The sequence below is a fragment of the Parasteatoda tepidariorum genome, chromosome 10 (assembly GCF_982258835.1).
Source record: "Parasteatoda tepidariorum strain Cologne lab strain chromosome 10, Ptep-v5.0, whole genome shotgun sequence".
In the NCBI taxonomy this organism is placed as follows: Eukaryota; Metazoa; Arthropoda; class Arachnida; order Araneae; family Theridiidae; genus Parasteatoda; species Parasteatoda tepidariorum.
This window is the reverse complement of record NC_141764.1, coordinates 1518530-1806887: the sequence shown is the minus strand read 5'-3', so window position 1 is coordinate 1806887 and position 288358 is coordinate 1518530. Positions and strand designations below refer to the sequence as shown.

Here is a 288358-nt window from a genome sequence, read left to right as displayed (position 1 = left end):
AATGAGCTTTTAAATCGGTACGAAAATCGATGATTGATATTAAAATCGATGAAATATGAATAGCGATATTAGCCGATTCCGGAGTAGTTTCAAATATTGAGAACGATGACAATCCGACAAACCGAAAAAAAAAGTTGAAATTGCGGTCCATATTGTATTATGACATAACAATCGAAAAAAAGTAATTTTTAAAGAATACAATAGTACAAAAACAATATCATTCTCTTTAATATCGTATAAAATCAATATTGTGTCAATATCTCATACGCATTTATATAACCCTCATATGACAAACAATATTACTTACTAAAAAAGCATTACAATATGATATTCATTTGCATATCATTTTAATCAACTTTACCTCTTAACCGAATAAACTTTGGTTTAGAATAAACAAATTAAAATATAGTTTATTAATAATTCCCCTACTAATTTCGAAATTTTTTTATTTTAATAATTTCAATAATTTTTTGTGTTCTTATTGCATTTAGATGCAACTAATTAAATTTGTGATAAGTTAATATTTATATAATTGTCATTTAATTTTTTATAATATAATTTTTGTTTGAATAATAATAAATAGTTGTCTAAATAATGCTCATAAAATCAAAATCTTTTTTTTTCTCTTTATAAACTGATATACTATTTGAAAAAAAGTATTTAAATAAGTTTAGCAAATCAGTTTTTAACTTTTTAACGTCAAATTGTAATTAAAGAGCCGCGATGGCAAAGGGGAGAGAGCATTCGCCTTCCAATGAGGTGAACCGGGTTCCAATCCCAGTTGATACGAATTTCGCATCTGGCTTGCACCAACCACAGTACTGACGTGAAATATCTTCAGTGGTAGACGGATCATTGGGTTAGAGTCCCCATGCCGTCAAGCTAACCGTGGGAGGCTCTCGTGGTCTTCCTCTCCATGTAGAGCAAATGCTGATAAGTTTCATCAAAAAGTCCTCCACGAAGGAAATTTTCCCAATACTTAATCCTGGAGTTCCCTTGTCTTCTGGATTGTGTTCAAAATGACAAGACTGCGGAGTTGAACATTAATAGTCCTAAACCCAAAATTTGGGTCGACTGTTCAATAACGGTTATAAAAAATAAAATAAATTGTAATTAAGAAAAAAATTTAAAAAATTTATTCTTATAATAAAACAAGAAAAAATTTTTAAAAAATATTATATTACTGAAATAAATATTTTTAAGATTAAAAGGCTAGGTTAATGGGGTTGTTTGGGGAAATAAAACTCGATGTAAGAAAGAAAAAAATTGAGAAACAATTATATAAAAATTTTGTAAAGAAAAATTACCCCCCGAAAACACAAGGACAATTTAAATAACTGTAATTGTTATTCAGGTTTTGAAATAAAGACATCTTTCTTATTAAAATCAAGGACACACAAAATCATTATTTCAGCACGAATTTTCACCTAAGTATATCCAAGAAATGAAGGAGAGGTCAGAGTTTAACAGCGAATCAGTCACTTGTGTTTGCAGTGATATTCAAAGAATAGGTTCATTAAATTTTGACAGCATATCTGAATATTTTAATGGAGATACGCTCTGTGATATGAAATGACGGAAGACTCACCTAATGTAACCTACATTGCCTTAAAAAATTTTAATATTTTTAGCGAAAGACTGCGATTTACGAGGTTTAATATTCACACTACTCTAACTTCAGGGAAAGCTTTTGAAAAGTAATTCAATATTTTTTCTTGAAACAGCAACGATTTCAAATAAACATCGCATATAATATCTTTTACTCAAAAACAAAAATAAATTTATAAAATAAACAGAATGAATTAAAAATAATTAAAAGCAGTTACAATGAAGAAAAGCTTTCAATATTTATAACAGAACAAGACAACGATTTGCTCGGTTTGATGTTCACGCTACTTTTGCTTCAGAAACAATTTCAGATAAATATCGTATATAAATTCTTTTACTCAAAAGCAAAAATTAATTTATAAAATAAATAAAATGAAGTAGAATAATAAAAAAATAATGATATTGAAAAAAAGCTTTTAATTTTTAAAAAAAAGTGCGGCTTGCACCGTTTAGTTCACATTATTGTTTCAGAAACAGCTATAAAAAGCTTGGTTTCTTAAAAGTGACGTCATTATCATTTGTTGATTAAGAAGCCAATCAGATTCAACGCATACGTGTGACATCGCTTACAGGTATCCAATTAAATCTGATTTAAATCACATGGTTAGGCGCAATCACTTTATTTCTTCTCGAGTTTAAGTACTCAATTCCCATCTTTTTCTGAAAAAAGCAAACAGGTTTCTGTAAAACATCATTTAAAAATTCGTTCGCTGATACAAAAATAAATAAATAAAGCAAAAATAAATCAAAATAAATTCATAGAAATGAAGCTTTTAAATTTCAAGGAGAGAAAACTGCGTTTTACGCGATTAAATATTCAAGTTTCTGCAGCTACAGAAACAGCTTCAAAAAATTAATTCCAATATTTTTTCTTAAAACGACAAACATTTTTGAAAAATCGTCTGTTCAAAAAGAAGATGAATTAATAAAATAAATTAAGTAAAATAAGAATTAAGTGAAAAAAATAAGAGTCACTTTTCTAATAAAAAAAAATTATTTCTGTGCAAAATAGCATGGTAAGATCCAACTTTTAAAAAAATACAATATTGGTTAATTGGATTTGGAAAATTATAGAAACTGATAAAATATTGCTTACCAGTAAAATATTTCTTTATTCCTAATTTAAAAGCCTTTACCTACAATACCTATTTATCTTTCTCGGTTATTGTTGCTTTTTTTATTTTGATTATTATTCCTAATTAAGAGTCAAATTTAGCTAAAAGAAGTGTTTCTTCTATGGTAAAGAAATCCTATAATAATTCCTTTTTACGTAGCCTTTTATGACAAACGTTTTTAAGTCACTGCCGAAACTTGGTCACCATTTTTCAATTATAAAAACAGTAAATGAGTCATAGTTACTTTTATCAAAGAAACTTTGAGTAAAACCCTGTCGAGTCAATGTATGCAATTGAATGAATAAAAGCAAAATTATGAATCATTATTAGGAAATAGTTATCCGCACTTTTCCTCATATGATTAACTATTACTAAATTTCTTGGACGAAAATTTTTTTTTTACAGCAACTAATTTTTAAATTGGAATGAAAAGAAAAATGAGATGATTCTAATAATAATCGAGAAAAATGATTAGATTTTAATTTTATTCCGTTAGAATCGTAAACTATATTCGTGAAGGTACATTATTGTTTATTCGTTAAATCATTTCAGAATCTCTCAGTTAAATCCATCAAGAAACCAAAAATTACTGTAACAATTGTGAGGTTGATCAGGGGAGCGAGTAGGAGGCAAAACCCAATAAAAAAAAATTTTTCAGTTCATTAGAATCATTAATTTATCAAATTGACTTCAAAAAATTTGTAGTGAATCGTAATTCTTTTATTAGAATTCTGCGTGCTAATTTAATTGCTTATGAAGATTGAAGGCAAACTTTTAAAGACCTATTGAATTTGATTTAAAAAAGAACAATGCAATTCTTAATAATTAGGAATTATACAATCCTTTAGAAGTTGGAATTAGGCAACCACAGAAAAGCTAAAAGATAACGTTTTTCTTCTTAACAACCCAAAACATACAAGAGTTCCTGTTAGTTGTGAATAATTACCTGTTTCTGTGTTAAAACAAATTATCAGTGTATGATAATTATGCGTTAACACCTGCTGATCATTGTTTTTAAACATGAGAGAAAAGAAAGTTGTAATTTTAGTTACAAGCTATGTAAGGACGAATGGGCGTTGAATTTTGCAACGCCCTCATTTTCGTGCATGAAAAACCATCATCAAATGATTTTTATTTTCCTCCTAGTATAACGAAATATAGCACTAATTCCAACACATTAAGAACTAAAGTAAATATACCGCCCTAGCATTTATTTTAGAAAACTTTGGCGAAAAATTATAACATCATAAAACATGAAATATTTACATCGAAGTTTTTTTTAGGCCTAACCCAATAATTTTCTGATACAATCGTGCTGTTCTTTATTCTTATGTCTTCATCAAGCGATAGTGTGCTTTGCCTCTAATGATACTAGACCTGCTTATTAAATGACGAATAAACGTCTTTTTAAAGGTGTTTTCCTGACGGTTTCGGAAATTAATCTCCATTTACGTTGCGTTGAAATTTAGATTCTTGTTTGGAAACAAAAGAGTGTCTTTTGAAATGCGTTGATTGTATCTAACATTCTCGCATCTTTTGTTTTGTTTGTTTACATGTTTCGCAATTTCGTAGCTCTCCCTATAAAAGAAACGCATAGGCGTTTGATAATATTTTCGAAAACTGATATTATAGCTAAATCCTTGGCATAGAGTTTAGAGAGTAAAGAACTTTCGGTTGTCGTTTATGAGAATGAGAATAGAACATCAATAAATATAATTCCTTCATTAAGTATCACCAAATACAATTTTCTCCAATATATGTCTGTAAAGCACGCTCTAGAATTAAAAAAACTGCCTGTTAATTTTGAGTATGTTAAATTTACATCAAACGTTTAAAACACAGTGCTAGTACATATGCAATAAATAACTAATTAATTGAATTTAAAAATAAATTATTTAAAATAAATAAATAGAAATAAATAAGTATAATTTATTTAATTAATTATCACATAAAGATTAAAAGTTGTTTTTGTCATGTTCAATAAAAAATTCTTGAATTAATTTTTATTAAATTAAATTAATTGAACTACATTAATTAAAATCTTATTGAGATTCCAATGTAATTCAATTTTAGATTAAATTTTTTATCAATCATTGACAGGTATGTAAAAGAAATTTGCAAATAAATAAAAATTTAGATGTAATTAATTTTTAATAAAAGTAATTACATATATAAAAATAAATAGGTATATATAAATTAAATAAATAGGTACAGGTATAAGATATAGATATATATAAAAATAAATAGATATTAAAGAAATATCAAGTAAAAAATAAACAAATAAAAAATAAACTAAAAATAAAAAAAATGTAATTTCTAGATTACATTTAAATTTCCATAACCCATTTCTTTATATCATGAGGTTTTTGCTCCTTTATGTCTATAATTCATTCTGATAATTTCTATAAAAAATTTTAAAATAACTTTTAGAACTTAACAACTGCTGTAGAAAATTGCTGTAGAACATATTTCTGATTTGTTTTAAAATTTGTTAGAAAATAAATCTTAAAAGTGTGAAAGCACAAGTTTTTGAGTGCATAACGATTTTATACGAACAAGTTTGTATTTTCTTAAGATAAAATAATATTTATCATTGTGACAAATTATTTAACGGTGCAGTTGAAAAATTAATGAAGGAGAAATAAAATAGATATTTATTTGTTATTTTTTAATTTTATAGTTAAAAACAAAAGAGAATATACGTTATGAAAAATAGAAAACTATCAATATAAAAGCTGCAATTGCCATGTGAGAAAATAATCCACGCTGAATATCAACAGACATAAGGAAGTTGAAGAAAATATAGTGAGCGAAAATTTTTTAATGGAAATTAAAAATGACATGTTTCTAAGAGTATTTCCTGAACTATTAAAATGCTCTATGCGAAACAATATTAAATAACAATACTTCGAATCATTAAAATATAGTTTGTTAGAGAAATTAAAATAACAATATTTTATCACATTAAAATATCGATTGAAAAGGAATATTCAAATGACGATATTTTTACTCATTAAAATATCGTTGTAATATCTTTTGTATTATTTAAAATATCTTTATGTATTCAAATAGCGATATTTTAACTCATTAAATAATCTTTTGTAAGAGAATTCGCGATCGCAACGAACTATAGGGGGCGTTGTTGTATGAGACGCTTACCTGCGATTTCTATATGAACCGTCATTCAGTTACTCTGGAGACGTCGTTAATGTAGCGTGTAGCATTGCAACGTTCCTTCTTTAATGTGGCTTATTAAATTTAAAAAAGAAAAATGCTTGATCTTCTTTCTTGTACAACCGAAAACAAAATGGTATCTCTTTTTATTAGAGAAGGAACATCCAAAACACATCGGAAAAATATTTGTACATTAACAGAAAAAAATATGTATATTCTTATAAGAGTTAAAACCTAATGCCCGAGAAATAGTATTACTAAATTTAATGATATAACATGAAAGGCCCATTTAAACTTTACATTCTATAGTTTTAAGAATCATATTAGTTCAAAAATTAAAATGAACAAAAAGTATACATAAGCCTCATAATTTTATGAAATTTAATTTTGTAAACAACGTTTTTTGACAACAATTTTTATCAAAAAATTTCAAGTTTCAATAAAAATCATTATTTAGAAACTAAGAAACGTAAAATGAAGAATGCTGACGAAACAAAAACAAAAAAAAAAAAACAATTCTTTTTTGTCGCCATTTTTAGTGCTACGAATATTCGTCTTTGGGATTTGCCAAAAACAAAACAAGATGCAATTTTATTTTTTCAGGAGGGAAATATTTTACCGAAAAAACGAAAATGTACCAATTCCCACAACATAAAACTTTATCTTGGTAAACGTACGTTTTGGAAATGTTATTTCATTTGGAATCTTATTCATCAGAGTTCATATGGCGATATGATTGTTTTGAATCTATGCTAAACTCTATATCGGCTCAATTTCCACCGAAATCCGATTAACTATTTTGATTTTAAATAAAGTGTTTTATTTTATGAATTGTCGCAAAAATTTTAAGTGTAGATTGTCGGCACTTAAAAACCGCCAAATCTGTAGCGGCGGTGGCGTTAATACGTAAGTACCAAATTTTTATTCCATACTTTTCTGAATTGATGAATTTTTATTCAATGTTATTTCAAACATTGGAATATACAAGAAGTATACATAAACACATAATGTTATACCATTTAATTTTTCAAAAAAAGTATTTTGAGAACAATTTTTATCAAAAAATTATAAACTAAAAAACGGAAAATAAAGAATTCTTAGTATAAAAAAACGATTTTAGGAATTCTTTACATTGAAATAAAAACTTTCATATTGTTTCTTTTTTTATTATTCTTATAGTTCTTAATCAGACGTAAAAAACCATTCTGTAGAGAACCATCATCAAATGAAAAAAAAAATTATTTACAAGCAAATTTTTTATTCTAAAAATCATTGCACTTACCTGATTTATGATTCCCGGAGAATTCCAAAATGATAAGTTCCTTGTTTGAAAACTTTATTCTCAAATAATAGATACATAGTTTATCCCTTCATTACTTTTAGATAACATACTACACAGCAAAATTTTATAATTGATATGAATTTGAATATGTAGCTAAAAACAGAATAGCTGAATTCTAGTTGAACTTATTCTTTCAAAATTAAAAAAAACTTACCAAGAAAACGATTTAAATTAATTAAGAATCAGCACAAATGGCACTATTTCAAGTAACTTGGATAATTTTTTATTGTTGTTTTCCGAATTATATGGATACAGAAATATATACTATTCTACAACGAAGAAGAATATGCTATAACTATTACAATTCTGTATGTTCTGAATTCATATTTATTCACTGGAATGACGAAAGCAATGTTGACTTCACTTTAATTCGTAATGAATTGAAGACAGAAGAAATGCATTTTACCTTAATACAAACATCTGTAACAGTATCCGAAATCGGAAGTCATCAGTTGCAAGTTTGTTGATAATAGAAATTAAAAATTATTGAGGAATTTTTCTTCAAATGTTTGGCGTGTTCTGTTCCTGAAAGATTTACTAATATTCTGGAGATTTTTTTCAAGTTCTTCGGCCTTTTCCTTAGGGAAATTTTGTTTCTTATTTGCTGCTAAAAAAAGGCGTCTGATTCAGTCAATGACTTTGATGGAACTAAATGAAAACGTGATAAATTAATGTCTGATATTTACAGGCTCCCGCTAGACGGCGTACTCGAGCGTTGCGATCGCGAATATTTAAACAACTATCTTTTAAAACATTGAAATATCGTTTGAAAAAAAATATTTTACCAACGATATTGTAACTTATTAAAAATCTCTTGTAAAAGAATATTCAAATAACAATATTTCGACTCGTTTAAATATCGTTTGTTAGAGAATATTTGAATAACGATATTTTAACATTTTAATAACGAAAATATTTGAATAACGATATTATAATGATATAAATAAACGATATTAGAATTATCATTTGTAAAGAACTCTGGATTTTATATTTTTATTAAAAGCCTCTTATTTTATGAATCATACTAACAATTTTGAGTTTTTTTTCATCCCCCTTTTTTAAAACTCTTCGCCTCTTATTTCTGCATCATGTCATTCCTTTTTATGGGGGTTAAGAAAGAATAACTTGGAAGTAGTTCGATTTTTATGATAGCTTTGAGGAGAGGGGAGAAAGAGCAGTATTACTATTTTGGTACACAAATGCTTCGCATAATCTTGATACAGGAAAGTTTACGATTTTTCAGAAATCTCTTGTGCATTGAGAGGGGGGGGGGAGGGGGATTTCTGAAAGAGATGATGTGTAACCGTCTATTGTAAGTCCAGTTCTGACTTTATTATACACAGCTTAAGTTTAATCTTTATAAGCTTATTCGTACCAATAGCGTCTTTCTCTAAATTCTGTTAAAGTGCAAAGCAAATTTAACTGTGACACTTTAGAGGTGAAGTACTACCTAAAAATTAGCTTTCAAAACATGCGGCTACTATCTGTCTTCAAAGATTGCTTTCTTGTTTTATTTAATTTATTGGAACTTGCATATTGCTGGAAAATGTATTGCATATTGCTGCATTTATTAATGCTAGAAAAATAATTCCTTCATGCCAGTTAACAATACACTATTTGCATTACAAGTCTCTAGAGAAATTGAATATTAATAAAGTTATTTATTAAAATGCTTTTAATAAACTTTTTATAAGAATTATTTTTAACTTCCGTAGAAAAAGAAAAAAGAAAAGAAAAACATGTACCTTCCGCAAAATAAAAAACGGACCATCCTTAATAACTTTTGTTCTAATGGGCCGATCTTCACGTTCTCGATCTCAATCTTAATGATTCGGGGGGAGGGTGACTTCAAATATTTTAATTAATTAATGCAGACACTATTTTAAGTTACGAAATCAGACAAAAAAACGTATTTTCACTGAATAAACGTGCCTTTTTTCGATGGATACGGATTTCTGACACCCAAAATATAGGGGGTAACCGCAATCTGGAAAATAGGGTCCATATAGTTTGATCAGGAGAGCTGACTTTACTTTACTTTTTGCGTATTTTGTTAAATCTCGAGAAATTTTCAAGTGATTTAATATTTTTTGTATGTTTAGTCACAGATAATTCCACGCAAAAAAGAAATTTTAGAGTGCATTTATTTTTTATTTTATTTTATACAAGTCGTAAAAATTTTGATTTGCAAGATATTAAATTTTTACATTTCAATATACAAAATGTGACCAAAATTGAGAATTCGTGCAAAATATGATTTCGCAGAAACAATTCAATCTATTTCACTCAAATTTTGTATTTTGACATGTAAAATTATGTTTGTCAAAATGATGCAAAAAATTGCTTCCAAATCCGAAATTTTTCAACCATTCTTAATTACAATGAGGAAAATTAATAAATATATACGAAAGTTTATTTTTTGCATGGAAATTATCTTTGGCTAAGCAAATTTTATAATTGAATGCAAAAATTTTTCAATTTGCTTATAAATTTTCGAGATATTGCGAAATACGAAAAAAGTACAATTAAAATTTAAGTGTCCAAGCTTTGGACCGTCCTCCTGACCAAACTATTATGACCCTATTTCCCGGATTGCAGCTGCCTCATATATTTGGAGGGTCAGAAAGCCGAATCCTTAAAAAAAAAAAAAAAAAAAAAGTTTTTTCGGAGAAAGTACGGTTTTGTGTCAGATTTCGTAACTTAAAATATCGTCTCCACTAATTAATTAGCATATTCGAGGTCACCCTCTGTAATCTTTAAGATTGAATCCTAGAACGTGAAGATAAGATCATTAGATTAAAAGTCATTCAGGGTGGTACGATATATATGTGTTACAGTGAGCAACATCTTTAATATTGTTTGATCTAGTGCTAGGGTTTTCATGCAGAATTTTAAGAGTAAATTAGCAGAGCTCATTTGATCAGACAATATTTTAAATTACAAATTAAGACTCAAAAACGTACTCTTAAATAATTCTTTACTGATAAATAATTTTATATGTAAATTTTCTTTATTCATCTTGTGAGTTACCACAATTAATGACATTAATGTAGAATAAAAATAAATGGGTCCTTGTAATTATGTCTATTCTGTACATCGATAGTGTTTGTTTTTAATTTTTAATAAAAATATTGGAGCAAAATTCAAACAATTCGATTTAGTCTTGACTATTTAAAAAAATTGCAATAATTGATTATTAAAAAAATGTCAAAGGGTGTATTGAATCCAATGGTAATTAAATAAGCATCTTGAATTCCATGTAACTTACCGTATATAGTGTCATAAAACTCATATTAAAATATACATGCTTTCTAAGTGTTTTTTAAAAAAGAACTTTTATGTTTATGTGAAAATCGGTAAAGAACATTTTGTGTAATGCTTGCACTTAGGGAAAATAATCTCTTTTAATATAAGGCGTTTAAATTTGAATCTGGTTAAGATTTTGCGATTTGCTTATTTTTGATAGAGCTTTGAACAGAGCTTACTTAAGGCACCAAAACCTTCTTTTTTTAATGCGAAATAAATGTTTAAAAAAATCTTTTGGAAAAAAATTAACGCTCGGAAAACTTTCAAATTCGGAATGAGAATTGATATTTCGCATCAATATTAATGTATAAATAATTTAATACTAATGTATAAAAAAATTTGTCTCAAGAGACTAAAAAATCTTACAAAATAAGATATTTAACGAGAATTTTATTTTATGCGGAATAGCATCTTTAATCTGAATGTGATCCTTAATTTCATAAAATTAGAATGACAGTCAAAGTTAGAGCGAAATAGGGGGGGGGGAGTGTAGATACTTGATTATATAAGTATGGGAGAGGGCTGTTAATTTGCTTCTTTTCTTCTTTTTTTTGCTGACAAGGTGGCGTCCAAAATTATCAAAAAATGCTTACATAATAGTTAAATACTATATAAATATATAATAGTTACTTACATAATAGTACCCCATACTCTAAACCATAAAAGAAAAAAAGAAAAAAGAACTTTTTGCAGATTTGTAATTTGTTATAAAAATATAATTTCCTCATTTCTCATACATAATTTAAATTATATATTCATAGTATATATATAAATATATATGCTATTCTTGTATAAAATCTTTGTTATGCCTTATAAATATAAGGTCAATGCTGTGATAGATAAATTAACTGCAGTTTAGTAAATCACTAATAAATCGAGATAATACTACAGTAATTATTTATTTATTATAATATTCATTTGTGAAATGAATATGAATTGAATGAATCGTTGAATTGAATGAATTGTGTAATGATTATGGACATTCATTTATGCTATGAATATGAATTGTGTCTGAACAGTTTCATTGTCTCCTTAAGACACGATTCGCTAGAGAAAAGAAGAAAAAAATGCAACTACATAATATAGCTGGGATTAAGAAAAGACATGGCCAAAACCTCAAGTATTTTGAATAACAAACTAATTTAACAATGTGTTGGAAGTCTTTAAGGAAATATGCTTTTCACCACTGTTCCGCTATTGATAAATACTTTTCAACTAATAGTGTTTCTCTGAAATGCAAATGAGCATGCTTGATAACTCACTTTAAAGGAAATGCAAACACTTTTTTGTCAATTTTCAAGGTCCCAGTAATATTAAAACTCGACCTATTTTTATTCATCTCTCGGTCTCTTTGTCTGTCTCCTCTCTTTTTTATTTATTTATTTATTTATTTATTTAGGATTCTGATGACGTCACCACCAACGCTGTTTCTGGAACTGATCACCGCGCGGAGCTTCTCTTTCTCACAGCTTAAAAATTAATAGATAAAAAAAATATGAAATTTAGCAAATTTTAGAGAAAAGATGATAGGATGCAGTAATTAGTTTTTGAAGAATTATGTGTCAAAGTTAAAACATTTTATTATTTATTTATTTGCATATTTTTGTTCTTCGTAATTTAAATGCATCAAAAGCTATTCGCTATAAAATTATGTCTTACGCAACCACGTATTCTTAAGTCTGTAGCTGAACAATTCGTCGTTAAATTTCTATTAATTTAGGTCTTTAAATGAGTATGAATGTGTATTCCTACACATAAAGTAGAGTCTTATACTGAAGAATATTAATCAAGTCAAACATCTTCGTTTTTGTCCTTTAATCCGAAATAAATAAGACCCACTGTCGGCTGGTAGGTGAAATGAGCGAACGAAAATTTCTGAAGGAAACTGCACAAGCCGTTCCGGGGATTGAGTCTTATATGGTTTGCTTCGCTCGCTACTAACTTAGGTACATTGCAAATGCACAAAATTCTAAGAATTCAAAACAATCATTCAAATCCATATAACAACTTTTTTTTAAAAAAAAAAAATGGTATTATAGGAAAACGTTTCTCTATATAACATAAAATCATAATGGTCTGGCACCGGTTTCCATTGTTGTCGGCGCATTTTTATTGGCCGGAAAATCACGTGGTAGGATCCAGTTTCCCCCCATTCATTTCCATATTGTTTAGGTTGTCATCAGCAGATCACACTTGGTGAGAATGCTCCCTCTGGTTATTTCAGTTTCCGCTTTTAAAAGCGATATATGTTGAGCCACCTCAGCTAGATTTGGCATGTGACGTTTTTAGCGGCAATCATTGGTCGATTTTGTAGCATTGCCATTCGGGGAGTTGTAATGAAGCTTTTTTTTTGTCACCGCGTAAAATAAATATATATATATATAGATAAGCCGAGATTTATACAAGACAAAGGCGGAAAGAGTGAGTAAGAGAATCTGAAATGAATTATTTAAACAAATCTAGGGCCAGCAAGCAAGGAACCTTTTAGTTTAATTATGTAGTGAAACTGTAGCTAAGGGAATAGAGCGTTCACCTTCCAATAAGATAACCAGGGTTCGAATCCCAGCGATAGCTGGTCGATACGAATTCCTCACTCTGTTCGTACCGACCGCACTGCTCACAGTTGTATTCTCAGTGGTAGACGAATCATAGGTTAGAGTCCCCTTGCCGTCAGGCTAACCGTGGGAGGTTTTCGGGGTTTTTTTCTCTCCATGTAACGCAATTGCGGGTTTGTTCCATCAAAAAAGTTCCTCCATGAAGGCAAAATTTCGTTCAATTCTTGATCCCGTAGTTTCCTTGTCTTCTGGATTTGATTCAAAATGACATGGCTATGGAGTTGAGCATTAGTAGTCGTGAACCCAAAATTGGGTCAGCTGTTCAACGACAGTTGTGAAATGAAATATGGTGTGAAACTAAATAGTTTTAGAAAATTTATATTAACCCAAGATGCAAAACCAGAGTCATTTTGTTCAGACGTTTATTTTTCGTTTAAATCTTGTTGTTTTACTAATTTAACAATTAACCCCATAAATGTTTAATATTTCATGCCATTAAATTATACTGAAAATTATCTCCAATGGCTATTCATTCACTCAAAAGAAGATTTAATTTATCCTGGCGTTTCATTTTATGTTGTTAAATATGAAACCAAGTATTGAAAATATAGCGTGATACCGTTTATTCAATACAACTTTCAATAGAAGGCTCGAGAGAGAACCCGACGAATTGGAGAATTTCCATACTGTATTGTAAGTTAATATAATATTTATTACCAAATAAAAAAATGGTATAAAGATATATCAGCTGTCAATGGGTACATAAATTCTCACATTTCTTGTGAATTAATTCTGTTTTCATTTTATTTTAGAAACTTCCCTCCCATACCAAAAATAACTACTCCATTACAAGTGATTTTGCTCTCGACAGCTAACGTAAAATAGTTCCTCCCTTAGAACTTTGCTGTCCGCGCATGTGTGGAGGAATTTTGCCGTTCGCAAGTACAAGAAGAACATACCGTGTATGTGACAGGGTTCCCACGGTCGGGAGAATTTTTTAAAGTGGTAGCAACAAATTCCGCACTCAACTCTAGGGCACTGTTTTTCAACAAAAAAAAACTGATATACTATTTGAAAAGAGTATTTAAATAAGTTTATCAAATCAGTTTTTAGCTTTATAACGTCAAATTGTAAAGCCACGATGGCTCAGGGGATAGAGCGCTCGCCTTCAAATTAGGTGAACCGGGTTCCAATCCCAGTTGATACGAATCCCGCATCCGGCTTGCACCGACCACAGTACTGACGTGAAATATCCTCAGTGGTGGACGGATCATGGGTTAGAGTCCCCTTGCCGTCAGGCTAACCGTGGGAGGTTCTCGTTGTTTTCTTCTCCATGTAACGCAAATGCTGATAAGTTCCATCAAAAAGTCTTCCACGAAGGAAATTTTCCCAATACTTGATCCAGGAGTTCCCTTGTCTTCTGGATTGTGTTCAAAATGACAAGACTACGGAGTTGAACATTGGTAGTCGTTAACTGAAATATTGGGTCGACGGTGTTCAAACGACGGTGATAAAAAGTGGTAGCAAAAGAGAGATAAATCTAAATGCTGACAATAGATTTTTTTTAAGGGAAATATATATAGGTGCAAAAAATATCAGGGGAAACATTTCTTAATTCTCAAATGAAAGGCAAATTTTAAATTATTTTTCTGCAGTTTGGAAAAGTTTTAGCTACCACTTTTTTAATTTTTTCATGTCGTAGGAACCCTAATGGGTACATAGGGTTAACGTTCAGTGGGGTTTCTACCTTCCTACATCCTAAACAACACGAGCAAGGGCCCTCGTGGTTGAAGGAGATTGTTCGAGAGAGATGTGGATTGACAAATTCGTGTTCACTTAAAAGGCACGTTATCTTTCAATTTATTTTACTGATTTTTTCAATATAATATAAATTACTGTGCACGTTCCATTAAGTGGAGATGGTAAATTACACGCGAAGTTAAATTCACTCAACTGTAGAATAGAAAAATACTTGCTTCGTAATCGGTACATTTTACATATTATTTAGTTAACCTGCGCATTACTTCACGAACTACTATATACCGTCATTGGATACATGAGTATTTGTACGCATGTATAGACAGTCCATATTATTAGATTCTACGTAAAGTATTAATTATCAGCTGATACTATACAGGTTTATTGTTTTTGCGCGGCTGAAATCTATTTGCACTTGTTTACGTTCGCCTATCAATGGGTTAAAATTGTAATGAAATACGTAAAAAATAAATACAAATGGGAAGTATATGAACAATCTCCTTCATAAAAACCCAGTACATGTATGTTCAAACATAAAAGTATTGCAAGTAAACTCGTACAAAACATGTCATTATAAAAACATTACAGTGCGCCTAATAATTGGGTCTAATTATTATAATAGACCAATATAATGCTTGATATAAAAAATGTTCTATATTTATATAATATATCGTCCAATTTATCCAATGGTCGAATTTATATAACATATCGTCTCATTTAACCCATTGATACACGAACGTAAACAAGTGCAAACAGTCACATAAAAGCAACAAAGCTGTATAGAGTATCACCTGATAATTATGATTTTACCTAGAATTTAGTAGTGCGTCTAGTAATTTGGCCAGAGACTGTATGCATCTAATGACTCAATCTAATTATTATAGGAAAGAGTAAAATGCATCATTCCCAGGAATTCGATACGCAGCTTTCGCACTTAACAGCGTCAAAAAATCACTTAACACATATCTTATCTTAAGAGATATCTGTCCAAGATTATAAAGCAATCCCACAATGCAATTTACGACGATGAGTAATTTTGAGCCACCCTACGTGATATTTCTATGGGAGAAGGTGCTAACATCGACATAAAACATATCCATGTTCGTCCCTAGGGGTGTATTCCCATAAGAATTGTGTAAAAAGAACTTGAGTCACTGGGGTTAAGTTCTCCCGTTTAAATTCTTGACATTAATCCGACAGCTGTTCTAGAACTAGAAAAAGAAGAAAAAAAGTGTTTGAAAATCCCTTAAATATCAACCCCTGCGCAACACCTTCGAGTGTTGCTGGTGCAGGAAAAAAAAATCGGTGGTGTCTTCTCTATGGTGACCTCGTGACCTCCATCTGACTAGATGAAGAAGATAGAGTGAGTGAAATTTTCTTTCAACTGCTTCTATGTCCTGTATAATGGAATGTTTTCCCAAATTATATCGTTTGGGATGCGGGAGGTGTCACTCAAAGTTGTCAGGAGGGCTTGTCTAGCAGTTCGTCAAGTTTATTGCAGAATAAAGGTGAGAATATTTAAAGAATGGATAGTAAAATAGAATTAGGAAAGCAACGAACCTCAAACGATGTTAAATCTATTCTAATGCAGCACAATAAATTATATACATTGAATTAGTTAGATTTTTAAAGGGATTTGACTTTTAATTATTAAGCTAAAATAATATCAAAACTGAAAAATAATTTCAATTTCTTATTTGTTATCCTAAGCGGTGGCTCTACGATATTAGATTAAGCAAACGAAACAGGTTTATAGTGGTTCATCTCATCAAAGTAGAGATTGAGTGTAATCAATATCATTTCGTATGATCCTGTTCGAAGGCAACTCATGGTAGTCAAAATTTACTACGATCAAACCATTTCTGATTTGAAGGATCTGTTAAAAAAATTACAATATTTATATTAAAACTGCACAATACTCTTGTAGTTTTAATTAACACCCGACATATAAATGTAATACTTTATAGCTATATTAGTATATTTAGTACCTACTAAAACTGCACTGATTTCTAAAATAGCAGTAGTGATTATTACCAAAATTAATTTAGCATCATTGGTGTCAATAATAGTAAGATAATTTTTTATGTTTCTTCTGAATGAATTAGTGCCATTTCAACATTAATTGCTATTAATCAACAATTGAAGAACATGCAATAAACTCTTTTCTTTATGAATGAGAGCTATAAGCTAGCAAACTCGCTGATGTCATCTATTATATATATTTGATATAACGAAATTGTCTGCAGTTCAATTTTTAGCAATGCCTAGCTCTGAACCGACGTGAAAATTCCATTGAAATTTTTGAACGATTTTTATAAAGGGAAAATGAAATTGCTTTTTTCACTCAAATTATAAATCAGAGCCTGTGGAGTTTACATTTAGAATGTTCGACTCTGGACTTATTTGAGATTCCATTTCCAAACTCCGGCTCGTACTCCATTAAAATTTTCACTGAATATTTAGAAAATATCGATATTCTTACTAGGTATAATTAATTTCAATTTGTGTATGTACAGTTAAAGTTATTTTATTTAAAATTGCGTTATAAAATAACAGTTGAAGAAATAAAATTTACGGAACATGCTTGTACAAAATATTGAAATTGTACAAAATCATTATGAAAGAGCTAGATTTGATTTCACGCGTATATTGGCAAATTATTATATTACAAAAAGTTCTCTCAGAGAATATTCTATAACTAGAAAGTATTGTAAATTATTATTGTGACATTAGGTCACAGCCTAATTTATAAATTTCCTTTTTTTTAATCAATAATACTAATTCTTTTAATTTTGTAATACACGTTTTATTTCATCATCTTTCTTTAGCCCCTTAAGCGGTAGCGCAATTTGGACATTCTCCCCCTAAAATTCCTTACCAGCTCCTTAAAAGAGCCCCTTTATTTCGAGAAGTTTCCACCCTTTTTTTCTGAGAATTCCAGTGGTCGTCGGCATCTTTCATCTCCGCGTGTTTGTTGTGTTTCTCAACCGTAACTTTTAACGCATAATCAATTTTTCGTCTCAACTCGTGATTTTTAGATAATTTAACTTTAACTTGCACAACATGCACTACAACTTCAACTTTAAGTTTTTGTATCTTATAAAAGGAGCGCGCGGAAAGATGACGATGGCATTCGAAATTCGAGAGTATCATACTCCACGTCGCGCTGTTGCGTGATTTTACTTTTTATCCTGTCCTCGTTAGGAGGTGAGGATGGCGTCTCCTTCGCCATTTTTCTTGTGTAGTTTCTTTTTATGAGATGAACATTTTCTTAGCCATTGAAAAATTCCACTGACTGCCTGTTTTTGCTAATATATTGGCCTCAATATGCCTTCAAATCAAAATTTCCGAGTTTTATTGCTGCTAACACCTTGGCTACCGATCATCACTAATTGATTAATGGATAAAATTGATCTCTAAGATGGAGGAGAGTGATCGTCAACATGCAATTCCGATTTGATCTCGTCTAAGCCAGTTATTCATCAAAAAGTCCCATGTTCCCGAATTTGATCTAGTCTAAGCCATTTTCATTCCAAATTCCCATGTTCCTGAAGTTGATCTCGTCTAAGCCAGTTTTCATCCAAAGTTCCGTGTTCCTGAATTTACTACTCTTCACCCACTACTCCACCATTGGACACTATTTTCCTGTCTCTCAACATGGATTCACCTAAATAAAAGAACTATTGGTTTTTTTACAAGTGACTATTTTTTGAGTGATTTTATTCCTATAGATTTTCTGGAAGATAACGCCAGGTAAATACTTTGTTTTTTTTCCTGTTTTTCCCTTTTTGGGTTATTCGGACACTATGCGTAATTGTATTAATTGTCTTTTTATGAATCGGCCATATTTCTTCTAAATTTAGTTGTTTTTTTATATGCTATTTTTTTTCATTTTTATTCTATACCCAACCGTAACAGGGCATCTGGTGCCGTTCCGCTTTTCGGTTGGTGTATATAGTTTTTCAAATAAATTTATTTTGACCAGTGATTTCAAATTAATTTTTTTACTATGAGTAAAGTAAGATATTATTATTCAATGTTTAATACAATTAATTTCAATAAATTTCTTTAAGTTTGGAGTAGGAAATGAACTGTTTATTTCAATAGTTTTTGATATTAGCCAAATAAACAATAATAAATTATGCAATGTAATCAAATTTTTTTAATAGACTTTATGTTTTGATTAGTTAATTAATATCTTGTTGTGGTTATTTACTAATTTGTTTCATACAATAACCAAATAGATAATTTTTTTAAGTTGAGTTGATAATAATTATTTGTCATAATTTCTGTAATTGAATATTACAATTGTTTTATAATAGTGATTAAAAATAATGATTTTGATTAGGATGATTAATATAAATATTTTTGATTAAATAATAAGTAGTAATTGGATAAGATTTGGTAAATAATTTTTCATATAACAATTTAAAAATAAGAATCCTTTTAATTTATAAAATTGATGTTTACATAAATTATTGAAAATTTTTTTCACAGCAATTGGTTAATATAATAATTATTATTTAATATTTGGTAAATTTTCTGTGAACTAAATATTTTGCTTATTATGCTTTTGAAATAGGTCATGTTTAATAATTTAATTGATTATTTTGTTGAAAGGTTATTGAATTGATTTTTAATAGGTATTGCCAATGTCTTACTCTCCTATATTGCTAAATTATTAGTGTTCTAATATATTATACTACAATTGATTGGTTTTTGAAAATGTTTGGGTATTTATTTGCACTTTGAAATAATTAATGACAATATTTTTTTCTAATGGTTGATATTTCTTGTTTATGCAAGTATATCGTTATATGATTAATTTGAAGGGTTACATAATTTTTTAATTGTGTTTTTCTTGGTACTAAAATTTATTATATTTCAATGTTTATATTATTTTCATGAGGTTACCAAATGGTTACAATTAGTAATAATACTTGTTTAATTGATACTATCATTTACTTAATATTTTTCATTAGATGACCCCAATTCAAACCCGTAATAGAACTTATTCTAATCCAATAATTATGCCTGACAACGTAAATAACATAGAGGCCAATAGGCAAACCCCTAAATTCAATTTCAATAGTCCAGAATTTTCTGGAAACTCTCAGAATGTAGAGTGGTTCCTGAACCAAATTAAAGATCTAGTAAAATTAAATCAATTTGATAATTCGGCTGCTTTATACTTATTAAAATCAAAATTGTCTGGGGCTGCTCTCACTTTTTTTCAGAATTCACCTGAATGTAGGGTGGTCACAAAGTTCGAGGATGCATGTCAGCTGCTTCAAAATTTTTTCAAACAAGAAGATTCTTCCTCGGCTGACTTGGCAAAATTTCAGGCAATCAGCCTTTTGCCCTCTGAAACTATCAAAAATTTAGAATATAGGATAGATTCTCTTGCCCATAAGGCATATAACTTTATAAATGACCAAAATGCTTTATCTCGAATAAAAGCCATGCAGTTCTTATCTGCAATCCCTTTGCACCTTAAGGAGACTATTCTCATTGAGGGAATACAAGATTACCGCGAGATGGTCAGAAGGGCCAATCATATTGTGACAATTCAACAATCCTTAGCTGGATCGGCTACTCCTTTAGTCGCAGCTCATGCGGTGACTCAGTGTGCCTCTGCTGCACCTGATCAGCTCACCTTAATTTCTAAACAACTCGAAATGTTGACAACAAAAATTGAGACTATGCAGTCTAATTGTAATATATGTTCGAAACCCCACAGCACTAAATTATGTCCCCTTTTACTTCACCCTGTACAGAACCAGGATCGGGTTGGACATGAACAACCTCGCCCAACTCCAAACCTTCACTGTGTTTTCTGTAATAGGTCTGGGCATATCATGAGTGTGTGTCGAACGTATCTCAGACATTTAAGACAAAATTCATTCGGGCCATTGGCGATGCATTCTTTTCCGCCACAGTTCCCCATGGTTTCTCCCAGGTTCACTGCACCGCAGTATCCACCACCACCGATTCCTAGTCAAAATGAACAATTTAGACCGAGGGTTAATAATACTAATCATAGAGGTAACAATCCTTTAAACTCTCGCAGGAGGCAGTAGGGGATGGCCCTGTCTTCTCATCCACCAAACCATCCAAAATCTTTGATATAAATGAGTTTATGTCAGAATCTATGTATAATTCAAATGTTACTATTAGGGAGTTTTTGACTAACTGTAAATATAAAGAAAACATTGAACACATAAATATTGTTTCACATGAAATTAATCTTCCTACAATTGCTTCTAGCTTTAAAAATGTTAATGTAAATTTTCTACTGGATAGTGGGTCGTCAGTCTCATTATTGACATTAGATACTTTCAATGCAATAAGGGCTCATAATAAAGTAAAATTCTTATCAAGAAAAGTCCAAATAAGAACAGTTAATTCTCATCTAGAGTTCTCGGCTTGTGCGGAAATTTCCTTTAAAATCCATAATAATTTTTTTCGACATCAATTTTTTATTGCAGATATTAAGAGTGATACTTTTCAGGGAATTCTAGGTTTTGATTTTCTAAGAACACATAATGTTCTTATTAAATTCCAAGACGAGTTGGTGCAATTTAGTAATTTTTGTATTCCTTTAAATAATTTTGATAAGTTAGCTTCTAATCATACCAATAATGAACAGATTGATGTAGTTTTAAAAAATAAACTCACAATTGAGCCAGGCGAGACTGCCATTGCCCATTTAAGAATTAATTCTTTTGCTAATCAAACAAATAAAGAAGTGTATTTCACACCTACTTATAATTCAAAAATTAATATTCATCCTTCTATTAATGTTGTTGACAATAATATGTTTAATACAATAATCCAAAATAATTCTGATAACACTGTTCATTTAAATAAAGGCTTGAATATAGGTTATATTATTTGTAATTTTGTTGTCCAAAATAGTAATGATGGTAATAATGTAGATTTAAATGATTGTACTAATCTAGAACAGTGTAATTTAATTACTGCTTCTCAGGATATTTTAAATTTAAGAAAAGATGAACTAAAATCTACTGATTTTGATTTAGCACATTTAGACACTGATCAAAAATTAATTCTTCAAAACATTTTATTGGAAAATTTTGCTGCATTTTCTAAAACCATAAAAACTTTAGGATGTACTGATCGTGTAGTTCCCTCTTTAACATTGAAAAATGACAATGCAATAAAAACCTTACCATTTGAAATTCCATATGCTTTAAGGGATGACATTAAACAAGAATTAGATGAATTAGTGGAAGCCGGGATTATTCATAGGCATGTTAGCCATTGGGCTGCTCCACTAGTCTTAGTCAAAAAGAAAAACTCAGAGAATAGTCAAGGAAAACCTAAGTATCGGTTAGCTTTGGACTTAAGATTACTTAATGCAGTGGTAGAAAGCTCCACTTACCCTTTGCCTAAAATAAGCACTATAATTAATGAAATTTCTTCATATAAATTTTTCACAAAGTGTGATATTCGAGAAGCCTATAGGCAGGTTATGCTTCCTGAACACCTACAGGACATACTAACTTTCACTACTCCTTTTGGATCCTTCGCTAATAGACGACTCGTTTTTGGCCTCAAAACGGCAGCGAGTACTTTCCAGGCTTTAGTAGACCTAATTATTGAGGAATTAAATACTGAGGGTATTAAAGGTATCCATGCTTATCAAGACGATTTCTTAATCGGAGCAAATTCCTTTGAGGAAATGACTAATAGAATATCAGCGTTACTTAAAATTCTAACTAAATATAATTTAACTTTAGCTCCTAATAAATGTTCTTTCTTTAAAGATTCTGTTGAATATCTCGGTTTTGTAATTTCCCATAAGTGTATAACCCCTACTTCATCCAATATAGCCAAAATTACTTCATTTGCTACCCCTCGTAATGCCAAACAGGTTAAGAAGTTTATAGGTGTGTGTGGCTTTTATCGCCATTTAATTCCAAATTTCGCCCAATTAATTGCTGTGTTGACTAAAGTTGCTACAAAGCAATCTAAATTTAAATGGAACGACGAACAACAGCGGGCATTTGATGCATTACAGAATGCATTTTTTTCGAAACCTTTTGTTCAGTTACCCGATTTCAGTAAACCGTTTTTCCTAAATACTGATGCGAGCAAATTAGGCATTTCAGCAGTTTTGATGCAGGAGCATGAAGGATCTCTTCGCCCTGTCTCTTTTTTTAGTAAGGCTTTGTCCAAGTCTGAGAAAAACTATCCCGCCATCAAATTGGAGCTTTATGCAATTTTTAAGGGTGTTACAGCATTTAAATCTTACCTCTATAATAGGAATTTTACAATTCTGAGTGATAGTAAACCCCTAAAACATTATCGCAAGGTTACATCACCTGCTGATATTATCACACGTTGGTTGCTTGCTTTGAGTGAATATACCTTTGAGTTTATACATATACCTGGTCATGAGAATGTGTTAGCCGACTGGTTTAGTCGTTCTCCTGATCCAAATTTTTGTCAACCTGCTTTAAATAGTAATGATTCTGAACTAATTTTACCTTTCACTGATATAAATGAAGACCATGTAATTAATGCTTTAACTAATACTGACTCCCCTCTTGAAATTTCTTTAGACACATTTAAATCTGAACAATATAAAGATCAAAATATTCAGGAAATTATTTCTCTTTTAAACAATCCCACGTTAATTAATCAATCTAAGACTGAACATTTCTTTTTAAATGATGGTATATTAATGTATGCCACTGAGGTTTTTCCTCATAAACACAGAATTGTAGTTCCAAATTCATTAAAATCTAAAGTGTTAAATATTTGTCATGTTTCCCATTCTGGTATTCAAAAGACGTATGAGCTTGTGTCTAAAAGATATTTTTGGAAAAATTGTTACAGTGATACCTGTAATTATGTTAAGTCTTGTGAATTATGTATTAAACATAAACAGTCTGCGAGCAAGCCTGCTCCTTTAAAATCAATGTGGCTACCTCAGAGGCCTGGACAATTTGTCTCAATGGACATTGTAGGACCCATTAAAAATTGTGGATATATTTTAACTTTCATAGATCATTTCTCTAGACATTTAATTTTAAACCAACTAGTCAATTTAACCACTGAGACTGTTTCTAAACATTTAATGAATTATATTACTCATTATGGTAGAATGTTATACCTATTAACAGATCTAGGCACTCAGTTTAAAGCTGAAGTTTTTGAGTTAATCAATAAAAAGTTAGGCATAAAATTAGCCCATAGCAGTGCTGCTCATCCTCAAAGTAATGGAATGAGTGAACGCATTAATCAAGCTATTAAGTCTTCTGTTTTAACTTTACATGAGAAAGGTGTGTCATTTGCAACCAGCTTATTAATTCACCAAAATATATACAATGGTTCAATTCACTCTTCAACCAAATTCACCCCTAACTTACTTCATTTTGGTCGTAATTTGGCCTTAATTTTTGATTGTTTTGAAACTAGTGTTGAACCAATACATTTGGATAAATCTCACTATTTATTGGAGACCTTAAATGAGCTCAATATTGCATATGAAAATGCTTACCATAATTCTGAACGAGCTCAAGTCAAACAAAATTCGAGACAAGGTGCGAAAGCAAAATTGAGATCACTAAATATTGGTGATATTGTCTATTTAAAACATACTAATGTGTTTAAACCTAAATTTGATGGTCCGTTTACTATTTTGTCAAAATTTAATGATGTGGATTATGTAATCCAACTGTTGGACAATACAAAGGCACCTAAACTAACTGTTCATATAGACCGCTTACGTCTATGTCCTCATAGGAGGCAAAATTTGCTTTTTCATCCCTCTTTGGATACCTCCCCTAGTGTAATTGATAAGGATATCACTCTCCCTAAGGCTTGTCCTTACAATTTAAGAAGTAAATAATTTTTTCTAAATAAATTTGTTTGAATGTAACATTGTTATGTGTGATGGGTGTTATTTGGGTATCGGTGTATATGATGCTGGCCGTCATATCCGCGGAACATCGGGATCCTGTAGTACTTGTCAGGCAATACCAGTGATTTTTTTTGGTTAATTTTTTTGATATACAGTTCTTGTAACTAATTTTCTCAATAATTCTAACATTTTTTTAATTGAGTGAGGTATTCAAATTGTGATATGGTTTGTATGGTGGATGATGAGCAGTGCCCTCCTTTATGCGACTCTACAAACTTTTAAGTATGGGTTCGTGTTTGTGGTTGTTCATGTCTAACTGATTGCAATTTTTTTTAACAAATATTTCATGGTAATATTTGTATTTTTTTTAAATTACTTAAACACATAATTGTAATTAATTAATGACGTCTGATTTTCGAATGCCAATTTTTTTTGTTTTTCGACCCTGTAGTTCTGTACAGTATTTTTTTTCCTTTTCTAGTATGTCATAAGTCACTATTATTACATACAAAATTTTTTGGATTTTTTTGCAGAGTGTGAATTCTCTTTGCATAATGTATACAAGTACACCTCATTGTACATCTCAAGGTGTCACAACGGTTGTTATGATTTTTTATTGTTTTGTGTTATGTTGTTTTATACAAAATTGTTGATGCTGAGTTTGTTAATTGTATATTGTTCAGCAATTTTTTAGGGAATGCTTTTTGTAAGCAATGTGTCAAGGCCTTGTTTTTTTTTGTTTTGTTTTAGCAGTTTTTTTGGTCAAAGTTCTGTGAGTCAATTTGTTGTTTTAAGTGTTAAAATTCCTTGCAGTTTTTGTTAAGTTTAATGTTTTGCCTAGGCTTTTCCTGTTACAGCTAGTAAATTTAATTGCAATTTTTTTAAACTTTTTTTCAAGTCTAAAATTAATAATGTTAATGCACTTATTGCTCTCACTAATGACTTTGATTTGTTTCAGGTATACATTTTGATGTGTACTAATTTTTTTGTCGTTTTAACTCGGATTACTACTTATCAATCTTGTTTGATTGGTTTCAATTTGTTTTCTCAAAGTTCACTTAATGGATTGATGTACAAAATGTTGTACAAAGTTTTTTTCGTTTAAGCTCGGAGTATTGTCAGTCTACAATAGTAGCCTGATTTTTTTCGTTTGTTTGCAATTTTTCAGTTTTTTTTTCATAATAATTTCCAGCAAACGAATCAATTTTTTTTCAATTCCTTCTTACAAGGAATAATTTGAGTTAATGTCCGTTATCTCAACAATTGCTTTTCCACTATTACTAAGTGAGATTTTTTTGAATAATCAATTATCCATTTTACCTCCTTAATGTTATTTTCTTTGGAGAAGATTTTCTCAGTCTACTTCATGTAGCCTGAATTTTTTTTATACGGGTGTTATTGCACTTATAGGCATTCACATGCATCAAGTCATATGTTGTTTAAGTTTAATTTATAGTACATGTGTTGACGATACTGTGTCAAAATGTTTGTTTTCATTTAGCAAACAATTAAGATTGTTTTGTGTTTTTTTTTCGTCCATTTATCAAACAATTAACATTGTTTGCCTTTTCACTAATCAAGATGCAGCCATGTAAAGCTGCTTATATGTATGTGTTATTATGTGTTACTAGTTCTTTGTATGTCTTATGTTTGAGGCACAGCTTTTCTCATTTCAGACTCTTACTATCAAAAGTTTTGATATAGATTGTTATGTAAACATCTGACTATTTGTAAGTGGAGTAGTGGTGAACTGGAGTTGCAGGCTGTTAGAACTTAATTTCATTTATAAATTTTTTTGGATTAATATTTTTTTTGGCAAAAAAAAAAAAAAAAAAAAAAAAAAAAAATTTTTCTTCAAAATTTTTTTCTGCAGTGGGGGGTATAATGTGACATTAGGTCACAGCCTAATTTATAAATTTCCTTTTTTTTAATCAATAATACTAATTCTTTTAATTTTGTAATACACGTTTTATTTCATCATCTTTCTTTAGCCCCTTAAGCGGTAGCGCAATTTGGACATTCTCCCCCTAAAATTCCTTACCAGCTCCTTAAAAGAGCCCCTTTATTTCGAGAAGTTTCCACCCTTTTTTTCTGAGAATTCCAGTGGTCGTCGGCATCTTTCATCTCCGCGTGTTTGTTGTGTTTCTCAACCGTAACTTTTAACGCATAATCAATTTTTCGTCTCAACTCGTGATTTTTAGATAATTTAACTTTAACTTGCACAACATGCACTACAACTTCAACTTTAAGTTTTTGTATCTTATAAAAGGAGCGCGCGGAAAGATGACGATGGCATTCGAAATTCGAGAGTATCATACTCCACGTCGCGCTGTTGCGTGATTTTACTTTTTATCCTGTCCTCGTTAGGAGGTGAGGATGGCGTCTCCTTCGCCATTTTTCTTGTGTAGTTTCTTTTTATGAGATGAACATTTTCTTAGCCATTGAAAAATTCCACTGACTGCCTGTTTTTGCTAATATATTGGCCTCAATATGCCTTCAAATCAAAATTTCCGAGTTTTATTGCTGCTAACACCTTGGCTACCGATCATCACTAATTGATTAATGGATAAAATTGATCTCTAAGATGGAGGAGAGTGATCGTCAACATGCAATTCCGATTTGATCTCGTCTAAGCCAGTTATTCATCAAAAAGTCCCATGTTCCCGAATTTGATCTAGTCTAAGCCATTTTCATTCCAAATTCCCATGTTCCTGAAGTTGATCTCGTCTAAGCCAGTTTTCATCCAAAGTTCCGTGTTCCTGAATTTACTACTCTTCACCCACTACTCCACCATTGGACACTATTTTCCTGTCTCTCAACATGGATTCACCTAAATAAAAGAACTATTGGTTTTTTTACAAGTGACTATTTTTTGAGTGATTTTATTCCTATAGATTTTCTGGAAGATAACGCCAGGTAAATACTTTGTTTTTTTTCCTGTTTTTCCCTTTTTGGGTTATTCGGACACTATGCGTAATTGTATTAATTGTCTTTTTATGAATCGGCCATATTTCTTCTAAATTTAGTTGTTTTTTTATATGCTATTTTTTTTCATTTTTATTCTATACCCAACCGTAACAGGGCAATTATATTACTATTACAAAGATATTCGTCTATCTTTTTTATAAACTTCTTATATGAATTAAAAATAAAATAGTTTTGGAAGTTATGTATTATTTCAATAGTTCATACAAACATAGACTAAAAAACGTTCAAAAGTCATGATAAGTTATAATTTAAATAATTGTGTAAATATTATTTTTGTTCAAATAGTAATTATAAAGAATTTTCATGAGCTGAAAAACATATCTTCTTTTAACCTTTCGGAAGGAACTTTTAACTATACGTTGATGGAATCCAGCTAATTTTTCCAACTCTATATTTCTTATATATTTCTCAAATATTTCGTTTATTCCATATTATTTTTATAAATCCAAACTTTATAATAATGACATAATTAATTTCGAACTAAAACCAAGTTGTAGAGTTGTCATTTTGCACATAAAATCACGGCTTTTTCTCCCCCCCCCCAAACCCGCGATAACCCCCCAAGATATGATTTGGTTATAAATTGCAAATACATCGTAGATACATAACAAAAAAGAGAAGTTGAGATATTAAATTTCAAGCTATAAATTTTCTAAAATGGCAGAAGCAGCTACCATTCAATAGAATGGAAAGCATAATGAAACAGGATCGTTAAAACTTTTCACCCAGTACAACAGAAAGGCATGATTTACTGTCCAAAGAGTGAAAGCTGATCTCAGGAATCTACATTATCATTCGAAGCTGCAGTGATTTCGCATTATTTTATTCCATGAATAAAAGATTAACCACTAAATGGGTTAAAGAAATGGGTTGCGAGGAATACCAATGAATGTTTTGCACTTAACCCTCTATGTTCCGACAACTTATTCCTGATTCTTTTGGAGAAATTTATATGCACTGATTCTACTGATTAGGATTAAGTGGTGTTTTCTCATTGTTCGACTGTGTTCGCGAATTGGCGATGCATATTAAAATAATGAATGATCTTTTTCAATTACCATTCATGTTGGTCATAAGTGGAAATTAAATAAAAATAGCTGGTAGCTGATAATTATGTCTGTCATGAAGTTTTCTGTCATTAATTACTTTTTTGTCATTCATTATTTGTCTATTCTGGTTTACAACGTGATTACTTTCAATGAAGACTTGTTTTTAGTTTTTTGTTTAAAGATTTATTAATATCCAAACATTTTTAAGGCTTATATTTATTATATTTTTTGTTAAACAATGTTGGGTCATCAGTATTCATCACTTTCCTAGGTTCTTAGGCAAGAAAAAATAAATACAGTCTAACCCCGCTATTGTGAACCCTCAAGGGACCGAAATTTCGGTTCACTATATCCGTTACTGCAAACAACTTTAACTCATTTTTCCGAACTGTTCCCCTCTTATGAAACGTTTTGTAAATAAATGAACAATAAAAAAGAAATGCAAAATTGATTGAAAAACAATATGTAGTCACAAAAAAATGTGTTAACTTTTATTTTTTAGTAGGGGAGAGTGGGGTCAATTGTAACATTTTTTACTTAACTATTTTTAACAAACAAAAAATCCAATATATTATTAGTATTTATTGACAGACGTGTAAAGTAGACTATCCTCTACTAGAAGAAAAATAAATACCTGATTTTAAATATTATTATATTAGTTATCAACAATTTTTGACAGTCGTGCACTTGTTGCAATTGTCCCCACTTACGGGGTCAATTGTAACAGTTCATAAATTCAACTAAAACATAGTTAATTATATATATTATCATAGTTGTGATATATTTTTTTTATTGATCAAAATAGTAGTGATATTTTAGGAGTAAAAATAATAATGAGCAGAGACCTAAAGGGTTAAACTTTTAACTTTAAGGGGTTAAAAATTTTAATTTATGCTGTGAAAGGTGACAAATAAAATAATGCAGATGCAGCATAATATAAATGCTATTGGTGGTTCTTAAAGAGTTAAGTAATGGTTTGTAAACATAAGATTATTTATTTTCAACTGTTACAATCGTCCCTTTACTTATTGTTACAATTGACCCAAGACGCAATTTCAGCTTCATTTGTTAAAAACAATGCTAATTAATTAGCAAAACTAATCTTTTTTTTATTGAAATGTTAATTAAGGTGTCCACTTACATATTCGGTTACTAATTTTTATTTGTTTAAACAAAATTACTTTGTTACAATATAGTATTCTAATACCAAAAAAAGTACTTGCGTGGCGTGAAAATATCTTTTGCGATGTAACTCTTTCAAAAGTACATAAAAATGGTTGCCATCAGGGGTGTACATGTAGATTTGTTAAATGCACCTTGTGCGCCACCTAGGAATCAAATCTAGAACCCGACACTCGAAATTTTTGCTCTGTTACAATCGTACCCTGTTACAATTGACCCCACTCTCCCCTACTCTTCGTCTTGCGTGCAAATACTTTAGGGATGGGAAACAGGGGATAGAAGAAGCAAAAAAAAAAAAATAAAAAAAAGGCTACATTCCAATCAATAGATGGTTTTAGAAATCGGTATGTGCATTTTATGTAGAGATTTCAAAATTAACCGAAAAAAATCTGTCTAAGACAGGAAAAAGTTCATAATATCCAACTTCCTCTCTTTTTCACTCTATCCACAAAAAGTAATATTACGTCACAAGAGCAATATTTGTGTATAGCAAGGCACGGGAGCAAACATTTCGTTCACTATATCCGGGAGTACTTTATAGCGGGGTTTGACAGTAAATAACATTCTAGCGTATTAGAAAAATATTCGTTGGAACTGTAAAATCTTGTACGCGTTCTAATTCTGATTCATCTGTGCCCATCTTTACTCTTGTACACATATTTATCTCCTGCCTCTAAAATGTGAAGCATTGGTGCGAGTTGAAACCTATTTCATTAAGAAAAACAGCGTAAAAATATGTATTTATAAAAACGTAAATCCATACATTAATTTCATTTTATGTAAATTTTAAAAGTAATTATTCAAAGAAAAAAAAATTTCAGAAAATATTCCCGATTTTTTTTTAAGGTGTAAAAAAACAAAACAAAAAATATTTACATTTTATAGAAAATCTTTCTCTTTTTTTATTGTAACACCCTAAAACTTCGTTATTAAATTTATTATTTACTCCGGTAGATATTAGGCAAATATTATTTACCTCTTAAAATAATTTTAATTTCATGATAAACGCATTAATAAATGTAAAGCTCCAGTTTCTGCGGGCATTCATTGGATTCCACCTGATTACTGAATAATTGGGGAAAAAATGTCTCAAATTCCAAACTTTTATGTCAAAATGCTGATCGAATTTTAAGGATTCCTGTGCAGCAATTTTTGAATGAAATAAAATGATGAGTTTATCTGTCTACGTGTGTGTGTGTCCCTCTTAAAATTTCAGATCCGTCTGAGTTAGCGTCCTAAAATTTGGACAGTTTGTAAAAAGAGTCATTTTAGCCCCCAACAATAAAAATCGTTCAACAATTTCATTATGATTGCTTGAGAGAGACTTATAAAAAATGAAACTTTTCCATTGCTTAGAAATCACCATTGATAAAAATAAAACTGCATGCGATTCTGTTTTATTAAGATAAAATCAGTGATAGCATGTATTTATAAGGAGTTCAGTGCACTTTCTTTAACGTTTAATTATTTTTTTATTCGTTATGCTTAGGTAAACTCAATTATCAACATGAACGTGGTAGCTTAGGTGGACTACGTTACCAAATTAGTATTACTAAAGTATTCCTTAGTTAATTTTATTTATAATTTTCTTTTTAAAACGTGATTCTATAAAACTTAATCATTAAAAATCAATGGTTATTTAAATAAAAAAGTACTGAAAGGCGAGATTAATTGAGAAATAGTACCCTCTGCCTTACGAGAGAGAGCCTGATTAATTTTTCTGATAGAAAATGCTTGAAATAAAAAAAATAAGCTTTGTACAAAAGGAGAAAATTGATGGAGAAATGGTACTAAATCGTTTAGGAGATAAGATCACTATACCATTTTCGTTGCCAACGATGTTTCATTAATTTTGGTAATATGTACTAATTTAATTAAAGCAGCAAGCAACGTATAAAATTGCTTAATTGATTTAATTTGTTTGGAAGGAAACGTAAAAAACTGTCATACTATTATTGGTGCTTAATTAATTTTTAGTAATATGCACTGCTGTTATTATGGAAATGGGTGCAGCTTTAATAGGTATCAAATATGCTAATATAGGTACAAAACATTTTATGGTATCAAAACTGTACCAATACCAACTTTGCCAATGTATTATAGATACTGTGGAAATAGACATTAGGGCCCCTACAAGATGTAAGTATTGGAGAAAATTGCTTGATTTGGGTAAATTTGAAACAGCATGCGTTAACCTCGAGTATGAGGTGATACTATAAACTGTTAATTTTTGTTTTGACAGGATTAGGTACTAAAAACTTGTCTCGCTAAATCGAAGGACGTATAGTCACCGGGAATGGCAAGGAATAATAATAATAATAATAATAAATGAAGCCATTAGAATTATTTTAGATTTATTAATTGGGTACATGCAACCAGAAAAGAAGTTAAGTGATTTTGCTAGCTATTTTTATTAAATCAAACCTGATTAGCTTTTGAATCAACAAATGATTTGACGCAGCGCCCCAGAATTAGAGTATAGGAGGATAAGCAAGTATAGGAGCCTTAATTTGACGAATGCCTATGATGACGTCACTTGCAAATCCAATTGTGTTGGTATTTGTCTTAAGTATCATTTCGTAGTACTGATTTTGATTTAAAATAAACTCAGTGGAGCGACAGCCCATAGAGGGCCAAGGCCTACTGTGCCAATCTCAGGTTTCTTGACCATAGAGCAATAGCAGATGTTCCGGTTAGGTGGTCAGCCGAACGCGAAACCCCCAATGTTTAGTTCCCTAGCATGCTTGGTACTCATTTATCGACCCACTGAAGGGATGAAAGGTTGAGTCAATTTTGCCCAGCCCGAGGATCGAACCTAGGACCTGTGGCACGGGAGCGCAAAGTGCTACCACTCAGCCACCGGGCGTCGATTTTGATTTATTGATTCTTTTTTTTTACCCCGACTGATGGATGAGTATTGTAGAAAATTTATGTTTTGAATTAATAGATGGCGTTGCCTACTCTTTTGTTTTGACTATTGTAATGTTTACTTTTTGTTTTGTTGTTATTAAAGAATATGAATCCTTACCTCTCTGACGCTTTTTTTACAAGTCTGGTAGGATAAAAACAAACGAAAAGAATTCTTTTAAAAATCGAAAAATAGATCTCCGAAAACACATTAAAATAATTTTGTTATCCGACAACGCAATTAATACTATTTGATTACAAAATTAAATCACGTACAATCTGTATTAAAATTTTAATATTATTGACACCCCAAATAATATATTTTTTTAAAAAAGTTTTCCCGATTATTAATTTTCAACGAACACCATCTGCATCAAAATAAAATCACTTTTCAATTTCAATTTAATTTCGGGAGCAAATTTCACTCAAAAAGTAATTTAAATCTTTATAACCAGGCGCCATTTACAATTATAAGTTAAAAATAAACATTAAATCATTAGAATTGTAATTAGCTCCCTCGTGAAAGTAATTGGCAAAGAAGATGCACCTTTCACGCTATTTTTAAATAAGCCGTAACTAATATTAACTTTTATTACATTGATTCTTTTCTATTTCAAATTAATTGAAGGTTAATCGCTGTCTTTTCAGATGTCGGCCTGCTCCTTTGATGTTATTCCAACAGCATTTTTATTTCTTCGAATTTGACTAACAGATGAGCTTTAAGGCTACACCTTGTTTATAGTACCTTCTTCTCAATGATTAAGATGATATCTCTCCGAGGCAAAGTGCGGAGCCTTGTGTTGGTGCAAATTGGGGTACGAATCGTTTATCAATATTCCCAACCTTCTGGATTTTCTTTTTAAAAGCTGGTGACATACAGTACGGGTAATTTTAAAAGAAAAAATATTCTAAAATTTTACTGTCAAACAAACTATTGTTTAGTCCTCAAAAAAGTTCGAAAACAATAATGAAGTTTTGGAGAATACAAAGGTCGTACACTTTTCACATTCTTTCTCATTTTATAAATAAATATCTAGAATTGGAGGGGTTTCCTGACCACGTGGTCTCACCGATAGCCAAGGATTCTGCAGAGCACTGCAGTGGACTGTTCGTAGAAACACGGTTCCCTGTAGAACATCGAAGTCGAGCATCATTGGCAGCGGTCAGTAAGCGGGTGGGTGACCACTTTGTTCAGCCTGCGTAGGAAGCGAGGGTGCGCGGTATCGGTCCTCGCTGAAAATGCTCTACAGTAAAGTGCTCGATTTCGCGCTCGGGTCGTCGGGCTACCAAAACAGAGGAGCCATCCCCTCTGCAGAGGATCAAAATTGCGACATCCTTAAGGATGTTTTCCAGACCGTTGTCAATATCCCATTGTGCAGCTCTAGTGCTACGTAAATACCTATCTGTAAAGGAGAGGAAGCGGGCTCAAATCCCGATTGAACCCTACCCGTGGCTATCTTTGTGATGTTCCTTCTCTTTTATATTTGTGACAGAATTTTACAATGCTTTGCGAGAGAAAAAAAATTCTAAAATTAAAGCTAAAAATGTTTGTTAGACAGAAGCATGTAGATAGAAAAACCTACAAAAAAGTCATTAAAAACAATGAAACATGTTTCCGGAAGTAAGCCTTCCTAATGAAAAGACCTTGCAATTAAGAGACTGTTTGTTTAGCTGTACCCGCAACATTTGCAGCTGAAAAATTATAGTTTTAACAATAATTGAACAGCAAATGATCAATTTGTATTGTTTTGCACAGGTTGTTTTGGGATTCATTCATTAGATTGGACATGAATGGAATTAATTTTCTAATATACAGGTTAGCTAGAAATAACTTACAATATGTTTATGGCTGTAACTGTCAAGATCTATTTCCCTTTTATAAATATTTAAACATATTAATAAAATTAATTTAAACATTAACCATTAATGAGGATAGACAATTTAGATAACAAGATAGAACAAATATTATTCTAAAATAAATTCTGTTTTAAAAAGAATAAATCAGAGGTAATTAAGGTGGAAACTTTTGGAAAAGAAAACAGGGTGGTAGTCATTTTTACACTTTATTTTCGGAGCTATTACTACCTCCATTTCTTAACAGTTTTTCGTTGTATATGTTAAATCGTATATGTTAGTTCGTTGTTCGTATATGTTAGATAGAATGATCGAAAAGGGTGATTGTTGAATTCCATCAGTTAATGTTGACAATCACGTAGTCGCTTTGGCTCATGTCCGAATTATATACTATGTCTAGTTAAGTGCCACTGCTACCCTACATCAATTTTAAGGTTCAGTGCCCGGAATACATTTGCCCGGTATGCCCTACATCAATGTTTTTTAAGGTCAAGTGTCAATCAATCTAAAATACCAAATAAATATAATAGTATCAACGAATAAATTAATATCAAATTGCATATAACAAATATTTCGGACATTCACCAAAACGACCATATGATTGTTGATCGACATTCACCAAAGCGACTATATGATTGTTGACATTCACCGGTGAAAGTCGACATTCTCTATAGATTTCGGTCATTATCGATCATATATATGCGCCGTTTTCTTTTTGCTTGTTGCTCGTTAACACTAACCTTCATGAATCTAACCTCAATGTATCCTAATTTTTAATGGCGGACAAAAATTCTTTGATTCAGGAGGTTTTGGCCTCAATCCCGGATTTCTATGAGTCATTCTTCGCATTCGCAGTTCCACAAATGAATGGAATATGCTTTCTGAAAACTATGAACTGGAAATATGTTTCATATCTAGCTCATCTGTTAATGTGTTGCGGTAGTCACGAATAGTTTTGCTTCAATTGAATTTTTTTTTTTATAGAAATGTGAAGCTTTTATTAGCAGCAATTTATATATTTCACGGATTTGGTGGGAACTTAATTTTGTTCTATATGAAATACCAGAATCTATAACCGACAGTTAAATATTTTGAAAACTCCTTCTGCGTATTATATGAATATTTCGAGCTTGTCGAGAATCGAGCTTGTTTCACTTCTTGGATAATTTTTTTTTTAAATTTCCAAAAATAGCATAAACTGACGAAAGATTTAAATAATGTGTTTTTTTAAATAAACTTATGAAAATAAGGAGAAAATTAACAATGCAGAAAAATGGCCCAGCAAATACACTAGAACAGAGAAGATCTAATTTCCCAAAGTCTCCTGGAACATAAATGGAAATCGGTTGAATAGTTTCTGAATTCTTGATTGTATATAATCGAAAAATAAAGTTTCGGGAAAAGCTAGGCATAAATTTCTAAAAGTGACAAAATCGAAAAAATTGAGTTTTTCGGGGAAAGAGCTTATTAATTTACACTGCTGGAGAAATTAATTTACACATTATGTTCAAAGTGGTTTTGAATAAAGAAAATTGGCTATGAAGAATTATTTAGAAATATTTATTCATCTTTACATAAGCCTGTTTGTTTTTCTAAAACATTTTTTTTCCGAATTTGTTCCTTTAGTCTTTCAACTTCCCTTCTTGACAGCGAATATATAATTTAAGAGATGCTAGAAAATGATTGCAATTTCGTTAATTGTCTAATGCTCTATTATTTGCTCTAAGGAATGAAGTACTACATAGAAAATATGATTCCTTCCTTTGAAATAACATTAGGAGTGCGCATTTCGCGTGTGAAAATGTGAGCAAAGCGATCTATTATTCATAATGGCTAGCTTAAGTATTAGTTACGTAAGCAATTCTTGATAACTGACAGGGGCATTGTTTGTCAGAACAGCGAAGATTTGCCCCCATCAAATTCAAAAAATGAGTTTTGTTAGAACCCTGTTCATATACTAAACTGTCGTAAAAAGTAGTTTGCCAGGAATAGCTACAAACTACTATTTTTCTTTTGTATCCCACTACTCACTGCATTACTTTTTTTTAAAAAAGTTTTTTTTTTAAAATGGCGGGCACTTGGAGTTTGTCCCATTGGCCACAGAAATGCCAGAACTGCTACTCTCTCCTCGTTACACAGTGGGCACCTGCGGCGAAGCCACGGCGGTGGAGCAGCGTCGCCCACGTCACGCAACCACAAACCCGTTCATAGGGCGGGTCACATTCACACAAAGAGGAAAGGACATAGAACACAAAGAGAGAAAGAAGCATCCATGCTCTGAGCAGGATTCGAACCCGCGGCCAATAGCTCCGCAGTCAGACACGCTAACCACTCGGCCACCTGGGCGGCTTTTTAAAAACGTAGCCCGCTACACTACAGACTACGGAAAAAAGACGCAGAGACTGCAGTAGTTTCACTACTTGTACTTCCGACCACTGATTGGGTTAAATATACGAAACAGAGCCGCGATGACTTAGGGGATAGAGCGTTCGCCTTCCAATGAGGCGAACAGGGTTCGAATCCCAGTCGATACGAATTACGGCTTGCACCGACCACGGTGCTGACGTGAAATATACTCAGTGGTAAACGGATCATGGATTAGAGTTCCCTTGCCGTCAGGCTAACCATGGGAGGTTCTCGTGGTCTTCCTCTCCATGTAACGCAAATGTGGGTTAGCTCCACGAAGGCAAATTTCTCCCAATACTCGATCCAGGAGTTCCCTTGTCTTCAGGATTGGGTTAAAAATGACAAGGCTACTCGTAAAAGATAAATTTATTTTTCGTATTATTCTATTTATTTTACTTCCTTCTTTTCTTCAGTTTGTAAAGAATCCCGCACGAATCTTATGGGAATTAATTCTTTGTCAAATCGGCTGAAAACTTAATATGTTCAAAACATTCTGAGCGAGCAAAAGTTTTTATTGGGCAAGTGTTTCCGAGATACGGAGCCTCAAGCATAGTGATCCAGACAACGATCATTTTGGTGAAAGGGGCTTGAAGCCTGCTTGCGCACACTCATTGCGAGTGTGCTTTTTAGGGGAGATGACATCAACAACTACTGCGAAGTTCATAGAATGTGTCCATGCAGCGATCCCAACAAAATGTAAGCAATATTCAAATAATTGATAGATGGTTATGTTTATGCGTAACTACACATACATTGAAGTATCTTTTTGTTCGAACAATCAGCCCCTTTTAAAGGGCTATAACATGTGAAAAATCTGATTCCAGTACCTCTACGTGGTACACATGTTAATGATAATGTCGTGAAGGTATTAGAGAATTTGGAATTACTTTTTATGTATCTCGGAATTTTTGAACTTCTTGTTCATGAGAACTTTTGATCAGAATGTTTAAAACTACAAATTAAATTTTTAGCTAATTTTCTATAAGATGAGTGCTTTGTATGAACACTTACAGAGCATAAATGCAGCTGCTCTTTTTGAAATAATGAAGTTTATGTGAGAGGTTCGTAAAACGAGACTTTTTAGCTGAATTCTTGATAACTGATAAGACAGTTTTAGAAATATTCAGTACAATATTTGCTTTATGCTTGAAATAGATATGCAATTTTTAGAGCAAGTTAACAAGTTAAACGTACGAAATTCGAATCAGAGCTGAGCAATCCAAGCTTCAAATGATGAGGGGAACTCTCACGAGAAAGAACATTTCATTCATAATCTTGATTGCAGTTGCTTTACATCTCAACCCTGATTCATCGTGACAGAAATAAAAAAAGAAATCGTCATTTTTTTCCCTTCTATTTAAACATCAACTGAAGTGACAAGTGCAGCCGCAATATTGGTCGCGGCGTTTTTAAACTTTGAAATGGGAACAGAATTTCACGTTGGCTTTTCTCCAGATAGAAAACATCAATACATTATTAGAGGCAGAAATGCATTTAAGAAGGGATCCTATGCAACTAGCTTCGTTCTTAGCAGCCATTAATACCGTTATTCGAAGCTGCTTAAGAAAGTTTTTAATTTAAGACTTCTGGCTTTTGTTTGACCTCAAATATGGGGGTAACTATTAAGCCACAAATGGTTAATTAACTAATATCTGACCGCTTCAGTTTCTTAGGGTTATTTATTTAATATTAAGTTACAAGTAAGAAATTCAATATTTGACTTACAGTCCCTGGCCAAATTATGAGACGCACTATAAAATTCTATGTGAAATCTTAATTATCAGGTGATACTCTATACAGCTGTATATTGTCTTTACGTGACTGTTTGCACTTGTTTACGTTAGTTTATCAATGGGTTAAATGAGACGATGTATAATATAAATTCTACTATTGGATAAATTAGACGATATATTATATAAATATAGAATATTTATTATATCAGGTATTAATATTAGTATATTATAATAATTGAACCAAATTATTAAATGCACTGTAGTGTTTTAAGAATCACATGTTTTGCACAAGTTTATAGGCAATACTTTTATATTTAATCATACATGTAATGGGTTTTAATTCAAGAGATTGTTCATATACTTCCTATTTGTATTCATTTTTAACGTATTGCATTACAATGTTAACCCATTGATACACTGACGTAAACAAGTACAAACCGGTTTCAGTCACGTAAGAACAATAAAGCTGTATAGTATCACCTGATAATTTAGATTTTACATGAAATCTTAAAGTGCGTCTAATAATTTGGTCAGGAATTGTATAATAAGTTGGTGATGGGGTTACTTTAAGCTAAATTGAATGTACATATACTGCTCAGAATTAAACTTAAAAACAGAGTTTCATTTTTTCTTTCCAGGAAAACATCAATATATTATCAGAGGCAGAAATCCATTTATAAACTGAAAGAAGGGATTTCCGCAAAGAATTAGAACAGTCATTCAGGGAAGCCACTTTTCAATTTAAAACATCCGTCAACTCAAAGAGTATTTACTCTAAGTAAGTGAATATTTAATGAAGAGGGATGTAAATATTTAAGCTTTTTTTAAATGTGGATATACAATTACATTCTATATTTTCGTGCATGAAAGTATTCCAAAACGTGTAATTTAAAGAGAAAGAAAACATGTTAGCTTGTGTTACCATTCAATACGGGGTAACTTTTAAATCAGTAGTAAGAAATCAAGATTTATTTAAATAATTGGTGATGTGGTAACTAAAGCTGCTCCAAGTATTTATCGGTAAAAATGAAACTGTAAAAAGTTTTTTTTCTACATATTTTTAGTATTTTATATTTCAAGTATTTTATATTTTTAGCATTAATTCACATAAAAAAATTTCTAAGATTTCTTTTGTTTGCTGATTGAAGTTCGGTTAGAAAGTAACAAGTTCAAACAATAAAATAAATTATCTATTTTTAATTAGTTAGGTCTGTATGTCAACCCTGAAATATTCATTGGGAAATGTTAGATATTTTTTTACTCAGCATTGAAAAATCAATTCAAATTTAAATCTTCATGCTTTAAATGTTGTAAGCAATTTTTAATATGGAAATTTAATGAAAAGAGGATTACTAACCAATTATAGTGAAGATAATATTTTGCTTGCTGTTCTACACAGACAATTTTAACGCTGAAGAATGTTAAAGTTACACTCCTCAGTGTTAAAATTAAGTGTAATAATTTTAACCCTAAAGTTTATTTATTTATTTATTTATTTTACGTTACAAAATCGAAATTTAAAATTTCTTTTTTTGAACTTTTAACAAACTATTTTGTTACTTTTTTCATTCACAATGAGCATAATGTTACAATAGTTTTGGACTTTTAAAATAACTTGCCCAAAAGTTATTGTCCACTGCTATTAAATATTCGCAGCAAATAATTACATGCCTTTGTTAAAGTAGTATATAATGTAATGTAATAATATCGTTATCTAATTGTAATGGAATGTAATAGTTTCCTTTTCTAATTATAATATAACAATGAGTATTGTTTACCCGTAAATCTGTAAGAATCTGTTCGTAGGATTATCATTAGGTAGAGACCGTTATCATTTAGATAGAAAAAGCTTTTGAGAGAATGATTCAATTAAAAGACTTATTTTGATATGTCTTTTAAAGAAATTATCTCTGATTAAAAGTTTTAATGGCCAAAATCCACTGCCTCTATATTTTACGGGCAGATCATATTTTCGTGTATTTCTCTGAAAAAGACGTTTGTAGATATGACATCGTGATAAAATGCATTCAATTTTCAAAACTGAATAATATTTTACGTAGTTTCAATCAATAGATGTTTCATAGAAATTAGACAGTAACAACTCAATCTAAAAATTTCTTTCTTTTTCCATACAACTCATTCCACTCATTCAAATAGCACTAAATTTTACCGTCTTGCAAGGAAGACCGATTTCATCTGTAAAATATTGCAGAAGCAATTAGATTTCGAATTCTGTTATTCTTAACTTAATATTTTGCAGTTATCTACTTACGATTCCCGTAGTATTCACTTTAATGATGAAGGATCTTGTAATATTCTTAACGAATTCATAGTCATCTCTATTTGATTTTCATGTAAACATTGGATGCGTAAACAGCTGTTACACACTCTTTCATTTAACTAAGCACATTTTTTAAAAAATAAATATTTTTGTTAAAAAGTTTCGAGGTATTAAAACTTCTTTCGTGCTCTTTTTTGCCTCCATAAACTTACAATTAACTATTAGTTTATAAATTAATAGTGTTTGAATCGTTGGTTAAAATGTTTGACGTAATACCATTTGTAATGTTTACCTAGAACTATATTTACCAAAATATTAAAAGATCATAATTTTTCGCAATTATAATTATTTTTCCGAGACCTACAATGAAACACATAGCTTATTTAAATTGATTGATAATTATTAGTTGATTGTTTTATTTGAATGGGTACGTAATACATCGAATTCATTTGCATGCAAAAGCTTAAAAATTTTACATCAGAGCTACTATTGACGAAATTAAAGTTAAAATATAAATACATTGATCAGTAAGAATTTTATATGACATAATTATATGGTAGTGAAATATAACAAAAGTAATTATTATTTTTTTTGATAAATATTTTTAAAAAAATTTTTTCGTCCTTGGGACTGTATAATATTTTTTATGCGTCTAAAGAAACTCGTCATAATTCTTTTGTTATAACTTTAAGAAAACATTCCATAAAATTAAATTAAATTTTTGGAGAAATTTTTAATTCATTATAAAATTCTTAATTACGAAAATTCGGTATAATTTAGTTTATTCAATTCGACTTATGCATACGTCAAAAACTACTAGACAAAGAGGAGCCACTATGAATTCAACTGTCTGATAAAAAAACCTAATTTTACGACTGTTAATTCGAGAAACAAATAATAAATTTCATTCCGCATAAATTAATGTTTACAATTATTTTTTTTTTCAAGCTTATTCACAGTTGTTAGTAAACAAGGCAGGGTTCCGCAAGTCTGGGATTTAAAATTGGGGTTCCGCCAAAAAACAAAAAACAAAAAAAAAAAAAAAAGCTAGTCCTTTTAGGGTTCCGCGACGGGAGAAAAAAATTTGCGAACCGCTGTTCTGGGTTCTTTTGGTTGTCCACAACTCATGTCGTAACGTTCGACAAGACTTACACATTCATTCCACAAGGTCAGGGACTTCATGACGTCAAAAGGTCAATGAAGGATGGAGAAATAATGTGATACTTTCAAATGAAATAATAAAAAAAAAGGTTTTTTAATTATTCAAGAGTTAATTCACTTGCGGCGAAACACGTGTTCTTATGTTGATGAAAAGTTTGTTGTGCTGAATGACGATATTCCAACTTTCTTTTATTTCGGTTATGGTAATAAATTGCGTACTAAAACTTTATCTTTTAAAATTTATTCAGCATATTTCTAACCTAAAGTGTTACAGAGTGTTGTTCGATTTAAAGTTATCTTTTGGGTCAAAATGTGCAATTTTCACTTGTTTTCATGCTGCATAATTTACAATCAACTTAACTGATTTAATTCATTCTGAAAGGTGACCTAGTCAATCGAGGAAATATTTTCTTTTCTTTTCAAGATTTACTATAAATCTTTAAAAGGTTTCTGTTATACCCCCCCCCCTCTTTTGTTATAGCTGTTTTTACTTCTTCCGACGTATTTTTTATTTTTATTTTTTTTTTCTTTCCTTTTTGAAATTTTTTTTCGCTTGACTTTATTTTTAATGTACTAAATATTAATATTGAAATTAGAACTCTGAGCAGGAAATATTGAATTATTTTATTTTAACAAAACCTTGTATTACTACTAGTTTATTTTTACTTATATTCTGTCAAAAAATTTTAAATGTTATTTTTACTATTGTAATAATTAATTTTCCATTCACCCCCCCCCCCCCGAAAAGAAATTTCCCCTCTAAAATTTTTTTACAATTTACAAAGAAAATTTTGCGAAATAGGTTCACTAGATTCTTAGAATACTCAAAGTTAACTAATGGGCAAATTTAACCATCAGCCGCCCATTTAAATGAAAAATAACCAATCGATCGTGTTTTGAAAACTATTACCTGTTTTTTATACCAAAACTAAAACTGAAAATCGTGTGTTAAAAATGCTAAATATTAAGAAAGTATAGGATATCATTGCTTATTATTCACGAAATGTATTTTTTTCTTCTTCAATATCAATTGAAGAAAATATTATAGTGTGAAATTATAGTTCGGTGTAGTTTTTTTTGCAGTGATCCATTTGAGTTATACTTATAAAACACTATATCATTTATTAATAATAGCAGGCTTCATTTAGAGCTAGGCAATAAAAAGACGCGATACTTTCTCTTCATCCAAAAATATCTCGAAATTTCCCTTAGTATAGTAATACTAATAACAGTATTACATTAATGGATTAATAAATAAACCGATATCTCTTCTTTACAATTAATTTTTGCATGGTGTCGGTGATTATTAAATTTGAACACAGATGGAAATGCGTGTTTACGAAAATGGACATAACATTCTATTCCAACTTCTTTTTATTTTTTTATTTAAAAAAAAAAAGAAAGAAACTAATGAACCTTAATAGTTTTTGTTATGTGATATCGTCCATTCGCATCTATTGTATTTTATAAAATTTGTCTGTTTGAAAAGACTTTAGAAGTCAACAGTTGTTTTTACATGATTGCCACAGGTGCTATAAATTTATTTATAATAATGGTAGAAAATTTAGGTTGTAGTAATTAAGAGTTTTAAAATTCACTTTAGCGTTCTGAAGAGTTCTAAAGAAAAAGAAAATTGCCTAGAAGAGTTTTTTTTTTTTATATATATATAACCGTGGTTGAACATCTGACCCAATTTTATGGGTTTACGATTACTAATGTTCAACTCCGTAGCCTTGTCATTTTGAACCCAATCCAGAAGACACGAGAACCCCTGGATCGAGTAGTGGGGGAAATTAGCTTTCGTGGAGGGCTTTTTGATGAAGCTAACCCGCATTTACGTTACATGGAAAGGAAGACTACGAGAACCTCCGACGATTAGCCTGACGGCAAGAGGACTCTAACCCATAACCCGTTTACCACTACGGATATTTCCCGTCAGTACTGTGGTCGGTGCAAGCCGGATACGGAATTCGTATCGACTGGGATTTGAACCCGGTTAGCCGCATTGGAAGGCGAACGCTCTATCCCCTGAGCCATCACGACTTGCCTAAAAGAGTTCAGAATTTAAAGTTGTTGGAATTTTAGAGTTTCAAAATTTTATTGGAATAGTTGCTATTCCATTTTTTGTTGATATGATACATGTTATGATAAAATGTAAATTTGTCTTAATAACTGACCTATCGTAGGATGCAGTTCTCATTACATCGAACTTTTACTATATTTGAATTAATCATTTTTCTAATTTAAATTTATATATTCTACTTTTTCTGATGTTTAAGAAATCACATTGATTTAAATTTTTTTAAATTGTTATATTTTAGGGAGAAAAAATTCTATTTATTTTAAAAATAAATGAAATAGTTAAAAAAAATTAATTTAATTTAGAAAAAAAAATTACGTTGAGCAAAAGCAATCGGAAGACAATTGAAATCCGAGAGAGATTCTTTTTAACTCCAGAAAGAAATTTATTAAGACTTCTTAGAACTTCACCAACCGGAAATCGGGGGAAATAACCTTTACAAGAAAGAGAAATTTTAATGAAAATTAAAAGAAATAATCCCTTTACAAAAGACACTGAGATAAATGTTTCTGGGAAAATTACGAAGATGGAAAAGCATAGAAGAATATTTGTTCAAAAATACAATAAAGTTAGTTAACTTTGTATGCCACTTCAGTAAAAATAAATATCTATTTTTAGTGTTGTTTTATTTAAAACATTTAGTTTAACCGTTTAAGAAACGAATACAAGTTTTGAGTAAATAAATTGATAACTTTAGAATAACAAAAATATATATATATATATATATATATACATTACACGTTTGTTCATTTGATTATTTCTCAAATTTATTTGTAGCTACAAGCTTAAAATTACAATAGGGATCGAAGATAGGGTTCATTAATAGCTGTAAGAATTTGATTTCTCAGCAACTATTCAACCGATTTCGCTCAAATTTTGTATTTTGCGATGAAATATTACATTCCTTAAAAATGATGTAAAAAATTTATGTACCTTACAATTTAATCATTTTTCAAATAGATTTAAATGAAATAACAAAAAATTTATTTATTAAAAGTTATTTTTCGCTTTGAAAGATCTTTGGATAAACAAATTTTATAACTGGGAGCAAAAAACTTTTCAATTCACTTAAAATCTTCTCAAGATGTGACAAAATACGCATAAATTAAAATGAAATTTTTTCTTTCCCAGATGGCCATATGAGCCCTTTCCCTTATAGCAGCCCAGTATAAAACAGCCTTTGAAAGATAGTTATATATAGGTAAAATTAGAGTGCCTGTATTGAAAAGAGTGATGACAAAACCCAAGAGCGCATGCGCTGCCGTCATATTTTAGTCCAAGGGGGTTGCCAGATGATACACCGAAATTGGCGCCACTCGCTCATTTGGTGTTATTCTGAAGGTTCTGTTATTCTAAGAGTATATACTAAAGTATCAATAATATAAACTTTAAGATTGGAAAGCACATGATATTACAGATTTTTTTAAGAAACATTGTCTAGCATCTGAAATTGTTAAAAAATTAGCGTCAATGAAAAAAAAAAGACTTATGAAAAGACTTCAGCTTTTAATATGCCTTAAATAAAATATGAAAATTAATAATGATTATGCCATTTATTTCAGAAATAATAATTAATTAAACAAATTATATAATTTTTTATTATTTATTACTTTTTCAGGAAAAAATTATCGCATATTCACCTGAAAAGGTATTGTTTATTTCAACAAATTGTAAACAAAAATTTCCATAATTAGTTAAAATTTAAAACGAACTAGCATTTTATACAGTTGGTAACGAAAAGTAAACAAATGCTACTTTATAACGCGCATAGCATCAAAGTAATATTGCCAAACTCTGCACTTTTGAAGTTTTGATAAAAAGATGCTCAAATCTTAAAATTTATAAGTAATTTAGATAGAAATTATGTGTATTAAAAGTAAATACATTTATTCTTATCTAACCATTAGTTATTTCATCACCTTGTTCTCTTTACAATGAGATAAACATAATTTTATATGCACACAAGTAAGTGATAATAAGGATAAATTCGAATAACTAACAACTATCCAAATTTTCAGCCATAATTTTAACATTTACTGTAACTGAGAAGTTTCTTATTGAAAAAAAGTAAGTAATGAACTTATTACATGCATTTATTAATACAGAACATAAATTTTTTGAGTCAGATAATTTTCACTCCGTGTAATTCCAATGGCGAATTTTCCACTCTCAACTCCGGCGGTAAAGTTTTTCTTTCCACCAATCAGGAATCGTTTCTCCCTTGTCCACACTCTTTTACTCTAGGCACTCTAGGTAAAATAGTATGGGTCATAGAGGCACAATAGTAAAACTAACCTGAAGGGGTGTCCGAACTTTGGACCCTTCCCCATATATTTTCTCAGAAGGTAATGGCGAAAATGGGTATGTTTATTATGAGGAAGTACGTTGTGTCTGATTTCGTAACTTAAATTATTGTCTGCTTTAACTAATTAGCATATTTAAGGTCACCCCCCTTAAACCATTAAGATTGAGTCTTAGAGCTTGAAGATAGGTCATTAGATAAAAAGGTATTCAGAATGGGCCGTTTTTTATTTTGGGCATCGTACATGCAGTTTGAATGAATAGTTTATACTTTTCTGTTTCATGATAAAAAAAATAGAAAGAAAAAAACAAAAAAAAACAATGCAATTTATGATGGGGGGGGGGGCGAAAAAGGGGCTCTGCTCCCTTGGGATAAGTAGGCATCATAATTTTTATAATAACCTACTACAATAAATGTTTTTAAAAACCAATAAGCATCCTTCAATATTTTGGTTGAAGTTATTCAGATACTTTTTGCTTTATTACTGAAAAAATAAAAAGATGGAAGTAAATGAAAAAGTAAAAGAATATTTTTTTCTACCTCCAAATTATTTACAATTGCTGTTTTCTTTAAAGTGTGACGCATAAATTAGGGTGCGTAATTCTATATAACGACATCTCTATATATATATTATTCCATAAAATAAGCTTTTATTTCTGCACATACCATAGGAATGCTAGTGAAATAAATGAAAGTTTTCATAAGTAGACACATCACATAATTTAGAATTTTATGACCTACAATCTTTGACAGAATATTCATCTAATCCATCACCAAACAAAGAATGCGATGAAACAGTCTTTCTAACAAAAATTAGATTAAGAAGGTGGTGGATGGAGGAACGAAAGAAAAAAAATCACAACAAGATGAAACACCCCTTCAAATAGGGGGGATTGTGATATACAAAAATGACAGTTCCATTTTTGTTCGGGGAAGGGGGCGTCGAACACAGTAAGGAACTGTGTTAAATTAATTGCTCCGAAAGCCCTGATTTCAGCGGGATTCATCGTTTTGAGTGGATGTTGAGTTAATTGCTTATAAAGAAGTAATAAATTATGAGGAATGGCAGCAAAGATTTGTCGGTATTATTCACTGTGAAGTAGTTTTCTTTTTTATTACAGAATAATTGAACAAGATTATTTCTTAAAGAAGAACATCTTTTACGTATTTTTGTATTATAAAATTAGTTAGAGCCGCTGTCGTATTTTTCGGATGCTCAGTTTTACGTTACATTTTATTTTGCTGCGCAAAATAAAGTGTAACGTAAGTAAACGTTATGTCAAAATTTGAACAAATTCCTGAACGAATTTTTCAGAAAAATCGGGTAAAATCGGGATGTTTAAAAATCGATTTCTCTCGAACTATTTGACTGATTTAATTCAAATGTCATATTTTGTCTCATAAAATGATGTAAAAATGTGTATGCCTTACAGCTCAAAACTACTATTAACCGTTATAATTAACTATCATATTTAAAGTCACCCCCCTTAAACCACTGAGATGAGTCTTAGTACATGAAAATTCACTGTAATATGTGCAATTTCTTTTCTTTGCGCACTGTATTACATATTCGTATTGAAGAATTTGTGTAACACAGAACTCGCATACTTCAAATTCCATATTTAGTCAGAATTTGTTTGTGTTGTCATTCCCAGGGAGGGATTACTGCGAAGTCTTTTTCTTTTTAATACCGCCAGATGGCGTTCTTTTTCAATTTGCATGCATTTGTCTGCTTTTTGTTAATAAACCTTTACTATCCGTCTGAATCTCGATCTCTACGGACTAAAGTTTGAATTCTAAATATTTTATAATGAAGACAATCAGCTAAAGAAAAGAAGAAAAAACTTTGGAAATATTTTATTTTAATGCGATTTTGAAATACATCATGACACAAAATACTTCTTGTGTTTTATATTTATTGGTTAGCAATATGACACATACAAAAAGTAATCCTGAGAGATGGCAGTGAGACTTATTTTGGCATTTTTGCATCCACGGAATTTAAAAATGACATAAAAATATACTAAAAAAGGTTAAGAGATTCTCTATCGTCTACAGTTGACATAAAACAGAAAAAATGTATTTTATGGATAAAAGCACATATTATAATAAAAATTTTTTTTTTTGTTAAACCTTTTACGTATTTGTTTCAGATTTAAATATTGAATTCAAATGTTAGATACTCACTGCTCTTCGTAAATAGGAGATACGTCGGAGGGTTACGCAATTTCCCCTCATGTCCACACTTTTACCCTCGTCGTTACCATGGTTACGACAACTATCGCTTTTCGCAATCACCATGATATTCCAACTTCTTAACCCTTAGATTGCCCGAGGAAGTCATTTTGACAGACTTTTTAATTTCAGTTAGAAAGACAATAATGTATATAATGACACCATTTCTTAGAAATTCGTGACTTTCACATATAATTTTTTTTTACAATATTTACTAATAACTTGTTACACAATTGTAAATAATATAAAATATATTAAAAATTAATTGTAAACAAATTTCTTCACACATTATTTATTCCTATTCACAATCCAGTCATTTTGACTGCTTTTGGGCAAATATAGGTATTATATACTAAGTTTTAGTCTTTCGTGAAACATATTGCTGGGGGGGGAAGAAATGAATGAAATATGAAAACATGGTGACGGCGAGGGGAAAAGTGTAGAGAATATTAAACTCGTGTAGCCTTTAAAAGTAATGAATTGTATGTAATAGAAAAATATTCAAAATTGGAATGAATTTTTTTGAAATGAATAATTAAAATGAAAAGGTTGTTCTACAGTGAATACATTTTACGTAATTTTAGAATCTTTGTCAAATATAAACTTATACCATAAAAGAATCCCCTCTCTGCCTACCCTAGCGTAACTCATTTTATGCGTCTTAAACATATTAACGACGAGCCGCATGTATTCATTAATAAATTATTATATTATACGATGTTGAAATTCAAATATACCTAACATTTCAATCTGGTTTGTTGCGAGAAATTTACCGGAAAAAAATATCTTTATAGAGCCCTAAAATGACCGACAAGATATTCAGATTGTATGTATTTTTCAGAAAGAAATACAAACTAAAACTATTTCATCTGTCATACAAATTAAACCAGATGCACAGTGTCAGTGTGCACAAGTAAAAAAAGAGAAACAATTTTGATTTCAGATTTTAACTTACAAGTACGAAATCTTAAATATTCCAAGAAATATGATTATTTATTAGTGCAAACACAGACAATATTTCATAATATGAATTTTCATTGAATAAATATTATTTTTCCGATGTATTTGGAATCTTGCCTCTCAAAATATCTAATCCAATAGTTGCAATCTGGTAGGTACTTTATTTATGCCGCACTAGAGCTGCACAATGGGCTATGGGTGACAGTCTGGGAAACGTCCCCGAGGATGCTCCGAAGACACGCCATTTTGATCCTCTGCAGAGGGGGATGGCTCCCCTGCTTTGGTAGCCCGACGACCTACGCGCACTTTACGGTACAGTTTAACGAGGATCGATACCGCGCAGTCACGGTCCCTACGCAGGCTGATCAAAGTGGTCACCCACCCGCTTACTGCCAGCAACCAATGATGCTGGGACTTTGTTGTTCTACTGGAAATCGTGTCTACGATCAGCCCACTGCGGGAAAACTAAATTTTTTTTTTTTTTATATATATTTCCAATGAGCTGCACAATCGGTCTTGCCGATGAGCAGACCTAGTGCGTTCTCCAGAGGTGGTATCCACTCTTTCAGGACCACCACAATGGGTGAGATAACGTTGGTCATGTTAATTTAGACGTCTAGTTTCTGCCACACTAGATGGCAGCACCGAGACTATTTGGATGCTAAATTGCACTAGGAATTTAATTTTGCCGGGAATGCCAAGAGCCAATAAGGCACTCCAGGGATCTTTTACATGCCGCATAATCATACGACATGGCCGCAGAGGATTTTCTGCATCCCGAAAATCCAGTGTCTGGGCCGGGGATCGAACCCGCAGACTTGGGCTCAGAAGGCCACCCAGCCACAGGAAAACTAAAAGTAAGGTCAGGATAGTAGTTTGAATTCCTTTATGTATACTTTTTTGCGTTTTTAGCATATTTTCAAATTTTAATGACTTAAGATCAATTTGACCCAAATTTAGGATTATTCAAATTTAGGATTCGTCACTTAAAATTACTTTGATTTATAATGGTGTAATTTTTTTATACCTCATAATACAAAGTTTTTTCGACTGTTAGTATAATAAAAATAATAAACAATTCTTTAGATAGAATTATAAATATGGTTAAAGAAATGATTTTCTTTGGATAAGTTTTATTATCCTGTGCAACAAGTTTCTGATCAAGGCTTTCACGAGGTTCATGATACACAAAGAGTAAAATGAAGGGGCTTAAACTTCTTGACCAATGTCCTCCCTACACTATTGAGAACCTTTTCTTCAAATTGGGGTTACTCTCCCTATTTTCTAGGGTCAAAAAGCCGTCAGAAAAAAAAAGGTAAGTTTATTCTGAGAAAGTACTTTTTTATATCTGATTTGTTCTAATTAATTGGCTTATTGAAAGTTGAAGCATTAAAGTTGTAAGCTAAGATCTGACCATTAGATCAAAAATTATTATGACGTTCGTTTTCTTTGCGCGCAGTAATCCTTATAAACTCCGTTGATTATTTTTAACAACTTTTGTTGATTAAGCCGGCGTTGCGATACTTGAAATTCGATTTTCCTTCCTTATAATAGCATAAACATTTTAAGCGCGCTTAAAATAATTGCACCAGAACATTCAAATTAAGATAAATTTTTACTACACAATTTTATCCCTAAAAAGGGAGGAGATGATTTAATAACAATACATAACTTTATTTAAATATCATTTTAAATAAAATTTTAAAAAAGTTATTTATGTCTAAATTGACATTATTTTATTAAATCAAAACAAATTGTCCTACCAAATAGATTTTTGAAGGAAGGATTGTAACAGATATTGATATTTACAATTTCGAATGTACAGTTTAGTGCAGGAAATTACTTATGTCCCAATCTAACAATATGTAGCCGTAAATACAGTATCTAGCCATTTGGCACAAAATATATTTAAATAAAAATCTATTACATCTGAACTAAATATTCTGAAACTAAAACAAATACGTTAAGAAAAAACTTTGATACTTTATGGTCATAATAATAATGAAAATTAGTAATAACAAGTCATTAGAATTAAAGATACTTTGGCATGAAAATGAAGCTTTTTCTTAGAAGAAAAAAAATGGACACTTAAGTTTAAATTAATCCTCTATGAGGCAATATTATAAATCTTTTTTTTTTAACAAAATATATAGATAAAGAAACATTTGTAGCTATTTTACAGATTAAAATAAATCAAAAAGCAATTAATTATATGAAATTTTAGTGCTATCACTTATAACTACGAGTAACATAAAAAATATTTTTTATTGCATTTGCAAGTATATGGAATTTTTTTAATAAACTCTAACTGTTTCATTAGATTTTAAATACTTTTAACTAACTCATTGAAATAATTAATGGGATAATATAAATTACCTTCTTATATTTTATTTGAAATTAAATAATTGATAAAAAAAATTCTTTAAATACTTTTTTGATTATTATGTTTTTATTTTTAGCTGTATTATTTTTTATTATTGGTACTAAAATAGCAATTATAGTTTTAAATGAAAACAATTAGAGCATTTATAAAACACTAATAAATTTTTAAATAAATGTCATATTTAAGAAATTTAAGATTTTATTTTAAAAAAACTATAATTATAGAACAAATTGTGGTGTTATTTAAGAAATTTCATTTAGTAAAATATAAAATGGTTTTTAAAATTATAATATCACACTATTTATTTCTATTGAAATGCGTTCAACTTATATACTATGAAATTTATTTTCCCTTTTTTTTAAAAAAATTATTTTTAGTTACAAACTACAAAAAAAATTTTAAATTCGTAAAAGAAAGAAGTATTTGATGACTGATTTCAATTTAATGCTGATTTATAATATAACGTTAATTTTAAATCTAAACTGAAAGTTATAACACTTGATTCTAACAAGGAAAAAATAACAATTTTAAGACTCATTTTAATTTAAAACTGAAAGTTTCAACTCTGATTTTAATAAAAAAAGAAGAAGAAATCAAACTTAATTTTAACGAAAAAAACGAGAAACTGAAAAAATCATCCCTGATTCGAATTAGAAATTGAAAATTTCAACTCTGATTTCATTCTAAACTGAAAATTTAAAAACTGACTTCAATGCAAAAAAAAAACTAAATAAACAAACTCAATAACAGGAAGTATAAACTTACATATCTTTCAAAGGCGTCTAAATTTTCACATCATAACACTTATTAACAACTATGAAGAAAAAAAAAAATAAATACAAAACATTTCATAAATTCTACAGTGAATGAACTCTTAGCAAAACACAAAATATTCACAGTGAACACAAACTATAGATGTTGCATCATCGCTACATAGTGATGTCCATACTTTAATTTATGAATAAAGCTCAAAATGGATGGCAACAGGAACTAAACACTTATTGTACATTTCCTTATAAGGAAGCCACTGTAAATTAAAACTCAAGCTCAATTACTTTCGCTGAAGTATTCGAATGGAACAAAAAAAAAAATTCGCAATGAGAGTTAGGTTGTCCTCCTGGATTGTTTTTTCAAGTAAGAAATGTAAACACAAGGCAACGAGTTCGATCCTCGAAACAAGTGGTTTCGTAAATACAGAAGTTGATGATCAATCTCTCTCAAAATAAGTCCACCTGTGGTTAGGATTCTTGTGGTTTGGAGTGGGCCTTTTGCCGTCATTTCCTTTAAAACCGTCGTAATCGGGCCTTTTGGGACAACGGCCTCTGTCCGGGTCGTAGCTTCCGTAATCGCATTCGGGAATATGACAGTGACCAGCTAATACGCACCTGAAAAATAATGTATTTTAAAGAACATGTGAAACAAAATGTGAGAAAAGAAACTTTGGAATGTATAGAAAAAATAGAAAAACGTTTGTGAGTATTGAAAATTACATAATTTAGAAAGACTTAGTTAATGTATGGGCAATACTAAATAAGAATTAAAACTTATTTTATAAGTCCAATTTTAAGGTATTTAAAAAAATCGTATTTTATTCAATATAGAAATTGCAATTGTAAGCATTTGCACACCTTACAATCTAAAAAATATATATTTTATTTCATAAAAAAAAAAAAAAGATTCTATAAATGGATAAAAATTGTTACCTAGACAATTGATTCTAAATATGACCTAAAAGGAAAAAAAAGAAATTTTGGGAAATTACAATTTTGACCGAACCCATTCAAACTTATTACGAATTTGTGGTTATGTTATTGTGATAGATCAAAATTTGTGGTTTACTTCCAGCAGAATGTATCACATAATAGTCGCTTTGGTAAATGTCCGAAAAAGATACTAGGTTTAGTTAAGTGCTACAGCCCGGCATACATTTGCCCGGTATGTCCTACATCAATGTTTTCTTTAAGATCTAGTGCCACTGCCCAGTATGCTAAACTGGTACTTCGAACAGTGATGTTTCTCCCAATCTATCCTCAGCAGATAGTAAAATAACGAATAAATATAATAATATCAGCGAATAAATTAATATAAAATCGGATATAACAAATATTTCGGACATTCACCAAAGGGACTATGTGATTGTTGACATTCATCGATGAATGTGGACATTCTCTTGATTTTGGTAACGATTCACGGTAACAATTATATTTCACATTTTTAAAACACAAACAATAAAAAAAAACTCCAAAATAAATAAATGGAAGCAAAGCACGTTTTTGAGTCTGCTTTTTTATATCCTAATTAATAAGTCTCTCAAACCATGTGCAATAGTTCTATCAAAGTTAAATCAAAGTTTTTTCTCTCCTCTTTTAACAGACTTCTATAGTTCACGATTTTATGGGTATTCTAACAATTAATAGGGGCTAATCGTAATGACTTCATACTATAAAACACAAAACAGTTATTTTTTGAAACACAATAAACTTGATACACTAAAAAAAGTGGTCTGTAGTTGTAAATCAGAAAAATTTGATCCTTATTAAAGTTCTTTTTTTTATTTTTTAGTTAACTAGGCTTCTTAAATAAAATAAAAATATTTCGCATACGATTATAAATTTTGTTTATTTAAAGATATCTGAATAAAAAGATTAAGGTTTTTTATATACGTTACCATGAATGATCGAAATCAAGAGCTAGTCGACTTTCGTCGATGAATGTCAACAATCATATGGTCGTTTTGGTGAATTACCGAAATATTTGTCATATCCGATTTAGTATTAATGTATTCGTTGATATTACAATATTTATTCGATATTTTAATGTCTGCTGAGGATAGATTAGGAGAAACATCAGTGTTCGAAGTACCAGTTTAATGCATACTGGGCAGTGGTACGTGACCCTAAAAAGCACTGCTGTAGGGCATACTGGGCAGTGGCACTTGACCTTTAAAAAAAACATTGATGTAGGATATATCGGGCAAATGTATACCGGGGCAGTGGCACTTAACTGGATCTAGTATACATTTCGGACATTTACCAAAGCGACTACGTGATTGTCAACATTCACCGGTGGAAGTCAACAACCACTTATTTCTGTCATTTACAGTACATTATTAAGCATCAATAATCAAAAAAAAATCTGAGGTATGAAATAGATAAATATCACAAATAATATAATTTTTATATTGAAATATATATATTATGTTAAACAAAAGTTATGCTAAATCTGGAGAGAAATTGGGCAGGGACCACCTGCTTCTATGTGGGGCCCTTCATGGACACACTGAGTCCTCAAGATATTGGGAAGCAAGAGAACTTTTAAGGTAATGACTTCGGTCTTATTTCTTTGTTATCCCACGTACATTTGTATTCGTTATTTATTTCATCTTTCTATTTGTACCATTTACCTTGCCATTAGAAATAAAAAAAAAAATTTAAACAAAAGTTAACATGTATAAATTTAAAGCTTAAAAACAAATTATTGGAATTTTTTGCACGAATTCTACAATAAATCAAAACGAGGAACATAATTGTTTTTTTTAAAATAAATAATGAATACATACTGTAATATAATCTATTCTGATTATATTGAAGTTTCATTTTGTAATTTATAAAAATCCTATTGAACTGGAAACAAAACACAAATGTAGTGATACACGTCGCAATGCGTTTCTAATTATTGATCAAATGATTGAAAGTATCTTATTAAAATACTGTAGTTCAAATTGCGCACAATAAACCAGAGGGCGTTAAACTTTTTTCAGACTGTTGTTTTCCTGAAAACAAAACTATATATAAAAAAAAAATCAAGCTTTCATTATGCAGCAGAGAAAAATTTCTAAAGGATTAATAAATCAAGATCACATCTCTTAAAGGCCATTAAAAAGATTTTAACGATAATCTGTTAAACAAACATTCAACAGTCAGAAAATAAAAGCTGTTTTAACTTTACTTGAGAGGGAAAGAAAAAAAAAAACTTTTTCTTATAAAAAGCCGCTCTACTTCAATCAAGATAAAATAAACACGTTTAAGCAGCGCATTAAATTCTTTGAAAGGCAGGTGAAGCGAGTCAAAGTTATCTTAATTAATTACAATGTATCAATCTGATAAGCAGGAGTCATACCACTCACCTCCGCTCGCCATCCGAAAGAGCTTCTCTTCCTCTCTTGATTCGGATGCAAGGTTTATGGCGATCAAAACAATCGCAACTGCAAATCCCATCTTCCAATTCACGTGAATGGAAGGGCGATGGACAGGAACGACACCTATTTAAAGATAAATAAAAACAACTATTTTTTAATATCAAATTAGAATCATCGAATACTATTTATATTTAAAACAAGCAGTTTTTTTTTATGAACAAAAGGGTAAACTATAAGTATATTTGTTTTCTCTCGATATAAATAAATTTATTTTTAAAAAAAATCATCTCATCAAATTAGCAAACTTGATATTTACAAAAGAATGAGTATTTAATTACTTTTACGAATGAATATTTACCGGGTGGTCACAACGAGGTAAAATTTATAGAGTGGTTAAGACATCTATCTTACCTATTTACATTTCACTGAAATATAGTTGCATAGTGTATTAAATATTTTACACACAGGGAATTTTAGGGATTTTTGGGGGACATTAAAATCGAAAAACTGCAATATTTTCTAGTTATGATTGGCATTAAACATACTTGAAATGTTATGTATTATGTACACACATAATTTCAAATATTAATAAGCATTCAATTCATCAAAAATAGCTAACAGATTTCTTTTATTTATTTAAAAAGAGAGTTCCAAATAAAAATGAACTGAACATTTTATAACAAAAAAAAGTTTTGAACTGATTTCTGTAAATAAGTTTCGCGTCATTATGCATTAGTAATACTTATTTAAATATTCGAGCAATAATCTGTACAAAAATTCTGTTTCAATAGGGATTTTTTTAGGCAACTGACTCGACTTTACGGAATTTTATAAAATATACAGAAACCAGGAGAAATTGAATTCATCATTTGGATTACAATAATTTCAGATCTAATTTGTAGCGAATTAACTTTATGTTTGTTAATAAACATAATATGTTGCAAGATTTGTTTAAATATTCAAACCCTAAATTTTATGAAATAAAAATGCTACATATACTTATATTTCGCATAAACTTACTTGGCCAGGAGAATTTTTCTTACCCTGTAATGTTTGCCATATTTAGAGAAAGGCTTCAAAAAGTGCTTTAATAATACACTAGTTTTTTTTTTAAGTTATGAATTTCAAATTTTATAGAGTTTCGTGATTTTTATAGTAACCACTATTATAAATGCTTTAAACTAAATTTGCTATCAAATGCTAGAGCAAAATTGGGAAATTAGGTTATTGACCACTGGACGGTAACGTAATTTCTTAATTTTAACCTACATCTATTCACCAAAATATATTTGCAAATAAAAAGTAATCTAGTTAGCCAACTTAATTAAAAGAAGTTTGTTAATCGCTCTGTTAATTGAGCACGTAAAAATAGACAACCTAATTCCAAAAATTAAATTAAATCTTTTAAAATTTTCAACAACTTCATAAAACATTTGTCACCATTTATTTTTTTAAAAAAAATTCTGGTTATGGCTACATTAGTTTAGAAAATTTAGGTTCAAAAGAATAAGTATAAGATTTATTATTTGAGTTTAAAAGAATAAGCATTTAAGAACTTTAAGTTCATAAGTATGTAATATTTATGAATTTTGGGTGCATTTTTAAGAACATTTGAAGAAGGTATAAAGAAAATGATCATAAATACTTGTTATATTTTTGGTCTCCTAAGGGAAATTGTTCTTCGGTTGTTTTTGACGTCGATGTTGTCGTCGTTGGTAGTGTTGTAGTGGTAGTTGTTGGAAGAGGTGTTGTTGGAGCAACAGTAGTTGTAATGTTCGGTTTTGTTTGGCATTCACATTCTGTATGATTAACAAATAACAGTTTCTCAACATTGGTTGAACGATGATCTCCACCAAGAACCTAAAAATAAAATAGAGTTGACAGGTTTTGCCCATAGCAAAATTTAAAACAAAACACCACACTGTAAAAAAAAAAAAAAAAAAAAAAAAAAAAAAACACTGTAAAAAAAAAAAAAAAAAAAAAAAAAAAAAAAAAAAAAAAAAAAACACTGTAAAAAAAAAAAAAAAAAAAAAAAAAACACCACACTGAAAAAAAAAAAAAAAAAAACACCACACTGTAATAAAAAAAAAAAAAAAAAAAAAAAAAAAAAAAAAAAAAAAAAACTCTGTATCTTTGACACTAAACATACCAACCTTAATATATACCTATTTCTACCATACATCAAATGACCGAACTTAGTTTCTTGATTGAATCTATGAAATATGGTTGTTAGGAAGGAAATAAACTAAAAAAAAATCTTTATTATAATTAAACAAAATTGTATAGTGCCAATATTTATGTATTACAAATTCAAATTGCAAATACGGGGTATTTCCATTGTACATTTTCAGCAAACTTATTTCTTCTAATTATTATTATTTCTATAATTCTTATAATTATAAGAGTATATAAGAATTACAATTCTTATAATTATTCTTATAATTAATATTATTTCTTCTGAAAACTTGAGCTGTCTTGATTGTTTCTTCATTTTTCTGGGTAAAAACTAACAGTTAGTTAGAAATGAATTAAAGCTATTCAAATAAAATATAAGCTTGTTACCAAAACATTTATTTTTTGTCGCCTTTTCTGACACAAAAATACCAAGCTGAAAATTTTAGATCCTTTCTTGAAATTTGAATTCGCAGTTATTTTGATGGAATTAACTACTCAACAGTCTTTACAGAAATGCGCAACTCATCGAATGCAATACGTTGAACACGCATGACATCATCATTTCTGATCCGATAACCTTATAAAGCAATAAAGTGTTCTCCCAGTAAAATGACCGGTGGTGGTAGAAATATGTATACGACAAGTACTATTTGAAACAAACAAAATTTATATAAAAAATAAAAGAACTGTATATAATTGTTACAAAGAGTCATGAAGTCAAATGTGCAAAAAAGATAAGATGATAAGCTCATTTTCGATGCAAAAGTTCTTAAACGGTCATTTAACTCGTTATGGTATGTTTAGTGTTCACCTACATTTAGTGCAAAATTTCTCGTTATCCCAAAGTTTGGTTAAATCAAAGGTCATTTTATTTTAGTGACACCATAAATTGTGAAGTATGGTCGGGAAATACTTCCATGGTACAACTGACTGCACCAAAATTTGGTGAAAAGACACTAAACTTTGACGGTGACTGTAAACTAAACGATATTTGTTTTCGAAGTTATATTTGTTTTCCTTTACAATTCGGCCTTGGTGTTATCGGGACAACTAGTGCAAGTTGTTTCAAGTATCAATTTATTTGGGTGAATAATGTTTTATTTTCAATAAAGTTCATTTCTTACATGTTGCCTTTTTAAATTTGGTTGGCGGTATAAAATTGTTACAAATATATTTTTTATTTCACAAAATAACCTACTTACTGTAAATAGTTTTTTTTTTTTTTACCGTAAATGACTTTAGCATGCATTTGGGATCCTTAAAATTGTAGAAATTATTGAGTTATGCAAGTATTAACTGAATCTAACATCTTAAAATTAAACTAACTGTTTATTTCAGTATACTATAAAAAGAAAACAAAATAGAACGATGATCGTATATATAAGAAATAATAAAGAGAACGGGCTTCTTAGGTGAAAGTTAAAGTAGTAGTGCTGATCTGTTTGCCAGATTTCCTAAATATGTAAATACCAATCTTTTTTCTTTTAACGCATACATCAATAAAAATTTCCCAATAATTGTGAATTTTCTAATGCTTTCATAAAACCAAAAAAGGAAAACTGAATTTTTTTTTAAAATACCTACTTTTGGTACAATCTCCTACTGATATTTGGAGCTAGTGAATAAACCACAATATGGCAAAATCGAGCACCTTTTTATGCAGCTAGTAAATGAATATCAATTTTTTGTGTAACGTGACTCGGAATTCTTAACTTTTTTGTCGTATAACGGATTTTCACGTACAAACGAGCAATCTTAGGGCTTCAAAAGGCAGGCCTTAAATATACAAATCAATTTGAACAGGCGATGTTTTAAATCACGAATTCTGACATTAAAATGCAAACTCCATACACCTCGAAATTTACATTATTTCAATTTTTCTCATAGAAGTAGCAAATGCAATGTATCACTATTTCAGTTAGTTGGAATGAGAGGAATACCAGTACGCATAAATAACTTTAAAAGATCTATAGAAGGTTATCTTCAGATAAACGAGTTTAACAGTTACGATAACAGTTTTATAACAATTCTTTTTTTTTCTTCAAAAATTCTGCTTTAGTTAACTACTACAGACAACAATTATTAGCACAACCCTCAATGTTGGAGACGTTATAATGTACTGTTTTTGAATAAGCATCCCTTTTTCGACTGTTGTAGATTTTTAATCGTAAAGTTGGAGAGATGGTGTAAGGTAATTTGAAATTCATAATCACATTAGTTTTGATAGGTTAAGTTTAAAATTCGAGTCTTTTATTTGAACTTTTGCATATCTTCCTATAACTCTAGAGCTGACTTACTTAGCACAAAATTATAATTCACTGCAAAAAATAGGTTTCTATGATTATTTTTTATTTATTTCAATATTGATTTTAAAATTTGTAGAGCCTATATTTGTTTACATCTTTTAGGACTTAACTTTCAGTGGCGAATTCAAAAAATTTGAAGTGAATCATTTTAATAGTTTCGAAGCGATAAGTCATCAAAAAAGTCATATTGCTGGAATTCAATATTTCAACAACTATTCAACCGATTCTATTAAGTATTTGGATGCTGTAATTTAAAATGTGCAATTTTGTAGATCTCGCATACCAAAAATTATCATTATTTAATTAAATAATAATAATAAATTGTTATAAAAATATTTCTACGTGGAAAATAATATTTTAATTTATATAAAGACGCATTTACAAAGGGAGCAATAATTAAAATTAATACAATGCAAAATTTAAATGAAATTTAAAAGTGAGAATAAAAAGAACATGAAACCATAACAGGATTACATCAGGGTACACAATGCGTGCATTTATGCTGAGGCTTTCGTATTTTCAACAATTGAATGAGAATTTTTTTTTTTTTTTAAGCAATGAATGTGAATTTTCATTGATTTTCAAGTATTAAATGTGATCTTTTTATTCATTTTTATTATGCATTTTCAATTTAATAATTCCAGGAAAGAATTATAAATTTATTTTGTTAAACAATAATTCATCGAAAAATAAGAGATCGAAACAGAAGATAATAGAAATGTAGCCAAAGCAAAAATTAAAGAAGAGTGAATTAAAAGGAACTGAAAACTAAATGAACTGTAAACTATATGTACTTAAAACAAAACGAACTTAAAACAAAACGAACTTAAAACAAAATGAATTTAAAACTAAATGAACTAAAACTAAATGAACTGAAACTAAAGAAACTAAAACTAAAGAAACTAAAACTAAAGAAACTAAAAACTACATGAACTTGATGTTTCGCTAAGATTCTTTTAGCAGACAGTTTTTTACTTTCATATTTTTGCACTAAGTTTTACACGATTATAAAACCTACCTAATAAAGCTTTTAAAGAAATATATTTTTTTATAGAGGAATTATATTTTTTATTAATATTTCGTAACACTCCTTAGAAAGTAACAGGCTACATTTAAAACAATAACGGTTGTTGAAGATGCAAAATATCGACCTTATAATATAATAAAAATATAATTTTAATACACGAGGAAAACACTTTAATAGAGCGTCAAGATAGAAAGCACAAAATTTTAATCTGCAGAAATATTTGCCTATGTGCCAGTATAACTGTTACAGAAAATATTAGGACAATATGAAAAATTAATAAATCGAAAATATTTGTACAAATGCATTATATCTAGTACACAAAATAGCTGAACAAATTCTAAATATCTTTTAAAGCATTGTTTCCCAAAGTGTGGTACGCGTACCCCCAGAGGAACGGAAACAGTTTAGGGGGGTACGAGTTCTTATGCGAAATATCTTGCAACAAACGAAAATTTCAAATAAGTTTATTTAAAAACAAAGCTAGCCATGAAAATGTACGATTACTATTTTGATCTGATATTGATTTACAATATTGGCTATTTTTTTTTCAGAGTTAGCATTCAATAATGAGTGGTGTCAACAGCCAGTTGTGATTTTTAACTTTTGTGCAATCTTTATAGTAAAAAATACATTCATTTTTTTATGGGTGGTACACTGCGTTACCGGAAATTTAGATAGGGTACACAAAAGTCATAAGTTTGGGAAACACAAAGGATGTATTAGATGTTCAATTGAAAAATTTACATTTAGCTCCAAATCGTTTTCGTTTCTTTTGTTCGTTTAAAAAAAAAAAAATTCTTATATCTAAAAATCAAGGTATTTTCCTCTAAGAATAACCGACATAAACGATCGCCAACAGTTAAATCGATGTCGCCAATATTTTTCCCGTATAATCTTTCTTCCGAAATCTCAAATTACGACCAAAATCTGCTGTTTGTAAAAAAAAAGAGAAAGGATATGGTTTCTTAATCCGATTAGCTGGTAATGGGCATTAAAAGGTTTTGAGTCAGTTGGGGGGAAAACCCAGAAATGAGATTGATTCATTCTATTTTTCTCTGAATTGAGGATGGACTAAGATTGATACAAATGATTCTTCAATTCTTGAGTGTTTGCATCATTCATCAAGAGACAAAAAGGAAATCACATATTCAACTGGTATTTTAATATAAATCGTTAGAATAAACAAGGAAGAAAGCAATATTATATAATGGAGGGCCTTATTTGTTTTTGAATAGAGTAGTCAGGAAATAAAAAAGAGGAAATTCAAGAATGAATAATATCAAATATCGTATTCGATCACGTAAATAGGAATCACGATGCATAATTTTTAAATCGTGTGAATACGAATCGCTTATAGGGTTTTAAAAACGGGTAAATACAAATCGCGGTATTAGATTTTTAAATCATGAAAATAAGAATCGCAATGTAAGATATTTAAATAGCGTGAATAAGAATCGCAATGCGCAACTTTTAAATCGGGTTAATACGAAAATCGATGTTTGATTTCAAAATCGCGTGAATAAGAATCGAGATATTAGCTGATTCTGGACTTGGAATTTACAAATTCCTGTTTGTATTGTTTTTGTTTAGTCATAATAAATAAAAGTTGCAGCGACGTCAGAATTACGAAAATACGAGCTAGTTGGGCGGGCAAAAATTCGGAAAATCTTATTTTCTGCTCGTAAAAGCGGGGAATATACATAGCTAAAATAAGTAAAAAATACGGAAAATAAGTAAAAATACAGCTACAACGTAGTTTGAAAATCGGAGATGAGTTCGAAAATCTTTGAAAATCGGAACTAAATATAATTATTTTATTTCAACGACTGGATTTTCAGAAAATGCGGAATATTTATTAAAAAGAGGGATAGAGAATCGACGTTTTTGATCAAAATTCTGAAATTCGAGATGCGTAAAAATCTCATCCGTGGATAGACTGCTTCCTAAGTATTTTCTTGCAGCATTATTTGGGTACACAGTTGTAATGGATTCTGTCTTTTCTAAGCAAACCATAATAAAATATAACATAAATTGTCCCATTGTTCTAGCTAGATGTTCTGAGTCTCTCAGTTATAATTACGTTATTAGTTTTTGACACTCTGATTTATATTTAAAACGGTTTCATTATTCTAGATTTTCTCGGCTATATTTGAAACAATTATTCTAGATGATTTGTATTTTAAACTGTTACCCAATACATAGATTGGGTGACAGTTATATTTTACTTTGTTCAAATATTGTCAAAACAAGAACGCGGCATAAGAAATCACTTTATTTCTGTTTTCGTATTTTGTAATCTGGCTACCTTATTAACGAAAATATTTTAAATCATTCTTCAAAGATTCGCGTAATTTCATTTGAATTCGCTTTATAGATTTCTTTTCGTGTTTTTGAAGTTATACTTCTAATGCGACTTCCAACAAGGTTGCGTTAAACGTTTCACGCTACATTTTTATTGGCCGGGAAATCACGTGGTAGGATCCAGTTTTTCCCTCATTCATTTCCATATTGTTTTGGTTCTCACTAGCATAAAAATAATAAAAGTATTGTTTTTCTATAAATATGTTTTTAGTTTGTTTTGATACAGGTATAATTTAATAGGGTAGTATTTATTTATTTTCAAACTTAGTGGATAACAATTGTAAAAAATGAGTGAAAACAATCCCACGGACAATGCGACGGATTTAAGGTTATGTCAAGGTACGTCTCTTGTGAATATCAATTGATTGTTAGGTTTTCTCTTCTGAAATGACATTATGACGCATTCACATACGTTATTAATACAAATACATTTTCCATGGCGAGACGATGGGGCAACCACAAACACTTCCACTGGTTCAAGAGGTCCACGAGGGAAAAATGCACACTATTACCGTGATTACAGAGCACGGAAGCGAGCGGAGCAGGAAAAAGAGTCGTTGAATAGAACTAGTGATCCTTCTACGACTGCTGATTCTTCTACAATTAACGTCGCAAGTTACGAAGTTTAACTTCTTCCACGCGGAGGGACTCCACGCACTATTTTTTGTTTTCTGTATTTTTTTACATTTTTTGTTTCTTTCTTGGTATGTTTCATTTCGTAAGTATTTTTTACTTAATGTGTTCTTTTTCGTTTCAATTTTTACTATATATTTTTTTTTATACTTTTCAATTTTTCTTAATTTTATTGAATTTTTGCTTCTCACTCTATTGCATTGATAAATTTTGCTTTGGCTTTATTGATACAATATTAGAAAGTACTCCTTTTTGCGGATATAATCGTGTGAGCTGATGAAGAGATTATATATTTTCTTTGTTTTGTTTTCTGGATTTTTTATAAGTTTTTTAATTTTTTTTTTTAAATAATTTTATTCCAATTTTTCTTCTTTTCTTTTCATTAATATTCATTTTTATCATGTTTTCTTAATATATATATATATATATATATATATATATATATATATGCAAATACTACAAAATGCAAATGCAACAATGCAAATACTACAAAAAAATTTAGAAATTTAGGTTTCGAATTTTTTGATAAACCTAACTAAAAATAAAATGCTCAGTTTTATTTTGGATGGAAATATTCATACTTTGCCTTCAGGATTTTTGCTGTTAAAAAAAAATATTAAGTTAATTTTAATTGAATTTCTTCGAAATGAGTTAAGTTTAGTTTTTGTTTTGTCGAATTAGAAAAATAAAGAAGTCAATGTCCGCGCCCTCATTGGCGAGATTGTAATGCGCCAAGCGTAGCTTTCTAACATTCTTTTCTCATTCAATAAAAAATTACCAAACGTTACAGTCCACTAGACTCTATTAGCTCCGACATCTTTGGTCCTAGCGACCTGGAGCAGAACTAGCCTCAATATGAGCACAATTAACTCAATAACAAATCTTAATCGCCAACGTGGGGCAATTAAAACAAAAATAAACAAAATCCAAAAATTTTTGGAAGAACATTCAACGCAGCAAGATGCAAGCGCCGCTGCCATCATTCTCAAAAAGAAACTGAAAGTAGCAATGGAACAACAAGCATCGATATCAGAACTGATAAAAGGATATACGCTACTTCCGGAAGAAATTGATCTGAAAGATAATCTAGATGTTGCTCAAGATATAGAAGATGAAATCGAAGAAATAGAGGTAAAGATTAATATTTTACTCTCTAAAATTGATAATAATAAACCCAATGAAACGGAATCAAATGCTTCATGTACCAACATATATAAAATTCCGGATTTACCCCTACCTTTCTTTTCCGGAAAATATGAAGAATTTCAAAATTTTAAAATTCAATTTAATTCTATTATTGGAAATAATAAAGAGTTGAGCGACACACAACGACTGTGCTATCTTAAAAGTTGCCTCAAAGGTGAAGCAAAACGCCTTGAGTCAGCCCAAGATACATTTGAATCTTTATGGTCTTCCCTTGAAGATAGATACGAGAACAAACGAGCAGTTATCGATTGCCATGTTAATAAATTATTAAATTTTTCAAGAGTCCCTGACGCTCCTAATCAGCTCATGCAATTAATCGATAACACTAAATGTAATTTACGAGCATTAAACTTGCTTGAATTTAAATCAAATGAGCTATCAGATACATTGATAATGCACATTTTATTCCAAAAACTCGATCCAGAAGTTAGAAAAAGTTTTGAAATGAAATTGTCGAAAAACGAAATACCCAAACTAGACAATTTTCTAAGTTTTTTGGAAGAACGTTCTAGAATTATGCAAGGTCTTAATATTAAAGAGGAAAGAAAGAAGCCCCATTTTAGTTCAAGGCCAAATACAGAGAAAATGTATTTAATTAAATCGAAAGTGAATAACCCATGCTTATTAGGTTGTAGGGAAAGCCATAAACTTTATAAATGCGATAAATTCAAACGAATGAGTGTAAATCAGCGAATAGAAATAGTAAAAACTCATAATTTGTGTTTTTCATGCTTAAATAAGCACTTTCCTAATCCTTGCATGTCTAAATACACTTGCTTTTGTAAAAGCAAAGATCATCATTCTTTACTTCATGAAAATATGAGAAATGAGTCATTCACATTTGATACAGCAGTAGAAGAGAAAAGGGAGACAGACATCTTGTCACCCCTCTCCCCTCCTTTCATTCCTTCGAACACTTTGTTTACGAATAAAAACGAAAATGCTAATTGCGTGATTTTAAATACGGCGGTTGTTTATATTAAAGATGGGCAGGGCATATTTAGACCATTAATAGCCACTTTAGATAGCTGTTCAAGTTCGAATTTAATAAGCAGTAGAGCTGCTAATTTATTGGGTTTAAAGAAACAAAAAACAAATGTTCCGATTTCTGGTGTTAATGACTCGTGCATTACAGCTAAATCATTTGTTCGTACCGAGTTAACAAATGAAGAAAATAATAAATCTTATTATTTAGACTTGTTAATAGTTCCAAAAATTGCGGTTCTTCCACCCACATTTGTAAACATATCGAATTTAAGTTTATCTGAAAGAATAAAACTTGCCGATAATAATTGGAATAAACCAAAACGAATTGATGCTCTTTTAGGAGCAGAATTATTCTTCGAACTATTGGGTACGAATAAAATTAAAATTAAAGATTCCCAATTAATATTAATTGAAACGTTTTTTGGTCATGTTGTATCGGGAGTTGCGAACAACTTTAATTCTAATTTAGAGAAAATTAACGATTCGTGTTTTTTACTTGCTGAAACCGAAAATCTTGATAAGGCGTTAAATTCCTTTTGGGAAATAGAACACGTAAACGAAAATAAACCAATAGTTGATGACGAATTAAACTATTGTAATGAGCATTTTTTAAATACTCACTACCGAAAAACAGATGGTAGATACGTGGTTGAATTGCCGATTAAACAACAATATTCAGCTAATATTTCATTAGGTGATTCGAAACAAATTGCGTCTAAGAGATTAAAACAATTATGGAATCGCTTAGATCGTGATCCTAAATTAAAAGAATTGTACATTAGTTTTATTCGCGAGTACGAATCTTTAGGTCACATGGAAGAAATTTGCGATGATTCAATTCCGGATGAAGGATATTTTTTACCCCATCATGGTGTATTGCGACCGTCCAGCACTTCAACTAAATTAAGGGTTGTTTTTGATGGGAGTTGTAAAACTACGAATGGAATGTCCTTAAATGATTTTTTATGTAAAGGCGGAATCCTACAGGACGATCTTTTTACAATTATGGTTCGTTTTCGAAAGCATATTTTCGCATTTACGGCCGATATAAATAAAATGTTTCGGCAAATCGAAATAAATCCGTTGCAAACTAAATATCAAAAAATTTTGTGGAAAGAGGGGAGGGAGGAACCTCTCAAGGTGTACAATTTGAAAACCGTTACCTATGGTTGTACATCCAGTCCCTATCTTGCTACAAGAGTTCTACATCAAATTGCAACCGATGAAGAAAAGGATTTTCCTATTGCCTCTAAGGTTCTAATGGAGGATTTCTATATGGATGACTGCCTTTCGGGGTCAAGCAGTATTGAGGAATTTAATGAACTAAGACAACAACTAACTAAGCTCCTTCAAAAGGGTCAAATGAAATTACATAAATGGCGTTGTAATGCCATTGATACTTCAACGGAATCATCTCAATCGTTTCCCTTCAAACAAGATTGTGCAGATACTACCATAAAAACTCTGGGAATACTGTGGAATAGTAGAAAGGATACTTTTCACTTCAATGTCACAACGGCTTTAAGCTCGAATTACACTAAGCGTGAAGTGCTAAGCCAAATTGCTAAAATCTTCGACCCATTGGGCCTACTTGGTCCTGTTATCTGCAGTGCTAAAATATTCATGCAGCAATTGTGGCTTTTAAAATGTGAATGGAACGAAATGATTCCACCTCACGTCTACCAAAAATGGGACAAATTTTTACGATCTCTTTCTTACATAGAAACTTTGCATATCCCAAGATGCATTATGATCCTGGAACTAACGATTATTCGACTTCATGGCTTTGCAGACGCCAGTGAAAAGGCTTACGGTGCCTGCATCTACATACAAACTGTTTCCTATTCCAATGTGCCTTCCAGTCAGCTAATTTGCAGCAAAAGCAGAGTGGCTCCTATTAAGACCATAAGTATCCCCAGACTTGAACTTTCAGCTTGCTTACTATTGTGTCAACTCGTGCATCGAGTTATTTCATCTCTAAAATTTAAATTCGATCAAGTCATCTTGTACTCCGATTCCACGATCGCATTAGCTTGGATCAAGACCTCACCCCATCTTCTTAAGACTTTCGTCAGCAATCGAGTGGTACAGATACAAGAACTGTCCAAGGACTTTCTATGGAAACACATTGCATCAGAATTTAACCCGGCAGATGCCTTGTCCAGAGGTCAAGATGCCTTTGTTTTTTCTACCAATAAACTTTGGTGGAAAGGCCCTGTGTTCCTGAGTGAGAACATAATTGAAAACAATGAACCTGAACTAGATTTAATTCCTGATTGTGAACCTTTTCAGAAAGAACTGAAACCAGTTCTGCTACTGACTTCAATCACCAACAATGACTTTATTGATGACTTTTTAAATCTTTCAAATAATTATATGAAACTAATAAGAATTTTAGCTTTTATTTTTAGGTTTCTTTCAAATTGTAGAAATGTGAATAAATTTAGGGGTCCTCTCAATGTAAAAGAATTAGATAAAGCCAGAAATGTTATTATAAAACAGGTGCAAGGTGAGTACTTTGTTGCAGATATCTCAGCCTTAAAAAAAGGTAAGCCTGTTCCTGTAAATAGTAAATTGAAATTTTTGAATCCCTTTTTAGATCAGGATGGTTTGCTTAGAGTTGGTGGTCGGTTGACCAATTCTAATTTGAATTATAATTCTGTTCATCAAATAATATTACCTCCTGGTCATAAACTTTCTAAGATTATTTTTTCTTATTTTCATTTTAGAGATTTGCATGTTGGTCCTCAAGGACTATTAAATACAGTACGACAAATTTTTTGGCCAATCAGTGGCAGAAAATTAGCTCGTCAAGTTGTGCACGATTGTGTGCAGTGTTTTAAAATAAGGCCAACAGTCTCTTCTCAAATAATGGGTGATCTCCCTCCTGAGAGGGTGATTCCTAGCCCACCCTTCTCGAACGCAGGACTTGACCTGTGTGGTCCATTTTGGATTAAATATCGTAACCAGAGAAAGGGGTTATATAACAAAGTATATGTAGCTATTTTCATATGCATGGTCACTAAAGCTGTACATTTTGAATTATTGTCTGACTTAACAGCTAGTGCTTTGATAGCTACACTTAAACGGTTTTTTGCCCGCAGAGGTAAAAGTTGTACTATATCTTGTGACAATGCGTCCAATTTTGTTGGCGCTTCGGCGGAGATAAGCAAATTCTTAAAGTCTTTAAATGCTAAAAAAGATAATTTATCTGGTTTCCTTTCATCGGAGCAAGTACTGTGGAAATTTCTACCCCCTCGTTCACCAAATTTTGGCGGATTATGGGAGAGAGGAGTCGGACAATTCAAATATCACCTTATAAGAACCATTGGTTCTACGAAATTAACAATTGAAAAATTTTTAACTATAACTATTCAAATAGAAGGTATTCTTAATTCCCGTCCTCTTTCTCCTATGTCATCTGATCCAGAAAATTATGAAATTTTAACTCCTGGACATTTTTTAATTGGAAGAGCAATTAATGCACTTCCTGAGCAAAATTTGATTGATTTTAAAGAAAATTTGCTTAACCGATGTCAGAAAACTCAAAAAATTGTTCAAACAATTTGGAAAAATTGGTGTAACTCTTATCTCAGTCATTTACAACAAAGATCAAAATGGTTGTTTCAAAAACAAAATGTAAAACCAGGTATGATGGTTCTGGTAAAAGAAAGCAATTTACCTATATGTAAATGGGTTATAGGACGAATTTCTGAAATTATCACCGGTAAGAATGATAATGTCCGTGTGGTTTTCGTACGCACACCTCATGGAATTTTCAAAAGAAGCATTTCAAATATTGCTGTATTACCAATTGTTAACAATACTTAAATTTATATGTGGAATTCAAAATGTGAAAAAATAATTGTATTAATATTGCTTAAATTTGTATTTTTATTATTATTTCTATTATTATTGTTATTTTTATGATTATTGAAACATTCAAATGTCAGAATATTTCAATGGGGGCCGGGATGTCCGCGCCCTCATTGGCGAGATTGTAATGCGCCAAGCGTAGCTTTCTAACATTCTTTTCTCATTCAATAAAAAATTGTCCGCGCCCTCATTGGCGAGATTGTAATGCGCCAAGCGTAGCTTTCTAACATTCTTTTCTCATTCAATAAAAAATTACCAAACGTTACAGTCCACTAGACTCTATTAGCTCCGACAGTCAATTTGATTTTTCTTTTATGAAGCTTGGCTGCCAACAGGGTTGTCAGTCGGAGACAAAGAAAAATTTTGTAAGATTTAAAGTCGAAATTGCGACTGAAAAAGTTTTGCACGACTTCGATTGGTTAAAAACTAGTTCTTACAGGTAAAAAAAAAGTTTTTAATCGTAAAAAAATTATTTGGATAATTGTTTTTTTCTTAAGACAAGAACAAAAATATTGCAGAAATAATGATTGTACAATATTTAAAGTTATAACTCATTACAAATTAAATTTATCATACTTGGAGATTTTTTGAGGCTATTTGAATGAATTATTTTTTAAAAAAATTAATTCGCAACTAAATTTATTTTGATTTTTTTAAAAGTTAATTAAAATGGAATGCTATGCATCATTTATAAAAGTATGACAATCGATATATAGTTTTTCCTATAATGGTAATTATTCTTGTAGTTTACAACAACTACTTTTTTACAAATGTAGTGACTACAAACTACTTACGAAATGTAGTCACGACTACTTCAACTTTAAGGAACCAATCGAGACATTCATTTACACCTATTTTCAAAATAGTTTTTAATAAAAAAAATGACTTAGAATAAACAAGAAGAATTATTTAGAATTATTAAATCATGTTTACATGAACCAGTTTGTTATTCTAAATTAATTTTTTCGAATTTGTTCATTTAATTCATCTTTTTATGCCCTTCTCGATAGCGAATATTTGATTAGAGCATTCGTCCCAAAGTGTGGTACGCGTACCCCCAGGGGTACGGGAACAGTTTAGCGGGGGTACTCGTTCTTATACAAAATATCTTGCAACAAACGAAAATTTAAAAAAAAAAAAATTTTAAATAAAGCTAGCCATGAAAATATACGATTACGTATTTTTCTACTGGCTATTTTCTGCAGAGTTAGCATTTAATAATGAGTGGTGTCAGCCATAGAGTTGAAATAGTAGTATTCAGTAGTATACCCAGTATTTCAACTCTATGGCGTCAACAGCCAGTCTTGATTTTTAACTTTTGTGAAATTTTTTTACAGTAAAAATAAACATATTTTTCGAAAAATTCATTCGTTTTTTTATTAGCGTTACGAAAAATTCAGATAGGGTACACAAAAGTCGTAAGTTTGGGAAACACTGGATTAGAGAAATGCTAACAAAATTATCAAATACTTGCAATTTCGTTAAGTGATTAATGATCTTTTATTTTTTCTAAGAAATTAAGTACCTCGAAAATATCCTTTGAAATGACATCAATATTTTATGAGAGTACATTTGCTTGTGAAAGTGGAACCAAAATGATAAATTATTCATAATGTTAAATATTAGTAATACGTGATTCCAAATACGCAATTCTTATAGTGTCACTGGAGCGTCCTTTGACAGACCCGCGAAGAACTGTTCCCATCAAATTCGAAAAATTTGTTGTGTTATAACTAGAGCCCGGAAGTTCAGGCAAAATGCCATAAATGCCCTTTTCTGCCTTTTTTAAACGTTTTCTTCTGAAAATGCCTTTTTCTTTCCTTTTGTTAATAAATGCCTATTTCTGTCTAATTGAAATTTTTTCTGCAAAGCTTTTTGTACTTTTGACCGAGCATAAACGCAAAATGAAGAAATTTTGAAGTACAGAAATGGTTGACTGTCATCCGACGTATTGTAATGCATTTATAGAGAATAGGACTTTATTCCTTTTGTCTTATTAATATTTTCTCTCCGTCTCTTCGCGGCGTCACCTTCGCCCGATGCGCTTTGCAAGGAGAGAGAGAAAGGGAGTGAAAAGATAGGAGTTATTTTTACTTACAGTCAATAGAATTTATTCTTACTTACGGCCCATATAGCATACACCATCGAATAACTCGTATGCTCTCTCTCTTATCTACAAAACGAATTCACCAAGCTGGTTGAGCACATTGTAGCAGGAGCACGAAAAAGTTTTCTAGTACTAGTTATTTCAAAAATGCCTAAAGTAAAAGCCTGTACAAGCAAAAAACTGGACAGTTTTGTGAAAGAGTTTGGGTCAGATGTGTTTTCTACTGATGGGAGCATTCTGTTTTGTAAGGCATGCGAGAAGACAGTAAATTTTGAGAAGAAGTATTTTATATCTCAGCACTTGGAGACATCTAAGCATAAAACAGCAAAAGATAAAAAAGATGGGAAAACACCGACTCTGATTCCCACCTGTTTTCAATTATCTTCTCGCAAATCAGAATTTGCAATGGATTTATGCAGATCATTTGTAGATGCCGGCATTCCGCTGTGGAAACTTGAAAATAAAAGCATACGAGCTTTTTTGCAAAAATATACGAATCAAAGTGTGCCCTGTGAATCAACTTTAAGGAAAACTTATTTAGATGACTGTTACACCGAAGTTCTTAAAACTATTCAAAATGAAATCGGAACGAAAAACATATGGCTATCTATAGATGAAACGACAGATGTAACTGAACGATATGTTGCGAATGTTATTATTGGTGTTATGGGCCCATTTGAAAAACATAAAATCTTTTTGTTGACATCTGAACAGTCGCAAAAGACTAACAGTACTACAATTGCACAGTTGTTCACTAATGCACTGGCTTTACTTTGGCCAAATGGTACTGAGCATGAAAGAGTGCTATTATTTCTTACAGATGCAGCCTCCTACATGAAAGAAGCTGGAAATGCCTTAAAAGTTTTATTTCCTAATATGATACATCTAACGTGCCTTGCTCATGCATTGCACAGGATAGCAGAGGAAGTAAGAGGTCTCTATCCTGAAGTAGACTCGCTTGTTTCTAGTGTGAAAAAGTATTTGTGAAAGCCCCTTCAAGAGTTCAAGTGTTCAAAGAAATTGCACCAGACATTCAATTACCTCCTAAACCGATCCTTACGAGTTGGGGAACATGGATTTCAGCAGTCTCATACTACTGCACAAATTTTGAGGAAGTCACTCGAGTCCTTACCAGCTTTTCGGATGAAGAGGCAATATCCATAAGAAAAAGTAAAAATCTGCTTTGCAGTTCTAAAATAAAAAATGAACTGACTTTTATTTCAACTTATTTTGGGAAGCTCCCTAGAGCTATTGAACACATGGAAAAAAGAAATATGTCTTTGTCCGAGTCACTAAAGATTTTCTACAATACTATTGAAGAACTAATGTCTGCCAGCTGGTGACAGAATAAGGAAGAAATGTGAAAACGTCATCTCTGCAAATACAGACTTTGAATGCATCAAGGACATTGCAAAAGTAATTTCTGGTAATACTACAGTTGAACTTACCATATCTCCTACCATGGCAAGTTGTTTTAGGTACGCGCCCATAACCTCTGTCGAAGTAGAAAGATCCTTCTCTTTGTTTAAAACTATATTGACTGACAGGAGACAAAATTTCTCTTTCGAAAATTTGAAAAAGCATCTAGTTGTGATGTGCAACAACAACCAATCATCAGAATAAATCTGCATACAATATTATTGTAAGTACGAGTTTTCAATTTTTATTTCGCACCTACGCAGTTGAGGTTTTTTTTGTGTACAATTATGTCCACTTCTTTTGTACTATTGCTACGACAGTCGAGTGAAATTAGTAGGCATACCGGATACTTCTAGCAACTCTTTTTATACCTTGGATACCTATATGGGCTTTTAGGCATTACCAACTACCATTTTGCTCCAATTTTATGTGCCTTTTTCAAGTGCCTATTTCAAGCTTTTTAAATGCCTTTTTGCTTGCCTATTTTTGCATTTTTTATTGCCTGAAATTCCGGGCTTTAGTTATAACCCTGTTTCTTTACTATGCTAATATAAGTAGTAGTTGCCAGAAATAGCTACAAATTACGGCTTTTTTGTATCGCATTTCTCTCTGCACTAATTTTTAAGAAAAAAAAATATAAGAAAGCAAATTTATGATTTAACAATAAAAGCAAAAAGTTAAAGGGTTAAAAAAAAATTCAGAAACTTTCCATTGTATGCGAAGGACGAAGAATTTCACTTCATAAATGATTTATTGACAAGGAAATGATGTCATCCATAATTTTTTTTATTTTATTACGAACTCAAATCCCGAAAAACTAACATTCACCGTAATTAAAACAGCACATAAAATAAAATAATCAGTTTCGCATCGTGCTTTTAGTGGGCGTTTAATACCACTCAAAACTTATTTACGACTTATAATTCCAATTTTTATTCTGAGCATACAACCCATTCTTTACGATCAAAACGTTCTAAACGGTCGTGTTCCCGTTGAGATTCGACAATAAGTCTTCCAAAAAGGGAGATCTTTAAAATTACCACCATTTCAATGTCGTATTTGACGCTGAAGGTGGTCTACCAAATTATATCCTTTAATCCCGAACTTTTTTTCTTTCTTTTATTCTTTTTTTTCCTTCCTCTTATTTCAGTGTCTTCTGCTTGTCGAAGAAGAAAAACAACTGGGTATATTCAGAATGTCGAATTTTTTACTTCTTATTCATATCTTTTCTAGTGAAAAGGGGAAATGCCGCAGCTGTGGAGGTCAAAGTACGTTAAAAAACAACTAAACATGTCTGCCATTTTTTTTTTTATCTCCCCTTTCTTTAAAGAGACTCTAAATGCAGATTGCTCTTCTGACTTAGTTTTTATGCTTATGTATGCCATCATTCAATTATTTGGTAGCCATTATACAGTTATACATAAGAAATCACTTTCCAACTCGTTAATGAGAACTAAGGTATCTAGAAAAATCGCTCATTAAATCAGGATGCTCGTTAAATCCGTGTGTGAAAGTGTTCTTTTTTTTTAAAAAATAATAATGGTTATTCGCTTACTTCTTGTAAAGAAATTGATAGTTTCGCAGAAAAATAACTTCCTTTAAGAATTATTTCGGAGAACACAGTTTACTGGTAATCACAAAGCTAAAATTAGAAATGAAAAAAATTAAAATAGTGAAAAAAAATCCAGTATTTTGCCCTCTTTCCTTTCCTTTAATTTTATGCACTTTGCTTTCGAATCTTACTGTTTCATCTCAATGACTAAACATTTTGTATTGAGATATGGAAATTAATGTACGCTGAGTATACGCACAACGTGTCTATATATATACAGTCAAACCCCGCTATAGTGAACATTCAAGGAACCGTAATTTCGGTTCACTATAACCGGGACTTCACTCTATCCAAACAATTTTAACTAATCGTTCCAAACTCCTCTTTTATAACACATTATTCAAATAAATGACTCATAAAATAAAATTAAAATAAATGTCTGCAAAATAATACGTAGTAACAAAAATGTGTTAACAATTATTTTTTATTACTTTTCGTCTTGCGTACAAAAAGAAATTAAAAATCTTTAGCTGATGAGCAGTTCTCAACATCAGATATGGAAACACTTCCCGATTCTCGGATAATTTTTCCCGAATTTATGTTATTCCGCTTTTTAAACACATTCCATTCGAGCCTAAAAGTAAAAAATTAATTTAAAAGCAGTCTCAACAAATCGTTTAGAAAAATCATCGGCTTTGACTTGAAGTATTTGTCCAGATACCTGAAGATGGCGGCTTCTTAGACTGCTGAACCAATTCAATAATGAAGCAAACAAGTAAAATGCAAATTGCTACATTCTGTAATAATGATGGTTGATGGTTTAAAAAATCAGTATATGTTTTTATTTTAAAGTAGAAGTTTCAAAATTATTACGAATATATATTATAAATGAAGGAAACAAATCAGTCGAAGACAGAAAAAAGTTCCAAATATCCAACTTTCTATTTTTTTTTTTTTTATTGGTTCACTATATCCACAAAAAATAACATTATACGTGGGTAGAAAGGCACGGGGGCGAACATTTCGTTCACTATATCCGGGAGGTCACTATAAAACCGTGTTCACTATAGCGGGGTTTGACTGCACATACATATATATAAGCAAAAAGAGTTTAAATCATATTCGTCACATTTAATGATCCCAAGACATTGAAGCCGGAAAGATATGGTACTTCATAATATAAATACTGGTATTCTATGCTCAATTTCTCACCTAAAACCAAGAAACTTAACATTTTTCTATATTTTTTTCTTCAAATTTTATACCATCGTGTCATTTTTATAGTTTATATATGCAACATTAGTGTTTCTTAGAGATGAGAAATTTTACGTTTAAGAGCCACGCTCAAATTATTATCTAGCGGTTTTTTTTTAAATCTCATTTTCTATTTGCAGAATTTTTATTCATAATTTGTTTTTATTTATTTATTTTTTTGCCTTCTAAAAATTTAGAGCCTGGAGCCATATTTTCTATTTTACCTATTTAAGAAATAAAATTCGTTAGTTTAATCACTTTCCCTAACTATCCCGAGTTAACTCGGGTATGTGTACATTGCAAATAATTATTATCCCGAGGTAACTCGGGTATGTGTACATTGCAAATAATTATTAACCCGAGTTAACTCGGGTATGTGTGTACATTGCAAATAATTATTATCCCGAGTTAACTCGGGTATGTGTACATTGCAAATAATTATTGCTCCGAAGAAACTCTGGTATGTGTACATTGCAAATAATTATTGCTCCGAAGAAACTCGGGCGTAGCAGAACGTGTCAGTACATTTTGTTTCATCACGTTTTTACTCGAGCGGAAGCAAAAAATAAATAAATAAAAATCTGCTGTGATTGATTGTAAGTTTACCATTGATTGTTTGGGATTTTTACTATTGGATTGTGGGACTGCACACGTGTTTTGTGAGATTGTATATACGATGGCTGCTGAATTTGCACTGAAAAAAGCGCAAAAAAAAAAGCGCATATCACTACACTGGCGTTTGGAAAGTAACACCGTGTTGTCCCTTGTTTTAAAAACTATCCTACACAGACTAATATTTAACTTTTTTCATTTGCCTCCGAGATTGTAAACTGATAGTAAATTAAATGTTTTTAACACATAAAAAAATTAAAATTTCAACTTAAAACTTACGTATTATGTTTTTAGTTCCTTGACTTAATTAATAAAATAAAAAAAATTATTTGGTTTTTTTGCCTTTCTTTCCAAACGAATTGATAAGGAGAGCGGTTAAATAATGGAAATAAAATATGATTTTAAAAATATGAAAAATTTTTAACTAATTCGAATATATTCCGCTAATGAGACACGTTCTTCTGAAGTCATGCATTATTTCCTTCAATATTGTGTTTTGATTATTTTATTTCGATGACTCAAGTACGCAGTCTGACTCCAACAACAACAAAAAAAAAAAGAGTGGTGATTTTAGGAATGGGCGTGTCTTACATAAAAAAGCATGACGACCTCCTGCATTGCTTTGGGTGAACATTGCGTAGTCTCATCTTCACAGCATCCAGTCATTTCTGTGCATCGGTGCAGTAGTGTACAGCGTGGCAGGATGTTCTTCTCTGGGTATACATCCCTCACGCAGATCACTTGTGGGCGGGGAATCCGGCATCCGGCCTCTAGCCGCATCCGGACAAAGTGTTCATTTGCTTCCCGGACATCTGACAGTTCTGAAAAGATTCCAAATGATTACATTTTCTTCACACATAAAGTTTAACACACTTCAAAGAATAGTCCTGGCCAAATTATTAAACGCACTCTAAGATTCTATGTAAAATTATTAATTACACAGGTGATACTCTATACAGCTTTATTGTTTTTTATGTGACTGTTTGCACTTGTTTACGTTCGTGTATCAATGGGTTAAATGAGACGATATATAATATAAATGAGACGATATATTATATAAATATATAATATTTATTATATCAGGTATTATATTATTATATTGTAATAATGAGACCAAATCATTAGACGCACTGTGGTGTTTTAATAATGACATGATTTGCACGAATTTATACGCAATACTTTTACATTTAAACATGCTTGTGACGGGTCTATTATAGATTTCCTATTTGTATTTATTTTTAACGTATTGCATTACACAAAGTTAACCCATTCATAAAAAAAAAGTTAGTTTTAGTTTTTTTATTTTTTATTTTTAAGGAAATCGCTGGAGAGCCGAAAAAAAAGATATCTCTCTCATTATATTTGTTCCAATGGTAAGATTTTCACAAACTAAATTTCAATGACTTAAGGCAGCGGTTCTTAACCTATAGGTCGCGACCCAAAATTGGGTCGCAAAGCATATTTCTTGGGTCGTGCTGAGTCGAACCAAAAAAGTTAGTAATACGCCGAATAATAAGTAATACCAACACCTCCTAGAAGAAGTCATTGTGGCTTACTCAGCCTAATTTTGACTTTTTTTTGGGTCGCGACATGAACATATTTCTCAAATTTGGGTCGCGGCTTAAAAAGGTTAAGAACCACTGACTTAAGGGATTGACCTTAAATATGATGTAGTTGGTGTCAAATGAAATCGAACAAAGAGAAAGGGTGCTTTCTCTTTTCGACGGGTGAATACTTTAACTACCATAAAAATTAAACAATTCGCTGTGAATCAGGGCTTTGCTTAAGGCTCCGCAATTTCGAGACCAATGGTATGATTGTGGAGTGGCATTGTGAATAGAGAGCCGTCACGCCGTCTTTACTTCCATAATAATTCTCTGATTCGATTATTCGAATCAGAGAATTGATTTGGTGATTCGAATCACCATCTTACAACTGATTCGAATCAATTGATTCAAATCAGCTGATTCAAATTTTGTGATTCTGATCAATGATTCGAATCAAGTGATTCAGATCTCATTTCAAATCTAGTCATTTGGATCACTGAATCAAATAACATGACTTAATCGCGAATCACGTGGTTCGAACCAAATGCTTCAAAGAATTTTGAAATTGCAAAAAATTCGAAAAATGTTTATTTTACATATCGCTATTTTTCTTTTAACTAATGTCGATATAAAAAAAATCATTCTTTCTCATTATTGAATTATTTTAAGTAATACTTATTATATCTTGAATATAATTATATTGTACATGTTGCTAATTGCTATAAAAATGCATAACTATAGCAAATTTTAAGAAACTACAAATATATATATATATATATATATATATATATATATATATATATATATATATATATATATTTTATATCTGAACTCACCGAATTCTTTAATTGGAAAATCTTAAATAATGAATGAGTAAGATTCTCTTCTGTTTCACACGAAATTTTTAACTGTAAACATAGCATTACTGTGAAACAAAACTAACTGAAATTTAAGAAACAACTATTTATTAGTAATTTAAATCTATTTCGATAAAAACAACTTGTTCGAATCCATTGATTCGAATCACTTAGATAATTCGTTTTGTCAAACTCTAATACTAAGTTCGAGCTCCAATCCTTTACCTTTCAGGTGAGTGCCTTTTACCACTGAATGAAAATCTATTCACTAGAAAAAAAGTTATTCAGAAGTAATACTTTATTTCTATGGCTCACTGCTCTTTTTTATTGTTATTTAATTCATTAATGATCATTTGAAATTGTAAGTCTGCAAATTTTAACATCTTTTGAAACAATATAATTTTTAATGTCGAATTCGTTAATTTGAACGGAATAAGTTCTTGAGGTATACGAAATACGTCTTTTTTTTTTTTTTTATTATTATTTTTTTTTTTAATTTTTAGCTTTTAAATGGGAAAAACAGAATTATTCATAAGACGCGGTATTTCTATCATTTAAATCACTTGTTAAACAGTTTGTTAGCAATGGCTTTTACCAAGAATTATATCTAAAATAAGATTCCTACGTTTTAATCTGCAAAAAAGCTTATATAAGTATACCAGAATGTATGATGCTCAATTAATTTTAACAAGAGGTACTATTGATATTAGGTTAATGGGTGTTTCTTAATGCGTAATATGAAGAGGGAAATCAGGTGTGGTTGGAGTAAGATGGTATATTTGACTAATTGAAGATAGTGGTAAAAAACATGATAATGAAAATGATAGTCGAAGATGAAAGCTGAATCACAATTAAAATAAAACTTTTATTTTGTAGTATTTGTAGAGCTCGAGATACAAATTATAATTTTATCTATAAGACTTTCTAAGTTAAATAAATTTCACATAATAATATTAATAAGAACAGGCCATGGAAAACAAGGCCTATTCAAAAGCCCAATTAAAAAGCAATTGAATTGCTCCCAACAGACAATTAGAAGCTAATGAAGAGTTCCGTGGTTGGTGGTGGACATAATCAATATTAGGTTTGAAAAAATACATTGGTGATTGCGAATCATCAACAAGATAGTGAGAATTAGTATAACCCTATAACTGAAACATATTTGTGATCAGAAATTAACAATAAAGAGTTATAAATAAATTTTTGTTTTCAATAAGGCGCGACAGTGGATTAATGAGTCAACATTAGTATTGAAATAAAAAATGAGCCGTTAGATCGAAAAGAAAAGAATAAAATATTTTATGTTTGTTCTTAATAAATTTTAATATAAATAAACTAATTTATTTTATTTAATTACAATTCGATTAAAAATGATTAAAAATATAAGTTTAAGAAAGTAAAGAAATTTTAAAAGCTAAGAAATATGTAATGCCTATTGTATCATCACAGGTACAAAATAAACTACTATTGGTACCAAAATACCTATTATGTCATTTTTTTACGAAGTCGTTATTTTTTAGGACCCACAGAAAGGGATAAGTTACTGTAGAAAATTGTTGATCGTGGTAGTTTTAAGACTATCAGGATTTGACCTCGACAGTAGCATTATGACAACTGATACTAAATATAACTAGTGGGCTGAGCCCCCTGCTGGCTAACGCTCGCTAACCCCCGAAAATTGCTACGCAATCTTATATGGTTTGCTTCGCAAAGCAAGCTCTCTTCGCTCGCTTAGGTTCACATGGAATTAACTTAGGTTCACTAACTTAGGTTCATTTCAAATACACAAAATTCTAAGAATTCAGAACAATTATTCAAATCCATATAACAACTTTTTTTAAAAAAAACATTACATCCTTTTAGTAAATACTAAGTCATTAAAATTAATTTGAATTCAAATAAATGACATGTAATTTGTTAAACCAATTAGAAATGTGCTATAGTATAAAATCTTAAAGCGTAACAGCATGACTGAGACTCATTTTTCATTGAATAACTAATAACAATAATGAAACAAATAAATTCGTGATATAAATCAAAAATCGTCAAATGAATTCGTAATATATAAATTCGTGAAAAAAAAGCGCTTTCGACAAAATACTAAAATAGAGATCTATCGACAAAGACTAGTCACTTCTGCCTAGCTTAAGGTTTTTTCAGCTTCCGTTTTTAAAAGTGCCATACGTTGAACCACCTCAGCTAGATTTGGCATGCGACATTTTTAGCGGCAATCATTGGTCGATTTTCTAGCGTTGCCATTCGGGAAGTTGTAATGAGGCTTTTTTTTTGTAGCCGTGTAAGAGAAATATATATATAGATTAGCCGTTATTTTGAAGAGATGAACTTCGAAAAATATGTTTTTATTAATTTAATAACGTAAATAGCCACTAGAAAAAGCAAGAAATTAAAAAAAAAAAGTAAAAAAACAAACAAACAATGGTCTAGTTTTAGCTTAATTGTATCGGTATATCTTTCAATTTGGTAATGTTGAGCAATACTAATTTATTAATTATGTAACTCCCGAAAAAATAACGGGTATTCAATAAGTAGAATAGAAGAAATAATGGCTTAAAAACCAAATCCAAATTATCCTGGTTTATGGCATTAGCTTTAACTTTTATCTACAACAAATATAGATGAGTAAAAGCAATAAACTTTGAACCAAATACATTTATAATACACGAAAGCAGTAACGTGAAAACTTATAGAATATAATTTTTGAGTGAAAAATATTACTTAATTTCCCCGAAATTGAATTTTTATTTTCGGAACATCAGAAATTATTTATTTGGCACAAAATGAAAGTTATAGAATAAGGAAGGCATAAAAAATTTAGAAGAAGCATATAGATTAACTCTTTTATGAACATAAAAATCAACGATAATGAATTGTTTCCGCTTGTCTTAGACGACAAACAAAACAAACTGAAATTATGTTCACGCCACAAGCCGCGAAAGAAAGAAAAAAAAACCCGTACCGTTCGCAATGTTTATTATATAATCCACTTAAACGCCAAAAGAAGAAGCATTATGAACAAAAGAGTCAAGTAATTTGTCGATTCTAAAAGTAAGGTCAAGAGAGTCATAGGTCAAAAATTAGGAGGCCAAGTATCTTATTCTTCATTAGAACGCTTTTCGTTTGACCCCAGTAGAACATCTTTTTAAAAAAGTAATTCTTCATGTTAACGCGAAGAAAAAAATACTTTTTTTTCTTTCCTTAATATTATGTTTCCTTACATCGTTAAAATCGTTTTATTTAACATCCTTGTCAAAAAACGGGAGTTAAAAATAGTTTCAATTTTAAAACGTTAAGTAAGGACAATACGCAAAAATAGTAGGGAGAAAATCTTTAATAACTGTTTATCTAATTATTGGATTTTCAGGTATTGAAATGCAATCTTTAAAGATTCGAAGGCTTAATCTTAAACATTTAATTAACGTTACTTATAATTATTTCAAGCAATATTTTACCTTACAAAATCAGACACAAAAACGTACTTCTTGCGAATAAACATTCCCTTTTTGAACGCATTTAAGATCTGGAAAATAGGAGTCCCAAAAATTTTTTAGAAGGAGAGTGATAAAAAATTTGTGTATTAAATTCGTTTTATGCGCATTTCTTCACATTTTTAGAACTATTTCAGATAATTAAAGAAATTTTACACACAACTATAAAATTCGTTTTTCTAAAGAAATTTCTACATAAAAAATGATTTTTATTAAATTTTTAATAGTGGTCAAAAATGTTACAACGTGTTACAAAAATGTAAGAAGGTGCACGAATTTCTTGTGAAAGGAAAATTCATAAATACGATTTTTTTTTATTACCCATTAGCAAAATGTGTCTTGGTTTTGATTTCATGGCGTCCTCACTTTTCAACTACAATAATCATGAGTAATAAGTAAACAATGCGCATGCGTTGCTATGGCGACCGCTGCTGTTTGAAAAAAATTATTATAATTCTTTTTTCCACTTTAAATTATGTTATGCATTAAGTGGGTGAGTTTATTTTCGAGATAGGGGACCACTGAGATCCCATAACTACTTATTTAATTGAAAATAAAAGAGAATTTCATCATTTGTACGAAAGTTTTGCTTTTATTGTTTTAATTAAGAATCAGAAATTCTAAATTCTAATCAGAATTTCAAACTGGATCGTTTTCAATATTGATTCAGGTGAATATCATAAATAAAGAAGGTCCAGGCTGATTGATACGGTCCTAAAGGTTAGAGTTGAAGCAAGAAAAAAACGATGCCAAATCCTAACAACTTACATCTCCATCAAACACCATTGTGCCAATCCAAAAACGTTAATATCGATTGACTGTTCAATGTCTATTCAGTTATCAAAAGAATTTACACAGAAAGTGTCTGAGCTGCATTTAAATATGTCTGCGAAAATGTGTAACGAGCAGTTCAGGATTAACGGTTAAAGATGTCCAGAATGAAAACACAATAAAGTTTCTTTTCCCAAAAAAATTAGACAACAACCATTTTGCCATTAGGTAACCTGTGATCGCCCTGCGGCCATCACATTTTTCTTCATTTTGTAGTGAATCGTATTTATATAATTTTTAAATTGAATTTATAATGTTTATTTTGAGTACTATTCTGAGTAAAAAAGCCTTAAAAGTACATAAAGAGTTGCTCTCCTGCCTAAAATAGTTGGGCTATATTTTCCAGATCGAAGCGCATGTAACAAAATTGCAATACTTTATATTATAAAACATTTGTTTTGATATAAAAATCTAAGTCAAAAGTAAGAGTCTAAGTAAGAGTAGTCAAAAATACTTTAAATATATTATTTGTAAGTTGATGCAATTTATATTTTAAAATCTCACATAATAGATTTAAACTACTTGGTTTTCATTACGAAATTCTTGTTCAGCTGGCCTCAAGTATGGTAAATTTAATTTTGAAATTCAAGAGCATGATGAGCTCCAAAAATTGATAAATCTTTGTCGTAATTTAATATTACTATTAATTAAAAAAAATTTTGCTTGATTTTTAAATCTTTATTTTGCTTGTTTCGAAATTATTATTAGCAACAACAGTTTATAACAACAGGAATCAACAACAGGAAAAATATTACAATAGATACGTAAAAGAGAATCACAATAGCCAATACATGTTTTAATGGAATTCGAAAATCTAAAGTAATTCATAGAAAAACAAAAGCTATATTACATAAATCTCTTTTAAGATCAATTTTAACATATGCTTGTGAAATCTGGACCCTATCTTGTAGGCATGATGTTATGTTGGGTACCTTTGAGAGAAGGGTTTTGAGAAGTATGTTTGGAGGAAATAAACAAAAATGGTGTCTGGCTTAGAAGAACACATTTAGTGCTTTATCTACTCATATTATTAATAAGTTCATTGACCGAACCACAAAAAAAAGTTTTTAATGCCAGATCAGGTAGCACGCGAAAAAAAGGTAGACCGAATTCGAGATGGATAGATGGCCCAGAAAAACACCTTTTAGGCTTAAAAACTAAGAACTGGAAAACGCTAGTTGAAAAAAAGTTAGCCAGAAAAAAACTTTCAAGAAGGTCAAGGCCCACCCTGGGCAGTCCTCCATTAATGATAATGACAATGATCAGACCAAAAAAACCCACCATTTTATTCAGTTTTTTTTTGGTTACGCTTCTGAAAAATATTTCGATAAAAATACTTTTAGAGGTCCGTAAAAAATCACCAAATTATTATTGACACACATGATGCTTAATTAATTTTGATCATTAATCCTTACAGATGTTGAATAAAAGGTGCTGTTTTAATAATTACTAAATACGCTGATATAGTTAGTACTTAATATAAGCACTGCGGTAGTATAGGTTTTTTATGGCCCCCGAAAGGGTTCAGTATCTTAAAATATTTAGTTGTGGTAAATTTTGACTATAATGAGTTGACAGCGAGCAATAGCGTCCTACCAAACGATACTCAATATTATAGTTTATTTTAATTTTAATGGGATGAACTTCTAAATTATAATCTAGAGCAAAAGACTTATGTCTTTTGCTCAATCTAATAACGAAAATCCCCGAAAATTGCATAAAATAATATGAATGAAATTTTTTTTAATAATTCGAAATTACAGTATACTTTCGATATTTCAAAGATGAGGGAACGCTACAAAAAAAAAAATTCCAGGTAGCGAGTTCTCGACAAGTTCAGAACTTAAATATGTTCTAAAAAGTAGAAAAAGATATCCTAAAATATTACTTTGAAAAGTAGTCATAACACGTAAGAATAACTACTATTAAATATGTATGTAATGATAATTGAAGTCAAAATACAACAATGATCATTTTTTTTTTAAAGTAAGACAACAATATTTATGCATTAAACAAAAAAAAATTAGTTTACAATGAACTTACATTGTGATTTCTTTAAAAATAATTCCTTTTCTACTTCGAAAAATATTCGACATTACAAAGTTTTGAGAGGAAACCCTTCGACACAAGAATTCAAATAACATTAGGTAGATATTTAATAGGAAATATATTTTTTTTGATATAACAAGGTTTTCGATATATCGAAGTTCGAAACATGAAGAGAATATATTTTTTCATTTGTGTCGGTCTTTTAGTTTCCTTTATGATTTCGCGGATTTGATTAATACCGATTGATTGATTATTTAGTTATTCCACATACGAATAAAGGATAATCAGCTAGTTTATAATAAAAACCATTTATCAAAAACTGAATTTTAATTTTTAGTTTCCGGTAGATCAATTTTAGTTCTTCCACTTTATAATAAGATTCAGTTTAATTTAAAACTGTCTATTTGAGTGTTTTTAGAATTCCTCAGTGAAAAAAAAAAAGTGTTTATTGTCCGATGAACAAGTGAAAGAATGATTTATTTTCAAATATGGTATTTTCCCTTTAAGATATTTGTAAAAGCAAAATGTCTAACGGAAGATAAAAAAATAAAAATGAAATGTAACAACAAAGAAGCGTCATTGTTAAAATTGAATGGAAGTTTTGACAGAATTGAACAAACATTTCACAAAAGTAGCGACTCAATAAAAGAAAGAAAAAAAATCTGTTTTTGTCTATTTTGACAATGATAGTGCCTTACAAAGAAATGAAAAATTGACTTTGACAATGCATTGAAAAACTCTTATTCTAACACTATAAACATATATTTCATCATTTCGATGGAATTTAAGATCAAATCTATATAATGTATCGATATTTCTTATAGCGCATAGCCTTATGGGCACCATTCAATTGCAATAAAATATGTACAGTTCCCGGCCATATTATGAGACGCACTCTAAGATTCTGTGTAAAATCTTAATTATCTGGTGATACTCTATACAGCTTTATTGTTTATGTGAATTTTTGCACTTGTTTACGTTAGTCTATCAATGGGTTAAATTTGACGATATATAATTTCGACGATAGAATACATTAGACGATATATTATATAAATATATAGACTATTTATTATATCAAGTATTATACTGATATATTATAATAATTAGATCAAATTATTTGACTCACTGTAGTGTTTTAATAATTGCATGTTGTGCAGGAGTTTATAGGTAATGCTTTCATATTTAAACACACATGTAATGGGTGTTTATTTGGGAATTTTTTTTATATGCTTCCAATTGAATGAATATATTATTTTTTAACGTACTGCATTGCAATGTTAACCAATTGACACACTAACATAAACAAGTACAACCCATTTTCAGCAAACAATGTATAGTATCACCTGATAATTAAAATTTTACATAGAATCTTTTAATGCTTCTAATAATATGGACAGCAACAGTAATCCTTGGTCTTCTACTAGCAAACTCATCAGCAAGTGCCCAAAGCTAAACTAAAGAATTATCAGGTCTTCAGACGAGCACAAGTTTACATTAATTTAGAACGAAAAAATAACTCACATATTTCAACTTATTTAAAAATCGCCAATTTAGCAAGACTTTGAAAGAAAATTGTCCTAATCAATGAATAATTCTTAAGTTTCATGAGTTCAGTTGATGTAACGATGGAACTACCATTTCTCTGTACATATTTAAAAATCGCGAGCGCTCTTCGTGTGCTCAATTTAAAGTTGCTATTCGTTTCGGTAGGCAAAAATTAAAAAATTTAGAAACTTGAAATTACGGAATTGTGTAGAAAAAATGTACAAGGAATGCGATGAAATAAGAAAAATTAAAAATTCGATATTTTGTTCTAAAATTATTTACTTTTAAACTTGTAGAAATTAATACCAGGCGGTATACGCTCGATAGACCGCAGGATTGCAGAGGCTTGAAATTTGATTTGCTAAAAGGGCTATTTGTTTATAAACCTACTACTTTTTTTTAATGAAAAATTCGTCTTGTTTGAAATTTCTTGCAATATTAAGTGCTTTTCTGCGAATTTTTTCTTCTTTTTTTTTGTTCCAATTTTTTTGTTTTACGTTAAATTTTGTTTTCCTGCTGAAAAACTTTTCTGCCTTTTCTTGTAGGTGTGTAGAAAAATGGTCAGGAAGTATGATTGAATTAATAAATCTACGATTCGTCGTATTTAAATTCGATAATTACATTCCGTTAAACTTGTTGGGCGACATTTCATTACATTACATACGACGCGCTTAAATGTAGCGTAGAAATTTGAAGCACTCGTCTACAACCATTCATTCAATGTTACAGCTTTTTTGATCCGCTATGCCTCAGGGGGCCTTCCAATGAAGTAAACCGGTTTCGAATCCTAGCTATAGCTGGTTGATACGAATTCTGCTTGCGCCGACCGCAATGCTGACGTAAAATATCCTCAGAGGAAGACAGATCATGAGTTGGAATCTCCTTGTCGGCAGGCTAACCGTGGGAGATTTTGGTGGTTTTTCTTCTCCATGTAACGCAAATGCGGGTTAGTTCCATGAAAAAGACTTCTACGAAGGCAATCTCCCTATGTCAGGCGTTCCCTTGTCTTCTGGATTGGGTTGAAAATGACAAGGCTACGTAATTGGACATGAATAGTCGTAAATCTAAAATTTGGGTCAGCTGTTCAACGACGGTTTTAAAATAAAATAAAAATCTTTCATAGCTATTATCAACGTTTATTTATTATTATACTTAAAAAGCGCAACAACCCGGCCAATACTCATTTTTCGAGCAGGTTCAATAAAACCATTATTGAACCTGCTTAAATTTAATTAAAACAGAATGCTTAACAATTTCTTGATATGAACTATTCACATTTATTATTTCAATTCTACTCAACTTGTAGCTCATTTTGTTTCAACTTTTTGATGTTTAACGGGAGAAAAGAATTTTCAATCAGAAATTTGCCAACTTGTACGTTTATATGCGTAAGACAGCTCACGCGCGTGACTTTTCAATTCTTTCTTGCCAACGTGGAAAAAAAAAGTCGATATTTAAGAGTAATATATAAATATATTATTGAAATTTCTTTTTTATTGATCAAGAGATTTTTTTTTTAATTTTTTTTTTTTTTTACATTTAATAACATAATCAAATAATTTTTGTTTTTCTTTCTTTGAAGAGATTCATTTTCTTGAAGTATATCTGTAATATGGAAGCCTAAAAACTAATCAGGCCGCGTCAGAACCGGGTTTAGCTTTTCTCTTATCTATTCTCATAAAAACTTTAGGCATTCACTCAGTCTTGCAGTTAGTGAAAACTATTAACTCTTTTTCTGACCTGTTTTTACCAGAATTGCTCCTACAAAGCTTTTTCCAGTTTGCTAAATTCTACACTTAACAATTTTATTTATATATATATATATATATATATATATATATATATATATATATATATATATATATATATATATATATATATATATATATATATATATATATATATATATATATATATATATATATATATATATAAGGGAAAAATCAATACACGATCAATTTTATCAATTTTTGGTACGAAAGGGGGCAATTTTTAATTCATAACCATTTTTAAAATTTTTATGACGAAAGCATTTTAATTTAGAGACGATGCTGAGCATATAATCTATTTTTAGGATTGCAATGTTAGCTCTGAAATTTCGAACACAACTTAGAAAAAAAGAAAACTCCTGTTGACCAAGCATTGAGAAAAACTAGCCTCTGTTGATAATTTTTTTTTTGGATAACCAATCGGGATATTTTACGTCAGCATGATGCTAGGCGGAAGTAGAATTCAAATCGACCAGCCATAGATGGGATTCGAACTTAAGTCACCTAACTGCAATGTGAACGTTCTATTCTTAAAAAAAAAAAAAAAATTTGAAATTAATAAAGTAGCGTTATTCTTTAGGCACTCGTTATGCTAACAGGCACTCAGGGTTTCTCGGACAGTAGATAAATTTTTTTTTGATTTACGTAACTTGTGCCAAAAATATATGCAAAAAAAAAATCTTACGAAAAAGAATATATGTAACTTCAACTTTCCTAACCAAACTATTGAGATATTATTGGGTCAGCAATTCAAACTTTTAGATAAAAATGTACAAGCTTGCAGAGCAATTAATTTTTTTTTTATCACTGCTCTTTACCTATCGAATAAACTCTAATCAGAAAGAACAAGCAAATAAATTTTCTTTGATCATTCTATTATTTGACACGATCATTTGATAAGCTATCGAACAACAGACAGAGAGTGAAGCTAAATTGCAGGAGGGCACTCCACCAAACATATTCTAATGATATTTATTCCACCCAAAAAATGTTTAGGGTTAAAATAGAAATTGAGAAAAAGTAATAGAAAAAGTTAATAACCAAAAGGGTGGATGCAAAAGTAAACCGAGTTTGTTTATTCATTTTTCAATGCTTCCAAACAAGTTATTATATCGTTTTATTCTACGAAATAACGAACGGATAGCATAAGAAAAAGAACATTTTAAGAAAATACCTGTCTTCCAGACGGAACAAAGCATAAAAATAAAAAAAAAAACGTTGAACTGCTCAATAGAACGGCGTGCACGTGCTCTTTGCAATTAATTCCATGTGTAATTACGGCAAGAATCTACACTTGAGAAAAAACCTTTTTTCAACCTGTCTTCGCCTCAGAATTCGAACATTTCCTTCCTATACCGCACCGCCGCCCCATTTTTTACCTGTGTAACTTCGTGTGGGGTTTAATGCTAGAAGCCCAAACGCCTTGGCCACTATTAAGAGCTTTAATAAAGCTTGCTTCTGCCTCGTATGATACTTGATTTCATTGCTGGAGGTCTCATATCAACAGGTGTAGTACGTGTCCTTGATTTATGAAGCTTTTTTTTGTTGTTGTGGTAATTGTGAGAAATTCTCGAGAAGTTAGCGTTTTGAAATCTCCGAATAACGTTTTTTATTGGAGGTGAGTGATGGATAAGGCGAATTGAGTAGGAAAATTTGATTATATTGAGTCGTTAAAGTGGCGCTTCCGGCGTTGAGAGCCAATTAATGTTCTAAACTGATAATTTGCGAAAAGTTATTGCAGAAATCTTTAAGTACCTAAAAACACCAACAAAAACAAATTATTCTCTTTTTTCATTTATTTGGTATATTGGAAATATTTTACTTTGTTAAAAATATTTTTACGATGTCCAGAGGTAAGAATAATCATATTTTTTAAATTGAATTACAAGTGCCAAAAAAATTCTAAAACAATTTTAACAGAAACAAAATGAGGTGTTTAAATTAATTTTTTTTAAGCTGCTTTTATAGGATTTTTCAAAGTTTTTAACTTCGAATTTTAATATCACTTTATTACACATATAATAAAGACATATATTCAATACAATTACACATATATAGCTTGCATAACTGAATATTTGTACAGCGAGTGAATAAAGACATGAACCAATGAATCCGCTAGTTCTGGTGAATCTAAGTGTGTCCATCATAATCCATGAATTAAGAAATCTGTGTATCAGTGCATTAGTGAATCCGACAAATGAAGTATTGAGAATTCAGGGTATTATTGAATCGAAGTATAAATGATTCAGTCAGTCGGCGAATTAGGAAATCAGCGTAATAGTGAATAGAAGAATTAATGAATCCATCAATCGACGAATTAGAAAATCAACTTATTACTGAATCTGTGTGAATCCACGGATCATCTAATCGACGAATTTGATATTTAAAGCGTGAATAGATAAAATGGTAATTAGGCGTATTGGTTAATCAGAGAATTATGTAATCAATAACATTCAATAAAATTTAAAAAAAGAAACTAATATTTATTTTGTCGAAGATGCTTCACTGTAGAAATTTTGGAACATGTTGAACTGTAATATCATTTTGTAATCGTAATCGCAATCATAAATGTTTTGCAAAATTAAACCAGATTAAAATACAAAGTATTTTTAAATTTGATTACTATGTAATGTAATTATAACTAAATGTTACTTTAAAACAGCGTTAAGACTGCAACATAAGTAATAATATTCAAGTTCCCGAAATCAAAGCATCAGTTCAAACACTCAAAGCTTGATTTATTTATTTAGTTACTTTTTTTTGTCAAACCTGCCATTAACAGTCGTGATGGCTCAGGGGATAGAGCCCTTCCAATGAGATGAACCGGGTTCAAATCCCAGCGAAGGATGGTCGATACGAATCCAGCTTGCATCGATCACATTGCTGACGTAAAATATCGTCAGTGTTAGATGGATCATGGGTTAGAGTCCCCTTGCCGTCGGGCAAACCGTGGGAGATTCTCGTGGTCTTCCTCTCCATGTAACGCAATTAGTTCTATAAATATTCTCTTCACGAAAACAAATTTCTCCCAAGTGCTTGATCCAGGAGTTCCCTTGTCTTCTGGATTGAGTTCAAAATGACAAGGCTAAGGAGTTGAACATTAGTAGTCGTAAATCCTAAATTGGGTCGGCTTGTCAACGATGGTTATAAAATAAAGCCTGCCATTCGATTGTTTTTTTTTTTTCAATTCAATCGCGAACTTATTTGACAAGCATCAATAAAAAAAAGTAGATTAAATAAACTATAATAAAAACTAAAGATGAATTTGTGACAGACATTAACAATAAATATCTACAAATTAATTTAATACAGTTTAACAACCGTAATAAATGTCTCGTAACGAACTGAAATCAATTTCACCTCCCATCCTGCTTCTTAATGATATCTTTAATCATTGACTTCAACGAGGAAAATAAACGTTTATAACGGCCCAGTCTAAATATATCTTTCATATCAAAAGATATTTTAACGTTGAATAATATCGTTTGTATTCTTAAATGTCGTTTGGCATCATCCATCTTAAGAATAATGTAGGAAAGGGGGCAGGATTCGGTGAAAAGCTGATAGAATTTGTAATTGATAAGGAGGGGTGTGCATGTTAAGCAAATATGTCTTTAGCTTTGGCCCCTCGAGACCCCCACCCAGAACTTCCAACGGAATCAAAAGCGAAAAATGATACAGATCTAGAGAATTTACTGGAGTTCAAAGACGTGTTCCCTCGCCTCATTAATCATTGCTTTAAAGGAGAGTGTTCTAACTTTTGTGAGGGGATACGCAATGGGGTTATTTTTACAAAAGAGATACGCAACCGTGACTCGAATAACTACAACAGATCGATAAATCAGGTAAAAATAAAAAAGTTCGAATGCTAGAACTTTAGCATAAAAAAATGATAGATTAAATTTGGAATTACGGAGCTTATTGCTGGAAATAACAATTTATCCGAAGTCATACACCCTACTCACCCCCTACCCACAAAGTGACGAAGATAAATAGAACGCGCTTCGGATAATTCCACGATGAAGATGTATATCGCAATTCAAACGATAATAATCATTGCTAATTTAAAGTCAAAATTTTAAATGTTGCACAGATGGAACATTTTATAAAATTTAGTAAATTTACATTAAAGCGTTAAATTAATTTAACGAAAGTAAACAAAAGTTACAAGCAAATGTTTTTTTTTTCTTCAGGATTTTATTCTCTCATTAATATGATACAATAAATAAATTTTGGTTCAATTCCAATGATTTAGTTTAAACAAAACTTGTACACAATGAAAATAACTAAAAAGAACTTTGAGTTAAGAGGTTTTCAATGTTTTTCTTTAGTATATTATTTTACAGCATGTTAAAAACCTAACAGTGCAAGAATCGTGTAACTGTTTTTCCCCCACTAAATTTTTCAAACATTTTTCAGGTTGTGTAAAATATAAGTTTATGATTGATTCCCATCAATCCCATAGTTTTAATCTTATTGATTTCCATAGCTTTAATAAAATTTGTACATAATTAAATAATAAAAACTAAAAATAACAAGCAAAAATAAAAACAGCAAATAAAAAATTTAATGCAAATAAATAGAAAGGACTCTCAACTTTGATTTTGTCGAGACTTTGTTTTTATATTATTTTGCAGGATGAAAAAAATATAAAATTAAAAGAATCTAATGGTCTGTTAGAAAAAAAGTTCCTAAAGCCATAACAAAAAAAATTAAGAAGTAAAAATAATAATGAAGAGTTTGTGTGTTTCTTTTATAACCCTAGAGCCGTTTATGATAGCACCCTGAAAGTTGAACATAGGATGGAAGGGAGAATTCCAGACCCTGTTATCAGAAATCAAATTTAAATTAATCCGTTCGGAGGAGACATTTGAAAGATGAATATTTTTTTTTCATGGTATGATCTTTTGCAAACAATTTTAATTTTAGTCAGTGTCATTTTCCGGGTGCGGAAATGCACCGTTCTGTTAGCGTCATGGAAACCGGATTGATGAAAAAAATTTAGCGTCCATTAAAAATGATCCCTACCGCTATAGTTATGAGTAGAGCCCGGATTTTGATGACCTAAAAAAACTCAATTAATGCTCTTAAAAAGTGCAAAAAAATGCCCTTACAAACTGCAAAAAATGCCCTTAAAAGTGCAAAAAATGCCCTTAAAATGCGAAAATTGCGCTAAAAATGCCTTATGACATGACTTAAATAGAAGTAAAAATATTGAACTAAAACAAGGTTTTACTCTTTAAAATTATTATGAGTCGTTTCAAAAAATATAAAGCAATGCAATACTTGTTCTACGTTCATTAAAGTTTGAAAAATATGTTTTATATCCTAAAATAACAACAAAAAAAGGAAAATATATTGACTCCAAAACATTTTCATTTTGTACAGAAACTTTAATGAATATAACAACTTCCATCTCATAATATTACTAAATATCAGAATTACATTGGACTATTAAATGTTTTTTGATATTTTGAAATGTAAACGAGCGTCTCTTGTCTTAAAGCAACTTTTTATTCCTGGAGAAGAAAATTTCCTAGAAAATTGTAATGCTCTAAACTATACAAAACAGAGAAAATGGGAAAGCTGTAACAAAGAATTACTTCTAAAGATTTTATATCAATCAATAACATAGTGAAAAAACATAATGGCATGCAGGTGGTATTGAGAGCTACAATATGAAATTTAAAATTATAAGACAAATATTGCATTTCATGTAATAAAAATGCCCCAATAAATAATGAAAATAGGAAAAAATTAACAAAAAGCTTAAAAAATGCTTTAAAATGCAAAATACGGTCCAAAATTTGGAAAAAATGCCCTATAAATCTTAAAAAATGCTCTAAAGGACAGAAAATGTCCAAAAATGCAAAAAAATGCAAATGTCATCAAAATCCGGGCTTTAGTTATGAGTAAAAACAAATTTATCAATTATGAATCATAGAACTATTTTCTATAAATAAACGAGCAATTATGCTTTTTGTTTAAGTTAGCATTTAATTTTATATCATAAAAGTAGTTAGCTTTAAAAAATGAGAGAAGAGATTTGTTTGTTTGAGATGCTTAATTTTTTTCTGACTTAACTTTTAACTCTGTAAAAATTGAGAAATAGTTTCATAGTGTACTCTGACTGCAACAAGAGTTCGTAAATCTGTCTCAGAGATTATCAAGAAGAGTTCTCTAAATAAGAACATCACACAAATATTTTGAATACAGTTTAATCGACTTATTTGTTTTGTTTATTTTTTGTTTTTATATTTTTTCCTGTTCCCTTGTTTGACCTTTTCCGCATTGGGTGCGAAAGTGTGCACGATCGCTGGAAGAGGTTTTAACAGTCTCTCCTAAAGGTTTTCTTCCAACACGAATGGAAAAAAATTCCGTGCCTTCCAAAAATGGTCGGAAATAGAGATTATGTAGCTACTGATTGAGAAAATTTTTTTCAAAATTAAATTTTGTTTCATCAGCTTTTAGAAATTCTATTTTAGCGTTCATTGTAATAGCAATAGATTTAAAAAAAAAAAATTTTTTTTCAAGCCACTTTCATCGGAGTTTACTATGAGGCACTTGCGTTGCTTTTTGATTTTCACAGCACTATTGTTATGATTAAATTTAAAAACACTTTTTCTTTTCAAAGAATTAAAAAATAATATTAGTGATGTTTGCAAGCTTACAGTATTATTTTTTATGGCGTAATATGCGTTTGAAATGTGAGAATGCATAACATTCATTTATTTATTCATTATTTACTTTTTTTTTACCCATACAAAGAACTAGCATTCAACTAGTACTAAAATAAAATTAGAATTCTCAAAAAAGAACCTTACGTTTTTGAAGAACACTTAAACGGAGAAAATTATTTTAATTAACTTTCAGATAAAAATTAATTTAACCCTAGACTGCTTTCAGTTGCATATTTTATTCTGATATTTTGTTTTTTAATAAATTAGACAGCCCACGTGATTCGAATGAGTGATGACAATACAATAAAAAAGATATTGTTTTTTAGATCCACGGGAACAGGAAGGCCGTGGGTAGAGATGGAGTCTGATTTTCTTACAATGAATGAAAAGAATTGGAAATCAAAAATAAATAGGAATTCGTTATGGAGAAATCTTCAGAGGAAGGAATTGGTCAGCAATGGGCTGCCTGTCTGGCCGGATGATTTTCTTTTAATTTGACATTAAAATCAATATCTTAATAGGATATCTCTTACTGTAATGTTCATTCACTATTCTTCTGTGTCTCATACATTTTAATAAAATCTAAGTTAGTTAAGTTTCTAAATAAAAATGGCTCATATCAAATTTTAACTCTGTCGTTGCATTTCTGTGCTCTGCAGAGCGGCATTTATCTACAAATTTAATTCGGTTATAATTCTCAAATTTAGTTTTTACCATTGCACTCCCTGTACATTTCTTACACCCCTTCATCATTTCCTAAGTCTTAAAGTTCTTGCGCAGCAAAACAAAATATAATGTGAAATCGAACAACCAAAACAAATATAGGGGCTTTTGATATATAGAGGTTAGGGGGCTAGGCTGACGCACATCGACCCCGATGATGGTTTCGCAATAATTGCTGTTTCTTGTCATAAAACAGTTGAAATTATTCAATTAAAAATATGTACTAAAAAGAACACTTGTGCCACTTCAAAATATTTCCCTTATTATGATACAATTAAAATCCAGAAGTGAACATAAATCATTTTTTGGAAATAACATTCAAAACTAAAAGTGCACATTGTTATAACAAATTTGTTGAGTTCGAAACTCTATTTGAATATTTTTTTTCTTACCAAACGGATGGATGCATATTCTAAACACAATTTTTGCATTCATCACATTGTGCATGAAAATGAAAGTTAAGTTCTAAATCATTTAACGAATCTCTTTAACTGCAATTCATAATGGTTGGTGTTGGTTGGTTGGTGTCGTATCCTCTATTGAATCATATTTCATGGTGTGCTTGAATAGTTTTTGTTATTTCTATGGCATTAAAAGAATACAAATCCTCTTCTGTGGGGTAGTTTAAAAAGGTGAAGGCCTGCAGCGACTGCAGGGCAGTTAAAAACATGATAGGGTGTCAGTTCCACATTAAGACAGTTGCCACAGTTTTGATATTTTCTAGTCCCATCTGCAGAAATTTTCATGTTTTTATGATGTTTTGTTCTTAGTCTGATGAGAGTAGTGGCTGTCTTCCTATCGATGTCAAGATTAGTTATTTGATCGTGGGCTTTGATTTTTAAAGGGGTGAGTAGTCTTGACTTTGCAAAAGCATTTGCATCTGCCAACGTGGTTGGGATTGAATTTTGATTTAGATCTCTGGCATTTTTAGCCAAGGAATCAGCTATTTCATTGAACTCTAGGTTCACATGGGCGGGAATCCACTGCAAGAAGCAATTTTTCCGGAGACGCTGAAGTTGTCCAAGTTGTTCTATGATATTCAGGACAAGGCTTGAGGTACCTTTGCTGAGGGCCTGTAATACAGACCTGCAGTCGCTGAAGATGGTGATACCACTAAGCTGCTCCGAAGGTTCAAGATTGATGTACGTTTCGATAGCCGTAGAAATGGCTATCAATTCTGCCATAAAATTAGATGCGATTTTTCCAGCACCTCTCGAAACGGATCATCAGGTAGGAGCAGTACCACTCCCAATTCATAATAATATATTAATATAATATTCAATTCATAATAATATATTTATATAATTAGCGCCAAAAGATAATAATTATGAAACGTTAAATAATATCAGACACCGATTTTAATAAATTTATCTTAAAATGTAACGTATAGTTACACAATTCTAACAATAATAATAATAAAAACAATCCTCCGAAACTTTTGATTTAGAAATTAATCAAAATCAAAAACGTTATAATAGCAGTACGGGTAATTTTAACTTTTAAATTAAGAAAACAAAAATATTTATAGGATAACGATAACTTTATGACTTATATCAATTTTATGCTGATGACAACCGAAACAATATGAAAATTAATGTGGGAAAACTGGATCCGACCATGTGACTTTTCAGCCAATGACAATGTATTGACAATAATGGAAAATTGAGACACTATCATTAGTAGTAAGAAATAAATTGAAATATAAATTGAACAGCACATTTAAAACCAAATTCTTTCTCAATATCCACCAATTCTGGGTCACAGGCGAATATAAAATAAAAGTATACATTAAAAGAAAGTTATTAATAACATAATTTGAAAACCAGTTTTTCAATAAGGTAAATAATTTTTAATCAAGCGTTCTCCAGTTGTGTAATAACTTTTTCACTACGTTCGAAAAAAGAACCGAAAATCTTTCTTCATACAACCCTTCATTAAACTAATTGATTCTTTACAATTCTATAGAGTTATTTGAGAGAATCGAATCATTTTGAGAGTATAATTATTTGAAAACTGGAATTAAAAGAACACCTCTGAATCATTAAAGATGTTATTTCGCACAAGTATAAGAGAATCATAGAATATTTCTGCTGTTTTAATGATAGGCTTGATTCTGCGGGGAAATTTCGAACAAATCTGAGCAATTTATTAAGAATGCGGTTAAGAGAGTATCTTATCAAAATGAAAAAATATTCAAATGAATGCTAATTATGCAATAATTAAGATTTTAATTAAAATAATTGTTGTAATTATTAGCAAAATAAGGATGACAGCTATTTTAAATTAGTATTTAATATGCACTTAGAAATAAAAAGAAAATATAGATAATTAAAAACTCAGATATACAAGAGCGAAGTTGCCAGATTACAAAGTACAACTCTGCAAGATAAACAAGAATAGAGCGTGGCTCGCTGATAGAATGCCCGATTTATAACAATAATTATGTAAAACAAGTCGGATTTCGTTTACCTTATAAATTACAGAATAATAAACTTTATTTAAAGTCAATGATTGCTATGATTTTTATATGTGGTTAACGTTTTTTATTTAACTCTGCGTCGTTTTTCTTACATTTCGTGAATAAAGATACTATTTAGTAAATATTTGTACGTATATTTTTTTATATTTAATTTAATAGAAATCGAAAATTTTTATTAATTATAAACTATGAAATTTTCTAAACAATGTTAAATTACATAATACGGCGCAAATTTAAAAAGTCAGAAATACGGAGAATATACGAAGAATATTTTAAGATATGTTTTGTTAGCAAGACAGTACTTCATTAGGAGACACACAGTCTGACAAGACACAGGAGCCTTTCTGTTATACCAAAAACTGACAGTGCAAATAAGCTAAAACAATTAGAAAAATTGAAATGTAAAAGCAACAAACACAATTTAGAAGTGCACGGTAGTAAGACTTAATAATGACTAAATGCCCATTTGTAAGAAAAATAATACAAGTCCATTTTTTTAATATTTAAAAACTTAATCCAATGCAAAACTTAATCCAAAATCTGCGAAAAATGGGAATAAAACATTGATTTGGATAATTTTCATCTAGGAAAAAAAAATTTCGATTTTTAAAAAAAACTTTAAACACTTTTAAAATATTTTAGTTATTTGTCCGTTCTAAAACTCAGATAATTCTTTCACGGTCCGATGGCATTTATAGTTTGAAATTATAGCTTTGCTTCAAGAATAAGGCACTTAAACTGTGGCTTTTTTATTTTCCTTGGCGAAAGAGCTTCCAAAAACCATGTTAAGCTATCGACCCTGTTCAACTAGTAGTCCATATTAGTAATCAAATTATCCATAAACGTTCCAGAAAAAAAATCAGACGAATGTTCGACAAACGTTCTAGAATTAAACTCTAAAACTACTTAACAAACGTGAGAGGTTGTCGAAAACAGTCAGAAAAGAAGTCATTGAGAACGATTGGCGGTATATACAAATCATTATAACCTCAGGATTGGCATTCTGAGATTTCATTGTTTTCGCCAAAAGGTGAAAGAAAAAAAAAGAACGCTGAACGAAGTATGATAATTGGGCAATAGGCAGAAAGTGGTTTTTACTCATTGGGCGTTCATCCAAATGAATAAAACATGAAATAAAAAGTTCTGAGGTAACAAGTGACAGCTGTAGCTCAGTAAAGAAACAGTCAGCAAGTAAATCTGTCAGTTTCTGTTACGATTCTGGGATTGAAAAGTGTGCAATTTAACAGTTCAAAAATAGATTTAAAAAAAAATTTATCTCAATTTTTTTTCTTCCTTCATCTGAGATACGACAGTTATTTTGTTTCTTTATGTATGTAAATAAAATAAGAAAGTGACCTTCAGAATTTTTTTATTTTATTCCAAATTAAATTATTTTGTTTTGACGCTGGTGAATAAGTGATGTGGAAGTAAATGTGAAATGCTTAATAGCAAATGACACACAGTATCTAAATTACGAATGAGCGTAATGTTTATTCAGAATACGGAACTTTCAAAGCAACAGAGTAAAAAACAAGTCTTTTTCACAAGCCTAGAGCAAGTAAACTCAACGATTACTTTTTTTATTAATTAATTTATGTACTTAATTAGTTATTTATTGGAACACAAAACAAGAGGACATTGTGAAAAAATAGTAACAAATAAATAATAGAGAATTTACTTACGGATAAGTACCAATGGAGCAGTTACTTCCTGAAAATGGAATAATTTCTTTTGGTGCTTAGAAATGATTTATTTATTTATTCTTTTTTTTACGGTTTCTATAACCATTGTTTCATATATGTTTCGTCAAATTATGGAGTTAAAAACATCACTCAAAGTGATTAACCTTTGTCAATATTTTTAAATTCATTCTAATACTATCTCTTAAAAGTCTATGCCTTCCAATTTCGATTTTATTTTATTTTATAACCGTCGCTGAACAGCGGCCCAATTTTTCGGGTTTACGACAACTAATGTTCAACTCCGTAGCCTTGTCATTTTGATTCCGATCCAGAAGACAAGGAAACTCCTGGATAAAGTATTGGAGGAAATTTGCATTCGTGGTGGACTTTTTGATGGAGCTAACCCGCATTTGCGTTGCATGGAGAAGGAAACCATGAAAATCTAACACGGTTAGCCTAACGGCAAGGGGACTCTAACCCACGATCCTTCTACCACGATATTTCACGTCAACACTGTGGTCGGTGCAAGCCGGATGAGGGACTCGTATCGACTGGGATTCGAACCCGGTTCACCTGCTTGGAAGGCGAGAGCTCTATCCCCTGAGCCATCACAGCTCTTTCCAAATTCAATTGAAACAGCATTAATTGAATAACGGCAATTGAATTGAAACAAATAATAATTGAAGCCGCGATGGCTCAGGGGATAGAGCGTTCGCCTTCCAATCAGGTGAACCGGGTTCGAATCCCAGTCGATACGAATCCCGCATCCGGCTTGCACCGACCACAGTACTGACTTGAAATATCCACAGTGGTAGACGGATCATGGGTTGTTTGAGTCCCCTCCCCTTCAGGCTAACCATGGCAGGTTTTCATGGTCTTCCTCACCATGTAACGCAAATGCGGGTTAGCTCCATCGAAAAGCCCTCCTTGAAGGCAAATTTCTCCCAATATTTGATGCAGGAGTTCCCTTGTCTTCAGGATTGGGTTCAAAATGACAAGGCTACTGAGTTGAACATTAGTAGTCGTAAACCCATAAAAATTGGGTCGGCTTTTCAACGACGGTTATAAAATAATGATTGGATAACGAAACAATTATTGTTCTGAATTTCTAACAGTTATTCGGGACAGTTATATTCAATTTTGTCTATCTTTAGTTAACAATCTCAGTGTTAACCCCTAAATCTGGCCACATAAAAAGCACTCGAAAGTCTCGTCTTTAATTATAAACCATTTCAAAACGATGAGGCTAATTCAGTACTCATTTTTTAAAAATACATTTGTCAGTTTATTCAGTATATATATATATATATATATATATATATATATATATATATATATATATATATATATATATATATATACTGAATAAACTTATATATATATTTTGAATAAATTTATTTTATTATATAAATAAAAAAAAGTGCTTAGTACCTTGTGGAATCTGAGGGTCTATGGCGACGACACTCTTAGTAGCCGATGTGCTCTTGAGTGCCATCTTGTAGTACTCCATCTTGGTGACAGGGGATGCCCTGCTCCATGCCCCCATCTCCTCCTGACTCCTCAATGATGATGATGATGAATATGGGGAAGGGTATGAAGGTCTACTTTCGTACATTTTCTTCGGTGTAAATGATGCTGAATGCTGTAAAAATTTAACACCTGTACACATCTCATAAAGTTTGAAGCGTATTATGTTGTTCATGAAAAAATAATTAAAAAATAAAAATTGTTTCTTAAAACATATTTTTTAAAAACTTGTTACTTTATATTACAAGAAAAAGTTGTTTCAATAAAATAAATATATTATTACATTGCAGTTTTGGTCGTACATTTTATTTGCTTGGAAAAAAAAAACATGTTTGCATTATTACATCTTACCCAATGAAATTTTACTTCGATCATTTTTATTAAAATAAGTAGAGATATTGTTAAAGTCTAGAAAAAATTTAAAAAAAAAGAAAGAACGATTTATTTTAATATTTACATAAAAAAAGTCTGAGCAAAACTATTATTCTACCACGTATACCACCAACTAGTGAATTATGGATCAAAAGAATCCTAATGAAATTTATTATTTCAAAATACATCTCCCACACATTTAATATTTAACTTAATATTTTGCTTCCAAAGTTATTATAAAATCAAACATAAATTTAAATAAAGATTGACCAAAAAGTTTTAAATGTATATATTAAATTAATTACAATGAAATTTACAACTATCAAAATCTAGAATCGAACACTATTGTTTCATACAAGAGTTTGCAAAAAATTATGAAATATTAAAATAAGAAGTTGTGCTGTGTTTAGGTCGTAATTATAATTTTTATGATAAAATAATTAAATAGCAAAGAAATTATTTTCGAATAGCAACTTAAATAAATAAAAATAGTGCGTGGGGTCCCTCCGCGCGGAAGAAGTGAAACTTCGTAATGTGGAAATGAAAATAGGAAGGGGTAGAAATTGATTTTTGGTGAAATCATATTGTTTCTTTAAGACAAACTTTATTAACAATACTTACAATTCACAATTGATCGCATCTTTTAATTATCATTTTCGAGTGGAGAAATATCCAAGTCTATAACATTTACAATGGGTTTATGATAACTAAAGTAACATACGAAATGTTTGAATTCTATTTTTTCAATATTTCTTGCAAAAACTGCATCAATGGTAGTTACCCCTTTGGTTGTTGGATCATTCCTACCATTTATCATTTCCAATCCAAATTTGCTTTAAAGAAGGTTAATAATGTTTCAGCTTCAGGTAACGAGATATTCACATTAAAATCTCCTGCAAGGATCACAGGCCGCTCACAATAATCAATTTCTTCACCAGCAGCGTCTGCCAGAGCTTGTGAACCTGCAGTGGATAGTGGCAATAAAGATTTTGCAATAAATAATTTAATGTCCCTCATTGCTGCATTTGGTGAAATATAAATGGCAATTAGAAAAGAGAAAGCCTAACAATCAATTGATATTCACAAGAGACGTACCTTGACATAACCTTAAATCCGTCGCATTGTCCGTGGGATTGTTTTCACTCATTTTTTACAATTGTTATCCACCAAGTTCGAAAATAAAAAATACTACCCTTTTAAATTATATGTGTATCAAATCAAACTAAAAAAATATTTATAGAAAAACAATACTTTTATGACTATTATTATTTTTATGTTAATGAGAACCAAAACAAAATGGAAATGAATGAGGGAAAACTGGATCCTACCACGTGATTTCCCGGCTAATAAAAATGTATCGTTAAACGTTTAACGCAACCTTGTTGGAAGTCACATAAAAAGTTTTACTTCAAAAAAATTTTAAAGTTTATTTTTTAAATCTGTTTCCTTTATTTTTAATTTTAATTAGCGTTTCTTAATCCGCCCTTTCGCAAAAACGCGGTTCCTTATTCTGGAGTTTCGAAAAAAAGAATGTATTTTTTTTTTTTTTTTTAAAAGAAAATTTATTTTTGCGACATTTTGTAATGAGGTGATTCACAGTTCGTAGACGAATCAAACACGAAATAAATAAATATCATGCTCGTTAGTAAAAAAAAAAAAAGATTCCATCGAATTTGTCGAACACGGAAGATTATATCCAGACTGTTGCCACCTGATGTGAGAAGAATTTTGTGCCTCGTTAAGTTACAAAATGTAAAACGATCGGCGAAAATGAGAGTTCAGTCACACATAAGCCTAAGATAGATGAAGAGTTATGTTGAAATCCTTTTTATTTCCTCTAGTCGTCATATGATGGATATCCTAGTTGGGAGAGTGAAATATGAGAACGGATAAAAAAAAAAAAAAACAGTTCTAGTAAGTCGCAGGTACAATTCCAAGGTGATATTTCATAAAGTCGTTAATTGATGAGCTACCATTTATTGAGACTAATTTTCGTCGATTTCTCATTGGAATGGTGGCAGCTTCCGTGAAAAGAATGTAAAAAATGCTTTGGAGGCCGTACTTTAATAGACGGAAGAGCTTAAAAAGTTACCGAGAAGTTTTTGATCTAATGATTGTTATATTCCTTACAATACAATTGGAATGATTTGGAGGACATATTTGAAATCGACTTATTGTAAGCAAGAACACACTATGCCCTGTAAGCAAGAACACACTATGCCCAAGCAAGAACACACTATGCCCTGAACAAGTGTACTCATTTTTTTTCAACGAACTGGATTTTTTGAGGGCAATTTAAAAAATATTATCCCAATAAGTTTTTCAATCAAGCTATCATAAGTATAACCACTTTCTTGAAATTGTAATTTTATATCTAGAATCAATAACGCACATTAAAAAAAAGGGAGGAGAAAAAACTTCAGTTTTTTAAACTCCTGAACTGTTTTCGCAATTTGAGCTCACCTCGCTTACTGATTGGGCTCTTGTGCATTTTAGTCTAGCTTTGTGGTAGTCTTTGTAAAAAGAAGTTATGGATGCAACATATGACCACATCTGTGAAACTTTTAATCTTATACAGTTAAATTTATTTAATTGTATCGAATTTCGTAGGCTTAAATTTCATTTGATTAAAAAGGTTCAACTTCATGCAATTTATACACTCTACTAACTATTTATTACACACTACTAACTATTATAACTTATAATTTATACACACTACTAACTACTAACACAATTATAAATTTCAGTGCTTAAAGTCACTCCTTAACAACACGAGTTTCTTACCGCATCTTCTTAGCTCGTGGAAATGCATTTTGCCCTAATTTGCCTTTGTCGGCCACTGCAGTTTTTCTTGTTTTACTTTTTCTCGTTTACTTATTTTTTTTTCTTTTCTGTTTCACTCTCGGCTTTTTTTCCATTTTTCGTTGGCAAACTTTACGTTTTCTGTTTCAAATCTCGTTTTTTTTTTTTTTTTTTTCATTCTCGTCTGGCGAATCTAGAGAATGAGCGCTTTTCTTTGAGCGTTCCAAACATGTAGACTTTTATTACTATCTTAATAGGTTTTTTTTGAAGCAAATAATGTTTTATATCATCAAGTTTCTATTTTTAATTGCATTGTAAAATAAATTTACTGAATTTTTTTGTGTAGTACGTCTGTTCATTGTTATAAATTTCAACGTAACTGAATACTTTCCAACAAGAATATGTAAAGGAATATTCTCGGTATTGCAGGATATATTTTTTTGTTGATGGCGGGCACTTGGGTCTATTTCCCATTGGCCTCAGAATTGCTACTCTCTTATCGTTACCCAGTGAGCACCTATGGCTAAGCCACGGCGGTGGAGTAGCGTCGCCCACGTCATACAACCACAAACCCGTTTATAGGGCGGGTTACATTCACACACAATCACACAGAAGAAAGGACATAGAGAGGACAATGAGAGAGAAAGAAACATCCATGCCCCGACCGGCATTCGAACCCGCAACCATCGGCTCCGCAGTCAGGCACGCTAACCACTCGGCCACCTGGTGGGCATAATGCAAGATATCAAAAACATTCTTTCATGTTAGATTTCACCAAGAAATATCTCTGGTGTTTCACTACACCACTTTTGGTGTTGTTTTGACTTTTTTTCTTTACAGATGGCGCCACTTGAGCTTAATAATAAAGAAAGATTTTGTTTTATTATTTTTTCTTCTTCTTCCCTTTTTCAGTTTATATTTTATTCGCTATGTTGGTAGATGAGTAATATTTTATGTTTGGCAATGTGGCCATTTAAAGGTCAATTACTCATTTATAATTCAATGAAAAAAATCGCAATGTTATGTATAAATCATGCTCTGATAATCAATTAAAGAAATAAAAGTAAATGTCCGGTAAGATTTTGAAAATTTCTTTGTTGTGCTAAGTTGTTATTGTTTCATTTTCCCACATTGTATTTAGTTTCGATAATTTTAATGATATTCTACTTAATTTTTATGATTTTTCCATTATACAAGTTTCATGATTTATTAAAGGTTCATTCCAGGTGTAATGCACCAAAGTTCGCAGCTACAAAATGTACGCATGTTTTTAGTTGTGTCATAATAAAGAGAAGTAATTACTACCCTATACACTAGACTTAAAAGTAGATACACTAGATCATGGCAAACAAGGATAGTATATTCTATAAGGACAGGTATTCTTTGGCCAAGCACTAGACTTTTTTACTATATACAACATAACTGCCTACTTTTTTATATCGGAATGCATTTCAATATTATGATAAAAGTTTTTTCTAATCCTTTTAATCTAAAATTAAAAAACAATACTTTTTCAGTTTTGCAAAAAAAATAATTGTTATTTAGTACATTATTTTCCAAACAGATTTCAAACTATGCGTCAAATATTCTATCATTGAAATGCATGTCCCATAAACTAAACATGCAAATAATCATAATTGGGTATAACATGGAAACTACTACTACTATAAGAACTATTTCCACTTCGAAAAATTTACTAGGAATAACTTTTACCTTTTAGTTTAATCAATAAACAGAGTTATCTAATTACAATAAATATTTACTATCCAGCAGAATTTGTTTTATCACATTTTTATTTGACTGGAAGCAAAAAAATGCATGATGATTTTTCATTTGCCCGTAATTTGTAAATTAAATGCTTTTTTACGCATAAAAAAACTAAAATTTCAACTTCAAACTTGTGTATTATGTTTTGTTTTAGTTCCTTGTATTTACTTATGAAATGAAAAAAATATGTTAGCTTTTTTCATTTTTTTCCCAAAAATATTAGTAAAGGAAGCGGTTAATGTTTATTTTGTTGCTAGAAGTCTGACTCGCTGAAAATGCCGTTTAATGGTTAAATTTAATGGGAATAACATGACCTATGACGTAGGCTATAGTAAACCCAATTGAATAACAATATTTCGTGATGAATTTTATTTGGCTAAACAAAGTATAAACAAAAAAAAATAATTTTTTTCCACCAACTATATGGTATTTACCATATGTCTACAATTCGAATTCATCAAACTATGGAAAGAGGCCAAAAGGGTTTGACAGCATTTAGTTTGAAGTAAATAGAACAGATTTCTCAATTTAGATGCCAAAACTTCCAGGCCAAAATCAACAACTCTTTTCAATGGAATGGACAAACGGATCATTTTCTTGAAATGGAAAGCAAACAAGATCAAAGTCATTCCACTCTTTCGACAAAATGTTTTCTTTGAGAAGACGAAACAAGACAAACAAACGCCGACGAAATTTAAAAACACGAAATAAAAACAGACAACAGGGTGAACAGGCAACGAAAAAAAAAATAATAAAATGAAAAGGAGTAGCAACCTTGAAATATAAAAAACGAAATTGCTAGGTTGGTTTATTTGCAAAATCGAAATAATCTATATAAAAAGAATTCTACGATTTACAATTATATTTTGAGAAAAGAATCATTGGAAATTTTATTTTTTCAGTCGTCAAGCATTTACGAAAGCAATTCAAATCGCTCAAATTTTACAGAAAATTTCTTTTTTGGCGTATACTCTTTAGTAATTGTTCAACTGCTTTTATAAAAAGTTTTTCTTTTGATTTTACAAGTATTTTTTAAGTATTTTTTTAATGGTTTCTCAAAGTTTTATTCCATTTTCCAATCGATATCACAGACAGATTTCAGCAATTTTAAAATTAAATTTTCAATAAAGTTTGAAGTAATTTTTCAGATTGATTTCACCCAGAGGCTTTAGTAAGAGATTTTTAACTTTCCGATTAGTTATGCACAATTTTTACAATCGTTCATTTTCCAAGTATATAAAATCGGTATTCAAAAAAATTATTAAAAATTTCAATTTTAGAATTACCAAGTAAAAGCAGAAATGATAAACTTATATACTACGAAAAAAGGATTGATCTCGATTATTCACATTTATCACATAAATACCTTAAAAATAACTTTCTTTTTTTTTTTGTAATTTGAAGTTGAAATTGTTCCAAAACTTAAAACAATCTTAATTATTTATTTCCACGAAAACAACTTAAAAGTAAAAATTAATATTTTAAAAAAATTGTTTTTGAAACGGATTTTTGAAATATCGTCTTGTGAAATATGATCAAATCATGAGTATTTTGAGTTCTAACTTTTTACTTAAAGCCTTTTTTTTTAAAATTAATTTTAAAGTTGCCTTTCTATTTAACAGTATAAACACATTTAAGAAACAAATGTTAAGAAATTCGAAAAGGAACATTAGGATTACTGGAATTATAGCCTAAAGACAATTCTTCAGACTTACTTTTTATAAATTCTCATCAGTGTTATCATTTCGAACAGTATATCATCACGTATAATTTAATATTGCAGTCAAGGAAAATGACAAAAAATGTTCCCTCTAGAGTCAAAAACTAAACAACCCTGAAAACCTTTTTTGTTTGGAGCGAAGACGAAAGTACTACTTTATCAGTTCGAAAAAAAATACACCTTAACCAAATACTATTACTCCCCCTTCCAAAACTTAGAGTTTTTATATTTTATTTTAAATAGTTTTATTCCGGTGTCGGCACTATTACTGTTGTCTTTTAATTAGAGAACTATCGCGATTGTTGTCATTTTAAAGAAACTGTTTTCCTCAAAAAACCGTTATCTTTTTTTCTTCTTTTTAAAACATTGTCTTGGTAAGCCTGCTTGGTAGGGCACTGGGTCCATGTCCAAGAGGGCGTGGGTTCGATCCCCGTCGGTCGAAGACTCCCGTATAGAAAAGGGTGACTGATGCACGTTAAATCTGTCGAGTCATAAAGTCCTCCATGTTCCCATAACAAATCATACCTCTGAGGGTACTGATCCAGGAGTTTCCTTGTCTTCTGGATTGGTTCAAAATTAAAAGGCTACTGAGTTGAACATTAGTAGTCGTAAACCCATAAAAATGGGTTTACGACTGTTTAACTACGGTTATAAAATAAATACTAATAAATGATTCAACAAATTTCATTATTGTAGAAAATTTGTACGCTAATATTGGACAAAACTAAGTAGCATACAGTATCACGAACTAGTTTTTCCCCTTTTCTTATCCACTCTATTGTTTCGGTCCCCCAATACAAAAGATCATTAAATTCTCAACTGAATTAAATATAGAAAAGTGCCTTATTTTGTCAAGCTAAAAATTAGGAAGCGATTGTGGATTGTCAACATTTTATAGAATTGTTTTTCTAACAAAATTTCTGTCCCCTTTGTCTCGTTAAAATATAACTTGTTTGTGCTATGCATATCAGGGCACTTTTTCAACCATTCTGCAATAATAAGTTTAAAGTATATAATAAGTATAAGTATACAATAAATTTAAAGGCAAATAATCCGATGGAAAATCTGAGTATAGACTAATATTTTTTACCTCTTTTTTTATCTATCAATATTTTTTTTTATCGATTTTTGATCTATAGATTAATATTCTTTCTCTGAGATCGCTCATCCAAAATTCAAGCCATTTTCAATACCCCTATTGGCTATCAATTTTTTTTACTTTCTTCATATCACACTATTACAGGGCATCAAAATTCCAGCCTAATTTAATGTACATACATTAATAATATGCTTTTATATTGCCAAATTGAAAAATAGAAAACGGTGAAAAAAATTTTTTATTGACTTGGTAACTTTTGTAAACTATATTTTTCCATACCCTTATTTCTTATCAATTCCTTTGGCTTTCAATGCTTATCAAAAGGACATCAGAATTCCAATCTAATCAAATATAATTTTAAAGCTAAAAATGGGAATTCCATCAATATCGTAACAAAAAAAAATTCTTTTACAACAAAGCGCACCCATTAGGTCGAGTCGCAGATGGAAAAAAGAGGCCCCAATAAGCTGGTCTACTTAGTAGCAAGGCCTAGGCCAGATTCGATGTTATCCAGCCTAATCTAACTACTGGGGAAGAAAGTAGATGGCAAGATTATGAAGTCTGTCTCCCAGTCTGGGGTTTTGATAAACGCGAGGGAGACGCCTTGGCTTTATGCCACGCGTGTTGTCGCTCCGTCTATCTACACAGGTGCTATATACTCAACACAAAGAAGGTACAAACTGATTTTTTTTTTTTTTTAAAAAAGGTTGTTTTGTTCCTTTAATGTTGTGACGAGATTGAGGTTGCGGAATCTAAAATTAGACGTTCGATGAAGAAAAGAAAAAAAATGTAGCAAAAATGTGAGTTAGATGCCGGTGGATATGCCATATCTCGAGATGGGGGTGACTCAACGCGAACATTCCTAATTTTTTGTTATTCTTAATTATGTGGGAATTTTTCTCTCATTAGTCGTCTTAGAAGATTCTTTGAACTCAGTGCACTTTCGCTATCGTAAACCGCGTTATAATTTCCTGTCTTTTGAAATAATCTGAATCATTCCCAATAAATGCGGTCGATTGATGGATGACATTTGTAATGAGTTGTTTTATTTACTTAAGATAGGAACAAAATGACGTGATTTGTTTACATTCATTTATATACAAACATCGAAAAATTAGAAAAATGTTTATTGATACTGCATAAAAACATATGTCGTAGAATTTACAATCAGGGTTGCGGTCGGAGTTAAATTTTGTAGAAATCTGAGTATGAAAAACTTTTTAAACACCAACTCCGGTTAACTAAAAGGCCTTTTCCCTCGCCATCTTGAATTCTTTGGTTCTGAACAAACGTTTGATAATCTAGCATTCTTCTACAGCAATTTTTAGAACTTCTTTTTTTTTTAACAATAAAATTTTGATGTCAGTAGTTTGAGTAAGTTATTTAAAACTAGAAATTAATTCGACTGTTTTTAGATTTTTAATAAATAGCTTAATTTGTGTGTCTTTTTAGTTTTTTAAATTTAACTTTATTAGTCTAAACAAATGAAAACAGATCTGAATAATCAGGGATCTGTCCAGACTTTTTGTGAAGGGTCCGGTTTTCGTGAAATTGTGAAAAAATTACTCACATTCTTTCTACCAGGGTCCGCTTTTATGAATTTGTGCAAATAGGGTCCGTTATTGCAAAAAAACTTTCTCAATGAGTTTTTAAATTGGACATACGGGAATTATGCTCAACACTGTAAAATTATAATTTAAAAAAATTAATTTTAAAAAATAAACAACAATTGCAGCTACTAAATTAGCGATGCAACATACAAATATTTGGTATTTAGTCTATACTGCTGAACGCCGAATATTCATTTCGGAAAGAATCGTCTGCCGAAGACAAAACTTAATTCGTTTACATCCATCTTTCTTGTTTTCAGCCCTGGGAAGGGTTTATTCGATTAAAAAAACAATAATGAAGATGAACAAATTTGTGAAGGGTCCGATTAAAAGAAAAATCATTTTGTGAAGGGTCCATTTTTAAGTTAAAATATTTTGTGAAGGGTCCGTTTTTATAAAAAGATATTTTGTGAAGGGTCCGTTAACGGACCCAAATTTCTTCTAAACAGACCCCTGATAATGCTAAAAAATTTTAATACAAATTAAGAAAAAGTAAGCTATTCATCACAAATCTAAAAACAGTCAAATGGATAATACTAAACTGTTTATTTCAGAATTAAATCGGTATAATTATAAGAGGAGAAGAAATAGCGAACCTTATATACAACGCACCTTAAATCTCAAATTCTGGATTATGAATCAATAGTATGGGAATGATTGTGATAAAAACGAATCTTACAAGAATGAATATTATGAGAATGAATATGATTCATACGTTATTAAACTTAATTAATCTTGCTTGATAACTTTTCAACTTATGCTTGGTTAATCCTTTCGGAGAAAAAAAAGAGCCCAGAAAGTAATTGAACCTTATTGAAAGATCTACAAATAAATTATAAGTTATCTTTTGGTGTAATTTCAAAGCCAATTTTATTCATCTATACTGCAAAAAATTTATTTATGGAATTAATTAAAAAATCCTAATTAATAGGATATGCAAATGACTTTAGTGTATCATTCTGCTATAGTTTTAGTTCATGAATGTTCACTGCATATTCATGCAATACAGTTTATGAATATTCACTAAAAAATCTTCTTGCCATAAGATGTTTATGTGTGAGTGAGATTATCTATAAATTTTATTTTTTTAATAACAAAACACAATTTTAATGTTTTGAACAAATGAATACATGTTTCGATTGTTAAAATTTCTTATAATTCTTAATAACTATCTATTCTAAAATTTCTCTTTTCTTAACTATTATGCAATAACATAAAATGTAATTTCAAATAATAAAAAAAAACTTTTAACTCCTATCGTATTTTAAACGATTGTCACTTCAAGAGGAAGAAAGTCACCCCAAAAGTCCTCCATGAAGGCAAATTTTTCCCGTTATATGATCCAAGAGTTGACTTGTCTTCTGGATTGCGTTCAAAATTACAAGGCTATGGAGTTGAACATTAGTAGTCGTAACCCCCTCCCCTCCAAAAAAAATAATAATAACAAATTGTGTTGGCTGTTTGACGATGGTTATAAAATGATAAGGATTATGAAGGATTGAAATCCATAAGATACCGGAACAGGAAGTGAAGTAGTGCAAGTCGCAACTCTTCTATTAAGAGAAAGCTGAACTTACAGTTTTATTCAGAAATTTCACATTAAATGTGTGTAATTTTTTACTGCCTCTTTCAAAAAACATTTAAAGAAAGTATTACTAAAAAATAATCCTTAATATATATATATATAACCTACTTTTAAAATATAGAAAATATGGGGGGTTGAAAAGATCGGAAACTGCACCTTTGTCATCTTTTGCTTTTTTCTCACGCGGTCTTTCCAAAAGAAGCTTACACAACATCATTGTTCGTAAACTGGGTCTGAGTTAAAGCAATAAAAAAATCTCAAATTTTACTTCCATTCTTTATAGCAATATTTTAAGACTGTTTTTCAAAGGCTCTTTACCAAATAATAATGATATGTTTATAAGTGTTGCGAGTTTACAACAATTAATTATAGCTGTTAGCAACATAACGCATTTAAGAAAAGGTATTCCTCAAAAATTCCAGTTTTCCCCATCTTTAGCGCCATCTATGCTAATAATGATACTGGCACAAAATGTAAGAGTGAAAAAAAAAAAATTCACAATTGCAAAAAAAAAAAAAAAAAAAAAAAAAAAAAAAAAACGTTTGTGACTCAATTTTTGATACTTGAAAAATGACTATAAGCTTGCTTTGGAGCCGAAGTTGCTTTGTTCTTTGGCTCGAAGGATAGAACGCTCACCTTCCAATGAGGCGAACCAGGTTCGAATCACAGCGATGGCTGGTCGATTCGAAATACACGTCTGACTCACACCGACCACAGTTAGAGTCCCCTTGCCATTATGCTAACCGTGGGATATTTTCCTCACCATTTAACGCAAATGTGGGTTAGGTCCATCAAAAAGTCCTCAACTAAGTTCTCCCAGTACTTGATCCAAGAGTTCACTTGTCTTCTGGATTGGGTTCAAAATTATAAAGCTACGGAGTTGAAAATTTGTAACTGTAAACTGCGATCAGCTGTTCAATGATGGTTATAAAATAAAATATAAAAATAACGGTCTTGTCTCGGCTCATAAGGATAATTTTCTTCTGAGTGGAAAATCTCGCCAAATGAGCGTTTTTTGAAAAATAAGAATAATTTTTTAAATATTTTAATTATTTGCCTGTACCTATAACCCATATAATTCTTTTCAGTAAGTTATAATTACAGAAGATTATAATTATATATTTCCAAATTAAAGCGCTTAAACTAATTTTTTTTTACTCGGTGAATTAGCTTTGAAAAACACCATTAAACCATACCACCCAAAATTAAAAGGATATGTCAACAAACATTGAAAGGAAGCAGTCAAATTTTACTATTTTTAATAAACATAAACACTTAAAATAAGCTACATTTAGAATATTAAAAGTTTTAGTACAACAAAAGATTTCTTTGTTCTTAATTTAAATTTTCTTCACAAAGCTGTGTATACTTTTGAATTGCATTCATGGGCCTTTTTTCTCATCAGCAATGAAAAAAGAAACTTAAGTGGAAATCCAGTAAATAACATTTATTTTGGGAAATAGAATAATCCTAGGTATTTTAGAATAATAGCTCCTCATGAAGAAAAAGAAAATTCCATTTCCCTCACGCATAATTTGATTTTGAAAGAATATAAATATTTGCATGAAAACCGTTTACATTAACTTCTTAAGATTCAGTCTTTTATTGTTCACAACACTTGGTACAATTTTCTAATTCAAAAAAAAAAGAGATTATTTTAATAGACAGAGTTAATATTTTTATGGAATTTTAGGACTAAGTGACTGTATTGAAGAATAATTTTTCTGCTTGTTAGCCTTTAAAAAACAGCAATCCATTTAAAATATAATGAGTGCGGCCTTTGTTATTTGAAATCATAAATTAGAGGTTAAAAAATTTTTTGATTCGAGTATTCTTTTTTATATCCATTTTATAGAGTTCAAATATTTTATTACTTTTATCTAGTAAATTTTGCTCTGTGATCGGTAAAGTAAAGAAATAATGGCCTATAAAAGATTTAAAAAAATGCTCATATCAATACATTTTTATCGTATAAGTTTATTTTCGTCTAAAAACTATATTTTCCAAAGTAAAAACTCGCTAATTTACATTAATTTCCTAACGCTTACGTGCGTAAGGTTTTTAAATAATTGTGCAAGCATATCTCTAGCGCGCATGCGTCAGTTCAGGTAAACTGTGCATGGGCCCGTGAAAAAATATCAAACTTACGCAAGGGAAAATAAGAGATTATGCAAAAATCCGCTAGTTAAATTCGCTAACCGAGTGGAATATCATTTAACTGAAATCATAAAATAGTAATAAACATTTACAATGCACATAGACGATTTCTACAAAGCAGTAGCATACAGCTCAAGATACTTAACTCTACGTAAAAGTGTGTTGTTTTGTGAGCAGAAAAATTTGGTAGATTTTGATGAATTCAGCTGTAAAGAATGAAGCTTATTCAGATTTGTAGCCGAAAATTGAAGAAATTTAGTTTATGCACGAGGTCCAAAAATGGCCATAACTGACAGTAGTTAACTACACTACTAAGTTAGTAATAATATAGCACGATTCGTTTCTAAATTTCGTCAATACATTTCTTCAAATTCGCATTCCTCGTCCATGTTTTTAGTTTAAAATTCGGCTTAAACAAAAAACTACATTTAACAGTTGTAAACATCGTGTTTGTAGATTTGTCTTTATAGCGTTAATTACGCCAGCATAACGTATATACGTAGCATCTGAAATTAACGAGAGCATGCACAGTTGCTTCAAATCTTACGTACTGTAGCCTACAGAAGCTAACGTAAAACTGCGAAATCTCTCTTTTTAATTAAAATTTGCGGCGACTCGCCAGCGTAAACTATCTAGCAGATATGTAGTTCATTAGTTTTCCCGTATTTATACTTGATTCTCTCCGGTATAAAAGATTAAGAATTCTACTTAACACTGTAGTATTTAATATAACAAGTAAATAAAATTTTATTTTAAAAAAAGTAAAGCGATATTTCGCAAAAAACATTAAGTTCGAATTCAACAACTCTATTATCGAATTTAAAATAGATGTCAGGAAAAAAATTATTCTAATGCATTTAATTAAAATCAATACAGGAATAATAAAATTTCCATTCCAATTTCAATCGTCACTTCGATTAATAACTCCGATAAAGGCTTTTGATATTTTTCCGAATTCGATTACCATAACTAAGATGAAACCTGACAACATCTCAGAACATGAATAGCGTCATTGAATACAAATCACAAACAACCAGATCTAATGGAAGATAAGAAAAATAAATAAATTGGATTAAAAAAGACGACGATAAACGTGTACAAAAATATATTTTTTTTAAAAATAAATAATAATAAGTATGCCAGTGGCGATACTAAATCCGATGTCAAAAAGGGATAGCAAATAACTTATTTTTTTAAATATTTATTTACACAACTTCATTTTAAGTGACAGAGTCTGTCAAATTGCTAAACGCATCAAATACAGATATCTGTATTCTAGGGCTCTTTTCAATAGCCAGGCACTTAAAGATTCTTATGGTGGTGTTGGGAGCAGAGCGGGGGGGGGGGCTTGAGGAGACTCCCCACAGAGGGGGATGCTCTGAAGCACTTATGGAAAGTCCAGACTTTTATCAACAGAGTTATCGTGACGATATTGTTCCATTTTAGTGAAAGGATTAAACATACTTGGAATCATGAGTGGAATTTCATTGTTGAATTTTATCGCCAGACGATTTCTGGGGTCCTTCCGGTTGAAGTGGCTAGAGCCTGCTTTCAGAACTATTTATATTAACCCCTCACCAAACGATTTTTTTAATAATATATTTTTTCTGCATAAATTCTTAACGCTTTCACCTAGGAATCATCCCTCTACAAGTTTCATTGAAAATCAATTTCGGGGTTAAACATGCCTAATTGCCAAAGAATTATGGTTACTTTCTCGTAACACCCATAGCAAACCACAACGTTCCCTCATCCCCCCCTTTTTTTTTCTATCAGTAAAATTGTTATTTTCAGAACACCTGGAGTTAGAAAGTGGCAGATATGACAATCATTCAATACGGCTTAGCTAAAGAACTTTTTGGAAAGCTCAGGAATGTGTGATACATTTTAGTTGATTATTTTGTTAATTAAATTTCTTTTAAAAAAATATTCACAAATTATCATGCATTACAATGCGGGGTCTATCAATTCTGTGCTTTTGACAACCAAGGGACCTAAAATATCGTAACCTAGCACCTAAAATTTATTTTAATTAAACCTGACTTTTTTTTTAATTTCTTTTTTAAGAAAAACACCTGAAAAAATATTTTTCTTAACACAACATTCGACATTCTTTTTAATTCGGATGACCAAACAGCTTGCATAAAAATCCGTTTTTTTACTTTCAATTTTTTGCACTTATCAGTTCTTATTCTCTTATTTATATGTAGATAATATTAGTTTAGAAGTAATATTTGTCTTAAATCCACCAAAAAGGCGAAAGGAGCTAGAACTTATTTTCAGAAGTCATGAAGTAGAATGGAAAATAATTAAAATATAATAATATTATTAAAAATTGTATGTTGTTAATAAGCTGACTAGAATTTTATTTAAATGTTACGTAGTTGTGAAAAAGCATTCAAAAACAAAACAGTATTCCTTTTTTTTTTTTTTGATTTACAAGCACGTGAAACTTTTAACTTTAAAGTATCGTAATTGTTGAGGAAAACTGGGCAAATTAAATTATTGAATTAGTTAAAATCAAGACAACAAATCAAACCAACTAATGTCTACAGGATGCTTTAATTCAAGCATTTAATCAAGTTAATTTTGATGTGTTAGGAAATTAGAATTTTTAATAATTGTTTTGTTGAATTGCATGAGAATTGTATGAATCGTATGAAAGTGAAGAAAAAAAAGCATTTTAAACGGTTTCAACAGAACGGTGAAAGAAAAATAACATTTAAATGTGTTAAGATTTACTTTTTTTCAATTACAATTTTGTAACATTTATTTCAATTTAACATTTATTACTAGGTTATTATTTGAAATACTAATTTGGTAATAGTCTATATAATATAGAGACTATTAAATATTATATATTATATATGAGCTTTGAAAATATTGAGAACATATTGTGTTCTCAATATTTTCAAAGCTCATGTTTTCCTGCAAATGCATATGTTTTATTTTCAGACGTGAGTTTCGTAACATCATCCATCTCAGACTATTTCTTTGCAATCTTATTCATAACCTTAGCTATCAGAGATATTTTGAAACTTTAAATTATTTATTCTTTCCACGGAATGAAATCAAATTCTTTACCTCGAATCACCTGGACTTTTGATAGAATACCTGATAACGAAAAAATATTTCACCATTAGAAGAGACATTTTTTTTTAAAATCTAGTTCTTTGGATCAACAGAACAATGCGAAATGCTTACATGTTTAATGATGAAAAAAGCAATTGACTAAAAAAAAAACAACCTTTATTTCGTTGGTGACTTTTTTAAATCTAGAGGAAGCTCGAAATGAATACTTAAAAAAATGGGTACCTCTTTAAATGAAAAAAATGGACATAGTAATTAATTCAGTTTTTCTTTCATGAAAACTGTTCTCTTTTTTTAAAGAAACAACTGGTGAATAAAAAGACATAACAGTTGATACCGTTTTCCTTTTATGAAGAAAAATTATTTCGAAGAATAAACTGATGAATAAATGTTCCTAAAAGTTGATTTTGTTTTTCTAACATGAAAATAAATCTTTTTTTAAAGAATAAACTGATGAATAAGTGGACATAACAGTTGATTCCTTTTTTCTTTTTTGAAAAAAAAAATTTTTTTTTTAAAGAGAATAAACTAATGAATAAATTCGTAATGTATAAACCATCAACCTATCCAATCATCCATTTGCATAAATCACTCGACACATTTTAATAAATTCGTCTTTGTTTGTTGTTGTTGTTAATTTACGTCGCACTAGAGCTGCACAATGGGTTATTGGCGACGGTCTGGGAAACATCCCGGAGGATGATCCGAAGACATGCCATCACAATTTTGATCTTCTGTGGAGGGGATGGCACCCCCGCTTCGGTAGCCCGACTTTACGGTAGCACAGTTTAACGAGGACCCATACCGCACACCCTCGGTCCCTACGCAGACTGATCCAAGTGGTCACCCACCCGCACACTGACCGCAGCCAGTGATGCTTGATTTCGGTGATCTGCTGGGAACCGTGTCTTAACGATCAGTCCACTGCGGGACTCGTCTTTGTTTACAGACTTAAAAAGTCAATAGATGTTTTTCCTTTATAATCGCGCCAGTAAACTCAATTATTATTATTATTTTTTTAATAATATTTTTAGTTTTGCGGCGCATCCAGTTTGTGTTGAAAATATTATATACAGTAACTCATACAAATGCCACAAGAAACTTAGTAGGTCATACACCAAAAAAAAAATTTTTTAATAAATGTAATTGTTCTATTTTTACAGAAAAAAAAAATACTTTGAGTCATAGTTTTTGTTAATTTGAAAATTACGGCGCATTTTTATAAGGAAAACCAATTTTCAGGAACTGCTAAAAACACTCTAATTGGGCTCTTTCCTAAATACGCAATTATAGTTGTAAACAGTAAGATCAAATTTGTTAAAAAAATTCTTTTCACCATTTTGATTAAACGAGCTGAACAACCTTGATGAAGAGCAAACAAAAGGGCTGGTTTCATCAAAAGGCCGCTAACCAATTTCTTCAGCAGGACATCTTTTATTACCCAGAAGACTTAAACGATTTCGTGTACACACTGCAATTATGTGTCTGTAAGGATTAACAGTCAATTGAACGATATGTTGACTGGCGGCCATTTAAGACAGTTAATGACAGGGATTAAGACTTTCTTTTTTTTGTATGGAAGAAAGTGTTCGATTTTTCATTGGGTCACGTGACCAGAAATACAAAGTAAATTCAGTTTTTTTTTTTTATAATTGATTGTAAATAGTTCTTATTGAGTGCGTGAGTGACGAAATCTTCCAGATTTCAAAAGGAAATCAATAAAAGATTTTATTGTTTAAATTTTTTTTTTTATTGTTTTTCTCATAGGGATACTTATAATCCTTTTTACCTTGAAACACAAACGATTGTTGCGTCACTGAAAAGAACAATTTCAGATAAAGAGAATTTATAGAGTGGATATAGTTTATCTAGTTTTTAAAATATTTATCCCGTCAAAATTTCCGATTTGAGGAAATTCACTTTTCTTCTATAATGAATTTCATTTACTTCTTTTTTTATATATTTTATAGCCGTCGTTGAACAGCCGACCCAATTTTTAGGGTTTACAACTACTAATGTTCAACTCCGTAGCCTTGTCATATTGAACCAATCCAAAAGACAAGGAAACTTCTGGGTCAGTACCCCCAGAAGTATTGATTTGTTATGGGAACATAGAGAACTTTGCTATTTAACGTGCATCAGTCACCATTTACTGCACGGGGAGTCTTCGGCCGGCTGGGATCGAATCCACGAACTCTTGGACATGGGCCCAATGCCCTATCAACCAGGCTATCCCGGCCTATTCATTTACTTCTTTCAGCGAATTCGTGCAGTTCATTCATTAAATTTTTCAATTTATTCCTGAAATTTGTTCAATTCAGTCATTAAATGTATTCAATTTAGTCCCATTTTTTTTTATTTTGCCATGAAATTTATTCAATTAAGTCATCAGATTCGTTCGAATCCATCAGACTCGTTCAACTCATTGCCGAAAAATATTAAAATAATTTATTTTGTATGAATAAATTTATTAGAAACCACACCTGTTCCGACTCTATTTTATTTACCACTTCAATTATCTTACTTAAAAAGTAAGATATTCTTACTTCAAAAGTTCATACAACCTTTACGCCGAAAAGCTTTTAATATCATGGTCTATGCAACCCTGTTTAAATCCGAATCAATTTTTGTATGTCTTCTTGTTTTCTGAAAAGGAAAACCGTAAAAAACAGCAGTCAGACGATAATGTATTTCACTTTTTAAAGAATGTTCATAATACGTGATATGTTTACTTAGTATATTATATTTCATCTCTCGCCTTTTTTCACTAATAATTTCTCTTTTTCGTTGAATAACTTCAGTCGAAAAAATTCAAGGATAAGTAAGTCATTTGCATTCCTTCAGTAGATTGGAATTCTGCTTTAAAACTCGAATAGGAAAAATTGAATCTTTCAAACTGAGCAACTCGACGAGTAGTACTTATAATGTTTCGCAGATTAAAGATAGATTTTAGAAGTCATTATTGCTTGGTAATCGCGAACTAAACTCTTAATCAGGTTCATTTCAGTCATCTCGTAATGACCAACCCATTTATAAATACTTCAAGTAATTTATTTTTGAATTAATAAAGGGACTTTTTTTTGTATTGGACGTAGCTTGTGAAGTGTGAGAAAGTGAATACAGTGGAAAAAGTAGTGCTTAAATTTAACTTAACCTGAACATTTAAAAAAAAAAAGCTTAAGTGTTAAAAAAAATGCACTGATCTCAAAATTCGCATCTTTAAGAAAATGCTATGTAGGTCGGTATTTTATTACGTTGTTCTAGAGCTGCACAATGGACTATGGGCGACGGTTTGGGAAATATCAATGTGGATGATTCAAAGACATGCCATGACAATTTTAATCCTCTGCAGAGGGAATGGCTCCTTCGCTTTGGCATCCTAAAGACTTGCACGCTAAATTCCAGCACTTTACAGTAGAACAGTTTAACGAGGACTGATACCGCACACCCTCTGTCCGTACACAGGGCTGATCAAAGTGGTCACCCACCCGCTTACTGACAGCTGCCAGTGATGCTTGACTTCGGTATTCTGCTGGGACGATCAGTCTACTGCGGAACTTCAGAAAATGGAATGATAATTTGTACGTACATTTAACGAAAAAGTTGAAAATGCATGTTCAAGAAAAATGGTCATATCTTGATTTGCCGTTTGTAAAAATGGACGCAGTTCAAAATTCATGTTGAAGAAAATGGACATAGATCGATTCGCACGTTTAAAAAAATGGACACAGTTCAAAATTCATGTTTAAAAATATGGACATAGCTTTACTTGCACTTATTTAAAATATGATTGAGTTTAAAATGCGAGTTTATTGACATAGCTTGACAAGCATGTTTGAAAAAATAAATTGACTAAGCTCATAACGCATAAAGAAAATGAACAAGCTCGATATGCATGCGCTATTGAAAAAAAAAAAAGTGGACTAACTCTTAAGTGTCAAATAATATTCATTATAAAATATGCAACGATGAATGTTTGACTATTCTAATCTAAATTTCTCAATATTAAATTAGATAATTGAAAATCTAATTTAATATTGAGAAATAATATTAGTTAAAGAAAAAAGTTATTTCACGCATATTTAAATACAATATACAAAGCACATTGAATTAGTAATCTCATCTTATAAAATAACACTAGTTTGAAAGTCTAATTTAATATTGAGTGAAATAAATAATATTTAAGAAAAAAGTAATATTTCCCGCATTCTATCTACATCCATTCTACAAAGTGCATTGAATTAGTAATAGCTTTCAAATGAATAATAAAAACACTTTTACAAATTAAAGAGAATAAAAGAAACTTCAATTACTGAGATTTCGGTGAATGCTTCCAATATGTCTGGAGCTATTAAAAAAAAAAAGTGAAAATAGTTTTGAGAAAGATGATGCGAAGGTCACCACAAATTGAGTTTCATGAACAAAACGCCCACCAAGAATATTTCTGAGGACTTTAAATGGTTACCAGCGCTTCAAAACGAGAAGAACGCTTAATATCTCATCAGCATCAATTCTGAGTGTGAGTCCATAAAATGTTACCCTCCTATAAGCTTCTGTGACATCGAAAACACCCACATTCCATCACCACAAATGATCTCTTCAATATTCAAGAATAGATTGTAACATTGAACCCATGTTAACGAGATTTCATTCGGCTTTATGAGTTGAGTTGTTTGAATCTTTCTTACACGAGATAATAACGGAATTAAAGGATTATTTATAAGGACACAATGTCACGGTTTCAGATCAGATGATTTATTTCTTGTTTAATTTATGCACACGAATTATAAGTGCTGATGTCACCCTTTCCTGGAATTAACTACGTTTTAATAATCTAGCTTTCTTGCTTATGAGGTTTTTTTTAATTTTATTCTATGACCGCCGTTGAACAGTCGACCCAATCTTTGGGTTTATGACTACTAATGTTCAACGCCGTAGCCTTGTAATTTTGAACCAATCCAGAAGACAAAGAAACTCCTGGATCGGTACCCCCAGAGGTATTGATTTGTTATGGGAACATGGAGGACTTTGAGACTCGACAGATTTAACGTGCATCAGTCACCATTTACTACACGGGGAGTCTTCGACCAGCGGGGACCGAACCCACGGACTCTTGGGCATGGGCCCGGCACCCCACTGACCAGGCTATCCATCCTAGTAGCGACAATTTAGCTTTACATTTCGACTAGCTAGAGCACTCAAATTTCTATTGAAGCTTCGTTCCAGATCAGAGATGTATAGCCATTTTTTGGAACTTTTAACTTGCCGTTTCAGACCTGATACTGTCTGGCACAAGAGAAATGAAATTAAAAAAAAAAAATAAATAAGTAACGAGCTATAAATAATGATACATTAAATTTTTCTCACTTTAAAACATTTATTTTTAAATTAAGTCCGCAAGAACTTTATTCCATTATAGAGCATTTTATTTTTCACCAATTTTATTCACACACAAAAGTTTCATGTTAAAAACATTTACAAAAATTCATAATTTTTTTTTTTTTTTTTTTTGAAAATCGTTTACTTGAAGAAATTCTTTTCTCGCTTTAAAACATTATTATATTTTTAAATTAAGTCTGCAGAAAATTTATTTCTTTATGGGGCATTCTAATATAATAATATGTTGGGTGGAATAAATGTAAAAACTTAAATTTAAAAAAAAATAGAAATGTTGTGTTTTTTCCATTCATTATGAGATAATTGCTTTAGGCTTCCTATTATTGTATTTTCAAAAGAAGCGCCTCATCTTTCTTCAAAAGAATCTCCCAACTTTTCAATGAAGCAATTCAAAACGGAAGTTCACGAAAACCAAAAAATCGGCCCGTGAATGAAAAAAAAAAGGAACAAATTGTTGATAGATTGGCCTCTCCTCCTTCCCCTATCTTTTTCCTGATGAATGAACTGACAAAGCAAAGGCTCGACCTTATGACCAGCCCCAGACCTCAGCTCACTTCATTGTATCAAACGGGTCGTCAATCGAGCCCGAAATTAAAGTGATGTAAGATGAAGAATCACGTCAAAAGTCTGGACCTTTTTAACTTTTTTGAGCCACCCCCTTCCCAATGAATAACTCAGGATGACAAAAGAATTTTCTTACAGTCTTGTGGGTGAAGTTTAAAAGTTATTGGTTATTTCAACTTGAGTACTTATTACAAGAGGTCAAAATATAAGTTACTCATAAACAAACGTGGGGTTAATACTAATATTTTACAATTGTTTTTTTTGAAGCTAATTTTTTTTTCTTCTTATTTTTTTGTTTATTTATTTTCGAAGAAAACTTTTCATTTGCTTGAAAACCCATTTCCCTATTAACTGGAATAAACTATAAGAAAAATTTCACTGCAGATAGTTTTGCTTTAAAAAAACTTTTCAAGGCTTTTATAGTTAATTGCATACAAATGATCACCATTAAATTAAAGTAACTAAAAAAGTTTAAATATTTATCGAAATCCTCAGTAATAAATCCGAGAATTTCATTCAAAAGATACGTAAAAAAAATTTATTAATTTTCAGTTTAAAAAGTTATTCTTCAGACATTTGTTTTTGATTTATGTTTAAGGAACATACATCGTTATAATGTAAAGTGGTTTACTTTTTGACATTATTTAGTGTCTGAATGATTTAGTGAATATTCTTGGCATAAAAGTTATACTGTGTCAAACACAAAGTTATTATTTTAATGAGAGGAAATCAAACGGTGTCATAAACTAAATGAGACTCAGAAATGAAAAAAAAACAAACTTGACCGATCACTCAGTTGCTTTGAGATGGTATAGTCGTATTTATCCTTTTAAAAAATATCCAGATTAAGTATTTTTTTTTAATTTCAAATTTTAAACAACTTATAACAAAAAGTCGTGAGAAATAAAAAGCAAACAGCTTTTAATATATTTTCATATTTCTGCTTAAATGAACGTGATGTGGTATTATTAATGAAAGTGGTGCAATAGGGTATTTAAAACAATATTTAGCTACAGTTTTGCATCTAAGAAGCAATTAATTTTAACTTAGGCATCGCGGATTGCAATAATTTGGATGTTCAAAGAACTTTTATCAGATATTATCTCTTTTAATGCAACATAAAATATATGAATAGTATATTTCTTTTTATAAGAAGCATTCGAAAAAATTCCAGCTAAATTAACTCAAAATTATCCACAGATTTTTACTAATTTATGTGTTTTAGATCTTTCACGGAAAAATAACTGTGGCAACTGTACATTTTAAAAAAGAAAAAAAATAACATTGGAAACTTTTAAATAATATTTGTTAAAATATGCACGAAATATTTTCTTGGAACATTACTATATTAGTACAAAACATTCTTAATATTGACCGCTAAAATTAATATCATAATGACTTCTAATACTTCGTTAAAATTTAGGCTCTGCCTTAAATTTTCATTGAATTTTTAATATTCAAATTTCCTATTTCTTTGTGTGTGTTTAAGTGAATAGTGCATAGTATAAGTGCATAGTATATTTTTTTAAGTGCATAGTATATTTTTTTAATTCTGTTATATCAAATCGCGTAAGAAAAATCAGACACAAAATAAAAAACCTTTAACATGCAATAAAGAACAGAAGTATTACTTTAATTGCAATAATTTAAACCCTTGCATACTCAGCAAATGTTATTTAACTTAAAAACTTCAGAGAAAAACAGAAGAAAAAAAACTGTCAGCGTTAAATGTAAAGTTCAATTCAAGTATTATTGTTACAAAGTAATAAATTATTTCTAACATCAGGGCACACCTTGCTGAAAATAAATTCAAAAAGTTAACCCCAGAAATTTAGAAAATTGAACATAAATAACACAAGAAAGATTTCACCAAGTTAAGTAGGTTAATCTAAATCCTCAAACTGTGCCCACACTGCTTCAATTACACAAAATTCTCATTTTATTTTATTGAAGACCTGTAAGACTCAGCTGAATTTATCATTTTATATTAAAACCAGCAGGAATCCACAAAAATAATCGTGTCATCTGGTGAAAACAAAGCAATGACGCAACGAGAATTGCAAAGAAAAAAAGCGAAAGCCACAATTTCAGATTATTCAGGAGAAGAGAACGACTTTTATTAATTTCATTGTATCGCGGCTTGTAGCAATATTATGATCATTTTCGAATGGTTTAGAGCAGTGTTTCCCAAAGTGTGGTACGCGTACCCCCAGGGGCACGGGAACAGTTTAGCGGGGGTACACGTTCTTATGCGAAATATCTTGCAACAAACGAAAATTTCAAAAACTTTTATTTAAAAACAAAGCTAGCCATGGAAATGTACGATTATGTATTTTTCTATAGGCTATTTTTTGCAGAGTTGAGAGTTAATAATTAGTGGTTTCAACAGCCAGCTGTGATTTTTAACTTTTGTGCAATTTTTTATAGTAAAGGTTTGTAAGAAATTCTATTTATTTTGATAAACATAATTTTTATTCCTAACATAGAATATGGATCGCTGGTTGGTATATACAAAATTTTGTACCAATAAAGAAAAGAAACATATTTTTAAAAAAATACATTAATTTTTTTGGTAGTGGTACACAGCGTTACGAAAAATGTAGAAAGGGTACACAAAAGTCATAAGTTTGGGAATTACTGGTTTAGAGAAAAGAAGCTATTACATTGTGGCTCAATTCGATTATCATTATATTGGGGCTTGGAGTAAAATAATGAAAAGCCGTATTTCAAACTTGCTGAACTTTTTGGTTTAAAAAACTAGCTTTCCAAGTAGGCATCAATAAAAATTTACAGAGCCGTGCTGGCTAAGGGCAGAGCGTTCGCCATCCAATGAGGTGAACCGGGTTCGAATCCCAGCGATGGCTGGTCGATACGAAATCCGCAACCGGCTTGCACCGACCACAATGCTGACGCAAAATATCATCAATGGTAGACAGATCATGGGTTGGAATCCCCTTGCCGTCAGGCTAAGCATGGAAGGTTTTCGTGGTTTTCCGCTCCATGTAACGTAAATGTGGGTTAATTGCATCAAAAAGTCATCCATGAAGGCAAATTTCTCCCAATACTTGATCCAGGAGTTCTCTTGTCTTCTGGATTGGGTTTAAAACTACAAGGCTACGGAGGGCAACATTAAGAGTCGTTAGCAGTCACTGAAAAAATTGGGTTAACTGCTCAACGACGGTTATAAAACAAAATAAGAATTTTCAATGTATTGCGCTGTCATCAAGGAGATGTGTTAAGTATCTATCTGTAAATAATACCATGAATTAGTTTATCGTTGAAATATCACTGTCGTGGGTTTGGCGCCGATTATGATACTTTCCAGCCAACACACTATCTGCGGATGATAAGGTAAATAATGATCAGTTGAGTTCGATGCCTGAAAACGTAAGAGGCGTAAGAAACGTTTGATATATTGAATTATCATTGTAAATATCATAGGCTGGTTACGTCATCGTTTTTAGTTTTATGATTAGTTGTTTTATTAAACAGTCTCAATGGTTTATTTTATGCAATTATTACACTCCAAAAATGATTTTATTATATATTTTATAACCGTCGTCATAGCGGACCCAATTTTTTTAGCTTTACGACCACCCATGTTCAACTCCGAAGCCTCGTTATTTTGAATCCCATCCAGAAGACAAGGGAACTCCTGGATCAAGTATTGGGAAAAAATTTGCCTTTGTGGAAGATCTTTTGATGAAATTAACCCGCATTTACGTTACAGGGAGCGGAAAACCACGAAAACTTTACACGTTCTGCCTGATGAAAAGGCGACTCTAACTCATTATCCGTCTAAAGCTGAAGATATTTTACGTCAGCACTATTGTCGGTGCTATCCGGGTGCGGAATTCGTTTAGACCAGCCATCGCTGGGATTCGAACCCGGTTCACCTCATTGGAAGGCGAAATCTCAATCCTCTGAGCAATCACGCCCAACTCTTCAAAAGTGTGTGTTCATAAGGAGTGTACAGCCATCACTTTTCACAATTTCACCCACCCACAACTTAGTCTATAAGCTATAAAAACCATTTAGTTCGCCGATTATCTATTGATATATTAGAAGAGTGGGTTTTAATTTATATAACGTTACACAATACAACGCTCAGCAAAAAAAAAATTTATATATAAAAACTAATAAATGTAATTTTTAAGAGTTTTCACCGTAAACTTGAAAATTTATTGATTTAACGGAAATTCGAAATCATACAAAATTTAATTTGATTATTTTTCGACCTAATTTTTATAATTAAGGTACAGTTTTTTTTGTTCGTTTTGTCTAATATTTCGATATTTTTTTATTTTAATATTATTGTGTTCCATATTTTTATAATTTAAATATACATGATAAAATAATGATACAAAAAAAGCCTTTTGAAACAGAGTATTTCGGAAAAATAAATATGTTTTATTACGAATAAATTACTTTTCGTGCAATACATCTTTAATGAATGCAGTTTGATTTGTCAGACTGAACTTGATCCAAACTGAATAGTAAATAATTGGAAGGAAAAAATAAAGGAATCATGTCGGCTGAAAGAAAACTTTTGTTGTCCTGACAAATATGGAGATTTGTGTACACTTCCATTAGCAGATAGTCATCAAAGAAGAAAGAGTGTTTCACTTCTCAAACAGATCTTAATCAAAGTTCTCATTTTTCATACACCCGGTTTTAAATTTCACGGGGAAAATTTTTTTTTCTAATGTAATTTAGCCGTTTCAACGTGTCGTTTACGCGCTTCTCGAATAGTTATGGAGTAGTAGGGTGGTCTAATGATTTGTTAACATATTTTTAACATTATGTGCAAGCTAATTGTAAAAATGTGGCTTTTTACAAACTATCCATGGGCCTACAAGACTCGCTATAATATATGACACAAATAAGAGTCGATCTGCGAAGTGCCTAGACTATTTATGCGTTTGGGCAGATTTTCAGATAATTTTCTACCTAGCGCGAGATAAACACCTGTACAAGTTGTTTTTCCTACTGTGTTTGCTTTGTGTTGCTCTTGTGTAGAATTCAACAAATGTGTTGCAAGCGTGTCGCTAATAAATAAATAAAAAACAGTTAAATTAATAAAATAAATAAATAATAAATAGCAATAAATAAATAATAAATCGCAAATAAATTAAAAACAGGAAGAAAAAAAAGTCACAGATAATTTAACCCCTGTATAATTTGTTTTATCTAGATAATAGTTAATACAGGAAAAAAAGTAACAATTTGTGTTAATTGACGTTCATTATAATAGGATGTTTTTTTACATAACATAAATTTTACTATTGTACAAATAGCTTTATCTAGGCCGGGATAGCCTGGTTGTCTGGGGCCATGTACAAGATTCGTGGGTTCGATCCCCGCCGGCCGAAGGCTCCACGTGTAGTAAATGGTGATTGAGTCCCGTTAAATATGTCTTAGTCCTCTATGTTCCCATAACATCAATACCTGTGGGGGTACTGATCCAATAGTTTCCTTGTCGTCTGGGTTGCTTCAAAATGACAAGGCTACGGAGTTGAACATGAATAAACCCGTTAATTAGGTCGGCTGTTCAATGACGGATATAAAATGGTTTTAGGTTCAAATGCCGGGAAACCAATTGAAATACAATGCACTTTGTTAGATTTCGGAAACAGGCTGAAAGATAGAAAAATTCGGAAATTTTTACACATTTCGCAAATGTTACCCTTGCTTCCATTGGATAATAATTTAAAGACAATAAAACAAATTCAAATTTAAAAATTTGTCATATGGTTACAGATTATTATCCACAACTGCAACTCAAACGTTCTTCGTTAAGACAACGAGTTGAGTTGCAACTTAGGTCATCGATGCATGTGTCACGTCAGTTCCTAAGAAATTGAACATGAAAATGACCATTGGTGGAAAGCTGGAAATTGCTTTACAAGTTGTGATTCTAGCTCAATAGGAACTTCATCTCCATCGTGATCTTTATCGCCATCTTGAATTTATGGAAGGTCAAAAAACAGAGAAGCATAACATAATTATACAGACAAAAAAAATATTTTTTTTTACGCTGAATTGAATGACAGAAAAAAATAAGTGAATAATAATTCGTAATGATTCAGAAGTTTTAAGGATAAAAGAAAGTAAAATTTTCTATTTAACCTATGTATACTGCACAAAATAAAAAAAGTGAAAACCTAGAATAACTTTTGATAACATATTTGGAATTAATAGCTTAATGGCCTAGTCTGAAATATGCAAATTAATTACTACAAATGGTATATTAAATCACAAAATTATAAACATAAATGTAATTTTTGCGAATAAACATACCTTTATTTCGGATGCCTTCAAACTGCTGACCCTCAAAAAAAAAAAAGAGGGGTTGCCGCAATCTGTTAAATAGGGTTCCAATAGTTTCCTCCCATTTATATTAATTTCACTTTATGAGTATATCACTGTATCTCAATTTTTTTTAAGTTATGAGAAAATTGATTGCACACAGTTATAAAATTCATTTATTCAGGGATAAAAAATAATTTGTAATCATTATTATCGTATGAACGAGTGCATTATACGCTATTTTAAAGATGTAGTTTAAACGCCATATATTTAATAATTTTATTTCTCGAGAACTTTTCGACCGATTTCAGTAGAACCAAACTATTTATCGAAAGGAACTACAAGAACTGTGCTCTCCTATGACACACCCTAACTGACGCGATCTGCTTTTCTTCTGGATTTTTCAAACTTTGAGGTTCTTAGTCTAAAAATCGCGCAATTCAAGAGGTATACACTATTACATTTTTAATTTGGTTAGTTCATACGATTGTCGAAAAATTTGATGGGGCAGTCTCATTTCCACAATCCTTAAATAGGGGTCGCTTGGTGGATCGGGCACAGCGGCCCATGTCCAAGAGGTCGTGGGTTGGATCCTCGTCGGCCGAAGACTCCTCATGTAGTAAATGGTGACTGATGCACACTAAATCCGGCGAGTCTCAAAGTCCCACGTGTTCCCATAACAAATCATACCTCTGGGGGTACTGATCCAGGAGTTCCCTTGTCTTCTGCATTGGATCAAAATTACAAGACTACGGAGTTGAGCATTAGTAGTCGTAAACCCGAAAATTGGGTCGGCTGTTCAACGACGGTTACAAAATTCTTAAATAGAAGGCCGTGGTGGCTCAGGGGCTAGAGCGTTTGCCTTCCAATGAGGTGAACCGGGTTCGAATCCCAGTTAAGGTTGGTCGATACAAATTCCGGACTTGGCTCGCAAAGACCACCGTCCTACAGTTGATGTAAAATATCCTCAGCGGTAGACGGATCATGGGTTAGAGTCCCTTTGCCGTCAAGCTTGCCGTGGGAGGTTTTCGTAATTTTATTTTCAATGTAACGCAAAGGCGGTTTAGTTCCGTCGAAAAGCCCTCCACGAAGGCAAAGTTTCGCCCAATACTTGATCTAGGAATTCCCTTGTCTTCTGAGTTGGGTTCAAAACTCCAAGGATACGAAGTTGAACATAGGAAGCCGTAAACCTAAAATCGCGTCATCTGTTCAACAACTGTTGTTAAATAAAATCCTTAAATTGGTAAAATCTAAATTAGTATAACTCTCCAATACTCATTATTCATTTCATTCAGATACATATATTTCAAAGTTTAAATTATAAGTTTTCTTCTGAAAAAATGTACGAAAATAATGAATGCAAAGCAAATAAAAAATTATGATGTTAAATCTACCTGATAATGGACATAATTCTCAGGGTTAGCGGTTAGGTTAACCGTAATAGGTTTTCCTCTCTTTGTTACTAAAATGGAGATTTCAATTCGCTGTCAAAGAAGGTTTTATGGTTTTTCTATACCACGCAGCGCAAATGTGGATTACTTTCTCTAAAGACATTCCTTTAGAATAAAAGTTTTCCCTATTTCTGAACATAGAAGTTTTGTTTTCTGTGTCGGTTTTAAAAGTGAAAGAGGAAAAAACATTAACATGAATTATTGATGATGATAAAATAAAATTTTTACAGCAAATTAAATACTGAATCATATTAAAAATTATTGATTGTGAAAAAAATTTAGTCATATGAAAACAAATTTCCAATAAGGTTATAGTAAATTGACTGCGATATAAAAAGTAACGGAAACTTAAACATTTGTTGATCTATAATTAAACCTCGTCCTTCTAGCTTCCACAATCTCATTAATTGGTCAATTTTCCGCCACCCTCATTCAAAAGGGATAAATAGCGGAGAAAATAAATACCACGGTGCCTTTCATTCTTCGCAACCACTGAGCCTTTCACTTGTCCTTGGACCTACAGAGCGACAAGCGTGAGATAATGTGTGGGTATCTTCCACATCAACGCAAACATTCTTCCGTCTTCGCCACACGAGACGCGTGTCACTTCGCACCTCTTTTGTGTCACTGGATCCTCGAACTGTTGCCATTCTCGACAAACAAAAATAACCACCAAAACATGCCACTCCTGTCGTTGGGACTTTGAATCACTGATGGTAATTGTATTGTGACAAAAAATCACACACCTTGTGTCGTTTGATGCCATTAAATAAATATGCTGAAAAGATTAAAGCATTTTTCTAACGAGAGCAAAGAGAAAAATAGAATTAATCCATCACGTGATGCTGATTCCAATGTCTACAAGAACAATTGAAGAGTAGTGTTTACTTTGTAAATGATTAGGTAGATTCCAGCTACTGCAATCCTAGGAATTTGTTTGGAATAAATACGAGAACATTATAGGCCAATGGCATGGATAAGAAAAGTCTGTTACTGTTTCACGGTGGTTATTTTAAATGCATTCGATTCGGTGGCATGTATTCGAAATGCAACTGGATTCGAAACTAAGAAAGAACGAAAATTTTAAAAGAAGTTTAGAGATAAAATATAACAACTTAATAGGTACTAAATTTTTATATGCTTAAAAAGACTTATCAAAAAATATTGAAAATATTTTTTTAAATATTTTCCTGACATCAGAGCTTAAATATAGTAGCACAAAATGTGAATTTTGCTTAGAAATATGTAACTTAATGTTATTTTATAACCGTCGTTGAACAGACGACTTAATTTTTCGGTTTCCGACTACTAATGATCAACTCAGTAGCCTTGTCATTTTGAACCCACTCCAGATGACAAGGGAACTCCTGCATCAAGTATTGGGAGAAATTTACCTTCACGGAGGACTTTTTGATCGAACTAACCTGCATTTGCATTACAAAACTACGAAAGCGTGACGGCAGGGGGACTCTAACCCATGATCCGTCTACCATTGAGGATATTTCACGTTGCACGTCAGCACAAGCCAGATGCGGAATTCGTATCAACCAGCCATCGCTGGGATTCAAACCAGGTTCACCTCATTGGAGGGCGAAAGCTTTATTCTCTGAGCCACTACAGCTAGTGACTGAATATTAAAACTCCTAGATGCAAAACTATAATTTTTTACTGTATAGATCTTGTTGAAAAGAATTAACTGGGGTTAGAATGGGCAAATTACTAGAATATTGTAGAAGTTATTAAACTTTTTAAAAATTTGCCAGTTTGGCGACATTTTTCCACCTAGATGAAAACTATCAAAATCAATGCCTTCTTCCCATTTTTTGCAAATTTTTATGAGCCCAGATAATGCAATATTTGGGAAAGTTTTTAAATAGTATTAAAAATTGGACCACAAACGCTTTTCATTTATTTATTTAGAATTATTGCTTTTCTCTATATTGATGTTTTGGGAAATTTTCAGAATAAACATAGATGGCGCTAGCTAAAGATAAAGTAAACTTGACCTAACAAGTCCTGAGTAACTATTATAGTTCGTTCACCAGGTGTATGGCACTTGGCTCCACCCCATTTCAGCACAGGAGTAAGAGAAGAAACATCTCAGTGCTTGAAATTGAGACAACCCTTAATGCGCGCCAAACGCAAATAGTGACTTCTTTTTCAGTCACTTACTTCGCTTTATCATCTACTATTCGACCTTTCGTTCTCTAGCAAATGAAATATGCTTTAAATTTAAAAACTGTTGATTTCCTAGAAAAATGTCTCAAAAAGGACAAACTATTCACTCTTATCGCCAAATAGCAACATTGTTCACATCCTTCTCCCAAAAATGGCGAAATAGTATTGTCGGATACCACGTGATGAAGTCGGAGCCAAATGCCGACTCCTGGTGATACAAACTCACATCAGTAATAAAAAAAGCATTATTTCAAGACAGCCTTCGAAAAACAGCCTTTATTATCAGCTATCGATTATTTTAACTATTACATTAAAATTGATGCCTTTTAATTATTGGTTATTTTAAGTAATCATTTTGGATATGAAACAAAATTTACTAGACTCAAATAAATAAAATAGTTATTTGCTATAAAACTGTCCAAAAGAATACTTTAATCAAATTTCTTACCTTTATTATGATTTTTTTCTTCTGTAAATAAAAATTATGACCCAAGTAAAGAAAATCAATTAGATTTTTGAGTAGGCAAATGTTTTAAAGTTATAGAATTTTTAAATTATTTAATCTCTAAATTTTAAGGCGTTTATAAATGCTAAATTTCTAATCTACAAGTAAGTGCACACATTTACACACGTATTTAAGTAGAATATTTTCTAAAAAAAGATAGATAGCTGTGAAATTTTAAAGAAGTATTATTTTGAAAAAAATAAGATGCACACATTAAAAACGCTGTATAAATGTTTCATTTCATTCAAGAATGTTAGTAAAATTTTTCCGTCAATTTAATGAATTTTTTCAAATAAATTATCATTATTTAAAAAAAATTTTACGTATTTCAATATTTTTTTTTTTACGCGGGCCATAATTTTTGAATATGTTTTTATTTTGTAAGATGTGTAAAATTTGGAAGAATCATACATAATTACCTTTAAGTGGAATGAACAGTTTATTATAGTTAAGGGTTACTTGACTGAATGTAAATTTTGAACGCACAAGAACCGGAAACGGCAATACTGCGCTCAACTAAAGCAGGGTTGCTTGTTCAACGTGATAACATGAAAGAGCTGTAAACACAAGTTCAATATGAAAACAACCTAATAAAAGGGCAAAATGGAATGATAGATCTTGTCTCACAGAAGAAGCGTTTGTCAACAGTTTACGAAATGAAATCAAATCATGATATACACTAAATCTAATGAAAACATACAAAATAAAAGAATAAAATTACTTGGATGTAACAATCATGAGTCATGTCAAAATTTTTATTCTTTATGATACACATTACACAATTTATAAATGCCTCACGACTTTTCGTCTACGTAGACATTTATGTAATTGAATGCGAGTTTTATTCCTTCAAAACTAACATCACTTTTAAAATGGAGGTGTCTTAAATATATGCAAACAAATTTCCCGAAATGCTGAAACTTGAATAACTTGTCATTTTAGATTACTTTCACGGACGGTATTTCCGGGAACTATATAGAAGGGGGGAGACTACCTCAAGGCTAAAAGGCGGTTTAGGGCAATAATCATTTGATTCTATTTTTGTCTGCTGAATTGATGCTTTTTTAACGACTTCCTCGCTCGCCTAATGGTTAAATTCGTGTCGTAAGCATGAAGAGCAAATTTATGTAAGATATGTTCGCAGAATTTAAATATAATTACCGGAATGTAAATATCTTTAAAGTCTTGTCGTGAGGACATATGCTTCATTCAATATGACTTTTCCCTCTAAAGAGTTAAGGGCGTCATTTTTCGAAAACTGTATGACTTACGAGTTTTAATTTGTTTCACGAAAATTATTTTTACCCATTAGCAAAATGGGTCTTGGTTTGAATTTGATGTTGTCCTCACACTTTTCAACAACAATAATCAAGAGTTAAAAACAGTGCGGATGTGTTGCTATGGCGACCGCTGCTGTTTGATAATTTTTTTTAGAATTCTATTTTTCATTTTCCCATAAATTCGCGATCGCAACGAACAATAGGGGGCGTTGTTGTATGAGACGAATACCTGCGATTTCTATATGAACAGTCATTCAGTCACCTGGTGACGGTTGTAATGTAGCGTGTAGCATTGTAACCTTCCTTCTTTATTGTGGCTTATTCAATTTAAAAAAGAAAAATGTTTGATATTCTTTCTTATGCAAAACGAAAACAAAATGGTATCTCTCTCTTATTTTTAAGAGAGATGGAACACCCAAAACACATCGGAAAAATATTGGTAAATAAAGAGAAAAAAATATTTATCTTCTTATTAGAGTTAAAACCTGGGAAATAGTTTTACTAAATTTAATGATATAAAATGAAAGGTTTATTAAAACGAGGTATTTATGGGTAATACGTCACTTAGAAATTTTTTTTTTATTATTATTAAAAATCTTCAGAATTCATTCATTCATTTATTTCTTTTTAAATATTCATTCAGTAATCTTAATTATAATGCTATGGAGAGAAGTGCAGTTTTACCAAAATTATGCAGTTGACAATTATTTCCTAGTGCCAGGAAAATGACAGCCTGGATGAGGACATTTTGGATTCTTAACTCCATGTTACACTCGACATTTATATTTTGTGTTGTTAACAACAAGGCTTGTCAAAGATCCGCGATGGCTCAGGGGATAGAGCGTTCGCCTTCCAATGAGGTGAACCGGGTTCGAATGCCAGCAGTGGCAGCCCGATACGAATTCCGCATCCGGCTTGCACCGACCACAGTGCTGACGTGAAATATCCTCAGTGGTAGTCGGATCTTGGGTTAGAGTCCCTTTGTCGTCAGGCTAACCGTCGGAGGTTTTCGTGGTCATCCTCTCCATATAACGCAAATGTGGGTAAGTTCGATCAAAAAATTCTTCACGAAGGCAGACTTCTCAAAATACTTGATCCAAGAATTCCCTTGTCTTCTGGATTGTGTTCAAAATGACAAGGCTACGGAGTTGAATAATAGTACTCTTAAACCCGAAAATTGGGTCGACTGTACAACGACGGTTATAAAATAAAAAGGTTTTTCAAAAGAGTTCAGACTGAACATAGTTATTAATGATTCAAAGAAAAGGCAGGAAAATGATACCATAAAAACCTACCGGCTTTAAATGGATTTTTCTTTGTTCCTACAGGAAAATTTATTTGAGCAAAATGATTTACCAATTGAACATTTAAACAAATAAGTAACCCTAGTGTCGTGATGATTATAAAGAAATGAAGAAAAGTTGCCAGGAAAATGACATATTTTTGCGTGACATGCAAATTATTTACATAATCATTTTTGAAATAATTCCTTATGCAGAAAAGTCTTTAACAACTTAGAAGTAAAATATTAAGGGAAAATGTATCTGAAGTTTTAAAAACAAGTCATCATTGACACTATTGCTTGTGACATGGCAAGAAAACGACATTTCGAGACTCAACATACATTTTTAAATACATATAGTTTAAGTCTGTGAGAATCATTCTATAAAGTCAACAATTACTAACACTTTTTTTTAAAAAAAAAATCATATTTTTTTTTTACCATTGGCAAAATGGGTGTTGTTTTGGGTTTGATGGCGTGCGCATCTTATTTGGACGTCATCACACTTTTCAACTGTGTTCAAGTGTAATAGTAAGCAGTGCGCATGCGTCGTCATTGCATGCGTTGCTATGGTGACCACTGTTTGATAATTTTTTTAGAATTCTTTTTTTTTTCCACTTTAAATTTTGCTACACATTAAGTTGGTGAGTTTATTTTTGAGATATGGGACTCATAAATACTTCTTGAGTTGTGACTAAAAGAGAATTTCATCATTTGAACGATATTTTAGTTTTTATTGTTTTCTTTAAGAATTCTAACCTACAGTTTGAACTGGATCCTTTTCAGTACTAATTGAGGTGAATATCACAAATAAAGAGGGTAAAAAAAAAGTCAGACAACAACCATTTTTCCGATGGGTAACCTGTAATCCCCTTTCGGCGATCACAATTTTTTAAAAATAATTATGAAAAATTAAAGGAATTTCAATGATCTAATTTCAATGATTCTCTAGATCTAAATAACTGCAAATAAGCTCACATTACTGTTGTTACATACTTTTTGGAGGCAGTAACATAGAAGCTAATCATCGTATTATAATCTCGATATAACAAACATACGACACTTGATACTTTTAATTATTTTATTTCAAAACTTAATATACAAACCTAAAAATAAAAACATTAATTTATCTACCGAAAGCGAACTCTCTTTTTAATAAGTTAGAAAAATGTAAGGGATCGTACTTAATTAGAACATCGAACTGCAACTTGGCTCATTTTTTGATACTCTAAGCTCACGCTTAATAAAATATATAATTCTGAATTATTATAATTATTAATTCAGCTACATTACAACTTCATTTTTAAAAAAAATTCATAATAATAGAGCATTTGCTTAAAAACATTCTAATACCCGTGCCGCACTTTTTTTTCAGCACTGAGATAAAAAATTTCTGTGAAATAAAACAGTTTGTGATACTACAGGGTCAGCCTTAGGGCTATATTCATGCCATTTCCAACCACTGCTTTAACCCCTTAACGATCGGTTAATTTTCAAGAAAATGGTCATAAGAGTGCCTATTTTTTTGGCTTTTGTATTTGTAATTTAATTTATACTATATACTGTATTTCTACTTTAAAATAAACTATCAACAATTACCTTAAAAATATCCTGGTTCTGCCATCAGGTGTGTAAAATGAGAAATAAAATGTTTTCCGGGCAAAAGAAATGAATTAGTTTTATTCTTATTGGCCGTTACTACTGAGAACACTCCAGCCCGTCAATATCACGTTAGCGAGAAATAGCGGGCGAAATCTCACCCCGTCATTTTCACAGAAGGAAGGAGTTAAACGTATGTAGTTTACAGAACATTTTTATCGAAAAACAACTACTGAATCACGCGACAATAATTACATTTAGCCAATCTCATACCTTGAAAATAAAACCAATCTGAAAGTTACCAAACAACTAATGAAAAAACACCTAATCACAAGCAACTTCTTAACACACTCTTTCAAAAAAAAAAAAAAAAAAAATAAGTGTTCTCAATTTGTTATGGCGGTTATTTCTTAGTCGGAATTGATTAATTGGATTGCAATCAATTGCAGGGCGTGTACAGTCAAAATAGGTGTTTAAGTATATTTATTAAAATAAAAAAGTATGTCATTACTTAAATAAAGTTTGATCACGAGTTAATAAATATTCGGAAGTCGAACATATTACTTAGCAGAAGTAATCACCCATTATTTCACCGACCACCCATTATTCATAACTAGAATGAATTAAAAAAAAATAGAAAGAGTTTTATATGAATAAAATCTCTTTAAGAGTTATTTATCTTTATATTTATTAAATAATGATCAATCACATTATTTTGCAGTTTTTAAAGATTAACTCATTTCGGATTTGATCCACACTATAATGGAAAGAGCTGTTAAACTAATTACTATATAATCACGATTTTATATTTTATTTTATAATCGTCGTTGAACAGCCGACCCAATTTTCAGTTTACGACAACCAATGTTCAACTCCGTAGCCTTGACATTTTAAACTCAATCCAGAAGACAAGGGAAATCCTGGCTCAAGTATTGGAAGAAATTTACCTTCTTGGAGGACTTTGATGAAATTAATCCGTATTTGCGTTGCATGGAGGGGAAAAACATGAAAACCTCCCACGATAAGCTTGACGACTAAGGTATTCTAAACCATGATCCATCTACCACAGAGGATATTTTATGTCAGCACTGTGGTCGGCGTAAGCCTGATGATTCGTATCGACCAGTCATCGCTTGGTTCATCTCGCTCTATCCCCTGAGCCATCACGGCTCCTATAATCGCGATTGAAAAAAAAAATCGAATTATTTATTAAGAATTTTTATTTGTTAATATAAAATTTTTTTTTGTTAAGGTTATTCATTTACGTCGCACTAGAGCTGCTCCATGGGCTATTAACAACTGTCTGGGAAACATGCCTGAGGATGATCCGAAGACATGCCTTCGCAATTTTGATCCTCTGCAAAAGGGATGGCACCCCCGTTTCGGCAGCCCGACGACCTGCATGTGAAAGTCCAGCACTTTACGGCAGAGCAGTTTAACGAGGACCCATACCGCACACCCTCGGTCCCTACGCAGACTGATCCAAGTAGTCACCCATCTGCTCACTGACCGCAGCCAGTGAAGTTTGACTTCGGTGATCTGGTGGGAACCGTGTCTTACCAATCAGTCCACTGCGGGACCAATTTACAATCAGACTAATAACATCTCTGGTCGAGTGACATCACCCACTCTACAGGATGAAAGTAACGAGTTCGAAACCTGGATGCTTTTCTGTGACGTCCTTTTCAAACTATCTATCCTTCAACTTCACAAAGGTCATGCTTTCCGAGGTATCAGACATTTTACGTCAAAAATACGTATTATTTCTCTTTTAAATTCTACTAAGCATTCGTAAAATGTACGTAAAACGTTGAATTATATCCAAAAAAAAGAAGGAAATTCTTTTACGACTAGGTAAGAATGAGTGCTTTACTTATAAATAATATTTACGTCAAAATGTATGTAAGTTCAAATTATACAAAAATGTGGTTACCCAAAAAAACAGAAATTTGCGTAATAAATTCAAACCGAAATGGTAAATTTTACTTTGTCAAAATACACAGAACCAGTTTTACTAAATAGTAAATATTATTTCGTCAATCTTCCGAAAGCAATCTTACTGAATGAAAGGTGATAAAATCAATTCCGTTAATATTACGTAAAATATACCAAAGCTTTTTTTACCAAATAATCTCTATAGTAATATCTTTCCGTCACGTAAAATTTACGTATCAATCGTATTGATTTCACCAATTTCCCAAAAACTTACGTTTAATTTACGTAGCATGCTTAATGGGTTGTTGTAAACTATAGTTATGTCACATTAGAGTTGCACTATGAGATGACATAAGCGGACGAACATGTTAAAAAAATAATGCGTCTATTTCAGACTATATTATTTAGTAATATTGTAATTAATCTTTGCAAATATCTTTTGTATTTATTATTTTTTTCTATTTTTTCTTATTTACCTTTTTAGGTCTTGTGATTATAAAAAATTCTGACTCAGCATTTTCAAAGAAACAAAGTATTATTTCATTGTCTAACTGGAATCACCTTTACTTTAAAAAAAATAGTCTGATTCATATCAAAAATAACTTTTTAAATAGTTATTCGTTGAAAAAATAAAAAAAAATTTATTTTCTGCCCAAGATAGATAAATTGGAGATATTTCTACTAATGATGACCAATTGTTTCTGTGAATATATTATGCTTGTGATTTGCCCGTGAATATATTCTAATCATAAAATTTATTCTCAAAGATAAAATATCTTTAGTAAATACTAAAAGAAAACACAAATATTTTAAATTCTAAATAGATAAAACTTTTTAAAAAAAAACGCGCTAAAAAGCAGTAGAAATTTCAAAAAAAAAAAAAGTAGCAATAAAGGAAACGAAGGAAATAAAAATATGACCACCGAAGCCGACGTCTTCAGTTCTAATTGAGGGAGAAGCAAATGCCTAAATTAACTCCCTCAGTGCCCCGATGGTTTTGTATAAAAGTCCAGGAAAGGTTTTACATCGATTCATTAAAGATCGTTTAATATCCGAACTAATAAAAGATAATTTTGGTTGCTAATTCAACTAAACTGTAATAGTTATCCTGATATTCCACTTTGACTTTTAAAAAAATTACAATTATGTTTTAGGAAATTCCCCAAAATTGCGAGGTTTTCGAATAAAAATTTTGATTAAAAATTTTTATTCTAAATTTGTATGATTTTTTACTCTATGAATTTGCTTCAGAATCTAAATAATTATACGCTTTCGGTGATTAACTATTCTCAATGACTTTTTTCTTATCTTAAATTTACTGATCGCAAAAAAATGTTCGATTTGTCCCGAAACTTCAGACCCAGCGTACAATATATTAGACAATACTTTGTATAATTTTAACTCTTGAAAGATAATATTTTAAGATAATTTTTTCTATGTACTATGTACAAATACAAAGCGATTGTCGATTTAAAAATATAATTAGATTTACCCTCGTTGATTGGAGTACTTAATGGTGATGAAAAATCATGAAGGGTTAAAAATTCGCTCGATATAATGCTACCAGTTACATATACTATACAACTGGTAGCATTATATCGTTCCTTTCCAACGGATAAACACCTACAATAAATGACATGAAACTTCCTCTTATCATTAGACCGACCAAAACTAGAAATTTAATTTAGAACTTCTCTGTCGGTAATATTACAAAAGAAATGGCATTAAAAATTCGAGTCATCTTCAAGGCAACCAAAATCATAAATCGCTCACCACAGATAACTCTTTGAATGCCGTTCTTTTAACTGAGACAGCTCTTAAGATGGTTCTTAAATGGGTGACAAGCTGTCTGTGAGGAACGAACGTTTTATTCGGCCACGTGTTCGAAATTGGTCATCAAAGTGATGTTCTCTGTACGTAAATTGAGAACGAAGGTTAAGGTTTGGAAAAGTATCACGTCCGTAATATCACGTAAAGAAAATGGCGCAATATTCTTTTCTGGTTAAAGTTTGCTTCAAATGAATGACATGGTCACACACCAGGATATGGCGTTAATAATCAGTCATTCATATAGCCAGAGACAATAACACTTTATAAAAACAGATATAGTTTAGAAATTTAATACAATTCTGATCCGTTTTGTTTGGAACAAAGAATACTTTTGTATTCCCTGGATTATTGCGGCATGAAAAGTCGTTTTTAATTAGAATCATTTTAGGAAAAATTTTGAACTGTTAACGAACATTTCACAAAATATTTTTTCCGAAAAAGCCAACCTTTCACGAATTTCACAATCATCTCTTCCCAAAATATTTTATCTAAAAAAAATATTTTTTACAATAATTTTCCTTTTTAAAAAAAAAAAAAAAAAAAAAAAACAATCGATGACATATTTAACTCATAATTTTGAGACTTCAACTCTTCGAAAGACATGTTTTTTCTTCCTGACAAAACAGGACTTTATTTTAACATGGTGCATAGTGTTTTTAAAAAGTACTTAAAGATGCTTATTTTCAATTTCTGTTTTTAAAAGCCCTTAAAGGTGCTTTTTTCATGGGGTGTTTTTAAAAAGTGCTTAATTTTTCCCTTTTCCAAAATGAGATGTTTTTTTTACGTTACCATGTCGATTTTCGCCTCGTATTACGCAAAAGCGTGCTTTTCAAATTGTTCAACGTTTTCACAAATCTTTCAACCACAATCTATTTCGTCGTCAATCATTTTACACGTTTGATGAAATACTTGCGAGTTCGCCTGTGCGTATACTGAGCTGGGTTCGGTGAGATTATTACACTCTCATGTGCAACTGATTCTCGATTTCAGACTTCATTTTCCACCCTCTGATATCGAATCAAAAAATCTTTTTATCATTTTATAATAGCTAATATGATCAAGAAAAGAGTTCTTTGTCAGAAACTAGTTATTTTATCATGATCATGTAAAGTTTTTGAAAATTATTTTGCATTTTGTTAAAGTACATAGTGTTTAATATACTTTTTGAGTGCCTAAAAGTACTTATTTTTCGTTAAAAGATTTGGCCACGTACTTTCTTTCACAAATTTAGAAGAACACTTCCTTGCCAGAGAAAATTTTCATTGGTAAAGAGAAACAGATTCCACCACCAATCTGCAAATTGGTACATAGAAATTTGCAAAAGTTGATAGCTTTACATATCTCTGAGGTGAACTTCACATTTCTGAGGGCAATCAATTGCTGCCAACAGATGCTTTTACGGATTAAAGAAATATTTAAAATCAAACTTAATTTAAAGAAAAACTATACATAAATGCCTATACTCTCATACTTATCAGAAACTCGTTACAAAAAGATGCTCTTTGAGCGGCTATTGTTGGAGTTAAGTTGATTGGCTTAGGTTGTTAAGTTGAGGCACAGATTTAAAACTTTATCGTGCCTTCAAAGTGATCAAGTGCATAAGAATTCAGAGATTTAAATGGGCTGGTCATGTTATTAGAATGAACAAAGAATGCCCAACGCAGAAAGTATTCTTGGTCAGGCCTTAGGGAACAAGAGCATGGGACCTCAGGTGGATTGTCTGCCTAAAAAGGCATCTCGCCATTTTAAGAGTGATTAGTTGCAAGACCGTGGCCAAAAAATAGAGAGGCCTAGAGGAGAATTCTTGAGAAAGGCCCACCCGGGGCTGTCGTGCCACTGAAGAAGCTAGTTCAAGTATGTTTGTTGACTTTGATCTATGGTCGAAGTAACTAATATTGCTGCTTCTGAAAGGGTTAAAAAATGGTTGAAGACTTTTGGTATCGGATTTTTTATGCTAGCCATCACAAATATTCCAGTTTCCTAACGTTTTAAAGATTTACATTGCTTATTTATACATGAATACAGTTTCATTAGTCATTAATTACCCTTTAACAAATCGCAAGAATTTTATTTTCTTTCCAAATTAGTTTTGAGCCTATAATGTAAACTATTAAATAATATAATATTGAAAAATTAGAGTACAGTTTATCCGGATACCAATCACCAAACTATCCAATTAATTGGATCGATTTTCCCCGAAAAAATTTCGATTTTATCTTTTGAGTCTCTTATAAGTCTCGAAAATTGCTTCTTTTATACTTTGGTGACATTGAACACTAAACAGCTGTTTCCAAAAAAGATTTTTAAGACAGACAATTTTACGTGGCGATAAAGTCCGTTCTAATGAGAATTGACAGAAGCAAACGAAATTGTCGTCTTATAAACTACTATTATATTTACTCACAATACAGTATGAAAACTCCCCAATTTATTGGGTCTCTGTTAAAAGTTGTATTGAATAAACGGTATCACTCTATATTTTTATTACTTAGTTTCAAATCAATATTTAGATCATGAGTCCCCTTGCCATTAACCGAGGGAGGAGGTTTTCCTTACTAGTTCCATCAAAAAGACCTCCAAAGAAAGTGGAATTCCCTTGTCTTCTGGATCGGGTTCAAAGCTACGGAGTTGATTATCAGTAGTCGTAAACCCAAAAATTGGATTTTCAGCGATGGTTATAAAATAACAAATGATTTCATGAATGGACATGAAATCATGGATCTGTGTGCTGCAAATTGAAAGACATTGTGGGTAATTATTTTGGTTTTTCATATCTGTACAAGACAGAAGGCCAATTAACCCAAGCTGAGTGTTGAAAAGAAGTATCTTGTAACAGTGAATGTTATAATATATCGTTGTACCCAACTTTTACTGCATATAGATATGCGTATGCAGTACACTTAATTTTTATAAACTAAAATGAATGCGGAATTGATGATTAGAAAACCGCAAGAAGTCAAAAAATTTAACTCTTTAATTAAATTTATCCGACATTTTTTTTTTCGAAAGATGCTCCCATTTCAAGAAACTTTAAGATAATTCTCAGGAAATACCATTTTCAACTACACAGCCTTTTCATTTTTTATCAGTCATTGCGCTATTCTCATTAGTAGAAGCCTAAAAGCTTTATCAACAAAATAACAAATCTTCAAGTGGAAAAGTAAATAATTTTTTTTTTTAATTTAACAGACTTATTTGTAGCCACTGTCACATTAAAATTGTGTTAAATAAAAATAAGACCCACATGTGGTCATCGTTTAACAAGTTTATGGTCTATTAAGAACTGGAAAAAAAAAGGAAAGTGCGGAGATTAGATCGTGAGGAAAAAAAGAATAGTTTTTTTAAGGCATGGATATAAAGAGCTGAAAGCGAGGAATGAAAAAAAAGGGAATCCACATTTACTGTGCTAACAATATCACTCAAAGGAAAGCCGTAAACATGGCGTGATTCATTGGGATAACGAAATGTTGATCGCATTCTGTTGCCAAAATGTAAGAAGCGGATCTTACTGAAAAAACAAACAAAAATAATTGTGAAGAAATGTGCAAACTATTTATCCAAAAATCTAAATATGATGAAAAAAACTAATAATTAATAATATTAAAAATTAATGATCAAATATATTAAAAATTAATTACGAAACAATAACTAAATATTAAAAAATTAAAAATTACTTTTATTGGGTAATGAGAAAAATCATGCAATTTCGTTCAATTGGAAAACTATACATATTTATTACCATTATCTAGAATATTGGCAAATTTCAGGGCACATTTTACGATAAAATGTAAACAGCCCATGACGTAAAATTTTCAAAAATAAACAAATAGGTAGCAGAACTAAAGAACGTCCAAAATAGCTGAAATTCATTAACACGGACTTCAAAAGAATCTTGGTATTGAACTGAGAAATTTGTTGATAAAGAGAATTGCTGCATGGAGAAATGTTCTGAAGAAGCCTAAGGCCCATCCCGGGCAGTTAAACAATTATTAAATAATGAAAAATTTCTGAATTATTTATTTAATGACGTATTTAATGAATAAAGAATCAATATATAGGCTTCCTTAACTTTTATTTAAAAAATTTTTTTATAAAAAGTTTAAAAAAAAACAAAAGACTGGGTTCGAATCCCAGCAATGGCTGGTCTATATGAATTCCTCACCCGGCTGGCACTGACCACAGTAGTGTTGTAAAATATCCTCAGTAATAGACGGATCTTGGGTTAGAGTTCACTTGTCGTCGGTCTAACAGTGGAAGATTTTTCTTGGTTTTCCTCTCCATGCAACACAAATGCATGCTAGTTTCATCAAAAAATTCTCCCCGAAGACTAATTCTCCCCATATTTAATCCAGGAGTTCCCTTGTCTTCTGGATCGGGTTTCAAACGACAAGGCTACGGAGTTGAACATAAATAGTGGTAAATCCAAACAATTAGGTCGGCTGTTCAACGACGATTATAAAATAAAATAAAACATTCCCTAAATTTAAGTTAAAAATACATTTCTTAATGAAAAACGAGCTACAACAAGCATTTTCACCTTAACTTATTTAACTTTAGAGTTCATAGAGGTCAATAGATTCCCATTGAATAAGAAAAATGAAATATGTACCGGAAAACTTTCTCTCTCTTTGAGATATGTGTCATAAATATACATGAAAAAAATAAAAGTGAAATGAGCGACGAGGCATAATTTTCTTCCTAAACATGACTTCGTAATGCAATGGGACATAATGTAAAACCCATTGAAGTTGAAGTTAATAACCTATAAATCTCACTACATTTTAGACACGATGGATGCATTTTGGGAACATGAAACTCTGAATATTTGAAGACAGATCAAGCGGAAATGTTTCTTTGCTCGACATATGAACATCTTGTTTTTTCCCACCATTTAAGATAGAAACGGAACGGATGGAGGGGGGGGGAGGAACTAATATAACCAGAGGCAGGCCATATATTAATCAAACTGTTTTAAGTTGTACGATTTCCGCAAAATAACCTGCTATATTTTTTTTATTCTGTTTAACAGGGCTCGAGAATTATATGGCTCGTTATACTCAGGCTCACTGTAATTTGTTTGACTCAGTGGTTTTAAATACAAATAAATTAAGGCTGTTTTTCGAAAGCTCCGTCGTAATTTAAAATGTTTTTTGGCGTATAATGTGCTGCTATTATAACTGTTGCGGGCTTGCAACTGTTACTCTTGACTGTTGGGTCCAGTTTAGCCTATCTAAAGCTAGCACTGTCGACGCTTGTTTTGAAAATGGCGTAGAACATCAATATGGAGAAAAGTTACAGTTTTGAGAAAATGAAAAGAGTTTGTGATCTAATGTTTTAATATTTAGAAACTTACACTAATGCTGCATTACGCGGTCTCATAAAAATTTGCAAAAACTGAAAATAAGGCAGTAATTTTGATAATTTTCATCTAGGTGGAAAAATATTGCCAAATTGACGATTTTTAAAAAGTTTTAAAACTTTTTAAATAGTTAAATTATTTGTCTGTTCTAAAGCTCCGATAATTTTTCACGGCAAAGTTATATATTTGGTTTAAAATCATCGCATTGCTTCAAGTGTAAGGCACTCACTTTTTAATTTACCTTGGAGAGAGAGACAGAGGTTCGAAAAACATCAATTGTTAGAAAGAACAAAACATGTAATGGAACACAAAATATTCATATAAACATTAAAATCGACACAGATAATCTTTAAATTTTTTAAGCTTGTAGAAGTTTCCTGTGGAGTAGCTACAAATTATACCCTTCAATTGGGTCCTTTTTTATTCTTGCTGCTTAGAATTCGCCAAGACTTGGCGATTATTCAGCGTAGATCACGATGCGGAAATCTTCCCGGGTATTCTAATTTCATTCATTTTATTTTTAAATCACAATTTTTTTAAGACACATCTCGTACACTAATGTTGTCGCTGAATATTTTTAAGTTTATTAGAGAAGAGTTGCCTAAATCCTACTACTTTTCCCATTTTAATTTTTACTAGTCACTAATAATTACATTTGAAATATTTTAATAATAAAATAGTTATTCAGCTATTTCTATTCTTTTTGATAATAATATATTTGCAGTAATGGATGAAAATTAATTATTTTTACAAGATCCGCAAGCGGCAACGATTTAGGACACCAGTTGCTTAATTTGTACCTCCAGCTCCATCAATTAGAAAATGTGAGCCAAAAGGACTAAAGAAATAAATCGAGTATAAGTAATTCAAAACAAGTGTTAAATATTGTAATGTAAAATATAGTATTACATTTTGGCAATGTATGAGTCAAAAATTTCTCATAAAACCTTACAGTTAATTTCTAGAATGCTAAAGTAAGACTTAATTCATTATAAAATTATTATTATTAATATTGTTATAATATTAATTATTATTATAAATATTGAAAATAAAAACCTAATTAATTATAAAATTATTCATTGTTTATAAAAATAAACATTCTGTATAGAAGTAGATGTTTGATTTTATATACGCACTAACTAACATGATTAAAAAAATATATTTCCATTAACATCAAAAGAAAGAAAGTAAAAGTTGACATGTTTCAAGCACTCAAAAAATAGGTGTTCATTCTCAAGATTTTCAAACGTGAGTGAGAAGAAACTCAAGTGATTTGAAGTATAAAACGTAAAGTTGCCAACTAAAAATGAAAAATTAAAATGATTAATTAAACTCGTCAATTTGCTAGCCACATTTCAAATCACTTTAGTTTCTTTTCTTTCACGTCTGGCAAGTCTTGAGAATGGGCTTTTATTTTTGAGCGCATGTCTACTTTTATTTTCACTGGCTTATTTTTGAAGCCAATAAAGTTTATTTCATCAACATCTAACCGTTTCAGTTTCTTGCGATTATTTATTTAATACACAAAACTTGTTTCGAGTCCTTTCTTCGAAGAGCAGTTTGTGTTTTTTTTTTAATTTTAGTTTACTATTTTCAATTATTTTTTTAAAATCTGAATTTGAGAGATCTAATTTCTTTAATTTTACATTATTTCCTTGACTTTATCTTTTATGAGCTTAAATTCAATAAGTAGTCCAGTTTATTTTTGAAACTGTTTGTTCAAACTACACCCTTTGTGATTATTTTTTCTTCTTCTTAGGTTTTGGAATGTTGGAAATTAGCTGTAAGGAAACCTTCAGTGCAGATGAACAACTTTCCTTACCAATTTTTTTGAAGAAAAAAAAATGCAAAAAATCAACATATTTTTTTTTATTTCATTAATAAATATGAGGAACTAAAGCAAAACACAAGTTTTAAGTTGAATTTTTTCATTTTTTTGCGTATAAAAATTATTTAATTTACCATCAGTTTACTATCTCGTGCAAATAAATATTAGTCTTTGTTTGATGGTTTTTAAAGCAAGGAACGACACAAAGTGATTTTTGCTCACTCCTTTTTTCCTATGTATATTCAGTAACCATCGTCGTATATACAATCGCAAAAAACACAGTCCCACAATTCAATAGTAAAAATCCCAAACAATCAATCACAGCAGAGAGTTATTATAATGTTTTTTTATTCCGGCAGAATAAAAACAAAAAATTCCTCATAAAACAATAAATACTGAAAAATTCTTCCTATTTTTCTCGGGATATCTGCAATCTATACATTCCCGAGTTAACTCGTTATAATGAGGGAAGCTGCTAAAGGGTCTGTTAAATCTCTGGCATTACTTGAATCTCGAGCAGCGCTCGTGTATATCTCGAGAACTTTTTAAGCGAATAAAATTTGTGTATTCAAAGAAAATTTCCATGCAAAAAATAGCTTTTAGTTAATAATTATTATGTTATAATTTAATTTAAGAATGGTCAGACAACTTTTAAATTGTAAGGTATACAATTTTTTGTATGATGAGGCTGCGAACCATGAAGCGCGTCATTATATAGATGTGTCCTGAAAGGGTAAAAAATTGCAGAAATCAAGTTCATTTGAAATAAAAGACGAAATAATTTAAAAAGTGCAGCAATCACAGAAAAATCTAAATATTTTATTTAATGATATATTTCAATTAAATTTTATATTTTTGATCTTCAAAATAAGGTGGAATAGTTACGATTCCAATACACTAATATTTAACGGTTTAAAAAAAAAAAAAAAAAAAACAGTAAATGTATGACGTATTTTTTTTTTCTTTCAAAAATGCAAGAATTATTTTTTCTTTGAGAAATTGACTTTTTGCCTTTGGGATAATCGATTTCAAAATGCAACTGAACCCTATTTACAAAGTAAACTTATTTAAAGCAAAACGTTCACAAGGCTCACACCCCATTGTTGCTAAAACGGGTGTTCATTAACCTTTTAGGCCCGTTTCATCATAAGATAATGGATACTTCTGAGATAATTGAAAGAATATAAATGGATATGGTATCTCTATTCAGTTTGAACTTGTTCTCATTTTCATTTCATAGAACTGTCCAAACTCACGTGATTAATCACTCAAAAGACAACAACAAAAAACACAGCTTCTAATAAGGTCAATAAAATGAAATCTTTTTGAAAAAGAATGGTAGAATTCGGAAATCTTTTTTTTTCCTTTTATGTCATTAGCAATATATATATATATATATATGCAACAAATTTAAAATCAACATATGAATACACGCAATGAAATGAATTAAATGTTAGAAAAAATTAGCACATTGCTTTAAAATTTATTGAAAAAAAAATTCGGGAAATTGAAATTGGAAAAGAAATTGTTATAGAACTAAACAATACAGGGCTTTTTTCGGTGTACACCCCAGGGGCCGGCTTTATAGCATGTACCCCCCCCCCCAGGCACAGAAATATTTTGGGCCTTTTAGCTAGACACATTGTTTGATATAAAACTAAAAATCTTCACATACATGAAAAAAGGATTTTTAAGACTTATAATAATTTAAAAAAATTTTGATTACCCTAAAAACTAAATAAAGCATTTTTTAAGTATGGATAATTTTTAAGAAATGAGATTCTAATCAATCGCAATACTCCAATAATAAAATAATTTTCTAAACCATAGAAGCTAATTAAAATAATTAAATTTAAGAAAAACATAACGATGTAACAAATCCAGAAAAAAATCAATTGGTATGAAATATTTCGTCAAACTCAGCAACTATTAATACATCTTTCAATGCGCGTCAACCATAACCAGTTTAGAAGTTGCTGTATCATAGAGCTGCGTCATTCTAAACTCTTTCGATTATTACTTTATTTAACTCATTTGAAATACTAAACAGAATAGGTGATGGTCAAGCATTTTTGGTGACATTATGACCTAACATAAGACTTGCTCACATTTATTTATTTTACAGGTGCGTATGGAATATTGCAGGTGCAAATTGAGTAGTGAGAGTTGAGTACCTAAAAACTTTATTGGAACATGTCGGTTGCCTTTTTAAGTTTTCTCGGTGATAAACTATTCAAATTATTGGTGTTTACGTCAATCTCTCTATTTGTAGAAAGAAAAACAAAATTACTCACTTTATACAATAGAATATACAGTCTCTGGCCAAATTATTAAGACGCACTGTAAGATTCTATGTAAAATCTTAATTATCAGAAGATACTCTATACAGCTTTAGTGTTTTTACGAGACTGTTTGCACTTGTTTACGTTCGTGTATCAATGGGTTAACATTGTAATGCAATACGTTCAAAATAAATACAAATAGGAAGTATATAAAAAATCTCCAGAATAAAAACATTTAGGCTTTCTGCGACAAAACTCTCGAATATCTTTCTGAAAGATAATTTTAAAAATAAGGAATATATATGTTACTAAATTAAAGTAACAAAAGCATCAACTTAAAAAAAAAGGAACTTTTCGGAAGTTTTTAATTAAATATGTAATATTTTTTATGCTAATATTATGGGCTATATTCTCACATTTTGTAGGGGGAAAACACACTATGTCCCTTTTTCGCATTTTGTTAATCATCATCTCATAAAAAAATAATAAAAAAAATTGTGAAATCCGTAGCAGTAAATCGGGACTCCTCAAAAAAAGGGTTACTAAATGAGCGTTTTCATTTCGAGATTCAGTTGTTGTAATAAATAATAAATTAAAAATATCGGATTTTAAAACTACGTGGAAATCAAGAGTAATAACTGCATTAAAAAGAAATTGGAATGAAATTTTCTGCAGAAAAGAAAACCAAATTTTTTACTTCATTAATCTTTATTTTTCATTGTTCTCAAATGAGAATAAAAAAAAGCATTATTTTCCACTCTGATGTGCAAGAAAGGCACCTTTTGAATATAATTCTGAAGAGAAGATAAAATGTTTCGGAAATTTCAGCCGAAATTTTTTTTTTTTAAATCTTTCTGTATGAACTCGGTAAGGCTCTGCGACAATGTCGCCACGATTCTGCCAAAAGGCGTCCGGCTTCAACTTGGTAAAAGGGAACATCTAAACTAATCTTCTTTACTGACAAACTTTGTCATCTTTCAGAATTATCTTGCACAACATCCAAACTTTAATGATAACCAAGCCGAATTCACATCACAGCATTATCACAATATAAAAATTATATCCATCTCTGTCGTGGAATAGAGTAGAAAACCAAACCCAATGCTCCATGACTACTTCCTCACTCACCACTCGAGCCATAATTTGATTTAATATGCACGCATATTGTATTTTATTTTATATCCGTCGTTGATCAGCAGTGTTTGGATTCACGACAATCAATGTTCAACTCCGTAACCTTGTAACTTTGAACCAATCCAGAAGGTTATGGGAACATGGAGGATTTTGTGACGCGACAAATTTAACGTGCATCAGCACCATTTACTACAAGGGGAGGCTGGCGGGGATAGAACCCACGACCTCTTGGATAGGGACACAGTGCCCTACCAAGCAGGCTATCTCGGTCCAATATGTATGTAAAAAACAAGCACCAATAACTGGTAGGACAGAATGAGTCACAATGTCATTGTTTATGTTTAAATAAATTTCCACAGCCATTTTAGAAAAAATCAAAAATGTAATTAATCAGTAAAGTTAGTTTTTGTTTCTACAAGAATACGAAATGAATCTAAGTAAATACTAACTCATAATTAACAAACTTACAATAAATTATTACTTAAGACAATCTAACGAAATAAATAATAAATATTTTATTTTTATATTATAACCGTCGTTGAACAGCCAACCCAATTTTATGGGTTTACGACTACTAATGTTCAACTCCGCAGCCTTGTAATTTTGAACCCAACCCAAAAGACAAGGCAAGGGGACTCTAACCCATGATCCGCTTCCCACTGAGGATATTACACGTCAGCACTATGGTCGGTGCTAGCCGGATGCGGAATTTGTATCGACTGGGATTCGAACCAGGTTCGCCTCATTGGAAGGCGAACGCTCTGTCCCCTGAGCCATCGCTACTCAAATAAATAATAACTACTGTAGTGCCAATAGACAGAGGAATACCCAAGATTATTGTACTAGGGAAAACTAATGAGTGAAGGAACACTTAAGCTTAGCTTGCCTTTAAAAAAATCATAAAAATTTCAAATTTTGTAATTTTAGCTAAATGACGGTGTCAACATATTTGTTATTGAAAGCAGATTATGTAAAAAAATTTTTAGATAACTTACATAATATTGTTGTAAGCTTTTGGTGGTTCAAATAATAAATAGTAAGATAACCAAGTGAAGGAACAGTTCTTACCAGTGAATAAACACTAAATTTTCCAGTGAATGAACACTTAATTTTGAGAATGTTTGATGCTCGTTAGGAATCTATAGGCCACACAAATGTCTAAAAAACAAGATTTTTCTTGGATTTACAATATCTAATAGTTAACGTGAAAAATTTTACTTTTTTTCAGTCATGGAATGGAATGTAAAATATGGTTGAATACAGAATTAAAAAAGAATAATTTTTTTCTCACAGTTTAATAGTCCGTTCTAAATCATGAATGTTTATCATTCTGTAATCCGATGATGTTTTTATTACTATTATTATTAAATCAGTTTTTGTTTACTCTATTAAATCACTTTTTGTTTACCCTATATTTTTTGAAGCTTTTTTCCTTTATCTTTTTAAGTATTTTTTTCTCCTCGTTATACTTTCTGCTTTAACTTTTTTTACAGCTCTTTCAGTCTTTTTACTTTTTCGTTATTTTTCTGAAGTTAATACAAAAAGTAATTTATTTCTTTTAATTTGACCTTTCTCTTTTTTCCAAGTTTTTGGCCAATGTAATTGTATCTTCGAAATTTCTCTTGATTTTCCAGTACCATTTCTAGAATTCCTCACTGGATAACAAATGAGAAAAAGGAGTAAAATCCATCTCTCATTGACTTATGTCTAGTGGGTCTTCAGCAGTACTTACCATTAACTTATGCAACCAATTGTTTTTGCAACTAACCTCAACTAGCAGCCTCAAGAAGACTTATCCCAAAATCAGTTTTAAGATGCTTTCATTATCAATGTTAGTTGTATCAGCTTCAGTGCCAAAATTTGACTTAACCAAATGTCCCTTTTGCAATAAATTCTTCCATATTGAGAAATGCACAGGCTATTGGATATTAAACACTTCTGTCAATGTTCCTTTAAGAATTTGCAACATAACTTGTGAGATTTCCTTTTCAAGCTTCTGAAGAAATAGTGCATCGTTACTCTCGAAGTATGTGTTTTGTTGATAAGTTGTCTTTCTCATTGACTCTTTGTGTCTGTCTTGCACGCATTTGTTAAAGTCAACGTTTTCCTCTTCGAATGAAAAAATAGGTCATTTCATAAAAGCATTTTAACTTCATCAGTTGAGGCCTCAAAATTTTATTTAAAAATGGATGTAAAATTCTCTCGACATAATTATTTGCAGAAATTCACGAATAGAACAAAGATTCTTACCACTAAGTTGTTCCGTTTCGTAATTCGCGCTTTTTAAGCAAGCACTTTCTCCCCGACCCCGAAGTAGTTACATTACCCCACCCACGCTTTTAGAACTGTTAGTTTACAGCACCGCTTGATCAGCTTGCTTAACACTGAACATACCAACACTTAATATATTTCTACCTTATGTTTCTTGATTGAATGTATGAAATATGGATGTTGGGAAGGAAATAAACTGAAATAACTTTATTATATTTAAACAAAATTGTATAGTGCAAATTTTTATGTATTACAAACACAAATAATAAGAATTTTTAATTCATTGCCCAACGCACTTTTTACATGTATAGGTTGTTTCTATTGCACATTTTTCGCAAACATTTTTCTTCCAATTATTATTATTTCTATGATTCTTATCATTAATCTTATAATTATAAGAATATATGAGAAATATAATTCTTATAACTATTCTTAAAATTAATATTATGTCTTCTAAGAACTTGTGCTGTCTTGATTGTTTCGACATTTTTCTGGGTAAGAATTGACTGTTAGTTAGAAATGAATTAAAGCTAGCAAAATAAAATATAAGCTACTTACCAAAACATTTAGTTTTTGTCGCTTTTTCTTACCTAAAAATGACAATCTAAAATTTTAAATGCTTTCTTGAAATTTGAATTCACAGTTATTCTGATTGAACTCGTGCAACTTATCGAATGCAATACGTTGAACACGTATTACGTCGTCATTTCTGATCCGATAACCTTATAAAGCAATAAATTGTTCTCCGACCGGTTGTGGTAAAAATAGGTATACGACAGGTATTATTCGAAACAAACAAAATACAAAAAAATAAAAAATAGAATACTAACTGTATAGAATTGTTAGAAAAAGTCAAATGTGCAAAAATGATAAGATAAGTGCATTTTCAACGCAAGTTCTTAAACTGTCATTTGAACGGTTATGGTATGTTTAGGGCTAATAGTTGGACGTTTGGAGCAGTAAAGCCGATTCCGGCTCTTGTGCTCCATTTAACTCCATAATCGATCTCGCCTAGTTAAAATGTTGTTCCCAATTTTTTTTCTTTCCGTCAAACAATTTCTCAGTTTTATTTTTAAATTGCTTGTTTTTGCGATCTTAATGACAAAAATAATATGTAATTAAATATTTTAAATAGAAATCATGCAACAAGAGATCCAATTTAAACGGACATAAAATTTAAAAAAATAGTGCTAAATAATGAAGAAATTTTTTATTATCAGTCATTCTTCCTTTCTTTATGATAAAAAGTAAAATTAATTATATTTAATTAGTATGTTCATTAAATCTAGAAAAAAAAGAATGCATTATGATACAGCCCTACCCAATTAAGATCAAATATCCTTCCCTTAAAATTCAAATTAAAAAGTCAAATAAATCTGATACTTTTAAAAAAAAGTACTTATAATAACTTAGACATCTTGAAGTTTAATAAGTTGTTATAAATCCTCATCACATAAGTAAGAAGAATCGTGAAATTCAATTCGAACCTATCAAATTTCATATTTCCTAACGCAAATTTCAAAGTAATGAATCAGTAAGTGACTAAATTCATCTTAATTTCGCCCTTGCAGAAGAATGAAAATAAAACAGAATCATTTGATATCTCTGTACTACACTCCCATAAACATTGACCCCAGAGTTGGTTTGAATTTCGTTCCAATTAACCTCTTTAAACCACTTATTAATCACAATATTACTTTTTTTATAACTAACTACACGAAGGCAAGTCAATTTGAGATCATTTTTAGCATGAAATATACTTTAAGAGATTTGATGGAAAAAATACCGATTCATTTCAATCCAATTAGTTTATTTTGCGGGCCATTAATACAGTCTTTAAATGATTTGTGAAACAGATAATTAATATAGTTTTATGTTAAAACAATTTGTTAATCTTAGTGAAATAAGCAATTACTTGAATTTGAAAAATAATCAACTTTACTTTAAAAAAACACAAACTTAGAATGGACAATAAGAAACAATAAATGAGATGCAATTTTAAATGTTAACAGTAACTATAACATACTTTTATCATGTTATATTTTAAATAGAAAACGAATTTATTTTAGTCAGTTATATCTTTTAAAATTTCGAAATAAATATTAAGATCTGGCTATGTCTAAAATTTCACTCTTTTCATTTTGTTTATTCAGTTTTTTTTTCTAAACTTTTGATATTAAGAAAAACATGGACTTTAAAAATGAAGGTGTCAAGAGAGATATTTTTCACAAGACTGAATAAATAGTCATTAATTAAAGCAAAAAAACTGAAAAAATTCCCGAAAGAAATCATTTAAAATTACAACAACTTTCGAAAAAAATTGAAATTTCAAAAAAAAAAAAAAAAAAAATCTCGCGTTATCTATAAACAACTATGGCATCTTAAACACGTCACAAATATATTTTTTATTATTCAAATATATTAAAGTATATTTTTTATTTATTCAAATATGAAAGTATTTATATATCTTTTCATTTAAGAAAGCATATTTAAAAAAAGAAAAATAACAATAAATTAAATTTTACTTTATTTTATTAAATTAGAACTAAAAAATAATCATAACATTTTGAAAAAAATTGAAAAATCATTGTTTTTTTTAATTTTTTCAAATTTATTTTCAAAAAATTAATTTTAAGGTGGCCCCTAATCATGGGGGGCCCCAGGCCATGGCCTAGTCTGGCCTAATGGGTAATGCAGCCCTGCCATCAATTTAACAGTCAACTGTTTCGAACTAATTTTCGAATAATATATATTTTTTTATTCCATCATACTCCCTGCACATTTTTCTACACACATTCTAAGTTTCACAGTTTTTGCAGTGTGAAACAAAATCTAACGTTAAGTTGAAAAACAAAACAGCGTTGACGCTTAAAATCTTTTTTACATGTAGAAGCTAAAAACGATTGCGATCTGATAATAAAAATAGCGTAAAATGCCAATAAGAAGAAAATTTAAGCTTTTTAACTAATTTTTAAAGCGTTTGTGGTCTAATATTGCTTCACTAAGATTAAAAGACAATATTCTGAATCTCATTCTTGTCGGCTAATGCTTATTGACTGAGAAATCACATGACATGGTTTTTTAAATAAATTAATAAGCAATGCAAAAGCATTTTGACCCATAAAACATTTCTTTATTCCTTACTTAACCATGCTTACCTGCAATATTATGTATCGATCTTTCTTAGTATTATATTCTCATCCATCCATTCTTTTTTGATATAAATTCAAAATTGAAAATAAAATCGGTTCCTTTAATATAGAGTAATCTTATGATAATACATTATTTTACGTCATTTTAAGATAAACATATTTGAAACGGTATCTAGATTTTAACAGTTTCACAAATACTAAACAGTAAATAAGTTTTACTTACTTTTATTATACAAGGTTTATGTAAAACTGTGTCCGTTCAACATATTTAAGCGTGCAATTAACGTAATGAATGCAAATTTTCAATAGATTATTGTAGGTTAAATCGTTGCACTACTCAGAAGTAGGCATTTAAAAAATATTGCCACAGGTTGGTGCAGCGATTAACTAAAAGGTCTGTACACATGTTAACTGCATTTATCTATTAAACTTAATTTTTTTTTTAAAAAAAAAGTTGGTGAAAAGAATTTAAATATAAAATTAAAATAAAGAAAATGTATATTCAGAATTATAATGAAATATGCTATTTATGATGAAAACAATGATCGAACCATGAAATCAAAAACCAAAACGGTATACCCTCTGTTAAACTACAATGATCTTCGGGTTTTAAAGCATCATTACAAACACCTTCAAAGTAAATTTAATTACAAAAAACAAGAAATGATGTTCATGATAAACTGCCTGAATACAATTAATCCTTTTACACTACTGAGCTACTTTTATTCATGATAATTTATTTCTGATTCTTCCTAAAATTGCTGCAGAGATTATAAACATGAATGAAGTTAGTGACGCATTCTGTCGTGCAAATTAATGGTATCGAAGGACTCGTCTTTTTGCAATAACATAGATATTATACAATATTCAAGTTAGGTCTAGAGAGGCGCGTAAGGAAGTAGTACAGCACGTGATGAAGAATTGGTATAAGTTTTCTATCTAAATTTGTGACAAAGATGAAAATAATTTAAATATTTCTGCCGTCCTACTATACTGAAATGATCCGAATTCATACTTAAGGTGGTTTGTGTGATTTAATAGCAGACACATAAATTTTGAATTATTACTAAAATTCAGTGTACAGAGGAGAAGTTTGACAATATTGAAGACATCTCTTGCTAAGAGTTAAAATTGAAATCTACGGATACCTAATTTTAAATGAAATAACCTTAACTTCAATTGTACTTAAAATGTATTTCTAAAACTCAACAATAACGTATTCATAATATTGGTATAGGGTAATGTAATTATGAGTTGGAGTCGAGTTCTCAGTGAAATCCGAGACCAACGTTTAAACTATTGACTCCTTTAATTTTTCCGGCGGGGGACTTCTTAATATTCAAAGTTAGGAATATCTTCTTAATGGAAAATCACTTTCAGGTTTTCTTTTTTTTCTTTTTTTTTTGTAAACGCGTAAAAATGCAAATTAGGATATCTAGAAAAAATGGACGTTTTGGCTGCATCATTTTACTAAGAGCACATTTCAAAATTCTAATAAACGTAAAAAATGCAACAGAGAAACTCTTTATTTTTGCTTTTAGTTTGATGATCAAAAAAATGTTTCTAGAAGCTTTTTAGGATTTACGGATGATATTAAGGAAGAAAAATCCAAAGTTATTCTTAAAAGCTTTTAAATATCATTCTTTTGGAATTCTAATACTTCTCTACATATCATAAATTGCCGTGAAAGAGACAGGCTACTCTAAAATTCTACAAATAAGAGCAATATTTTTTTTTACTTTCAATTTAAGCATACTTAACATGCAAAAATCTTTTTAAATTTAAATGCATAAAAAGTTGAATGTTTGTTGATTCATTGAAAACTAATTTTTGAATTCAGGGTAGCATAATACCTTATCCCAGCATTTTTAAATTAGGCTTCTTTAACTTGCGCAACTTTTTCAACTTTTGTAACTATTGAACATTAAAAAGTTTCATTTGAGTTCTGGAGATACTTGTCTATGATTAATACGATCAATTCTAAACATTGATTAAAATTGAATAATTGATTAACATTGATTAAAAATTGATTAATTGATTAACATTGATTAAACATTGATAATTTTTTTACTTAACATTTGCCACTAAGAAATAAGAAAAATAAAACACTGAACTGAAGCACGCTCCATATTAGTACTTTATTGACGTCGCAACAAAGTCGCAGGTCTGGTGTGATGCAACGTTTACTGCACAATGAGCTATTGACAACGATATGGTCTGGGAAACATCTTTGAGGATGACCCGAAGACCTGCCATCACAATTTCAATCCTCGACTGAGCGAAGCACTTTACGGTAGAATTGCTTAACCAGGACTAATAACCCCCACTCTTGGGGAAGGGATAGCCCGGTTAGTAGGGCACTGGACCCATGTCCATGAGGTCGTGGGTTCGATCCTTGCCGACCGAAGACTAATTTGTATAGTAAATGGTGACTGATGCACGTTAAGTCAGTCGAGTCAAAGTCCTCCATGTTCCATAACAAATCATAGCTCTGGGGGTACTGATCCAGGAGTCTCCTTGTCTTCTGGATTGGTTCAGAATGACAAGGCTGAACGTTGGCAGTCGTAAACTCAAAAATGGTTCTGCTGTTCAACGACGGTTTTAGAATAAAACAAAATAACCCACACCCTCGTTGTTGTTGTTCATTTACGTCGTACAAGAGCTACACAATGGGCTATTGTCGACGGTCTGGGAAACATCACTGAGGATGATCCGAAGACATGTCATCACAATTTTGATCCTCTGCAGAGGGGATGGCACCCCCGCTTCGGTAGCTCAACGACCTGCACGCGAAGTCAAGCACTTTACGGTAGAACAGTTTAACGACGACCCATACCGCACACCCTCGATCTCTCTGCAGGCTGTTCAATGTAGTCACCCATCCGAACCACAGCCAGTGATGTTTTACTGAGAACCGAGTCTTGCCATCAGTCAGTCTACTGTGGTACAAATCACGCACAAACCTGTTCGAGTATGTAATTTAAATATGATAGCTTTGTGCAGGTATTTTTTCAAGTTACGAAAACAGCCACAAAGAAGCAACTGTCTCTGAAAGCACAGGTCAATTTTGTTAACAAATCAGAATTCTGGACCCTCGAAATAGGGGGGGGGGACTAGAGTTTTTATTAATTAATCAATTTAAGGTCTAACCCCTCGAACCATGAAGAATAGTGTGTGAAATCGATTTCGATTTCTTTTGATTTGCAACTGAATAGTAAAAAGGCTTCCTTGAAGTTTAAAAAATTAGCATTTTTAATTTGAAATATGAGAAACAAAATGTAATTGATTCTAGAAGTAAATATGAAATTAATAACAGAAAAAAAAGATAGGGCTGAAAGTTTCAATGTTCTAATATGCGTAATCACAAGAGGAACGAAAAAAGATCTTTTTTGAGATACGGTAGAGTGCACAAAATATAAAAGTAAACAGTTTGATCGAATAAACGAATTTTCATGATTCCAGGACTTTTGGAATTAGATTCTCCAGATTGGGCGCCCCTATATTTTGATTATCAAAAATACAAATAAATCGGGGGGGGGGGAAATGAATGCTTATTTAGAGAAAGTACGTTTCTGTGATTTCCTAAACTTAAATACACAAATTGCGGAGAAATAAAATAAACTAGCAAGATGATCATAAAATTTAGCTAATTTCATTTTAATTTGTATGTTCATTTCTTTTTGTCTAACAACACTTTAAATATAAAATACTTGATAATATATGAATTAGTTTATGAATTGCAAAAGTTTTTTGTTGTTCTTGCTTCCGTTGCAATATCAAGCAAAAGATATGCTTTTAGAGTTATTTAAGCAAGTGAATCGACATCGTGAAATCAAGTGAATCTGCACACAAAAGTCTATGAAGCAATTGTTTCGGTGGAAAGAGGATAAATTAAAGAACTTGCGCCCATTGTTGAAAATCTTAAGTAGGCGTTTGCGGGTTTGCATCGCTGCAATTGGCTGCCATTTTGAAACCAATTAAATTTAATTATTAGTAATATCCTTATCTTAATATTATTTGTTACATTTCGTTAATTTATATACTTTTAATTAAGCTATATAAAAATTGTTCGTCCTGGATTCTTTTTGACACATTTCTTATCTCCACAAATTAATGAGCCTTTAAAACCATTAAGATTGTGAGTTTGAAAACACGATCAAAGCTTATTAAGGTATCCGCTTCTTTATTTTGCAGCTCACTGTGCATTCACGGTAAATATTTAAGCGTGGTTCAGGATAAAAATATCCGAAACCCTTATTAGGAGAACCGAAGAAAAAGTTGATATATTTAGTGCATGTTAAAATTAGATAAAAACGAGACTCAATTAAAAGCTACTTAAGTAGAAATGAATTTCTTTTACCTTATTATCTTATAGTCAGAATGTATAACAAGTTTTGTAGACACAATTTTTCGCTTTAGATTTGGCCCGTTAAGTGGTCTTACCTTGTCAAGGTCTTAAGCGTACTAAAATTTAGAAATGTTTGTTGGACTTTCATGAATTTTTTACGTAGATCTTTATTTTTCACAGTATATGAGGGCATAGTTGGGTTTCGTATTTGCTCCGTAACATTTACTTTTATTTACTTAAGTCTACTTTAATTTTATTCGTAGCACACTAACGATTTCTTTGACTGAATTTCACATCCAATTTTAAAAGTAATTAATTAAATGATCGAAAAAGGCTTTCCGTTAATAAAACAGGTTTGATGACGCTTATTTGGTTTACCATTTTATAGAATAAAATTTAAATCCTAACTATCTAACTAATACTACACACTAACTAGGATCTCTTGAGGCCATCTCCTGATAACTTAGGAAAATACAAAAAAAAAATTAAATAAATAAATAAAATATCCGAAGACGGGTTTTGTTTACATATTTGCGGCTAACAGTAAAGGTTAGCGTACCATCAGGAAGATAGTCATCACAGGGAAGCTATCTTCTCTTAAGCGTAACATGTTCATTCATTTGATCGTAGATAAGAATATTATTTAAAATAAGATAAAAAAAAGTCAGGTTCATTTAAAAAAATAACGAATTTTTGACTAAAAAGTTGTAAAGCGCCCGGAGGGCTCAGGGGTACCTTCCAATAAGGTGAATAGGGAAATATCCTCAGTGGTAGACGGATCATGGGTTAGAGCCCCCTTGCCGTCAGGTTAACCGTGGGAGGTTCTCGTGATCTTCCTCTCCATGTAACGCAAATGCGGGTTAGTTCCATAAAAAAAGTCCTCCTCGAAGTCAAATTTCTCCCACTACTTGATCCAGGAGTTCCCTTGTATTTTTGGATTGGGTTCAGAATGACAAGGCTACGGAATTGAATTTTTGAGTTCAACTCCGTAGAACTCAAAAAATTGGGTATGCTGTTCAACGATGGTTATAATATAAAATAAAAAGTTGTAAGTCAATTTTATTGTTTCAAGTTCCAAATCTAAATAGTTTTTTATATTTTTTAATATAATGTATAAAATATAATCTACGTAATAATTATCTTAAAAAAAATCGCTATGCCAATTTCGTGTTCTGAGATGTAATCATTCAAGTTGCACGTCTAATAAGAACAGATGATTCTAAGTAACGGAAAACAGACAATAAGCGTACATTTTCTGTATGATAAAAAATATTTACTCTAAGGATTCAATGGAATTTTGACCCTTAAAATATGAGAGGGGTAGATTTAACGCAACGTGTTTCAACACAGGGCAGAATTTATTTAGGAAAAAAAAAATTTACGTTTGTTAGCCTCTTTTTTTTTCTTCTTCCCCTTAACCTTGTGGAACATGGATTCACCAGTTTCGACGATTGTGCGATTTTATTGGAATGCAATCAAAATAAAAGTTTCAAGAAAGCTACTGAGAAAATATTTAAAACAATTTTCAAAGCAAATTGTGGATTTCTAAACGCTGAGTAATTTTTTTTTAAATTTCAAACTTAATAATTCAAACAAAAAGAATTGCAATAGCTTATTTGTTACCGTCTTAGAAACTTTTCATTAGAATAAAAACAGTTTAAAATATTATGGAATGAATAGGACTCATTACATAAAAAAAGAATAGAACAACACTATGATCTACTGTTTTTTTTTTTTGTGCAAACATCAACACTATTCATCCTAAAAACAAACTGAAACTGATACAATGCGATACCTGCAAGTGACGTAGTGTGAGTACCTCTATCCTGATTGGTTGTAGAAACGTGGCATTTGTATACGTTAGCAACTATTCTTTCCATCCCATTTCGAGTAAGCCATGCCCGTCAAGTACCAATTCTCTTACACATGTTATTTTCTTTCGCAAAGATTACTTCACAAATATTTAAATTCTTTCACTTTTATCTTTCTGACTTAACAAAAAGATCGGCGTGGAATATAAACTAATTACGTATCGAAGTACACAAGACAAAAACGGTTACAGTAAAATACATTAACAAATAATAAATTAAGGTTAAGTAAGATGTAGACGAGTAAGAATTATATTTCAATATACGCGATAACGAGCTGTATTTAATTAACTTCACTTTAATTAGCATTTTAACTTAGGTAGAGAAGTTTGGCTCAACTTTAACACGCCATTTTCCTTACAAAGATGGCATTGACGTCATAGTTCACATGTGTGAGTATATATGATCTTCTTGAAGTGCCCAATTGAGAAAAATTCTGCATATTTCTAGTAACGAGAATACAAACGAAATGAAAATTCGAACAGTTCTTTCCCAGAGTATTATTTTCTTATTAACAGACACAGTTGTTTCTTCAAATTTCACCTGATCTAACTTGAACCTATTTTAAGCACCGATCAGAAAAGAATTTTTTTTTCTGCATACATTTGGCATCGCTTTTGTTCAATTTACCACAGATCAATAATCTGGCAACTAGTTTTAATTTTCAAGTTAAAATGAAAAGTGTCTAAAAGAAAAACCATGGTTTTAATTTTTTATTAATTTTAATTCGAATAAACTTTAAAAATACTATTGAAAGAAAAAAAAGATTCTAAAATATTACTTCTCGGGCATATAAGAAGATGGATTTAACAGTCTATCTATAGAATCCGTTGAATTGAAGAGATTTTTATTCTTTTCAGTTTATATTTTTTAAATATTACATTCCTGCCTTTTAAGTCAATTGCTCAATAAATCATCGTTTCTGTTAAAATATATATATATATATATCTTTATGCACAAACTCTATCATTAATTAACACAGAGGTAAAAAAAACAGAACACCTTAAATATCATTTGTTCTAACTATCGGATCTTCAACTACTACGAGGGTTGCTATTTATATTTCTGGCCTAATAATGAAAAAACAAGCATGTAGGATCGAAATTGGTTTTATTGTTTTTCAAAATATTCTCCATGATGATCAATACATTTTTGCATGCGTTTGAACCAATTTTCAAAGCACTTTTTCCAGTCCGATTGAGGTAACTCCAAAACATGCGTTTTGAATGCATCAACCGCTTCTTCGGGGGTCGAAAATCGTTGTCGTAAAAATCGTAATTTATTTTTGATGTGTGGGAGCAAGAAGAAGTCATTGGGTGCCAAATCAGGGCTGTACGGCGGATGACCCATCAGTTCGTCAGAAATGCCTTTGTTTGAGTCGATGTGTGAGGAGAGCTCGCATTGTCATGATGAAGAATGATTCGCCTGTTCTTCTGCTTTTTTCGAATTTCTCCGATGACTTCTGGCAAACAAATGGTCGTGTACCATTCAGAATTGACAGTCCTGCGTTGCTCTAACGCCACTGTTGCCACATGACCGTTAATGCCGAAGAAGCAGGCAATCATTTGTTTCGATGTGCTTCTTCCTCGAACACCTTTTGTTGGTTTTGCCTCGTCTTGAAGACCCATACAGTTGATTGCTGTTTTGTTTCCGGCTCATATGCATAGATCCATGATTCGTCGCCTGTGTAGATGTTATACACAGCCTTTGATGTACTTTGAACGTATTTTTCCAACATTTCCTTGCACCAATCGACACGAGCCTTTTTTTGAGCGTTCGTCAGATTATGCGGGATCCAACGCGAACAATTTTTTTTACGCTCAAATGTTCATGCAATATTTTATTGATGCTAAACATACTAATGTCCAAAGACGCCTCTATCTCACGGTATGTCACATGACGATCTTGCTTTATCAGTTCACGCACAGCATCGATCTTTTCTGGCACAACAACGGATTTTGGACGCCCTGCACGGGATTCGTCCTGGATCGAACATCGACCACCATTAAATTCGTTATACCAATTTTTTACAGTGCTGTAGGATGGCGCTTTATCGCTGAATAAAGAATTAAGTTCATCGAAGCACTCTTGTCTTGACAATCCACGTCGAAAGTTAAGAAAAATAATGCCACGAAAATGTTCACGATTCAATTCCATTATTTGAAAGAGAAGAACTTTTCAATTTACTGTCAACAACACAAATGAAGCTATAATGGTAAATCGTCTGCTGAATTTATGTTTAAAAATATCAAACTTTCGATTAAAATCGTCTGCGGTCACCTAGCAACACTTACTGTTGCCAAGGCCAGAAATATAAATAGCAACCCTCGTAAGATAAAATCTTAATGGCTTGAGAGCCTCAGCTTATATATGCTAATAGTTAATTAGAGCAGACGATATTTTATTTCTAAAAAATCAGGCAGAAAAAGTACTTTAATCGAATAAACGTAACGCTGGAATTTCTTGCCTTCAAGATATGAGGGGTTGCCTTAATCTTAAAAAGAAACAGGGTCCCAATAATTTAGTTAGAAGATCGGTCGGAAATTTGAATCCCTTAATGTTAATTTTACTTTTTGCGTAGTTCGCCGTGTCTCGAGAATTTGTAAACACCCATTTCGGACTGTGTCCAGATTTAAAAACTCACCGATGACAATCATAGAAAATAATTTAAGGCAGAAATCGTCAAGTTTTAGAATATACATAATAATAATGATGATGAAAAAAAGTTCTTTTGTTTAATCACCAATTACGATGCCACCCATGAAGAACAAAAAAATAAATAAAGCGCAGATTATGGTAGTAATGACAGAATGAATCCCTTATGTCATATTCTTAAGTCGGAGAAAAATAAGCTCATCATTTAAAATACACTGTTGGAACATTAAAAGTGGGTTGGGAAACAAAATGTCTTCATTTAGATTATCTAGCTCGACACTTCGGAGGGCGTCAACTGCTTCCGAAGGCGATGACAGAATGCGTTTGCGAACGGCACACTTATTACAGACAAGAGTTAATGATGGCAAATGACTGTTGCCATCTAAAAAGAAAACATACTTTCCCTTTTATCGTCTGCCGACAAGAAATGAAATATAAAGAAAAGAGGAAGAAATGGGTGAAGATGAAACTTTAATTTGCGGTATTCAATAGACAGTTATAAAAATTCCAGTGGTCGTCTGATGTTGGAGAAGATCTACTGACCTAAATAAAGACATTATCGTCTTTGATTTTGGGAGTTGAGATTGTATTTAAATTTCGTTTTCGCGAGTAATACAAAGGCTCTTTGATATCGTTCTTAAATTGCAATTGTACTAATCTAATCTAAATAATTCTTTTATGCATTAAGTCGCCAGTTTCAATAAAATAATTTCGAGAGAGAGAGAGTTATCAAGAAATTGATAGGATTTCGTGTTAATCGAATATCTGAAAATTAGGTGATGTTTCGAGCAGATGTCACGCTTGAAGGAGATTAAAGGAGCAAAAAAGGAGTTAAAATTTTAATATATTGCGTCGAAAATATATTCTATTAATGTAAATGAACAAATCAGTTGCGGATGTTCTTGGCAAAATAAAGTGATAGCGAAAAAGTGGAACAGTTAAAATGGGGAAAAATTGTGAACTGAGAAATTATTATTTTTTTTTTTACTCAATGCATCGAGTTAAAAGTTTTAATTGCTTTTTTAAATAAATCAAGCAACAATTTGTCAGGAATATTAATGCTTTCGGGCATGCTAGTCTACAAGATACATTTCCGAATACCTTTTTTCGATTTTATGAAAGCATATTAATGAAAACATGTAAATGTACAGTGGACGAAATAAAAAAAATAAAAGCATCGATCGAGTTTTCACTTACTGGGAATCTTAATACACTGGTTATCATAAATTAAGGAAAAATCACAAAAATAGCGATAACTCTTTCAAAAGTAAGCCAAACCGTGCAAAATTTGCATATGTTGTCCACTAAGAGTAGCTGAGTAAAATTGCAATATGCAAATTAGTGGCGCTGCACTCGGCTTACGTCATCTGCCTGGAGCATAAAAGTCCAAGTTTGAGAGAAAGCACACAAATTTTACTGTGATTGCGACATTGAAAATCTGAGATAGCCAATTCGTAATAATGACCTCTAGGCATCATTTGCCTGAAGAACTACGATGGAGAGCCATCGGGAGACTAGAGGCAGGGCAGAGTCAATCAGAAGTGGCCAGATGGCTAAATGTGAGTCCATCTGTGGTTCATAGACTTTGGAGGCAATTTCAAACCACAGATTCGGCATCTAGGAGGTTCAGTCAAGGACGGCCAACTGTTACGACCAGTGCCGATGACCGATATTTGACATTAAGTGCACGCAGGAATAGAACCGCTACTCCGACACATCTTAGATCCTCTCTTGCTGCAGCCACCGGAAGGTTGGTGTCAACGTCAACTGTGCGCAGAAGGCTCCACGAAGGTGGTCTGTATGCGAGACGACCAGCCATTTGCGTGCCGCTCACATCACGCCATAGGAGAGACCGTTTGCAGTGGGCCCGACAACATGTCCACTGGACGTCAGATCAATGGAGGCCTGTTCTCTTTACGGATGAGTCCAGGTTTAGTCTAGAAAGTGACAGTAGACGTTATTTGATATGGAGAGAACCTGGGACCCGTTATCATCCATCAAACATCCGTGAAAGAGATGCATACGGAAGAGGCAGTGTCTGTGTTTGGGGAGGCATATCCTTAGGAGGGCGCACATACCTCCATGTCTTTCCAAGGGGAACCGTGAATGCTCAGGTTTATCGAGACAACATCCTTGATGCTTATGTGCGCCCATATGCCGGGGCAATTGGTGATTGCTTCCTGTTACAGGACGATAATGCAAGACCACACAGAGCTCGCATTGTTGATGATTATCTTCAACAGGAAACAATTACTCGCATGGAGTGGCCAGCTCGATCCCCGGACTTGAATCCTATCGAGCACGTTTGGGATGCTCTAGGGAGGCGTGTATCTGCCATCAATCCGCCCCCTCAGACCCTTGCCACGCTTGCAACTGCTTTACAAGAGCAATGGCTCTCACTTCCTATTGAACTGATAGACCGCATAATTGAAAGCATCACACATCGCTGTTTGTGCTGTATTGCTTCTAGAGGCAATCATATTCCATATTAAAGGTACTTTTTCTATTGCAAACCGATACTTCCAATTTGTTTATTTTATACATGTGCTAATTTCTATACTACTATTAATGTCTGATAATTTCTTTTTATGTTGTTTAATACCTTACTATGTGTTGTATATTGTGGGTAAGTTTCATAAAATTCCATGTGTAATTTCTTGAGTTATCGCGATTTTTGTGAATTTTCCTTAATTTATGATAACCAGTGTAGTTTGAGGGCTTCACCTTAATCATGATGGTTAGTTATATCCGTCTTTGAACAGTTGACCCAATTAACGGGTTTACGACTACTAATGTTCAACTCCGTAGCCTTCTAATTTTGAACACAATCCAAAAGACAATGAAACTCCTGGATCAGTACACCTCCACAGGTAATGATTTGCTATGAAAACATGGAGGACTTTGCGACTCGACTGATTTAACGTGTATCAGTCACCATTTACTACATGGAGAGTCTCCGGCCGGCCTGGGATCGAACCCATGAACTCTTTGACGTGGGCCCAGTGTCCTCCCTACCAACCAGGCTATGATAAATAATTAGTGAAGACTGTATTTTAAGTTATAAAATCAGACATAAAACGTACTTTCTTTGAATAAACATGCTTTTGGTCCTCAAGATATGAGCCCTATCCTCAAGATAGCCGCATTCTGGAAAATAGGGTCCCAAAATAGTTATCAGAAAAGCGATCGAAAGTTTGGATCCCTCAAAATTTTACTTTTTGCTCATTTCGCTGTATTCCGAAAAACTATAAATTCGCTCATATTCATAATATAATTCATAATATAAATTTCGTTTATTCAAAGATAATTCCATGCAAAATATTACAATTATTAATTACTTTTTTAAAAATATTAAATAATAGTCAAAAACATTTTGAATCATAAGGTATACAAATTTTTTATAATTTGAAGGAATGTAGTTTTAAGGAGCAAATTACTTAATTCTGATACAATCAGGAAAAAGAGTTTGAGAAAATTGAAAAAAAAGTCGTAAGTTTAAAATTTGATTTCTCAAGAACTACTCACCCAACTTCTTATTTTACCATTTAAAATGACTATTTCTAAAAATTTTTCCATACTTTTCATTATTTTTAGACTATTTTTTAAAAAAAATTTAAAAAAAATACTAAATAATTATTACAAACTATATTTTGCATGAAATTATCTTAGGATAACTGAATTTTTTAATTGTTTGCAAAAATGTTATTCAATTTGCTTGTCATTTAACTACAAAAAACTATTTGATTTGCTTAAAAATTAATTCAATTCAAAGTTCAAAGTAGTGAAAATTAACAAGGAAATAAAAGCAAAATTATAATCGGGAAGTATGTAACACTTAAACACGTTACTTTAAAAAGATGCTATAAACGATTTTCTTATGTACAGTGTGGGGGATAGAAATAATTCGGGTTGATAAGACAATCCGCGTTTAAGATTTTAAAAAAACCAATGGTTTTTTTTTTTTAACTTTAAAATAAGCATAATCAGGGAAGTAATAGAGAATAAGCTAATTTTTTCATAAATTCTTAATTATATACATAATTAAATTCAATAATATTTAGTATCAAACTACAATCTGTTTTCTTTTTATTCTGTTTAAATGTTAAAAATGTGACTTTTTTTAAAATCCAATTTCTCAAGTACTATTCTACCGAATTCGCACGAAGTTAATATTTAACCATGTAAAATTACATGCTTATAGAAAGACGTAAAAATTTAATACCTTACAATTCAAAATTTTTTCGACTATTATTTAATAAAATAGTAATAAATATTTACTGAAATTTAGTTTTTGCATGGAATTATCTTTAGGCAAAGGAATTTTGATTGAGCTCAAAAATTTTGTATACATGGCAGGTTTCTCAACTTTTTTTGTTTAATTCAATCAGTTGTTTCTACACATCATTCAAATTTCTAGTAAAATCATCAAAATCTTTTAATCACGTTATCGATTTAGTGGCGTTAACATTGGAAATCGACGTTAAATCGTCTATTTTATCGTCATTAGTACCAGTCTATTTAATTCACCATCAGCTAGAATTACTTGCATTTGCATACACTTTTAATCCCTTCAAGGATGATTTTCTCCAGTGGTAATAAAATGGAATTTAAATTACAATTTTAAGCAATAACACACGCTGCACTTTGAAAAAGCTTATGCAAACTACCTCGACAGTGTTACATATTAATATTTATTCTTAATTTTCTTTAAGATAGTGGTGATCAAAAAGATTATAAGCTAAGTTTATAAATGCAAGGAATATTTAGAAAGCACATATTTTACTACCACTTTAAGTATAGAAATAAAATTTTACGCTAAATGCGTAAAAGTTGGCAAGTATGCATTTGATTAGGACATTGTCGAAGCCCTCATGCTTTTAACAGGTGTTCACCAACTCAATCACCTGCCAACTCTTGCATTTGTTTTAGTAAAGTAGACTGCTCTTAATCGGCAAATCTCCATTCCTCGCAGTTAGAGAATTTCTGTATTAGGCGTAATGCTTCATAAGCTGGGAGTAGATTCAATTATGTTGTGGAAGTATGTTTTTTGAGAGAAAAGAAAACATTAGTTTTTTCTGTTTTTCGTTGCTAGGGGATAAAGGAGTGGCAGCGTTGAGTTGTAGTAGGCAGGTCACCACAATGTCCTATGACAAAATGTAAGACTTGATGTTTCCAACAACTGCCTGATACTTAAGTAATTTCTAGAGCAATGATTTACAAATTGACTTTCAATTTGAACGAAATTAAATAGATGGATTCACCTTTCAAAAAGGTAGAACTTTAAAGAAGAAATTTCCCTGTTTTCAACTTCTATAGAGATCATTTGAGGAAAGTTGTCACGCTGATTACACATTACGACTTAAATAATAAGATAATAGAATAAAAAAGAGAAAAGTTGTGATTGACTTATTGCGATCACCTATGCTTTTTCTCTCTGGATGAACTCCGTTAAACATTTCAAATCATGGGTTGCATAAACTGTCATTAATTGATATTTGTCGCCGGATTGATTTTCACATCCTGCCTATGTACGTGTTTCAAGAAGTACTTTTCCTTCTTCAGCATTGATATTTATATTGAAATCAAGCCATTAATTATGAGTTAAGAAAAAGAATCTTAAAATACTTTAAACTAATATTATGTAAATGCATCAAAAATGCCTGCTAGTGAAAAGAAAAAACAGCAGCAGTCGGCATAGCAACACATGCAATGACGACGCACGCGTACTGTTTACTGTTACTCTTGAACACTTTTGAAAAGTGTGATGACGTCCAGTTGCGCACGCCATCAAACACAAAACAAGATCCATTTTACCAATGGTTAATAACGGAAAATAAATACATTTCATTTACAATGTGACATTTAAGAGACACAGACATTAAAAATCAAGCCTACTTCGAAACGACGTAATCTATATTATATAAAACTCTAATACGTATGTATCAATAAAACCGATGATATTTCTTTTCTCGCGTTGGCAACAGTTTTCATTTTTAATTGGGTATACTATAGCCTACGTCACAGGCTGTGTTATTCCTACTAAATTTAACCCATGAACGGCATTTTCTGCGAGCCTAACTTCAAGCCACAAATAAACAAACGAAGTGTTTGATCGTTTAAATAGCTGCTCGCCAGATTTTATTGCATTATAAAGAAAAGTAATTGATATTCGATTTTTGATTAATAATTGATTTATGTGGATAGTGGCATAGAATTTAGCATTGCGTCATGGTAAATGTTATTCCTACTAAGTGGAAGTAGTTGTGTTTTTTTAATATTATACTCAATTGTGAACGCGATACTTATTTCTACTTTAAATGCTTATGTTAACCTTAATAACAAGCCCTATCAAAATATGTGTGTCGCCATAGCCTCTTTTACTGTAATTTATTTGTCCCATCGAATATTTTTGTCAAAATTTGATGAGCTTTTAATCGGTATTTTACGATGTGTTTTCATTGAATATTTACATGCCACGTAAGAGTAAAAAACTCATGCCCCAGATATGTAGGAAAGTATAATTTTCTAGCCCTAACAAATATTTTTTTAAAAAATCAACTATTTTTTAATTAACATTAATTATTATTAAAAATAATGGAATCGAATCGGTCTACATTTTTGTCAACATGCTGGTCATTTCATGAGAGGGGAATAATGTGGTTGGAAAAAAAAAGAAGTAACTGCACTTGTTGACTTTTGTCACCCAATATCTTTTTAACGCCAGAGAGAAAAACATGATAAACTACATCATAAAGCCTAATTTATGTTCTCTCCGGGTTAACGATATTATTTACGATAAACCTTGAATGCTCTGCACGCAAACGAGCTTTGTATGAAAATAAATCTAGATATGTTGTTGCGCGAAACATATCAGCCCCACTTGGCAGAACACTCTTTTGGCACTAACGCTCCTCTTCCTGCTCGCAATAAGAACGAAATCGGAGTCCCAACATTGATTCATCGTTCCGACAGCTCTCAAGGCAACAAGAAACTATTTATTAAACGATTAATGAGAAAAATTAGTGAAAGATTCTTTCCTCCTTATAACAAGAAATTCGTGTTTTCTGTCTACACTATTTAATTTTTATCACATGCATTGACTTAAACTGAGATAAAAATAATAAATATTAAAGAAAAAAATAACAAAAGAAAAAACGTTTCTCGAATTCCTTCTAAGAACAGATTTACCACCAAAGGAACTTTAAGGAGCAATTTAGAAACAAAATTTAACTGTATCTAAATAAACAATTGCTCCTTATTGAAATATGAATTACCTCCATCCAACAAAAATTTTTATAATTACAGTTGCACAAAAGAATAAAAGAAACAGTGAAACTTCCGTTATAGCTGTGCAAGATGATATGCATATCTACTCATGAATAATTTTAAGATATTTAAAAATATTACATATATAAATATTTCTATATTAAAAATTGATAAGCGATGCTAATGTTTAAAACAATAAAACTAAGATGCTTCAATGTGTGAAGGTGTGTAGAAAAAAGTGCGAAAAAATAAAAAAATATTCGATAATTATTAACTGTCACACTTATAGTAAGAAATAGCTAGCGGATGAATTGATGTGCTAAAAAGGGTCTTTTTAATTTTTGAAAGACTTTTCAAAATTCTAATTTGTTTGAAAGCTATTCAAAAATTTAATTGCTTTTTTCGCTAATTTTTTATCATTTTTGTTGTTGTTGTAATCTTTAGTATGTTGTTGGAAAATTTATCTTTTCTTCATCTTTTCTAGATGACTTTTCTACATTTTTCGAGACATTTTATAAGTTCGTATTTAAGTTGATTTCGAAAATAACAAGTTACTTAATGAAGAGACATAAAAAAAAAATCTCTACATTCACAGTGATCTTTAACGAAAATGTTAAAGACTTATTTATGAGTTTGAGGTTTTTTTTTTTAAAGATTTTAAGAAATTTATAAGTTTTTTTTTTGTGCATAGTTTTACAAAACTACTAGCACACTGTTCAAATCTGTTAAATATTAATTTCCGTTTATGTCAACCTTCGAATTACAACAACCAGATCGATCGAAAGAACGCCAACACAAAAAAAATGAAGATGCAAGATTCGTTTTTGCGAACGTTAATATGAGAGCCGCGATGGCTCAGGGGAAAGAGCGTTCGCCTTCCAATGAGGTGAACCAGGTTCGAATCCCAGCGATGAATGGTCGATACAAATTTGCACCGACGACAGTGCTGACGTGAAAAATCCTTAGTTGTTGTGCATCTAAAAACATAAATTTAGAAACGCGTACATATGTGCATAGGAAAAATTAAATTTAGTGGTTAAAAATTGTATCGAAGAAATTTGAATTGCTAACATTGATTTCAACGTAAAGTTTTGTTTCAACTATTAAATACTACTTTAAAACATTTTTGTTGTGACTTTACTCCTTTTTCTTTAGTTCTTATACATTTTGCAACTTTGAGCTAAATTATTTTTTGCTTCTGAAATTTAGAATTGTGTACTTAAGAAAATTGTGCAAACTTTTTGCCATTTCAAATTGATATTGAAATAAATACGCTTAGAATTTTGTAAAAAAATTTTTTCATGAACTATCTATTCTAAACTTTAATCTTCAAAAATGTATACAATGCTAGGCTGAAGTAATGTATCGAATGCGCGAGGGAAAATGTCTACTTTTTTTGAAAGAAAAAAAAAAAGATTATTGAAAAGCGATAACGGTGAGCAAAGTGATATTATACATAGTCTTTTGGTTTTATAAAAAATAAAAGATATAATACATACCTGCTAACTTTTACGCTTTTGGAGTAAAATTTTATTTCTATATTTAAAGTGGTGGTAAAGTACATGCTTTCTATTTATTCCTTGCCTTTATAAACTTAATTTATATTCTTTTTGACCACCATTATTTTTAAAAAAATTAAGAACATATAATATGTAATACTGTCGTGGTAATCCACTCAAGCTCTCCCAAAATAAAGCGTATGTTTCTGCCTAAAACTGTAAAATTAAATTCCGTTTTTCTAAAACTGGGGAAAATCATCGTCGAAAGGAGAGAAAATTGGCGGTTTTGATAATATATTAACCAGCATAAATTGAGACAAAATCGCCATTGTTTGGTATTTTAGTTTTTTCTTCAATTTACATTCCATTTTCGTCATTAGAAAAGATAGTCGTTTGCGATCTCTTTCTAAATTACTTGATAGTTACTTCCGTTTGCTTTATAGGAACTATTTTCTATTGAGGAAAGGAAAAAAACAGATTTGAATGGAAAAAGCTAAAATACCAAAAGTTACCTACCTGAATGTATAGTAACAAATGTTATTACCATCTTTTAAAAACTGTACTTTTATCGTCTGCGCAAAACGATTTCTACGCAAATGGAAGAAATAGGAATTGTATAATAAACAAGCTGGTAAATAGTTGTGCTAGTTAATAAATTTAATGAAAAAAAATTAGATAACATTGCAACAAGAATGCTCTGTGGGGTTAAGGCAATCTTATTTCAAAAATGAGTTCACGGTTTTCGATTTATCCATTCTGAAAATTCTACTTTATGTAAAATAAGTTTTTTGTAACCCTCAATTCGATTAGTTTAAATTTGTTATTGGATAGATTATTTTTTGCTTTTGAATCGGCTCACCATAATTTTTTTTATTACTCTAAATGACCCTTCCATCTACTGCAAATACAGTTAAGGTGAATTTATGAGTTCAAGAAAATAAATTTGAACTTAATACTGATAGTTGCTTTAAAATTGGATTCCTGTAATACGGAATCGTTTCACTTTATTGTTTGGTAAATTCTATGAGAATGTACGAAACTAATTTAACCATTTACCTAAACATAGGTATCATTAACTTCAGTTTAGAATACCACGAGATTGATGTGCGTTCTATAAACAACGTTTTTATTGCAGACACATGATCCAAATAGGATTTGAGGCTAAGTTCAGCACCATAGCTTTGTGATTTTCTCCTCACAAACTAATAAAAATAAACAAATTAAAATATATATACACAAAAACTTGCACACATGGTTAGCTTGGCGTTAAAAAAACCTATGATCCATCTACCACTAGGAAAATGTTTCATTAACACTGTGGTTGGTGTGATCCGAGAGCCAAATGAAAATACAGTCAAACCTCGCTATAGTGAACACCCGGATATAATGAACGAAATGTTGGCTCCCGTGCCTTACTATAGACATATTTTTTTATGTGGATATAGTAAACCAAAAGAAGAGAGGAAATTCGATATTATGATTCTTAACTAGATATGATATTTTCTACATAAAATACATAGACCGATTTTTATAACCATCTATTGCCCTATAAGCATTTTTTCTGGTTTGTTTCTTCTATCTCAGTTTCCATCTCTAAATAAAGGGCATCCCTAAATTTTTTGTACGTAAGAGTGATAAAAATAAAAATTAACGCATTTTTTTGTGACTACATATTGTTTTTGAATCATTTTTGCATTTCTTTTCATGGGTCATTTATTTAAATAATGTGTCATAAAAGGGATTAGTTCGGAAAAATGAGTTAAAATTGTTTGCGGTACGGATATAGTGAACACCCGGTTATAGTGAACGGAAATTTCGATCCCTTGAAGGTTCACTATACCGGGGTTTGACGGCAGTTGGAATTGTTAATAAAAAAAAAAATAGTGCGTGGAGTCCCTCCGCGCGGAAGAAGTTAAACTTCGCAACATGCGACGTTAATTGCAGAAGAATCAGCAGTCGTAGAAGGATCACTAGTTCTATTCAACGACTCTTTTTCCTGCTCCGCTCGCTTCCATGCTCCGTAATCACGGTAATATTGCGCTTTTTTCCCTCGTGGACCTCTTGAACCAGTGGAAGTGCTTGTGGTTGCCTCATCGTTTTGCCCTGGAAAATGTATTTGTATTAATAATGTATGTGAATAATGTAATTTCAGAAGAGAAAACCTTACAATCAATTGATATTCACAAGAGACGTACCTTGACATAACCTTAAATCCGTCGCATTATCCGTGGGATTGTTTTCACTCATTTTTTACAATTGTTATCCACTAAGTTTGAAAATGAAAAATACTACCCTATTAAATTATATGTGTATCAAAACAAACTAAAGAAATATTTACAGAAAACAATAGTTTTATGCCAGTGAGAACCAAAACTTATGCCAGTGAGAAATGAATGAGGGAAAACTGGATCCTACCACGTGATTTCCCGGCCAATAAAAATGTAGCGTTAAACGTTTAACGCAACCTTGTTGGAAGTCGCATAAGAAGTATCACTTCAAAAACTACCGTTTCTTATTCACTATTTTCTACAATTAGTACTTATTAATTTTCATTTCAACGAAAATCAGAATTTTTCTTGCTTCATTTTTAGCCTATGTATTTAAAATAGAACAAATTCATAGACTAAATTCAGTTCCAGGAGAGCGAATTTAATGAACGGACTTAAAACCCAATGTAAGATTTAAAAAAATTTCATATCGCTTCTCAATCAGACAACCCAGGTTCGAATACCGTTAACATCTGTCGGATTTGTTTATAGCTCACTGATAACATTAACCGCGATGCGGACGCAAAATATTTTTAGAAGTAAATGGTCCCAACCCCCTTGTTGACATTCGGAGGAAAACCACGAAACGATGGGAGACTTTTGTGGTTTTAATCTCCGTATGACGTAGACGTGGATTAGCGTCACTTAAAAATTTCCCAGCGGTGGCAAGTCCAATGCACTCTACAAGAATTATCCTGTCTTCTGGGATCGGCTCAAAACATTACTGTTACAAATTTAAATGTTAGACTAAAAGAATTGTTATTCAAATAAGTAGTGGATAATGTTACTGTGAATGACAGAAATAGGTGGTTGTTGACTTCCATCAGTGAAGGTTGACGATAGCAGGGTCGATAAATATGTTGTTGACAATGCCATGTCCTAAAAATATACTAGGTCTAGTTAAGTATCACTGCCTGGTATACATTTGCCCGATATATCCCACACTGATGTTTATATAAGGATCAGAGTCAGTGCTGAGTATACATTTGCCCGGTATGCAATACATCAGCGTTTTTAAGGTTTAATGCCACTTCCCAGTACAGTGAAACCTGTTTTTGTGCGGTCCTTTTTTATGCGATTTTATTTTTGTGCGATTGGTTTTGTGCGATTTTATTTTTGTGCGATTTTTTTTATGCGGTATATGAATCTTAGCGGCGTTAGCACTAGTTTAATGTTTCCTATTAATGTGCATATACATGTTGTGGACGAACTCTGATTACGTGGTCTCCTTGACAACGATGTATCTGGACTTCGCGATGCTCTGTTTATTTACTTTCATTAGTTCATTTATTATCGTCCACTCCATTTTCTCTTCTGTTTAAAATTTATTCTGCGCTAAACAAGTTGAAGTATATCAGTAAAAAATCGCCTGCAGAGTTAAAATACTTAGTATTTTAAAATTAAACCGTTATTTTTATTTTGTAAATTCTCGTCTGCGCGTATCTCAAATACTATAGACGCTTCGCATTCAGAGTTTTATACACAATTCATGTGATTAAGGATTCATTTTATAGTGAGATTAAAGGTAAATAAATTAATTACTTTTGTTTCTATTTTTATGTAGTTTTTATGATTTTTATTTTCTAATCATAAGTACTCCCTTAAATGGACAGGAAGAACCGGAATCTATTACAGCAGATAAAATATATGCAGAGATCCAGATTTCGAAAAAATTGGAAACGCATTTTCTTAAAATAGATACCAATGGGGAAAGACGCTTAAAATTCCAAAAAGAGCTGAGATCATGCATGTCTCACTATCGTGACGTTTACAAGCAATTGACCAGTCGACCGTCGTCACAAAAACTGATCACTGACTTTATGGTACCAAAAAACAAATCAATTGAAATCCTATCTTCAAGCGATGAAAGCGATTTTCAACCAATTCATTCCAAGAAGACGCGCGTTTTGGATTACGACGCGTAGCAGCAAGCTCTTTAATGTATAATTTGAAAACTTCTCCATGTATATGTACAATGAGGAATTAAATATTTTTACAATTTATTTAGGTCTAATTTAATTATTTAATTTAATTTGAAAGCATTCTCACATCTATTTCATGAATCATTGATGTATTTTCTGAGTCCGACTTTTTTTATGCGGTCCCTATCCACCGCATAAAAAAAGTTTTAGGTTGTATATCGTACAAAGTTGTTATTATATGTAAGAATTTATAAAATTTTCGAATATTTTTTTTGTACGATTTCTTTTATGCGGTTCCTGTCCACCGCACAAAAACAGGTTTTACTGTATGCATTTAACCGAGCACTGATGTTTCTCCTAATCTATCTGCAGCAGATTATTAAAATATAGAATAAATATAATAATACCAGCGAATAAGTTTATATCAAATTGGAAATAACAAATATTTCGGACGTTCACCAAAGTGACTATGTGATTGTCGACATTCACCGGTGAAAGTCGACATTCTCTTGATTTCGGTCGTTCACAATAATATCTGAATTCATGCATCTGGATGAAAAATATATTCATTAAAAATCTCTTTAAAAAAAAACTATTATTACAGAAATCACGAGGCTCGGTAGCATATAACGACTAAATCAAAATTTAATAAATGAAACCAGGTGACTAAAAATGTAATTTTACCAGGATATAAAACTCAAAACATATATTTAACTTATAAATAACGAAGAAAAATCAAACATTTAATATGCATAATTTTTGTTTTGTTTTGTTTTTGTTATTTATCTGATCAAATAAAAAAAGCAAAATCTGAAATGCTGCCATAGAAACGGAAAGCTAACAGAAGTAAATAATAGTAAACTAATTTACCAAAACATTTAAAATATAACCACATATTCTTTTATACTAAATTGGATTTACAAATTGGATTATACAAATTGGATTTAAATAAAAAGAAAAAAAAACACCATCTTATTGAAAGAAAATATTAAATGATACGTTCAATGTTCACAACGCAAATGCAAATTTCTTAAATTGCAAATTTATGAAATTTTCGCATTTTTCGAAATAACAAAGGGTCCTTTTAGCTTCTTGAGACAAATTGGACAACGTTTGGTAAAATTCCATAACTTAAAAAAAATATATATAATATTTTAAGATTTTCTTTTCTGCTAATATTTTAAGATTTTCGCTTCTACAAAGCGATTGCCTATGAAAAAAAAATTGAAATGGATTTACCCTAATTATTCGAATAGTGATAATAAAAAAAAAAAGAGTCGATACCTTTGGAGAGTTTTATATCAAATATATGTCTTATTATCATATATCTCGTTGTGTCAGTCAACCCCCTATTTTTGATTACGAGATAACAAATTTTTGATATACGTCGTGTGTATAATTTTATAACCGTCGTTAAGCAGCCGACCCAATCTCTGGGTTTACGACTGCTAATGTTCAACTCCATAGCCTTGTCATTTTGAACCCAATCCAGAAGACAAGGGAACTCCTGGATCAAGTATTGGGAGAAATTTGCCTTAGTGGACGACTTTTGATGGAACTATTTTGCATTTGAGTTACATAGAGAGGAAGACCACCAGAACCTCCCACGGTCAGCCTGACTGCAAAGAGACTCTAAACCATGATCCATCTATCACTGAGGATATTTCACGTCAGTACTGTGGTCGGTGCAAGACGGATTTGTATCGGCAAGTCATTGCCGGGATTCGAACCCGATTCATCTCATTGGAAGGCTCTGTCCCCTGAGCCTTCGCGGCTCACGTCCTCTGTATAAGTCTAAAAAACCGACAATACAAAAAACAAAAACAGGAAATTTGTGTGCACTGGTCTCACAGAAACATAAGATGCGCAGTAATACGTGGATTAAAATGTTTTATTTTTTAAAAAATGTGGACTTTCTGGATGGGACTGTGCGGTACAGGATGATATAGAATCTATTGAACACTGCTAACATGATTACATCTGACGCAGATGATGTTCTGTCATGCTTAGAAAGTTGTGTTGTAATATTTGAATTACTCCTGAGTAAATTATCTTACCTATTTTTGATCCATTGACAAAATGGGTCTTGTTTTGGGTTTTATGCCGTGCGCATTTTATTTGAATGTCATTTTCATCTGTGTTCAAAAGTAATAGTACACAGCGCGCATGCGTTGCTTAGGCGACCGCTGCTGTTTTTCTTTTCACTAGCAGGCATTTTTAATGTATTTACATCATAATAATTTAAAGTATTCTTATATTCTTTCTTATTATTAACGTATAATGACTGTCTTGACGGTGATTTCAATATAAATATGAATGATGAAGAAGGAAAAGTATTTTGAGAAACACGGACATAGGATATGAAAATCAAACATCAAAGAGAGACAGTGATTTGCAACCCATGATTTGAAATGTTTAACGGAGTCCATCCAGAAGGAAAAAAAGCATTTGACCCATGGGTAACCCAGTGATCGTAATATGACGATCACAACTTTTATTTTATTTTATTTGAATGTAATTTAAAAGTATTGTTTCTCAAAAACTCTAATATGCAAAAAAAAAGTAAAAATTTGACGAGAAAAAATGCAAAGTTAATCGTATATAACACATTTAAAATAGTTTTTGAAAGAGATAAATTGATACAGTGTTGTTTATAGCTGTCTCGTTCTATATACTGCAGGAATGTTACACGATCAACAAATGTCGGAGACCGGTTAATAAGTAGAGCCCCTGATTTTAGTAAAATTTGTGGAGTTTAAAAAATTTGGCAGATACAATATTTGAATCAAGTGGATTCTTTTCGTGACCAAAATGGAAAGAAATACACTATAAAGATAGCTAACGAACTCTTAATTTAAAAATGCATCAATCATTAAAAAATAATAATTTATTAACCGATGATTATGAATTCTAAACTACTGCAGTGAAATCTTGCTTCTACGATATTCAATACAACAATAACTCCCTTTATTACGATAATGTTTCGTGGTGCCGACGAACTTGCATGTGAATTAATGTCATGCTCCTCTCAATATTACGATATTCTCTACAGCAATAAACCCCTGTAAAACGATTTTTCTTCTCCAAATTTCAACCTCATTTTCTCCTTTTATTATTGGTTTTCAAATAATGTAAAAAATCTTATTTGACCACCCCCAAGAACTTTCTATTCTTAGAATTGTCTCATTTATCTCTTAAAAAGTCACAGATGTAACATTCCTATCTGATTTCATTTCCTTCCTGTTAAAAGCTGATCATGAGTCACAAATGACCACAAGCATCACATGAACACCTGAATTTTCTTCCGTAGAGGAGGGGGTGGAGCATCAACGAAAATCCTTTTCGTGCTTTGGACTCATGCATACTTTGTTGGTTGACTTGACAGTCAAAAAAATTTAATAAACAAACAAAAATATCATTATTTTCAATAAAAATTGTTTTCAGATATGTTTACTATCTGAATTTATTTCAATTGTTTTTAATATTTAAAAATTATTAATGCTCTGCAAATTCATTTTTATATAATATATACATTTATAGTTAATACATATATAAGTTTAAAATTAAAATCTTATTGTGCCCCCAAAGTATGTAGCCCCTCGATATAACAATATATCCCTATACAACGATATATTTATTTGATCACCAAAATGTTGTTGTAACGAGGTTTTACTGTATTTCTAGAAGGGAAAAAATCTGGAGCACTTTCTCTCATTGTCGAAATCTCGTCTCCCGGAAATTTAAATAAATGCTGAAAAAGAAAGTTAGGTTAGTTTTCTGTTAGGGTTAAAGATATCCGAAATTTAAGGTCAGTCCTATAGAGGCGTTAAAAAAAAATTCTATTCTTAACATTTTTGGAGAACTTGTCGTTTAAAATAGGCATCATTGTTGTCTGTAAACATGTCGAGTTCAAAGCCACGTCCGCTTGTGGAATTGCTAACAAAATAAATAAAATTAGTTTAGTCTTCATTCGGTTGAAAATTCGAGACAATGTGCTGAAAAAAAAAAAACATCTGGGAACATAAGATACTCAGAAAAATTCCCCCTGAGCATAATTTTGAATTATTCACAGATAATGAAATTAAAAATTTTTTAGAATGTTAAGATTAATTTTTTTTAACAGTAAATTATTTTTTTTTGTCAGACCTAAATTCGTAGCTGTGGTGTCGATAGTTGTTCGACTCAAACTCAGGACTGTACTGAAAACTTAATTCAAACTCAAATTGATACTAATTCAAAATTTTCACAATTGAAGAAATAAATTTTGAAAAAATGTAGGCTTAAAAAAAATTCAAAATTTGTAAAAAACATTATAAAAAAAAAGAAAAGCGGGCTTTGAATATTTCACACGTACACTCTTACATGTATAAATATCTCATTACAGCAATATTATTTAGTGAATGTTAATGAACAAAATTATTACAAATTATACATTGTATTAATTTTCACATATGTTTCATGAACTTTCCTTCTTAGCTAAACAGATTTTGGTTTTTCTATTTATGAATCGAATGATAAATTATAATTTTTTTTAATAATATTATAATTTAACTAAATCAAAAAATCCACAAATTAATCAGAAGCACAAAAACCTTCAAATGTAATGAAACAAAATTTGTGAGACGTTAAAATTTAAATGTCACACTATTCATCTCAGTAATATTTTCGTCTATATTTGTCTAAATAATTTTCACAAAATCGAAAACCTTTCTTTTTTTTTTTTAATCTACGAACCTAACAACTTTTAAGTAACCATAATCAGAGTCGAGCAAATGTTTTTGATTCTTCTCCATAAAATGAAATATATATATACTAGTGGGCTGCCCCCCCCCCTGCTCGCTGACGCTCGCCAAATCCCGAAAATTGCTATGCAAACTTATATGGTTTGCTTCGCAAACCAAGCTCGCTTCTCTCGCTACTAACTTAGGTACATTGCAAATGCACAAAATTCTAAGAATTCAAAACAATCATTCAAATCCATATAACCTTTTTTTTAAAAAATTACATTTTTTTAGTAAATACTAAGTCATTAAAATAAATTTGAATTCAAATAAATGACATGTAATTCGTTAAACCTATTAGAAATGTGCTATAGTATAATTCGTGATATAAATCAAAAATCGTCAAATAAATTCGTAATATAAATAATACAAATAATTCGTGAAAAAAAAGCGCTTTCGACAAAATACTAAAATAGAGATCAATCGACAAAGACTACTCACTTCTGCCTAGTTTAATAGTATGAGATTGACGCAGCTGATGCTCTCTGGTTATTTCAGTTTCCGTTTTTAGAAGCTCTATATGTTGAGCCACCTCAGCTAGATTTGGCATGTGACATTTTTAGCGGCAATCATTGGTCGATTCGCCGTGAAAGAGAAATAGTAACGTAAACAAAACAAAGCAAACGTTGCCACCAGCGGAAAAGAAATACAGCCAAAATTTGGGAGCCACGTAAGAGAATTTAATATATAATATATATATATATACACAGGGTGATTCTGAAAAGATGGGCAAAATTTTAGGGAGTGATAGTACACACCCAAGCAAACAATTTTCATCAAAGATTGCAGAATCGAAAACAAAACGCAAAACCGCTAGAGGGCGTCAAAGTTTATGTTCTTATATGAGGCAAAAACACACAAAGAACGATGAAGTTAAGTTATAAAAGCAAATTTAATGGCACGTGATTACAATAAGTGTTCAAAACAGTGGCCGGCAGCGACTATGCACGCAGTACAACAGCGAAGAAAAGACAGGCGAACATTCTATACCAGGCATATCACGAACTTTCTTCAATCACGAACAAGTTCTTCTGCAGATTCAAAGGGAGTCTCATACATAAGACGTTTGCATTTAACAACTTTCCAAACGCGCCAGCACCTTTGCGTTTTGTTTTTGACCATGCATTCTTTGATACAAATTGTTTGCTTGGGTGTGTACTATCACTTCCTAAAATTTCGCCCATCTTTTTAGAATCACCCTGTATATGTATGTTGTAGGTCAAAAGAAATAATAAAACTATCTAGTTCTTTTGTGCTTTTACTAGGAGGCTCCGCCCCCTGCTCGCTAATGCTAGCCAACCCCCGAGGATTGCTACGCAATCCTATGTGGTTCACGCCGTGAACCAAGGCTCGCTGCGCTCGCTCGCCAATGAACACAATGTTCTAGCACAAAGACATAATATATTATCATCAAAGACACAGAATTTTATCATCAAAGACACAGTATTGTACTTATGTAGAAGAATTCTACCAATGTTCTTATTGGCTTTTAAAAAAAGTATATTAGCTATTTAGATTGTACATGGTGAAAAAATCAAAACATTAGCTAAATAAGAAACATATTAGCAAAATAAATTTATCAAATATTGCTTCACTAATATTCTGCATTTTAAAGCGTGAAAATTCAATGCATAAATAAACGCGAAATATAAAAAAAATTCAATACAAACACTTAAACGTTTTTTAGACGTTTAGGTAGCTCCCAGTAGAAAAATATCAATTCAGCAGCGGCCTTTTAAAGCATTCTCACTTCAATTAATTAATTCCTAATTGAGTTTAAATTAAATATTGTCATGTTTTTAGTGCATGAATCTGAATTGAACAACCTGATAATGCTCACTCTGGTTATTGTTATCTGGTTGCTCACTACGTGCTCTTGCGCGCCGAATCCAATCAATTAAAAAAGAAAACTGTTGCCAGCGCGAGAAAAGAAATATCATCGGTTTTATTGATACATACATACATACATACGTACGTATTAGCGTTTTATATAATATAGACAGATGTTTCTTTCATTTTGTTCTTTTATGTTTCTCTATGCTTTACGAACGTAGTTTGTAAAATTTTTAATTCGTCATTTAGTTCTTATGGAGGTTTGTATCAGTCGAAAAGTGGCCAATATTTTGATCTGCTAAAAATAAGAAATTCTGTTAGTATCAAGAGTACAAAGTTTCAGACTGCGCGTTCTGTCTAAATTTCGATCACAAGAGTTACAAACACGAAAATGAGTAATAAAACAAAGAATCTGCAATACCATATTTTTAATTCCTTGAATTACGCATGTTTTGATAGAAACTGCAGAATAGAGTAAATATCAGTTAATTCGTGAAAATTAATTAAATAAAGAGGATTAAAAGCGCATATTTAGAATTTTTCCCTCCCTGTTTGAAGAAATAGTATAGTTCGTTCTCCAGGAGTTGGCACTTGGCTCCACCTCTTCGGACGCTCATTTCAGCGCTGGATTAAGAAGAGAAACATCTCCACGCTTAAAATTGAGACAACCTTTAATGCGCACCAAACACACACAGTGACTTATTTTTCAGTCACTTACTTCGCTTTATCATCTTCTATTATACCTTTCGTTCCTCTAGCTCATTAAATATATTTTAAATTTAAAAACTGCTGTTTTCCCAGCAAAATGTCTCAAAAAGGACAAATTATTCACTCAAAAGAGAGACATGTCATAAAAAAATGGTGCGAAATATCATCAAACTTATGAAATATTTAATGTTAAAAAAATGCCAATAAAGTTTGCGAGATAAATATTTTTGCCATACAATCGCCGCAACCTTCTCCCAAATATAGCGAAATAGTATCGTTGCATACCACGTGATGCCAACTCCTGCTGGTGAACGAGCTATACATTCTCTTCCGGTTAATACAATGCTTCAATTATAACATAAATTAGATAACTTTTCGTACTTTCTTCTGAAAATACGCGTGTTGTTTTTGTTCTAAATTACCCGCAAAAGCAGGTTTTTCCAATACGTGATTTTAGAGTTCTCTTGTTTTCTGGCTTAAGCCCAAATTAAGGAAAAACTATATATTTGAATATTGATAACAGAAAATCCGCTTGGTTCAAATATTGAACACTAGTTGGAAAATACAAAAAATAAAACTTGAAATAAGAATAGTGCTTTATTCACGTCACACTAGAACTGCACAATGGGCTGATGGTATGGGAAACATCCCTTAGGAAGATCCGAAGACAAACCATCAAACCTTTTGCATGGGGTATGGTTCCCCGTACTGGTAGCCCAACAGCCTGTTGTTGTTGTTAAATTACGTCGCACTAGAGCTGCACAATGGGCTATTGGCGACGGTCTGGGAAACATCACTGAGGATGATCCGAAGACATGCCATCACAATTTTGATCCTCTGCGGAGGAGATGGCACCCCCGCTTCGGTAGCCCGACGACCTGCGCGCGAAGTCGAGCACTTTACGGTAGCACAGTTTAACGAGGACCCTCTGTCCCTACGCAGACTGATCCAAGTAGTCACACTGACCGCAGCCAGTGATGTTTGACTTCCGTGATGTGCTGGGAACCGTGTCTTAACGATCAGTCCACTGTGAGACATGAAACCTTGACCCGAGATTATGAAATTGAGAAAGGACTTCGTATGCTCATCATATAACCTAATCCTGATCACGCACCACAGTTTTTTAGGGTCTTATGACAGGACTACCACGCTTTTTTGACCTTTTTCTGACGACGTGGACAATGGTTTAGTTTGATCACTATTCTCTAAACTTGATCACCACAGCCAACTTACAGCCTTGCTGCATACACACGCCTGTTGGTGAATCGGCTGTCAGGGATCGAACTCACGATCCCAACCTTTTCAACAGCTGAGTGAGAGATGTCACCGAAGAACTTAACACAAAACAGCAGGTTTCGAATCGTAGAAGCAAGAAATATCCGTTGATTCGTAAATTTTTCAATCCCAGAATGACAAACTAATCTTAAAAGTTAAATTAGACTGAGATGATAGGTTATATATTCCATGTAGGGTAAATGTGATTCAAAAATATTTATCACGATATTCGAAAGCGCCTTCTGAATAGGATCCAAAACTACAAGATACTTTACTCTTCGTAAAAAGAAAAAGGGGTCTCAAGTCACCAATGAGGTGAACCCCAGCGATGACTGGTCGACATGAATTCCTCACCCTACTAGCACTGACCACAGTGCTGACTTATATCCTCAGTGGTAGATAAATCATGGGTTAGATTCCCTTTGCTGCCAGGCTAACCGAGATAAGTTTTCGTGGTATTACTTTCCATGCAACGCAAATGCGGGTTAGTTTCATCAAAAAATTTACATTTCTCCGAATACTTGATCTAGAAGTTCTCTTGTCTTCTGGATTGGGTTCAAAATTACAAGTTGAACAATAGTAGGCTTTCAACGGATGTTCAACGACGGTTATAAAATAAAAACTGTACAGCTTTACAGATTATATCTTTCCTCTGTAATCACGCATTATAAAAATAGGAGGCCTTAGTATGTGAAATATTATTAAAAATTAGAATAAATAGAAAATAAATAAAAAAATATTTAAAATGATTATTTTAAAATTTAATATCACTACGGTTAAAGTATAATGATAGTTTAAGTATTATAATAGTTTTCAGTTTAATAAAAATGGGTAAAATAAAGGGTTTAAAAATTATTTTGATGAAAGAATACAAAATTATAACAAAAAAAGGGCGAATTAACAATACTTATATCAAACTAAGCCTATTAATATAAGTATATAAGCCCAAAGCTTATTATACTTATTTCAAACTGAGATCTCTTTCAACTCTTAATTCGTATTTAAAAAATTTACGTTTTAAAAATTCATAAATAATTTGGATTTTAAAAACCTTTGGTATCATCATATACGTAATAAAATATGAAAATAATGACTGAAACTAATATTCAAAAGTTTTAGCTAAACAGAGTTTGGAAATCTAGAATTTCAATGAAGTAATATTGATTAAAAAAAGACGAAGTTGATAAATTTGAGGAACACAAAAAATTTGCGACAAATAAAAAGTTCAATGAATCTGCCTTTCAAAGTTAGGTACTTTTTTTTCTTCAAAACTTACGCTTAGAAATCGTAAAAAAATATTATCATTTGTGCATTTTACTTTTCTCTAACAAGATTTTTACAAATCCGTAAAGTACTCATTTGGAAACAAAACTAAGAAACAATTTGACGTAAAAATGAGTAACAACTTTGAAAATTGCCTTCATTAAAACTTGAATTTTATTTTTGGCAAGCAGGTTTTTAACATTATATATCTAAAATAAGCTTTAACCTTTAAACGTTTAAAATATTTTAATCAAATTAATTGCAAATTCGATCATAAAACTTACAAATTTTTCTTGTCACGCCAATGACTCTACAACAATTTGTAATGCGTCAATATCAAAGTATTTTTTTTTTCAATATCAAAATATTTTCGAAGTAGAAATCTTTAAAATCTTTAAAAAATTTCAAAAACATAATGAATTAGAACTAATTATATTGTTCAGTATTGACCTTCTTTAAATAAAATAAAAAGTTTGAACTTCTTTCTTAAAGAGTAATAAAATTATTAAATTCACAATTCAAAATAGAGCTAACATTATATAAAATCTGCGTACAAAGTTTCAACGAATTCAATATTTAACTTTCTTGTAATGTGTGTTAACGTAAACTAGTTTTTCTCAAAATCAAAATTTTTTCTAAAAATGCATTTCAAGTATGTAACTGCAATTCTGTTTCATTTTGTCAGCAAACAAAAAAAAACTGCTTTAACTTCAAGTCTGAAGATCGGAGAACAAAACAGATTTAGGAAGGTAATGAACAAAAGTTCTTATATAGACAATAAAAAAAAAACGAAATTTGCGTCGAAATTGATGATTTTCGACACGTTGGATAATTTAATTTTTATTAATACATAAAAAATTATAAATTTTTGCTGTTCTGCAATTGTTGCATATTGCAGGATAGTTTAATAATATATATTTTCATATTTCAGTTAAGAAATAAAATTCCTTAAATTCAGTAAGATATTTAAATGCCATAAAACTGGCCAAGAAAATTATTTAGGTCGAATTTCCTACCTTTCTTAATAATTGCAATTAAAAACTCAGACAAACTTTGGCTAAATCAAAAATGTTTTTGCATTAATATTTACTTTGCGAACGAAAAAAATTTATATATTTTTTTAAATGTTAAAATTGAACCAAATGTCAGACAAAAACTAAACGCCTTTATTCTTCACGTGTCATACGGATTTTAATCGTATTAACTAAATATAGAATTAAATTTTGAAGCTCACATTTGGCTACTGAAAAGCAAGCTGTAATTGAAGTGGATTTGTTTCGAACGAAGCTGTGTTAAATGTGAAAATACATTTTGTCAAACCACTTTTCCATTTCTATCTCCTGCTATATTTGTTTAAAAGAAATTGAATTGACGTAATGGAACATTTTAAATTTTACTTTGTTTTCAACATCAGAATATAAATGAGCACGATTTTACTAACTTTGGATTTTGAAGTTAGCAACACCTTTTGTAATACTTTTATGGCTTGATTAAATTTCGAAAAAATATCATTCATTTTGTTATTTTTATTACTCATTAAAGAAATTAATGATAATAAAATTTTGTATTCCTTTAGAAATTAAAATAGGGTATTTTTTAGTTTAATAATTTAGATTTAAGCATTTATATAAATAAATTGGTGGTTTTAATTGCAATGCATCGATTTTTAGTTTAATAATTTAGTTTTAAGCATTTGTATAAATAAATTTGTGGTTTTAATTTCTATAGTTTTAATAATTTTAGCACATAAACCCTTATATTGAATAACTTTAAACTTTTGTATGAACAAATCGACGATTTTAGTTTTTAATAATTTGCATATACTTAGTATATGAATGGCTGATTTGTATTTAATTCCAACAAAATATTCAAAATACAAAAATTATGAAACATTAAAATCTCCTTATGGTATTTATGTATATATTAAATAATTTTCGTATTGTACACCCATAAAGCAGTTATTTCCATTTTTAGTTATTTATATATTTTGTACATACATCAGTGATTTAAATTTTTAAAATAAGTTATATAATGTTTATATAAATCTTAATAAAACAAAAAATATATTAAAAAAATACATTTTAATATGCAACTAAAAAATAGATTTAAAATTTTTTTAAAAATAATTAAATAGATAACCTCCAACTAATATATACTGCTTAAAAGAACATTGTTAAATAATTTTTGAAACAATAGTACGACATAAATCTTACTTGCAAATGATGTTGGAGCGCATGTTGGTGTCCCTCCGCATAATGTGGGTGCCTCAAAAGACTGTGTAAATTGTGCGTACTAGTGCAATCAATATATCTAGAGTACACTATCCCTAAAAGGATTATAACTGTCACCGCACATGGACTGGTCATTTTTATCCTCACATAATCCAGGTAAAACAAAATAAATATTCCTCGAATGTATGTATCCAAATTAATTTAATCCAAGTTCACGAAACCCTTTTTTAATTCCGCTCATTCATAACGATAATTGTTCACTTTTATTTAATTTCGAAGAAATCATTAAATAGAAGAAATTGAAAAAGCCGATATTAAACACATCGCTTTTTCGAAGAACCCTTTCCCCTGTCAAAATAACCACATGGTCTGCGAGATGAAGAAGATGAAAATCATCTCCGATCACTCCTCCAAAACTTCGCGGCAGTTGTTCGCCAAAACAGGTTTATATCGCCATTTGGCGTTCTCTGCGGCACTCTTTTATATTGCGATACTCAATCGAAAATCAATTATTTTGTAGATACTTTTTTACAATAATTTCTGAATAACAAATTTTAATTATTTCTGCATAGAAATGGGTTGATGATTTCATATCGCTAAATCGATGATTTCAGTTTCAAATCATTTTTTTTTTAATATTATGTACGCGTATTTATAAATTCAAAATTGTCTTTGTTTTTTATATTTGTATTGGAGTTGGGTTCTATTCGTGATTGAATTGATTCGGTGATAGAAATGAGTTGTTTCTATCGAAATTTCAGTTAGTTTTGTCTCACAGTGATGTCAGTTAAAAATGTCTTGTAAAACCTAAGATATTATTACACATTCATTATTCCAATTAAAGAAATCCAGATAAAAAGACATTTCTTTACCGTTGTTAAATTTCCATATAGCAAAATATACAATATAATAAGTAGATTTATTTACTTAAAATAATTCATTAGTCAGATATTAGTTAATCCATGTTTCTATCGACAGTTTATTTCTATAGATATTAGTTATTTCTGTCGATATTAGTTTTAAAAAAAATAGTGATAAGTAAGTGAAGTTTTTCGAATTTTTTGTAAGTTTTTTGAAGCATTTAATGTGAATCACGTGATTTGAAATTAAGTCGTTTATGTCATGTTATTCGAATCAGTGATCCAAGTCACAAAAATTCAAAATGAGATCACTTGATTTCTATCACTGATCCGAATCACTTGATTCGAGTCACTGATCTCAACCACATGATTTGAATCATTGATTTGATCTACATGATTTGAATTATTGATCGGAATCTCTTTATTCGAATTGAGATCTGAATCGCATGACTCGAATCACACAAAAGTAAACTGATTTTATTGATTCGAATCACTTTGTATTGAACAACGTTTTGAACAACTCCAATTTGCATTGCAAATCATAGATTATTGAATTTATTTTATTGTTAACATTACGTTAAACATAGTACACATTGTATTACAATTAAACTATAATATTATTATTTTGTACTGTTCCGTTCACCAACCTCCATGGTAGCTTCTTTATCTCACTTTTTTTCATAAAAGTCAATAAAAATTTAGTTTTGCGTACAAAATATGCAATTATTATAATTTTATGTAAGCAGATTTTGTTAATATGTTAAAGGTAACGAAATAGAAAGATTTGGAAGTTATATAGATAGATTATTTACATCGCACTAAAACTGCATAATGGGCTATTGGCGACGGTCTGGGAAACATCTCTGAGGATGATCCGAAGACATGCCATAGCAATTCTGATCCTCTACAAAGGGGATGGCTCCTCTGCTTTGGTATCCTGACCACCTACGTGCACTTTGCGGTAGAATAGTTTAACGAGAACCCATACCGCACACCCTCGGTCCATACGTGGTCACCCACCCACTTACTGACCGCAGCCAGTGATACTTCTTAACTGTTTTTGGTTTCCATGTCTAAACATTTCCCTTTGGGATTATATGAAGGGAAATGTTTAGAGATGGAAATGGGATTCACGAGATTTCTAGTTTTTTAAATAAAATTTGTAATTAAAGGTGAATTGACAATCATAATTCAATATTTTCCCTCACTAAAGAGACTAATTTGAGCAAGCATCACATAGTGCTTGAAGCTGATAGCTAAGTTCTTGATTTCTCATTATATATTATTTTAATTTGGTCAATAATACTGAGTTAAATAGATTTTTCTGAAAATATACCTTAATAAGGTATCGTAGAATAATAACTCTTTCAGTTATATACTCTTAATTTAGAGAATAATCTAAAACGTAATAATCGCAGAGTAGAGTAAGAATGTTATAAGCCATTAAAACAGGGATAAAAAAATAATTTCAAAGAAAAACAATATGTTGTCCATTTCGTTGCTAAATGAAAGCATACAGTTCTGGTGTTAGTACTAGTATTTTCACACTAGGGCTGCACAATGGGCTATTTTTATAATCATCGTTGAACAGCCGAACCAATCTCGAATTTACAGCTACCAATATTCAACTCCGTATCTTTGTCATTTTGGAACTCAATCCTGAAGACAAGAAAATTCCTGGATCAAGTATTGGGAGAAGTTTGCCTTCATGGAGGTTTTTTTGAAGGACTTAAACCGCATTTGCGTTACACGGAGATGAAAACCACGAAACTCTCCCACGGTTAGCCTGATCCTACCATTGGTTTTCCGGCCAATACAAATGCACTGACAACGATGAAAAACTGTGTCAGAATGTTTAATTTAATTTATTGAAGCGATATGAATGATCTATTATGAGAAAATTGTATTTTTATCATATACATAAATCATAAAGCTTTTACAATTTTCTATTCATTAGATAAAACGGTAGTTTATATTTCGTGTGCATATAAATAAATGAAAAATACCCTGAATAACTTTTGACTTAAAGATCGGATATTCAAGTACTAGTATTCAGAGGGTGGCCTAAAATAAGCTAATTAGTTAGTGCTTACTATAGTTTAAGTCAGGTACAATAACATACTTCCACTGAATAAACATACCTTATTTTCTTCGACGGATCTTGAATTCTGACCCCCTCCCCCCAAAAAAGAACCATATGAAATAGGGGCTTGGAGAGAAGAGAGGTCGGAAATTTAAACCCCTCAAGGGTTAATTTTACTTTTTGCATATTTCGCCATGTCCTTGTTTAATTGAATAAAAAAGAAATTTCATACAATTCTGATTCGCGTGCAGGTTGTCGGGCTACCGACGCGGGGGTGCCATCCCCTCAGCAGAGGATCAAAATTGCGATGGCATGTCTTCGGATCATCCTCAGGGATGCTTCCCAGACCGTCGCCAATAGCTCATTGTGCAGCTCTAGTGTAAATGAACTAGAACTACAACAACTACAACTCATACAATTCTGAAATTAGTTTATCTGTAGATAATTCCCCTCAAGAAAATAATTTTTAATAATTATTCAGCATTCCTTATTATTTTATTTTATTTTATAACCGTCGTTGAACTGCCGACCCGATTTTGGATTTACGACTACTAATGTTCAACCCCGTAGCCTTGTCATTTTGAACCCAATCCAGAAGACAAGGAAACTCCTGGATCCAGTACCGCCAGAGGTAGGATTTTTTGGCGAGAAATCGGTTGCGTTTATTATAAGTCTGCATGTTTAGTTAAGTCTGTCGCCAAAGATTACAAAAAGGAGAAATGCTAAATTTAAACATAACTTTAATGAAAACTTAACAACAAAATTAAAAACATACAAAAATAATCGAGCAAGTAATAACTGAAGCAAAACGCAAAGCAGATTGCGAAAAGAGAAAAGAAAGAGTAAAGAAAAGACCAAAGTATCACGATGGTTTCGATGGTAACGAAGTTTTACGATGATCACATTTTATTTCTTGAACCTCAGTTCAGTTCAAGGAGATTACGAAAAATGCATTGAGCGTATGTTGAAATTTTCAGGTTCGCCAGAGCATGAACTTCTCGAATCAAGTACGATGATTACACCACAATTTGTTATGGGAACATAGAGGACCTTGTGACTCGACAGATTTAACGTGCATCAGTCTCCATTTACTACAAGGGAGTCTTCGACCGGCGGAGATCGAACCCACGACCTCTTGGACATGGGTCCAGTACCCTACCAACCAGGCTATCCCGGCCCTTATTTTTTTATTATCTAATAAATGTAAAAAAAATTGATTTGCAAGGTTTGCAAAGTTTTGCATAATTTTAACGAATTCGAAAAAAGGGCAGAATTTATTTGAAGGGAACCTTAAATAGTTCATGAGAAATCAAATTTTAAATGCCTGACTTTTTTAAAATTCGATTTCTCAGAAACTATTCGATCGATATGGGTTTGCTATCATTTATTTATTTATTGCTACACATACATACAGGCTTCTATATTCATTATAAAAATAGTTTTTAAGAGCTTCTTTTATTACACCAAGTCTCTCAGTTCTTAAAACTGATGCTCAGCTATGAAATCTATTTCTGAAAGAATTCTTCCTCATATTCGTGATAGAAAATCTTTACTCACATCGAAGCAACCATAGCACTTGAAACTTTGGGAAAATTGCTTGAGCTAACGATTCAAAGCCTAGAACAACGGTCTGGGGACCTCCCTGCATCGCCCACTAAACGCTGTGGGAATCGTGGAGGTGGCAAGTTCGAATCCCGCCTTATTCATGATGTTCTTCTCTGAATTGTTCTATATTTTCTTCATCTTGACAAAGGTTTATATGCCTGAGCCCACAAGTCTGCAAATGTATGGAATATCAGTAAGGCAATTAAGACTGACTGAATAAGGGGCCTCCATGGCCGAGTGCCCAAGGAGGGGGCTGGTTCGAATCCCACGACCTCCGAAGTTTATACGCCTAAATTAAAGGACCGGGATAGCCTGGTTGGTAGGGCACTGGTCCCATGTCCAAAAGGTTGTGGGTTCTAACCCCGTCTGCCGAATACTCCCCGTGTAGTAAATGGTGGCTGATGCTGCACGTTACATTTGTCGAATTACAAAGTCCTCCATGTTCCCATAACAAACCATACCTCTGGGGGTACTGATCCAGTAGTGCACTTGTCTTCAAGATTGGGTTCAAAATGACAAGGCTACTGAGTTGAGTATTAACTGCCGTAAACCCAAAAATTGGGTCGGATGTTCAACGACGGTTATAAAACATACAAAATAAAAAGCCTAAACTGAGCACTCAAGCCTGCAAATGTATGTAATTTTAATAACGTAATAATAAGGACTGAATAAACACTCAGAGAGTTCGAGGTTATCACTCAGGCACCCGTGTCTGCTTTAATTTGAAAGCGTTCTTTAAATTAAATTTAAATATATATTTTATTTATTTCTGAAATAAACTTTTCGTCAGCAAGTCAATGCGATCACCCACTCTTCGACGAAAGACGGTGTGCTACTGAAATTCGCGTATGTCACACCGTTTTATTGAAAGAAATCGAATGGGCGAGCGGAACTGAGGAGAGTATTTACAAAAAATGCACTGTTCTATGAATAATTGCAACCTGTCTACTGTAAAATTAAGCAAAAATTTCAGTATTGCATTAAAAAAGAAGAATTTTATTTTGAATCTAAGCATTTCGTTCCTCATGAGACACCATGTTTTGCAGCATACCTTCATAATTTTTTTATTATTATTTATTCGGGTTCCCCGACCGGCATGGGCTGAGCCTGTGCCCCTCTCCAAAGTGGGTTTGCCGCGGCGACGGGTCAGAAGATACCCTAAACAAATAGGGTGGGTCGTGCCACAATACAACTTATTATTATTTATTCACGAAAAGTCCAGCTGCTGCTGTTGTTGCTGTTGTTAGTTTACGTCGCACTAGAGCTGCACAATGGGCTATTGGCGACGGTCTGGGAAACATCCCGGAGGATGATCCGAAGACATGCCATCACAATTTTGATTCTCTGCGGAGGGGATGTCACCCCCGCTTCGGTAGCCCGACGACCTGCGCGCGAAGTCGAGCACTTTATGCTAGCACAGTTTAACGAGGACCCATACCGCACACCCTCGGTCCCTACACAGACTGATCCAAGTGGTCACCCACCCGCACACTGACTGCAGCCAGTGATGCTTGACTTCGGTGATCTGCTGGGAACCGTGTCTTAACGATCAGTCCACTGCGGGACGGAGCTTAGTTTCATAGTTATAAGTAATTGTCTAAATAATTCTCACGAATTATTTAGACGGACACGAAAAGTGCGGGACACGAAAAGTCCAGCAGTGGACTGATAGTAAAGACCCAATGAAACACCGAAGTCAAGCATCACTGGCTTCAGAGAGTAAGCGGGTGGTTGACTACTTTGATCAGCCTGCAGAGAGACCAAGGGTGCGCGGTATCGGTCCTCGCTAAACTGTTTTACAGTGAAATGCTCGACTTCGCATGAAGACCGTTGGGCTACGAAAGCTGGGGAGCCATCCCCTCTGCAGAGGATCAAAATTGCGATGGCATGCCTTCGGAAAATCCTACGGGAAGTTTCCCAGGCAATCGTCATCATTGGGCAGCGTTAATACCTACTTACCTTATCCACGAAAAATTATCTTATTTGTTTATCTGTCCCGCAATGGACTGATCGTTAAGACACGGTTCCCAGCAGATCACCGAAGTCAAGCATCACTGGCTGCAGTCAGTGGGCGGGTGGGTGACCACTTGGATCAGTCTGTGTAGGGACCGAGGGAGTGCGGTATGGGTCCTCGTTAAACTGTGCTACCATAAAATGCTCGACTTCGCTCGCAGGTCGTCGGGCTACCGAAGTGGGGGTGCCATCCCCTCTGCAGAGGATCAAAATTGTGATGGCATGTCTTCGGATCATCCTCCGGGATGTTTCCCAGACCGTCGCCAATAGCCCATTGTGCAGCTCTAGTGCGACGTAAATTAACAACAACAATACTTGTTTATATGTTAAAGCAAAAAAGATTCTGAGCGCAATAGAAAGAACGGCTTATTAACCATTTTCAAATAGAAGAAAAGATGGCAAGAATCAGAGGTGGACAGCACAATGATATGACCATGATTAGGGTGGAATTTGAGCCCGCTACCTCCATGCTTAAGAACGTTTGGTGGAACCGCTCGGCTAGGGAGGCTGCATACATATGAATTCCGTATATTGATATGAATTACTCCTGATAAACCCATATTAAAGAATGATCGGAAAGCACGAATTAGAGAGGCTACCAAAGCGGGAGAGTAATCCCCTCAGTAGCAGATAAAAAGTGCATTACTTCGAATCACACCAGGGATGTTTCCCAGACTGTCGCCAATAGGCCACTGTGGCTCAGAGGATAGAGCCTTCCAATGAGGTGAACCGGGTTGGCGAGCGCCAGCGAGCAGGGGGCGAAGCCTCCTAGTAGTATATAAAATGAAAAGAAAAAAAATAGGCCATTGTGCAGCTCTAGTGCGACGTAAATGAAGTACCTACCTACAGTTTGACTTTTACAATTACAACATAATAGTTCAATGATCTAATTTCTAGCTTTTTTTCGGCGCTGTGAAAATCTGATAAATATAGTGCTGATTATTTGTTGAAGATACTGATGACAGAAAATGATCGGTTGTTTTCTATCTTTAAGCGTCATAATTTATGACCTGTCTGAATTATTATATCGCCATTAGAGTACAAAACATCGGAATAAAAAACTAATTCAAGAAATCAATTGGCCATTTAGTGTTTTTATCGAGTTGCTGAACTTGAATAAGTGGACAGAACAACCTTCGATCTTTCAAGTGCCCCATAACATACACACTTTAGAAAAGGCGGAAGGGGTGCTTTGTAGATTAATCTAAATAACAAATTATAGGTTTTGTCAGACGATTCGCCGCCGTTTCAATGTGTGTTATCACGCGAGCATCGTGTGATGAACTCAAACAACTTTTTTTTTATTCCTTTAAATATTTAATTCGTTGTCAATTTATAGTTGTTGTTGTTGTTAATTTACGTCGCACTAGAGCTGCACAATGGGCTATTGGCGACGGTCTGGGAAGCATCCCGGAGGATGATCCGAAGACATGCCATCACAATTTTGATCCTCTGCGGAGGGGATGGCACCCCCGCTTCGGTAGCCCGACGACCTGCGCGCGAAGTCGAGCACTTTACGGTAGCACAGTTTAACGAGGACCCATACCGCACACCCTCGGTCCCTACGCAGACTGATCCAAGTGGTCACCCATCCGCACACTGACCGCAGCCAGTGATGCTTGACTTCGGTGATCTGCTGGGAACCGTGTCTTAACGATCAGTCCACTGCGGAACGTCAATTTATAGTAAATGAATGTATTGGGACGGCTTTAGACTAAAAGACAAATGGTTCTAGAAAAGCAAATCGCTTCGAATTTTTAACATTGAAAATCCAAAAAAGCGAGTAAGACTTGTAAAAGTGGACAGAGAAATGCAACCTTGTCACGTGACACTGGAAGCTCATGTTCATTACTTCGCAGAAAAATAAGCTCAACTATTTGAATTAATATATTGTATAATTAAATCATTTTATATTATTTTAATTAATTAGCTATTTATTCAAAGCGGCTTTTACATTCTCTCTGTTTAACTAGTCCCGATCGTGAAGACGCAGTTCCCAGTAGAACACCGAAGTCAAGCATCACTGGCTGTGGTCAGTAAGCGGGTGGGTGACCATTTTGATCAAGGATGGGTGACCATTTTAACCGAGAGTGTGTGGTATTAGTCCTCGTTAAACTGTTCGACCGTAAAGTGCTCGACTTCGAGCGCTGGTCGTCAGGTTACCAAGACAGGGGAGCCATCCCCTCTGCAGAGGATCAAAATTGCGATGGCATGTCTTTGGATCGTCCTCAGGGATATTTCCCAGGCTGTCGCCAATAGCCCATTATGCAGCTCTAGTATGACGTAAATAAAGTACCAGCCTCTGTTTAAGTGTAAAAACGAACTTAAATACTATTTTACTACAGAACATGACAGTGAAATCTTGTTTTCAAAAATTCTATTTTTATCGGAGAATTTTCATATGTAACGAACTGCTATATAAATTGCATTCTGTTAGTGCACACAATAGGGTTTTTGCACTTCAAGCACGAGAAGATGACAACTGATACCCACATATGGGACGCCAGCGATCGTTTACTAACAAAATGGATTTCCCCACTCAAGTTAGTATGTTAATTAACATAAAATTAATTAAATACGTATCGCTCATCAAATTTGTTGGATCACCGCATCACTGGCTGCGGGTGACCATTTTGATCATTCTGCGTTGGAACCGAGGGTGTGCGGTATTAGTCCTCGTTAAACTGTTCTACAGTAAAGTGCTCGACTGCGCTTGCAAGTCGTCGGGCTACCGAAGCGGAGGTACCATCCCCTCTACAGAAGATCGAAATTGTGATGGCATGTTCTCGGATCATCCTCGGGGATGTTTCCCAAACCGTCGTCAACAGCCCGTTGTGCAGCTCTAGTGAGCCGTAAATGAACTACAACAACATCAAATTTGTTGAAATAGAATTCTTTCTCGTCTGCGTCTTTTACTTAGCTTAGATTTATTGTTTTTCTATGTATTTTATTGTAACCGTGTTATATTTTTATTCTGTGCACCTGGCAATTACGGTGTACAATTAGTTGGTTTATACCACAATGACTATGTGCCTTTGCGGGGCCTCCCTGGCCGAGCGGTATCGCCGGTCCAAACGCTCTGTTAAGCGTGGAGGTAGCGGGTTCGAATCCCGCCGTAACCCTGGATGTATTCTTTGTGATGTCTTTCTCTGAATTGTTCTATCTGTATTTTCTACTTGACAATGACTTATAAGCCTATATTGAGCACACAAGTCAGCAAATGTATGTAATTTCAATAAAACAAACTATGTGCCTTTGTGTTAATGAAGGAATTGAAATCTTTTAAGAAAGAAAATATATGTCATTTAAGGGAATCGATACTTGGCTGGATCGGCTTACTCGAAATAGAATGGAAAGAACAGTTGCTAACTTAAACAAATACCACGTTTCAACAACCAATCAAAATAGATATGCCAACACTACGTCACTTTCAGGCCTCCCATTGCAGTTGAAATTTTACTCGACTTGGCTATAAGTTAAAAGAGTTCAAGCGATTTTCAGTTTATGAGAATTATTTAGACAATTATTTATAACTATGAAACTAAGCTCCCTGTTTTCACCAATCCCCACGATTACTTCACCAATAATTGTTGTTTTTTCGCGTTTAACAGTTTCTTCTACGAAAGTTGAAATTATTCACTTAAAATAAATTAATTCTGTTTTCTTACCCAGGTGTACCCATATTTATTTCTTTAAATAAAATGTATATTTTGAGAAATCAAATTTGTTTGGTAAACAGTAGGAGAAATGTTCTATTTCCTTTATGATTCTAATAAGATCTGTAAATGAATATTAAAAAAAAAAACTAATTAAATACTTGGGCTTTTTGGAAGTTATAAACGTAATTTTTTTATAGTAAAAAAAAAGGTATTAATTATAAAAAAGTTATGATCGCCTCACCGCGATCTCTGATGACCCATTGGTCATATGCTTTTTCTTTCTGGATGGACTCCGTTAAACGTCACAACATGGATTGCAAAAACTGTCTCCATGAATGCTTGTCGTCGAATTGATCTTCATATCCTGCCCATGTACGTGTTTCAAGACGTCACAAAATACTTTTCTTTCTTCAGCATTCATATTTATATTAAGCCAGTCATTATACGTTAACAATAAAAAGAATATAAAAATATTTTAAATTATTATTATGCAAATACATTAAAAATGCCTGATAGAGAAAATAAAAAGAAAAACAGCAGCGGTTGCTATAGCAACGCATGCACACTGCTCACTATTACTCTTAAACACAGTTGAAAAGTCATCAAATCCAAATCAAGAATCATTTTGCCAATGGGTTAGAATTTTGCTTAGTAATCATTTTTAATTAAAAGGTAAATTTAAAGTTATATTGTTATTTGATAAGTTCATTCGAAATTTTCGCTAACAAATCTCTCTTACCGTAATTTATTCTAGCATATTATAATAATTTACACCAAAAAGTAATCTTCGTTATAAGATCCTAAAATGTAGCGTGATATCATAGTATTTCGTTATAATAAGCTATCGTTTGGTTTTAAAATCTTAATTTAGTAAACAATCAAAATAAATTGTAAAAATTAACCTACTAATAGCAGAGTTAAACAAGAAAAATAAATATTAGAGGTTTTTTTAAATTTTATTTCCAATGAGCTGCACAATCGGTCTTGCCGATGAGCAGACCTAGTTCGTTCTCCAGAGGTGGTATCCACTCTTTCAGGACCACCACAATGGGTGAGATACCGTTGGTCATGTTAATTTGGACGTCTAGTTTCTGTCACACTAGATGGCAGCACCGAGACTCTATTTGGATGCTAAAGTGCACTAGGAATTTAATTTTGCCGGAAATGCCAAGAGCCAATGAGGCACTCCAGGGATCTTTTACATGCCGCATAATCATACGACATGGCCGCTGAGGATTTTCTGCATCCCGAAAATCCGGTGTCTGGGCCGGGGATCGAACCCGCAGACTTGGGCTCAGAAGGCCGACGACAAACCAACTGCGCCACCCAGCCACCCCATATTAGAGGTATGTACATTTGAATTATTAGAGGTATGTACATTTAAATTTGATAGTACTACGTAAAAAACCACCATCGGATTTCTTTTTTTATTTTCTTAGTTTATGTAAACAAAATTATTACCTTAATAAATATGATGACAATTATTTAAATTGTAGTTTATCTATCGAATTGAAAAAGAACACAGAAAATCAGTGAAACTATTGCATAATAAAGATTAATAAATAAAGTTATCTTTTAAGACACAAATTCTAAATTTCTTTTGCAAAGCTAATTTAAAAAATGTGCTCAGAAGTTTAGCAGATCATTTGCAATTACTTTATGAACTATTTCAGTCATAAGATATATTGAAGCCCTGTATGGTATTTGAGGCAGATATTGAATGTTATGTAATTCTTTTCTAATAATGGTTTAGTACAATTTTAATATTTCGTACAAATATAGTTTTTAAAATGCAATTTTTAATAATGTGCCTTATACTTTGTTCATGTATAAGAAATAGAAACATGTAATTTGAAATTATAACTTTACGTTATATAAATACATTCTGGTGCAAAACTTTATCTACCGATAATCGAAACAGAATGTCAGAAAAATTTCTAAATTTCGTTATACATTGCTGAAATACAAAGCACCTTTTAATGGAGGATTAATATTAAAAATTTATTAAAAGATACATTTTCTTTAAAAAAAAAACCTTTTTATTAAATTTAAATACAAACATTGAATGCTTCTTTTGCAACGCAAAATTGAAACGAAAAATTCAAATGTCTCAAACTCAAGATCTGAGGCGTCTAATTCTACATTGATTACAAGAAGAAAAGAGACAGTGAGCAAAAAAGAACAACAAAAAAAAAAGAGAGAGAAAGAAACGAGAAAACCGACGACCCTAAATAACTTTTGATCTAATGATCAGATTTTCACTTTCAAGAACCCAATCTTAATAGCACGAGGGAGTGACTTCAAATATGCTGATTAGTAGGAGCAAATGATATTTTAAGTTATGAACTCAGACACAAAAACGTACTTTCTCTGCACCTTTTTTTCGATTCATTTGGGTTTTTGATCCCCAAAACATAGGGTATAGCGGGTATGGGGTTGAGTTTCAAAAGAGTCCGAAACTTAAAATTCTGCTTCTCAGGAATTATGCATATTCTCTCAAATTTTGCATTTTTCCATTTAAAATTATATTATTTAAAATGATGCAAAAAAATTGTATACCTTACGATTCAAATTTTTTTTTTTTAAACAATTCTTGAATAAAAGAGTACAAAGTTATTTTGTGCAAGGAATTATCTTTTGATAAACGAATTTTATAACTGTGTCTAAAAAAATTTCAATTCGCTTAAAAAGCTCTCGAAATAGAGCAAAATAAGCAAAAAGTAAAATTAATATTAAGGGGTCCAAACTATTGGGAGCATATTTCCCTGATTGCTGCCACCCCCGATATTTTAGGGGTCAGAAATCCGAATCCGAAGGTATGTTTATTCAGTTAAAGTACGTTTTGGTGTCTGTTATCGTAACTTAAAATATCGTCTGCACTGATTAATTTGCATATTTGAGGTAACCCCCTTGAGCTATTAAGATTGTGTCCTAGAACGTAAAAATCCGATCATTAGATCAAAAAGATATTCAGGTTTGTTTTCTGCCCACTGTACACTTTAAAAATCATGGCAAAAAATAGGGTTATTCGGACATGCTTAGTAATGGTTCAAATTATTAATAATTATATAATCCGAAGTTAAAATAGTTGGCAGAACAACAGTTACAAAAGACAGCAACCAGCAAAACAGTTATATAATTCAACAGTCTTGTGTTAAGGTACAAATTAAAGGGTCCCAAACTCTTTTAGCTCATTGCCCATTTTGCAAATCAAAACATTTTCAAGGTCCCCTCACATAAAGTTTTTAAAAAAGTTTATTAAACAATTTATAAAGACCTTTTTTTAAAAAAAAAATCTTTAGCATTTTTTTATAAGATTTACATTTAATAATGTCTCTTTTTCCTAATGACCAATGAAATTTTAATTTTTATTTAGCCTATATTTATTGTTTTAAATATTAAAACAATGAGAGTTAAATGCATTCTACGCATGCGCTGTATTAAAGAACCTCTTTAAATGCTGAAATCTTGCGCAATTTTAACCGAAGTTTTTGAAATTTTAAAATTATAATAAATAATAAAAATAGTTCCAAAATATTTGTTTAGTACTTATTGAATGCTTTTAGAATCTGTATTTCCATAAACATTCTAGGTAGGCTTGCAATTATTGCATATAATATCTAAAGTAATCGATACAAGTTTATTGCTATATTTTTCAGGCATTCAAAAACACTTCTTTTAGTTCGTAAATTATTGTCTGCCACTCAAATCTCTGAAAGCTTTAAATTTTATTGATAAGTAGTTGAAATCGTATAACCTAAACACCTCAAAAATTCTTCTAATGTCTGAAAAATGCCTAGAGACGAAAAAACTTTTGTGATCTGAATGTGAATGGAAACAGGTGGCTTGGAGCAGAACTCTCTACCTATAGCAACACTACGTATGTTTTCGCCATTAGCGTGTGGAGAGCAGGGGCCTCCACCAGGGGGGAAGGTGGGCGCACGATGCGCCCACTTTAAGCTTGTGGGGGGGATTTTTACATTAAATGAAACCAATAGTTTGGGGGGAATTTAGAATTTGCCCAAGAATGCGCCCAAGAGCTTGGGGAGGATGGGGGCCACTGGTGGAGAGTCATAGAAGTAGTAAGTAAGTTAATTTCTGTCTTGATTTTCATATAGATTAAAATCTTTTAAGTTGGGAAACTATATGGAACTGAAAACTACATTGAAAATAGTTCTTAAAGAAAGCATCATGAAAATTTTAACAAATATTTTCATTAATTAAAAACGGAAAGAAAAGGAAAATTATCGTAGTGCATTCAACTGAAAAGAGGAGAAAAGAGAAGGGGCCATGGTATCGGTCTTCTCCCCAGATGGCGTATTCGAGTGTTACGATCGCCCATTATGACGAATTTCCAAGCCCCCCGACAAAATCTCAATATTAAAAATCCAAAAATTCTGGATTTGTGATACGTTAAAAATTAATAATTTTCCGCTAATTAAGATATAATTTTTTAGAGAAATACATGTTTAATGTCTTTTAAGCATGTGAAATTATATAAAAATGGTTAAAATAGAAGACAATAATTCGCGATCGCATCGCAACACTCGAATACGCCATCTGGGGAGAGACCGGTTTCATGTCTTTGGCCCTTCTTCCTTCCCTCTCCTCCTTTTTTCAGTTGTATAGGAATGTACTACGATATTTTCCCTTTTCTTAATATTTTTCCTTTTTATATAATAAAAATATTTCTTAAAATTTCCATGATACTTTTCTTTAGAACTATGTTTAATGTAGTTTTCAATTCCATATAGTTTCTCAAGTTAAAAGATTTTAATCTATATGAAAATCCAGAGAGAAACTAACGCACTTCCTTCCTCTATGACTTTCCACACGCTAATGGGGAAAGCATGTGAAGTGTTGCCATAGGAAAAGAATTCTACTCTACGCCACCTGCAGCCCATTTCGATCGCCAATAAATAGAATTTTATTCATATCTGATATCAATAAAAAAAGTGAGAAACGAATATCGTTTCTTTATTACAATTTTAATAAAGCAATGTGAACACAACCCCCTACTAAGTTCTCTCCTAACAAAAGAAAAATTTTACCATCGTTTACCTAAACCAACTTTCTATGATTTTGCGGGTTAGCTTCCTGTTTGTGTAAAATGAAATAATAAATGGGGCCAAGTTTTAAAATTATATGTTTATACAAAAGCAAAAGATAGGCCTTTATGCATGTGCTGACAACACAAAAAAGAAAGAAAGGAAGATAAAAGAATAAAATTACAATTAGTCACCTTAGTGCCTCAACCAATTTGCTTATTACTTTCAGATCTGGCTTCATGTTTCTGTTAGCCGTTTGGCGCTTCATACCATACTATATGTTCTTTGTCATCTGACACCTTTACGGAATTCAAGCTTCAATGTCCATGGATTTTAGGAAGCATAATGAAACCTAATGTTATATTTTTTTATATAGTTTGAAAAAGAAATACGTTCTTTAGCAATATACCTAAGCCTGACCTACTTTCAAAATTATAGGTTAAAAAAAAGGAGATATAGGCCATTATGTTTATTAAGAACATGAGCTGTAATCTTCAATTACACTAAAGGAAAAATTACACCTTTGTACCCCCCAACCAATTCGTTTAAAATATTGCTGCTGACCCTTGTGTATTGTAATAATGAATGGGGTCGAATCGGAAAATTTCAGGCTAATAAAGGAAAAAGTAGGCCTTTGTATATTTGCCGATAACAAAAAGAAATTTCTGCTGCTTAAACCGTTCTTTGAACAGAATTTTGGGAACGTGAGATCTTTACCAAGTCGACAGTTCAAAATTGCTATCGAATGGAGCAAATTATCATTTAAGAAGCGAATTATCAATGAATTGTTAAAGAGTAAATTCTAAACGAGTTCAAACTTCTTGTCAATAATTCTAAAAATTAAAGCAATAAAAAAAGCTTCTTGCCTCTGAGAAGGACAAGGACATTACCAAGCAACTTTAAAAAAAAATTATCGAAATTCAGCTAAATATGAACACATTTAAGGAGAAGTGAATGAAATTGTTTATGACAAGGGGGAGGTAGGGGTAATAAATAATTAATGTAATGTAATACCCTATATTTTGGTTTAAATTAATATATTTAAAATCAAGATTAGTTAGTTTTAATTTTTTCCCCTTTATCTTTTACATCAAAATAAGAACCAACAACTGAACTCAGTGGCACGACCACCCTTAATGGGCAATGGCGTACTGTGCTCATTCCAGTTTTATTGACCATGGGTTATGGGGTTCAGTATCAGATATTAAGGTTTTTGGATCAGCCGAAAGGGAACCCCAACCCCTCTTACAGAGTTTAATATTCAAGCAAGCTTGATACTCTTCTGTGAGAAACTTACCTATCAGATTCATCTCTGACTCGACGGTGATTGAAATGTGTAAATCAGAAGCAGTGAGAATGGTCCCTTTAACTTTACGGGATTATTATTCGCCAGGTAACGCTGCAAGCAACTTTTACAAGAATTATCGATTTCAGGCTTTGAAATAATTGTTACTATCGATCAATTAAATTGAATTCCTTCTCTGTTATCGAATCATACGCAAACAAAACATCACCGGTTCGTCTGTCAATCACATGACAGAAGTTTTGATTTCTTCACTTATCTAACTTAATAAAATTATTTGTCACTTAACTTATAACTCTCTTTTAATGATTTTCGCGAATGACTTCGGTTTTAAAGCAATACATTTTATACTATTAAAAATTATAGAAAGGCTCGTGAGTAATGGGTTCACTTTGTAGCTCTTGTTGTGGTAACAGGGACGATGATATATATGAGGTAAATATATATTTTTTTTGACATTAGCTCCCAAATGTGTTACTCAGAAATACCTATTTTAACTCTTTATTGGGAATAGTATTTGAATAACGTTTTTATTATTTTTATCTTAACCCTTAGTGGGGAGTTTTATAGTAAGTTTGAAGATTATTATAAATGTTTTTTTTTTTTTTTTAAATATTTCATTTTACACTTTTTTTTCTTGCCTTGTGCTTTTTCTAATCTTATCAAACCGGCTGAACTATGCATATAGTGCGATAAAAATGCTTTTCAATATATTGTGTTATAAATTTAATAAATCTTTTAATCATAAACAAGATTATTGGTTTTATAATGTACTGTTGCAATGGTAAATTTTTGTGTGGGGGACTAAAATTTCAAACATATTTGCATTTTCTTAATAATTAAAATAGCATGTTGTAACTTTTGTTTCTCACTTCATTTAGTTAAAAATTTTCATAATTGTAACCCCTTAAAAATGAGGTTTTTCCATTTAAAATACTAAATATAATATCTTTATATCAAAGCCAGTTATTACAAAATTTTAATACCTTACATATATTTTTTAAGTTAAAAGAAATTGTGTTTAGTTACTATATCAATGTTTTCAGTAGGCTTTGCTTTATTTTGTGTTTTTGCACCCATTAGTTACAATCATAGTTAGTAAATTCAAAATTTTACAATGAATGAAATACTGCAAAAATTAGAAGAAACAAAAATTGTATATTTTTGAGAAACCAGTGGGAATCATCATTCCTTTATGTACCAATTTAGGAATTTTCCATAATATTGTATCAATTATTTATTTATCTAGTTTTATTTCATTTATTTTATTTTATTTATTATTTTTTTGATGTTAGAATGGGTTTTTTTTCCTCCTTTACCTTATTTTTCATTATCAAATTTTTACTTGTGTTTTTTTAATAATTCCTATATATTACATATCTTTAGTTTTGAAAAAAATCAGATCTAGCTTATTCTACTTATCTATTTACGTAATGTTTTTCCTTAAATAGGAATTATTGAAAATACTCTTCCACCTCTAAGAAATACTATTGCTTTGTGTCTTTTCACTGTTCTGTACACCACTGAAAAAAAAAAAAAAGCATTATGCTACTCAATCACTAAATTATCTTAGATTTCCTAGTCTATGTGCACAAACCTTAAATAGTTTGTGTAAAGATGCTTGTATAAGCTTTCTTGCAATCTTTTATCACAATTAGACATCTATAACATATATCTCTCTGAATTTTTTTAGTCCTGCAGTGGACTGATCTTTAAGGCACGGTTCCCAGCAGATCACCAAAGCCAAGCATCACTGGCTACGATCAAAGTGCGGGTGGGTGACCACTTGGATCAGTCTGCGTAGGGACCGAGGATGTGCGGTATGGGTCCTCATTAAACTGTTCTAACATAGAGTACTAGACTTCGCTTGCAGGTCGTCGGGCTACCAAAGCGGGGGTGCCATCCCCTCTGCAGAGGATCAAAATGTATGTGATGGCATGTCTTCGGATCATCCTCGCAGGTGTTTCCCAGACCAATAGCCCATGGTGCAGCTCTAGTGCGACGTAAATTAACTACAACAACTGAATTTTCATATTAGTCATATTTTATACTTTCATATTTTTTATGTATACTTACATCATATAGATGGATGTAGGCAAATATACTGTACAATGGGAATGTTATGGATTGTTTCGGTGGCTCTCCTTTGATCATTATGAAAGGCATAAGAAATCAGCTGAAATCTGTTTATGCCAACAATGTCCGGTATTGTTTTCTTAAGCCTGATGGCATCTACCTTACCAGCAGGATAAAGAAATAAGTACATCTGTGTTTCAAAGAGTACCAAAATGAGTTTATCAAACTCAATATACAGATTTGATTTTCTATACTCAAACTCAATAGAAGATCAGTCTTTATCAACTGGTTAGGGTCAAAGATCTTTAACCTAGTACAGCTGTCCACTTTGTGACTCTCTTTCAGTAGTCTGTCTGCCCTTCAAAACTTGGTTATTTTTATAGCTAGAATAATGATCAGTTTACATTTATTGTAAGAGATGTTCTCATATCTAGGTTGGTATCATCTCTAGATCTCATATCATCTGATGGGAAGATTTTCATAGATGATACAATTCAAATAGGTATGAAAAAAGAAATTAATGGTTATGTTTATTTTTTAGACAGAACAAAATGATAAAACAAATCTGCTAGGTAGTCCTGTTGGAGAGCCTTCTTAGTAAGTCATAATTTTTTTAAAAACTTTTTAAGTATTTGTTAAACTTATTATTTTAAAAATGCATTTAATTTTTATTTAAGTGTACCAATCTTTTTATTGTAAGCTTTTTTAAATATTTGTTCTTGCTGTAACAATCCTGTGGCAGAATTTTTTCCGCAACCCTAGCATTAATATTTTTCTTTAAGTTACTTTTAATTATAACAATTACTAATTTTAAAGTAACATTGTGTTTACAGTATAGAATAAAAAAGTATAAAAAATTTTAATTGTAAAAGTAAAATTTTTTTAATTCTAATATAGACACTTTTTCGCATTTTGTGGGTGGAAAAATACACTAATTATTCGAATTTTGTAATTTTAAACTTTGTGAATCATTACAAAAATTAAAATTCATAAGTAAATTGAAATGTGCACTTAAATTAAAATTAGTAAAACCCATGTAGTAATTCCAAAGTAAACATCAACAACAAAATCACGCGAATAATACTCTTTAAAAAAGCCTACTCAAATAAGTGTGCATTAAACATGGTGTTCTTTAAAGAAATAAAAATGAAGGAAAGAACATCATTTCTAGAGCGAACTATCTTTTAGACTTTCACGATTTCTGAATTTCTCATTTTATATTATTAAATTTATATTCTAGCTGAAGCCAGACATTAAGAACTTTTTTAAAATCCAAAATATAAATCGAAAAATCATGGTTATTTTTCTCCTCTCTGGTATACAAGAAAAATATAATTGAAAAAGAATTCAGCAGATCAAAAAATCAGTTTTGGAACAAATATGCAGTAAGGTAAACCAAAAATTTTCCCTTTCCAAATGAAAAATCTTTCTGCACCAATGTCGCCGCAATTCTGATACAGGGGTAATAATTAATTTTTTCTTTAGAATGTTATTTTCTCAATTTAATATCCTAGTATTATTTTTCTTAATTTCAATCAAGTTTTTTCTTATTTTTGTATCAATTATTTATCTATTATTATTATTATTTTTATTTGTTTAAATTGTTTGTTTATTTTATTTTATTTATTTATTTTTTGTTGGAATGGATTTTTTTTCTCTTTACCTCAATGTAAGAAATTCTTTATGATTTTTAATAATTCTTATATAAATTCATATATATATATATATGTATATATATATATATGTATATATATATATATGTATATATATATATATGTATATATATATATGTATATATATATATGTATATATATATATGTATATATATATATATGTATATATATATATGTATATGCACTTAAATAATATTTCTTATGCTACCATGTAGAAGTAAGAAATTCTTTTAAAAGTATTGATAATAAGTTCTATTTTTGTATACTTTATTTAATTTACTAATTAATTTAATTTCAATTTGTAGCAGCTCAAATGTTACTCAAAAGCATCCTCCTGGAAGCCTTGGAGATCAGCAAGAGAAATTGAATAGGATATTGCAAAAGACTGCTAAGTAAGGAAGGCATCATAATATTAAAATGTTTTTCATTTCATATGTTCTTAATATATTTTACAATTGTAGTATCTATAAATTATGTGAAATGTTATACCTAGACCATCTGAGTACTGTACCATTTATTTTTCTTTCAAAAATAATGCCGTTGCCTAAGACCATTAAAAAGACTAGCTAATTTTTATAAGTTAAAATCAGCTATGCATAAATATATTTTCCAATATGAAGTTTTATAAATTGAGAACATTCAATATGCTTGATATCCATTCTACTATTAAATGAAAATATATACATGGCTACCAACTCTACTGGATTTTCCAGTAGATTACTGGATTTTGCTAGTTTCTCCTGATCTACTGGTTTAATAAGAATTCTTCTGGTTTTTGTACATTTCAGAAAACTACCAAAAATAGAGAAAGTTTCCTAACAAAATCCCTATGAAGATAGAATTTTTGTACAGATTATTGCTTGCTTGACTCTTTAAATAAGTATTAATAATATATATGGAAGTGCTTCATTTATAGAAATCAGTTTAAAATTTTTTTTGTTCTTAAATGTTCAATTTATTTTTATTCGGAACTCTCTTCTTAAATAAAAATCATAATTACGTCTTATGAATTTTAAATGTCTGTCACTATTCAAAAATTTTGTATCATATCATATATAATCATGTATCCTATAATAATGTGTATCAGTTAACTATTTTTTTTTTGGACAAAATTTTTACATAAGGCTTGCCTTTTTAGCTTCCCTTTAATTTTTTTGAATCCTTTAAAATTTTTCAGAAAATATTATAAGTGGGTAATTTAAAAATTGATTATACCAAATTCAGTTATTATATAATGTTAAACATTTCGATACATTTTAATGGAGGTAAGTGAATGCCCTTTCAAACTCAACGTGCCCTTTTCTGTGAGAATGCACTCTGTTCTTTTTTATTCCTTGGGAGAAATTTGTGTGTATACATATGCAGGGCCCGTGCTAAGTATTCACTACCTCGCCCAAATCATTAAAATCAATTTGGCAAATAAAATTTTGTTTTGGCATAAGTATTGGCAAAGAGTTTTGTCCACTGGAACAAAACTAAAATGACATCAGAAAGGATTTTCTCTTAATAAATCAGTATTTCGATTACAGTAATATTCGGTAGATGCGCGTCATAACCCATTAGAATTGGATCCTAATAATATAAGTCAGAAACAAACTACCATAAAATAGTTTTCTATGGAAAGAAAATTAATCATAAAATTTTTTTAAGATTTGCATTTGGCGAAGATATCGAAAATTGTGAATACTTTTGATTTTTGCCTAATTTGCTGGCTGAATCCTTAGAGCGGATCCTGTATTCACATATCTTGAAATGTCCTGTATCTTCCACGAATTTCAGTACTTATTTTTACGGACAATGTTCTCAGTGACTTTTGGAGCTGTGGGTCCTTAGGACATAAAAATTTCTAGTTTTATTTTTAACCACATTAAGACTAATATTAAATAAGTTAAAGCATTCTAATTTTTTTATAAATTTCAAAATTCTACCTGAAATGAAACTAATTAGCACTTCAAATCAATTTTATTTATATTTTCTCCTTTCGCTATTAATACAGATTTTTATTTATTTATTAAATATTTTGAAGTTTAGTTTTATTCTATCTGCATAAGTCTACTGGTGTGCTATTATTTTTTTTTCTTGGTAGAGATTTCCGTGTCCCAGAGGATGCGTTTGAACTTTTTTTTCTACGATTTAACTTTTTGTTTTCTGATAATTTTTTTTTAATATTTGATGCTCTGTGGCGCATAAGTGCTATTTCTGATACTCAAAAGTGTTTTTTCTTAATTTTATGTTTTATATACATAGGTTTAGCTCGAAAGTATTTTTTTATTAATTGAAAAATCAGACTTTATAAATGACTTGCAAAACAAACAATGACTTAAAAGTAAGCATAGCTTCTAAAGATTTTGAAAAAGTAGCATAAAAACTTCAATTTCTTGTATTTTGTCAAGCTCTGATGCATATTTCCAAGGTTTTTATATATATGTTTTTTAAATTCTTTATGTTGGGTTTAAATTATTAAAATAATTTTAAAACAAGTCCAGATTCAATATATTGCAGCATAAAATTAACTACCTCTACAAAATACTGCTCCTAAAAGTCGTGTTAAGTTTGGGAGGTATGTGTAAGTGATAGCTTAAAAATCATTCAATATTTTTTAATTTGTTGCAATTAAAACACATGAAAATAAATTATAAGTTCTATTACTTTTTAATTACATTTAGCATTTATTTAGTATAGTCTATTAAATTAAATAAAAAAAATTTACTATTGTACTTTTCAACGTAGTTTTATAATTTTCATAGGCGTTTTTCCTTTCTGTCAAAAGTTTCATGGTAATTTGTTTTTTATTTCCCTGTTTTTAATTTTTTTTTCTTTGTACCCCATATATATTGTTTTGATTTTTGTAATAAAGAGTATTTGTAACAGGAAAGTCACCGCTATATTGCTAAAGTAAATGAAATTTTTTCCTTAAAAATCAATAAAACTATAAGCCCCCTCAAAAAAAGTTTTTTTTCTTTCTCTTACGCTACAATTTTGTTTATAATGTTCATCAACTAAACTAGCACAGTGAAATTTTTTGTGAAATCTTAATTTCTAATGTTGAATGTTTTTTTCTTTTAGTAGTTACATAGATGTGCCTGCTTTAAATTCTCCTGTTGACCAGCCAGTGGACAAAGCGAAGGACTATGAATCAAAAATTCAAGCCGCTTTGAAAACCAAACATTTCAATGAAAAATCATCATTATTACAAGATACTCCACACTTAGAGAGGACATTGTCTGAAGAACCCATTTCTGATAATGAGCGAAATTTGGTAAGAAGATACTCTTCTAAATTATCGGGAAACGATTTCTCTTCGGTGAATAGTTAGTTTAACTTAAAAAGTTACGTCTTAAGTGCTAAACAAGCATTTTTATTTAATTCATTTACTATTTAAAAAATATGTTGTACTTTTTAAATTTTGTGTTAAATTTAATCGTTCCATTACCATTTTCTTTTTATTGGAGTATTTAATCTACACTTAGATCTTGTGAAGTATGTTCTTTCACTTGTTCCAAACTGAAAAAAAAAATCTTGTAACCCATAGGGCAACTATTTTAAAATACAAAATTTTTATTCGATTAGAAATTGCTACGTATTTACCAAAACATGTTTTAACCAAATTCAAACATATTTAGCACTCCAGGAATTGTCCTTCAACCATCTTTGTTATGGTATTTGTTTAATTTTTCATGTTTTACTTCCTTAGTTGGACCAAGATGTATTTCAGTTAAAAGAATTATGTTTTTCCATTAATTAAAGAGATAAGGTAGTTGATCAATTCTAATGGAAAACAGAAACATATGTTGATACAAGAATTTTATTTTATTATTATTTTTTAAATGTTTCTAATTTAAATGAATAAGCAGAGCAATTAATAATTTTACTGAGGGGTGATTGTGCTCCGGAAAAAAACCGGATTTTTCGCCAACTGCAATCCGAATATTTCTGAAAATCCAAAAGTTTTAAGAAATCATTGATCACATTTATGTATAAAAATTCTTGTATATTTTATTTAAAAACATTCCAACTAAAATTTATACTTGACATCTCTTTTATTTGTAAATATTTTTTCTGGAAGAAGAATAATTGTGATTAAGAGATAAAAGTAATTATTCATTTAAATTATGCTGCATATAATTCATTTAGAATATCATGTTTTGAACATTTCAATGACTTAAATTTATAAAGATATTAATTTTGTGAATGGTTTTACTCGAGAAATTTTCGGGATTTTTGAGTTGGGCCCACAATTACTTCATGATCATGCATAAAAATATTAAAAAATAAAACATTGCTCTATTTGCCTCGAATCATGGTTTCAAAAAAAGTTTTTTTCTTTTATATATATAGATAAAAAAAAAACACCTTGAACAAGAAAAAGTTTTATGCCTGTTTGATTAAAGAATTTTGTTATAGATTGTTTGCATTCTGTTTTAATATTTTTTTTTCTTCCTTTTTTAAATTTTTATGTTTGAGGTTGTTATATTTTTATCTTTGACTACGTAGCTACGTTTTTCATCTGCCTTTTGTGAATAAGTCATTTCCAACTTTTTTTCCCCCAGTAGACATTTTATCAATTACTGGAATCATAAAATAACCCCACATCTTTCCATTTGACCTACAAATAATTTTATTTCTCTTGGCTTATAAATACAGTGTGTTGCTTTACGTTCATAGTGTTTTTTACTTGTTTACAATGCTCGTGAAAGTTTTGCTCTAATAAGTCATAAGTACAAGAACTGCTTTGCTATCTAACTAAAGTCCACTAAACTAAATTTAGAGGCACGACAGCCCATAGCGGGTCATGGCCTACTGGGCCCATCTCAGTTATCTTGACCTTTGGGCACTGAGTTGCAAGAGTGGATGTTCCAGTTGAGTGGTCAGCCTAATGCAGAATCCCCGGTGTTTATCTCCCAAGTGTGCTTGGTTCTCGTTTTATCGACCCACCGACGAAAGGCCGAGACGACCGTGCCCGAACCGGCGATCTGTGCCGCGACGGTGCGAGGCGCTACCACTCAACCACTGGGCATCACAAAAGTCCACTAACTATGTATAAAAACCTAACTGTGCATAAAAATTAAAGAAAAACTATTTCACTTATTAGTAATAAACACCTGCAAATATGTGGTTAATCTGAGTTTGAATTATGAACTGCAAGTTAAAATATTAAAAAATTGTTTCCTGGAATCCTAAAATAAGAATGATTTTCTTTCAATGAAGTTTTGCTTGATAAATAAAGAACAGTTGGAATTCTCAATTTGTGCAAGATTTTTTTTAGCATATAATTTCTGTGTACAAATTATTTCCACAAAGAAAACAAACTATAAATAAAAATTGCTACACACATTTGCATGAAAACAATCGAGTATGTTATAATAACTTATATACTAATTATCAGAGAAGTAAATGTCTTGTTTTACTAGATTTTATTGTTCAAAAAATCGTGTAAAAAAACTTCAACTAGTTAACCAGTAAATATTCATTGTCTGAGATTCAAAAGTGTTATATTTCCTTTTAAAATTTTTTAGCGGCGATAAATTATCATTTATCGCCGCTGTATGATATTTATTATAATTTTCTGATAAATGAATTTTATTTGGGGTCATTACATGACCCCCATGCATCTTTAAGTTTATTCAGTAGATGCAAGTCCTCCCAGGATAAGTTTAAATAAAAAAAATTTTTTAGCTTAGTTATAAATTTTTCTTTCATAAATCACTTATGTAATATTTTATTTTCAGCTGCAGGAAACCAACGCATCTATATTAGAAGCACTTCAATCTATGCAAGTGGAAAATTCTGAAAATTTAGTAATTCCTTTCAACAACTCTAAAAACAATCAGTGAACACAAATTCTAATTAACTATCAGTTGCTTGTCAGTATTTTGATAGCATTTTTGGGTGCCATATCTTTTCTGTAAATATCTTTAGATCTCTTTATTTTATATACTATGTAAACAGATACTGATTTTTTATTTCTGTTGTAAATGCATGGGGTCAGGCCTACTCTTTTAATCGACATTCCGGGCAAGTTCCTGTTACCATGACCTTTCTTTTTATTCCTCCACAGTTTTGTACATTTTTACTGAAGATACAATATTGTTAATGTTCTGAATGAAGATACTTTATTGTTAATTTGTGTAGTTTGTATTTTTACAAGTATTTGAATAGCTATAAAGTTATTTTGGTTTCATATTTGTGGTCTTCTATTAAACAAACGCAGAATTTCACTCGTTGCATAATAATGAAGTAAATCTATAGCTCGTTTAAGAGGAGTTGACTCCGCCTTCATCATCACATGGTCTGCACCAATACTATTTCACCATTTTTGGGAGAAGGATGTGAGCAATCCTGCTATTTGTCGATCATATGGCAAAAATATTTATTTCACTTCATCTGCATTTTTTTAACATCAAATATTTCATAGATTTGATATTTCTCTCTTTTGAATGAATAGTTTGTCCTTTTTGAGACATTTTGCTGGAAAAACAGCAGTTTTTAAATTTAAAATATTTAATTAGTTAGAGTAATGAAAGCATACCTGCCAACTTTCACTCTTTCTGAGAATGAATTTTCCAAGTGGTAGTAAAACAATTACTGAAAAACAATCTTACTCAAAAATATATTTATATTTTTACTAGGTTAAATTCTTTATTGTATGCTTTTATATATTTGTTGTAATTATTTATATGTAGTGGTGGTCAAACTCATTTATAATTATTATTATAATTAAAAAATTTTAATAGCATGACATGAGTTTCGGTACCACTTTAAATACAAAATTAAAACCGGAAGAGTTGGCAGCCCTGCGAAAGGTATAATATCAGATGATAAAGCAAAATAAGTGACTGAAAAGAATTCACTGTTTGTGTTTTGCGCCCAGTAAGGGTTGTCTCAATTTCAAGCGCGGATATGTTTCTCCTCTTACTCCCGTGCTGAAATGAACTCTGTCTGAGGAGGTTGAGCCAACTCCTGGTGAGCAAACTATACTTCAAAAGTTAAAAAATAGAAAAACTGTGCATTCAAACTATCAGGAATATTAAAATTAGGTTTTTTTTTGTTGTTTTTACTTATAGAAATTATATTGCTATTACAATTTTCTATCAATAGTTTACAATGTATTATCATTTAAAATACACAAACCTGTAAGTTGAACTAGGGTACTTTTTCAGGAAAATTATGAAACTTGAAAAAAATGCAGGTTCCTATTTAGGATTTTGGTATAAACCCTCCTTTCTCTATTTAAACCCCATAGGGTGAGGCATGAGGGGTTGAGTTAGTATTCAATGAATAAATATTTGATTTTTTGATATAATTTCTCAAGATATTTTATTTTCATAATTTTTGGACATTTTGCAATATTTATTAGCAACTACTAAAAATTGTTGCAATATTTTTTCCCTTTTCTTTCATTTTATTCAACAAAATTTAAAAATATTTTGAACTCTGAAAAAAAGTTTTTGTTGAATAGAATGAAAGTAAAGGGGGAAAATGTTGCAATAATTTTTGTAGTGTCTAAAAATTATGAAAATATCTTGTGAAATGTGCGTAAATATTTATTAACAGCTACTGAAAATTATTGCAATACTTTCCCTCTTTTATTTCATTTTATTCAACAAAATTGAGAAATATTTTGAACTCAGAAAAAATTGTTTTTAGATAACTTAAAGCTGTATTAAATGCAGGATTAGCTGTGTAAGCTACCATTATTTAAACATAGAAATAAGCTATTTTTATGAAGATTTTTAGTAGTTTTCTGCAGAACCTTTGCTTAACTGCTTAGTCAATTTGCTAAGTATCAATATTATTTAGAAATTTTACTTATTGTAGCCAAACTCAATTGTGGAAGAACTAAAACTAATGATTTGGTGACATACCAACTAGTTAATAACACTGCTTTCTTATCCTTAACATATTGAAAAAAATTGTTAACTTTATCTCACCTGTCAAAAGTAAGTTAAAGGTTATTTAAAAACTTAGAAAATATTATTTTTGCACTTGTTCTTAGCAGTTATACTTTTTAAAATCAAATTAAATACAATTTAGGATATTTGATCGAATCAAAATTATCAAATCAAGAAAAAATCTTATATATATATATATATTTTAAATATTTAAAAAAAAAATGAACTAAGCCTGCCATGTCATTAAATAGATTGTTATAAATTAGTATAATGCGTTTTAAAAGTAGCTGTCGGATATTTCTATATTTTCTAAGATAGCGTTTTCAAAAACTTTTTGGTTGACTGCATGATCAATATAAAAATTGTATGATAAAGAAAATAAAAATTAATTTATAAAATTTAATTAATGAGGGAGCTGAAATCTTGTGTTTCATTAAACTATATGTGCTGCAGTACACAGTTTGGGAAAAAATGCATTTAACTCTTCAAATACGTTCTCAATGTCAAATTTGTTTTTACTATTACATCTTTAGAATGTGAACCTTTGTGGGGAGAGTAGTTATCGACAATTTTAACCATCTATGAAAAGGTACCCCCACCATAGAATCGAGCTAACATGTCTTATATACTAGTGAATTGGACATTTGTAGTGGTAGGAACACTCCCCCATCAGAATTATATCTGTGATAGAATTCATTGCTGCTTTGTGACAAGCCGGGAGAGCTATATTACGACCACCGTACTTTTGCTAATTGTTAGAGCTGTATTAAGTTCACAGCCGTGGTTGCTCCTGTGTTGCCACTAGCAGTTGAGTGTGATAGACTTAATGTCACAAGTAGCAAGTCAACTGTTCAATGTTGACATCGAGGTAGGCATGTTCCCATCACGTCCTAAGATCACCAATGTGGGGACAGTAGCTATCAACCATGTCAACCATCATTTATAAAAAGGTATCCCTACCATAGAATCTAGTAATATCACTTACATACTAGTGAATTGGAATTATATTTTTGTAGTGGTAGGAACCTTGAAGTGCAAAGCTTTGAGTTTTATAGATCACTTATCTTTAAACTTACTTACCACAGTAGTACACAGTTTGGGAAATAATGCATTTAGCTCTTCAAAATGTCAATATATTTTTTGTTATTAATACAGTTGAAGATGCAAACCTTGAAGTGCAAAGCTTTGCATTTCATAGAATTATGTGTTATATAAATCATTTCACTTTTTTAAACTTAAATTACCAAATACTTTAAATTAATTTTTGAATAAGAATACTTAAAACACAAATGGGCACACTTAAATATTCATTATTTACAGAAAAAATATTAAAATTTTCTGGAGCATTAGAACTAATAGCAAACAATTTTACAACTTTGGTTTGCTTAGCTTTTGAAGTTGTAATCACCACTTAGTAAAAAATTAATAGATTTTGCTTGAATACAGAAATTTTTCCACTGCAATTTTCATTGTTTACACCCACAAAGTTAATGCGATTTACAAAATTCAGTTATATAGATCTTCTAATGCATCACACTATTGATCACATTTAAATGTAGAAATAAAAAGAGACACATTTTATGATACATATTTATCTATACTATATACAAATTGAAAAGTAATAAATAGAATCATATCTCTACTCTATACAAATAAATAAATAGATTAATACAAGTTATTTCCTCGAAGACTTTGCTCTAGATGAATGTGAACGTCCAGACTTTCCTCTAGAAGATTTCATTCTAGGTATTCTCGTCACACTTTCCGTATTGTAAGAAAGATATAGGTGAGACAAATCCAAATTGTCAGCCTGAAAAAAAAAATTCTTTTAAACAAACTTAGAATTTTGGAAATAAATATTAAACTTTAAGAGACTGCTTTGCTTAGCAATATTCTCGACTATTTTTGTTCTGTAGACCATAGATTGTTACTTCAACATAAGAAAATTAGTCTGTTAGAAGATTTTGACAATTTTATATATAGGGGGCATTCAAGTGAAACCTGGTCACTAGTGTAAAGTAATGGTAAAGATTTTGATAACTCACGAATGTAGTTATACACATACTCAAAAATAGTCACCAAAACTGTTGGCACATTTATCCCAGTGCGACACTAACCGGTTGATTCTATCCTTGAAGAAGCTAGTAGGCTATTGTGGGATCCAGCCCTGGACCCAGTCACACATGTCGTCATCCGTTGTGAATCAATGTTCGCAAATAACTTGTTTTAGAGGTCCAAAATCATAAAAGTCACACGGTGAAAGGTCTGGGCTGTACGGTGGATGTTCCAGCGTTTCCCACTGAAACTCATTGTTCCAACTTACTCGACTGCATGCTCCGTAGTGGACGATAACTTGTTTGACCACCTTCTCTTCGGCGTGCAACCACACTGTCGCTATGCAACGTCAAACGTTGTGCATGGTCAGTCTCTCTATCAATAGATGGTGCCGTCAATACAGTTACGTGGCGCCCCATTACAGCTAATGCAAAGTAGACACACTGTCCAGGTTTCATTTGAATAGCCCTCATATATATATAAACTTTTGATATTATAAGTATACTTTATATAAAATAAAACTTTAATTTCGAAACAACTGTTATAAATTTAAATTTAGCATGCTTTTTAAACTCAAATAACCTTTTGCATTGAATAATATGTTCGAGCAACAGAAAAAAGTTTTTTTTTCTCACAATTAATTTTAAAAAAAGAAAACTACAATCAAATTTACTACAAAGTTAAATTGGCTGAAATTTTTTTCTATTTGAAATTGACATTTAAGCTAATTTTTATGAAACTTTAATAATGATTCTTTCATAAATATTTTCGAAAAAACTAATATAATTATTTTTAAACTAATTTAAAATTTGAAAATAAAAAAAGAATTAAAAAAACTCAATAAAAAATCTGATTCTTTTAAGGAAAAAATGAGGTTTATTTCATTATTAAATAGTATAAATTATTAATTTAAATTTTCACATTAACAATAATCTGAGTGAAAAATTTGTTTTGAAAGGAATTATTTCAAAAATATTTTCCAATTTTCTAAATTTTTCAAAAACAGTTGAATAGTTATTAAATCAGAAAACTGGGAAAATTATAAGATTCAGTAGTTTAGTGGAAAATACAGTAAAATTAATAAGTAGCTATTTCATATAAATTATGAGTTCACCAAAAGTTATTATTGGTTTTAATTTTTTCTTCCTTTATATCTCTAAATAAAGAATACTTTGTATTTCACATATTATTATAATCTTTGCCAAAATGAAATAAAGGCATATTTATATTGCTTAAACAAGGAAGGAACACAGAATAAGAGTAATAGGATTTAATGTCATAAATAATAAATTCACAAAAAAATCTTGGTGTTAATCCATTCATCTTTCCATTAAACTCCCTGTATACCAGATATTTCATAACGATTACCCTTAATACAATCCTCATAAAATATTGTAACAAAAAGACATAAACAGTTGCAAATTTTTATATAAATGATGAAGAAAGGCTGGGGAAATCTGATGAATCACAAATGAGGAAGACAGGATCTAGAAGTTAATAATCACAAAAGCTTCTATTCTTTATATTTTGGCAATCAAACAAATTCAGATGTTTTTTACCTTGACTTCCTCAGGTGATTTATTATGGCATAATTGTTTATTTCACAGATCTAGCATAATTTTGCATGAAATAACGTGTTTACTTTTTTAATTGGTTTTTGACAAAGATTCTAAAAATGTATATTATGGGTGGTTATTACAGAAACATTCTATATATCTCATTTAATGCACTGTGGAAAACAAGATAAACACCCCCTGAGATATTAGCTGCTTAACTCAAAAAGTCTCAATTAAAAAATGTCTCACTTTTTTAAAAAGAAAATTCAAAAATTTAGCACAGAACCACTTATTAACTTTTAAAATACTGCCTCTTTCTGTAATACAAAGTTTTACATTGTGTATCACAGATAGAATATGTACGAGCAGAATTTTTAAAAATAAGAAAGAACATAGGGTTCTAATTACAGTAGTTATAGTTTGAGTTTTCTATAAATCCGAGCAAGTGAAAAAAATCAGTCTTGCTCCTAAAGAATGACCAACACGTGGAGGGATTACTACGACTGAATATTGAAAAACAAATTTGTGTATTAAATTTGTTTTAAAATTGATTTTTGTGTATTAAATTTGTATTTGTGTCCCTCCGACCACAGTGTTGGCGTTAAATATAAGTCAGTGGTAGACGGATCATGGGTTGGTTGAGTCCCCACCTCTTCAGGCTAACCATGGAAGGTTTTCATTGTTTTCCTCACCATATAACGCAAATGCGCGTTAGTTCCATCTAAAAGTCCTCCTCAAAGGCACTACTTGATCCAGAAGTTTCCTTATCTTCTGGATTGAGCTCAAAATTACAAGGCTACGGAGTTGAACATTAGTAACGTAAACACAAAATTGGGTCGACTGTTCAATGACAAAATAAAAATAAAAGTCTACATTGAACTGTCCATAATTCTTAAATAAATTTTTAATAAGAAGGTCATTTACGTTTTTCATGCACCCATCCAAAGTGAAAAAACTTACTTCTTTTTTCTTCTCCTTGTCGACGGTTGGTAGCTGTTTCCTCATATTGTTCCCCGAGTAAGCGACACACTTCAGCTGGAATTCTCCAATATCTTCATTCCACTGGACGGCCTGCTCAATCACTTCTTGATATTCCGGTGGAATAAACATATCGATGATGAGTTTGTTGAGGCTGAGTTCTCGATCTAGTTGGCGGATGTTCTCTAGTAGACCCTCCATCTCTCTTTGGTGTTCTTGGCGGAGATCGTTCAACTCGTTCTTAGCACTGAGAAGCATCTGCCACACCTTCTTCAATTTCTTTGTCTTGCCAGCAGCTTCTTCCTGCAAACTGGAGTATTTTTCTTCAATATTCAGCCTCTCACTCTGCAACAATAAAACAGAATTGTAAGAAAGGATTTATTTTAAAAAAATTAATCGCTTCCCTTACAGGGTTGCCACTCAAATCTGGAGAAAAAAATTCACTGTGTTTTCCCTGTATATATTGCACACAATATATAAAGAGGAAAAACACAATCACTGTGTTCTTGTATAAGCTATATTGGGCTACCTATACTAGTTATAATTGCTGAATACTTAAGGAAAAAAGGAATTGTTGAACATACTGAAAACAAATAATGATAAAGTGACTGAACTAGTTTAATATAGCATCTTTAAATATTCCTTTGGGAGGTTACAAAATTCCATGGAAACAAAATTCCCTATATTTTCCCAGTTTCTAAAGAAAAACTCAGAATTCCCAGCATTTTCCCTCTTATTTTAGGTGATTTGTAAATTCCCTGTATTTTTCAGGTTTTTCCTGTTCTCCCTGTGGAGTGGCAACCCTGCCTTACCAATTTGTTTGAAGAAGAAAAAAATGCAAAAAATCAACAAATTTTTTTATTTTATTAACTAAAACAAAACATAATACACAAATTTTAAGTTGAAATTTCAGTTTTTTTTTGTGTGTAAAAACATTTAATTTACAATCAGTTTACTATAGCAAATAGTCTCGGGCAAATGAAAAAAGTTATATATAGGTTTTAAAACAAAAAACAACACAAAGTGATACTTTCCAAATGCCAGTGAAATGATGTCTTTCTTTTCCTCTTTTTTTCCTAAGCAAATTTAGCAACCCCCATATATACAATCGCACAAAATACATGAGCAATCCAACAGCAAAACTCCCAAACAATATTTATCAAACTGCCAATCACACCAGATTATTAATGTAGTAAAACAAATCAGTACTTGGTAAAAATGGGTAAATTTAAAAAATTTTTTTTAATTTTTTTTTTTAGTTAGAGTTTACAGAATATTCTGCACTCTGGACATAATGAACTCAAGCTATTAATGCCAGTTTCATCTAAACCACGAGAGTCATTAAAATGAGCATGGATTATACTGTTTTTATAAAAACCTTATTTTTTATTTAATAAATATTTGTTATTAGTATAGTATCAAATAACAAAGGTTCATATTCCATTTCAGGAAAAAATTCCATGGATTTCCCTGCCTTCCTAAAGCAAAAATTTGCGCTGTAAGCGAATCAGTTCAGAATAAATAATAACATTATTACACAAACCACATTAATAGAACCTTAAAAGCATGGAAAAAATATAAAACTTAATATACATCAATAAAAAAAATTCCTAAAAATGGGTAATCGCCAATAATAATAATCATTCCTTTAAGCAAACATTTACTATCACAAGCCACTAAACACGTGTAGTATCTAGTTGTTTCAAAAATAATTACATTTTTTTTAAAAAATGCTAGGAAGCATCTCTATCCCAGATATCTGAATTTCCCATTTTCCTGGATTGCTAAAAATGTTTTAATACAGATATTTCTACTTTAATATTGAATTTAAAAAATAACCGTATTTTGGCATTTTTAATATTCCAATTAAAAATTTGTATTTTAACTTCACTCTTTTAACTTTATTATATTTATATAGTAAAGCATAGATGTATTTTCCCTGAAATTTCTCTACTACCTTCTGTTAGCTGTTCGAAAAGAAAGAAAAAAATAAACAGAACAATGATGGTCAAATTCTTCTACTCTGCCCTGCAATCAATCTGGCAGCGATTGATTTAAGGATGATTTCCTTTTCTATTCTGCGCAATCGCAGTTTCCCTATGATTAAATCATTCCATTTGGCTTTTAGCTGTTGGTTTTTCCACAAGGCAGAGAGAGAGAGCTGTTTTTAGTTTTTTAGTTTACAAAATTTAAAGCTCATATCATATTATCATTGTTGCCAACATGGATAGGAAAAAGTCCAGTAGATTTTACGAAATAATATAAATTTCATGATAATTGTTCCATAATATACTAAATATTTTACACATAGGGAATTTTAGGGTCATTAAAATTGATTGACAGTGTCATGATTGACATTAAACATTCTTGAAATATTATGTATTATGTTCACTTATAATTTCAAATATATTAATAAGCATTTAATTCATCAAACACAGTTAAAAGATTTTTCAATTAATTTAAAAAGAGCGAATAAAAAATAAACTGAACATTTTAAAACAAAAAAAGTTTTGAACTGATTTCTATAAAGGAGGTTCACTTCATTATGTATTAGTAATACTTATTTAATTATTTAAGCAATAATTTGTATAAAAAATCTATGTCAATAGGGATTTTTTTAGGAAACTTACTCAATTCTAGGGAATTTTCTAAAATGTACAAAAACCAGGAGAATTTTAGATAAACCAGTAAAAACTGGTAAAATCCAGTAGTCTACAGGAAAATCCGGCATAGTTGGCAGGTATGTATTATCTATTTTAGGTGAAGGCACGGGATTTAAAGCACAAGCTCTTGGGGAGTCTTATTAAATCGTGGTCTTGTTTGTTTGAACATATCTATTCCAGAGTTCAGCATTTTTTTTTTTAATTTTTAAAAAAGATGTAAATATTTTATGAAATAAAAGTTAAAACATATAATAAATTTAGTGACTATCAAAATTTTGTCAGAGTTAGACGGTAATGAAAGAGCTTCAATAACTTGCTTTCAGAAAGTTTTTTAATGCAGATTTTGGGTTAATTTCATTTTATCGATTTCCACCACTCAATTGAACAGGAAGAATCCCCCCTTTCCATCTATTCAGCTTCAAGCATGACTCAGGTGTTCTAGTTTAAAAATGGTGCAATTATTAATTAAAAAAATAGCCATATTTTAGCCATTTTTATATTCCAATTAAAAATTTGTATTTCTACTTCTTTTTTTACTTTATTTTATTTACGTAGTGAAGTATAGCCATGTATGCTTTTTATTACCCTTCTTTCTGTTCACTGATAAGCAAGTGTAATGCATTTCTCCCTCGTAAATCAAAGATCCCATTCCTTACTCTCTACTCAGCTTCAAGGATGACTGGAATTTTTACATTTAGCCTAAATTGTTCTAGTTCAAAATGGTGTGAAACCGCTGCAAAATTTCCCCCAGTTTCTTGGATACCAGATTAAATGTTCTTTACTGTATTAGACAATGCCAAAATTTTAAAAATCATTGAAACTAAATTAATTGTTTGGAAGTCTCCTTATACTGAAAAGAACAGGGAACTTTATCTATCCTTGCCAAGAGGATAAAATATGTAAAGAAAAAAACATTATTTATCAATAAAAAACTGAAATTCACTTCTTTTTCTTCAAGAGCTTTCTTCAATTCCAATTCTTTTATCTTCCTCTCTTCCAATTCCTTTGAACTCTCTTCCAGAAGTTTTTCTTGTTCTTGAGCTTTTTCCAAAAGATTTTCACCCCCGATAATTATCTGCTTTTCAAGACCTTGAAGTTTTTGCAAAAGCGCGTCATGGTCAACTCTAAAATGATTACATAAAAATTGTGAAAAAATAATAATAATTTATTTAAAACTAATAAAAAGTAATACCATAATATATATGTAAAAGATATTTTACCCACATTCGAGGGTGATTGCAAGCCCAACTCAAAATTCCTGATAATTTATTGAGTAAAATCATGAATGGCTCATTTCAAATGATTAATGTCTTCATAAACTTAAATCATTGGTATTTTCAAAACATTAATTTGAAATAAATTACATGCAGCATAATTTAAATGAATATTAATTATGTATAAGTTTACTTTTGTCTCTAATCACATCTATTATCTTACCAAAAAAAAAAAACAATGAAAGAGATGTCAAGTATAAATTTTAGTTCTAGTATTTTTAAATACAAGAATTTTTATACATAAAAGTGGAAGTTTCTGGACTCTGGTGGTTAACAAATAATCAGGATTTTTTCCTGACCACAATCATCTCTGCACATCCAACACAAAGGCATCTAGCATAGAGAAGTTTTATAAATTTATTTAAAAATTAACTAATTATATTCTTTTGATCATAATTTTTTTTATTTAAATTTGTTTTCCTTTTGAATGATTCATAAGCTAATTTGAACTTTTCAATCTTTTTTTTGTTTTAAAAAAAGTTGTTTTTGTCCCCACTAACACAGCCAGTTACAATTTGCAATGCATTCTGAACTTGCAGCTCAACAGGCTGGTAATCATTGATTTAAAGTAGGGTAGGCTTTAATCCATCAACAACCCTAATTCTTCTCAATAACAAAGCAACACCTTAATTGTTCTGCCATTGAACTATATTTAGGAGTGTTCTATTGTCCAAATGAGAAATATTTTGAATAATAAAAACTTGTAATGAGTTAAATCATAAATTTTTTCTTTATCTAACAATTAATATAATTTTCACTAAATAAAAGAAAAGTTGGTAAATACAGCACTGTACAAAATGAACCTAATTTGATTAATAAAAACCCTAATAATTGTACCATTACACTACTAACATTGTCCACACCAACTCTCTAATGTCCTTTTATTCATTTAAGCTCATTGTTGGTTAATTAAAAAAAGAAAAATTAGACAATATGCAATAAAAATATTCAAACCTATAAGTAGCATATCCTATTAATAGTATAATATATCCTATCAATTTGCTGGTTTAGGCTTATTGTCAGTTAATAAGAATAAAACGAATCCAGTGTGACAATTCATTAATAGTGTCCTATTAGCAGTGTATCCTATTAATAGCGTAATACATCCTATCAATAAAGCCACTTGTTTCTTTGTGTACATTGTTGGTTAAGTAGAATAAGACAAATCAAAAATGACTCTAAAAATATGCAATAAGAATATTTATAATTGTAATATACCTATTATTAAAAGCAATGAATAAAAACAGTATAAAGTGGTAATTAAAAAGCAAATTTAGAATTTATTAAAATTTTGTTTTATTTTATTATTTACTGTGTAACAATGAAATTAACATCAACTGCATATAAAAGTGCAAAGTGACAAATATTAAATCAATATAAGATATTGATGTTATATTTGTTACTGATCTACTTTGCTATTAATTTAAATTTAACTATGATTAGGGCTGCAAGTTTGTCGCGGGAAAAGGACCCCAAATTCGCGGGAAATTTTGAAAATTACACAAATTCTAAACATAAAAAAATTTATTACATAAATGATGCAAATGACAGAAATTGCGCAAATAATAAAAAAAGCTTAAAAATACACAACAAAAGTATTTCTTTGAATTTCAAACAATATTAATATTTTTATTTAAATGAACAGAATTTTGGTACAAAGTATTGTACATTGTTAGATTATTCTCATTTATCCTTCGTCTTTCATCACTTAATACATTTTTATACTTAGAAAACGATCCTTCTGCATCAACGCAGCGACATTCTGCAGCGACAAACTTCGAATTGTCTATTTTGGAGCGTTCGGTCTTTGATTTCCAAAACTCGATAAATTTTCCTTCACCAGCACGCAATTTCTGGACCGTTGCTTTGTAAGAAGTAATTGCTGTGAAAACTCAAACATTCTACATTCAAACTACTAGTTACAAGATCCTACTAACTACTAGTCCCCCCCCCCTTCATCTAAGAAACTGATCCATATTTAAGAAATTACAAGAAGCTGCCTAGGAAAAATTAACTGGATATGTAGAAAGACAGTAAAAATTTCATTGCCCAGTGCAATAGCATGTATAACAATTTTTCTGTCAAAGATTTGATTTATAACATTTTCCTTCTTTTGTGATTCCAATTTCTTTTGTACTCTTACTGACTTCAGGAAGGTAGTTACCCTCCCTAAGTGTAGAAAGACCACCTTAGTGGAAAAGATTTTGATTATCGCTTATCTCTGAACTATTTTCACATCATTTTACTATTGATTCACTCCCCTACATATCTAATCAATTTTACATGTTCAATTTAAGGTTCAGGAAAATAAAAAAATTCTGTTAAATAAAAATAATAAATAAAAGATGAAGAAAAAAAAATCACATTTTAAGCAATTTTCGCGCAAGTCAAGACATATTGAGAAATTTGCGGATTTAAAAAAAAAAAGATGACAATTTCGCGAAAATCATCGCGGAAATTCGCGCCACGACAAACCTGCAGCCCTAACTATGATCTAATTTTGACTGTGACGGCTATAGTTATAATCTATATTTGAGAAATACAAGATCTTAAATAATAAAATTATTCTAGTTTACACTAATCTCTCTCCCCCTTACTCACTTTATTATAAAATACTATAATTTTGTAATATTCTTTTAAAACTTCTCTTTTAAAATTTAACGAGATACGGCAGAGAATGGGTTTCAATTAATTAAAAAAACAAATACCAATTATCAAAAATCATAAAGATTTTAAGTTCAAATGTCTTCAATTAAGAACTTCTGTGTATACAAAGGATTCATTTTAATTACTTAAAGGCATGGGTAAAGGTAATAAACAATTTCTTACTTAATATTAGCCAAATCATGTTGCCTTTTCTCCAACTCTTGGCTTATCTTTTGACGTTCTTCTTCCAACAGGTCCTTGCGCTCAGTAAGAGCTTTTCTGTCTAATTCTATCTGTTCCTGCATTTTCTTCACCTCTTCTTCTGATACTAGTGGAGAAACATTCAATACAGAAAACAGTCTAGGCATATTTTCAATCTTACAGGCACCCTAATAAATTCATTTGTTACTACTGAAAAACACTAATATTTTAATCTTAATATTTAAATGTGTTTTGCAAAACAGATTAGTTATTTTGTAACACTAACACTTAATCGGAGATTAGAATATTACATTATTTGAAAGATTAGCTTTTAAAACATAAATGAAAATCAAAATTGGCAGAAATTTCAATGATTTTAATCATAAATTACATATGTTTTTAAGAGCTATTGAAAAGTTTAAATCAATAATTTTAATTTAGATATTCAATGATAATTGAAAAACAAAATTGGCAGTATTTTCAATGATTTTAATCATAAATTGCATACGTTTTTAAGAGCTATTGAAAAGTTTAAATCAATAATTTTAATTTAGATTTTCAATGATAATTGCAAACCAAAATTGGCAAAATTTCCAATGATTTTAATCATAAATTTCATATGTTTTCAAAAGTTGTTGAAAAGTTTAAATCAAAAATTTTCATTTAGACTTTCAATGCTAATTGTAAAAGCAACCTATGTAAGTGGAACCAAAAATTGTAGCATTTTCAATAACATTAATCAAAAATTTCATATGTTTTTAAGAGTTGTTGAAAAGTTTAAATCAAAAATTTTAATTCAGATTTTGAATGATAATTGCAAAATAAGTCAAATACAATTTAGTTTTTAAATTAAAAAATAAATAAATAATGCGAAATATATACTTATGATTTATCATTTTTCTACTAATTTTTTTAAAAACAATAATTGCTATTGAAACAGTCTTAGTGTGATCTGCAAACATGGTGTTTAAAAATGTTATTTACAAACCATAAAAAAGGAGTAATTAAAGTTGAGGCTTACTCTTTTTCTTATGAGTTTTAGGCTTAGGTTCTTCTTCAGCTTTATCAGATTCATCTTCACCTGATTCAGTTCCGCCTTCACTTGCTTCTGCAAAAATGAGTTAAATTTACTACAAAATAATAAATGTGGTACTATTTTGAGCCCAGTTTTAATGAAATTCTCAATTTAACTGGTGAATGTTTTAAAAAAATGGATTGTTCAAAGTAAAAAAGCCTACATAAAAATCCAGTTATTATAATAATAACTTGACACAATTTTCGATTCTTTGATTTCTTCTTGAAAATTATGTCATTTGAGCTGACAGAATAGGAGCATTCAAAGTGTTCATGTAAATTTCATTCCATTTGAAAGAATTCATAAACAGCCCTTTAGCTCAAAAATTGTATACAGATAAACAATAAAGGCATTAAAATGAGAAGTTTCTCATATGTTTTGCAAAGAATGACACAATTAGTAAATGCCACAGATCTATAACTTGGCTACAGTTAATACAAAGTTATATGTGGTAAATGCAACAACAAAGGATGTGATTATGCAAACCATTGGATAGATTATTTTTAATTTATCTTTTTTACTTTACTATACATCCCCCCTCCCAAAAAATTTTTTTTTTCAAATTTTCTATGCCTACATACAATAAAGTACCTTTGATTATAGTTATCTCGGTTTCAAAACAATTGAAACTAGAATTTTCTTATAGCACAGAGTTTTAATTAGAATAAATCCCCTCTAGGTAGTTGGAAATTGGGCAATATTTTTATTGATGATAAATTTTTTCAGTGATTAAATGACAAATTCTACCTGTAGCAGTTAGATTACAATTTAAACTGGTACAGATATTTAGTACAGAACTGAAGTTAAAATTTGAATGCTCTAGCTAGTTGGAAAGAACTCATAATTTGAATTAGCAAAAAATTATATTAAGCAATAAAATTAAGATACAATTTCTTTGACACAGGCACAAAGCTCCGATATAGACTTGAGTGATATGATCTATCTAATAAGAGATTGGTCAAAATATTGTTTTCAATATTTTATTTTTAAAAAACTGAAAGCAAATTAATAAAAATGTAGCAATGAATAGAATTAATGTAATCATTACTAATCAGTTAAAACAATTATTTATTTATTTTTTTTACAAAAAAGCATAATGGTATTCATCCAATTCAGAAGAATAAAAAAGTACACACAATATTGCAGTACCCACATTAGCATATATTAAATACCTAAATTTACAATGCCAGTAGTGCCTATTACTACCATTAATTCCTTTCTAGAAACAAAAATAGCTTTTGCTGCCTTCAGAAATGGATAAGCATAAACATACCATCCTCCAACTGCTTCTTTAAATCTTCAATTTCATCTTTGAATTTCTTCAGCATGGTGTCTTTAGGATCCTCATTAATGCGAGCTTTGTTTTTGATGTTTTTCGCTCTATTCGCATACCTCAGGGTGCTCAAGCTTTCATCATAATTATATCCGGCCGGACCAATGTTAGCACACTATAAATTGCAAAATAATTATATAAAAAGAACATAAGAAAATAACAAAAGAATATACACTGGAGGAAAAAAATCCCAACACAAAAAAGGAGTTGCGCTAGCTAAGCTAAATTTGGTATGCTTTTTTATACAATTAAAAGATGATATTGATTTAAATTTCACTCTTTGCGCATAAGTTTAGCACCACTGTGAACATGTAAATCAGAGTTTGCTTTAAATACAGGCAGGGGTCTGTTTAGAAGAAATTTTGGGTCAGTTAACGGACCTTTCACAAAATATCTTCTTATAAAAACGGACCCTTAAAAAATAATTTATCTTTTAATCGGACCCTTCACAAATTTGTTTATATTCATTATTGTTTTGCTAATCGAATAAACCCTTCACTGGGGGGGGGGGAGGGGACAGAAAGATGGCTAAAAAAAACTAAGTTCAAATTCGAAATGTAGTATTCTAAGAAAATATTTCTACTTTTACAATCATCGTGTGCACATTCTTACTGATATTAAATGATAATTTTTTTTTCGTAAATAAAAATTTATTTCAGGCAATTTTTTAAATTGAAATATTATGAACTTAAGAATTGTTTAAATTTACTTAATGCGTAACACATTAAAAGTGATACAAAACTAGGTTGTAATATTTAAAATATCTTAAAATATCTTAAGCGATGTCTTAAATTTTATACTAAACTCTTTCCACGATGTTCTATTAAAATCAGCGATGTCTTAAATTTTTTACAAAACTCTTTCCATGATGTTCTAGGTTTCCATAGTAAAAACAAATTATAATTGGAACAAATAATATAGTGTTGTCAGAGGCTAATAATTTATCTAAACCTTAACAATCTGCCTTAGTTGTGGTGGGAAAAAATTAATATTGATTTTTTCTATAAATATTTTTAACTGAGCAGCGATGGCTCAGGGAATTGAACGATCACCTTCCAATGAGGTGTACTGGGTTCGAATCCCAGCGATGGCTGGTCGATACGAATTCCGCATCCGGCTTGCACCGACCACAGTGTTTGATGAAAAATGCACTCAGTGGTAGAAAGATCATGGGTTAGAGTCCCCGTGTCGTCAGGTTAACCGTGAGTGGCTTTCCTCTCCGTGTAACATTGCAGGTTTGTGCAAATGCGGGATAGTTCAATCAAAAAGTACAAAGGCAAATTTCTCCCAATACTTGATTCAGGAATTCCTTTATCTTCAGGATTGGGTTCAAAATGACAAGGCTACGGAGTTGAACATTTGTAGCTGTAAACCCAAACAATTGGGTCGGCTGTTCAACAACGGTTATAAAATAAAAAACTATAAAAAGGAGACGCCTCAGCCTTGCTTGACAACTAGTTTATTCGAAATCCACTTCTGGCTCACATCATCCACGGTGCTGACATAACCTATCCTCAGTGGTAGACAGATCATGGATTACAGTTCCCTTGCCGCTAGACTAACTGTGGGGTGTTTTTGTGGTTTTCCTTTCCATTTAACGCAAATGTCGGTTAGTAGTTCCATCAAAAAGTCCTCAACCAAGGCAAATTTCTCCCAGTACTTGATCCAAGAGTTCCCTTGTCTTCTGGATTGGGTTCAAAATTACTAGGCTACGAAGTTAAACATTGGTAGTCGCAAACTCTAAATTGGGTTGGCTGTTCAACGACTGTTATATATATAAAAAAAACAGTACAATTCTAAACTTCAAGTAAAACTATACGAACAAGATCAAAGCTAATAATAAAAAAAATACCATTAAAGTTTTAGAATTTCCACCAAGGGAGTCTTGCAAGAGCCTCGTTAACTTAGAATTCCTGTATGGTATGTGGGTGCTCTTACCATCCACCAATGCTGAAATGACATTACCAAGGGTGGATAAAGACAAATTAATTTTGGTGGCTTCTACAAGGCGTTGACCACTTGACCCTGTCTTACTTTGCCGCTCAGAACCCTAGAATAGAATGGGCACATTTCAGCACACACAACTAGTTTCTATTTTTTTCAAATGATATTTCACACATTTATTACTAATTAATAAAGATACAGTAGAAAGAAATATAATCTGGAAGTTGTTTTGGGATAATATAATGATTTATTGAAAAGGTTTATTTTTTAAACAACTGACGATTTATCATTTGGAAAAATTCAGCTGTCAACTTTTTTAATAAACAATAAAAGATTCTTCTTAAACACTAAAAATTTAAATAATAAAAACACCTCTTTTGGAAGGATATATAACAGATAAAAGGAACCCAAAAAATAAAAGGTTAACCTTTAATGCTGAATATGAATATGCCTCTCTGGCACTTTTTCCCTAAAATAATTCAATCTTTAGCCACTAGTTCTGATGTTTATTCAGTCATATCATGTTTTGAATAAATTATTTAATGACCTTTCTATCCTATTTATTTGAAATGTTTGGAAATCTATTTTTTTAATATTGCACTTAGTGGGTTTCTTATTAAACCTTTTTTTTTCTGTACTTGAAAAACTTAAGTACATTTAAGGGAACATTATTTAAAAAACGGGTATTCAAATTTTGCATTGCATTGTGTATCAATTGTCATTGTGTATCATCTATTGTGTATCAATTTTTCGAAATCTAAGTATCCTCATTACTATTTTTTTTTTCAAAAAAATAATACAAAATAAGTTTTTTTTAATTAAAAATGAAATAACAGACTAAATATTTTATTGAAACAAGCATAGTACATGAAATAACAAATACACATTTCAATGCAAAATTTAAAAATAAGTAATATATTGCACAGAAACATATTAATATTTAGGCATTTCCTCCAACTACTAAACATTTTCCATAGTTTATGCATTAATATTTAAATAAATTACAAGTGAAAGAATTTTGTCCAATGCCACGAACAAATGATTTAATCATGTATATATATATACACCAATGCTGTAGTTGGATGGGAACATGGGGGAATGCCGTTCCCAGAAATATTTGATTTGCTATATTAAAAAATAAATAAAATATATGAAAAAGATTTTAAAATTTTTTTTTCTCCTTTTCATTTTTTCTTTTTTTTATTTTCTTACAAAGCAAAAAAAGAAAATTCTGTTTAGCTCTGAGGGAAATTTTTTTTCTTCATCGATTCAACTGATTTCTATGAATGAGGTTTGCTTTATTATGTATCAGGAATACTTACTTTATTTAAATATTCAAGCAAGCAAGCAAGCAATAATCTGTTCAAAAATTTAATAGGGATTTATTTTTAGGAAACTTACTCAATTTTAGGGAATTTTCTAGAATGTACAAAAACCAGGAGAATTTTTATTAAACTAGTAGACCAGGAGTAACTGGAAAAGTGCAGTAGTCTACTGATAAATCCGGTAGAGTTAGCAGCTATGTATAGTTTATTACATTATATAATTATTTTATCAATAGCTTTGATGATAAATACATTGAACATAAAAATAATGCAAACAGGGAAAAAAACCTTTTTTTAAATAAATGTTTACTTTTATTTTAAATTGATGCTGGCCAAGTTATTTAAACTGCATGCTTTTTGGTCAACCAAAAAATCAGCAAACTATGACCTACACCCTATAAAAAGAGAGTTCACCCAAATACTTTATTCCAACTACGGCACTGATACATACTGACATAAACTAGCTGAATATTGGGATGGAATGATAAATTAAAGAGAATCTATCCAATAGTTTGCATAATTACATCTTTTGTTATGTTATCAATAGCTTTGATGATAAATACATTGAACATAAAAATAACTATTACTATTACCGCTTATAACTTTGTATCAACTGTAACTAAGTTATAGTTCTGTGGCTTCTACTAATTGTGTCAGTCTTTGTAAAACACATTAAGAACCTCTCATTTTATTCCCTTGATTACCTTCCCTTGATACAATTTTTGAATTAAAGGGGTGTTTATGAACTCTTTCAAAGGAAATGAATAAAGGGGAGGGGGTGAAAATTAAAAAAATATAATGCAAATTTAATAATTATTATTATATATAAAAAGATAAATAAAATTAATAATTATAATAAAATTATAATTTATAAATTACTTTCTAATTAATTAAATCAAAACTTTATCAGTAATGTGCACATAAATATTCTCTAGTGACAGCTCTTACAGTATATTTTTTGAATATTTGTAAAAAATATGAAGTAAAACAAATTATGCTTATTAGACATTTCTATTCAGTAATTAAGTGAAAGAGAAAAACACTTTAAAATTCTGGTTTGGAATTAGCAATAGAGATTAAAATCATCAAAAACCTGTTTATTCGTCAAGTGAGATAGCAATGTGTTTCTCTTTCACCAAGAATCGCCTTTGTCCATTCGCAATGGCAAAGCTCAAATACGCCATTTGGGGAGAAGAGCGGTTCCATGGCTTGACCCCCCCTCTCCCAGTCTGTATACAAATGTACAACATTTTCCCTTTTCCTAATACTTTCCATAATTAATTCTCAAAAATATTTTTGAAAATTTCCATGACACTTTCTTTTGGAACTATGTTCAATGTAGTTTTCAGTACATACAGATTTTTAACTTAAAAGTTTTTAATCTATTCTAAAATCAATTCAGAAACTAACATACTTTCTTCTCCTATGACTCTTCACACACTAATGGTGAAAGTATGAAAAGTGTTGCAACATGTAGATAGTTCAGCTCTATGCCACGTTTATGAGTATGTTGCTGTTTAGTTGTGTTCTGTTCATGATTCTAGCTCTGAGAGATAGCTTTTTTCTTGTGCTTTATAATTATGACTGAGGAAATCAGCTATATGTTGAAATAATGCACTTCTACTAAACAACTAATGCCTAACTAGGTCTATACATTATATAGGATAATATTTAGAACTTACAGCAAGATCAACTAAATGAAGTTTTCCAGCACGAATGTGTTCTTTTCCATCAAATCCTTCTTCACAGCTTTCAACCGTTATGCTAAAGATGGCATGGGATCGTGAGCTGTGCAAATTCATATTTGTAGCTCCAACAACACCTGCAAAATACAAAATATATTTTATTCTAAAAATCTAAAAAGGAAAAATTCTATATAGATAGTTTCTGCAAAACATTAAATCTTTCAATCAACTCAGCAGAAGTTCAACCCTGGTGTTTTGAATGGCTGTTTAGATATAATGTGCATTATATAGCAAACTTTTTCTTACATGTAGACCTCCATGACATTTGTAACGAGTACAAAATACTAAATCATGGACTCCTGTCCCCTTACCATCAGGCTAACCAGGGGAGATTTTCATGGTTTTCCTTTCCGTGTAATGCAAATGTGGGTTAGATTGCTGCTGCGTTAGGTAGATGCCTGCGATAAAAATTTAATAAGCCTAAAAATCGCATAAGCTCTTTGATCGTATTTGGCTTTTGAAACCGGTCGATTACTTCTATGTGTTCAGTAAGAGGAGTAATGCCTTTATCGTTTACTGAATGCCCTAGTAACGAAATTTCAGGTACCCCAAGTATGCATTTTGAAACATTTAATGTGAAACCGTAATTTCTGAGTCTTTTAAAAACTTCCGTAAGATGCTGAATATGCTCTTGTTCTGAATTACTAAAGACTAAAATATCATCGAAGTACCAATAGCAGAAAGGTAGATATCGAAATATTTCATGCATAAAACGTTGAAATGTCTGGGCAGCATTACGGAGTCCAAAATTTAAAAAAAGGAAACTCGAATAAGCCGAAAGGGGTGGCTATCACGGTTTTAGGAATATCAGCCTCATTAACTGGGATATGATAGTATGCTCGGACGATATCTAATTTTGAAAATATTGATTTTCCATGGAGAGCATGTGCAAATAGGGAATGCCATACAGGATGGTTTTTGAATTTAAGAGTAGACAATCTCCAGCTGGTCTTGTATTCGAATTCTTGATAACATGTAACGGAGAAGACCAGGGACTTTTTGAAGGACGACCTTTTTCGCACATTGTTAAAAATTCACGCTTAACTGCTTCGAAAACTTTCGGATGTAAGCGACATGGCTCACAATGTACAGGTGAACCTGTTGTTTCAATGTGATGAACGGTAGAATGTTTAATAGATTTTCTTTCTTGTGAGGGGTTCGTAAAATCCGAGAATTCTTGTAATAAATTTTGAAAAGGCATACTATTAGATATAGTTTTAACTGAGCATTGAGAAGAATTAGCGAAATAGCCGTTCGACTTTAAAGAAGTGTTTGAATCAATGAGACGTTTATTCTTCAGATCAACAAGTAATGCATAATGTGTTAAAAAATCAGCGGCAATTATTGGCGAGGTGATGTCCGCGAGAATAAAATTCCAGCCAAATGAGCGACAAAAGTTAAATGATAATTTTAAATGTTTCGTTCCGTAAGTTTTAATGGATGAATTATTCGCGGCATATAGCATTATGTTGCTAGGCGTATATTTATATTTACTAATAGAAATAGGCAGAACGCAACATGAGCTTCCCGAAAGAAGAAAGTTTGTTTAATAATAATAAGAAAAAAAAAAGAAAAAAAAGAAAATTTAAGTTTGTATTTTTATCATAAATGAATAATCTGTTGTCAAATTTATTAGCCACAGAATCTGCAGGCAAAACAGATGATGTGGCACATAATCGTATACCCGAATTAAAAGAACAAGGTTGTTTACATTTTACCGAATCTTTTTCAAACCGAAAATAATAAAAACAAAATGAACGTTCTTCTGATTTATTTCTTGTTCTTGAGTTTGAACGGCCATGAGAATTTGATTGGCGCCGGTATAGCTGCATAGACATTTTCGCTACTTGTAAGCTGAGCTCTGAAATTTGATTTTGAAGAGCAACAAATGAATTATTTATTAGATCGGTTTCAGTTTGTTTAATGGAATTTATTTGCTGGATGGGGGAAGTTTCAAGTATTTTATCAGCTAGTAAAACCAATTTAACAAGTGTTTGATCTGTTAAAGTTGATAACATAGATTGTACATTAGGGGGTAAACTTTGTAGCCATATTGTTTTAATAAAATCCTCAGTTACTGAATCGGTAGCAACTTCTCGCATTTGTCGTAGGAGAAGAGAGGGTTTTTGGTCACCTAATTGAAGTTCTGAAAGTAGTTTTCGAATGTGTTTATTTTCAGAATCCAAAAATTCGGTAATGAGACGTTCTTTTAAAGTATCATATTTATTGGTCGCAGGGGGTGAAAATAACAAATCTGATACATGAGATAGCGTTTTTGCATCGATATGTGCAATAAGACTTGGGTAGTTAGTTTCATCCCGTGTTATGTTAGATAAAGTAAATGCACTTTCAACTAGTAAAAACCAAAGTTTAATATTTGTACGCCAAAAAGGGGGTAATTTAAGTGCAACCTTATCTACGTGAGTATTTTCAGCATTAGTTGACTGCATATTAAAATGTAATAATGTATATATATAATGAAATTAAATTAATATACAGTATGCACTCCGACAGAAATTAAGAAAGAAAAATTTGAAAGCCACAGTACCGTTTTTATGAAACTTCCGATATCCGAAGCGAAATATAACATAATTTCCTTAATATTTGAACGTCCGGCTGTCACCACTGTGGTGATTGGTTGTTTCCAGAAGATGAATAGATTGAGTTTTCATTTAATTAGTATTTATTAAATATTTTAAGTATTAAGTATAAGAAGAGAAAATATGAAATAAGAGCAGCGCGTCATTCTACAATGGCGGTTAGGATTCTTCTAGTGAATAACAGAGACAGTTACTGATAGTGGCCGATTAAGCTAAGTTCAGTCGCCGCAGTTCTTTTAAAAAGTCCTTCATGAAGGCAAATTTCTCCCAATACTTTATAGAGGAGTTCCCTTGTCTTCTGGATTGGGTTTAAATTACAAGGCTATGGAGTTAAACATTGGTAGTTGTAAACTCAGAATCAAGTGGACTGTTCAACAATGGTTATAAAATAAAATAAAATCATGGACTCCAGTGTAAATATCATGAGACTAGCTGCTGTATTATAGTATTCCAGTTTACATTAGGCTTGGAACTATTTAACTGTTATGTAAAGTTGTCTGCAATCTTCCGAATAATTTATAAACATTCCGTTTAAAATTATTGGCTCATTGAGAAAAAATTACGAACCAATCAGAAATGAGAGAACGGTCAGGATGAAAATTTTCAAACCATAAAAGGCATTCCTTGCCATTTCTTCTCTGTTTTTAAAGGTTTTTAAGACACTCTCTTCTGGTTATTAGCAACAAAAAAAAATGTGACACTTACCAAAGGCCAAATGTCAAAATTTTTTACGCTAAAAATATTGTCCCAACTTCATTTCGTTTATTACTGTAAGGATTTATGGTTTGATCTAAAAGAGTGGGTGTGACTATTTGAAAATTTTGAGACACTGTCACTGTAGCTGTAACCATATGAGCAATGCAATTGTTTCTAACTTTATTCCTGAGTACACATTGCAGTTTTTTTTATTTATTAGAATTTAATTCTAAAATGAATTTTCGTATTGCATGATATGATAAAAAAAAACACTTCTTTTCTTCAATGTTTATTTATTTTGATAAATCTATCGTTCATATGATAAAAATAGCATTTTTTATTTATTTATTTTTTTAAAGTATAAGTTTTTTTATTTTTGAATGAATGGAACACTACTAAGTTATTGATATTACTAAGTTTATTGATAAAAAAATGGAACGCCAATGTTTAAATAAACATTACTACATCATTTGTCATTAACATTTTTAAATACATCTGCGGCCCTTCGTTAGCCAACCTGCTGTGCAAGTGGCCCTTCACTCAAAAAGGTTGTGCACCCCTATTGTAGAGAAATACATAATAAATGTGTAAATTAACCACTCACGATTTTTGCTTCCCAAAGTCATGATACGATCCAAATCATCAGCATTTTTAACTACCACTCCTGTAAGATTTTTTACATACACTCCTATGTCTGGTCTTTCTTTCACCTGGATACAACATCAAAAAACTTAGATTAAAACCTTATAATGACCCTGTAACAGGTTTGGCATTTCGTTGAGGAACAAAAAAACTTAATATCTTTTTTTTCCAAAGCAAGAAAGAAGAAAAAATCAGAAGTAATTGGACAAAATAAGAGAAGATAAAAATGACCAATGCATTAGTTTAGCAATAGGTTTAAAAAAAATAGTTTAAATTTAAACTAAATGAAATATGGTATCTGTAAATTAAAAGTTTTTCACATTTACTTTTAAAAAAAATGAGTTAAATTTTTTTAGTTCAAGATTTTTAAAATCCATACATCGATATCATAAATCGGAATGAGTATTAGTACTTTATAAAAATCAGTAAGAAATTAGTTATTAGGAATTCAATGTGTATTTTTCAATAATGTATAAGTTTACTATGCAATTTGTTAATTTATAGCATTAATAAAATTAGATTGTGTTATTTTTAACAGTTCTTTATGTAAATAAAAAATTAGATCTTACTAGACTCATTTAATTAAATATTAAATAACTACAATTATTTTAATTTCAAAAAAAAATTATTAAATTGATTATTTTTTTCCCAATGTTACTTTCTATTTTTCACTCATTTAAAAGTTTTATATTGAATAGCTTGAAAACTGATAATATTATTTAAACTTGATGATAGTTATAACTGTTTCAATATTTCTTTTGGAATAATTTTTTCCAATGCAGAAGACACTTGTTACTCTTGCTCTGTAGGTTAACAAAATATTAAGTACAACTTGCATTTTTAGATAAAAATTATGATCTCATTATGCAGTATGATTTATTTATAAAAAATATTTCCCATTCGAAGTTTTGCAAAGCGTAAACTATCTATTTTAACAATAAATAGTTCAAAGTAAGTGAAATTCAAAATGGAAGATAACGATAAAAAACCAGGAACATAGTATTCACTCTATTTATAGCCAGCACAAAATATTCATAAAAACATGCATTTAGATTTAGAACTTAAAAAAAACATTCATTTAAGTTTATAACTCAAAAAACATTCACTCAAAGTATTTGTCAGTTTTTAAATAACTAAATGTTTAGTTTTATGTTCACGAAAAAAAAAAAATCAAAAACGAAAAAATCAAAAACATAAAACCAGAATAAAAGACCATAACATTCCTTATATTTACAGCCAGAACATAATATTAAAAAAAAAACAAGCAAAATTATTTTTCTGTTTTGAAGGAATAATTTAGAAATTAAAAAGCATTCACTTAAATGTATAACCTTCATTCATTCTAAGTTAATTGTACAGTTTTTAAATAATTGTTTAATTTATGTTTACTAAAAAAAATCAAATCAGAAAGATAAAGAATTAAATATTGATACTATTTTCATTTTATTAATACATTAACCCTACGAAGGAGTCAGTTGGTTAAATAAAAAATTTAAGAACTTAAAAGCAAGAAATGGTATCGATTTCACCATATCATTTTACTCACCTAGACAACGTAACAAACCCAAATACTGCTCTAAATTCAATCAAACAAAACCAACTGGCCTTAAAATTCTTAGCACTATTGCCATGCATTTTGCTTTAATTTCTAATCGCAATTTCAACTATCTGAACGATATTTTTAAAAGCAACATTTCATGTTTAGCAGTTTGCAATATAATTGCAGAGATTTTGTTCACTATGGCCGCAATTGTGGACTCAGAAAGAAATTTAAAAAAAAAAGAAAAACTAATGTACAAATTTTTTTTTACCTCTAAACGAACACTTTGATCTTTACCAAGGAGATCTCTTACTTCTTCATTATATATTTCTAAATAGGTTGCACGAACCAGAAACCTAATTACATAAAAATACAAAAGCATTACATTTTAGTTAGGTTGATACAGAAAAAAGATAATTAAGTGCAGATCGGTGGTTCAACTTAATGGTTCAAATTCACCCCCTATCCTCTGTCTTTTAAAAGTGATGATCACCACGCTTTATCTAAAACTATAAGATGTTTCTTTTTTGTAATAAGCTTTCATTACTGCACAAATCCGCCCCCCCCCCTCCGTTTTTCTTTTATGTCCGAAAAAATTTAAAACTATTTGTCCTTTTTAGTCTAGTTGAAAAATGCAGTTTTTAAAATTTCATGATAGAGCATTTCAAAACCATTAAGTAGGCCAACGGCATTTCAATTTTATAAAATGAGTCCTTTTAAATAAAACAAAGTATTTTTATACCTTTTATCCCCTTCAGCTTTTGCAATGTGACCAAATATGTGGGCAAATGAGTTTGGAATGATTCCTTTCTGTTCAGGTATATCCCTATTGCCTTCCATAGTGAAAGTTTTTCCTGTTCCAGTTTGTCCATATGCAAAGATAGTACCTATAATAATTAAAAGTGGATAGTTTCACATTTTGCAATAAAGATTTAAGAAAAGACTATAAAAAAATGAAACTAAAATGTATTAGAGACTGCTGATCCAGCTTAAAAGTAAGAATAAGTCTAACATATTCCAAATGTGTTCGTTACATTTAAAATAAGCAAAAAGTCAGAAATACAATTCTAGCAGAAAACGACAACAATTTAAGATATGTGTGTTAGCAGGACAGCACTTTATCTGGGGACACACTGCCTGCCAACACACAGGAGCATTTCTGCTGTCAGTGGTGAAACCGAAAAATGACAGTGTCCTGAGGCCCCATAATGGAAAAGCAAATTAGAAAAATTGAAATGTAAATGCAAAGAAAAATTATAGACAAACAATCACAAAAAAGGGGTCAGCATGATTTATTTCTTAAGTGTTCTTAATGATTTGGCAATTAATATTTTATTTTGATGAGGCTATTCTAACTGTAACTTTATCTTCATTTGCTTTATGGGCATCTCTTTATTAAGTTTTACTCAGTGTACTTTTAAATTGTCATTGTTTTACATCAATTTTTCTTGGCATTTACATTTAAATTTTTCTTATTTGTTTTTCCATTATGGGATCTCCGGGCACTGTCAGTTTTTGGTTTCACCACTAACAAGTTTGCAGTTAGCTTCTTGAAGCGCTTTTATATTTTGATTTATTATTTTAAAAGTTACTTTCTTATTTTGTTGTTTTCCATAATTGTAAATTAGTTTCATTCTTTGATTAGAGTGAAAATAAGCAGTCATTGAACATCAAAATGTTTCACTATATATTAGGGTGCATAAAAAATATCCTAGCTTCTAATGTTTTGAAAATAAGCTTATAAACACTGTACACCATATCGACCCACAAAAATACTATTCGTGACTTTCCACAAACATATATTCTACTAGGTGTACACTCAAAATATTTTCCATTTAGCAGAGTATGTGAATAATCAGAAACAAATTGGTCAAAAAATTGTTTAAGTGCCACAAGTTTGCAATAAAACACTGAAATATTTTACAAAACCTTCAAGTAAATCGGGCTGAGAAATAGTATGTAGCTAAGTTTTTTTTTTAATTTCTTTTTTTCCTATTTAGAAGTAGAACAATATTGCAAATAACAAAATTGCTTTTGGTACAGGACTTACCTGCAGGACACACTTTAAATATTAAAATTTTGGTCAGGGTATTTATTTAGAATATTACAAAGTATAATTTTTAAGACTTTTGAAACAATTTCAATTAATTAATGTTCAATATTTAACTTCACAGTGAAGGAGAATTTAAAAAGGCAAAATGAAAAGATTTAGAAAATCTTTTCTTTAAAAAACTCTCAATTGTATTTATACTTATTAAATAATGAGTAATAAATGCTTCTAAAAAATTTCTCAAATTCCCAACCTTTTCGAAGTTTTAAGGAACTAACTTCTATTTTTTAATTTAAAATATTAAAAAAATTTCCCAAATCAAGCTTTTGTTATCAACGATATTAGAAAAGTTAAAATTTTATCCTTGTTTCCGCAATCACAGGTAACAATTTTCCAATAGGATGTCAGAAATCGAGACACTTTAAGAATTTCAGAAACTAATGTTGAACCAAAATGACACAGTAGTTAAAGCACTGTGCTATCATTGAAAAGATCAAGGTTTTATCAGTGGCTTGAAACCTACCCAGCTTTTCTGGAAAGTAAATATGACTGGTGAATAATGCTGACAACATTGCTACTATCATACAACTGGTATTGAAAGTATGAAGCTTTAAGTACCTCGATCTTTTTGGTGAGCAGTTCACTGATGTGTGAATGCTTTGCTCTTTTACGCAGTTTTATGAACTTTTTAAAGAATTCCGACGCCCATACAAACCCTGGAAATCAGATTTAGTTTAAAATTAATAAGATTACCATTATAGCCTTCTAAAACATTATCAACAATGGGACGAGCAGCTAAATTGTAGACATCCAGTTGAGTGGAATCCGTCCCAAAAACAGTATCAAATGTAAACGTTTTAGGAGGGTCATACTCAGATGCATGTGGATGTGACAAAGTCACAGTACCTTCAACTGGTTTCACCTGAATAAAAACAATAAAAATAACTTTCACATCTTTAAAATATTTGTAGATGAAAATGTGTATCGTGAAAATTAAAGATTCGTATAGTTTAAAAGCACTTTATTCTCTAACAATTGAGATTTTGGCAAAATATTTTTTCAAGTGGCAGTGAAGTAAAGCAAAAATTTTGAAACAAATAGAAATTTTTTTAAAAGACATATCAAAACTTATGAAGATTTGTCAAGTTGACATTTTATACTTTATATGATCTGGTGAACAAAATTCCTTTAAATCTAATTTATTAAAGAACTAATACATTATCTTAGCAAAAATGTTTTCAGAAACAATGGACATTCTTCAGTTGTTAAAGGGCATGAAAATATGTAATTCAATATTTTATAATTTGGGTTAATTATTTGCAAAAATATTTTCAGAAACAATGGATATTCTTCAGTTGTTAAAGGGCATGAAAATATGTAATTCAATATTTTATAATTTGGGTTAATTATTTAAAACTTACAAGCAAAACAAAAATGAGAGTGAGAGGTAAAAAATTCACTATTTTCTAAAAAATAAATTAAAACAATTTACAGATGCATGCTACAATTTCTTTCATAAATTTATTTTTATTGGTCATGAATTAAGAATGCCAATGCAATTGTTTGTAAATTGTGAACAAGAACTATAAGTGTTAAACAGGTTTTGGCCGTTATAAACAGAGAAATATAAATTGCGTACATGCACCCCTTTGGATTACTATAACACCAGCTGAAAATGGAAAGTTTCAACTATATAGTTAAGATGGAAATACTCAACACTAATTTCTAACTTAAGACTTTGAAAACTGTTATTTCACTTCATTATTTTCGAAAAAACAAATTGGAAAACAATAATAATGGCATAATTTAATTTTAATACAAATATAAAAACAACATCTCTCATTTAAATTATTGCACCTAATGAAAATATATTCCTCATTGTGACCTTTGCTAAGATTTCCCTTATTGAAACAAGTTTTATCACTTTTCTCGATCAGGACCAGTGAAGATACAGTGCTTTCGCTCTAGGAACAGAAATAAGACATTGTAGTTAGTTTACATAAATCAACCATCAATGATGTCACCTATATTCAAGCTCTATGGCAAAATTGCCCATGAGCAATGGAGCAATTTGGATGGTCAGAGACAATCTGTATTTCTCTGTTTATAGCCAAGACTAGGCAATTATTCTTCACAACACAGAAGTCTTCCCCTTTGACGCAAATGCGAGAAACAGAACCCCCCTGTGGGGATATATTCATCAACAATCTTGTCTATGAAAAGATACCCCAACATAGAATCAAGTTAACATGTCTTATATGCTAGTGAATTGGAATTGTATTATGGTAGTGGTAGATACGCTACAGTATTACCCCACCAGAATTATAGCTGTGATAGAATTCGATGACGGATACCATTAGTTGATTAAATGCTGTTTTGTGAGTGGCTGGGAGAGCTGTACTAAGATCACCGTGCTTTTGCTGATCGTGAGAGCTGTTTTAAGTTCACAGTCGTGGTTGCTCATGTGTTGCCATTAGCAGTCGAGTGTATGCAAGCCAACGTTGTGTGATCGAGATTGAGTAGCAACAGCTCAAGGAGGTGGATAATGTTGCAGTCACAAGTAGCAAGTCAACTTTTCCATGTGAACAGCCCATCGAAGTAGGCGTGTTCAAATCGAAGTGGGAGTTTCTGTCAAGGTAAGCGTGTTCATGTCACGTCCGAGTCACCAATGTAGAGATATATTCATCGACCATGTCAACCTTCCTCTATGAAAAGGTACTCCAGCATCAAGGTGACCATTCGTACTGATTTTACCAGTACAGTACTGGTTTTCAGGGCATAAGTCCTGGTTAGTCATTAAACAAAACCAGTACACGAAAAGTACTGGTTTCAGATTAGAAAACATTAAAACAAAAAAAGTAATAAAATAAAAATAATAAAATTAGAAAGAAAGTAATAATATTGATTCTAGTGAAGTATATTGTGAAAAATGTAGAAGTACGTTTTCTATTGCAAATAGTGGAAAAAGTGCCATATTATTTTGTATATATTGTAGAGGTCTTAAAAAAACATAATTTAGAAAGCAAGATATTTGGGTTTTGTGCAGACAACACCAACACTAACTTAGGAGGCATGCGAAGAGCGGGGAAAAATAATATTTTTACCAAGCTAAAATCTACTTTGGAAGGACGGGAGCTTGTGGGAATTGGTTGTGCTCAGCGCATATTTTAAACAACCTACAAACCGCGGCGGACTGCGTTCCAATTGATATACAAACTGCAATTACCAAGATTTAGTCTTACTTTTACATTTATACTGTGCGCCTCAGTGAATTAAAAGAATTTTGTAGACATAGAATATAAAAAAACTTTTGGGTTACAGTGCTACGCGGTGGTTAGCGTTACGACCAGACATTAAAAGCGTGTTGGAAATATTTCCTGCATCAAAATCGTATTTTGCGTCAAATGAAAAAACTCCGACAATTACTAAAAATTATTTTGAGAATCCTGAAACCGAATCTTGGCTTTTCTTTCTCCATAATGTGTCGTCAATGTTTCATAACACTATTTTAAAGATAGAAGGACAGGATATTTCTATGTTGAAAACAAATATCATTTATAAGGACCTTAAAACCAAAATTGCTGACAGGATAGCAAGTGTGTTTCTGCCTCTGCAAGTTCGACAAAATTTAAAAAGGTTAGAAGAAAACGGCTTAGTTAAATCGAATATTTTCAAAGAAAAAGTGGTGGAATTTTACAGCACATATTTTCAGTATCTGGAAGAATGGGAAGGCCATTTTGAGGGAATCGAGAAGTTTAATTGAATTACATTAGACATGAGACCTACGCATCAAATGGTTCAAGTATGCAGTGACTATTTAATTCAACATTATCCGGAAATAAATTTAATTGAAGATGAGCTCTTTGATGAAATCTGTTTCATTCAGCACTACACCACAGATGAGAAACTTGGGCATTGGAAACAAAATTGTGTTTCGGTATCAGATAGGTGGATTGACATTGTTATAAAGCCTTTAAAGAAAACGATGTGTCCAATAATATTGGCAAATTGGTAGAGTATTGCCTCTGTATGCCAGGAACTAATGCACCGCAAATTGGTAGAGTATTGCCTCTGTATGCCAGGAACTAATGCACCGACCGAGCAGGTTTTTTCTTTATTAAACAACATATGGACTAGCGAGAAACCCAATTGAAAGTGGAAACTTTGAAATCTTTGTTGATTCTCAAAAATAATTTAAATGCAACCTGTATGGAATTCTATGAAAATATACAGGAAAACAAAAATTTGTTAAAAGCAATTCATTCCTCAGAAAAATATAAAAAAACAAATTAAATTAAATAACTCCTTGTGTTTTATTATGTTATTATATTAGGTATGGCTTATCATGTTATGTTTTATTTTTATATTGTAAAATCATATTTTAGTTTTCACATTTCTTGCGTTTAAATAAACACAACATTTTTTGGTATCTAAAAGTTTTTTATTTATTTAGGTATACAGGTTGGCTGTTGGGTGAATTTTTCATAAAGAATTATAAAATTAATTAAGAATTATAAAATTTTTCATGTTGTCCTGGTTTCAGGTTAAAAAAAAATGATCACCTTATCCAACATAGAATAGAGTTTGCCTTATATATTAGTGAATTGTAATTATATTTTTGTTGTGGTAGATACACTACAAACACCTTCCACAAAAATAATAAAAATGAGTAAATATATCTTACCTCAACAATATTTTTGAAATGGCTATTTTTTTCATTTTCATTCATAGGACGACATCGTACAACAACTCTGATATTTTCAGCTTCTGGAGCTTCAACCTATAAAAATATGAACCACACATTACTTTTATAATATATCTGGAGGATATTTCTGAAAACTGGATTTCAATGAAAACCAATTTTTACGCAGGAGGAATTAAAAATTAGATACATAGACAAGAATCAAGATATTTGCTTACCGGCATATTATTTTTAGAATATTAAAGCAAAACAAGCTTTACATCTAAAATGAAAATACGATTATTAATAACAAAAGAGAGGTTTGCATTTAAAACACCTGAGGCCTGAACTAACTGAAATCAATTATTTGTTAGTTGTTTCTCATGTACAGTTTTGTTTTATTGAGAAGATAAAATCAGTAGAATCGAATCGGTTGAATAAAACTTCGTTTTTAAATGTTTCTTTAAATAGTTGTTTGAATAGTATATTACAACCGAATCCGATCTTAAAGTTCATTCAGTTCAAAGATATTAACTTCAAATCAGTTGCTATGGGAACAAAAATAAGATTATTAATAAATTTGTTTCAGGTGGCCGAGTGGTTAGCGTGTCTGACTGAGGAGCCAATGGCCGCAGGTTCGAATCCTGGCATGGATGCTTCTTTCAGTCTTTTGTGTGAATGTAGCCCTATAAACGGGTTTGTGGTTGTGTTATGTGGGCGACACTGCTCCACCACCGGGGTAACGAGAAGAGTGCCCCAAGTTCCTGCCATTAAAAAAATAATAATAAATGAATAAATTTGTTTTATGATTTGCTTAAAGTGATTAAATTTTTCAGTGCTTTAAATTAAACTAAATCGGAGTGAAGAGTCTTAAAAAAGAAAAAACTCACATTATTGATATTTATAAAAGCTCTTATGAAGCAGAATTAAAAAGTTGAAAGCTATCACGATTAAACTGTAACTGGGCTCCCTTTTGTTTGTTATCTTTATATCGTCTGCTCGGTATTGAAATTATTAGGACTGTTTTCTTATCATTTACGCTTATTATTTGTTCTATATTTTAAAAATAAAATCATATATCCTTATCAACATGAAAGTATCTATTTTAGGAGCTCTTGATGACAATTATATGTACTTAATAATTGATGAAAGTACTGGAAAGGCAGCTATTGTCGACCCTGTGGAGCCCAATAAAGTGTTGAAGGCAGCAGACGATGCCAAAGTGGATCTCACGACGGTGCTCACTACTCACCATCACTGGGATCACGCGGGTGGAAATGCGGAATTAGTGAAACTGAAAAAAGGTTTGCAAGTCCTTGGCGGCGATGCTAATATCGATGGATTAACTGACAAAGTCTCTCACGGCGACGAATTTAAAATCGGAAACTTAAACGTGAAATGTCTGCTAACGCCGTGTCACACCAGAGGGCATGTCTGTTATTTTGTAGAAGACCCATCAGGAGGGGATCCAGCTGTTTTTACCGGAGACACGTTGTTTTATGCCGGTTGCGGAAAATTCTTCGAAGGTACTGCCGATCAAATGTACGAAGCGCTCGTTGTCATCCTCGGTGCACTGCCCGATCAAACGATGGTCTACTGCGGTCACGAGTACACTGCAAACAATCTTTTGTACGCACATCACGTTGAACCCGAAAATGAAGTCATTGAAAAAAGGCTAGAATGGGCGAAGACGAAGAAGGCTGCAGGTGAACCCACTGTTCCCTCAACTATCGGAGATGAGAAACTTTTGAATCCTTTTATGCGCGTCCTTCGGAATGAAGTCAAAAGGCACGCAAAGTTAGAAGATCCGGTGGCAGTGATGGATTTTCTCAGGAATGAAAAGAATCATTTCGCAAGACGCACTTAAAAAGGGATGTATTTCTTGAAAAAAAAAATTATTAATTGTTTATTCATATTTGTAGTTTTTTATGAAACATAATACTATTAAAAACAGTATTTAAAAATATTTTAGCAAAGTTTGTTTTATTTATTTGAATGTTACAATATATTCTTCAGCCCCGTGGCAGAATCGCAGTGACATTGTCGCAGAACTTTACAGAGTTCTTGCAGAAAGATTTTTCTTTTGAAGACTAAAAAATGTTTATTTATTATTTTTTTTACAGAAATTTTTGTAATATTTGAATCATGCATTTTGACACGCTCAATTTACACTGATAGTATTGTAAATCGATACAATGTCTCGATTGTATTCTCGGCAGTTTATGATTTTCACATGGTTTTTAAACATCCCAATATATTTCAAACAAGATGGAAAATTCGAATCGTGCATTTAAGTATTTATTTAAGGCAATAATTCTATGGAATTTTTGTTATTGATTTCTCCATAGTGTTTAAATCCGATATTATTTATAACAACAATCTAATCACAAAACACGCGTTTGAGGAGTCCGATTTACATGATAATCTTTTTTTCAGCAATTACTACTACATGTTTCATGATATTTAATATTTTTTTTTATTGTGATGATTATTTACAAAATGTGAAGAAGTAAATAATATGTGTATTTTCCTCCCAACAAAATGTGAGAATATCACCCATAATATTAAAATAAAAAATTATTACATGTTCAATTAAGAATTTTATTTTTTGCAAACACAGCATTTTTGTTATTTTAACATATATTTTGTATATATATATATTTGTTATGTATATGTTTGCTAGTATTAGGTATAAGTATCTTGCAGAAAGATATTAGTGATCCCTCGTTTTTCGCAGTTAATGGGGATCAGAACCTTCCGCAAAAGATGAAGAACTGCGAAGTAGGATTTGCCTAAGAGATAAATAAAGAAAAAATATGGAATCTTATTTATGAGCTAAAGAAATTGAATTTGAAATATGTACAATTTTTAATATCTCAAATTAAAATCTAGATCATTATGTCAAAAAATTAGATTCTATATTATTCCATGCTTATCTGGGCAGCTTCAGAAAAGTTTATGTACCAATATATTACAGCTCAAAGAAGCAAAGGCATTATGTTATTTAAAGAGCAATTTAGACCTAGGAATTTTCGTGCGTGCGGGTACACGAATGTTTTAAATATGTAAACACTATTTATACTTTACAACAGTATACGTATTTACTTAAACGTGTCAGTGCTAATAAGGTTAATTACAAAACCTTATATAGTAATAAACATTGCTTTCTGAGATAGGCGAAGAGTCTTGTGATAAAAAATAATTTTGCTCTTTCATTTTTTATCCTAATTTTAAAGTTTTTTTAAAAATTTATTTCCATGTTAAGTGAAAAGAAAATGTTGAATCAATTTTTTATAAAGAGTAGTTTTAAAGATGTAGAAAAAGTTATTATTTTTTTATGTATTTATTTTGGCTTGAATTTAATGCAGGGAATTATATTCAGCATAGCAGTAGTCTTTTGGAAAAAATTGTGACGACAGCATAAATTTTAATTCATTCTTTCAAAAAAATTTTTTAGTTAAACAAAAAAAAAAAAAAAAAAAAGAGAAGAAAGCAATATATTCCAGTTGATTTTATCCACATTATTTTATGTTCCATCCACATCACATGTTATTAGAGTATTGAAATTAAGGATATGAATTTATTTAGTTCTACGCAAGAAAAACAGGAATTAAATTTTATAAATATATATAAAAATAATTTTTCAATGTAGCAAAATTCCCACTTACTTAAAGAATAAAATTTATTGAGAACAATACTGGCTATTTAAATGTTTAATAAAGAATAAAATTTATTGAGAACAATACTGGCTATTTAAATGTTTAATAAAGAATGCACATTAGAATCGAATACGTGGCTAAATTAAATTTCATTAAGCACATAGATTGTAGCTATGATGATGGACAGATGAACTAGATTAAAAGTATTGCTCGATTTTTAGCGATACCAAATGATTAACTTGAGATTTTTTTTCCACCTATTTTAATTAATTTCTTTCATTAAAAAAGTATAATGCATTAATTTTACTATTTTAGAATTCTTCTTTGCAAGTTTTGACAAAAAGTTTGCAGAAATAAGGAGAAAAGTTAACAATAACCATACTTTGTAAATACTATATAGCAGAAAGAGGAATTAACATTTAAAAATAAAAATAATTTCTAACTAGAGCTATATTCCTATTTACTCAAAGAATTTGTGTATTTAATACATAATAAAAAAATAAAACTGCATTAGTAAATATTGACTATATAAAAATAAAAACTTTAACTCTAGTAAAACGAAAATAAAAAGGCAAATTTAAATTTCATTACCTGAATATTTAATATTAGCACATAGGTTAAAATGATTTTAATTAAGTAATTAGGCTGTAATTGAGCATTATTTTAACTTAATAAGTGGAATTAATTAATATTATCGATGAACATCAACACCACTGAGTTCATCAGAAAAGAAATGTTGATTTGCAGTGAAAGGCTGAATAATATTACTTCAGCTATTTTAGTGATAAATAAACAGTTTTAAAAATCTTTCTTCCATTTTGCACACACTTTCAAAGCCATAAATTTAATTCACAAAATTTTTACTAATATACAAAGGATGTTCATACGATATCAAAACCAAAAGAGCATTAAAATAGAGCAATTAAATAAAATCAGGGGATTGTTTTTGATTGCATGTTTAATAAATAAACTTTAGAGGGGGAAAAAACCCAATTAGATATTCAGTATCAGGACAGAATTTCCAGTAAGTTAGGATTGAAAATTAAAAAAATTTAAGAGATGCTGTAACTGTCCATTGTAAATGAGATTTGTTTTCATCATTAAAGGCTGCAAATAAAAGCTATAGAAGAAGAAACTGAAACAATTGCACCTTACACCCAATTTTTTGGATTTACGACTACTAATGTACAACGTCGTAGCCTAGTAATTTTGAACCCAATCTAGAAGACAAGGGAACTCCTGAATCAAGTATTGGGAGAAATTTGCTTTCGTGAAAGACTTGAGAGGAAAACCACGAAAAACCTCCCACGGTTAGCCTAACAACTGAGAACTCTTAACCCATGATCCGTCTACTACTGAGGATATTTTATATCAGTACTGTGGTTGGTGCAAGGTTGATGCAGAATTCGTATTGTCCAGCCATCACTGGGATTCGAACTTAGTTCACCTCAGTGTGAATCTATAAACTATTTACTGCTGATGTTAGGTCTAACACTCTGAATCCTCAGGACTGTTCTGCAAAATAGTTTTTGGGAACTACTGCTTCATAAAATTGCATGTTTCCCATTAAAACCAAACACAACAATAAATTATTTTTATGCACGTATAGTAAATTTTAATTCTATTTTAAAAGCCATAATTTGTTATTAATGTAATTGAAGAACTCTTCACTTTTCTGGGGATAATGACTAAATGTGTGCTATAAGAACTTATCAAGAAAAAAAAAAGGTTTCTTCAAATATATATCTACATATTTAATATCCTGTCAAGTATTTTATTTGAGTATTTCCATAAGCTTAGGGAAACCTGAAATTGTCAGGAAATTTGATTTTGGGATAAAAAAAAAAAGTCAAGTAAGAATGCAATTTTAGGGCAAAATATAAAAACAAATCTTGCAACAAACTGAAATTAAACAAATTTTAAAATTGATGGTAACAATAAGTGGCTAATGAAGTTCAAAGTAAATTCGTCTAACATCTATTTTAATTATTTCTTTTAAAACTTTTGCTGCATTTTTAATAACTCTTTACCTAAAAATTCCTTGTTTTAAAGTTGTTTTAATTCCTTATTTCTATTATATAACCATATTCACAGTTTAATATTATTTTTAAAATGTAATTTTTTTATTTAATAAAATTTTGAAAATGGTTTAACAATAAGTCGTCATATGCACCAGAGAAAGGATCGATTCTCAGGGGTAATTGCGAGCTCAACTAAAAAATCCTGAAAATTTCTTGAGTAAAATCATTAATGACACATTTCAAAAAATTATGTCTTTATAAATTTAAATCAGTGATATTTTCAAAATATGAAATTCTAAAAAAATTATGTACATAAATGCAGCATAATTTAAATGAATGATTATGTATAAGTTTACTTTTTTCTCTAACTTAATTTATTATTCTACCCGACAAAAACATTTACAAACGAAAGAGATGCCAAGTATAAATTCTAGTTCTAATATTTTTAAATAAAATATACAAGAATTTCTACACATAAATGTGATTAATGATTTCCAGAAACTTCGGGATCGCGGTTAGTGAAAAATCCAGATTTTTCACTAACTATACTTGTTAAACAAACAATAACCCACTGAATCTACAACTATAGATTGCAAACTTTATCATCCTCCCAAACATCACCAAATCACTGGGATTAAGCCGTAATTTTGCATGTTGTGAAAAGCAGTTTTGATTATAGATTATGTTGATTAACAAATTTAAAGAAAAGTTCTGATGATAAAGAAACTGAATACATAAAAGAAGGTATTCTAATGCCACTCAACTCAGAAAATAACTTCCATTTTCCAAAAAAAAAAAATATATATATATATATATAAACACATGGGTGATTCTCATGAAATATGACAATTCGGACCAAACAATTTCTTCAAATTTAAAGTCGTCAAAATAATCTAAATTTTTTTTGTATACTTCTTCAGTTACACTTATCTTATAGACAGCTGACTATAATACACTGCTGTCTATAGATAGTTATCTTATAGACAGCAGTGTAGTTTATTGATATTTGCTCGGGAAAAAAAATAAAATAGAAATTCACCGAATCTTGCATGCCAGGAAAATGACATTTTAGCTTAGAAGTTTAAAAAACAGTCATTTTAAGTTAATAGTAAGTAACTCAACTTAAGCCTTTATGTTAGATGGACCATAAATTGCTTAAATGAATTCTTTTTATCCACTGTAGAAAGAATTAAAAATTTTTTGCTGCTGATATGTACAGAATAAAATTATGTATAATAATCAATCAATAAATAAATAACTTTGATTACATCCAAGCATATTACAATCATACATAAACTTGGTATTAGGTTAATATTTACTTTCCCTCCTTACAGTATTAGCAGTTAAAAAAATTTCTGGTAACACTTCAATATCCTGGCATTCATAAGCCAGGAAAATGACAGCCAGGATAATGACAAATTCGCCATTTTATAGCATATAACTTTTCTTTAATTAAATATTTTGGCCTACGACGTTTATATTCTGTAGAAAACAACAGGATTTCTTAAAATAACTCGGATAAATCTATGTAATTTATGTTATTAATGGTTTCAAGAGGCCGGGAAAATGACAACAAAAACCTTCTCACCTTGAAAGAGTTTTTGAAATAGATTTTGAACCAGAAAATTGGTTCTTTATTCATGCAACAAGATATGTTCATATAGGAGGGCATCTAATCCATCTATTAACACAAGATATTGATTGCTGGCTCTATCTATTTTGGTTATAAACCACTAAATAAAAGTAGACAGGAAAATGACAGATTTTCTTGGGACAAACAAATTTTTGACAGAAAAAATTAATTTAAACGAAGTTTTTGTAAATAATACCCGCTGCGTATATTCTAGAAATGCTTACACCGGTTGAGATAAAAAAAATAGATATTGAAAAATTTGTAGAAAGTTTTGAGGCTAGTTATTATTGGAAACATTGTTTGGGACATGCCAGGAAAATGGCATATACAAGGTGTGTAGCCAGACTTTTCAACAAAAAATAAGAACCTTTTAAGTACTTTTAAAGCACTCAAAATTTTTTTTAAATCACTCCCCCCCCCCCAAAAAAAAAAATTAGGATCTGTGCAGCAATAGAAATTAATTTTGGTCCTTAAAAATAAAATAATTGTATATTAAAGTTGAATAACATTATTTTATCGTTTAAAGTTCTAAATTTATGAACATAAAAAAAAAATTTTTTCTCCAAAAACTTCACATAAACATGATAAAATAACTAGTTTCTGATAAATATTGTAGAGAAATTGTGAAAAATCATGTATTTTTTATAATTTAGAACGACAATCAACACAGCAAAGAAAAAAAATCTCATTTTAAAAGATAGAAAATTAAGCCCTTTTTACGAACAACGAATAAAAAAAAGCATCTTTAAGGGCTTTTAAAAAATGCAAATAAACATAAGCACTTTTAAAAAATGCTACACTCCCTCCTATAAACACAGATTTTTTATAATAGATAAATATGTTTAACTTAAGTTAAATTTTACACAAAAATGATAACTAGTTTCATGTTTTTTCTTTCAAAAAAAGAAAAACTTTATTTAAATTGGTGAACTCATTTTTTGAAAAATAATTTATATCAAACATAAACAATTTTATGTACATTATATATACAAAGAATATACAGATGCTAAGTTCTTCCTTGTTTTGGTGACAGTTGAAAAAAAAAACAATTATTTCTTATGAACACAATCTTTCCTTGCAGTCAAATAATAAAACTCATTATTTCCATAACACATCTACTTAGAAATTAAAAAAAAAAAAAAAATTTGCAATGTAGTTATGGAGAAGGATTATTCAGGGTGCCAATTTAAGTGGTGATGGATATTCAGGTGGTTGGAGTTAGTATTGGTATAGTATAGTGGGCCAGTTGAAGAATACTGACAAATTGAAGATTGCGATGAAAACAGAAGGGTGATGAAAAGAATACTTGAACCGGATCAGAACTAATAAAAAAGCTTTTATTTAGTAGTATATTTGCAGAGCTCGAGTTACAAAATATAAATATCATTCATAAGAATTTCAGTTGAATAAGTTTTGCATAATAATATTAATAAGGACAGGCCATGGGAGATAAATCCCCCACAACCTGCCTAATCAAAAGCCAAATTAAAAAGTACGTGTAATTTGTTCCCAACGGACACAGAAGCATGGGTAGGAGATCCAAAATTGGCGATTTAATAAATTATAATACAGCCAAAACAAAGCCAACCAGCATATCAATATTGGGTTTAAAATAATACCTTGGCGATCACGAGTCGCCAATAAATTTATGAGAATTATTACAACCATGCAACAGAAACATTTTTGCGGTTAGAAATTAGAATAAAAAGTTATAAACAGATTTTTGTTTTCGTTTAGAGGCGACAGTGAATTAATAAGTCTGCATTAGTAATGAAATAAAAAGTATCCGTTACATTGATCTATAAGCAAAGAATAAATATTTTGTGTTCGTTTTAAGAAGATTAAGCCTTTGATTTATTTTAAATCTAATTCCATTAATAAAAATAAGCTTAAGTAATCAAAGATATTTAAAAGGATAGGAAATAAATATGTAATGCCAATTGTGGCATCACAGTAGTTGTTGTTGTAGGCTCAACTATTAAGGCTAAGGTTGTGATTGTTCTTGACTTCCAGTGGTGCCATCTATGGCCAAGAATTCCACTTCTGCCAACCCAGTTTATAGGGCAGACCCATTCATACATCCAAAGATCATAATTTTGACCTGAACCAGCGAAAGATCAATCTCCAATTCAGTACCCCCAGCTGCATAATTTGTTATGAGATTATGGAGGACTTTGTAATCCGATAGATTAAACATGAACTAGTCACCATTTACTACACGAGAAGTCTTTAGTCGGCTGGATTAGAACTCTCGATCTCGCGAATGTGTGTCCAGCGCCTTGTCAACCAGGCTAAACTGGCCCAATTATTGCAATGACTTTCTTTTCTTTATGCTTTGTGTACTTCATTTTAAATTGAACTAAATAACTAATAACTAAACTTTAATAATTAAACTTTTTTTAACTAGAATAAACTAAAAAATCTTTTTTTTTTAACTGTTTCCCTGACTATCCTGAGTGGTATGCATGTAGTGCAAATATTTATTTTCCTGAGTAAACTCGGGTATAGCAGAGTGCAGAGTTCGTCAATGCATTTTATTTTATCACGTTTTTATTCAGCCAGAAGCAAAACAAAAAATAATAATCTACTGTGATTGGAAAAGTGCCAATTTTCTTGGGGAGTTTTGCTATTTGTAGGACTTCAGACAGTTGTACAGACGATGGTTGATGAATTTACATCGTAAAAAATAGTAAAAAAAAAGTGCCGTTCGCGAGCGAAAGTAATGCAGATGATTTTTCAGATGCTGAAGATGTGAACCTATACAAAGACTCATATTTAACTTTTTTCATTCGACCGACATCATTTGGGACAGTAAACTGAGGGTAAATTAAATATTTTATTACGCATAAAAAATTAAAATGTCAACTTAGAACGTGTGTATTATGTTTTGTTTTAGTTCCTCGCATTTATTAACGAAATAAAAAAAAAATATGCTGATTTTTAACATTTTCTTTTCAAAAAAATTGTTAAGGAAAGCGGTTAACTCAAAAATTTTGCGATAAAAATTTTAATGTTTTGAAACAGAGCATCATCATTTGAGTTTAGAGCTTCAAAGGCATTGATTAGACTGCATTTATTAGCATACTTAAAATGTACAGAAGCATAATAGCTGGTGATTAGTTTTTTATTAATGTTATGAACTTAATTAACAAAAAATCTTACAAAATTACAAAAAACCAAAATAAAATATGCATCACTGAACACAGTGTTCTATGAGCAAAATCACTTCCTCTAGAGGTGTATGAATTCTCATTTGTTTTTCAGCCATGATATTCAGTGCTTGTTTCAAGTCATCTTGAACTCCATCCAGAACTAAATCCTAATAAAATGTAATTTTATTTATAATTATGAGTCAGAGTATTTGCATAAAATATATTGTTTGAATTTGAGAACAAGAAAAAAATATATTTAGTGGAAAATATTAAGTTTTAATATATTTTAATAAATATAATATTTATATACATGTACCTAAGAAAAAGTAGCTTTTTTCTTATATCACAAATTTCAATATCATTGAAGCAATTTGTGATTATGGCAGCACTTCACAACAGCATGAAAAAAAAACTACTCAGGTCATGTGTGGGGAATGATTAGTTATCGACAATGTCACCCTTCATCTATGAAAAGGTACCCCAACATAGAATCGAGTTAACATGTCTTATATACTAGGGAGTTGGGATTATATTTTTGTAGTGGTACATACACTACAGTACTCCGTCATCAGAATTATATCCGTGATAGTAATCTATAAACGGATACCACAAGTTGACTTGTGAGAGGTCGGGAGAGTTGTATTAAGATCACTGTACTTTTGCTGATCGTGAGAACTGTATTTTAACGGTCGTGGTCGCTCTCGTGTTGCCATTAGCAGTCGAGTCGAGACTGAGTAGCAACAGTGCAAGGTGGATAATGTCGAAGACACAACTAGCACGTCAACTGTTAAATGTGGATCGGCCATCAAAGTAGGCGTGTTCAGATAGAAGTCGGCGTTACTGTCAAGATAGACTTGCTCAAACCTGACTACCGACCTCCAAAGTACCCCTCCATAGAATCAAGTTAACTTGTCTTATAAACTAGTGAATGGGAATTATATTTTTGTAGTGGTAGATACACTACACACGTAAAAAGATTATTACCCCCAAAAAAACTAGTCGACAGAAAGTTCGAATTTTAAAATGATTTTACGAATAATTTTATTACCCTTTATACAAGTGTCACTCTTGAATCAACAGTACTTTGCCAATTTCGTAAAACAGATTTTTCTGGATAAAATATACTAAGATCAATACATGTTATTAGACAATACGAAAAACAAAACAAAGAAACAATAATATACATCAATTTTCACACAATAACCTTTTGTTTTTGGTGAAAAAACATTTAATTAACATAAGAATTTTTAATAATAATTCAATGAATATCACTGATAAAAAATTAGAATAAGTAGATGATAAGTTGAAATTTCTTATTTTTGAATTTTACATTCTTTTTTTCATTTCAGCAAATATTTACAGACAAAAACAATGTTTAAAAAAAAGCTTCAATTAAAAAAAAAAAAAGGAAAAGTTCAATTTTGATTTTTAAAAATTGTTTGCAAAATAGATATTTCCAGAAAATAAATATTAGTATAAAAGAGGTGGTTAAGTCACATCTCTTAAAAGATATAAATTTTATTAAAATAGAAAACAAGTAGGTAGCCAAAAAGGACAAAAAATGAATATTATTTTTTATATTTTCTTAAATAAAAAAAGCTCAAAGGTTGGTCTAAGTCGTAAAATTAAAATAAATTTATTTAAAATACATAACAATGCCTAAGCAACAACCCCTTTAAAGATTGAAAAATTGAATTATTTTACTGCAGGAAACATTGTAACTTAAAAAAAAAATAAATTATTTTTTTGTTTTGAACAATAGAAGCAGATGTTTAAGAAAGACTTAGAGAAATTTCATAAGTTATTGTCACGCTTAAATATGCATAACACATTTCCTAATAATTAAAAACCAAAATATTATTTTATTTAATCCTCTTTTAATAAATAAAAATCATTAATATAATGCGTAATCTTTTTATACCACAATCCTTGAATTGAGTGCAGAATAAAATCAAATTTTAGAGATTCCCTCTACATCTGCCTAACACATTAGCATAGAATTCAAAAAACCGTTAGGTGGTTGCTAAATGTTTTGATTACATTAAAATTCTCTATTGTTTCGAACGCTTTCTTATCCACCAATACATTTGAAAACGTAAGGCTAAGGAAAAGAGTCTTGGCATTAAATTTTATCAATTAATAGCCAATACATTCCTTAAATTTCCTTATAGAAAATTATATTTTAATATGTACATGACACTTACATTTTTGATTTCTTGGTGAAAGGAGGTGCCCTGTGAGCTCTGCAAGCATCTGAGGCCCTTTTCAAAATTTTAATATTTAATAATTCATATATACATAAAAATGGAGATTTCTTTGGAGCTCCACATAATTTGAAAAATAAATGCATAAGTCAAAATAATTTTTGTCAAGGAAAGTTAAGGAATCCATATATTGGCTATTCATTGATTAAATTAATTGAAAAGGCTCCTTATTGTTAGCCTTACGCATTCAAATATATTGACGGAAAAAAAAGGCCTGAGAAATAATCGAGAATTTTAATGAAATCAAAACATCAGCAACCATATAACGGCTTTTGAATTCTATGATAATGTGTTAGGCAGATGTAGAGGAAATAGCTAAAAATATATTTTATTCAGCAATCAATTCAAGGTTGTGGTAAAAAAAAAAAGATAAAAAAATGAACAAAAGAGTTGTGATCGCCCTTATTACGATCACTAGTTACCCATGGGTCAAATGCTTTTTCTTTCTGGATTGACTCCATTAAACGCCACATCATTTCAAATCATCGGTTGCAAAAACTGTCTCAACGGATGTTTGTTGTCGGATTGATTTTCATATCCTGCCTATGTATGAGTTGTACAAAATACTTTTCTTTCTTCAGCATTCATATTTATATTAAAATCATCGTCAAGCAGTCATTATACGTAAATAGTAAAAAGAATATAGAAATACTTTAATTTATTATGATGTAAATACATTAAAAATGCCTGCTAGTGAAAAGAAAAACAGCAGCAATCGCCTTAGCAACGCATGGGCACTGTTTACTATTATTCTTGAACACAGTTGAAAAGTGTGTGGACGCCATCAAATCTAAACCAAGACCCATATTGCTAATGGGTAATATGATAATAATTTGGCTTTTAATGTTAGGAAATATGTTATGCATATTTCTGCACATTAGTCATATGAAGCAAAAACTCAATTTAAAAATAATTCACTTTACTTTTTTGTTTTAAAATATAACAACTACCGTAACTTCTTCCTTTTTTTTTAAATATACAAATAATTATTAAAACACAGTGTAAATACGATGTGGAATCTAGTAATATGTGGTTGATAAATTATAATTTAGTTATAAAATAACATCTACCTTATACCAACAGCAATTTTGAAGAACTCTGTAGTAAATGCTTTTGGCTTTCGCAATTTGCTTATTGGATATCTGAAAGAAAAATATCAAGGAATAATAAATTGATGGAAAAGTATTATTACAACTTTAAAACATGCATAGCTGCCAACATGTATAAGAAAAAAATCCAGTTGATTTTACGAAATAATATAAATTTCATGATAATTGTTACAAAATATACAAAATATTTTACACATAGGGAGTTTTAGGGATTTTTATAGTCATCAAAATAGCAAAACTGCACAATTTTCCAGTTATGATTTCACATTAAATAAACTTGAAATGTTACGTATTATGTTTATTCATCTTTTTGAATAGTAATAGGAATTTAATTCAGAGATAGTCAACTGAATTTTGTTAATGAGATTTACTTCATTACGCATTAGTGACACTTATTTCAAGCAAGCGATAATCTGCACAAAAATTCTATTTCTATAGGGACTTTTTAAGGAAACTTACACTATTTTAGGGAATTTTCTAAAATGTACAAAAACCAGGAGAATTTTTATAAAATCAGGAGAAACTGGAAAAATCCAGTAGAGTTGGGCAGCTATGAACATGTAAAAATTAACTTATGTGATAACTAAATTATTTTAATGCACACATATTGAGATATTACTAGATCGAATGATGATTATTCACAAGTACAAAAGCTTAAAATGTGGCAGCAGTTCAAAAATATATAAGAAATTCCCTTTTCTTTCCGTACTATATCTCATCTGAATAACATAACATACAGTTACTGCAAAAAATTTGACTTGAAGAACAATTAACCCATTGCCAATGTCGCCTGAACTGACTTCGGGCAGGACAAAAATTAACGTTTCTATTTTGTGAAGCCCAAGCTGAGTTTGTTTCTACTTTAGGATGCTAAATTCACTATTTTCCTAACAGATGACAATAGTGGTTCTAGTTTTTCATGGATTACAACTTCATTCCAGGGAGGGAAATGTGGGTGGGGTTTGGGGATATACCATACTGTAAAAAATTTGTAAAATTTATGTATTGAAAATCATATTGTTGTGTTTTGATATTATATTATACTAGTTATATCATATTTAGCATCAAAATTTTGTTTCATTTGCTCTCATTGAATAAGATGTGCATGTAATCCATTACTTTTTTATGTGTATGTAAAAATTATAAATACTATAATTATTGCATTTAAAAATTTATTTTTGCAATAAAAAACCATTTTCTAACTTTTATAGTACTATAAATAAAAGAATTAAACCGTCAAATTTTTTCCCCATTTTTCTGAAATATATGTCACTGTTAAGGGGCTAAAGAACACAAAATTCAAGTGTTTGCCAGGGGAAACGTTGATAGATAGTGTAATTCAAAATTTTAAAATCAGATTTATGAATACCGTTAATTCATTAACATATAATAACAAGTCTGATCAGATTCAGCTAGGTTTCATATAATATTTTGTATCAAAATACAGGAAAACCGAAGACATTGTTGTTCTTTGTAAAGAAGTGGATGATCAAATGCCTTTGCACATTCTCGACATTTTCAAGTATCCAATAGACATAAATGACTTTAGGGATTTATTTAAAATGTTTTTCGAAACATGAACAAGTGTAAATCAAAAAGTCATTGGAAACATTTAAAAAAATAATTAATTTAAAATTAAAATATATGCCTTTTTATACCTCCTATTTTAAATTCTTAATATGTTCTATAATGATTATTTTTTTTCTTCAAAAATATTTATATAAGAGTACCGGATCTTAAATGATTTGAATTTGGGAGAGTCATTAAAATAAAAATTAACACAATAACTATTAATTTGTCTGGGAAGTAAAGGTGGCCTGTGCACAGTAATGACCCTATTGTCACTTGTCACATGTCCAATTTTTAAGGGGAATGAAACTAAAATATTCAGTTAGATAAGTTTTAAACACTTCCCTTCTGAAAAAAAAATATTCCACCTGCAAAATGTTTACATTTTTTTGATTCCTTACTTTGTTTTAAATAAGTTAAATTTAAACTAATGAAAATTCATTTAATTTTTTTATGTATTTTAAATATTAGGGGGGGGGGGAGCTTTCTGGGATTTCGAATTACTGAAGGTGACAACTATCTACCATTCATTGCACCAACAACGCCTATGATTATAACCATAATTCTATTTGTCTTGAAATTGTAAAGCCTTAACCTCTATAATTCCTCCTGTCTACAAAAAAAAGGTGCAGGTATAGTCCAAAATAACTATTAAAAACAAGAATAAAAAAAAATGCTTACTAATAACTAGTACTAGAAGGATACAATAAAACACACAATTTTTTTTAAAGGAGTATTAAATCATTATGTACATATTATAGAGCAAAGAGAAGATACAAGAAAAACATGGATTTTTAATTGAAAACAAACATAAAAAGAAATCCTACTTCAAATTTCAGGTAGGACCTCCATAAAAGAGAGATATAATAACATAATGGCGATGTCAGCATTCTTTACTCGACTACGATGTCTACATTCTTTATACAAGACTCGGATTTTCCACATTATCCCAAGACTAAGTGAACTATCTGTAGCAAGAAATGTTAACAAAAAATGTTAAAAATACAGCACAATATAGCACTAATTAAGTATAAACACACACATACACACAAAAAAACATTATCCCAAAGCTAAATGACCTATCTGTAGCAAGAAATGATAAAAATATAGCATATAGCACTATTTAAATATAAACATACAAACAAAAAAAAACATTAACCCAAGACTAAATGACCACAATATAGCACAAGTATATATATATATAAAAAAATAAATAAATAAAAAACACACACACACAAAAAAAAAAATTTTAATCTTCAAAATAAAATAAAAAGTTCATTTTTAAAGAAAGTTCAAATATAAAAAGTTTACAATGCTTGTACTAAAAATAAATATATCGAAACTTTTTATAGTGAAATATAACCAACTTTTTTTTTTCAATTTCTTTTTTTGTAATATTAAGATGCAAATTAATTTATTTAAGGAAAAAAAATTGTATTTCTGATGTATGGAGGGTTTTCTCAAATTCTTGTTATACCCACAATTTTTTTAACCCATATTTTACCGCATTAAAAAAAAACTTATTTTGTGTACTTTCAAGTCTTATTTTGTGTACTTTTAAGTCATTACTAAGACTTACTTTGTGATTGTTTGTCATTTATTTTTCTTTGCATTTATATATAAATTTTTCTAATTGTTTTTTCTTATTTGATTTTCCATGATGGGGCCTCGGTTTTACCACTGACAACAGAGAGGCTCTTGTGCGTGTTAGCAGGTAGTGTGTCCCCTCATGATGTACTGTCCTGCTAACACACATATCTCAAATTTTTTATAATTTTTGTTTTCTGCTAGAATTGTTTTTCTGATTTTATAAATTAAAATAAAACAAAGTTGTATTTAGCTGCTGTAGGCGTTTTTTTATTTTGATTTATTATTTTAAATGTTACTTACTTATTTTATCTTTTTCTGAATTTGTAAATTAGTTTCATTCTTGGATTAGATCATAAATAGGTGTGTTATTCATTTACTTCAATAAAAAATATCATGCTTCTAATATTTGCATTAGATGAAATGCATCAATATATTACTGATTTATCAATTTTATATCTGCTTATACTTGCAAATTAGCTGCAATTTGTCAGTGAGTAAGATATTAAACTGTTATGAAGAACTAGGGTGCAATTATTAATGGCAACTTGAAGCCCTTCAGATTGATGGGTACCAGCTTGTCAAAAAAGAAATGGTACCAGCTTGTTTGGGAAGTAAAGATGACCTGTGTACAATACTGACTACATTGCCACAATTAGGCTGTTGATCACACAATTAAGGGTCCTTAACTTCCCTGGCCACAAAAAGATGTTGCTTCATCGTTTTCTAGTAACATACCATTTCATAAGTAAATATAAAAAAATTAATTTGCAGCTAAGATGAAGGCATAATTTTTCAATATCCTATAATTCAACTAACAAATTATTTTGTGTCAGCAAATCGCATCAATACTAAATAGAAAGATAGATAAAGCATGGGAGTTCTGTGACTTATTATTGACAAGTTTATTTTACATGATATTTTATTCATAAATATTACCTCAAATCCTTCTGGTCTTTGTGTTGGTTATCTACATCTTAATGCAACGTAAAAGCAATTTTACGAATATAAACATTTAAAAGCAAGTAAAAAGAAAATATGGGCCAGTTCCGTTAGCTAGGTGCTTAAATTATTTTTATTTATTTATTTTTTACACACAGACAAACTACCCCAAAAAATAAATAATAAAAAGTATATTTGAATTCAATTGTACCTGGCAAGCAGAAAAGTACCCAATATTCTAAATAAATAAGAGAAATTATGCATTAAAACTTTTACCGAAGTCTTCTTTAGTAGAGTCATCAGGGGTATTTTGTTTGCAAACTAGAGAATATCGTAAGTTCTGAAGCTATAAGAAATATCCAAGAATGTGGCTGGATTTGAGTGGAGGATCTTTCCAGAAATTTGGCAAAATATCTAGACGAGTAACGAAAAGAAAAGTTTACTATAATGCTAAACTATATTTCAGTTAATAAAAAGAAGAAAATAAGCAAGTGGTTTAAATAGCGAGTGACAAGGAATAACTTGGAGGAAAAAAAACCTTTTTATTTATCATCAGGACTTAAAATTCCATTATTGGTCCAAGTACACATTCAAACAAGCATATAAAAGTTAGTTATACAAGGTGCGTAGTGAGATTTCTTTAACAAAAAATAAGCACCTTTTAAGTATTTTTTAAGAACTCAAAAATATTTTAAATCACTTTCCAAAGCAAAATAATTCATAACTAGGATCTGTGCCGTAATAAAAACTATTTCTCTCATATTGTTTAAAGAAATGTCAATAAAATTCAAAAACATTTTCAAAAACTTCACATAATCTTGATAAAATAACTAGTTTCTGATAAATATGGCAGAAAAAATTGTGAAAATCTTGCATTTTTTGTAATTTAGAACTACAGTCAATACGGCAAAGAAAAAATCTCTTTTTAAAAGATAGAAAATTAAGCACTTTTTACAAAACTTGAATAAAAAAAACACCTTCAAAGGCTTTTAAAAAACGAAAATAAAATTAAATAGGATAGTCCAGTTTCTTTGATTAATGTCTTCTTACTTAAGTAACTTCTAATAGTCTCTAAATAATAAATTCAGATTTAATCATTTGAATGTTCAATGATGAAAAGGTTAAGTCTATAATAATAATGTAAGCACAAATTAATAAATAAATCCTTAAATTTAGTTAACAACATAAAAACAACTAATTAATAAAAAATACATAAATACTATGATTAGTCGGATTTTACTATTATGAAAATAATGCATTCCAATATATACAACTTTTCACCCATGTGGCAGAATTTTTTCCTGCTTTCTGCGACACACCTCTCTTATACTAATATTTTTCTGCAAGATGCTTAAAAATAACAAATATACATGTTACTTATTTGAAGTAAGAGAAGCGTTAACTTCAAAATAAATAAATTTAAAAAAAAATCGAATCAAATAATTTTTTAAACTGAATATGTAATATTTTCTTATTCTAATATTATGGGAAATATTCTCGTCTTTTGTAATTAATCATCAGATTAATTAAAATTTTAAAAAAATCGCGAAATCTGTAGCAGTAAGTACCGAAAAAAAAAGATTGACAACCAAATCCCGGGAATCGGACTCTTCAAAAAGAGGGTACTAAATGTGTTTTCATTTCGAGATTCAGTAGCTTTAATAAATAAAATCGTATTAAAAATATCGGATTTTAATAGCTATGTGGAAATCAGTAGTAATAACTACATGAAAAAACTGAACAAAAATTTTTACAGAAAAAAACCCCGAATGTTCTATTTCATTATTCTTTATTTTTCATTATTCTCAAATGAGAATAGAAAAATCACAAGAATTTTTTCCACTCCGATGCGCGAGAAAGGCGTCTTCTGAATAATTCAGAAGAAAATATAAAATCTTTCGAAAGAAGAAAAATGTTTTACTTCCCAAAGGAAAAATATTTCTGCAAGAACGTGGTAATGTTCTGCAACAATGTCGCCATGGGGCTTTCCACTACATTGCTGCCTATTGAAGAGATTAAAAAATCACAATATTTCAAAACTCACGAGAGGATTAATAATGAAGATATAAATTTTTTTCAATAGCTTTAAAATATTATTGAAAATTATGCATTTTAACACAGTGAACCATCCATTTATATTAATGAATGATTAATTTTTAAAATCATATTATGATGTGCATAGATAGTTAATTTTTGCAGGGAAGAAATTTTTTTTCATTACACATATGGAGAAGTAGGATTTATGATTGAACACACTAGTTTGTATTATGTTACAGACACCTATATTTTTATACCAAATGATGATACAAATTTTGTAATAAATCAACAATTAACCAAAAACAATAAAATTAAGAAACTTTTTAACACAAAATATTGATTCTTTATACACCGCTTCATCAAATGACAATATTTTATTGAATTTTTTAGATATATTGCATTTATTAATGTAGGTGTAAAGTAGAATAAAAGATTTCGTATGAAACATTTAATTAGCTTTATTTGTACAGCTTATTTTAGAAACAGTAGCTTTGGTGCCGACTGATAGGGAAGCATACAGTCACAACTTTTTAATTCTCCAACTGCAGATTGAAAAATACCATTTTAATTTTCACATCAAAAATAAAATATCATGTTCAAAAACCGAAAAATTGAGAGATAGAAAAACTCACTCTTTAATACAGTCCGCCATTAGTGCGATCCTTCAGACTGGACTTTCAATTTTAATAATCACATTTAATTTTCAACTATATTAATATTATTACAACCTAGTATACTTTACACAGTGGATTTGTTGGCATTGGCAATGTTAGAGAAGACAATAAAGTTTGTAGTCTGTAGTTGTAGATTTGGTTAGACATTTTTTTTAAACAGTAGAGTTTTACTTTTGCTGTTTTAGTGCCACTGCCTCGTACACATTTGCCCAGCATACCAATAGTTTGGCGACAAGCTGTGGTGACATTTTCTAAAAATCACACCAAACTTGTAGCGTATACTAGGATTTTACTGATATTATTCGACAAAAGATAATTTTTTTTATTGTTGGTTACATAACACCACTAATTTCAAAACAAATTACAAGACAATTATCATCATAAAAAATTTGTTTTGCATAAAATAAATAGTATTTTGCAGTATTTCATGAGCTTGAGAAAAACTCTCCCAGACTAACAAATTGTATTTTTTATACACTAAATTTCAACACTAATTTGATAAATTTCATTCCCTAATGAAATGTTTTAAAATACAATTTCAGTAAAAACTTAACAATCATAAGCATATTTTCCCGAATGGAACTGATCTACAGCTGTTTTAAAAGAATTATACACTTACACATAACAACTGTATTAAGGTATTTTAAAAAGAAAAGGAAATTTATATTAGTTATACTTTTCTGGAACTACAAATGTTTCACTAGTTGTATTTGGAGTAACACTTTTGTGTTTAGCTTTTTTCTTCTTCATATGCTTGATTTTCTTGCGTGCTCTAACATGTTCAGAATCACAATCTACAGTTTTCCTACAAAAAGTCATAAAAAAAATACAAAATTTTATTTAGAAAAAGAATAAAAAACTTTATACCTTAAAAATAAAAACTAATTATGCTACAAAATCCGGTGAAAAATCTTTAAAAAACAACAACAACATAATATGCTCAAGTGATTTGTATGAATGATATTGAGTTAGAAATAAAAACTATAAAAATTAAATCTTCATTAACTTATTAACATATCAGATAATGAAAGATCAGATAATAAAAGATTAATTTTCTTTTTCATTAAAAATATGTAGTGTAAATTAAATAGTTTCTTTCTCAGAGATTTTTTTCCTTCATTTTTTAAATTAAAAATTGGATCATTTTTTAAATTTAAATAATTGGTAAGCAAACGTTCTATCCCCTAAGCCATCACAGCTCTTACTGTATTATTTATAACTTTAAAAAAAAATTATCATGTTCTCTCCAACAATGGTACACTTGCTTTGCAAATTCAATCCATCTTTGTTTTTTTTTTTTTCAAGTGTAACAGCAAAACAGTTTAATTTTTCAATGATTTTTCCGTAGAAAATAATTTAAACATTTAAATTTTTAGAAGGAATGAGGATGGATGGATTCAATTCAAGTTTTTTAGATATGTAGGTTTGATAATAACAGAACAGACATAGTAAGTCTTAAAATACCTAATAATGGAAGTATAATAAATGGAAATTTTTTAAAAATTAGTTTGTTGTTTCATGATTTTGAATCCAAATTTTGGTAATTAATTTAAGTCATTTAACTTTATTTAAAGTAAGATAATTTCTTACATAGAATTAAAGTGACAAAAAATTTGCCATTCTTGAATTCGGATACAAAATAAATTTTTTTGCAACATGAATTATAAACACAAATTTGAAACAGCAGTCATGCTCACAAGCTCCCTCTACAATTTTAAAACTAGAAGAACACTATATTTGCAACAAAAACTTGATAGACACAAAATTCTGGGCTCCAACCGCCCATCAACCAGTTTGAAACAATTTCTCTAGAATATGTATTTTAAGAAACAATAATAATCTAACATTTGAATAATAAGGCAAATAAAAATTTCTAAAGTAAGTGACATCCATTGAAAAAATTCTATAGAAAAATTCAATCAATGTGATTCAATTCGGAAAATTACTACAACCTAAATAAAATTTTAAAAATATTTTCTATATCAACATTGGTTAAATATCTTTTATTTTTAAATTAATGTATTAAATATACTATTTCATATGAGAATTTATACTTACTCTAGTTTGCTGTATACTATTTCATTATTCGAGGGAGCATAACTCCTGTTGTTTAGCTACTTGGGATCAGCATTCCTGTTGTCTTTAAAGCAAATAAAATGCATAAATTACTTTAATAACAGTGGAATTCACATCAAAAGTAAGTTAGACTGGGCACGTATTAATTCCAGTCTAACAATTAATATAGATTTTTAAATGAAAAGATTTTAAAGGGATTTGTAGAATACAAATTACCAAAATAAAATAAGCATAGGAATCTGATTGGTGCTAGATTTAAAGTTTAGTATTTTTTTCACTTTGCACTAGAGCTGCACAATGGGCTATTGGCGACAGTCTGGGAAATATCCCTGAGGATGATTCGAAAACATGCTAGCACAATTTTGATCCTCTACAGAGGGGATGACTCCCCTGCCCTGGTAGCCCGACGACCTGCATGATAAGTCAAGCACTTTATGTTAGTAACGGTAAGAGTTTACGTCACCGAGTCGAGCACTTTACGGTAACAGTTTAACGAGGACCGATACAGAGAACCCTTGGTCCCTACACAGGCTGATCAATGACCAAGTGGTCCTCCACCCCATTACTTCTCGCAGTCCGTGATGCTTGACTTCGGTGTTCTACTTAGAACCATAACTTTACGATCAGCCCACTGCGGGAAAAATATGCACACAAATCAGTTTAATGCAATTTCAATCAAAAAGTAGGGCAAAAATAAAAAGTTGAATAAGAATCAAACTGCTTCTATAAACAAACAAATTGAGTCACATTTTTAATTTAATTATGCTTATTAATTTATGCCCATCACTGTTTTGTCTGTATAGTTTGTCTAAAATAATAACTTCCCCAGACATTCGTCTGGACCTGTGGTGGTGACTATGGTAACGAGGTATGAATATTTCAAGTAGGGGGTCACTGTTTTGGAGTGGTTTTAGCTCGGGTTAGTCCTAAAGTGAAGCTACCCTCCCTAAAATGAGCAATTCTTGTTTCCATAGCAACAGATGGCCTCAGACTTTGTGGCGGGAGGATTCTTTAACTTAGAAAAACTACATTCCCAACTGTGATCCAATTGACACACAGCAAATCCAAGAAACATGATTTATTACATGAATACTGGGTTTGTGATATTTAGCAGAACATCCCAAGTAATATCAAAATAAATCAGGGATGAGTTTGGCAAAAAGCCAAAAATGTGTACAAAACAAATTTCATATAGAAAAAATTCCCGAGCAAGAAGTGTCTGTAAGAAGCATATACAGGGGTCTGTCCAAGACAAATTTAATACCGAACTTCACAAATTAAACTTTAGGAAATTTCACAGAATACTTTTTTCTAAATTTTATTTTTGTATCCTGTAAAAACGATAAATCCATATTTTTGTGTTGATTTTTTAATATAATTTTTAATTTTCACAAATTATGTCTAAATTTTCACAAAATAGGCACCTTTCAGAAAAACCTAGACAGACCCATGATATATCTGTAGAACAAACATTATCAATGTTTTTAAAAAAAAAAAAAATAGTAAAAATATCAAATTATGAAGAAGGCTGAATAAAATTTTAAATGTTTTTTTCTGTTTTTAATTTTGTGTGAATTTTGATCTCGATGATACGAATTCCAATGGGAAATTTTTAAAATTTAATAAAAATTTAGAATTAGTATGATTTTGTTTAATATTTACGTATAACAAACTATCACTTAAAGTAGCAATTAATTTTTTTAAATATCAGCAAAATTATTTTTCAAATATTACAATATTCAAACAACAAATTCAAACCTAAACCATTTTTCTATTAGATTAAATCAAACAATAAATAGAATATACCATCATTTTGACTTTGCGAATAATAAGCTGGGAATAGAGAAGGGTTGGATGCAGTTGTGGTGGTAATAAGGAATAATGGAAGAATCTCATTAGGATCAGAATTCATTTCAGCAATCTAAAAAATTAAAAGTTAATAAGAGGAATTAGATAATTGAGAAAAGTTCCTTAATAGTAACATTCATTTAAAACAGTCTTAAACTAAACTCATGCACTTATATCAGTGTTATCAATACAGAAAAAAAAATGGGAAAGAATTTCTCACTCCTTCTCAAAAACAGGGTGAGATTTCAAAAAGTTAAGTGAGATTTCTAAAAACTAAAAAAAAAAACACGAGTAGACTTGAAAAAAAAATATTTCTTTAATTACAATACATTTTTAACATCTTACAATTTCTAAATCGTTGAATATTTTCTGCATCATCATATGGAAAATGTTCTATATCTACTTTTTCATCAGTTATTCTCATTAATCAATCTGTTACAATATTTTGTTTTAATTCGGTTTTGGGTGCTAAGTGACCTTGCACAGATGCTGAACTATTCAGAATCACTAATTAAATTTGTAGCATTCGTGCTTACATTTTCCTAACCTCTACATCTACCAGTATAGGGTTTTCAATTATTTCTGTTTTAGAATAGTGAAGTTCGTTGAAGTTATTTCCATGTTCATATTTCTTGTTAGGTCTTCTAGCATAGTTTTCACAGACTTCAACTTTTATAAATTGCTGTAAATTGTCAATGAGGGAGTTTGTTAATTCATTAACAACTAAAAACAGAGCTAACTTTAAACAACTATGTTTAAAGTAGTTGATAAAGGACTCATTTCTTTCCTCAACGCTTGCCGTAGCTGTTTTCATGTTTTTTTCAAAATGGCGAAAAACGAATTTTTTTCCAAAATTCGAGAGATTTGAGCATTTTAAAATTAATAGAGTGCGCGAACTTCTCACGTTAATTATTTTTTAATGCGAGAAAAGAAAAAAATATGTCTTGCTCTGTAGTGAAAACACTGTATATTTTAAGTAGGTAGGTACTTTATTTATATCGCACTAGAGCTGCACAATGGGACGGTCACCTTAATTTTTTATCATATGCAGAGGGAATGGCTCCCCTGCTTTGGTACCTGCATGCAAAGTAAAGCATTTTAGGGTAGAACAGTTTAACGAGGACAATACTCTCCGTCCCTACACAGGCTGATCAAAGTGGTCACCCATTTACTGACCGCAGCCAGTGATGCTTGACTTCGGAATAATATTTTAAAATTCATAATATTGGTAAAATAAAGAAGTATATTTTAGTTTACTATTTTTCAATGCAATGAATCAAAATAAACAAATATATAATTTAAATCACGAATGCACAACCAACCTTTTTCTAATAGCAGGCTACAGAAACAAAAAAATTGCCATATTCAGGGCCAACATGAATAAGGTAATTTAACTGTAATTCTAAACACATAAAGCATATTTAGATCCTAATTTAAAGTAACATGTATCATTATAAAATTTGCAAGAAATTACTTTTCTCTGCAAGCAATGAACCCCTGTGGCTGAATCATAGCGGCATTGTCGCAGAACAATACAGACTTCTTGTGAAAAGATTTTTCTTTTCAGAAGCAAAAAAGTTGCCTTCCTTGCCTGTCAGAGGAAACAGAATGCTTGCTATTTTTTTTTCTTTTGAGAATAAAAAAATTCTGTAATGAGTTAGTTGGAATTTCAAATTTATGTTATAAAAAGTAATTCCCAAATCATAAAAATTTAAACAATATTTCACTTTAGAAATGCTTTTTAGAACATTTTATTTTATACTTTAGTAAAATATGACGTTGAGAAGGGGTTTAATTAAAAATTCAGATTTGTAACAAAAGAATCAATAAATCATTGTGGTATATTTGTCCTTTTATTAATATTTGGTAGAAATAAAATCTATTCAATATAACGAGCAAATCTGTATCAAGAAAAAAAAATTTTTTTTCAAAAAATTAACTTTAAAAATTAAAATATCCACATTTTATATAAAAATCAATTACTGTGTCAATCAAAAATCAATTTATAATAACTCAAATTCAGATCTAATAATCAGGTCAGTTACCTGTTAAAACCAGAAAAACAGCAGAGTTTAGCGAAAAAAAATTTTTAAAAAGAGAAAAGAAACAAAACTTTACAAACTTATAAAATTAGCATGATCATATAAGTTGGATTGAAAATATATATACATTCGGATATCATATTGCAGAAGTTCAAATGGAGACAAATTTGATAACTAGCGCTATTAGGTCTCACAGTAAAATATAAGATAAGATTGATAATTACGATTTATAGACAGGGAATTTTAACAGGTAAGTTTTCAATCAGCATTATATTTTTTTTACACAGCAAAATGTACAATCACATAAGTACGGATTGTTGTGTAGAATGCAGATTGTAGAAAAGTAAGACGAGCTCTCTGAGTCAGCTTATAGCTCTGTGTTTTTATTAATGGAGCTAATGGTTGAGGCTAGGTAGCTAGGCTTGTTGTTGTTAATTTACGTCGCACTAGAGCTCACCAATCAAGGCCATTTCAATATAACGAAACGAACATCGTCTTCCACAGCGCGAGGCGACATCGGAACGTAAGAGAAGAGTCTTATATCGCTATATCGTTATCTTATATCCTTGCCTGTGTTATTATCGCTATATCGTTTTGCGCTCGTTGTCTTTACTCGACGACTTAAATCAGATTTCTGATGCATCGCCTTGAGTCGCTGTATCGTCTTGCCGATATATGCGTTAAATCGATATGTCGCGATACATCGATTTATAGCCCAGTCCTAGTCTTAACGATCAGTCCACTTTTGATCCTGTAATCCCTAAAAATACGCTTCTTGAGTCCTTAACAATTGTGCTCAACAAGGCTAAAAATGAATATGAAGGAGGGGAATTACAGGTTCAGTATTGTCCACCAAACGTTTGTATAACTTTGGATGGTATCTTTGTGCTGCCTTCTTTAATGAGTGCTCTTTTATTTACAACTTTCTTTCTATCGTGTAGACGATGGATGTATAGCAATCAAACCATTCAAGTAAACTGTTCTGGGACCAAAAAGTGACTTGAATGGATCATCCAGCAAAGTCTCGGATCAACATTGCAAATGATAAAATGATAAAATCGCGATCATTAATGATGAAGATGCAATTAGTATTAAAAAAATATTATAATCTAATACATAGCAATCATCAATACCATCTTAAAAAGAATCGTAGATATTTTACATAATTATTGAATATGATACTTTTTGATAAGTGGAGGTTTTATACATTTTGATATGATACATGGAAGACTTTGTGACCAGACAGATTTAACGGGAACCATTTACTAGATGGGGAGTCTTCCACCGGCTGAATTCGAACTCCCGCTGTCCCGAACGTGACTCCAGTGGTTTGCCAACCAGGCTATCCCGGAAATAAAATAAATTTGTATAAATGTAGCATAAAACATGCTCTCGAAATTGTTTTTTTTTTTCTTTACCCATTGGCAAAAAGGGTGTTGTTTTGGGTTTGATGGCGTTCGCACCTTATTTTGACGTCATTACACTCTTCACCTGTGTTCAATAGTAACAGTAAACAGCGCGCATGCGTCATCATTGCATGTGCTGCTTTGGCGACCGCTGCTGTTCGATTTTTTTTTGGAATCCTTTTTTTTCACTTTAAATTTTGTTATGCATTAAGTGGGTGAATTTATTTTTGAGATATGTGGGACCGGAGAGATCTCATAAATACTTCTTGAGTTGTGAATAAAAGAGAATTTCATCATGTGAACGATATTTTTTCGTTTCTATAATTTTAATTAAGAATCAGAAATTCTAACCTACAGTTCAAACTGGATAATTTTCAATACTAATTCAGCTGAATATCGCAAATAAAGAGGATAAAAAAAAAAAAAAATAGTCAACAACCATTTCGCCAATGGGTAACTAGTGATCGCCTTTCGGCGATAACATTCTTTTTAAAGTTCATTTTCTGCGCTACTGTTTTATTTTTTATTTTCGGTGTGACAGTCAAAGAATTTTGACGATTTCAAGTGACAACATAGAGTCGCGGTGGTTCAGGGAATAAAGCGCTTGACTTCCAATCAGGTGACTTAAATTCAGGTTGCTTATAAAAACCTATATACAGCTGGAAGAGATTAAGATAAATTCGAACTTGGCTTATCGAAACAGAAAAAGGATAGAAAGGAAATATTTTAAAGTTATTCAATACAATTGACAGATTTATGTAAACTTTCTTATGAGGTTATAATTATCGTTATTACACGACAAACTTCCTATAACAGTTAACTTCTATTTCTGTCGAAGCAGCGAATACAAACTTTCACCTTCTCGTGCTTGATTGTAAACAAGCTACCGTTGTCGTCTGACAGTTTTCAAAAGTACGCTAAAATTGGCGGAAATAATTCACGACTGGAATAAATGCATCCGAGCTAGGTGTGCGCTTTCTCAATAATTGGTGTTTAGAATTAACTACACCCTTTAAAGTGTAAATGAACGTCCGATTCGGTATTGAGTTAAAGTAAAGTATTCAGACAAACATTTTTTTTTTTTTTTTAGTTTTTTAAACACCGAATTCGGTTAAGTATTACATTACAGTTACCATTACAGTTAGTATTACATTATAGTTAATCATTACATTACAGTGCAAGATTATTTTAAAACAGTGTCAAAAATGTTTGAGAAATTTTGTAGTTACCAATTTTCTATATAAATAGCCGAGATTCATTAGAATTATTGAATAAGAATAGAAATTAACTCATTTGTTTCAAAAATAATGCTTTATTTATTTAGATTAATTATATGACAAATAAACGTTCATTTTCAGGTATTTATTCTGTTGGCTGTGTTGCATCGCGAAAGCATCCATAGGAGCATCAGCAGGAGCTGTGGCAGGAATTGTTATGTACTTATAATTCAATCTGTAGTGTTTTGTAACTTAAGTGGACATGCAATTACTTTTGCCAAGCAATTGAATATTTCAAAATAAAAAGATATTATTTAGCATTAAATGTGTTTCATGTGCTTTACATCTCTTTTTCTCTCTTACTGCTTTTTACATCTTTTTTTCTCTGTTCCATCAAAAAGTGCTCCGCGAAGGCTCATTTTCCCCAATACTTGATCCAGGAGTTCCCTTGTCTTCTGGATTAGGTTCAAAATTACAAGCCTATAAATGAGTCGGCTGTTCAACGACGGTTAGATTATATTATATTTTTTTACATCACACATTATTTTTTCGGAAGCGAAATTTTTTTATAAACATGAAGTAACATAACAAACAGATCGGCAAACATGATGTTAGGAGAATATAATTTTAACAAGAACGTATGTCTAAATTGCAAATTTATACAAGAATTTGCAATCATTGTAAAAAAAAGTACATAAGGGAAGTATATGAAGGGAGAGATAAACTCATTTGCCGGATCTCTGGAAAGTATTAAATGAAAGTATCTTAGCGATACATTCAAAGAGGCAGGGACATTTAAGTTACTGAAAAGAGACTGAGAAACGAAGAAATGATTGATTTTGGCACAAAATTGAAAAAAAAAAAAAAAATCGTTGACTGAGAAAAAACTTGGTCAAGCCTTCAGATAAGCGACATCCAATTAAAATTTAAGAATCGGAAAGTTTGAAAAACGGACAATTGAGATAGGTTTAAAAGTTTAAAAAAAAAAAATAAAAAAGAATGTACGCTTGCAGTCTACGATTTTGGATTAAAAAAAAAAGGAATAAAATACTTTCAATGACGTGTCATTTGGTTTGAAAAGAATGCTTTTCTTATCCACCAGAAATTTAATTATCAGGCAACGACCTCTTAATTCCAAGAAGAAGAAAATTGAAACCCAAAAGAGAAATGAAATTTTGTGAGAATAATATTCAGTGAATTTACGTTTAGACTAAGAAAATTCACTTTATTAAAAAAAACTGCCTAAAAATTTCGAATAGAATAAACTAAAACTGTTGTGAAATTAAGGGTAAATAAAGATTAAAAATTCAGAAAAAAAAATGAAAAGATTTAAATAAATGTGTGATTGTAACCTGTGTGAAACTGAAAGTGTAACTATGCATGAAGGAAGAGGGCGAATATCTCCATAAATTTTGATCTAATGATCGGCTTCTCATTGTATTCGGATTTTATCTTAGGGGTTTTAATTAACTCTATATTTAAGGTTAGGTAACCTTAAATATACTGATTAATTACTACTTTTCTTGTTTAAACTATTGGATTTATATTTTCCTTGTTACGACTACCTTGAGAGTCAAAAATCCAAAAGTGATCCGAGATCTGATTAATTCAGGGAAAGTACACTTTTTGTTCTTCATCCGGAAATACGCAAAAACTGATATTAACATTAAGGGATCCGAACTTCGGACCGCTATCTTGACTGAACTATGTTTCCCGGTTTGCGTCCAAAATTTTGAGGGTTAGGAATCGTAATTCGCCGGAAAATGGTATGTAAGGTAAGCAATGTTTTTACATCATTTTAAAATACATGCATAAAATACAAAATTTGAACGAAATTGGCTGAATAGTTCTTGAAAATCGTATATTTAGCGTATCGTATATTTAACATTCGATTTCTCAAGAACTATTCAAACGATTTCATGCAAATTTTGTATTTTATTGTGTAAAATAACATTCAAGTGATGTAAAAAATTTTATACCTTACAATTCGAAATTTGTTATATCACTAATAAAATAATAAAAACGAAAAAATATTTACTGAAATTTATTTTTTGCATTATTAACGAATTTGTGAGTGTGTGCAAAACATAGACCCATTAGGCCTCTCAAAGGGGGGAGGGGAATAATTCCAAATCCCTTTTGCAAATCCGTGGAAATGACTTGGAATCTCGTAAACCAGTATGCTTAGATCTCAATAACAAGACAGAGGAACACGTGCAAGTGGTACGGAATAAAGTACCACACAGCTGATCCCAAGGTGGAGAGTTCGAATACCGGGGAGGTCCGGGGTAGTTGGAAAAGTAAATAAAATGTCTTATTATGAGCTGTTTGTCTTCTTTTTTTTTCAGAATTATTCTAGTATTCGAAAAAAACTTTTTTAAAAGAAATAGTATGGTAAATTTAACAAAATCTAAAAGAATAACTATCTCCTCTCCATTAAATGTGCATTTGAATACATAACTTATAATTTTTTTTAATTTCAATTACTGTCGATTTTAAATTATTCAGTTTTATAGATTGAAATTTTAAAAGCCATAAACAGAACAAACGGCATGGTTTTGAAGTAACTTTAGAAATACTAATTTGGTGACGTCACTGCTATATTGTAAAACATTTGGATTAAAAAAATCGTCTGCAGCTGTCTTAAATATTATCTGCCAAACGAGTTAAATGAAAGTATCGAAATTTGTCGCTTGCAGCAGCTATCCAAATTTCAGGATAGCAACAAACGGTACTTGAGCTTTAAGAGACACACGCACACAGACAGACAAACTTCATTTTATTATTACAGATTATCGCTCTCAATATTTTCCCTTTTAGAGAAAGCGTTGGGAAAAATTGCTCAAGATTTCCTTGATACTGTTCTCCGCATAAATTGACTATATTTTGCTTTTATATTAATCTATCATTTTCTAACTTGGCCCCATTTATTTTTTCAATATACCTAAATACGAGACCAAGCCGAAAAGAAATAGAGGAATTAGTTGGGTCACAATAGGGTTAATACAATAGGTTCGTTTGTTTTGTTTTGTAGCTCATTTTGTTTTGTTTTGATTTTCGCCTATATTTCCCCGATTTGCTAACCTACTATTTCCCACTCTATGTCATGCATTATTGCAATATACCTAAACCCGAGGTTCATTTGTCATTTCGCTTCACTTCCAAAGTTTCATTCCCTTAATTAAAAACGACTCGTTTTGAAAGTTTACTAATGCAGGATTGGCAACCGAGAGGGAAATACCGATAAAATTACGCGTTACTTTCCTTCTAAAGAGCTTTACAATGGAGGAGTCGCTCAAATAATTTTAAAATACTTTCTATTCAACAACTATTTGATGTGTTCAAAGTTTAAGGAATGCTAATGGTATTTTTAAACTTTCAAGTCTATTTCATTGCTCCTAAAATACGACTTTTTCGATTAATATTTTTTTTTTACGCAGAACAGATTCAAAGTTGATGTGGAGGGAGTTTTTATTCTAATTTAGAACGAAGTAGTTTCGGAACTGAGTAGAAGAAAGTAGTTTTAGGATTACATTGAAAAATAAAAAAATAAAATCTATTGAAATAAATTTTAAGAAATAAGATGTGAAAGTGAAAGTAATGCAGATAATTTTTCAGATGATGAAGATGTGAACCTATACAAAGACTCATATTTAACTTTTTTTTATTTGACCGAGATCATTTGGGATAGTAAACTAACTGAAGGTAAATTAAATATTTTATTACGCATAAAAAAAATTCAAATTTCAACTTAAAGCTTGTGTATTATGTTTTGTTCTAGTTCCTTGTATTTATGAATGAAATAAAAAAGTATGTTGAATATTTTGCGTTTTTTTTTTCTTCAAAAAAATTAGTAATTCGTTAACTACAAAAAACTTGCACATACTATGGGAAGCAAATAGTTTGCTTTCTTTTGGAATGACAATGATTTCAAAAATGCCTGAATTCTGCCAGCGAAAAAGCATTTTTTACAGCTAATACTTGCATTTTTCACAAAATTCAACATTTTTATTTCATTTCAAATACCCACCTGCATTCGTCAGTTCAGGAACCATATTAGGTGGGTCAGCGTTGCTCCCCCAGTATGGACACAAAAAATAGAGAACATCTATGAATTGCCTGGGATTCGAACACAGAGCCTTTCTGTTACAAGGCCTTTACCCCTACACAGTCCAAAATTCAACACTATACCTATTTTTATAAAAAAATAAGTTGCAATATATCATACTAGTTTTAAATTAAATTTTATATTTTCACAATTATTATTATTTAGAAAAAATAAAACTTCTTTTATATACCATAAGTGCTGTTCATGGCAAAACTATTAAACGCACTATAAAATTTTATGTTAAATCTTAATTATCAGGTGATACTATACAGTTTTACTGTTTTTACGAGGCTGAGACCGTAAACAAGTGCAAACCGGTTTCAGTCGCGTAAAAGCAATAAAGCTGTATAGTATAACATGATAATTAAGATTTTACGCAGAATCTTGTAGTGCGTCTAATAGAAATAGTGTAAAGGTAGGTATAGAAATAGTGTAAAAGTAGGCCAGGGACTGTAGGTAGAAATAGTGTAAAGATTAAAATAGTGCCATTTTTAAAAGCTCATATAATAAACATTCTAAAACAGGGCCGGATTTAAGCTTGGTGGGGCCCTAAGCTACTGAAAATGATGGGGCCCTTATAAGTTCAATTCCATTTCTAAACACCTAAAGTAAACTGCGACTATTTTTTATTGTTAAGTATTAGTATTATATTATTAAAATATTTGATAATATTATTTATTGTTAAATATATTAACCGTGATGAGACTATTATGTAGAACTTTTCTTTTATTGTACATATTTTTTGAACGAGGGGAAAAAGTTACAAAAGAAACACATTTTAAGCACAGAGAAAAAATTTCGCGTGCTGGGCCACTATATATTTAACAGAGGTTTTTTTTTAAGATTAATTTTGAATATATTTCATTTGCAATTTTTAATGATTTTTTAGTGAATTTTTTAGGCATGAAATTTTCTTTTCTTAGAAACATGAAATTTTGAATGAGCGTAGAAAATATGCAAAGAGTTAGAAAGAAAAGAAGAAAATTCAATTTGATTATTAGTTTTATTTTTTTTTATAACCGCCGTTGAACAACCGATTCAATTTTGAGTTTACGCCCTATCAACCAGGCTATCCCTGCAAAATTTATTAGTTTATTTTATAACAGACATTGCACAGTCGACCCAATTTCAAATTTACTTCTACTAATATTTAACTCCATAGCCTTGTAATTTTGAACCCAATCCAGAAGACAAGGGAACTGCTAGATTAGTACCCAGAGGTATTGTTATGAGAACTTGGAGGACTTTGTGACCCCGACAGATTTAACATGCACCAGTCACCATTTTATACATGGCTATTCCTCTTCCGGCTGGATTCAAACTCCCATTCTCACGAATACGAGTCCAACGCCCTATCAACCAGGCTATCCCGGCCAAATTTATTAATTTGTTTTATAATAGTCATTGCACAGTCGACCCAATTTAGAGTTTACTACTACTAATATTCAACTCCATAGCCTTGTAATTTTGAACCCAATCCGGAAGACAAGGGAACTGCTAGATTAGAACCCAGAGGTATATATTTGTTATAAGAACTTGGAGGACTTTGTGACCACGACAGATTTAACATGCATCAGTCACCATTTTTTGCATGGGTATTCTTCTGCCGGCTGGATTCAAACTCCCATTCTCACGAACACGAGTCCAACGCCCTATCAACCAGGTTATCCCGGCCAAACTTATTAGTTTATTTTACAACAGTCATTGCACAGCCAACCCAATTTCGAGTTTACGACTACTAATATTCAACTCCGTAGCCTTGTCATTTTGAACCCAATCCAGCAGTCCTTGGAGCAGGTGAGGGCCGTTATATTAATACTGTTTGTAAAAATAAAGCTGATATTATTTAATTGATGTTTATATTGAAAATATTTCTTCATTAATTTTGCTTTCTTTTTAATTATTTTAAGTACATTTGTAAAATTTTAGTGCAAGAAAAGAAATTGTCATTATTTATGTAAATTTTTGGCTTATATTTTTAAGGATTTATTAAAGAGTCTATTAAATATCAGAGAGAATAAATGTCATACTGGTTTAAAGTATCAGCTCTGCTCTTGATGGTGTATAGTGGCTAGGATGCGAAAGAGCAACAGTCCCGGCCATCCAGCCAAAACGAGCATTCAACACATCAATGGAACACACTAAAGCTTTATATCAATTAGCAATTAGTTTTAGATAATTACAATTGTAGAATAATTATCTTAT

General features: G+C 30.8%; 5 protein-coding genes across 10 annotated transcripts; 2 read left to right on the top strand and 3 right to left on the bottom strand.

Annotated features, from left to right (window-relative positions):
* Positions 1-50730: 50730 nt before the first annotated feature.
* On the bottom strand, positions 50731-194015 carry LOC122270190 (uncharacterized). The gene is made up of 6 exons (XM_071184066.2): positions 193576-194015; positions 103024-103234; positions 78516-78745; positions 58055-58269; positions 56398-56532; positions 50731-53656 (listed from the first exon to the last, which is right to left on the bottom strand). The coding sequence occupies exons 1-6, from the start codon at positions 193726-193728 to the stop codon at positions 53479-53481; spliced, it is 1122 nt and encodes a 373-aa protein (XP_071040167.1). The 5' UTR covers positions 193729-194015; the 3' UTR covers positions 50731-53478.
* A 16234-nt stretch (positions 194016-210249) lies between these two features.
* On the top strand, positions 210250-220094 carry LOC107453543 (ragulator complex protein LAMTOR1). The gene is made up of 5 exons (XM_043046673.3): positions 210250-210599; positions 212782-212837; positions 214219-214305; positions 216980-217172; positions 219643-220094. The coding sequence occupies exons 1-5, from the start codon at positions 210546-210548 to the stop codon at positions 219745-219747; spliced, it is 495 nt and encodes a 164-aa protein (XP_042902607.1). The 5' UTR covers positions 210250-210545; the 3' UTR covers positions 219748-220094.
* A 3287-nt stretch (positions 220095-223381) lies between these two features.
* On the bottom strand, positions 223382-253569 carry Klp64D (kinesin-like protein 64D). 2 transcript variants are annotated; one of them, XM_043046671.3, is made up of 14 exons: positions 253049-253569; positions 252813-252908; positions 248882-249050; positions 246821-246965; positions 246350-246434; positions 244501-244606; positions 240538-240677; positions 237439-237636; positions 235527-235701; positions 234200-234286; positions 233161-233305; positions 230001-230181; positions 226377-226739; positions 223382-223615 (listed from the first exon to the last, which is right to left on the bottom strand). In XM_043046671.3, exons 1-14 carry the CDS (start codon positions 253052-253054, stop codon positions 223481-223483), a joined length of 2031 nt encoding a protein of 676 aa, XP_042902605.2. In that variant the 5' UTR covers positions 253055-253569; the 3' UTR covers positions 223382-223480. The 2 variants fall into 2 exon arrangements, with proteins under 2 accessions (XP_042902605.2, XP_071040217.2); XM_071184116.2 differs by having other exon boundaries at positions 234200-234283; positions 253049-253489.
* A 192-nt stretch (positions 253570-253761) lies between these two features.
* Positions 253762-254775, top strand: tzn (hydroxyacylglutathione hydrolase tenzing norgay). The gene has a single exon (XM_016070408.5). It carries the CDS (start codon positions 253900-253902, stop codon positions 254674-254676), a length of 777 nt encoding a protein of 258 aa, XP_015925894.2. The 5' UTR covers positions 253762-253899; the 3' UTR covers positions 254677-254775.
* A 6249-nt stretch (positions 254776-261024) lies between these two features.
* On the bottom strand, positions 261025-279956 carry LOC107453536 (nuclear exosome regulator NRDE2). 5 transcript variants are annotated; one of them, XM_087152961.1, is made up of 8 exons: positions 279550-279750; positions 277339-277453; positions 275515-275596; positions 274133-274261; positions 271022-271159; positions 269044-269184; positions 266609-266680; positions 261025-263441 (listed from the first exon to the last, which is right to left on the bottom strand). In XM_087152961.1, exons 6-8 carry the CDS (start codon positions 269104-269106, stop codon positions 263316-263318), a joined length of 261 nt encoding a protein of 86 aa, XP_087009087.1. In that variant the 5' UTR covers positions 269107-269184; positions 271022-271159; positions 274133-274261; positions 275515-275596; positions 277339-277453; positions 279550-279750; the 3' UTR covers positions 261025-263315. The 5 variants fall into 5 exon arrangements, with proteins under 5 accessions (XP_087009087.1, XP_087009089.1, XP_071040263.2 ...); XM_087152963.1 differs by having other exon boundaries at positions 261441-263441; positions 279503-279750; XM_071184162.2 differs by having other exon boundaries at positions 263181-263441; positions 279647-279956.
* Between the last annotated feature and the right edge of the window lie 8402 nt (positions 279957-288358).

Coding starts and splice junctions, on each gene's coding strand:
- LOC122270190 (XM_071184066.2), bottom strand. CDS start 193,728: ATGACCAGTCCATGTGCGGTGACAGTTATAATCCTTTTAGGGATAGTG. Junction 56,533..58,054: donor GGAGACCAAAAATATAACAA/GTATTTATGATC, acceptor ATCTTTAAATAG/GTGTCGTTCCTGTCCATCGC. Junction 53,657..56,397: donor CTTTCGGATGGCGAGCGGAG/GTGAGTGGTATG, acceptor ATTATTTTTCAG/GTGCGTATTAGCTGGTCACT.
- LOC107453543 (XM_043046673.3), top strand. CDS start 210,546: ATGGGTTCACTTTGTAGCTCTTGTTGTGGTAACAGGGACGATGATATA. Junction 210,600..212,781: donor GGGACGATGATATATATGAG/GTAAATATATAT, acceptor TTTATTTTTTAG/ACAGAACAAAATGATAAAAC. Junction 214,306..216,979: donor ATATTGCAAAAGACTGCTAA/GTAAGGAAGGCA, acceptor TTTTTCTTTTAG/TAGTTACATAGATGTGCCTG.
- Klp64D (XM_043046671.3), bottom strand. Junction 237,637..240,537: donor TTCATTTAGTTGATCTTGCT/GTAAGTTCTAAA, acceptor ATTCTATTCTAG/GGTTCTGAGCGGCAAAGTAA. Junction 233,306..234,199: donor TAAAACTCATAAGAAAAAGA/GTAAGCCTCAAC, acceptor TTTCTCCACTAG/TATCAGAAGAAGAGGTGAAG.
- tzn (XM_016070408.5), top strand. CDS start 253,900: ATGAAAGTATCTATTTTAGGAGCTCTTGATGACAATTATATGTACTTA.
- LOC107453536 (XM_071184162.2), bottom strand. CDS start 269,106: ATGCTGACATCGCCATTATGTTATTATATCTCTCTTTTATGGAGGTCC. Junction 266,681..269,043: donor GGTCCTACCTGAAATTTGAA/GTAGGATTTCTT, acceptor TTTTTCTTTCAG/ATATCCAATAAGCAAATTGC. Junction 263,442..266,608: donor AAAATTGCTGTTGGTATAAG/GTAGATGTTATT, acceptor ACATTTTATTAG/GATTTAGTTCTGGATGGAGT.